The following is a 234,481-nucleotide window of genomic DNA, read 5'->3' as shown; positions in this document are numbered from 1 at the left end:
GGAGATGGCCTGTGCCAGTTCTGTGTTGATGGGACCCCACCAGTGAATGACAAACTAAAGGACAAACTGGATTGAATCTTTTGAGAAACTTAACAAATGCTGCTTCCACGGAGCTGTAACGCATGATATAAAAAGCAGTTAACAGCATGGAATTTGTTATCAGTACAATGTATCACAGCACAGTTTAATCTACATCAGTACTGGCAACGCTTCCATCTGCTTCCATGTTTCATGTAGACAAACCACAAAAGATACAGAAAGATCAAATCACACAGGAGCAATCGATGAAGACTCATCTAATTAGCACCAGAGAAGATTCTCAAACTGAGGGTCAGGACCTCCTGAAGGGGTCATGAGTTAAATCTAAAGGGGCCATGAGATGATTAATTGGACAAGAGGGAATGAAAAGCTGAAGATTATGTACCACAAAGTGATGTTGGTGTCAGACTTTTCCACAATCATCAGTGTTAGCTTGTGAAAAACTCTAGTTTTATCTGTGTGTGTTCTAAAAATGATCTAATGGAAAAATCACTGGTAGGTTAATACGTGATATTTTTAACTCATGAGAAAGGGTCCAGAGTTGGCATTGCTTTGTTTTAAGGGGACAAATGTCAAAAAGGTTGGAATCACTGCAGCACAAGCAGAGCCTTCTGTAACACACATTCATACCAAATATTGAATATGATTTCTAAGAGACAAATGAGAGGTTAGTTGAATATCTTCACAAACAAAAACATCCTTTCTGCAACCACACACACGCAAACACATATTAAAATACTCGTGCATCTCCTGTAACACACAGTGCTGGCTCCACATCTGTCCCTCCTCTCACAGTGTGTTTCCAGTTTGCTGTCCCTCCTCCTCTTCAGCAGAGACTATGGATGTCCCTTGGGAGGGGGGGTTTGGGAGGGACCAGCGGCCCGACTCGGCCATTTTATATCCCCCCGGATCAGAGAGCTGCTGACGATCTACAACCAGAGCTCCTTCCATGTTTATTCTGTGTGAGTTCAAATGGAGCCAACCCTTGCACAGATTGTTTGTCCTACTGAGCCATTCTCTCTGATAACTGTTATCCTTCCTCGCTGTGAGGAAGGCTAAATCGAAAGCTGAATCTGTGTGTGTGTGTGTGTTTTTATGCGGAGGGTGGAGGCTTAAAGAATGAGATGGCTAAGTTAAAAAAGAGAGAAGAGAAACAGAAGAGGGGTATAAAGAGTGCATTTGGCATTTGTGTGTGTGTGTGTGTGTCCCACCTGTGCCTCCATCACTCACACATTAATATGCTGTCCCCCATCACTGGCCTCTAAATGATGTTCACCCAGTGTGAGTGTGGTGTCAGCTGTGAGCGTACTATGTGCTTGTGTGTCCATGTATGTGTGTTTGTGTGTTTGTGTGTGTGTGTGTGTGTGATGGGATGTTTATTTAACACAAGTAATCATGTTTGGTCTGATAAAACCTAGTATCCAGTAAATGTTTCGCTGCATGTGGTGATGGAAGAAGTATTCAGATCATTTATTTAAAACCCCTCTGTAGCAATAATCCAGTCAAAGTCCTGCATCCAATTTGCTCAAGTGACGTATTTGTAAAGTAACTGCAGCTATCAGATGTAGGACAGTAAAAAGTAGAGTATCTCCCTGTGAAATGTACTGAGGTAAAAATATAAAGTAGCATAAAGTCAGATGGAGTGATAACAGGATTTGTAATGTACTCAGTTCCTCTCCAGAAATGGTCCCAGGTGGAATAAACTTGTCCTTAAAGTACTCAGAAAAGCTCCATCAGCTGAGGAAGCTCATGATGCAGCTGAAAGCTCCGGAGCAGCTACTTAGGTGAGCTTGTTTTTGTCAGCCATTGGTGCCGAGGTCAAGAGTGGACTTCAGATATGAATGTGAGCACTTATTGTCTTTGCTGTCACTGCATTAGAGACACCACGAGCAGTAAACTTGTACAGTCACTGTGCTCACTACTTTATCTGCTCCTCCTGAGCCAATCTTCCTCTAACATTAAACTGGAAGATTTGTTTGCACACACAGTGTGATGGGTTTCAGATTGCAAATATGCTACACAAATGTAAGACAACACTCATTTTATCACGATACACAGTGCTTACATAGCTCCAGGCTCACCAAAGAAAACTGATTGGAGTTCTCAGGATGACACAGATACGTTAAAGTTTGGAAGAAAACCCCCCGACAACATATAAATGTATCAGCCAGTATTCATTTTTAAACATAAACACATAATAATAACTCCATTTACATTTATAGAAGCACTGAACTTATTGTGCTTTTAACCCCACTAGATTCTGATAATTGAATTACGATAACTTGTTATTATTATTATAAGTTAAGCTGTCCAGCAATATATAAAGTGGTTAAATTAGTTCCACCTTTGCGAAAATTAGAAAATTAATAATTTTGGTCTGATGCTAATACTTATACTGTACTAATACTGGGTCAGTTTAAAGCACCATATTGGTCCCCTGGAAAGCTGCACCACTTAGTGGGCAATTGCCCCATGACCTCAAGGTGCTGCCAGAAATCTAAGTTTACTGTATCAAATTTGCAAATGTGTTCGATCAGCTGTGGGTCCTGTACTACTCTGCAATGTCCTGCTGCTGTCGGTTTACACTGAGTTCACATAGCTCATATATTCCCACATAAGCTGCGTTTTTTCAAATTACGACAAACTAACTAGCACGACGTGAATCTGGGGCCATGTGTAGTTTGCTCTGTGCGCAACATGGGTCCCCCTAATGTTTGTTCATGTGTGAAATTGATGGATTTGTGCTGCATTAATGAATTATCTTCATAACAGTCTGCTGCCCCTCTTCTCACTTTTGTTGCTCTTATGTGTTGTATGTTTGACATAATGACAAATTAAAATTAATATTATTATAATAGGTTCAATTCCCTTTCTACAAGTGGACATACTGGAGGTTAACTTTGAAATTAAACCCCATGTTGAATGTGTTTTTTCTCTCAAAATTACCTCTTCAGTGCTGTAAGGCTCTTGTGGAAAACATGGAAATGTGCCTTCAGCATTGGTGGCTAATAGCAAGCAGTTTTATTAGACAGATGGCCTTTCCTCATTCATCCTGCAGGCTATTTACATTTCTTGGCTGTTCATTATGCAATCAGCGTTATGTGCGAGGATGCTTGACCTGGCTTGATTGCTATTTAGCATCTTGCTACAGTCTCCCTCCGTCTCTCTCGCTCTGCTCTGGGCAGCTTCACAGAGAGCCAAGGTCACCTAAATTGATTCAGTTCCTCACCGAGCTCATGGATTCTCCAGCAGGGCTGTAATTGCATTTCTGTACCAATCACTCTAATGACAATCACGTACTGTAATCTAATGCAACACACACGTGCACACACACACACTCACACAGAGTCATGCTTCCATCATTTTAGAGGACATTACATTGATTTACATTCATTTCTTGGAGATTTAACTAAACCACTACTTGCTTAACCCTAACCCTTGCCCGAACCTTAACCTGAAACTAAACCTAACCTTAAGCTAAGTCCTTACCCTAAAATATAATGCTTCACATAATGGGGTCTTGCGTTTTGCCCCCACAAAGAAGTCAAATCCCCACAGTAAGCACATTTATGTCCCCACAACATGAGTAATATACAGTACATCCACACACAGAGACAAACACAGGACCTCCCTCTCTCTACTTGACATGCTGAAATTGGCCGCCGTGCTCACGAAGGACGACAAAGATGAATGAAAAAGATTGAAACAGTGAAGAATTTCTTTCTTTTTTTGAGATGCTGCCTTCAAGTACTGTCGTAAATCTCACAACCATAAATTAGAGCGTCAGAAATTCCATACTGTTGAATCGATGCCTCTGGTACGCCTCTGGGACAGTCTTAACACAAATTGTCCAAATTGGACAACTGATCCTGATTGGATCTGACTGAAATCCCAGGGACATTTCATGGTAGCGCCTTGTCAACCACAAGGTAGCCACACCCTAAAGCAACCCCTGTTGTATCATCTATTTTGCTCTAAATGGAACCAGAATTTACAAGATGAACATCACGCTGAATTGGAGAAGACCTGAAACTAGTGATTGAGACTGTAAATTTATTAGGAAACTGTTTACTGAGGTAATAAATCAAGTGAGAGGTGGGGTAATTTTCTCATAAGCTTGCATACAATTAGGCTTATTTTTGCAGCCGGTGGGGTCGCCCCCTGCTGGCCATGAGAAAGAATGCAGGTTTCAGTTATTTCTGCAGCTGTGGAAGCTCTGTCCACTTATTACACTGTCTATGATTTACACCCAGTACATCAACAACTAATACATTGTTGCTACATTACATTAATTAATAAATTGCAATAAAACACACTTCATATGTTTATATGATTACAGGTGTTTTGTAGTATGTTACCAATAATTCATTAACAGTTAGATAGACATAAACATAGTTTACATTTGAAAATGTCTTAACATCTACACATTATAGTGTGGCTTATAACTGAAGTATAATATATATATAAAACCATATAGTGTGTCCCTAAATGTACTGTATGTGCAAAAACCCAAATGATGTTCCAGATCAGCGTTAGTCCAGGTGTTCACCCCCCAGCAGGTAACATTTTAGGCTGATATATTAGGAGAATTAAATCCTGCTGCAGCCTGTTGACTTTGTCTTTACACCATTACGCTGTAAAAGATGAAGGTCCACTTGTTTCCTCTGTGGTTGCACCCCTCACTCCACCCCCACCTCCTCTTCATCTCTGTATGTGTGTGTGTGTGTGTGTGTGTGAGAACGCGTGTGTGCGCATTCCTTCGCATCCAGTGGAGCGGCAGTCGGAGGTTGAGGGTCCGCGCAGAGAGGACACGCTCGTGCAGAGACCAGCCATCAGTGTCGCCGTCACAACACAGGCAAACATGCAGGTAAGACAAGAAACATTCTTATCTGATACTCTGATCCGACGCGCGACAGGACGACAGGTTGCAAACGATGATGTTTGCTGGTGACAAAAGCAAAAAAAAAAAAAAAAACGTGTCTCAAGTTAAATTAGCAGCCAGGATCTGTTCGCCAGGGAACTTGTTCGCTGAACTGATATTTTTATCTTATTTTCTTTAATTCCTCCACGACCCTCAGCGGCTCGTTTGCTCCCACTTTGCCGAAAGCTGAGTTTCGGAGTGAAGTTATGTAATTGCAGCCCTGCTGGAGGCTGTGGAGGAGACGCTTCTCTGCAGACGGCTTCCAGCAAGTGTCACTTGGCATCAGGTCTTCCACCGCGACTTTCCTCCCCCTCCACTGGCTTATCTGTGAGGTTGTTTTTTGGGGGGTTTATTTGTCAGTGGAAATGCCTCCTCATGTGGCTCCAAATGTTGCACGCGTGACTTTAAAAAAAGCTGTATCTGGCTTAAAATCCGCACAGTGTGCCTTAAATCCCCAATTCTGGGAAGAGGAGAGAGATTGTGTTTGTAATTCTGCCTGTGCTTGTTTGCCTGAAACAATTTAGCAGATCCGTCCTTAGCAACAAGCAGCCTGTGAGCCTAAATCCGAGGTAATTCTGTAAAGTGAAAGCCCAGCCTCCCCAAAGTGACTTCCAACACCTTGCAAGGCGTTGCTCATTGATATTCCCAGAATGATCGGTTTGAGGTTCCCATGCTTCTCAAAACAGGGAAAACCTGTTACTGCACATGGAAATGAAGTCCTATAGGAAGGATGGCAACTGCTCTCACATGGTTGCACATCGCTCACTAGGAGAAAGGAAGCTGTGTGAAACCTCAGAGTTTACTTGTTTGTGCACAGATGCAACCACAGGCTCACTGACAGAAGACATATGGTCTCTTCCTACGCACACCCGCCTCTGGATGCACACAAACATCTGCATGAACGCACACACGTCTTGGTGGTGTGATTCTGGTTGGATGTTGAGGCTCCTCTGTGAATGATGAGGCTCATCATCAATCACTCAGTGAGTCAGTCTGTCAGTCAGTGAGTCGGTCGATCAGTCACACAAATATAATCAGATGGAGGGCTGAGCTCTGCAGGCTTCGCCGTGCGCGTGAATGCATTTATTTGCATGTGTGTGCACTTGTTTTTATGTTTGCTCACATCTCTGTTCTATTATAATAAAGGCTTCAAAGTAACAATTGTTAATAGGGCTGTAACAAATGATTGTTTTCTCAAGCAATCAGTCAGTCGCTCAGTTGTTTGGTAGTTTCACTGTCAGCAAATTGTGAAAAATGGCCAAGTGTACAGAGCTGGTGATGGTGCTTTAAAATGTTTTGTTTTGCTCGACAAACAGTCAAAAACCCAAAGACATTTAGTCTGAATGTACAGCAGAATAAAAAAAATCTGATAATATTCGCATTTAAGAAAATGGAACCAATGATTTTTTGCAATTTTTCCTTAAAATAATGATTAATTATGAGAATAGCCGCAGATGAAATTTCTGTCGACTGACTAATCAATTCATTGTCCTCTCTCTCTGTTAATTCTGTCAATGAATCAATGAATCCTCAGACCGATGAAAATGGTGAAAAAAATCAATATACTGGCTGATTGATTGTTTCAGTTGTGACTTCTATTTGTTCAGGGCTTTGAAATCCCTCATGTTCCATGTGTGAACTAATCATAAGTTAAATTGAACATGTTGAAAAATGTTGTAGTTTTCAGTGTCGGTGGCCTGACACCTGCTGCAGCTGCACCTCTCCGTCAACATTTGGATTCCTCTCTTTTGTCCTCCCGCTCTGGGTATTGACATGCAGGTGTTTGAATTAAATCGCGCTGTGAGGCATCGGGGTGCCTGATATTTGAGTGTGTGACTCACTCGTTTTTTGCCAAAGAATGGCTGTGTGATCAATAGGGTTTTGAGTTGTTCGCTCATTCTGAGTCATTTTCAGTGAGATCAGGCTGGCTGTCACAAAGAATCCTAAAATCCTAACATGGTCTTATGTATAACATCATTATGTATCAGATGTTTCATGTGTTTGCAAAAGGCTCAGTCTGTTCCAAGAATTACTGTGAGCTGAAGGCTTGAATCGACTCGATTTAGTGATCCCATGTCCACCATCCACTTCTTCTTCTGCTAACAAGTGTTGTCTGGGTAGCCAAAGCCTGATACATCTTATTCCTCTGTGCCAGAGAGGTGATTGCTGTGCAAAACAGGTAATATTGGAGCCACACTTTTATACTGGCTGACATGTTTCTTCACTGTAATGAACCTTAGCAATGCAGCTTACTTTGAGTTAATCCCACATACACTGTCCCCACAAATGCACTATTTACTCCTGTCTAACCTTCAGTCCTCCTGCTCCTTTTACTAACTTCAGCTAGAAACTAGGAATTTATTGTCAAATATGAAAGTACTGTTTGTAATTGTGAAACCGTTTAAAGGATTTCCATCTTTCGTAAACTGGTGACCTTGGAAAGTGCTGAGAGTCGAGCTAAAATCTTATGTATACACTAGTTGTATGTTAAGGAGCACTGAGCCTACACATGAAGCTGTGGCAGCTACAGAGGCACCGCAGGTGGAGACCACAAGGACTCAATGGAGATAGCTGATTGTGAAGCATGTGGTCTGGTTCACCTGTTAACGAGCGTTAACCCTGATGCTGAACTACAAAGAGAAACCTGCAGTAGAGATTTGTGCTCTTGTTAACCCCTTTGCATCAGACATAAATTCAGGTTTACACATGATGGTTTTGTTATTTTCATGGGATTATTTTCGCAATAAAATACAAAAGTATTGAATATCTTTATCCTCAGGAGCCTCTACACCAGTACTAGTGGGCTTTGTCACTTGAATGTAGACACGTGTTTGAGAATTTGCTCAAACAAGTCTTGTTTCTTGGGAGGACAATCTCATATGATCCGTTTAATCAGCAGCTATGGATTCTGCTGTTATTCTGTCATGGCTCAGTTATTGGTTCTGCCATAGATAGGAAGAGATGATTTATTATGTTATTTATTTGTCAACCACGTACCAACATCTGTAAATGAAATGTTGTGCTTTGGGATGGCAAAACCAGCCCACAGTTGCACTTCTCTTGCTCTGATTCCTCTCTCATAACTGTACTGAAGGTAAAGACTGCTGTCTCACTGTGACTTCAAGGCTCACCTAACAAGTATTTTACGGTGGACTTTTCCTTTAAGAGGCTCAGTCTGATGCTGCAGTTTTCCAGCACGTCAATCAAAGGAGTCACACACAGTCAACTTGCACAGATCATTGACACTACACCAGACAGGCTGACGGCACCACACACACACAGACACACACACACACACGCTCAGTGCATTGTGCTGCACCTGATATAGCGTCTGAGAGACCCACCTGTTCAATAGGTGGAGTGATTGGTACATTTAAATAATTTAACAGGTCTGGTAACCGTATCCTTTAAAGTGGGAACAGGGATGGGCACCACACACTTCTGATCCAGCTTCAACATCAAACACAGAGGGGAGCATTTCTTCACAGTACTGCAGAGAAACATTGCATTGGCAGACTTTTTAGCTAGTGACCAAAACTGCCTTTTTTCTGAAATCTTCATTTTATCTTTCGTAGTTTAATTTTCTCAGGCTAAGGGCTTTAAAAAGGGGCATACTTATATATATTATTTTCTAAATGAGTCGCCCAAATGGAGGATTTTTCTTTCTGCAGGATTTTAAGTTAGTGTGCATAAAGAAACATACACAAAGCTGCACACAGGCATGGTATTATCGACCTGGAGGGGAAAACGCAGTGAGGTGAAGAGATGCTGCTGTAAAATATCAGTCACTGATCAATTAATGCTGTGATGTTCAAACACGGTATCTGTGTTATCTGTCAATGTACTTGTTGACCTGTACGAAGAGGAATGACAGGATCGGATGTGTTTGACACGGACTGATGTGTGTGTGCGTGTGTTTGTGCGTGTGTGTGTGTGTGTGTGTGTGTTCGAGGGAGAGGAGGAGGAGCTGATAATTGAAACATGGCTCCTCTATTGCTCGGAGCGTCCCCAGAGTATTAATTCTTTCTCCACATGAAGGCTCACACATCAATATGATACTCTTTCTCTCGCGCTCTCAGTCACACACACACACACACACACACACACACACACACACACACACACGCACAAACAGCATGCAGTCCATATGGATGTGCCATCCTCCCACAGACACACTGATTCACGCTGACAGCCATACTGAGAGGCTCAAGCAGTCAGGACACAAATAGTATCAGCTCTCGACCATCAGCCTGCATATTTTCTGCAGAATGCAGCAGGCTTCGTGTAAAGAGCTGCACGACATGCTGCCGTTTGTTATATCCAGTGATTTAGATTTTCTATCAAATCTCAGGAAAGGTTACAGTTCTGCTGGTTAGAAGGCACATTTTGAAAAGTTAATCAGCCTGGCTCTCTAACCACCATACAAACCACCATCTGTGAGGCAGTTTTTCTGTTGTCAAGCGGCTCGACTTGTTTTTGTTTTCCATTAAAACGTATTTTTGCTTCAGCTTCTTTGGTTGTTTTCTATGTTCTTCCTTTGTCTGGTTGTTTTTCATCTATTAAGACAAATGGCAGTACAAGGAAAAGGTGTATTACGAAAGGTCAAAAACAAATTGTATTCAAAATTGTCCCTCTGTAACTGGTAAAGCTGGAGTGCAGGTCTTTCACTTGTAAATAAACATCCATTACAAACAAGTCCTTGCCAAACGAGTTCACACAGTGCTGATTAAACCTGTCACTGCCAGGTAAATCTGTATTCCTCAGTGTCTCAGAGTATTTAAATATGGTGTCTGTGGTCATATTCCTGCACTGGTGCACCAGTAGTGATGCATTTTAGGTAATCAGAAATTATTGATTTGCCAGAGGTGAAGGTGGGGAGCAACTGGAGCAACGGATTTGTAGGCCAGGGTTCAGATTCTGGTTACGTCTGGTCAACAAAAGTACTTTGGCTGGTGCTAGTGAAAGTTTCAGTTAAAATTTTTAAAAAATAAACGTACACTGTCTCGCTTCAAGAATATATCCTGACTTTTTATCCATAGTATAGGTCAAGCTCCAAAAGTGCTGGATCCTACATTTCCCATAATGCAACTATATTTGTGTTAGGCCTTCACCAGTTCAAGTAAACATTGCCCACATCTTTCGAGCTCCACGACCAGCTTGTAACACAGTTTGTCTGTCACAAATCTGAAGAAGCATATGACCTTTTCTTTTTTGTGCGCCATCATTTTGTAACTCGAAGGATCACTTTATTCCAACTTACTCTGGTACAAATCTCTTTCGTGTTATTTGTCAACACGGATCTGCAACACAAGGAGCTAACTCCCAGTGAAGCCATGTCGTTCTGACGCTGCGTCGCACCTGCATGGAAGAGATTTGAGACCACCTCGCTCCCGCACACAGCTCGGCTTCCTCTGCAGGAAATCTGCAGTGAAATTTATGTGCATGGGTTTTTTATCAAGTATTTACTGTATCTCTGCCTTTGTGCTGTCAGTTCTTGTCACCGCGCTCCTCCTCCTGCCTGCTCGCCTCATTTCTCTACATATTCAAGCACACATGGGCTTACACACAAAGGGACACACACACACACACACACACAAAGACACACACACTCTGTCATTCTCACACTCCTAGAGGCTGAGTCTGCCTCCCTTATGTTTAGATCCCAGTTGGTATTTCTACTTCACCTGGACAGTAGTCTGGTGACAGGTGACGTGGTGAGAGAGGAGGGTGTGTGTGTGCGTGTATGTGTGTGTAGGTGGAGCTGGAGATGGAGAGAGAGTGATTGACTGTGAAATAAATTGGAAGGAATGAAGAGGTGAGGAGATGGAGGGATGAAGGACAGATGTGTGCTGACATCCAGGGTGAAGTGAATAATAAATATTAATTTGAATGGCTGATTAAATGAATATTGTTGTGTTTCACTTTTTCCTTTGTATGATGTGTGCGTGTGTTTGCATGTGTGTGTGTGTCTTTACTCTCATTTTCATTCCAAGTGAAATTGGGTTAGGTCTTTGAAATATAGCCCAATGGATCAATTAGATCCCCTCAGTTTTATGAAGGAGTGTTGAACAATAAACAGATATAGAAAGAGAAAGGGGAGTAGGAAGGGAAGCTTGCGGTTGGATTTCTAGGATGAGCAGGGAAGAGAGGAAATGTGTTTTTAAGTTTGATAAGCTTAGGACGAGCCATGGGTGTGGCATTTAATGGCTAAATAAATGATATCGTGCTAAAAGGCAGAGGCTAAAGCTAACAAATCTTACGCACAAATTCAGCATTCTTACCAGCTGATGATAGATACAGAGGTGATATAGGTACTTAGGCTGTTAAAGAAAATCTAATATCAATTCAAGCACTGTTTGGCATTTTACCAGCTTACATACTTCTTTGTTTAATGGTATGTTCTATGTTAAGGTTGAGGACTAACCTCGAGTCGTCTTAGCCACCTGAGAGGAACTTGTCTTGCTTGGCCAAGTTATAATTGCTCTTTCATGCTGTCCGGAGGTTAAGATTATGTAGTTGAAGAGCGCTATGGGACTACCCAGGAAGACGACAACAGCAGATTTTGCCATTTCCATCAAGCTTTTCGAATGCAATATTTCAAAATGCACATAAAAGCCCCTTGATGGAAACACGGTTAAAGTTAGGTAATGATATGTTCCTTTGCTTTGGAAGTAACACTCACTAACGACTGGTAAGGTAGTTAGCCTTACATGCAAGCAATTGCACCTTATGTTTCAACACACAGTTTCCTGTATAAAGGGTCATAAATATCCACTTGATGGCTACATACTTTATATTACCTGATATCTTGCTAAAAGACGAGGCTAACGTGACTGAATGTCCTGGGCAAAAAGTTGGCACCACCAGTTGATCCAAGTAAAGCCATGGAAACAAAGACACAGCATTGGTATGCTGCAGTGTACAAGTATTTAGTGCTAGTATTTAATTCTAAACATAGCCTTGTTAACTGCTTAGCTTATATGCTTATTTGCATTTTAAATCTGCACCCAGTAAAGGGCAGGACGGAGCCACTAGTGTTAGGATAAACCCTGATGGTTCACCAGTTAGTCAGACATTCTAACGATTGTAGCTTATGTTGGAGCAGACAAACACACCGTTTAATCCAATTTTACACTTCCGCCCATGTTTTTGGCTTTGGAAAAGATTAAAAAACAGACCATGCTATCCAAACGTATCACTCTAGTTGTAGTTTCATACACAATGCACCAACATTCTGCACTTCATTGAACCCAGGATTGCCGTGTTGCCAGTTCTGAGGCCCGTTTGAACTTCTGTATATGGTGTCATTGTGCTGCGGCGTGTGTCTGTGGGCTGTTGTTGTGTGTGTGACAGATGTAAAGAAAGGTATATTTGGGCAAGTGTGTGCGTTTAGATCTCAGTGTATTTATAGTCTGCGCTTGTGCCTGCTTTTAAGTCACTGATCTGAATGCTCGTATACAGATGCATTGGGGAGGAGTCTGTGTGGTCTCGCGCAGGTTTGCCTGGTTATTTGTGCACTTCAGATGTCCTCACAAGGGTAGAATATTAAAATCAAGTAGTGCAGCTGCACAGGCACTAACTTTTAACAAAACATATGAGAGACGGTGATATTCCCTTCTCTGAATACAGAGACAATTAGATAACAAACTAGCTGGGCTCTTGTTTTTGTGTCTTAATTAGCTTGTCTGATATTATTAAGGCTGGGATTCAACAGCCAATTCCATTTTGTATCTGGTTCCAATATATGCCTGATCTGTGAAGATGACACTCTAACAAATCTTTCACAGACACATCTATCTCCTTTGTCTTTTGTCCTTTTTTGCGCAGAACAATGTACAAACATTCAGATGGTTGGGAGCTTAAAGTTGTTTGACTTTCCAGTTTTAGCTCCTAAATACTAAATCGTGCCCACTCTGCTCAGGTACAGCAAGTTTAAAGCACATTTTGTCAGGTTGTAGAATTAGCTTATCACAAGGCCGGTATACATGGCGGCATAATCAGGTGCTGAGAAGCTTAGCCGCAGGCATTGAAGAGAGAAGGAAGCAGGTGAATTCTGGAAGTTCTAGAAAGGAGAGGTTAGATGTGCAGTTTGTTCGAGAGGGGGAGAAAAATAGAGCTGCTAAGTCAGGGAGAAGGCAGGTAGGTGGCTGCCTGGTAGGGGCTGATGATTGGCAAATGCAGGTCGACTTGGGAGGAAAGCTAGTTGTGCCCCAGGAAATAGTTTATAGTAATCTGAGGCCGGACATTGTCTTATGGTCCATGAGTAAAAAGACTGTGTTTTTTATTGAGTTAACAGTCCCTTGGGAAAATTCAGTGGAGGCAGCTTATGAAAGGAAGAAGACTAAGTATGCAGATTTAAAGACAGAATCTGAGCAGAGGGGATGGAAGACCAGGGTCTGTCCGGTTGAAGTGGGGTGTAGAGGTTTTGTTGCAGGGTCAGCTGTTTCACTGTTGAGGGAGCTGGGAGTGCATGGGCAAAATTTAAGGAAGACAGTGAGGGAGATGTCAGATGAGGCTGCTAGGTCTAGTCAGTGGATATGGATCAGGAGAAATAATAGTAGTTGGGGGGTGAAATAGGGACGGGGGGGGGGGGGGGGCAGAGGACATGCATGCCTAACCCGGCGGGAGAAGAGGTTAAAGTCTGAACAAGACACCTTTCCTCTGCTCTGCTTTCCCCGCCCCATCTTCTCGCTCTGCCAATAGGAAGAGAACCAGGAAGAGGAAGTTTAGATAAGGTGGGGGTGTGGCCAGCTAGAGTCTCTCTTTGGGACCATGCGGCCTGTTCAGGTGAGTTTGCGTTGTAAGATACAGAGTTGGCTTGTTTTTTGATCTTTTTGGTTGTTTTCCTGTTTTGTTTGCTTCTTGAAGGAAATGTTAGGGTTTGTTTTCCTGCTTTGTTTGCTTTTTGAAGGAAATGGTAGGGTTTGTTGCTTTTTGAAGGAAATGTTAGAAGAGGCTGTTAAATCTAGTCTGTGGTTTAGGCCTCCACCTTCAGCACCCTCTAAATTTTCCACCCCCTACCCGAACAAGGGTCTGTATCCAATCCCTACTTTCATCTTTTGACTCTACCTCTTTATTTTCTACCCCCTACCCGAACCAGGGTTTGTATTCCCACCCCGCTTTTTTTTTTGGTGCAGTTGGTGAGAGGCAGGTGTAGATGATGGTAGTGTGGCAATCGGCAGTTACATGTGGCATCTAGGCCTGTGGTAGCATTGTAGCAGCTAACAATAGCTAAAGCGGTGAGAGCATGATAGTATCTTAGCAGTTAGTATTGGTAGCTAGCAATTAACATTAACAGTATAGGTGAATCTAGCTTTATTGTCTTCTTCTGTTCCTCTTAGCAGGTAGCGGTTAGCATGTAACATTAGCTAAATGGTAGCATCGGAACTGTATTGTCTTCTTCTGTTCTTCTTAGCGGTAAGCATTAGCATTAGCAATAGTTAAATGGTAGCATCAGTACTGGCCACTACCTGGAGCATCTCTGGGTCAGTTGAACGTGGCGGTGCTGTTTGGATTGTGTAGGAGCAGTGTGAACTGGCACTAAGGAGGGTGACTCTGGGACGCCGGAGTTCACTGCCTAGCCTCCTGGAGGTGTAGTGGGACTAAGTAGGCGAAACACTGTTGAAGGGAGGTTTCCACCTGATGACCCCCAGAGATGTGTTAGGAATCACTGCTCTTTGGCATGTATAGAGGCAGATTAGAGCTCCACTGAGACACTGAGAATGAATCCTCTTTTTGAGCACAAGTATCTTGTGTTTAAATTAACTCAAATATTATATGAGGGGATTAAAGGGATTGTGATTTGATAATCAGATTAAACATCGGATTGAGATTCATTACAATGCTGTCAAAAGCCTAACAATAAATATTAATTTGTCTACAATCTAGTAGAACTGGATATAGATTGAAAGCTGTTTAATACCCGAGTGTCAGTACCAACACTAAAACTATATTTATTTAATATCTTACTTTAATAAATACAAATATATATTTTTTCTTTTTTGTACAAGAACATTGTCTGAATAAACTACAGCCTGAAGTCAGCAAAATGTTTATTTAAATTAGGAGCTGTCTGGTCAAGGAGTGACTAAAGCTGCCTACCAAACCTTCAGTGACTGATCTTCTGTGACTTGAGGATTTTCCCTGCAGCGACATGTTAAAGAACATTTTGACCTCGGCAGGAGGAAGTCGGGAAGAACTAATAAAACTCTACTGGCTGAGTTTGACTCTGAGGAAAAGTGTGAGTACATGTGAGCTGGGACATTATAGCAGAACAGGAGAGAGAGAGAGAGACATGCTGTATCTCTGCTGTGGCCTGGTAGAATGTTAATCACATATAACTTATTAATGGAAACTCCCAGCTGCTAATATGACATTACAAGAATATAGCTCTCTCTCTTTCTCTCTGTTCCCTTTCCATCACTCTGTCTCTTCCCTCTAACTCCACTGATGTTCTTTTTTTCCATCCCACTCAAATTTGTTTTATTGACATGACAGTAATTAAGTATAATATTGTCAAAGTGTATAGTACAAAGTTTAAAAAGCAAGTACAACAATTCAGAATCTAAGAAAAAAAGTCAATAAATCACTAATCATTCTTTTTATTTTGACAATGGCTCAAATGACTGTGTGTTGGCCACAGTGATGAACCCACGGACAATTATCACCTGACTCACCTGACCCTGACCCACAACCTTGTTGTTTTGGTTCACCCTCACTTCTCCAGCACCAAACAGCAGACAGACACAACTTGCAACCGCCTGGTGCACATAGTGGAGCATTTAGCAGCTAAAGAGCCAAAGTTAAAAGAGAATTAATGCTGGTCTTGCATTCATCAGGTGGCCAGTAGCACATGTCGATGTCTACAGTAATGTTGATCTGCATCTGCTAGATGTATTGACAATTAACTGTAAATACATTTAATCCATAACAACTGAATGATGAATTAATGATAGGATAATATTTCCCTCAGGCTGTGACACATTTTGCTGCTTCCATTACAATGTCAGTTGTTTCCCCAAAGTAAATATTGAATTTTGGTTTGCACTGAGTGTACTGACCTTCAGGTATTCAAGTTTTATTTCAGAAAAGATTTCGATGCCTCTGTCTTTTTACAGGTTGCAGTGGAGCAGGAAGTGCTGCTCTGTTTCTGCCTCTTGTCGGCAGAAGTCTGTTTTCACTGGGTTGTCATGTTTTGTGCGCCCACCAGTCTCAATGACCAGGCCGTGGTCACTCAGTCTGTAGTAAATGTCCCTCTCAGTTTCCGGTTGCTGCTTGTGGACAGATAATCTGCCACTCTCTATTTTCTGTTCAGTGTTAAATAGCATTGAAATTAACTTTTTTTGTTTTTGCATTAGACATCCAGAGGTAGTTATACTTTTTTTTTCTTTTTCTATTTTTTGGCCTGTATTCTCTCTCTGTCTCTCTCTGTTGGGCACAGTAGACCAACAGTGAGATGACCTCATGTAATGAGGTCAGAGTTTACACTTCATATAAACCAACATTCATTGAACCAACAGCACAACCACTGATATTTAATAATTTATGGCAACGCATAGCGATGTGCAGCACGTCGCTGCTATGTGTTTACTTTGAACGTTATGGGTTATGGGTATGTGCTCTGCCTTATAGGATGTGTGTGTGTGCGTGCGTGTATGTGCGTGCGGTTCAGAGGATGTTGCAGGATGTTGTGCAGACATTACAAGAAGCAAGTGCTGCCCCAGGACAAAGCTTGCTGAAGCGTTGAGAAGGAACATGAGATAAAAAATAGGAATTGAAACTGTTTGTGTGTGTGTGTGTTTGTGTGTGCATCTCGGTACGTGTGTCCTATGATTGTGAGTACGCCTGCGTGTCCAGCGTTCTGTGAATAAACAGCTAATGTAGTGCTGAATTTTCTTGTGTTTACACTGGGTCTGCCTGCATCTCTTTGTCTCGCGGCCTGCTCTTTCCAGTTTGTGACTTTCAATGAAAAGCCACATTGAAAACAATTCTTTCTCCTAATTTACTTCTCCGAAGCTGAGAGTCACTGCCGAGCTCACTCCTCACGCCTCACGGTCTTATATTACCCCTCTCTGCTGTGCCACGGTTGATCTGCGAATAAATAGATGTCGGGATGAATGGAATAGTTTCCGTCATCTCTTTCCATTTCGGTGTGTTGTCATTATGTTGCGAGCCAGTTCGACTCTGTGTGTTTGTGTGTATCTATGCAGATGTTCACTCCTCTCTGTGTACATTTCTCTCCTCATAGGCTTCCTCCTTTCCCGCCCTTTCCTCTCTCCTATTTTGCTCTTTTTTATCCATCTTTTCATGTGGAAGATGGACTGAAATAGCTTTGCAAATGTATTCCCCAGCAAAGTGCTTTCATATCTTCATCTCCTCTATCTTCCCATCCTCCATCCCTCCGTCCTCTGGCCGTCCTTTGCTCTTCTTCTGAGATAGGCCGGTATTCATTATGCTAATTGACTTCAGTTCTTCCAGGAACATGGGCAGACCTTGTTCTCCTCACATCTTTTTTCTTTTGCTTTCTCTCTATTTCCCTTCTCTCGTTCTCTCTCGCTACCTTTAAGTAAAGGATTTGCATGGTCAGACTCCCATGGGATCAAATAGCTGTTTAAAATCCTCTGTGTGCGTGCTCGCTCCTCCCACCTCCCTCCCTTTCTCCCCCTCTGTCATCCTTTGCTTTCCTTCCCTCCCAACAGAGTAAACAGAGCTTCTGTTTGTTCTGTGTTCACCTCTTTCATCTTCCTCCCCACACTTGTCCAGTGTGCACATAGCGTGTGTGTGCGTGCGTGCGTGCGTGCGTGCGTGCGTGCGTGCGTGCGTGCATGCGTGTGTGTGTGTGTGTGTTGCACGCGCCCAGCAGGAACAGCTTAATAGACCTTCGTGAGAACTTAAGAAAAGACATTCTCACTGAATCCTATCACATCACATCAATTCAGTGTTTTGCTGCAAAAGAGACTAAAATGACGCCAAGATACGAAGGAAAGAAATTGAAATATATATTAGAGCAAAGAACCGCGATGTCAAGTTTATCTCTGCTGATGAAAGAGGATAAACGCTGTGAGTTATATGAATATGAATGAGTTGGAGGGGATTGGTCTTGCATAGTAAGAGTCACAATGATAAATTGGAGCTGAATATGAGAATGAACAGGAACAGGCTTTTAATTCATCTGAGTGGGTAACTATTTCAAGGTGAGATTTATTCAGAAATATTAAACTTAAGCTCACCTCCACCCTGATTTCTTAAAAAGCTGATATCAAGCTTTCTGTCTTTTGGCTGCCCGTCTTAAACAGAAAAACTCAGTTCTGTCCATCACAGATTTGGACATGAAGTGGAATTTAACCGTCAAACCATCATCTCTCTAAAGTTAAGGATGGCTCCCTCTTATTCTTTTTCCTGTACCCACTCAGTGTTTGCAGCCAAACTGTTGAAATCCATCCTTACTAACACAGCAAGACCATACGGTGTGTGAATCAACTGCATGATGGTGGTGTTGGCTTATAAAACTTCTTGTGGGGGATGCACGTTCAAACACAAGGATCCAAACGCCGTTCCAACACTTTATTACTGTGGCCATTAATTAGTGATAAATGGGTAGATAATTTTTTATATACACGTGAACACGTGAATACAGTGGAGCCTGTGGCAGCTAAAGAGCCAGATAGTGCTTGCAGAAGTTGGTGGAGAGCAAAAACAGACCAAAAAGAAAGTGAATATTGGACTTACATTGATCAGTTGACAACATGTTCTCACTCCCAACTCATCGAGTATGGCAGCTTGGTCAGCCATGCACCTCAAACTATGTCTCAGTAATAATAGCAATAATAAATAAATACGCAATGACCGGTTAAACTTTCAAAATAAAGCTTACTGAGAACGATCATAGTTTGGTTAAGAAAAGATCATGGCTATGGTTAAATTAAGTATATTTACATATGTTAGTTAAGTTACTTAACTTCAGTTATGTATTAAATAAAGATAAGACTTCATTGATTCCACACTGGGGAAATTCACTTCACTTTTTATTCACAGCAGCAGAAAAAAAATGAGAGGCAGAAAACAGTAGACAGTAGAACAAAAGACAATAAAAAAGACACAAAATAAAATCAACTATAGAAGGCAAGGTGTCCTTGGCAGTAAAAAAAAAAAATACCGTAATAAATAACTGAATAAAAAAAATAAGATAAAAAATGTATATACACCTCAGTCTCCAGGGTGAAGGTCCTGTGTTTTGCCAACCCCCTTCATATGCAGACTTTTCTTGCTTTTTACACTACGTCTCCTCACTTCAATGGCACATCAAAACATGACACTAGAGGGGCACCTACAGACATGATGCTATAGAGGCACCTACAGACATGATGCTAGAGGCACCTACAGCGTCACTGAGGCACAGGACTACTGACCAAGCTGCTGTATTTGAAGCGCTTGGAGTGAGAGCAGGTTGACAGAAACACGACTGCAAATGAATGATACAGTTGCCCCGTTTATGCTCGATGTGAGAATAGGTAAGTGTTTGCTACCGATTTCACTTTATAAAGGGGTTCAATACCAGTGGTGTGTTCACTGCCTGTTCTTCCACCTACCTATCTGCCTGCCTACCTTAGGTTCTGACTGATCATTGCACTAAAGTACAAGTGTCCATTAAGAAAGTAGAGCTACAGCAAACGGTCGACTTTGACACAAATTTTCGGAAAACTCATGAAACATGACAGATCCTCTGAGCTGAACTCTTTTTGAACCTCTTGAAAGTGTTCCTGAAAAACCTCCAGATCAGAGGCTAATCATATTTTCCAGACACACATAATCTGCTGCTTAATTTAAAAATCTCAGCGTGGTTTGTTTAATTTCCACATCGACCTGAACTCTCTCTCTCTCTCTATCCTTTCTTCCTTCCCTTTCCTCCAGGTGGATGGAAAGGTGGTCGATGGCAGCCTACTGGGAGATGCCAACGGCGTAGAGCCTGCGCCGGGCAGAGTGAAGGATTCTGGGAAGTGGCAGAAGCCGCGGCTCTCTCGGAAAGCACTGATGAAGTGCTGCCTGGTGAAATGGATCATCGCCAGCACACAGCCACAGGACAAAAGTGAGAGGGGGGGAGCCAATGATGAGTGAGTGTGATGTGTTGGTGAGGCTGACGATGTGGTGAATGCACAACAAGTGTGACTAACAGTGTTTGAATTGATCGCTGAATTGACTGTCTGGACCTCTCCCAGCCTCCCGAGGTCCCTGTGGGCAAGACTGACTCATTGACCACAGGGTCAAGTACCCAGAGATTGTTCAGTTGCATTCCCTCATTCATCAAATGTCTCTACATCCTCAATCCACCATTAATAATGTCTATACAGACCTGGAATACTCTGATACACCCCTTCTTCTTCCTCTGTGCCTCTTTTCTAACTGCCTCCTACAATTGCTGCCTTTCATTAGCACACATACGCTGTACATGCACACTGTTCTGGTGGAAAACAACTAAAAGACTAATTAGGACTTTACGAATGGTTACCCTGCCTGTGTGGATTCAGTATGTTGCTGGCCTGGGCTCCAGTCCTAGTTTGTTCAAGGACTTAGTGCTCCACCTTGTGGTCCGGATGTGATTGTGCACAATTAATATTTAGCCTGCAGGAAGGGGAGGAAGAAGTGTTTTTGAATAAAAGCGTTGAATCTGCCTGCTAAGATATCTGCACTGGTACAGCTGGTGTGTTGTTGTAGTTTAATCCTCAGAGGTCACCGTTATCACCTGTGACTCGAGACACACATCTCTTCCATGGATACCTGTAAAATAAAAGCCATCTTTTATAGCTTTAGCTGTGGTTTTAGCATTGTTTAAAACAACAATAAGCAAGAAAATATGTTGAATATGCCTCTCTTTAGCCTCAGGTCAATCTTTCTTTCCGTCTTCCTCCTTGTTTCCTTCCCGACTTCTTTGCTTCACTCCCTGCTTGTCTCCTTCCCAACTTCCTCCAGTGCTTCTTCCGCTTACTGGCCTTTCAGGCCTCCTAATTTCCTTCACTGCCTACTTGTCTCCTTCGTTACTTATTTCTCTCCATTCGCTCCCATGCTTTTCCTTCACTGACTCCTTTCATTCCTGCCTCCTCTTCTCCTTCATCTTATATGTGTCTCCCATATTTCCCTTCCTACTTGCCTCCTCTCCCTTTCTTTCTTGATGTATTTGTCTCCTTCCCTACCTGTCCTTTTCTGCATCATTTCCTTTCTTACCGACTTGACACCTTCACTACTTCTTCCTGTCATTTATGCCTCATCTCCTGTACTCCTGTACTTTATTATCTCCTTGTTTCCTTGCCTACTTCTCTGTGTCCTTCCCTGTCTCTTCCCTTTCTTCCCTTTCTTCATCACCTCCTTGTGGCCTTCCCTATGACTTCCTGTTACTTCCTTTAGACAGAAACAGGAAAATAAATGCCTTGTCTTGGATCTAAAAATAGAAAAATAATTAAATAAAGGCCACATTCAATAAAAAGCAAACATTAGTCATATTCCAGAGAGATTTAATAAAAGGAAATGAGGTGGTTGTGTGTGACTGTTACCTGCCTACCTGCCGTCCCAGCCTCATGTACCATGTAATGGTACTCTAACAGGTCACTGAAATGTGAGCGCTAGACCCAGCCGTATAAGACCTGCCTTTGTGGCTTATCACGTAATCATGTTTATCTCTCTTTCACACACACACACACACGCACACACACACTTTGCATGAGATAGCTGTCTCCTCTCATCTTCCTCCCTTGGCTCCAGCAGCAGCAGCTCTTCATTAAGTGGTGACACGTTCTTCCTCGCAGCTTCAACAGGAAACTTTTGCAGATTGGCGGCCCCATGTGGCAACTTTTTACATTTTTGAAAGTTTTACTTTACTTTTACTAAAATACATTTACTATGAATATGTAAAAAAAAATACTTCTTGAAGGTTCCCGCTAATGTCCTTATGCACCTGAATTACATGTACTCAGTGGGGCTAGGAGGTGCTTCTTAGCTCCTGAACTTAACCTGACACACATTAACACATATAATGAGTCTGTAACAGATTCAGATTATCCTGCAGGTCTTTGGTTGCAAAAAGCGTTGAAAGAGCTCTTTGTGTGAGTGAAACAGGAGCACAGTGAGTAAAAAACAGCCACAGAGAGAGAAAGAAAAGCAGCGCTGTGATGGGATCTATTTCACCTCAGAGATGTGAAGGGGAGATAGATTCAGCATTGTCAGTAGGCAAGCCCTCACCTCGGTAATGGCCAGCCACTAAAAATAGCAGCGCAGGGATGGAGATGTGCATCAGAGAGACATGGGGTGGTGGTGGTGGTGGTGTTGGGGCAGTTGATGTGGTTTAGTACAGATGTGGAGAGGTTGAGACAGCGAGCAGTGATGAGCAGGAAAACTGCCCAGTTTGATAGACTGCTGGGCATGAAGTACTTCAGCTGAGGGTCTGTCTAAAATAAAATGGACAGAGGCAGAGAGGATGCTGGAAACTGAGTGAGGAAGATGAGGATTGACACGGAACAAAGGTCCACGGTCAGACTGGGAGGGCAGCGGTTCTAGGTCAGCACCCTAACCCCTGGGCCACCATCAGGCCACCCCAAATGTGACTGTTTTTAGGGAGTTCCTCCATTGAATTTCATTCCTGGCAGTGTGGAGAAGGCTTCAAAACAGCATTTAGATCATCATAACATTTTAAAACCTATTCTTGGTGGCTATAGTCTTAATATTCTTGAGCCCTGATCATTCAGTTCAGTGTTTTTGACCATTTTTGTTTGACGCTCTGACAGATGAGCTTCATCGCCACCTGTCACATTCCAAATGTGTTTGATTCAATGTTTTTTATGTAAAAGTATTAATTATATAATGGTAGCTATAGGGGGGCAGACTCCCATCAGCTATTAGGCCCGCTAGTTCTACAGCTAACTGAGCTAACTAGCTAATGGCTTCTAGTAGCTACAGCCATAGGTACTTCCATCAAAGACTACAGTGAGCCACTGTGGTTACTCTGGTGATGCTGCCCCCTGTTGTTTGGAGTGACCTTCGACCGGTGGACATATCTTATTGTGCCTTTAAATAACCTCACACCAATTTGTGTTTATTTGCCTCCTAACTATATTTAGATATACTTTATTTTTTGCTAAATCATAGTTTCTATTGTTAGATTTTACCTGATATCCTCCTCCCCTGGCTGAGAATCATTGGCTCAGTCTGTAAAAAGTCACAAAATAGTATAAATGCTTTTCACAACCTAGAGTCCAAAGATATTGAAATTACAGTGATCCAGAGCCAGTCTTTACTTTTGAGAAGGTGGAACCGGTGAATATTTTTGTTTGACAAATAATTTTAACAATTAATTTAGCAAAATAACTGTTTTAATGAATCGAATAAGAAACGACTCCCTTCTATTGCAGAAATGAAGCCGTCAAACAGCCCCACTCTTGTACTATCTGTTCTAGATAAGCATGGTGACGCTTTTCATTTGATCGTAAGAAGTTACACTCAGCAGTGTTTAATCTTTGAATTAAAAAAGTAACTCCCACACAATGGAGGAAGAGTGAGATAATAAGGCCGTATGGGGGAAAGGGAGAGACGAAGAGGAGCGATATGAGTGACTGTAATATGAAAAGTGTAACGTGAGTCGGATTAGATACGGAGGAGAGACAAAGGAGGGAGGAAAGTTGAGCAGTGAGATTTGGTTTCTTCGCTGAACTGTGAAACATTTCTGCAGCAGCTTCTCTCCGTACGACTTTTATCTGTCAGAGAAAGTGAGATGAACTTCAGAGTGTGTCCCAGTGACCATGCCGCGCTGTGGCCTGGTGGAGGCTGAAACAGGAGGAGTGTTAACGAGCGTCAGTGTTGCGTGTTGTGGTTTCTCAGGGTCGGTCATATGAAACGGCAGCGAGCCGAGCTTCAGGATGTACCCAGCATCATGCGATCACCTCCTCTGAGGCGACAAGGGTAGAGGACAGAAACGAGTGAAGGAGAAGAGGAAGAAGAGGAGGAGGGAGTGAACATCATCTGTGAGCAAACTGGGACACCAGTTTAAAAAGGAGCTTTCAAGTGTTATCTAAAGAGGAACGGGCAACATCAGACCAAGGAAACATCCTGTGGGAGAGTGCTCACTTTTTCTGCAAGTTTTTTCAGTCTGCGCTTCAAAACTTGTGGCTTGTGTGAATCTTTTTTCTTTTGGTCGTTTTTTCTTCCCCTTTCTTCTTTGTATTGACTGGTTTTACCTCGTGAGACCCTCATACCATCCAGATTTACACTCTTTGGTGCTGGTGGTCTGGGTGGTCAAAGTTTAGAGGATGAATGCGTGCAGGGCAGAGTGTGAAAAAGAGATCACCAAGCTGCTGCGCTGCTTCTTTGGCTTCATCAGTGGGACGCTAGTTCAAGGTATTTTCCCTTTCATGTCTGCTTCTCAAAACTGAAGGTAAATAACTGTCATTGAGAGAATTTTTTTTTTCTGTGCTCACAAACATGTCAACATGAGGGTTCATTAACTGGCGTTAGCTGTTAGCTAAGAAGATTTATATGTATGAAGGTTTTCCTTCCCTGTTATCTGTGACAAAGTGTTTATTCATTGAATGTTGAATCAATGTTGGAAAGTAACTCACCACTCATCCACTCAAGTGCTGTACTTGCAACTTTACACTTCTGTTCTATATATCACATTTCAGAGGGAAATGTTGAATCTTTTACTCTACTAGAGTTATCTGATAGCTGCAATTACTGCTTACTTTTCAAATTAAGATTTTCATTAAACTAAAAAATACAATACAAAACTCTCTTACAAAAAAGCAGTGCTTAGTGTTTAGTTGGGGCTCCTCTTCTCATTTCACATGTCTTTGAGTTTTTGCCAGTTTCACCAAGCAGGCATTTCCCCTTTAAACCACACAGATGGTTTCATATGATTAACTGCTCAGGCCCAGAGAAGTCAAATTATCCAGCGACTCACAGAAAACCAAAGATTTTAAGGGAAAAATTTTTTTTCAGATTCTCAGTCATCCCACAACCCCTCAGTTGTTGTTGGGAATCACAGGACAGCCTAAACATAACTGTATATGTATAAAGTAGTTAAAACTAGCTGCACCTGGATCAGCTGCAACAGTAAAAGCTGCTCACACATTGATGCAATTGATGGTATTAACAATCTAATAATCTAAAATAATATAATTTATCAGTCACAGGGGCCAAGTACTTCTAATACTTACATTTAGCTGATACTTACTATCGACTTACTTGTAATGGAGTATTTTTAGATGTTTTTACTTAGGTAAGGAGTTTTGAGCTCTCTGTTGAATACAGGTGTATGGAGGGAGCTCATCACTTGGCTGAATGTGGCTGTTTGACCCGGTGGGAGACGGGTGTGTGTGGTTGATGCGTGGTGGTCTCGTTTTTATTCATAAAACCTTTGCAGCTGAAGGAAGCAGTGTGCTTTGACTTTCTGACTTTGGACTTCTGGATGTCACTGAAGTGAACTTTTCTGGGGATTTGTCTGATCGGTGGCACCTTTTCCAAATTAAGATTGTTGTTTTTATTGCTGCCCTCTTCATCTTTTTACCAGCTTGTCCTTCTTGAGTTAGTCTGTATGTCCTTCCGTTCATCATTGATTAGATGTAAGTCTATCCTCCGTCCTCCTCCTGCGTCCTTTCGTCCAACAAATATCATCAAGCCGCCGCCGCCACATCAGCACTCGGTATCCCTCTCTCTTTATCCCCGCTGTTTCCTGTTTGTCCACACTCATTCCTCTCCTCACTTTCTTTTTCTAAACGTTGATCAGTCCCATTCTGTCTGTTGTCCTCTGCTGCTTCCTCCGTCCCAGATTCTCCTGAAGTTCGTACAGATAGGTGAGGACGCCTCAGGGTGCACTGTTTACACGGCCTCTTTAGGCAGGCAACAGGAGACACAGGGCTCGATGATGAATGTTCACTGCAAAAGAGAAACAGCCGTCTTTTGCCTCCGGCTTTCTTTAGCCTCCCTTCATCATATATTCCTCTTGACAGCCCACAGTTTGAATTTTCATAATGGATTCCTGCACAGGTAGGGGCTCAGGTCTCCACTGATCCATTACCTAAACCCAATTCTGCCTTCAGCATAGCACGGGTGGAGTGAGGAGAGCGAAAGGGAGAGATATTTGGGTGTTGGATAAAGAGAAACGAGAGGAACAAAGCAACAACCAGGCAAGAGGCTGAGGAGAAAAAAAGAAAGCTTTGATTAAGAGGCCCCTGTTTTAATTACACAGCTATGGTTGGCTTTAAACCTGCCCAGCAGTGGTGGTTTTATGAAAAGAGGATTATCTCATGGAAGTGAGACTGGATTTGGTTTTAATTGGAGCACATCAAGCAGTTGAAGGGGTTAGGCAGAGATAGCAGGAGTGGGAAAAGCCTGAAAGAGCTGCCACATTTCCCCTAATGACCAGTGTTATATTTCTGCAGCTCTTGTAGAAAGTTTTAGTGGTGAGGCCATACAGCAAATTTAAATGTCTGGGGTGTTGTTCACTGAGATTGGAGAGGGCAGTTCATGTCAACACTTTTCATCTTCAGTCCCTAGAGCAGGTTGTTAGGGAAGATGCAAGCATTAAAATGACATGGAGGGGTGTAATCAGCTATCTGCAGTGTGTTCAGACTCCTGGAGGCTCACTGTTTGATCAGCTGGCTCTGCATGCGCATAGAAACACGTGCACTCACCATGCAGGTTTTCACTGCATGGTCACCCAGTATGGTTTTACAGAGAATAAGCTCATGATGCACATAGTTCTTCATATCACATTTCTTTGTTGCTTGTTTTATCCATGTATTAGTTGTTCCTGATCAATCATTTCCATGTCAAGCGCAGAAACTGATGATGTGACAAACCGCAAAGCATCCAGCTATTGGTTTTCAGCCGAGTAGGCTTACATACAATCTTGGCATAGTCAGAAAAATTTAATCTGTTCTCTCGTGTTTCATTTCCCTCTCTTTCTGATTGTGCCAGAGTGGTGAGGTGAGCCGCTGTTCTGCTCTGCTGTGTGTTGTATGGTGTCCAGCGTCCTCTAGTGGACAGAGGGGATATCACACGTCTTCATTTTTGCTAATTCTTGCCACTAACCCCATTACAAGTTCAAGTCCAAGGTGAAATCTTCAGATGTCTTGTCTTGTCCAGCCAACAGTCAGACAAACAGAAAGTTTTAAATTTTCAGGAGCTTAAACCTGCAAACTTCTGCTTGAAAAAATATTTTATTACTGTAAAAATTGTAGCTACTTAATTTTCTCTAACTAATGACAAGTGCTTGCAGCTCTAGTGTCTAGTGTGTTTTGATGATGGTGTGCACTAAATGAACTGCATTTATACGACACCTTCCTAAGCCACTGGCTACTTAAAGCATTTAATGACAAATTCAAACACTGATCAGCAACAATTTGGGGTTCTGTATCTTACCCAAGGACACTTTGAGATGCAGCCTGGAGTCTAAAAGTCAAACAACTCAATGTGCACAGTTACCTTCAGGTACATTACCAATCAAGCCATCAACCCTCCAATTAGTGCTGTACCTCCCGAGCCACAGCTGCTCACAAGAGCTCAAGCAATTAAATAATTATTGGATAGAATGTAATTATAATTATTTGATCCATTTTTCAAGAGGAAACCACAGGAAAGCAAATTTTGTAAATCATTTTTATTTAAAAGAGAAACTGTATGAATAGACATTTGCACACTACAGAAACAACCAACAAGTTTTAATTGGCTTGTGCCAACAGAAGGTAACAGAGCAGCTTTTATGTATTTTATATTACTTTTATCTGTTTTGATGATTGATTATTGATCTGCAGTGTATGTAAATGTTTTAATTCATTCCTTTGCATAATAGTCAAAGTTAAGTTAGTCAGTTAAAGGTGTTTCCATGCACCTTGGTTTAAATTTTACAATTTATTCAAACTGCAGAGGAGTTGCAGTAACAAACAAAGGAAAAAGGCTCTGTCATTCCAGTCCAGGAATAAATGCTCCATTTACATCATCAAGGATTTACTGCAAGTTGCGCATTTTTAATAACAGAATGATTACAAACATGATATGTGGGAAGGCTCCATTATCTTCCATTTGTCATAAACTGTGCAGTGCTTCCACAGGAGCAGTAAACAAAGTATTGGATCATCCTCTGACCACAATCAAAGGAAAGATATTTTAACATTAATACTATCAAGCCGTACAGCCAGTTAATACAATACACTTACAGAAAGCAAGTATCTACTGAGGTCTTTTAAAGAAATAATTTGTATTTTGTGAAATACATTTATTTGCTTTCTTGCTGAGAGAGGCTACAGCCAGCAGCTGGTTAGCTTAGCTTAGCTTAGCGTAGCTCAGCATAGCATAAAGACTGGAAACAGGGAAAGATTGGCTCTGTCCAAAGTAGTGTTGTGATATTCACGAACGAACTGGTTCTTTTGAACGGCTCGCTTTTTTTTTTCAGAGCTACATGGGGAGGAGCACTGCCCAGCTGTGCGGTAGACCCCCCTTAAACTTTGGAGCAGATCTGAATCACGTGGCAGACACATCACTTTTTTCTAAAACTAAACTGCAGCTGTGGAAATGTAAATACACACATCTCATGCAACTTCTTGTACTCCTATTCACATCCAAATGTCAGATTCTAGTAGTTTTGTATATATATCCAGACAGCGATAGTAGTTGTGCTTGCAGATTTGCATATCATAGCAGAGTGGACTACTGGCCTTGGTGGAGGTCTGCACTCCTTGAGTTCCCCTCTAGTTTCTATTGTTTTCATATCACTATAATGTACATACAATTATACTATAATATTTGTGTGGTCCTTCCCCAGGGTTTATCCATTTATCTTTTAGAAACGAAGTAGACTACCCGTAATCACCTTGACTGGCATTTTCATTGCCCTTTCTGGTGTAATGCAGATCCAAACTGTAACAGCTGAAAGCACTTTAGCCTAACAGCATTTGGCCTTGGAAGTATTTTGGCAAATGTGAAAGTTAAAAAAAGAGTATTAAACGAAAACAAGAAGAATCAGAAAGGGATGAGATACAATAAACAGATATGACAATACAGTATGTCAAAGACGTCAGTATGTTGTGTCGCAGAGATATCTACTGAGGCTAGCATGCTAACCAGCTAGCCCCGGCCAAGCCTGTCTCATTATACCACTCATGCACTCCTCTTTGGTTATTTTATCCATCATTTTGTTTCTCAAAGCTTCAGTTCAACATTTTGTTTTACTGACAAAAGTTAGGTGAGGAGATTGATATCCCTCTCATAAAGTGTCTGTCCACTAAATATGACTGCAGCCTAGTTTAGCAACAGGGGGAAATAGCTAGCCTGACTCTGTCTGAAGGTAAGAAAATTGACCTAGCAGCACCTCTGCAGATAACTGAATATGTCATATCTGGTTTGTTTAATCCCTGAACAAAACATTAGTGTAACACATGGTTGTTGGCCAAGAGTCGTAATTTATATTGAAGCATATAAACATAACATAATAGATTATCCAGAAAATTAATGATGTATAGGCTGCTGATACTGTGACATAACTTACAGCGTGATTGATGATTTTATCCACATCGCCCTCCCTTACTGTACTTGTGATGGTCTGCAGTTAGATAATGGAGACTTTCATAAGCACACAACAATATGAACAGGTATAACAGAGAGTCTGTACGAGTGAGACTGTGTACAGGATTTATAGTCACGCTTCTATGAGGAGAACGATCAGACGAGAGGAAGGGAGCGAGACGGGCAGAAAAAAAGAAATGTGGAGGTGTGTGAGGTGTGTGATGTGAAAGGTCAGGAGCTCTGCAGTGCTGTTTGATCCCTTCATCTTTTTTATCTCTCTCACACTATGACGTGGTGTCACAAACTCAAACAGATTTTCAAATGTGGCCTCGCGCACACACTGAAAAACTCTCTCACCTGTCACCTTTTCCACAGTGCCAGGTAGTTGCCTTTGTCGGGATGTAAGATTCACACTTTCAAGCTTGTTTGCCGGCTTTGAGGCGGAGATTTCTAGAGCCAGAGTTCAGACTCAGCAGCCATTTAAATCACTCTGTTAGCATCCAGTCCTTTAAAGTTTGGATCTTGTCTTGTTAGACTAATCCAGGCTCTCCAGCGGTATTCAGAGATTTTCGAGGCAGCCTGTTAGCGGTGTTAGCGTTGTGGTTGTAGTGGTTGAGCTGCATCATGGGAGCTGTGATGGCTGCTCTGTCTGTGGAGGCCAGGAGGCGCCTCTCGCGGCCCAGCTGCCTCTCTCACTGCGGCCACAGTGCAGCGAGGTACCATCGCTCAGGTAGGCGCTCATGTGGTTGCAGCTCTGCATCATTATCTGTTCCTTCATTCACTCTTTTTTCAACTCATTCACTCCATCACGCTCTCACTTTGTCTCTCTTTTTTTCACTCTCACTTCTAATCCAAAGATCTTTACAGTCAAACTGTGTGTTCGCTTCTTTAAAATCCCTAGAAAATTAGTTTAGAGTCTGTGGGTTGAGCTTTTTTAAGTATCTGTCCAGTATATTCCAGAACATTTTTCCCTGATGGGTACATTTACTGTAACTAAGTACAATGTTGAAATACTCTGTTACTTATGAGATTTTACAACAAAAACATTTAATACACACTGATACAATGTTATAGATAAAATTACTCAAAAGTTGAAGTAGCTAACCTCTTCAATCCTTCTGACCTGACAATAGACATTGAAGTAATGATGTTTATCTGAGCTTAAAAACTCACAGAGCTTGATTTTAAATTCTAGTGGAGCCCCAACGTTTACAAACATAACAAAAAAAATCATGCTGGACATTTGGAAATGTCTATAAAATGATGTACAAGACATCAAGGATATTTGACTTGGGGTTGAATCTTTCGCTACGTCACACAGTACATCTTCAATGTAAAGTTGAGACGAGCTGATGCAGAACATGTGTGATACTGTGAGTCAAATAAGATGATTTTATTAACCTTAAAATAAAAGTGGTAACATTTTTCTTCTCCTCGACCAGCTGCAACGTTAAAAGAATGCTTCAGTAATAATAATGTGATTTTTTTTTTAATTACTTCTTTGAATTTTAAACAAAACATCAGTAAAAACTGCTGTTTAATCTGCTCTGAATGGGCTCACAAGATGTGTCTGTCAATTTATTTATTTATTTTCTTTTCAAAGCCTTAAGATAATGCTGGAGGCTGTAATCAAGTACTTTTACTTTTTACTAAGGTAAAATTTTGAATGCGTTTTACTTGTCATGGATTACTTTTCCATGACGGACTTCTTTTATTTACATAAAAGATCTGAAAACTTCTTGCGCCATGACAACATGACAACTATATATTAAAGTTTTTAGATCAGGTTTTCATGAACTGACTGGTAGTTGAGTCACTTGTGTGTCACATGAGTGAAAAATAATGAGCTGCATTTAAATATGTGACAGCATCAGACCATTGCAGAATACTACAGCTGCAATTTCACAAGTTAGTCATTTCTTGTAATTTTACTGCGAACGGTTAAGTGTCATTTCTGCGGCTCTTCCTCTGCGACTGCGGTGAATACTGAGGTGATTTTGCTGATGTGTCTGACTGAGAGGAAACAGTCTGGGTCCTCCCTCCCTATTTACTGACTGTTGTGTCAGCAGGCAGCGCCAAGCCTACCTTTTAAAAACCTGTTAGTGTCCTAATGGCCTGCCCAGAGGAACAACCACACACACACACGCACATGCACACAATAAACCCCACAACACTGGCATCGATATACTAGAGAGCAAACTTAAATGCACCCAAATAGACAAAATGCATAGATTCCCCCCCAAATATAATGCCCAAAGACCTGCATGCATGGTGTTTTGTGTGTGCATGTGTGCACGTATGTGCGTGTGTGTGTGTGCGTGCGTGTGTGTTTGTGTGTGTGTCTGTTTCTTAAGTGTGTGGATACCCATCACCTGATCCACTCTCCTCCAAACTGCAGTAACTCAAATGTAAATGTGACCTTCGTAGTGATTCATCCGTCGTAAAGATAGACGCCACAGACTCTCACTTGTGAAGGAATAGTAACAGTAGAGACTGAAAATAGATTTGTGATTTTATTACTGACGGTTGATTTAGATTTTTCTGGTAAGGCATAAGAAGCAGAGAAAGAGAGGAGGGGATGCTCCACCACCACCACCTCACCACAAGGATATTGATCTCTCTCACTCTGGCCTCCCATCTGCGTCTCCTATCTCCAACTAAGTCAATGCATTAAGACACACACACACACGCACACACACACACACACACACACACACACACACCTCCATTCCCCATATTATCTTGATGCATTAGCAAGTGCAGAGTCATCACCATCCTCCTTTGACCTGCTAAACACTCATTCACACAACCACATTTATACACACTCATGCTCACACACTCGCAATATTTCCTCATGTCATCTATAGCAAACTGTTGCACATAGTCCAGGAATCATTGATATTTTGAGACATTTATGATGTAGTAATATATTCAGAATATTCGGGGTTCGTCATCACTCCAACAGTCTTAAGTTTACAGAGAAAGGGAAACCTAGATGGAAGAAAAAGGGTTGAGGTCCCCGCTATTTGATCTGTGTGTGTCAGTTTGCGCGTATGCATGCCCACACTGCATATATTTGGGTAATCTGACTTCAGCCCTCATCTGCAAACTGTAGCAGCAAGAGAAGATGTAGACAGGATCCCGAGTGGTGGCCACAGACCACATCCTGGAATCTTCTTGGCCACCCATAGTGCCAAAGTCTCTGTATGAGGCGACTTTTCGTATTGGAAGGTCAATTATTGACAAAAAAGAGGTGCAAAATGATGAAAAATAGGCACAAAACAACTAAGAGCAAAAACAAAAAAGAGAAGCAAAATAACCATAAAGAGATTCAAAAGGACAACAAAGAGATGCAAAAGGTCCAGAAAAATATGCGACACGACCAGAAACAGAAGCAAAATACAGGAAAGAGATGCAAAACGACCACATGAAGAGAAGCAAAAGGATGAATGCACAATGCAAAACAACTAAAAAGAGGCATAAACAGACGACAAAGATGTATAATGACCTTGAAGGCAGGAAAAATTCTCTCTTTTAGTCTGGGCATTTTACAGAGGGGCCTTTTACATGTCTCTGTCCAGTAGCTCGTTGTCTCATAATCTATCGATGCAGTTGGCGTTACATTTAAAACTGAAGTGCACTGTCCACCCCAAAACCTTCCACCCATCCTGTCCTTCTTGTGGTCTCTTAGCTGCTTTTTGGAGTTACAAGTAGCATCTATTAACTGATTAATATCATGTTAGAATATTTAAAGTTTTCATTTCATTTCATCACAGTCAGTTTTGGCCAAAACCAGGGGTTTAGATTTGAGTCTGAACACTTTTTAAGTCATTTTGCAAATGTGCCCCCCTTCTTTAAAGCTGTATCACAGTCTGGACCCCCCAGTTCAAGAGGTGGATGTAGTGGAGAGAGGAGGAATCCTTTGGAGAAGGGAAGCTAAAGAGGGAGTCGAGCAGTGGGGGAGAGAAAGTCTGCGGTTGGCCAAAGTTATGGAATGACAGAGGGGATTGAGGGAGGAGGGGGAAGCGGCAAGCTCCGGTGCAAAAGCGAATCAGATGGACAGACGGAGAAAAAGGAGGAGTGCAGTGGAGTAAGAAGAGACCACACAAAGGACAGGATGGGTGGAAGGTTTTGGGCTGGACAGCGCACTTCAGTTTTACACCTCAGTCGGAGTGTGGCTGACTAAGTGAGTGGAGGGAGGAAAAGTTGCAACTCGGAGCAGCCGCAGATAAATTCAGGAAGCTGCAGAGAGGAGAGTGATGGAAAAGTATGTGTGGAGGAGGTAGACGCCAGGGGAGGAGGTTTCATACCCTACAGCTCCTTTCAGTTTCTGAGGATTTCCCTCCCTGGACGCTGCAGCTGCTCCAAGTGCGTTCTCTCCAGAGCCACACTCTTCCATATCTGGAGCTGGATTTGGACAAACAGTGAAGCGGACCGAATCAGACGGGACAGCAACGCAGAACCTAAATTTGCAGTTAAATCGAGTGTGTGCCGAGAAGGTGTTTGGTGGACCTGAGGATTACTGACTGAAACACAGCAGGGGAAAGCAGAAAAAGTGGTTCATTTGTCTGATTTAAAACATCACAAGTCCCATAAGTAAACGCCTGATCAGTGCTGTTGATTATTTGGACGGTGCAGCCTTGTTCTACCTAGTTTCCGCTTTGCACGAAATTCTGCTTTTTAACTTTTCTTGACTGACAGGTCTGTTGTGAAAGATGATTTCATCCTGAACATTGTGAGCAGATGCCACTGAGACTAGAAAGTCAGACTGTCCTCGGCTGGCAGATAAAGAGCAGTTACAGGATGTTTTTGTTCCAGAGCTGAGGTTTCAGAAACTGCTTGTGTGGTCGGCGCATATAATGGGGTAATTTATTTATAATTGCTAATGTTGTTTTGTCGCTTTATGGCATGGAAGATGAGAAGACTTTGGTATTGCATGTCCCGTTCTCTGTTGTTCTCTCTTTCAATAAGCAAGTCGTATTCACCTGGACTTTCTCCCACCTAATGGGAGAAAAATGCTGAAAATGGACACAGAGGCTGTACCGAATCGTTTGCTTTTCCCCAAAGAGATTTTCATCTAAACCCAAAATGTGATTTATGAGTTTAAATTATGACGTGAGGGCTGATAATAGCTGTTTGGATTAAGAGGGTGCGCAGTTACTTGTGTCTTTGCCAGTCCGAGCTCCTGAGAGTGCACGCTGGAGGAAAGTCTGGAAAGTGACTCTAAACGTCTCGTTTAATGCACTGTAATAAATGACTCGTGACACAACCCCCATTTTCCCTCATGGGTCTAGAGAGGGAGGTTTTCCATATATGTCGGCTCCGAAAAAATTTTCCACTTCAGCATCAGTGTTGACATTAGAGCAGCCTTCATCCAGCTCGCTGGCCTGGCTCTCATGCTGTCTCCTGGGCCTGGAAACAAACCCATGCTGCCACCCGCCAACCAGACTGATTCTTGATTACCTCCGTTGAAACACTTGTTGTTGACTCGCTGGACCCAGCTTTGCCCAGGTTTCCTTTCATCCAGGCCAGGCCAGGCCTGGTCCTGTAGGCTTGGCCCTGAGTGGGTTCCCCCCGATCTTGACATCATGGGGATCCAGGGCATGGAGCTGTTTGCCATCGGCGTGGTCATCATCCTTTTCATGGCAGTTCTCAAGCAGTTTGGCATCTTGGAGCCCATGTCCTCATTTGAAGGTAAGGGCCCACCTGAAGCCCCTCTGTCTCAGATACCCGAGGTTTGGTGCCACTGTTATCTACTTCACGACTTCAGCAGGTTATACTTTACTTAAGCCCCCCTATATAACTTTATAAACATTTAATAAATGGCTTATAACGGGCTATAATGTAGCTGTACTCATGTAGATAAACAGTATTTGTCAACAATTATAACGTCTGCAACAAAGAGATATTTTATATCATGCAGCTTTATATCATGGAGCACCAGCCTCGACAGGATGAACTGACAAATCCAGACATAATCACATCTGCTCATAATGACATAATATAAACCGTTAATTAAATATTTATATGCTGCTTATAAATGCTAAATACAGAGGGGTTGGAGGTCAGGGTTAAAGTAAAGTGTCTTATTTATTAAACTCTTCTGTGTTACACGTCTGTATGGAAACATTTATTTTAGGCTCGTAGTGTAAAAAAAATCCTAAACTTGCTGCATTTCCAAATTTGGTGAGAAACTGAAAGATAAAATGTTCCTTTAAGGATTGAGAAAATTCTTTGCCTTGTTAAGATAAATATACCACTGAAAAATCCCCTGGATTATTATATAATATTTTGGATATACCCGGTCGGACTGTAGCAGAGACCCACTGCCTGTTAGACACAGCTGGCAGTGGTTCATGCAGCCACTCGCCAAGATGTTTAATCACTTGTTTCCTTAAAGGAGAACCAAAAGAACATTCCATCATAAAACGTAGGAAAGTACGTACCTGCTTCATTTTCTCGCACTAATGACCATCCATGAGTTACATTTTTTATGTTTAGCTGGTGTATGATAATATCCGAGTATAATTTTGTGTACATTTTTGAAATTTTTAAACTGACCACAAGATATTAAGCACCTTATTTTTCTATATGAAGCATCCTCTCCTATATTTGAGTTAAAAGATACAATATCAGACTAATAAATAAAACAGAGACTGGATGTGACGGTTATTTTGTTTTAAAGGACCACTCTGTAGCATTTAGCGGCATCTAGCAGTGAGTGGTTTGCCCGTTCTGGGCTACTATAGAAACATGGCGACTCTGTGGAAGTGGACCCGCTCCCTCTGCAGATATTTAGATCTCTGTCGAAGGCAACGAGAACATGCCGATTCTTATTTTCAGGTGATCATACGGTAATGAAAACATACTTATGAACATTATATTGCATTTCTGCCAGTAGATCCCCCAGAATCTGAATGAAGTAAAACGGAAAATATTACAAACCTATCAAATAAAATAGAAATACATATAAAACTAAACAACACTATACCATAGCTCTAGCAGCATGCTTTATTATTTTTTAATGTATTTCTTAGATATTTCAAAGTGGACTCTCAGTAAATCTATGTACGACATCCGAGTGGGGAAAGGTAATGGGGATGTTTTATTTTGCCTACTAAGGGATATACCATAAAAGTTTGATGGGCCAAGAGTCTCTGCACATTTGGGACTGTAAAAGAGCCATCAGATACTGCTCTTTGAATGATGCAGTTCCCTTTGATTAGACTTTTGGACTGAAGTCCAGCCAGTCAGAGTGCCCTGCAGTCACTGTGCCAAGTCAATTACAGCAGGAAGGCTCCAGTCGGCACATTAGTGCTTCTCATATGGCTCGGCATCATAAGCAGTAAATTCAACAAAAACACCAGTAATGTCCTTTCATAATTTATCACTCCTCTCAATCTCTCCAATCCTCAATTCCTCCAATAGCACCCCCCTTCTTCCTCCTCTCCTCCTCCCTCTGTGGCAGGGTCTACACCCCGGTCTAGCATTACTTCACATCAATTATACATGCGGTATCGAACAGGCTTTCTCTGAGGCAGCCTAAATATGGAGTCTGGAGTACTCCTCCAGGACCCTGAAGGACACTGGCCATCTCTCAGTAGCCTCCGAACTTCTCATCATGTGTCTTCATCCTGATTCCTGCCACTTCATTACTTCATCACCTCCTCAGTGGGACTAATTTACCAAATGCAGTGTCATTATCTCATCTGCCTGAGCATCTTCTCATTGACCTGAACATATTTAACCATTTGGCAGCAGATTTTTTACACTGAAGGCACAAAATGTTTGCCTGTCTTCATGTAGGAAAAAAATAAACTTGTCAGGCTGTCGTACTTTTTCAGGATTCATAAGTCCAGATGTTGTGTTCCTTGTTGATTGGCCTCGGATAGAAATAGACTCGGTATGCAGCCCTGCTATAAATATCAACTTTGTGATGATCAGAGTTGTTATTGAGACTCTCCCTGTGGAGCTGATTCAGTTCTGCAGTCATTCATGCCCGTATATAATGAATATGCTACTCCACAAACATAAATCACGGCACTTGACATTGTATTTTCTGTGTTTCTGACTTTTGAGGTTCTTCTTCAGTATATAGTTTTGTGATTGTTGCCAGTGATTCACTTGTATCTTGATGCTTTAGTTACTAGAGGACACTGAGGTCATGTCCTCAGAAATATTTCTGGGAATTTGAGAAGTTCAGTGACAAGTTGAAAAGAGTTCTCATCCTACAATTAGGATTCCAGTTATTTTCTCTATTAATCAATCGATCATTTGGTCTATAAAACATTTTTTAAAGAAAGGTAAAAATGCTGATAACATGTTTCGAGAGCCAGACTCCAAGACTCCAATGAAAGACCAGGAAAAGCAGCAAAGTCTCCCCATTAGGAACCATTAAAAGGTGCTCATAGCCGATGATAAAATGATTCTAAATAAATATAATGTAAATATAAATAAAGATATAAATAACAGTTTGATAGGTGAAATTGGACTCTTTGAATTTCGGCTACAGCCTGCAGCACCACTCTATCCAATTTTTTGAGGGCGTACTGTTGGCTTAGTGGTCTAACATGCATGCCATGTAATTGTTTTTCTTATTATTATTATTATTATTAATTTAATTACTGAGGAGGGTGCCGGTGCGGGGGGAGATGACATGCAGCAGAGGGCCAGAGGCCAGAATTAAACCTGGGCTGCTGCACATGGGTACCACTGGGCCGCCCTGCGTGACTCATATCCTGTGTGTCTCTCTACAGTTCAGTTCAGTTGAGATTTTTAGTTTTGAAAGGAATAAACACAATAACAACAGAATAAGACAACTGAAGACAAAAAAGTATTTAACTCTGCTGTCAAGTACATTGGGGTGGCTGTGGCACAGGAGGTTGAACAGGTTGTACGCTAGTCGATCTCAGGCCCTTCCGGTGCCCTTGGACAAGATACTGAACCCCAACCTGTCAGTGTGTGTGTGAATGTATGAGCATAGAATCATTGTGGACAGAAAGCACTGAATCACCATCAGTGTGTGAATGTGTGTGTGTGAATGGGTCAATATTGACAAGTGTTGTAAAGCACTTTGAGAGGCCATTAAGCTGTCCAATATAGGCAAAATCCCCCTCCAGTCTGCATGTATTCTGCTAATTGTAACTTCACTTTGCTGTTGAAGGCTCACTTTGAACAACAATGTTTGTGCAGACCTTGACACTATGAGACTGTTTTCACGTTCATCTGCAGAAGAGAAAATTTATTCATGCTCATCTTGAATCTCGGTTAAAGATGTGGGTTTGATGAACTTACACAAGTGTAATGTGGAAACCTCAGTGCACGCACACTGAGAATGGACCATGTCCAGCAGTTAGACTTTTGATTACTAATTGTTTTTATGTTTAATAAAACATGTCTTTGATTTTCCACATTTAGCATCAGCGGTACATTAGATGCCCCTTATCAATCAGCAGACCATTGTTTATATCATCAGCAGTAAAGAAGATAACCGCTGGTGCATGTTTAAAATCCAGTTAAACGATCTGATCTAAAACAAAACCGCTGGCCTTTGATTGCTGTTTCAGTCCCGTCCTCCCTGCCGTGATGTCAATTTTGGGCTCAGTCCAACTTTGTCCTATTTTGGGCTGACATCTGATGCCAGAGGTAGCCTTGTCTTTAGAGATGTACGAGCCCTATTCTGAGATTCTCTAATACCAATATCTGGTATTTTTACTCCACATTTGACTCTCGTGCAGGATATTTTTGTGGCGAATAACATCAATATGCTGCAAAGAGATGGGGCAGAGACTGAGGAGTTTTATTTGATCATGTTTGCTCGTGTCCATGTTTGCTGCGTAATTTAACGGATGATTTATAATGTGTGTCAAAGATTACATTTGTCCATTCAGAATGATAAAAACATTCATCCATCCATCAATTTTCAAAAACTGCAAGACCAAAGTTATAGAATTTAATAGAAATATTCAGTAACTTGAAATACAAAATGTTTGAAAACGTAAGGTTGTACATTTAAACTGGCCGCCATGTTTTAATTATTCATTCACAAGCATCATGAGGTGCAGAATACACATGAAGACCAAATATCCGTTTCTATTTTCACCCTGCGTATAAGATAATGGCTTAAAATTAAATCTGTTGAACCTGAGAAATAGCATATGCTCTGTGAACATACAAATTGAGTTCTAACTGATGATCTGTACCATCAGTGCGTCACCATGTGCGGACAGTTGAGGCAGATTAGATGATTTCAGAGATTTGCAGTTTGACGAAGGAACAGCAGGCAGGCAGGTACATGGTATAGGTAGGTAGGCAGATGGGCAGGTGCTGATACAGGTAGGCAGGCTGGCAAGCACAGGTCAAGGTTAAAGTTACAGAAGCTTGAATTCTTCTCTGTTCTCAATTTCTATGCACAATTTTTCAAAATCCTTTTGCATTTTTTTAGATTTTCCATTTGCAATATATTTTTGATTGTATTTTTATATAAAATGTACATTTAATAAATGGGATTAATAAAGTTTTCAGTTATCTTGAAATCAAAAACACAAGCTAGTAACACTGAAGCAATCTGACAAGGAATAAGTTGGGAATGAGCTGTTAAATACTGCAGGACTGATGAGAAAAAGTGGAAACAGTGAGAGCGTGGCCAGAGAAGGTCAGGTAACTGCAGTTTGAGAGAGAGTGGCTGGATGTGGGAGATTTGGTTTGGACATGTAGACATGCTGCAGGAAAGGACAGAGAAGCAGATTTTGATTGTATTTCACATATTGAATGAGGGGATAATTCTGTCTTCCACAGGACACCATATGTGTACTGAGCAAAGGACATTAAGTGTATATAGAAAGAGGAAGACGAGTTTGTCTTCATCTAGGATGAAGTTATCTGTTCCTGTTGTTTCATTAGTCTCCACTAGAGGGAGCGTTTGCTCACTGTTTCCCTTTATTACATGATTAGGAGTGTTTGACACAGTATTAAATCTGTGTTATGGACCCCCAGAGAGACAGGGGAACAATTAGAAAGTGGATCACAGAGCTGACTGGGAAAATGGGATTCAGGACACCTGTTGACCTTTGTCACCACCCTCTCTGATTCCTTAAAGGCAGGCCTTAATTAGCAGACAGTAAGACGTGAGATAGAGGGAGGAAAGAGAGAAGGAAGTTCAGTCAGCGGAGAGTTTTCGTGACACATGTCATCTCTGGATAAATGTTGGATATCGTTTTTGTCAGAGTTTTGTCACCAACTAGAGGATTTATATCCACTGGAGGAATCCTGTACCTGAAAACCTACATGTGTGATGTGAGAGTATCTGAGCTTCCTCTCTATCTGATTGGATCTCCCATGGATTAACATGGTGGTCCAGATTTTTTGGAGGGGATTTTCTCTCTCCCTCTCTCTCTCTCTCTCTCTCTCTCTCTCTCTCTCTCTCTCTCTTTAGAGGTATTTTTACATCAATAATCTGATCCACTTGACCTTAATAAAGGAGTTGGACCATCAGACCTTGCTCTTAGTTGTGAGGAATATCCGGAAAGATCCATTAGAGCAGGAGAGAGGACGGGGGGGAAAAGGCAGTCAATTAAAAAGGGCAGAAGGGAAGAGCTAAATAGAGTAACAGAAACTGCAGGGAAAAAAATGTGACAGAAAAAGGGTGATGAGTGAGTGACACTGTTTGAGAGACGGGAAGGAATAGAGAAGAAGAACGGAGAGAGAGGTTGAAAGAGACAGATGGATTGAAGAAATGTGTGTCGAAAGTCCAATAATGTAGTAGGAGGTGAAAATAAAAAAGGAACCGTGGAGGAAAAGATAGAAGACGAGGGGAAGATGAGTGTGAGGTGGGAGACGGAGGGACTCCAGACAGTTGGCATCGTCTGCCTGGTGATCATGTTCCTCAAACTGATGCACCTGCTGGGATTGATCGACATCACTGAGACCGGTGAGCCAACCTGGGAGAGGGGCAGTGAGGAGGAGGAGGAGGAGGATGACATGAAGCGAGGCGGCTGGAGTGGCACTTTTTAATTTTTTAATCCATTTATAGGTATTTGTGAATGTTAAAAGTCTGGATTTGTCATTGTCAGCAAATCCCATGAAAAGCCATAAATCAAATCAGATTTTCATAAAAGGCTCTCACTAATTTCCAAATGTTAACAAATGTTACTCAAACAGGAGTGCACTTTTTCATTTGTGGGGACTGTTTCCAGCTTGGTATGAATACATATTTGATGCTCTAATGAGTATTTACACCACCAGGAGCCATTTGCACCAACTGTTTGTTCAATCGTTTATTGACGTTCATTAAGTGGAGTTTTTTTTGGCGCATTGCTAAATTTACACCCAGAAACTGCCAGGTGCTAGCTAACTGAACTAACTGACAAAGCTAGCATTAGCTTACTAATGTGTGACCTAAAGGGAAGAGTAAAAGAGATAATATGGAGTACAGTCGACATATTTGAACTGAATCTCGATAAATGCTGTTTGATAATGAATGAATGATCCGTGTATGTAGACATAAATGAAACAAAGTAGTACCTACATTTACAAAGATAAATCTTTTCTGCCTATAAAAATATTTTTGAAAGTTATGCTAACTTGTGACGCTACAGTGACTTCCTGTTTCCATAGTTTGTTGCGCTTTATTGGACAGCCCTACAGATGTATCCTAGCAACCGACTTATACAAAGTCTTGACTAGCTAAGGTATTTATTTAGTTTAAGTGGTGCATCCTGAGTAAATCACTATTTTGAAAGTAGCTAGTAGTTACTTAAGTTAACTTAAGAAGATAACGAATATATTTCTATATTTCGAATTGTTTATAGACAACAAAGGAGCTTTATGGCACAGAGGAATAGGAAATACTAGACAAAACTTCACAGTCAGTTTTTTTCAGCACAAAAATAATAAAGACTACCACCAGACTTATATGTTCTTCAAAGTGTGTGAAGTACTCAAACCAAAAAAAAGCATTATCTAAAGTATACTGAAGCTATCAGACTTATTTCTGCCATTGAGGACGTTGGTGTTGTCGACAAATTTGTTGTTTTTTACTATTTATACCACTTTATGTCTCTCATCTTTCTAAGTACCTCATAACTTCTTAAGCTAAAATACTGTGCATTGATAATATAACATCATATCCATTAAATTTTGGTCTAATTACATTGAACTGTTGTCTTTGGCTGATGTGAGGTGTCCATATTTGCTTAATCAAGCCTGATATATCGGATCGAGTTTCCCACATGTAATTATGACTTGCAAGTTGACATGGAAGATGGAAATCAGTTATCATGATTACGATTCGACTTGAACGCAGCATGTGACGCAGTGGTATTAAGTGTAAATACAAGTTGAATCTCACGGGATAATATTTTCAGGAAGAAAACCCTAACTCAAGCTCCATTCACCATCTTTGTCCACTTCATTCACTGATGTGGTTGAAAGCTTGGAGAAAGGGCACATTTTTATGCCTTCTGCTGTTTCCAAGGTCAAGAATGAGCTTTTTTATACTAAAGGGCAAATATATATGAATGGGAGTATACATCTGGGTCAGAGGTCATCTCCTGCTGTCTCCACCTGTCTTGTTTTAAATGAATTCTAAAGGAATTATGCAGTATTACATAAGATTGGATCACCTCACTCCACTGTGGTGTTGTTTATGTTTCACAGGATATTATCTTTCAATGCTCTGCTGGATGTTTTATTAGAATATAACTGGAGTCTTTTCCTCCGGACTGCTCAGATATCCTTTCACTGTTAACTTGTTTCTTTGTTTTGCTTTTTTCTTCCTCTTACTATCACTCTCTCACTGTTCTCCATTTGCTCTCTGTCATTCCATCTTGGTTTCAACACCTCTCCTCTTCATCCTCCTCTGTTCTCTCTGTCCAAAGATGGTGAGTCTGTTCACGTTAGAAACACACCTGACATTGAGCAAAACCTCCCTCCCTTGTTCTGAATGTTTTTCTTTACCCAGTCATGCAGTGCTTTCTCTTAGTGTGTCTGAACTGATAGCAAACAATGCCACAACACTTCATTTGTGATTTGTTCTGTGAGTAAAAAATGACTTTGATTGAATTTGTCAAATTCAGATTTCCTGCAGTGGCTTCATTTATACGCAGATCAAAGTGATAATTGTTTGGTGACATTTCCACCGTAAAGAAAGTACCTCCTCTTCTTTTTTACTCCCTTGCTGGCCTGCCTTTTGCTCCTCTCCAGTTTTTTGCTAAATCTCTTTCTTAAATATGCTCATGTTTTCCCCACCTGCTCGATAACAAATGCCTCCCTGTTGACATTGTGATCCCACCCCTCCCCGAATGTTGACCTTCATCCACACACTCAACGTCTGCCCCATCCTTCCTCTTTTCTCTTCGTCTTTCGCTCTCTCTCTACGTTACTTCTCTCTCTCTCTTTCTTTTCTCTCTTCCTGTCTGTCTGTCCATCCCTCTCTTCCTCCCACAGACAGCAGCGACAGTGATTTGGAGCTGTCGACGGTGCGTCACCAGCCGGAGGGGCTGGACCAGCTGCAGGCTCAGACCAAGTTCACCAGGAAGGAGCTTCAGTCTCTCTATCGAGGCTTCAAGAATGTACGTCCAGCTGCTGAGACGTTCTTCACTGCTCCATATTACTATGCTTTATATAGACTTAAATTAATCTGATATTTATCCGTTTTGTCTTCCTCTCTTGAGCAGGAGTGTCCCAGTGGGATGGTTGATGAGGAGACATTCAAGACCATCTATTCTCAGTTCTTTCCCCAAGGAGGTTAGACGTAAAAAACATTTGTCCTCTCTTGTCCTTTCTTGTTCGGGACTGCATTAAAACTATTAGGTTGGAAGGGTTATGCATTTTTTCTTTGGGCTTAGAAGAGGTTTGTCTGAAATATTTGGGAGAGCACAGAAGGGTCTTTAACTTTTCCATGTCCCAGATTTATATTTTATTTCAGCATTTTCTTGCAAGATTTACAGTAAAAACAAAAAAGTTCAATACATCAAAATAGTCAAATATCTAAAATATGTTAGGTCATGACAGTGGTGGGAGAAATATTCAGATCCTTTACTTATGTAAAAGTAATAATGCGTAAGTGTAGCAATACTCTGTTATAAATAAAAGTCCTGAATTACTTGAAATACTTAAGTAAAAGTACAGAAGTATGTTCAGCAAATTTATTTGAAGTACCAAAGGTAAAAGTATTGCAGAATGCCCCCATTCATTGTGTTATTTGTATATTATATACCAGATCAATGTTAATGATGCATTTATGTGTAATTTTAACTACATTATGTTTTGTGGGGCAGTTCAATCTTTAACAGTGCAAAAGCTCCAATGTAAATAAATAAACTTCTGCCTCTAGTCACAGCCTAAAACTTTATTTTCTTAAAACAAGTGAACCAATCTAAGAGCATTTCTTTCTTTTTTTTAAAATATTTTTATTAGGAGGTAAGGCACATTAGAGCAGAACCCAATGTCATAATTACATTGAATATCACATCACGCCTGCATCACAGTTTAAAATGTTGATACAATAGAAACACTGTGCATCAAGAGGAATGAAGAGCAAGGCACAGAGTCCGCCTCCTAGAAAGTTTTCTTTTTTTGTATTTGAGGCCCAACAGGAACATGGGGCAGCAAACAAACAATGTACAAGTAAAAATAATGATTGTGATTAAAAAAAAGAAAATTAATAATGATAAAATAAAAACAACAAAAAACAAATAAATAATAATAATGATAAAGATAAGAAGAAAAGGAAGGAAAGGAGGTTGGGGTCCATCAATCAGGAGGCATAGACTGCAGAGAGTGAAAGAATATTAAAAAGGGAAGCCACTTGTTATAAAATCTGTCAGAATTCCCTTTCAAGGAATATCTGATCTTCTCCAGCTTTAGAAAAGACATGATATCATTGAACCACTGAGTGCTGGAGGGAGCTTTGGTTGACTTCCAGTGACAATCTAAGAGCATTTCAACATGATTTTAATTCAAATGAGCCTGCATAGTTCTTCCTGTATTGAAAGTTTGAGGCATGTTGCTGCACTTGAATTTAGGGAAACGAAACCTGATTTCAGACACACCTGAAACAAGGCTGATATATTCTCACTGCACTGGTGGATGTTTTTAGACCATAAGGAGACCCACTTACAGACTGAAAATGAAGGGGATTTTTGCAGGAAACAAATGCCTCGTCATTTAAAGGGTGATCAAGTAGCTGCAGCTGCAAATGAATGTGCCGGACTGAAAAGTACAATATTTCGCTTTATTTAGTAATTTAGTGGAGTAGAAGTAGAAACAGACATGAAATAGAAATACTCAAACAAAATTGTACATGAATAGACAACAATCTTGCCTCAGGAATTTATTTCAATGTCGCTACTGTAGTAGGACCAATATTTTAATTTTGAGAAACAGTGGATCTTGATGTTGAACATTATCTCTGTAAAGAACGCACCATTATTTTCACCAGCAAACCATCATGTTCGCTTTGTTGTGTTATAACAGAACAACAGTTAAGTGAAAATATTATAGTGCTGAACCCCCCATTCCCTGTTTGCTTATTAGGTCATCTTTTTCGCTCTTTTCCTGCTTTGGCAAAAGACAGCGCACTAAATCTATGACCCCGACTCCTTTTGTCCACAGATGCCACCACCTACGCCCACTTCCTGTTCAACGCGTTCGACATCGACAGAAATGGTTCAATTCGCTTTGAGGACTTTGTCATCGGCCTGTCAGTGTTGCTCAGAGGTTCGGTCACTGAGAAGCTCAACTGGGCTTTTAACCTCTATGATATTAATAAGGATGGCTACATCACCAAGGAGGTATGTGCAGGTTATGGGATTTGCAACTTGTTGACAATGAAAAGTTAAATGAACACAGACAAATGTCATATTTCAGATAACTTCTCCAGTGTTACTTTTTTTTATTGATTGTACTGCATCATGAATGAGAGACCCCATGTTTAAGCTTATCTTGTCCATGTCTGTACAGTCAGTATGTCAGTTTCATTCACATACTGTATAACTTAGATCTTTGTCAAATTTAAATTCCAGCCCCACAAATTAACACATAGTTGCTTTGACTCTTTCTCTTTTCTTCCGTCCTCCTCTCTTCAGGAGATGCTGGCGATTATGAAGTCGATCTACGACATGATGGGGAGGTACACCTACCCCTGTGTGCGAGATGAAGCACCCTATGAACACGTGGACAAGTTCTTCCAGGTTCTGAATGCACACAAATACAAAAAAACACTCAAGTACACTGTGCTACAAGGCCTCTTTTCAATCTCTGCTCAAAGGAAGGTTACAGAGCACCATAAAAACACTCTCACTAATGTGGCCTTCCTCTTTCCTACAGAAAATGGATAAAAACCGAGACGGTGTAGTGACCATTGAAGAGTTCATTGAGACCTGTCAGAAGGTGACTTTTCCCACCCGGTGCCACACACAATCAGATGATACACGCAAACCCTTAGTTACTCAGTAATGCAGATACAGTATTGCACAACAGGTCTAGTACTACTAAGAACTAGATGTCCCCTGATAACAGGCAGTGACTGTGATCACCCACATTGACACGTACAGTAAAGCATTACTCATGTGAGAAATACCTCACTTTCCCATCTCCCTCCTGAATCATATCCACACCCTCCCTCTTATAATAATAATATTTTAAATCAACGCACCTTTAATCCTTTTATCTTCTCTTTTTCGCAACACCTCTTATTCACACATGTGTCATTTTCAAACAAGATTAAACATCATTTCCTTTCTGAACACTTGACGATCATGCGATTGTTCTAGACACGCATATCGTATCCTATTATTGTAAGTAACAACGCTCTGACACTTCTACCCCTTGCTCGTAATTTCCTGATTTATTTTGTTTTATTAATCTCTCTCTTCAACCTGTCGTGGCCCAAACTGCAGCTCAAGTATGTGACACAAACCAAAGCAAAACCAAAACTCAGAGGAGGAAGAAAAGAGCCATTAGTTGTTGCTAGGTTTGGTGGTTAAGGATGTTGACCTCACTTCTCTGTTGCACTGCTTTTCTGCTATATGGACAGGAGGTACAGTCGATGCTTTCAAGTGCTTTAAAGACCCACAGTCTTTAGGATGTGCTGCATGTAAGGCACCCCAAGAACAGGGCATTTATCTGTTTCTGGGTTTTACACCGCTCGTCATTACTGTGGGGCAGACATGTCTGGAGCCAGTGGTAAAACCCAACCTCCCATTCTCAGGGTTATCACTGCAACCACCACTGAGCTGCAGCTGAACCACACTTAACCCAAACCACTGGCGACTGCAGGCGGTTCATAACAACACAATGCAATACTGACAACACCTCAAACTACATATTATGCACATATGCCAAAAGGACAACAGTCTAATTTCATGTTGGAGTGCATTGCATCATTAAATGAAATTGTTTTTTTGTTCGAAGACTGGAAATGTTTTCCACACTGCTGCAGTCGGGCTCAGTGTTCAGGCTCCATCTGTTTTTGTTTTCCGAGGATTTAAGCTTTAAAACCTTGGTTCATGGTATTTGAATTGGCACTGTGAGTCATTGAGATAATTAAAGGAGAAGTTCCCCCCTTCAGTACTTGAATATTTACTCTTTATCTACCCATAAGTGGTGCAGACCACCTGATATCTGACGTTCACTTATACCCACTATGATTTTCTTTATGCCTGCTAGAAAATGAAGCAAATCGTTGTTTGTGTATCAACAGTATCAAATAACAATTTCAGTTAGGGACTATTTAGCTTTTATATGCTTCTTTGGGTTCAGGTAAGCCAGTACCTGACCTTTATCAGTGTGCATTGCTACAGTTCACCCTGATGCCAGTCAAAACTCCATTGACAACATGTTTCTGTGCTGCCTCCCAGACTGAAGCTGAAAAACAAAAACATGTTTTTGCAGCTCTAAAAGCTGAAAACAGCTAATTGATATTTATGGTCTACAGTGGAAGGCTTCACCTGCTAATGTAGTAGATTTTGGCACAACTCTAGACACGCATTGGAAAAAAAACATTGTCCATGTGGAAAATAGAGGATGTAATGAGAAAAGCATTTGGCTTTTGGCACATTCTTGTAATTGTTTTGCAACAAATCTGGAATATCCTGATTTCAAAAGTAGGTGAGGGCTGATTAAACTATGTGGGCTCACTCATGTTGTGTTTGGTTGTCCTGTAACATCACTAGAGCGCTGACTCACATGGGGTTAGTAGATCACAGTTGAATATTTGAGATTATTCTTTCTATGTGTTTCATTGACCCCAAACACAAACACTGCGCAATAGTCTGCTGCAACTTTGCAGCTGTTCTAACATGCCTCAATCTAAAAGGACTAAAAGGGCTTTTTTTTAGTTTTACATTTATTAAGAGTCATACATGAAGTAAAAAACATTATACAGCACCAACAATACACCGCTAAACACAGACTTGTGGGGAAACAACAAGAGTGCCACATAATTAAACATAATGTTTAGCTGATCAGCTATGTTAGAAAACCTGGTTTATTTCAACTGTAAAGGGAGCAAGTTCCAACATCATCTCATGTACAACTGAAAGAAAACGACACAGAAGAAGTTAGTGAAAGAAGTCACAGCAGAGACGAGAGCATCACGGCTAACATCTAAATGCAGATGTGTAATGTCAACTTCAGCTTTGATCCTAAATCATACTGGATCACAATTAATATCACTAAAATATATACTGTTTAAAATTTCAAGTTGTCAATTGAAAGTGATGTTAAACACAAAATCACAAATTCTCTTATAAGCCAGAAAAATCAGGTAAATAATCAGTTACCTTTAATGTACATATAAGTACATGAAAAATAGGTGTATGTATACACTTATCTAAAAGCAGCAATGGCCAACAACATTCAATGTCTCTATACAAGTCAAGTGTTCTGTAGATTGTAAACCAATACAAACAGTGCAAATAATTAAATATTTAAAGGGTAAATTACTTAATACACCTGAAGTGTGTGGTTATGTCCAGTATATATGTATTGTACAGGTTTATAGATGGATGATACACTCATATTAAAACACAGTGCATATTTTCAGTTGTAGGTAATTGTTTTTTTAAAGCTACAGGTTATATTCATACCTCATACATTCATATAATTACTAATATTAATTAAATCACTCCAGTCTGCAAAACTGAACTGGATAACAAGTGTTATGTCTAAAATATTAAACATCAATGTGGACTTTTGTTTACTCTGGAATGTTTTTCTGTATCTTTTTTCCAGGATGAGAACATCATGAACTCCATGCAGCTGTTTGAGAATGTGATATAAAGAATCAGGATGCTCTCCTTTGTTTTCAGTCATTAGTCCATGTGCACAAGTCACACACCCATGCACCTCGAACTCCACACTAAAACATGGCATCCTGGCACATAATGTAGGTATTGTAAAGATACAGGAACTAGACATTTTGCTTAATTTTTTCTTGCCATGCTCCTTTAGCTGTATCTTGCAACTGCTTCTGGATTTAAATGACTGCTACAGACAGAAGAAGAGCTTCCTGGGTAAAATCTCCCGTCTGTCCGGCGTGTTTTTTGTGTCCTTAATGAAGAAACAGAAGAGCTCCTCGTACTTATCGTCAGACTAAAAGAACCAACAAGGTGCAAAGAAGCTTACTGTACAATAATCCACTGACCTGAGCACACAAGGATACTAGCTTTAACACTAATACACTTTCTCTCACACACATACACACACACACACACACACACACACACACACACACACACACACAGTTTTTTCATTCATTCACGTTCATACACACGTACCTGCTGTTTTTTAAAGAGGTTTTAGAGCACTGGATGAAGTGAGCTAAGAGCAGAAAAAAATGGCAGTGACACACAAAAAAAGAGAAACGAACTAAAGCATGTTTGTCATCAAATATGTGATGTGGAATTAGCTTGCACTACAATTTTATGACTGTGTATTATATGCGCCTGCAATAAAGGCACTGTAGATACCTGCATCTGGTGCACCACTGGTGTATGTATATATGTATAGTTAATAGTTATATGCCCTCTGTTGTATTGGTCTCATCTGTGCCGCACTGGGTGATGGAATAGGACCAGAACTGAATATTTGTTTTAAGAAATCTCTCTGTTAATCAGTTTAACATCATGTTTAGTAGCAGTTCACAGAATTTAAATGTATCATTCAGACATTTCTCTTTTTTTGTATTTTGCAAGATTATGTTTAGCTGGTCAGATTGGAAAAGTGAGTCTGTGCAGAACTGCAAAGAAACAAAAGGACTGTTATAAGTGTGTTCTTATGCTGAATTAAGGCTTTATCTTGGTTCTTCAGTATCTACGAGCATGCTGACTCTAAGTGCCACAGTATTATGTACAGTACAGTAGGACCTTTGTGATGTCAGTTCATTAAAGATGCTGTCGACAGCTGCGACTTCTCTTTTCCCCCCCCTTCACTGTATTTCCCTCCTACATTCAGATGATGAAGCAGCAAAACCTGTGGGCAAACATGATGTGAGGTGGCAAGAGAGACTTTAATCAGTCGGAAAACAGTGACACAAGACACTAAAATAATGATGCTCTCTCAGCAAAGGTGAGGTGTGAAATTTGCTTGAACATTCTGTGTGTAGAGATGCAGCACATATCTTCAGTTATGTTACTGTCTCATTGGTTGTGACTGTAATCACTTCAGCCTATTGTTATTTAGATTTAGAGCGGTGAAGTCACACTGGCATTAGCTGATTGGCATTATCTGCTTCATTCATGCCTCACCTCCAATGATTTGTGTGTCAGCTGCTTGGCTACCAGCTGACCTATAATGTCCAATCATATTCCATCTCAGCCTTCATAACCTGACAGTTCACACCATTGCAGTATCACAGCCTGTGTCCGCGGCTCCCTCCCTCTGAGGACATTTACACAATTACATGTAGGCATACATGGAGTGTTTCACTGTTACTTTATACTTCTGCTCCACTATAAGTCCAAGGCAAGTATTGTACCTTTTAGTCCACTGCATTTGTCCGACAGCTTTAGTTACTTGTTTCTTTTCAGATTGCAATTTTTGATACCCTTCCTGTCCAGTGAAAACCACGTATCCCCAACATTTGCTGATTTGGATGGTGAGTGTTTCTGATAAACTAAAGGATTAAATATTCACGTTATCGTGTACCTCTTAAAATAAATGAACAATTTAAAAACCCTCTTGGATTATCTGGAAAATGCATTGTTACAAATCTGAAAACAGACTGTTTTTCTCATGAAAAACCGACTTTGTAGAGACACATGTTTCACACTGGACAGCAACCTACAAACATCTGATTGTATAGAATATGATGCATTGCTGCAGATTAAACTAACTGTATATGAAGTAGCTAAAATGAGCCCAACCTTAAACATACAGCAGTAAAATGCAACGTATAACATTAGTGCAGCATTAATATTCATCCAAATACATCAGATATAAAAGTAAAACATTGTCAGGGAGCATTTTACAGCAGAACGAATACTTTTACATTTGATACTTTAAGTACATTTTGCTAATACTTACATACTTCAGCTTAAATAAAGTTTTGAATACAGGATTTTTACTTGTAATTGAGTTTTGTAAGAGTGTGGTATTTGTACTTTCAGATAAGTAAATGATCTGAATACTTCTTCCACCACCGCTTGCAGCAGAATCCTTGTTGCTGCATAGATTATTTGAGAGTTCACTCAAAGATCAGATTCTTTTCCACTAAATCTATAAACAATTTCTATAAATGGTCGAATCAGTTGACGTAAGTGTCTCCAACTGAGCTTCTGGAGTTTATAGTTTATCACTTTTCTGGCTGAGAACTTCCTGCAGCTGACAACTCTCTCTCACACACACATGCACTTTCACCTCGAACTCCACATGCTAAACGAAACCATATGATATTCAGCCTAATTTTTCTGAATAAGGATATGATAACAATGAACAGCCATTGTGTGGAGGCTGTTTGTATAATAAAGATGTAGCGTAGAGTTAAGGGTCTTGCCTCCAGTAGATGTGAATTATGCTCACTCTTGTTGGGAAATGACATAGTAACTTTAAAATTACAGAAATTGCAATGTTAGTCCAGAATCCATCAATGGAGGTTTAAAGTTTAAAAGTGTTTCCCAACCTTTGAGCAGAGCTGCTGCTCAAATCCAGTGTCTCACTGCTGGTATGTTTGAAAAGAAGTACAATTTTGTTTACACCAAGGTAGCCTTTGTACTGAGATTCCAACAGCACACACAGCACATCTGCACTACAGCGACCTGTAACTGCTTTTATTGCTCCAGGAACCAATATGTTTTATCACAACAACTCAAAACATGTCACTCACAAAGATTTTTAACTCATTATTTTTCTTTTTGAATATGTCTTTGGGAGTTAGTTCAGGCCAAAACAGAGCTGAAAGGAGAGTGAATATTATACATATTCATCAGATGGACCGATGTCAGGGTGCCAAGGGAGCCCCAAAGGCTCCAGGTTATTTGCTTGGTAGTAACTTGTGGTAATTTAAATAACTGCAGTTGTGTTTTGTAATCCTGTATGCACCACTTAAGCGCAACTGAAGTCCTGCTCGCTGATTATAATAACAAACTATGCATTCTGTACAAATGTATTCACATATGTTGTATGGCATGCCCCACTGGGAAGAGGCCCCGGGGAAGACCCAGGACATGCTGGAGGGACTATGTCACTCGGCTGGCCTGGGAACGCCTCGGGGTCCCCCCGGAGGAGCTGGAGGAAGTGTCTGGGGAGATGGAAGTCTGGGCATCCCTGCTTAGACTGCTGCCCCCGCAACCCGGCCCCGGATAAGCAGAAGAAAATGGATGGATGGATGGATGGATGGATATGTTGTATGTTGTTGTATGTCAATGCATCTGTCTATAATCTGGAGGCATACATAATGCACATTCTGTGGAAACAATTCCTCATTTGGGGACAATACTCCTAAAATGATAAAGGCCTTAAAGTGACACTTACCTGATTTCGAGGCCCCTTCTTGCACAGGGTTCCTGGGTTAAATTTGGGTTTTACAGCCTCTATCATTGTGGATTATATTGTGTACATTGTACTTGCATGATGCTTATCCCTAAATACAGCTTGTTTTACATATAAATACATTCATACATTCACCACAAGCTAATTACTAATTACTAACTAGAACAGTAATTATGGGCTTATAGCTCATTTTTTGCCCTAGGGTTATCTTTGCAGGTTTATCTGGTCCTGATCAGGTAGCCAGAGACAGACTCAAAATGAATGCTGATGTTACTCCTTGTGTGCTTGTCACCAGACCACTGTTTGATAACAGTGGTAGGGTTGTAATTTCATAACTACAACCTTAGCATACATTTAAACATATTCCAGTAGATACTCCACAGAATGATGCAAATTAATTCACCTGGCATAACGTTCAGGTTAGGAAGTCCCGGGTAGATGATTTGGTTCAGCAGTCCAGTTGTAACTCATGTGTATTGGTGAACATATTGCATACCAGCATCAAATAAATTTTGTTTTACAAAAATATCAACTCTTGTATGTAACTGTCAAATAATTTAATCTTCTTGATACCACCACATTTAAAGTTTTTCTTTAAAATCGGTAAAAAAAAAAACAAACAAAATTAATAAAAACAAATAACAACCTGACCCCACTGCAAACATTTTGTAACTGTCCGTTTAGCCCTGTTGTGTCAGAATAATTACCTGGTCCCAAATGTATGTCATATGTAGGCCAATAAAGGCAGTGCCAACAACAACCATCAGATGGCAGTGTGGTTGAAACAGAGACGTTTCCACTGTGCCCGAAGGAGAGCAGAAAGACCCCATTATAACATTTTAGTAGACGTTGAGTAAGGGAACTGTACAGCGGCTGAAAAAGCAGGGCAGGTTATGCAAGTAAGGTCGCTATTACAAAAGCTGTTGAAGGCACTGTCATTACGATCTTGACAGAGGAGGGAGGGAGGTGTGCGTCACCGTTAGCCCGCCTCTGACCGGCTGAGCCGCGGTTTCAAGGCGGGGCGAAAGGTATGGAACCTGACGTCACGGTAGATGTGGGCATGCGTGGTGACCAACGTCAACCCCGTGGCTTTATGAAAGGCGAAATCCCTCCATAGGCAGAGCGTGCGGTAGCGGTTTAAAACCCCGTCTGTTGAAGAGAAGGCGCTTGTCTCGGAAGAACCAGGCTTGGAGGCGGCTTCAGCTCTTCATCACAGTACGTCCTCTTTGGGCTTCCTCCGGCTTCAAGTGAAAGCTATCTTTGCCCCCATCGCCTCCCCTGCTCACCGCTTCAACAACACAAACCACGGGGACGAGCCAACGGACGTAACATTAGCCGAGAAGGGAAGTGGGCTCCGTCTTCTCTTTCATCACGCAGGTGAGCACAAAACATGGCATTTGTAGTCCCATGAGACAAACTTGACATACATGTGGGTGTTAGGAAGCAGGACGGTTAGAAACTCCTGCTTGGATGTTACGTCGTCGCGGCCGGAGCTCAAGCTGGCACCGGCGGCGGAGAATGAGTAACGGTAAGATGTAACGTAGCGTTTAGGGTCTCGCCTCCGGTAGCTAGCTAGAGGAATTCGTGTGCCGGCGTGTCCGTGTGTGTGCTAATGCTTCAGTATGACCCTGAAACACAAGGCCCAAATAGTCAGTCCCAGGAGAAATACATTTCATGCAGGAACTATCACTTATCTGTATGCTGTGGAGGCCCGATGTCTCAAGGCTTCCAGATATGAGGGTTTTATTGTGACTTCAAACCTCAAAACGCAATAAAAGAAGACTAAACATGCATCACTACTTCACAGACCCCAAAGGTTATAGCTGGTAAGAAACTACACCTACCACTCTGCACTAACTGGGACACAAGAGCTTATTTGCCCATAAGGATTTATTGGCTCTTGATGATGGGGTTATCCTGGCAACGTGTCGTGGCAGGTGTGTGCTTACAGTACAGTACAGTATCTGTGCTTGGGCAACCATCATAGGCAAACACATTACCAAACAGGTAAAATGTGCCCAATAGATGAGAGTGGAAGAGAACGTAATGTAGTGGTGATGGATGAAGATGCAGCCTTTCTTGGAGTCTGGAGCTGGGGGCCCAGTCTTCGTGAGATCTAAAATAACTCGGCATCAAATCCTGATGCCACAAAGCAGTCTAACTTTTCTGCTCTCAGTCTAATCAATTTGTAGTGAAATTTGCAGATGACACAGCTGTTTGTAGTTCAGTCAGTGTAGGGCTTTTCTGGCCCAATTTCACCTGCCTCCAAGCTATAAAGGTGATGTCAGCAGGTTTTCACACTGGTGTGATGATCATCATTTGGTCATCAATGTCCATAAAACTGAGGAAAGCGTGTGGTATCCAACACCACATGGTCACCATAGCCCTGTTTACATGATCTTGACATTAGATGGGTAACTTCTTTTATATTTATGTTGAGAGTGGTCATAGCTGGCTGACACATGTTGAAAATGTTTGTTCGTATACCTTCCAGCACCTTAATTTTTTCAGAGATTCGGAGTGTGAGTTGTCTGTATTAATGTGATGCTAATTTTCCAAACTTTTTCCTACATTATGGCATTACCAGTGGATTTGTAAACTTAACGGTGAAGCCTGAGGCTTAAGTTCTTAGTCTGGTATAAACTACTGGAAAGATCCCAGACATTTCTGAGTAGTTGACTTGTCGAGAGGCCAGTTTTTATTAGACCCATCTCATGTCATGTTTGTATGCTTGTAATTTATCAAGGTGTTTAGTTGAGAACAGTTTTTGTGTCTTTTTTTGTCAATTAAGTGTCTTTTCATGATGTTTGTTTTTTTTTCAGTAATTCTTTTTTATCCAAGACACATAAAGCAAATTTGAACCTCGAAGTTAGTCTGAAAATCTCTTGGTCAGAAAAGAGATGAGTGCTCAGCAGCGTATTTTTATTTGAAGTCATTTACTCAAGTGGCCATCTTGTATTTCATTTTGAAAATACACTTGTGTGTTAGGCTTAGTGGGTTTTTTTACATCAAGGGTTTTCAAATGCCTGCCATGTGTAAAATGTGGCAGTACAATCTGTGTACACGACTCTATTCTGGCATGCTGAGTATTTTGCATTGCACCTGTGCCTGCAGTTTGCATAGGACTTGCAAATTGTATCTTGCACTATGAGCTGTTGTGTGAGAGCGAGACCAAGCTTTGTCTCCGTCTCAGCTTGATTAATTTCTACTGTTATACAACAAGTACAGCAATGGTAATATCAGTGCTCAGGTCGTATGTGTAGTTATTGCAGTCAACATTGGGCCTTAAATCGAAACAACTATAAGAGCAGGTAATTTTAGCCCTATTGTTTGCAATTATTTTAGGATTTTGTATCCTGCTGAGTCACTCTTAAACCCAAAGCAAAGGACCAGAATGAGTTTAGTCAAGTGTGCATACAAAGATCTTGGTCCACAGTAGCTCACAGTGCACATGTAAGTACAGCTGTGCCAAAACAAACGCAAAAACATTATAATTTGGTTTAAAAGCTGAAAGGGCAATACCTCATAGAAATGGAGCCAAACACAGAAAGGTTTCTTTTTTTTTTTATACAGCACAAGTATCCAGATAACTCGGTAAACCTGAGTAATCTTGGAATGGTCCCAGCCTTCTGGTAAGCCTCCACTCTTTATGCAGACTTGTCACTGTTTTAGATGTGACTGATTGGGATTGGCTAATTTGACAGAGAGGACCTTTGAGTGGTGGAAAAATGCTGAAGGGACAGTTTACATCGCTAGGTGGTGCCAGTGCTGACTGTATAGGTGCTGAAAGTCATGTTGTCCAGCCTCACCTGCTGCTTCTGGTTGGTAAGGAAGTTGATGATGCAATGTCGTGTACCATCTTGTGATCAAAAGTGTTTTGGGCAGGGCCCATCATTTACACCTGTGATGAATGGTTTGTTTGGTGACCAGTGTGATGGTGGAGCATTTGACATAGAGAGCAAAGTCACTGGCTGTTGAGAGCTGTTGTTTTTAGTCATTAAAAGTGCTGTCTTATATCCTCTTATCCTATCCAATCCTATCCTAAGTACAGGTTGAGGGGCAGGTGGGTTGGTTGAATTGGTTTGTGTTATGACTGCAAGCCTCCAAACAACTTGTCCCTGCAATTGCAGGTCTGTCCTCCCTGAGTATGTGTCTTGCATTGAGGGAAATTAAGAACCCAGATGATGAAATTTCAAACAAAGATGCCACACTGCTGTGCTAAGTACAAGAGGAGGAGGAGCAACAACAACAAAAAATTAGATGGTATGTTTATTCTCTGAACCAAACAAGGATATTGGATGGAAAGATGATTCCTTTCAAGCAACAGATGAGGACTATGGATAAAGAGGTGGTGGTGTGCCAGCCAGTTTGATGAAAGGGACACCTTTTATTAAAAATCATCTCACATGCATCACTCCTCTATAGGGCTGCAACTAACAACTATTATTATATTAGTATATTCAATTTAGTATAATCTAAGCAGCAAATTGGGACATTTGAAAAGCTAGAACTAGTGGATGTCTGGCACTTTTGCTTGAAAACTGACATGTGACAATGACTTATCAAAATAGTTGCAGATTAGTTTTCTGTCAGTCACCTAATTGACTTATCAACTAATCATTTAAGCTCTAGTTATGTTTAAAAAGCCATAACTAGTCACAAAACATACATACTGCACACATACTTGGCCAAAAAAGCCAATTCTGTTTCTGAAAATGTCACTGCATTTGGTATTTCCTAACTTCATATTTATTTATTCTCACACACAAGACTACAGTTGAAATGGTTAAATTATGTAATTTTTGCTACAGGGCTAAGAGTGTGTCACCCATCTTTCCTTTATTTTGACTTTTGCCTCATAAGTGTTAGTTTTACACAATTCCTTTTACCTTTTCATTTAAAATAACAGCAGAGTTTCAGGCTAAAACATATAATTACAGGATGCTGTGTGTGTGTGTGTGTGGTTAATTATCGGTTCTACTTCTCTAATCTAGGCACCCTGAAAGTCACTAGGCTACTAACCAGGTGCTGCTTCCTGTTGTCCTTAAATGGGTCAGTGCATGTAGATATGCAGCCATCAATCTGTGAATGAGGCCAATAAATAACTTGTTCTTCTCCATTTGCCTGAAAGGTGCATAACTACCATTGCTTGGTCAAAAGTTTACCAGCAGTTAGGTTCAGCTTGGATAGAAAACCCCAATCATCAAATGCATTGTTTCCTCAAAATTCTTTACCTGACTTAAAGCTACCAGACCCCTTGTTCATCTTACATGTAAGATGGCAAACTGCACAATGCTGGCAATAACCAGTTTAGTGACTGTAAGGATCTTTATTTGAAAACTTTTTTCCAGCCCCTACAGAAGCTCCTCCTTAGTCACTCTGACTTACAGTAAATGAGCAGAGGATCACAGGATGTCGGGCCAGGCAGGAACAGGCACAGTGAGGTGAACTGGGTCACAGAAATGGATTCCTGGCCCTGTTTGCTGAAGGCAGCGTGTGACTAAGATTACACCATAGTGCTGGGTCATGCTGTGCCCTCCCACTGTAGTGCATGTCTGTGTGTGTGGTGGTAGTGATGCTGGGTGGTAAAAGGTAATATTTTAGCTCTGAATGGTATGCCCTGAAATAATATTTACTTTTTATTTCCCTTCGCAGTCTGTTTATTGCAGTCCTGTTTATTTACTGTTTGTTTATGTTACTTTTTCTGCTCAGTAAACTAAAAAAGGACTTTCGTTGTCAGTGGCTACACATCATGGCCTTCTAACCTTCAGTTTGTGTGCGTGACAAAAGAAATAGAGTAAGATAGGGATTAAAAGGCCAAAGGCAGCGTTGCACACCATATGATTCTTGCATAACAAGTACTGAACAGCATAGGCAGCAGTATTAAACTAAACTCCGGTTCATTCATTGCTGTAACAGTATCAAAGAAGGATTTACTGTCATCAGTGCCAGTGAAGTGATGTTTGTGAGCTCCTGCAGATTCGTAAGGGCAAGTTTTCACGATATCAACTCTTTGTGTCAGGATGTATCCTGTGTCAAACTTACAAAAACCCTAAATCACAGAGGAATGTCCTCTGTTGTGTGTTTGGCTGCTGATATAGCAGAAACCAATGACCGTCTATGTTTTAAAATGCGAGAAAACTGTCAGTGATTTTGCCGGGTCACATCTGGTCTGGTATAATGAATTTGTGACTCAATGAACAGTCAATAGATTTTATTCTTTGTACTTTAAAGATTTTCTGAGTGTGAATGGTGATGTGTGGGTGAAAAAGACCATTGGGGGCCACTTATTGATTTATTGGGGATTGCACCTAATATAGTAGTGCAGGTGTCTGTGTGTGTGGGCACTAATAAAGTTCACCAGAATTCATTTATTAATTGAAGTGGAAATGTGTACACATACAAAGGCTGCATGTTAATGTAAAACAAAGCTAAGTGCACAGATCAAAAGTAGTCTGTACACAAAATTCTGAGCTTGTCGACCAATCCACATTGCAGTCAAACTTAGAACCTTACAATGTGTATAAGTGTGCCCAGCACTAAACACAAGACTGCCCTTCAAGCAAATGATGTGCAGCTACATTACACAACACATGTGCATACACTTACACTGCTGACAAAATGTCATGTTGGTTCAAGGTTAGAACTAGCAATATCTTATCACACGGACCAAAAGGCCAATTAAGGCACTGCCACTTTGTTGAATGATCAGCAACAAGGTACAAAATGGCCACCATGAGGTCAAAAGGCAAACGCCACAAAACAAAACATAAAGTAACTGCATTTTTGAACACAAAAACAGTAACACGTGTGACCAGCACAAAAGATGTGTCCAACAGCCACCAACTAGCAAGGAGACCAGCTACAAAGTGGCTGCCACAGACCATGAGTCACACACCAAGACCCAACAACAATGAACTGCCACTACAACACAGAATGGGCTCCATGTGGTCATCAACCATATACAAGCTACACTGATGAATGTAGGACACCAGCAGCACAAACTGACCTGATGAACTGGGAGGCCACACCCACCGTTGTAAGGTCCAGTGATCTGTGGGGTGACTATATCCCAACCACAAAAACGTCACAACACAACTAATATGCTACATTTGAATACATAACAGCAGTAACACCCAAACAACCACACCAAAAAGTGGTCACACTGTAGTCAAGTACTACACACAATTGTTGCCAATTTACACCTAATCTGCAACCCACAGTGACCCAACAATGAGTGGAGTGCAGTTACCACAACACAAAGGTCACAAACCACAAACCACTGCACACAAGCATCCATCACAACCATACAAGACAAAGTGACCAAACAAACAGTAGAGTCATCTCGGACAAAAAGATCACACCAAGTTGTACCCCAACTCCTACCAACCAACCGAGATGGCTAACTAACCTAGCTAGTCTTCAGTGACTTACTGAGCTAGAGGCGACTTAAATCGCTGAACTCCAACTCCAGTACACTAAGGCGTGCCTCCATTCAGGATTACCACCTAAAATAAGAACCTTGCCCAGTGGCTACCTAGTCAGGCTGCTCAAAGCCGAAACTTCAAGCTACTGAAGCAGTTAACCAGCTAAAAGCACAATTAAACAAGCAGTAATGACCACAAATGATTAAACAAGAGATGACCACAAAGGAAACATCACATAGGACTAACAATTAACTTCCAGTAAATTGTATCATGTTGCATTGTGGATTATCAAAAACATAGTCTGCAAATATTTTGATATATCCCAACGTCATTGTTCAAAAAATGTGTGATTGTAAACTTAATAGCTTTAGGTTTTAAATATATGCAGAATTTAAAAACTAATAAAATGAGGTTTTGATGATTTTGTTTAATGTAATCTGAAACAGTGTAATACCTTTCTGTCTTCTTTCCATCTCACGTTGTCTTATCACTGATGTGCAATTAGATCTATCATTCTTTGTAAAAAAAAAAAAAAAAAAAAAATCTAATCAGCCACAGCCCAGATTTTGTGCCTCACTTCCAGATGGTTAAATGTTGTAGCTTTTCCTTAGAGGCAGTCAGTGCAGTTTTGAAAATACTGGAACTGAGCAATGACCCACATCATGAATTTCATAAAATTTTTATCAGCAGCATGACAGATGATGGATGGACTGGTAGCAGCAGACTAAAGAGCATTTCTAATTGACTTACCTACTCATTTCTAGCCTACTGGAAGTGGTCCATTTGAAGTCTGTCTACATCCTCATAAGACGTGGAATTTTTAAAATGCTGTTCACCAGATTGTTTTCGTAAAAATCAGCAACAGTTTTTGGAACAGTTGTAAGTTCAATATCGTTTTGTGTCAGCCTTTTTGTCTTTATTGGACAGATGATGATGAACAAATTGCTGAAATAGCTTAAAGGTCGGTCCTGGGCCATGTCGGTCGATGCAGCTGTTAGTGAATGACTGCTTTTAACAAGCCTATTCCTGTAATCTTTCAAAATAATGTTTAAGTGAAGTAGGGTGAGTGGATACTCATCTTCTGAAATAAATTCACATTAATGTGAAACAACCACTCAGCACGGAAGAGACTCGACTGCAACTAGCAGGAATTTTCACTATCGATTAACCTGCTGATTATTTTTTCAATTATTTATTTGTTCAGAAGATGTCAGAAAATAGTAAAAACTACCCATCACAACTTCCCAGAGGCCATGGTGACCTGTTTAAATTCCTAATTTTTTTCTATCCAACCAAGACTTAAAGAAAGAAAACCCACAACAGAGAAAAGCTGATAATTTTCACATTTAAGAACTTGTTCTGTATGTGCTGCTCTCAACAATAAAGTCTGTTGTTCTTTTAAATCTCCCTTAGTCTAAGCTCAGTCCTTGCAGGTTACCTTCTATATACAGGATAGTAATGTTTTATGTGTAGAGCAGTGTGACCTTGCTGCACACTGATAATCTCCATCTAGGCCTCATTCATATCTCTATCTTCTCCTGGCTCTGGGGTCTTTGTGTGAAAGGCCTCGCCCAGTGATGCCTCCTTATCTCTCTGAGCCTTATTTGTTTTGTCCGTACTGTCCTGTCACACTTCATGGGCACCAAAAAACGTGCTCTACACACGTGTGTGTTTGGGTGGTTGTGGCGATCCTGCTGCAGAGTTGGCCATGAAGGTATGCTGAAATATTGAAAATTGAAGAATTGATTAATTGTACATTTATTGCTTTGTTATCTATTATATCTATATCTATTTTATATCATTGTTAACTGAATATCTTCAGGTTTTGTTCAGTTGGCCAGACAAAATAAACATTTTATAGATGAAACAATTCATTCAGTATTCAGAAAAATAATCTGCAGATTGATTGATAATGAAAAGAAACGTTAGTTACAACCCAAGTAGTATGTGTAAGAAACTGCAAATGGAGATCCTTACAACTCATGTACTGTAGTATCTTGCCTCTAAACTGCTACAGTGGTTCTTAAACATTGCACAGACAGCATCTACCCTGCTTAAGGGTGGTAATTGAGTACAATCATAATGTTTCCTCAGTGATGAGACACTGTTAATGAGTTAACTGAGTTGTTTGCTATGAACACACACTTCAACATCTCAAGTTCAGCATTTTTAGCTGAGCATGATGAAACTGCTGAGGGGCTGAAAGGAGGTAATCTGTCTCCAAAGTCACTGTACAAGCAAATGAAACAGGTTGCCCCACTGTGAGCAACAGCTAGAGTTTGGCTTGGTTGGTCTTAAAAGATTTCATCAACTTCAAGCAACAATGGATACCTTTTCTCTTAAATATCCCTGCTGGGCTTCATGAAAAGATTCCTGAGGCTGTGGGTGGTGGAACAACCTTAAAGAAATGTGTACAGTTACAGTGCAGGCCTACTTTGTCTGAGAACAAATGTGAGAAACTGTGTGTGCGTGATTGTGTCTAACCTTCAACGCCCATTCATGCTATGCTGAATGCATGCTGTGTGGGTGTAGGTGTTGCTTTGAGAACGGGCTGGAAATACAGTTAAAGGCTGAATGTCTCTATTCCCCCTGATCTAAATGTGACTGTCTTTCCTGCTGCTTTGGTTGCTTTAGCTGAGAAATGTGTTTGTACAGCGCAGCATGGGAGTCCACCTGCTGCTAAACTGTAAAGTACCAAAGACGGCAGGGTTTTTCTTGGAGGGGGGGGGGCAATTTATAAAAAAAAAAAAAAGGTCACAACACAGTTCAAGTTAATTTTTATCTGAAAGTTGATTAAATTTCCCGTACAATAATGAAAGTCATTAGTCAGTATAAAATCTTACTTGTGCTGTCGGTACAGTTATATCATCACAACTCTTGCTGTTATTTTTGCCAGCTTTTTTTTTTTTTTTGGTTACTGACTCCGTCAAGCCTTCGGCCAGCCTTCCGCCTGTGTCTTACGATCCAGGTGGCAAAACTGAGAGGAAGGGAAAGGCTGTGCACATGAATAGCAGGTTTTAAAGAACAGTGCTCTCCATTTGAAATGAATATCATTTCCCCCATGTGTGCTTTCGTATGCTGAGAGGTTAGGACCGGATTGTAAACCAGCCAGAAGTCCTGAACGATGCACTTTTAGCTGCTACTAAGTACAATATACTTTTATGGTCGTATGCTTTTTTTTTTTTACCATTATGTTTTTGTTTGTGTGTTTTATCAAGATGTGTGTGTGTCTGTCTGTCTGTGTGGACAAGTTACTGAATTGATTTCATTCATTGACAAAAATGAGGAATAAATAATACTGCAACAGAGATCAGTTAAGGAAAACTGTTGTAAATTAAAGAAATAAAATAAATGAACTGTACCCAGCCACAAGAATAAAATAAATGCAACAAGGTAATGTAATATGCATGGAAATGAATCGTGTTCAACTGTTATAAAAACAAAAAACATATTTAAGTGCTTAATAGATGCTGTCGTTTCTGTTTTTAGGTTTTAGCCTTCTATCGTAGCCATTCTGCCTTTTTTTGACCAGCACAAGTGAAGACAAATATTTAATTTAGTTAAGGTGTATTTATGGTAATACAAAGAACACGAAACACTCAGTTTACATGGCTCACTTAAACCAGCGAACTGCTCAAGTGACATAATTGAGTTACAAAACCAGACTGGCTCACACGTGCACTTGCTTTCTTTGTCTAGTGGTTGCATGATTCAGCAAGTAAATTCTAACATCTGTGGTTTCTGTTGTAGGTTGCGTAAAAGATGTTTGGCTAAGAGCTTTGGCTGTTTCCACATGACTGATTAGTATTGATTATTATTGCCTCTGACAGCTGCCAGTGTAATTTGATACAACAAATGAGTGTGAGACAGTTCACACAGACCTCAGCAGGTGATTTTGCTCTTTAGTTTCCTTTTTCTTTTTAAAGGTGTTGGTTTAGTCCCAAATTCTATTCTCTAAACACCCTTTCTGAGAAGGTGACATGTGACAAGTACAATATCTAGATTTAGACTGAGAGACTGTACACCTAAAACCAGTAATATTTGGTATTTGTAGAGCACAAATGCGTACACATGACCAAACACACACAAACGACCAAATACATGATCCCTTCCATGCTTATCCTTGGCGGAGATAGCAAACAAGTCTCTGACATTTTGAAATGTGAAACTGACTCATAAAGCAAGGCAACCTCTTGTCCACTACTTCATAGGTTTGAACCAGTGCTGAAAGGATTTATCAGTTCGTCACCAGAACTTTGATGAACAATTGTGTTAACTTCACTTGTAAATCTTAAATTAAAAATGTTTGAGTTATGGCCCTTTTAAGCAATGTTAATCTGTCAACTTCGGCTATAGGCATTGCAAAGGGAATTTTCTTTCACCACTTTCTGATCTTTTTAAAGACTAAACAAAATACGATGATTTGATAGTGAAAATAATCCTTAGTTGCATCACTATGGTAGGTAGAACATGGCTTTAAATCTTTAACACATACGGTAAATTTATGCTCACAACAGCAGCAAATGTCTGTCTCTGATTCATCGAGCCTCTTCTGAACACCAGTGATGGCGTCTGGCCATCATTGGTACATTATTGTCTGTCCCTGTATTGAAACAAGTACAGACACATTCATATGTAACTCAGTCTCACTTTATATTTCTCCTATAGTGACAAAGCCTGTTGACCCTGTAACTGTGCTGTGAAGCTAAACTCTTATCTCCATTCACCTCTGCTCCACAGGAAGTGGACCAATGTAAACATGACCTTGCAGGCATTTTATCTCCACCCTTCCACCTTCATGGTGAAATACGACTCATCATGTGTACCCCGCCATGTAAAGAGTCACCTGCTACCACTTGCGTGCATGTTCAAGAGCATGGCTGCAAACGTGCATGCCTGAATATATTACTAAAACATTGCTTTGGTTTATATCATGATTTCCTGGTTCAAATAGTTTCACAGCAGTAATGAAATGACTTTTGATGTTTGATTGGCAGGTTTGATAAATTGCTTTTTAAATAGGATGGCAGCTGGCAAAGCTTTGTACAGTAGTTCTGGTTGTAGTGTTCATGGAAAAGCATGGCTGTGGATTTCATTTTGAAGCAAAGTACTTCCAAATTCCAAATGCTAAGCAACTTATTCTCTTATCTCTTGTTCTCATTAGTATTTTTCCAAACAGAGCAGTGCCACATGGCTATTGAAATGAGTCAAAGTTGTCTAATGCACACCAGGTCCTAACTTGTCGACCTTGATATATGGTTTGTCTCATTGAACAGATGATTTTGCCAATTATTGATGTATCATCCCAAGTGTTTCATGTGCTTGTGTCAAATTAGTGTGTGTAATTTGACATCTGGAGGCCATGGAGTTGATGCACACCTATATTACTGAAACACATATATGGCACTAAAGAAGAAACCACCAACACAAACATCTGGTGTGAAGTCCTCCTCCGGTGGAATCCCACACAACGTGGCACGATCCTGCACAAGATCCACAGATCAGGTTACCATGGTTATAGATCCAGGCAGTAACTCAGTCCACCAGCCTGCATATTCTGGGATGAACTAAAATTACCATCACAGTTGTCTTTGTTCCTCCTTGCTCTCCTTTTCTTCAGTGCTTTCTCTGATACACACAAACAAAATTTCCCTGTTTTTTTATGTTTATAAAACTGCAGATTTCCCCTCTGTTACATAATCATATGAACTCAGTTTTACTTCTCTCGCTCTGGTTCACTGTGTCTCTCTTGTTTTCTCTCTCTTTCTCTCTGTGTCTGTCAGAAAACACAGGGATGAGGAGAGTGTTTTTGTCTCTTGGGCAACAGTGGAAAAGGGCATTTGAGGATTTCATGCTACAGTAGCATGGCTCTTCTGGTGCTGGCACATGCCTCATCAGACTGTCAAGCTCGCTTTATTCTGGACGCTGTGTCCTCAACGTGAGGGTGTGTGTGCCAAAAATGACATCATCATGTCTCTTGCATCAAGCTCGAATGCTCTGCAAGTCGTCACGGTGCCTGGTTGTTCACCTCCAAAAAAAATTGCAATATTTCAGCACCAGGCTGCCAAGTTTATGGTTAGCGATTAGCGCTAGTTTCACATTTAACACACCTGACAGATATTTTCTCATTTTGGACCTAAAAGAAAGAAAATAGAGGTTAACTTTGAGGACAGACAGTTTCAAGAGAGATGGACAACTGATTACTTACTGCTTACTTGCTGATTACTTTTGTTGGGTTTAATGTGACAGCTTCCTATAACAATCTCAAGGAGCATTAATCTACTAACATGCAGGGCAGTGTGCTCAGCGGCCACAGGGGAAAATGTGAGTGTCAGAGTGTTAAAACCTAATGTTTGAAAAAAGCTGGTGTTTTTCTGCCATGTGTTGGAGCAGCCCCCCCGCAGTGGGAGAGAAAGGCCTGGCCAGTGACCTTCAGGTAATTTGAGTTTGAGTGCCTGGTTTAAAACTTGTATGATCATCTGATCATTCCTGCCTAGTGGATTTCCATTTAGTGGTGGTGCCGTTTGTAAGGATCTTAACTTGTACAGTGTCATTGTTGTACTTCAACTAAGTAAATGAGAAGCTGGACTCCACTCCACAATTTGTTGATCATGATTGGGAAAGTGGCTTGACTGTAGCATCACAAACAATGCAATGCTCATCTAGAACTCAACTTTCTCTGTATAAGGTTTACCTTGACTGGCTACTCCAGCCACCTGTGATGAGGGCTGGCTTACCCCCCCCCCCTCATTTTTCCCATAATGACAAGCACCCTCTATAGATGGAAGACTTAACTTGCAACTTAATTAACTCTAGCTGCCTTCCTAAAGCTACATTTCACCTAAGAATCTGAATTGGATTCAACACATCAGTAACACTACACTAACTTTTTGCTTGTGATTAAATGCTGTCTGTCAAATTAACTTATGTCTCACCTCCTCCTCCTCATCTTTGACCCTTCTGCCTCTCTCCTCTCTGCCTCTTCCCCCATCTCTTCTTCTCTTTCCTCTCTTCTCTCTTCTTCTTCTACCTCCACCTTTCCCTCTCTCTCTTGCCCCCTCCACACAGATGCTCCCAGCCGCCCAGCTTGACAGGAGTGATGGGATGTGTCAACTAGGTATTACACCTATCCCAACATTTTTACACTGCAAGCAGGGAGACTGGCTGGGTGGGAAGGGATATTTTGGGATAAAATCATTAAAAAAAAGGGAATATGACATAGAAGAAAGGTGGTGACAAGGCACAGTACAGATGATGCTAGGTAGGCATCTAATGACAGTATCTGTTCTTTACAGTAAAGATATCACACTCACACAATCTGAGGAATATATCTAATTGCAAGTCTGTGCATAAAGTATTTTCAAGAGGTGCATCGTTGCCTTTTATAGTCAAAATTTTGGGGTGGGAGTGGTAAATAGGACAGCTACGCGGCTGGACTCGTACTGGGCATTTGTGACTATATGGTCAGTGTTTTAAAGCTATCAGGATACCCATTTTTTACAATTTTCAACAATATTATTGCTTTTATGTCCAGATTAATCTCCAAGCCTATATTGGTAGTTTGTATGGTATAAAACAAGATGCCTATACTCTTTTGCCAGTCTATTGGTTCATAGCTAATGAAGTCAGCAATCGCAGACTGAACTGGTTGTTAATAATGCTAAAGTTATTCTTAATATCTTAACCCTGGCAGTTTGAAAACTGCTCATTTAATAATCACTATAAAAAAACAGTTTCTCGATCAGGCTTGCTATTTTTCGTATGCATGTAAGAAACCTCATCATCATGTTAAGTGTTTTATTTTTTATCGGTATGTATATTTGGTCATGTGGGTCTTTTGGCCAGTACACCTATACGTTAGCATATATTGTAGACACGAGAATCCTACAAGAAACACTCCATATATTTGAGTTTAAAATTCAAAGGCACAGGCAAAAAAGAGTAAATCACCAAATAATGAAAAACAATGTCAAACTCCTACCATCGATCTAAACACACACATAATGAAAATGGGGAAAAGCAAAAAAAGAAACATATTTACCCATACCGCTGTGATATACTATATAACCAATGTTTTATCAAAAAGTACTGAGTTGGTTTGGTAAGCAATTACGTAGGTGGTTTCTAAGTAATGAATGAAATGGCCTTGTTAAATAATGAAACGGTTTGTGTCGGAGTCCAGTAGCACAAAGGAAACAGGATCCTGAGTGGCAACAAGTCTCAACAATTTCTCTCGTCACTTATAAGACTATTTCTTTGGAGGCTAAGGTCAGCATTTGAAGGGATCTCCTCAGTGATTGTGTTGTAACACGACCTCTTGAATTAACCCGTCAGTCGACCCTGATGTTCTAGTGCAGTATTGGTGTGAGATGCAGTTCCAATTACAGTGGAACAGGGTTCATGAACTGGCTAATGCAACTGTCTTAATGACTCAAGACAATACACAACAACAACAGCAACATGTTGTTAAAAGACCAAAGTACTGTAATTTTGAAATGTGAAAACAGTATGAATCCTTACAGTTTCATTAATTCTAGACAGTGGTATCAGAGATGTCACCTGTCATATTATGTTTGTTTGATGGCCAAAACTGTGTGGCTATCTTCTGTACAGAATATTTCTGTTTTATTTTTTTTATATATATATACCACACCATACACCAAACCATTCCATTTGTTTATTTTGATTGTTCAGCTTTACTTAATCAGAAAGTCTCATTGAGATCAAGATCTCTTTCACAAGCAAGACCCGAGATACATAAAAATACATATACACAATATCACAACAAGAATAATTGATTCCACATCTATGTGTATGAAGGGAAATATTTTTGAGCAATTTGGGATCAGAGAAGACCAGATGCAGGACCGCTTGATTGACTCACAGTCAACATGTTATTGTGTCTTTTTATTGGATTTGGCAGGTAGCTGACTGACAGCTCACAACACTGAGATCTTAACTACTTTGTCACACTTTTGATCCTAATACTGTCAGTGAGTGACAGTTAATGATTCATTGAGTAAAAGGCACTGACTAGTAGTTACATGCTACCATCCCTGCCAGGATAAACCGACATTCTCTCTGCCTCGTGCACCTTTTTCATCGATGCTCAACTCTGATCATTCTGTTCCTCTTTTCTATCAAACACTTGTCCATGTTTCACTCTTTTTCTTTTTTTGTTTTCCTTGCATTATCTCACCTCTCTTACTGTTTGCTTTCTGCTCTCTTCTTGTGTCAGATGGTGACCTGTTGGTGATAAGGATTATTAACTGAAGTGTAGGTAGTGGTAGTTGTAGTTCTCTCAAAGGCAACTTATTATTATTTCTCAGTTAATAAGTTAAGGGCCGCAACTAACATGCATTTTCTTGTTTATGCAGTTAAATTAGCAAGGTGAAGAACCCAAAGATATTCACTTTACTACTACAATAGCTCTGCATTGGTAGCCTCTCAGGCTCTCTGATGTGATCAGACCCTCACAATGAAATTAGGATATTAGAACCCTATAAATCAAAATATTCATCTCTCTGTTTATCTGTCTTTTTATCCAAGCAGGTGAGGCAGTCCTGGACGATGTAATCGGACTGAAGGATTCATCTGCAGTGTTCACACCGGAGCAAGACAGTGGAGGGACAGAGAAAGAGGAGGAGGACGACATCGAAGACACAAGGATGGGCGTGGGGAAGAATACCACTTCCAAGTCGCTGGACAGCAGCAGTGAGGGAGGAAAATATGAAGAGGAGATCAAACATGGAGCAGATTTCTACCCTATTCCGGTACATGACTGCATTTAATGGCCTTTCTTTTCACTGTTGGAAAATTTTACCACAGAGACAAAACCACAGATTCGTAATGAACATGCCTAGGCGAAGCTCACATAATGAACAAATAACAAAGACTGGGTTTGGTCAATATGCATGTAGCCTTATAATTACTGTCCCCCTCCCTCCACTCCACCCCCACCCAACAGTCTCTTTCATTCACTCAAGCTCAGATTTGGCATTGCTTTTTGCTTGGAATGTATTTGTGTTACCGGATGGCCCGAGTACACACTCAAGCTGTATACTTTATGGCCAGTTGGTGCGTGCTGCTGCTGCTGCTGCTCAGTCCATCCACTTCCTTTGTTTGTCCTCTTGGCACCAGGCCAGAGCTTCATGTAGGTCAAAAGGCAAACTGAACCAACACTGTGTTTGAACCTGCTGCTGGACTGCAAAAAAACACATGAAATGCAACTCCTGCAAATCAGATTCAAGCTGTATTTGGAGATGGTTTGAAATACAATTCCAATTGGATTTCTACAGATGCATCTCAGTCTGGATGCTCTGACCACTCAAATCAGATTTTAAAGTGTCTTTTGCCTCACTCGCAATGCGACACACAGGAACAAGACAGAAGTGCATCAGAGTCGCTGAGCTGAATCCAACATCTCAATTCATACCAGCCTCCTTCATCGCTGAATTTGTCTGCTGCAACAGAGGAGTTCTGCAGCACGACCCTGAGGTTTATTCTTAGAAAGGATCGCAGGACTGTACAGTAAAAACTACAAATTACTTTGTAACCACACAGTAAAGGCAGAATGATGGCAGTTGAAGGATGAGCGCAAAGCTCAAAAGCTTTGTTGCAGTAACCGAACACAATTCTATATATTTTGTTTTATCTGATACTTAACACTTCAGATTCTAATTCTGTTAACAGTTAATGTGTCCACCCGCAAATCCTGGTATACAAAATACCAGTGGTGCAGCTGTTGTCATGCTCTCCAGATCCCTTAAAAAATGAATAATTCTAATGGGTGTGCCAGCTCTTGTAGCCTCCACTATGTTCTTTATGTTATGCTGCCCACTTATGTTACTTCGAGCTCCAGTGCTTGTCTGGCCCCATGGATCTGTAGAATGTGCTACCTTGAACTAATGAATTTTAATTTAATTTGTATTTTTACAACCAGCTCCCTTCCCCTCCAAAGATTTCACAAATGTCCTTTTGTTTCATTGTTCTTTGTCAGAGGGAATTATTGGCACATTTGTTTTTTATGTTGTCAATTGTTAATTAATAGTGCAGCAAATACTATTTATTTTGGGGTGCAACATTGCTGTTGCTGTCCCGAGTTTGTTTTGTGTGTGTGTGTGTGTGTGTGTGTCCTCGAAACATTCCAAAGTATATCATCTTTAAATGGAAATTTCACACGATGTTCGTCCTTTATAATGACTCCTGCTTTGCTGAATAATATAATTACGGCCAGTACATTCAGGACATACACAGGCAAAGCACATACTCATACACCACACACACTCGTTCACTCCAGAAACACGTGTTTATGCCCAGGTAACCCAGTATTGTGGTTCATTACCTCTCCCCCCCCTCAAGCTGTCGATTTGACCTCACATTTCTATTCTTCCACACAGCATTGCATAGACACACACTTATACAAACGTCCACACTCCTTCACTTTGTCTGTCTTTTCATTTGGTTTTGTCAGCAAGCCAGCAATGTGTCAAAGCTCTGTATGCGCTCTGTGCGTCATCCTCAATCTGTGTGCTTTGGCAAACTGATTACCTTATGTATTGCCTTATAAAAGGAAAAAGGTCAGTGAAAATCTAAATTATGTTTGTTTGTGTGCGTTTGTGTGTAGGTGGTGGTAAATGGAGTGGGTGGTGCCAGTGGAGACCAGGATACTGAGAACACAGAACTGATGGCCATCTACACTAAAGAAAATCAAAGAGCAGAGAAGGTAACTCATAAGGAGAAATGGAGAAGTAAAACACAATCTTCATGTCAACTAACGTGCTAGTTTACTCCCAAATAAGCAGACTGACACATAGTCACACGGTTCAATAAGCTTACTCATAATCTCACTCAGAATCACATTTTCTCTGACTTTTCTTTTCCCTCTTCACCTTTCACCTACATTATTAAAGTTGAAATCCTCAAGATTTTCGTTCTAGTAATTTGGCAACACTGGTTGTCATAGTAGCAAGTGTGGTTTAGTACGACGGCAAATACTGAACAGCATCAACATCATGCAGCACCTGCTTACAGTGCAACCAAACAAAGTCACATTGTTTTATTGAAGAAGCCCTGATCTGATTTCATGCTGCACATGCTGTGAGTGCTTTTCCACACAGCAGCAAGTTTCCAGCAAGTTGGGGGTGTGGAAAAATGTAAACTCATCCTCTGTCTTGTTTATTTGATACAATTTCGATGAATGTTTTCGTATCAATATTAACCTCTGTGACAAACACATTGCTTTTCCTGTGGCTGCTCAAAAACAAAACCGGCAATTACTGAACATATTTACAGTTCAACAATCTGGCTTATATTGTGTTAAATCAAGCAAAAGTTCAAAATGGGGGAAAAACACAGATGAGGTTTGAGTTCATGAAAATATTAGGGATTCTAACTTTTATGTTTAATCTTTTTATGTCTTAGTATTAATTACAAAGCAAGGTAAACTATGGCCTCAAGGAAGTGACCACCATAAACCAAAAGTCCGATATTACTGGTCAGTCATATTTTCAGAAAAGCCTTCATTCATGTGTTAAAAAAAAGGGCCATATCCATGTAGGATTTACGTTTTGACACAATTTACGCTGATTTTTATCATGAATTTAACTAATAAGCAGTTTGTTGGAAAACTCCCTGTCTTGATTCACGGCCTACCTGGTTCCTTGTATTTGAAACAGTAAAACAGACACTCATTTCCACTGTAGGAAGCACAGAAGCGTGCTGATGAAATGGACCTGAAATCTGAGTCATCAAACAATCTCCATGTTATCTTTCCTTTTTTGCTTTTCTGTGCTCTTTTCTCATTGTCACTGACTGCATTTTTCTTTGCTGAGAGAATGAAGTCATGCATTGTTTTCTCTTTCACACAGTTTTTTTTTCTTTTATCATTTCCTTTTTTTCTCATTCATAAAATTCAGCCTTCCTCACGGCTCAAACACACTGAGCAGACATCATTTCAAATGATTATGTGTGACCTGGCAGTTATTTTGCTGTTCTTTTGTATAAATAAATTCTACCAGAATACATTATTCTTTTTAACCCTTTTACACGAAGTCAAGTGTACAGTACAAAGTAAAAATGTTAAGAAAGATATGACGCTATTATTCATTGTGTGTGTGTGTTTAGAGCTCAATGTCTGAGACGTTGGACAGCACAGACAGTGTGGATGCAAGGAGGATGGATATGATCTATACCATTGAAGACACCCCACCCTGGTATCTCTGTGTGTTCTTGGGTTTACAGGTAAGTCTATACACTCAGCTTCTTCCTTTTTTTTTTTTTTTTTTTTTTTTGCTGCATCACTGACTTACAGTGAGTAACCATGTGTCAGTACAACGTGGAAAACGTGCACTTACACGTGTCCTGTATAATCAGGGTTTTGTCATATTATTTACTCTGGTTGTACAGTTTTTTCATCCGACCCATTTATCATTCATGATGCAGCTGGACGCTAGACACAAAAATAGGATCTGCTCACAGTCGTCATCATGATGGTGGTTCAGTGGGTTAATGTCCTCAGTGTGTGAACACAACGTGTTGTGTGACACTGGACTTTTGTCCTCTGTCATCTCCCTCTGTCACAGTCATTAATGAGAGGATCTTACAAATCTCCGAAGCATAAGAAAGAAACCTCAAATTTATATTGTAACATTGGGGAAAAAAAGAAAAATATTGAACACGAATCTACATCAGACATTACATTTTGTAGCAGATTCTGGCTCCATCCTCAGAACAGTCTGGCCGTTAAATTGATTGGCAATCCTGGCACCAGACAAAGGTTGACAGGTAAAGAATAGTTTGAACTGGTCCTGACAAAAAAGAAACTGCATATTGGCTGTTCATCATAATGTTTTATGACTATATGACTTAAAGATTCAACAAATGTAAATTTTAGCACACTGAATTCTCTAATTTAAAACACAAATGTTGTGCAAACATACTGAAATAGTGACTTAATCACAAATAAAACTGCAGTTTTGCTGCAAGTAACAAACCAGATCACTACTAATTTTAGAATTTCATTCTTAAATGATAAAACTAACGAAACTAACTAACTAACTAACTACCAAGGACAGGTGCATGTATTCTCCAACTTCTTTGTTCAGAAAAGGGTTTGCCACAGATGAGCAGGCTTCCCTTTACATTCAGCAGTTCCACCCACACAGGCAGCAGTCCAGTTCAGGTGGAGGAAGGTTAGTGTGGGAGTGAATTTTCCACACATAGCAGCAATTATAATGATTGGCTGATCTTTTTGGAAATGATCTAAATCCACTCTGCTGGGAATGTTAGGGCGTGGTACAGAGTCAGACTGTTGTCTGTTGAGTTATGGCCAATTTAACACATTATCAAGAGTTATGACATTTATCAGGTGTGCTTTATAAAATCAAAATTATTTATGTAGTTATTTTTGTTGTTGTTGTGTTGTCCACTTGTATACCAAATTTGGTGAAGACCATAAAGACAGAAAATGTGTTTTGCAAAAGAAACAAAACAAAACAAAACAAAAGGTTTGAACCAAAGAATTTGAAATGTGAGATGTTGTGTTTTGTGCCAGGAAGGAAATCTCATATATTTGGAAACATCCTTAAAGGTTGTAGCTAAGGTGTTAACAGTCAAAATGTCATGTCATGTCAAGTTTAGTCAAACAATGGAAACACACACACACACACACACACACACACACACACACACACACACACACACACAGCGCACACTGATTCTGTCGCCTCTTGTCTTTGTAGCATTACTTGACATGTTTCAGTGGAACTATCGCGGTGCCGTTCCTGCTTGCTGAGGCGATGTGCGTTGGCTTCGATCAGTGGGCCACCAGTCAGCTCATAGGGACCATCTTCTTCTGTGTAGGGATCACCACCCTGCTACAGACCACACTGGGCTGCAGGTACACACACGCGTGCACACACACACACACACACACACACGTACCACTTAAAGACAAGAGCCGTTGTCAACATGAAGTTCCTCTACTCTATCCTCTTTCTCTTGCCATGTCACTCTGGAGTGTTTTAAGTATGATTTTATTATCATTTAGATTATTACGTGTCCTCTTAGAGCACATCTCATAGATATAAGAAGTAGGCTTGTTATGTTTCTGGCTTTAAAAAGAGATTTTCATGCTACAGCAGATGTCTTGTATTTTCTTTAAGAATATGATGAGATGACATTTTCAGTTCCCTGTGTCGCTCATGTGACTGCAGCTGTCCCATGTGACTGAGACTTTGTCTTTTGTAGAAGTAGAAAGTTAACTTTCAAGAACTAGCTTACATATCTTCTTAATGGAGACAACAGAACAAAAGCTGAAGAGCTTCCAGCAACTAAAAAGGTGTTGTTTGCATGTAAGCCAGAGGAATGAGTGACATGTGTTTGACTTCCAGGTATTTTACACTGTATGGTTGACTAAACACAAGGCCATTTCTTTGTTGGCAGCCTGTTTAAGAGGGAAGTCCCTCTTGTCACGCAACTGACTGACATTCACTCTATCTGTTCTCCTTTGTAAAAATAGTCTGTGAGTGAAAACAGCATGTTTCACATAAATGTGGTATGGTTCAAATAAATAATATAGTGCTAACTTCCATTTCACCAAAAAATAAATTTAATACGTTTATTAAATTAATTCAAGGTCTTCACTACTTATGAGTCAGGACAGACATAGGCGTAAACTGCAACTTATGCAGAGCCGTACAACCGCGAGGCGTTATTTCTAGCTTTTCTTTCATGAAAGAGGACCAGTTCAGTTTTTGTAATAAATCTAATCTTTACATCGTGCCATGGCAGACAAAGCCACATAGTCACAGGTACTCTCTGTTCTGTTGATAAAAACCCCGTGGCCCTCACTGATGTCTCAATAAAATTAGGATGCAAACACTGTCTTATCTACTGCTTACTCAAACATACAATGGGTTCAGAGGAACTTTTTTAATATTGAAAGACATATGTGGTGAAGAAGGCTGTGTATCTATATACCAAAATGACTAATGCTGACAAGTGTTTCTCTGTTCACTCTGTTTTATGTTAAATTAGACCAGACCACAGACCTCTTAATTAGTTAAAGTAGTAGTCAAAATCAGGTCAGCTTCCAGGGCGATGGTTTTTAAGGTAAAAATTCAGTCCCTTTTTCTTCCTTGCCCTCTGACACAAACAACCCCACAGTCTGGCCTTGGCTTCAATATGGATGGCATTTCTGTCACACCAACAGCCTACACCCTCAGTGGCGGTGCTGAGGAGCTGAGGTGACACAGACAGCCACTGTCTTTCTGTGGATTACTATCTCCAGGGAGGAGAGGCAAATGTCAAAGGCACGTTGATAATAAGCATGAAAACATGTCTTCAGTCACCTGATTGGTGGGCAGATACAGTGGTGAATGCACCCAAAATGTGTTGCATTGTTCCAGTTTTTTTTTTTTTTTTTTGGTTTTCTGGAAACAGCACATAGTCAGTCTTCTTTACTTGGATAATTCAAAATCAAAATCCCCTTTATTTTCCTTAATTTTATTTTCCTTCATTAAAATGCATCTGCCCATTATAACCACAAGCATTCTAACTGGAGGCAGATAGTATTTTCATGGTACCTCAGCAGACGTAACAGACTCGCAACATCATTTCTGAACTGTGTTTTTCTTGTGTTTAGGTTGCCTCTGTTCCAGGCCAGCGCTTTCGCCTTCCTCGCCCCAGCCAGAGCTATCCTGTCACTGGACAAATGGAAGTGTAATAATACAGGTAACCCCACTGTCTCTCACTTTTGGCTCAGTCAGTATAGACGCTCCAGTCCGATGTAACATGATAAAAACTGGGTAATTGTATATTTGTTTATGTTGATCCCAACTCCAAACACTGCCAGCATCAGAGCTTGCAAATACAGCAAAGAATCAAATGGGGCCCCAAAAGGGATCAGCTGGTTTATATCTGTGTGCCCCAAATCAATAACTTGAGTTATGACTCACATAGTTTTTAATCTCTCATCTTCTTATCTTTTTCCATGACCAGAAGTTCCGGTATTCAACAGCACAGAGCTCTTCCACACAGAGCACATCTGGCACCCCAGGATACGAGAGGTGAGGCAAACAAAGACAAATGAGACTCAAACAGACCTGAAGGGAGCAGGGGGAGGAAGCTTAAAAAACAGGAGAGGCATTGGTCTAAAACATAGTATGCTCAGTAAACATCGGCATACTGCAAGATGTCATTCAGTCTAACTTGAATAACTCCTTACACAATTGTTTACACAACTGTAGTTGAATAAGGGATGGTTTTTATATTTGAACAGTATAAACTAAGCCAGACTGGGGCATCACTGTCTGTATATGGCTGCAGGGTTTGGTTTCCTGTGACTGGAGCTGTTAATTTGTATTAACCTTTTTCTGTTTGCGTAAGGCAGTTGAGTAATAGTTTTTTATGTGACGTGTGATCGAGACTCGACTCAATCAAATTGAATCAAGTTGTTGAATGGGACATGGATGGGCTGAGGGCAGCAGGAACGTGCAGGTAATAAAAGCTGACAGAAGAGAACACAAAGACAGATAAAGACGGAACAAACAGGATTATCACTAAGGTTTCAAATGGAAACTGGAACACAGGTTAATCTGTCACCTCATCTCCTCCAAACAAAATGTTCCTTAGTTTAATTTTTGAGTCATACATTTGATTTTATATATTATTTGGTGACGGATAAGAAAAATGCTAGTTATGTACAAGCTTTCCTCCAGGAAACTGTTCAGTATGTGACAGACCCGACACATGATGATGATCTTATGATCAGTATAGATGGTTCCAACAGTCACTTCTGTACTGTAGACTTTGCTGTGAAATTTAGTGCCGCTGCTCATTTAGCCTGAAGCTTAATAAACCGAGTATTCATTTTCATAAAATGTAGCTGTTTCTTTAGACATTGGCACTCTTTAATTCAGGCAAGGCTGGGTGTTTCCTTTACCAAATGCTACAGGGAGATATTCATTTAGATTTAAGTGTTTAATTAAACGTTTAGTTACTTCAGTCACCACCGTCTTGTATCCCTCTGAGCCTGCACCTGTACTTCATGGGCTTGAGATGTTTTCAAACTGCAGCAGCGTTTAAGTGGTGGTTCCACATGCTGCCTCTTCTTCTTTGTTTCATTAGCCCTTTTTTTCTCCATAATGTCTTTGTTCTGTCAGATCCAAGGGGCTATCATCGTGTCGTCCCTGGTTGAGGTGTGTATCGGCGCGCTGGGTCTGCCCGGGATCTTACTGAAGTACATCGGACCTCTGACCATCACCCCCACTGTGGCCCTTATCGGCCTATCTGGTTTCCAGGCTGCAGGGGAGAGGGCTGGCAAACACTGGGGCATTGCTATGCTGTAAGTACACACTCAGGTGTCAGCTAAAACATCTTTAAAGTGACCTAAAATCCACTTCTCTATTGTCCCCTTTGTATGTTCAGTATGTTCTGTTGATCATGATTCAGATGGATCTCCATCAGCGTGTGGTAGTACAGCAGGGTAGAAGTGCATTTCCATGTATTTAGGGGAAAGGACTGAATATACTGAGCATGGGCAGCTGTAGTGGTTAATGATGCAGGGGTGGTATGACTGGTTTCTATAAGTGTTTTGCTACTGTTTTTTTTTTTTCCCCCATGGAAACCTGTCACCATTGGAAACCACTGTACCTGACTGACTTCAATCTGTCTATAACCATTGTTTCTCCATTGATAAGGGTATCTTTTTCACAGCCATGTGTTTCTTACATAAAAGGTTTAGATTGCGAAGACACAGAGGATTGACTCTTGGGGGAAGATCCACATCAAGTCTGTGGTATTCATGTGGTCTGACACCAGGTCCTGCTGTGTCATGCCTGTTGACACTGCAGCTGGAGGGCCTCTCCTCTCGCTCCACAGGGACGGAGGCTATGTGCCTGTAATTGCCACTGATATGCTCCTTCAGAGGCAGTTAAGATAATTGATTGGCTCTGAAGCCTCTGGGGCCCTAGTCAGACGCAGATGGGAGGAAATGGAACATGAAAAGAGAACTAGTTTTCTCACGGGAGAATATACAGTGTAGAAAATAATGAACACAACAAGATTGTTTCTTTCCACAGGACCATCTTCTTGGTGCTGCTCTTCTCTCAGTATGCCAGAAACGTTCACTTCCCTCTGCCAGTCTACAAAGCCAAGAAAGGCTGGACTTCCTATAGGCTGCAGGTCTTCAAAATGTTTCCTGTAAGTACCCAACTTCTCATAAAAGTACATACATACCAGAGCTACTGTGAAAATTTGTACAAACTGTGTCTGGGTTCCACTTTTTGATTTGTTTTTCTTAGTGTGTATATATACTGCTCTTTTTTAATGAATTGACCTTGGTTTCTTTATAACTCCCCCCTTCATCCACCACAAACTGTGTTCCCATCTAAGTCACAAATTATTCAACAGATCTAATCTCGGTCTCCCTGGGAAGTTAAGAGGTTTCCCTTTGCCTGCCTTTGTGCACCGTGTAAATCAGTCTTTCCCTGCCCTCTGCTGGTGATATACTGAATAATAAAAATACTCTTAAATTTACATCATTATACTCTACCTGTCTCCTCAAAAAGGCTTCCCATTGCTATTTTGCTTTGTATTGGGCCACATTTAATTAAAAAATGTTAAGTGGACTTGATTTTGTATCAGCCAACATGCCTGCCAACACTGTGTGGTAAATTAAAAAGTCACAGTGACACAGAAGTGTCTCTGTCTTCTTTACTGTGACGTATCTCTGAGTAAATTAAATATTTGGGCAGAGTTTAGTTATGAGATGGATTTGAATCTGATGTCTCATGTCTGATTTGGTCACTCAAGTTCACGTGTTTCTATCAGCGTGTTGTACTCCGCCCACACCTTCCTCACATGTGTTGGAAGACCAAGACAAAATTTTTGCCAGTTGAGATCCAAGCACACACTTCTTACTATGATAGTGCTCTGTTCACTCCTACAACACATAAGCTAACACACAAGTATAGATTTACATGATGGATGTGGTTAGATGGACTCCCTAAATCATATTTGATTGGACAAATTAAATGTAAATGCCCCCAAGTTTAAGAGTTTTTAACATTTTAGAAGAAGAGGACAGTTTTTAATACAGAAATACTCAAACAATATGTTTTTTACATATTTGGCATATAACAAGGGATTACTGAACACATCTGACCCAACTGTCACTAGGATCCAGGATGAGAACAGATACCATGTTTTTTGTTTGCAAATGTGTGATAAGTGTTTTCTTTTCTCTTGGGCCCAGATCATCATGGCCATTCTGGTGTCATGGCTTCTGTGTTTCATTTTCACTGTCACTGACGTTTTCCCGCCGGAGGTAGACAAGTATGGCTTCTACGCCCGCACAGACGCACGTCAAGGAATCCTTGCCATTGCACCGTGGTTTAAGATCCCATATCCCTGTAAGTGTGTTTATGAAGAGGAGGAGGAGGAGGTAGATGCTGTTGGAAAGCATTGTTAATGCCTGGTCTGTTAACATGATCAACCCAGTTGCAGGTAGCCATGTGGGCAGAAAGGTTTCAGTTGCACTGATCAGTCAGGTAACCACACAGGGGCGACTATCTAACCAGACAGAATGAACAATAAACAGATGTTTATTTCCATGTTATGCTTTTTTGTACTTCTACTCCACTAGAATTCAGAGGCAAATATTGTAATCAATATGAACTAGTAAATTATGATGTAGTATTATTATTGGTATTACGATTAAAAGTTAAGCTACCCAGCAGTATATAAAGTAATTAAAATTTACAAACCGCAATGTAAAAGTAATAACTTAATCATTAATGCAACAATAAATATAATTTAATCATACAATATATATGATTCTAAAGTGGGAAATTATGCTTTTACTTTAAGTACTTGATGTATATTTATTTGCTTGTAATTTTGTATTTTTTCTCTAGTAAAATTTTGAATACAGGACTTTCACAGAGTATTTGTTCACTGTTGCATTGCTACTTTTACTTAAGTAAAAGAGCTGAGTACTTATTCCCCCACTGACGTACAACACAAATAATGCACTTGTTGTATGTACAGTGCAGACAGAAAACAGTGAGGCAGTGTGTACATACAGTGGAATTAGTCTGATTAAGTTACATACAATATGATGTATAGATAGTGGGAGAGGCAGATAATATTAGTGTAAATCACTGTAAAAATAAGCAGAAAAAATTTAGAAACTAAACTGGAAAGTATAAAACTTAATCTTTTAAATATGGACCACAGCGAAACCCCTGCTTGAGGCTTTGAGGCAGAAAGTGTCATGTTAAAGATATTTTCTGTGTTTTCACCTCTACAGTCCAGTGGGGCCTTCCTACTGTAACAGCGGCAGGAGTGATCGGCATGATGAGCGCTGTGGTGGCCAGCATCATCGAATCGATTGGAGATTACTACGCCTGTGCACGTCTCTCTTGTGCTCCTCCACCTCCCATCCATGCCATCAATAGGTAACTCTTATTGGTGTTCTTCTTCATTGTTTCTAATATTCCAGTTGGCTTGTGAAGTCTCACACAGACATTTTTCTGTCTTGAAGTTGCTTTAATTAGGTTGTTTTTCCATTGTATCTGTAGGGGCATATTTGTAGAGGGTATTTCCTGTGTGCTGGATGGTCTTTTTGGGACAGGAAATGGTTCCACCTCATCCAGTCCAAATATAGGCGTCCTGGGAATCACGAAGGTAACACACACCTGTATTCCTTGAGTTTCTGTTCTTAGCCTGCCTTTTGTTTTTGACTATATGACTATTTGACCTTTTCTACATTCATTTTACCTGATGTTTATCAGTGCACTACTATACATATGATACATAAATATGACATGATGATCTTTTCACTGCTTTATATCATTTCAATTTGAAGACTTTGAGGTTGGGAGCTGTTGGTTGGTCAAACTTAGCAATTGGAAGAAGCTGCCCTGAGCTCTGGAAAATTGTACTGGGAATTTTTCACAATTTTCTGACATTTATTGACAAAATGATATATTAATATATCATGGTATATTAATGGTATATTAATTCATAATTAAAATAATCGTTAGTGACTCCCCCACATTATACCCACTAGTCCTTCATACAAAGTGTCATTCCATTAAAGTGGAGTTATAAATCAACTGTGAGATTCACACATTACTCTACGTGATGAGCAGGAAACGTCCATCATCATGCTTAACGATAGGCCTTGTTCATTCTTGCTGTTGACATTGACTACCGTATATTATGTACTATTTAACTGTAAATGAGTATGCGCAATAAAATAGATGGTGCATTCTTTTTTTATTGTTAAATCAAATACATGTAGATCTGGAAAAAGTGATACTTCCCGTTATTTTACTTTACCACAGTAAAACTCATCCACTCTCATATGGCGAACCCTCCTCGCAGAGATGGAGGTTCTAGGGGCTGTAGGGACTGAATAGCTTTCCCTTTGCTCTATCTGATCTCTGATTGGTCTTCCAGGTGGGCAGCAGACGTGTGATTCAGTATGGAGCTGCCATGATGCTGCTGCTGGGCCTCGTGGGTAAATTCAGCGCCCTGTTTGCCTCTCTGCCCGACCCCGTCCTGGGAGCCCTGTTCTGCACCCTGTTTGGTATGATCACAGCGGTGGGACTGTCCAACCTGCAGTTTGTTGACCTCAACTCCTCCAGGAACCTCTTCGTTCTGGGTTTCTCCATCTTCTTTGGTCTCATGCTGCCGAGCTACCTCAAGCAGAACCCGCTGGTCACCGGTGAGTAGAGAAACAGAGGAACCTTCTGTATAGTATACAAACCAGGGCTTGGCAATATCACCTGAATACATTAATTGTCATATTTACCTCAGCAACAACTAATGGAAAGATCGCTTTTTAATTAAACTTGTGCACAAGATTTTCTGTCCTTGCAGTGGACCTCTTATTATTTATACTGACCAGTAAACAGGAATAACATGCATGTGTTATGATTCTGAATAACTTAATAAACATATTACGTCATGGTCATACCAACATGACTGAAATTAGAGTGGGTATAGTTTTATAGTGTTAAATTCAGTAAGTTCCAGCCCCAATACAATCTTATTTAGACACATCTTAGTGGCTTACTAAGCTCATGTCTCTTTCTCAGGCATCGTTGAGATTGACCAGGTGTTGAACGTACTCCTCACCACTGCCATGTTTGTTGGAGGCTCTGTCGCCTTCATTTTGGACAATACTATCCCCGGTAAGGTGTTTAATCCACTCCTTTTCACATTTGCCACTCTAAAAATTAATTTCCATTGTGCTATGAAGTTTATGGCTGTATGATTTTGATGACAATGTTAAGGTAGTTTAGTATGCAAGAGATTTATAATTACTTGGCTGTGTCTGCCAAACAGGTATAGGTACACCTGTGAAGGCAGAACACGCTGGGGGCTGTTAGACATCTGGAGGGGGGAGAAAGGTGTCTGGGCTTAACCTGCTGAGCTGCTGTTGTTCTTCTCAGGTTCCCCTGAAGAACGAGGCATCAGGAAGCTGAAACGTGGCGCTGGTCTCAGTGCAGCAGAGCTGGAAGGGATGAGATCGTATGATCTGCCGTTTGGAATGGACTTCATCCGCAGACACCCCATCTTCAAGTACATCCCTATCAGCCCCTCCTTCGCGGGCTACCAATGGGGGAGGCTACGGGAAACCTGCAGGAGCAGAATGGGACATGGGGATGCAGGGAAGGGAGGAGGGGAGGGAGGCGCGACACTGGGGGAGAGTCGGGTATAGCCAACGGGCTGGTGCTACAAATTCTGAAATGTGTCTGAGTTTGGGGAGCAAGGGATGGTATACTAAGGTAAAAGGATGGGAGAGTGGAGGACAGAAGCGGTGCGGGATTCAGGATTGTGTGGAAGAAAATGTGATGCACCAACCCACCCCCGTCAGTATGTGTTTTCTTTAGCTCGTGTCTGTCTGTCCCACTTCCCACTATGCTATTTTAAGCATGCTATAGCAAGTCACAGCATGCTATAAAAGATGTCACCATGCAGAGGTTATTTGGTGTGTCTGCATGTGTGTTCAGTAATCACCAAGAGAAAACAGTTCTGTGCATTTATTTAGTTGCACTTTAATCCAGAGGGAGACAGATGGATGTCAAACGATCAAAGCTTGACGATTCATTGACTCGTAATCACTGCTAACTTTTACTGCCAGTGTCATTTAAAAAATATATATTAGTGGATTTTATTATGCCAGTTGAGGATTATGCAAAATTTCTGCTGTGAATCATTTGCCTCTAGACTTATTATGCAACCGCATTAGAGTTACAAACACACATGCTCACACCAACAGCCTCACCAAACCTAGCTTGAGCGCTACAATGCACGTCAGGGTCATGCCGATTGATGGAAGTGGTTTGTCAGGTGCCCTTAGCCATGCAAAGTGATTGTGAAATTTATTTTTGCACTATCTGCCTCCTGAGTTCAAAAACAGAATGTCCCTCCACAGCTCCCGTCCCCCATTTCTTCAGTAAAGCACCCCAGAGACCCGTTTCCTGCAGCAGCATCGTATCTGCACATCTCATACTAAAAAAACTCACAACCCCATTTGCTATGTTAATGCTAATATTCACAGGAATAACATACCAGTTTACATGCTGTGTCAGTATTATGCAGTAGTTACCAGCAAGACCAGAACTCCACTTTCCCTGAACACACCCCTGTCTCATTTGGCTGTCAGATGGGACTTGACTTGTTTTGCTTTATTCTGGAACAAAATATACTGTTGCGAGATACTCATTTTTATTTGATAACCTTTAACACACATAGGCACTTACACATCGAAGCAAGCTTTTAACATTGCCTCTACTGGCGTGATTAGCGTGCATTTGCAAAAGCTGCATTAATGGCACATAATAGCAAAGACATGTGGCCTTTTCAGACCAACTTTGAAACTTTGTGTACCTCAATACATGGCTTAAAAACAATGAATGACAACAGCAGCATTAAATGTTTTTTATCCCATGACTGCATAGATCTCGGACCCTCTGTGTGGATGTTATCTCACAGTTTTAGAGGTCACTTGCACTCTGCTTTTATCAGTAATATGTATTAATGCAGGATTTACAAAGGCCGCAACATAAAATAATACACCCCTGCCACTGTCCAAACCCACCTTGCTAGCCCTTACATAATTGTACTAAGAAGTCAGGGTGGTGTTTTTGTTTGGATATGGCATATTTGAATGTAATAAAAGGGGTTTGGAGAGTTCAAAAGTCATCCTTTTGTTCTCAGGATTGACTCACAGACGGGCACACAGGCAGTGTGTGTCTTAGCAACAGCCAATCATAACGCTTGCTGATGTCATTAACAATTTTTCACTGATTTAATGGCATTAATGACTTTCCCTTATATTCCTCCTCCTCCTCCCATCCTCAGTCACCAGTACGCCTCCCAATCTCACTCTGCTTCCGGTAGTTAACTGCTGATGGGGTTGTTTGTTTGTTTGCTTGTTTTTGTACTGTTCATGTCTGTTGTAGTTCAGTTCTGTAGCAGCACATCAGGCTGAGTAACAGAACATTTGAGACTATCAGCAGCCTGTTATCAACCCAGATGTGACCCCTGAAGAGCGGGTCTCTAATTTGACCCCACCGTGTGCCTCTGGTGTTTCGATTGAAAAACAGCAATTTAAAAAAAAAAAAACATAGAAGAGTTTGCAACATTATAATCTTTGTAAATGTAAAATGCAACAGCAGCACAATGACAGAAATAACAGCGAAAAGAAAACTACTAACTATTTATCCCTGCTGAGATTTTTACTAAACCAAAATGCTAAAATCTTTTATTTCTTCCTATTCTGTTACTGAATACCAAACTTTAACTATTGACAATTGTCGCCCTTAAGAAATTTGCTAAAGTAGTTTGAAATTTAATCCCAAATGTTCTCACCTTTTCTCTCTTTTGTTAAAACTATTTATTTATTTATGAGAAGAAAGTTGGAGTTTAATGGTTGCTTAAAACAGGTTTATGTGTCTCTTGCACAATGTTAAAACGATATTTATTTGTTTACTTGTCCATCCCCTGTTAAGATTGGTGTGACGGTGACTGGCCGCTACTCATCTGCTCTCTCAGCTGCAGTCGGTGCTTTTAGAAACTCACCTGAGGACAGCAGTTTTTCTAAAGATAGTTTCTAATGTAAGCTGCTTCTATTTCATTCCATTAATGTTGTGTTGTTTTGAAAAACAACAGAAGAACACTTTTAAATGTGGAACTGGAGAGTTGGGTCAGATTTCAGAATGACGGCCTTTTACCACGAGTACAGTTTGCACATGTAATAGTGCCAAGAACATCAGGGTCAGAATAACACCCACTAACCCCAAACCCTGAAATGTCACAAGAATGCTTATCCAGATTTAAAGTAATTTTTTGTTTGATGACCTGAACATAAGTGGCTGAACTGCTTTGTGACTGAATATTTTTGGGCCTTACTCTATGATAGCATGGCTAGCTGTAGCCCCATTTATGACCTCAGCACTCTGTACATTACTCTTGTGTCTTGTGATTCAGTCTCATAGTGATCCCTATAAGCATTTTTTTTTTGTACCTATTATTTAGCGGTGGGTTGCATCTTCGAAGGTATTTTTGTGATCTTACAGAAGTCTGCAGTCAGTCCACAATTATGAAATATTTACCCAAGACAGTACCCAGTGTTTCCACAGACTGTGGGGCTCTGCTCTTCTACATTTCTGAATGTGGGCTACTTTTAGCTAGCCCATAGTACTATGTGACCCAAATGGGAATTTCAGCAAGATATATTCATGTTTTTTATCACATACTTTATTTAGATGTTACCAAAATGAGGGCCCCCCACAGCATTTATGTAGGGGCACAAATTCTTCTTGATGTAGTTGATTCTGTAGTTTCTGTACATCAAAATGATGGATCACAAAATGTTTTACCGTGTCAAAATACTGCAGCTAAAATCTGAAATTCCTAACTGGGTCACAGAATCTAATGGTTCTCAGAATTTGGTGTAACACTGGCAGAGTCTGTGGAAATATTGATCTCACCAAATATGTTATCATTCTGGGTTGTCTATAGATATCTGATGTGACACAGAGAAACACTTAGACTGCTGAGCACACAAGAGGCTAGGCTAGACCACTGATGTGTGCAGAAACTGTCAATTTAAAACCTCACTATCCTCATCTCGGACTGGCATCTGGAGAGCTGTAGATAAGAAGCAGTTTTGTGGGGTTGTTGGCAAAATTAGCCGTGTGTTCTTGGCACACCAGCGCTTACCAGCGCTGTGTGACCTTGCTACAGGAGCAGACGATGATCAGGCAGAGGTCAGAGAGCAGTCACTGCCTCCTGCATCCTCTCTCTTAGAGAGGGAGTAAATGCAGGGTGATTTGGTGGTTTTTGGCATCTCTGGTAGTGAGTCCTTCAGTACATGGCATGCACACACAATAATCACATGCACAGTGTCACCACGTTTTCTGTGTCATATCATGTTCATGCAACCAGCACTTACTTCTCCCATCACATCCTCTCCCCTCTCTCCACACACTCTCTGTTAAACCCCCCAGTCCTGCAGTGAAAATATATTGGTGTCCTTTCATGTTTGGTGTACCTGGTTTTCTCCCTGGGAATTCTTACTGTTGATGTTTCTGGATGCAGGAGAAGACACCGGCTGGCCACCTTACTAAGAGCCTCGGTCATTGAAAGCTCAGTGAACCTGCCTTAACACTTCATGGCAAGGCGAACATTGGACGTCTTTGTGTCTAAAGGCAGCTTCTCCTTGTTTTTAACTTTTACTTTCCAGTTTTTATCATACCTTCTCCCTTATTATAGGAGCCTATATATATCCATATGTATTTCTCACATAGCTTTTACAGAGTTTACCCAGTTATAGTAAAAACACCTTGGATTTCCCAAACCTAGGATCTCTTCATTGATCATCAGGTTAACCAACAGATGGCTCTTAGGAAGGTGGCCATAAGGTGTGTAACACAAAGACATCAATCCCTTTCAGTTATTTTGAAGGGGGTGCTACCTGAAGAATATACTTTTGTGTATTTTGTTTTATCTTTTTCAATGTTTTTGTTTTTTATACATTGTTTTCATGTTTTTGCAGCAAATATTTGTAAGAAACAAATCATAACTTTTAATCTTAAATCATGCTGGAAAGCGCACCAGTTTGTTGTACTTTTTATTTAAAAAGTAAATACATTTTGATCCTGTTTTGAATCTGTGGTTTGGTGGAATCCTTTTTGTTTGTTGGGACCTTTTCATATTGTATTTTTTTACTATAACATTGCTTTTTTTGTCCTTGTTAACACATTACCAGTATAAATGAAAGAGTGAGCTGAGAAACTTTAAATAGATGTAATAACAAAAAAAAACACAAAAAAAATCTATTTAATTGAGTAAAGTTTGCTAAACGTTCTGGAAGAGAAATTGTGTAAACTAATTGTAGCAACAAAATGTTTTATTCTTTGTTCCTAAAACTATTTAATAAGATGTTACAGAATGAATGCAGTCTTTTGTCTTTATTGGTCACCAACTGTGATTGTGACAATAAAAGTGAAATATGTAGCTGGTCAGATTCTCACACGATCTGATTTAACTGTCATAAAAAAAAGCCTAATGGCTTGCCCAAATATTGATGTGCTGCACAGAAAGATCTAAAAATTACTTGTCAGTTTCTTCTATCACAGCAATGAAAATTTGTCACATTTTTCCTCACAGTTACATCACCTTATTTGAAGACATCTATGAAAAAAAAAAAATTAGGCCTGTGTAACCAAGGAAAAAGCATTTTTACCACTATGCTGAAAGCAGTGCAACACTGTTAAAGGACACAAGGCAGGCATGTTGTCTGGAAAACCCATGCTGTTATTGTATCTGTTCAGACTGCAGGTGGGCAGAGGATGCAACCAGCATTTTTAGATTAATTCTAAGTGTATGTTTTGTAAGATTGCCATCAAAAACCAAGCAGGCGCCCAAATTTAGAACAAATGTTGTTAATGAAAGTTATAGGTATAAAATATATAGATAGGAACAGCCTTATCATGCAGTTAAGGATGGATTACAACCCAGGCAACACAGCAACTTCCTCTGAGCCCCAGGTTCTCTGTTTGTCAGTTGGTTTGTGGTAATATAATTAATAATTCTGCAATATGCACTACTAATGCACAATATCAGCTAATACAGTAAGGACCTCGAGATGCGTCCTGCTTTCTTCCTTATCTTGGGTACCTGTATCAAAATCTAGTTTCAGGAAACATTATTTCAGCTGATGATGGACACAATGCAACAGGGTTTGTAGTGGCCCTGCTGCTCATTTTTGTCAGTTGTGCATGCAGCTAGACAACAAGTCACAATAAATTCATATTTGGTACAGTTATCAGTTACTCTGCCAAGTATTTTCTTGATTAATTGTGTAAGTCTATGAAACAATAAAAAAAGTTGTGAAAATGCCCAGCTCTCCAGAGCCCAAATATCAAACCAACTTTCCAAAATTAAACCTCTTTAATGTACCATCATATAACCTATGATAAATCTATATGAGAAGCTGGAGACAGCAAATAATTTGGCATTTTTGACTGAAAAAGGACAAGCGATTAATCAACTACCAAAATAGTTGTTGCTAATTTTTTTATCGACTGTTACCGGTAACTGCAGCAAGACTTTTTATTTTGTTTTTGTTTTTATCAGTATCATAGAATCCCATTTCCAAAAGGTAAAGAAGTGAAACGTTAGGACTGACAAAAATAAAAATACTCAGTAGCAAGTTAGAATGGAGCTGTCAAAATAATCACATAAATCACAGAAGCATGGCATACACAACTAATTATAACACTAAAAATGTTTACTTATATCACAATACACACCATTTGTTTTTACAATTTCTTACATCCGTTCTTTTTTTGAGCCGACAGAGTTTTACGTGGAACCTTTAAAGCTCAGTTTTATCCTCCAAAGTAAATTTGGCTGTCCGCTTAGTAGTACTGACGGCCTTCCTCAGGCTGATGGTGTGCGTGTCCTCGGCTCTCCCATTGTTGTCGTGTTTTCATTCATCTCCGCACGCAGCGCGAACAAAGGGGCGTCAGGGTCGCTCTCTGATTGGCTCCCAGCCGGGCCCCCCGACGCTGCTGTGCCGCGAGCTCCGCCACAACAGATGGACCTCTCGCGCTTTCCTCCTCCTCCCTCTACCGCCGCGACGCACGCGCCCCACTGATTGTATCCAGCGACAGGAGAGCGAGCGAGTTGACCGAGGAGTTTACCGTTAACGGACAGTTCAGCCCCCGTAACGGCAAGAGGAGGACAGAGGGAGGAGGAGGTGGAAGAGGAGAACCGGAGAGCCTGCGCGCCCGGGTTTGGTGAGCCGAAATAGAATCCCCAAAAGTCGGCATGCATCAGACAGGAGCTTCGATGTAGCTAAGTGGGCTGATCACGATGTCTGTGGGTTGATGTGGCGATATAGACTGGGGTGTAGTTTGGTAGCGTGGTTGTTCGTACAAAAAGAAGACTTAATAATGTTTTGACAGCATTAAATACATAACAGCTGCATTCATTTATTTTATAAAATCACGGGCAACACACATAGAGGTTAATAATCTCGAATATCAAGCATGTGTGGCGCATGAGACTAACATGTAATGATAATAGGTTTGCTCCATATCACTTTCTGTGATGGTCCAGCCGAAATCTTGAGCCGAAAATGATGGGAATTCCGTATTTTCCCACATTTGCTCTCTGCCAGGGAGTGTGCATAGCTGTGTATCAGTAAAACAGGTTACATAACAAGCAATAGATAGTTAAGATTCCTCTCAGCACACATAAGGCTGGCTGCACAGAGGCACTGCTTCAGGACAGAGACCCTCTGCCAAAAAGTGAATAGCCTTCCTGATGTTTTGACTTGAAGGTAATGTAGGCTACACTCAGTTCCCAGGATATTAAGTGCACTTAGCTAAAAGTAATGCAGTTCAATTTAAGTCCTGCCTTCACGAAGCTTATAATGGTCCATTTTTGCTGAAACTGTTTCAGAAAGGTGTTGATTAAACTGGTCATTTCCTCATGTTTGGTCTACCCACATTGAGGTGGACAAAGTATTAATATCAGTTCAACAGCACCAGGAGCCTCCAGAATGATCATAAAGTTAATTAACACCACTAAATCATATACTGAATGTTATAGGTAGAATACTTGCAGGGCTGTTGTACCAGACTGCCGTAGTTTAAGGTAGGTGGACCTGATAAACTAGCAACTGAGTGTATGCTTAACCTTTAACATGCCAGGGCTGCAACTAACTGTTATCTTCCACACCAGTTGTTTTGTCAATTAAGCATCTGGGCTATTAAATGTCTGATGTTAAAAGCTGCTCATCAGAAGTTCCCCGAGGTCGTGGTGACATCTTAAAATCCTGTTTTGTTTGGTCGACCGCACAGTCGAAAAGATATTCAAGCTACCACCATAGAAGACTGAGAAAACCAGAAAACATTCACATGTCAAAAGCTGTTTTTGCTTGGAAAAATAACGTGAACGATGATTCTTTGATTATCAAAATAGTTGCAGATAAATTTCAACTAACTGTTTCAGCTGGATGAGGCGAGAATAGTTTCAGCTTGATCTGGTGGATCTGGAAGCCATATGTAGATTCAAATAGATCCTTGCAATGGTTTTGACAACCAGTGCCTAACAAGGAGCAGGAGAGACAAACACACACTATTTTTGGCTCAGTGTTGTGGGCTAGTTGCTGGAGCTCAGATGTTTTTGGTGTTGCTATGACAATGGTGACAATAGTGAGGCAGAGCATTAGTAATGTGGAGGCTGGAGGCAGGGGTGGTGGTGGTGAGTTTGAAAGCGGACAGGAGGAGGTTCGGAGCTATTCATAGTCCATTTCAGCTAAAGACTTTGACAGAGGAGGTTCAGAGGCAGCGGGGCAAGAGGGCAGACAACGAGCATGCATGTGTGTCAGTGATAGAGGGGGGGGAGACAAGTCAGGAAGTTGTGGTCATGAGTTTAACTAGCGCAGTTGATGGCTTCTAGTCTTTCACAAGGGAGCGTGAGGGAGACGGGGGAGAAAGCTGAATGGGAAAAACAGACGGCAGAGAGGAAAGAATTTCCTAATCAATAAAATTGGGACAGCTACTAATAAATTGAGCTACTGTGGTACAAAACAGCTGAGAGGATGACGGCAAATGAGACGTAAAGATATGAAGAAAACAGTGATGATGGAGACTGAGGAGTGGCTAATGTCGTAATGAGGCAGAGGGGAATTCAGAAAGTCAGTACAGTCTACATTTTGAGAAGAGCTCTCTGATCTGAATGTGGACTGGTTCAGCGGTGGGTCAGTCTGGCTGCATTTATATGTCTGGCCTCAGAACAGTCTCAGATAGGACTTTATTTAGCCTGAGGGAAATTGTTGTGCAGCAGTTGTAGTGCAACTGTGAAGAGCGCATCAATGACATACAGATAACTTCCACAGAGACAAGGTCATCCGGTCATAATGGACAACAGCTGTGGCTGGTTCTCAGCTGTTTTAGTTACACATCGAGGCATTTTTTACAATTTAATAGGCTTTAATCTTGAGAAGTGATGTAAATACAGACACTGAACATGGCTTGAGAAAAGGTCAATGTATAAGTATGATCTCATTAGTGTATGAAATGTTACCTCTTTATATCTACAGAGGGAGTGGGTCCTCTTCTGCACCGCCATGCTTCTACACAGGCACAGAACAGACAGACCAAACAGTGGCTAGAACTGGAAAATACAAAAATGTTGATATTAATAGTGCAACAATGTTTTGGGGGTAACTGGTCGTGCTTTGAGGTAATATTTACAATCCAGAGTATCTTGGGAAGAGGTCGTGTCCTCAGTTTTTTTACTCCAAACTTTAGGATTTTAATTCAGATATGGTGGGAATTTTTAGGCTAGTTCCATTATTTTTAGATTGCCTATGTTTCAGTTTGAGTATTCAGTATGTATCCACCAAACGACAGCATTTAGACCATGGCGTTGAAAAAAATACAGAAACTATAGAACAGTAAATACAGTGAAACAGCAAAGTGAACAAATAATACAAATATTTTTGAGATTTTATTTTTGGTGTTTCAGAAAGGGGGTTTACGGTTAAGGGATTTTGACTCATGACCTCTGTATTTGTAAAATTCTGGTTATGTTCCTGGAACTGTGTATTGAACCTCAACCTTTGTTGGTATCATATGGCAGTGCTGCATCGACCGGCTGGACAGATTGATTATCTTGTTTGCTTATTCTTCTATCAAAAAAATGTTGCCAATTTGTAATTAGTCTTTTACTCAGACAAAGCTCTGTACAACTGCTTGTGTTTGGACAGGTTTTCTTTCTCTTGTTAATGAAAACCATGTTAATTCCCTTTCATACATACTTTTCATTTTGGAATGATATTTGCACTAGTGAAACAAAACAAAACCCAGCCCTAACCAACTGTACTTTGTCACAGTATTACAATAAAATAAACCCTAGGCAATATCTAGGCTCATATCACAACAACAAAATTGCTCTGAAGTATCTCGCAGCTCTATCCCCTGAGATCTTGAGCTGAAGAAAACCATGAAAATCCCCTGCAAGCTTTTCACCAACAGCAAACACTAAACAGGGTACACACTTAACACAAGAGTCAATAATACTCCAGCGGCAGCTGTAAAGGTTAAATGTCCGATTTGATCTTCATTTCAGGAGGTGACATCAGGAGGGATCAATGTTGTTATCAGATGACAATTAAGTGACTTAAAGTTCATGTTGGTCCTGTGTCTTGCCAGACATTTCCAACGTTGTCTCGGTTTGACCGCCGGCCACATGTCTGTCTCAGACCGCTTGCACCACCTGTTAATGAGTCTATGAGCAGAGCCGCCCTTGACCACGACCGCTGTATTAAAGACTAATGATTTCCATTGTGTAGGTGAATGGTTCACTTTTGAGCGCTTGACATGGCTAATATAGGTGATGAAATATTGATGGGCCTTGGCAGGGGGCTGGGCTGATTGGTGTTTAATATTTAATTTGTGCACAATAACTGAACGCATTTATTTCAGAGATTGACAGACTCAGTTTATTTGTCAGCAGTGTGTGTTTACAGCTGCTACGTTGCTGTGCTTGTCAGGTTTTGTTTGCAAAATGTTTGGATATGTGTCTGATCTGAAAGTTTGGATCAGAGAGGAGGAAAACAGTGGGTCGTATGTGTGGGTCTCATCACTGTTTTCACCCATGCTCTCTGTTTGGCTGTGTGTGGTAATTCATCTGTGCCTCTTGAATTGAGGAAGTTTTGGTCTCTGTAAAGACTAGTGTCAGTTTCCTGTGTGACTGACTGAGTAAAGGAGGAAGTGATTTAACGGAAAGGGAGCACTTCCTTTAAACGCCCCCACTCTTCCCCGTCTGTTCGCTGTCACACTCTTAAGTAAAGATCCTGAAGAAACTGACACCTGAATGACAAAACTGCTGATACCTGAGGATACATACAGAGTCCACTTGCCTAACTTGTCCTTCTCCCTCTCTCCACATCTGCAGCTCCCTCTTTCTGGTGACTCAACAACATCACACAGTCTTCACTACGGTAAGATCACTCACAGACTGACATTTATACCATACGTGTTTAGCAGGTTTGGCTTTCGGGCTTTTAGTTTAATATTTAATTAGTTGATGTAACAAGGTTTCCATCCAGTCATTACTGTTTGTTTTGTTTTTTTTACCAGGCGAATATGTTGAGGCACAACACATTTAAATCTCTCCGGTCATGATGTCCCATGAAAATAATTCCCTTCAAGCACAGTTTGAGTTGAATAAACTTGGCTAAAATTACATTTATACATATGGCTCTATTTAGAAAAGTAATTTTCTTCTATAACCTGCCTGCCTCTCAATTGTCTTCAAGGTCAGTAAGCACAGATAATATTTGACAAGAATTTGTCCCATTTGTCACAGACATTGAAATCTTCCCTGACACGTGGAACCGGTACCAATTTGCTTCATGAAGCTGTTCTAAGGAACAATGGTGCTAAATGCAAGCATCAGCATGCTAACAGTCGTAATTCTAACATGCTGATGTTTAGCAGCTCATAATTAGCAGGGTCGCCATTTTAGCATTTGCATTTAGCACTAAGCACAAAGTATAACTGAGGCAGATGAATGTCATTAGCTTTGCAAGTATCCGTCCAAAAACCAAAGGACAGGACAATTTGAATTTTGACTCGATGATGGCGCCAGTGGAAAGGTCAGGGATCACCAAATTAATTAGGTTACATGTTTTTGTGCCAATCCATCTAGTAGTTACTGAAATATTTCACTGGATAAATGAAGTCTTTGTGGAAAAGTCATTAGCATTCATTCTCCCAACACCATGAATATCTGTACACCCTTTCATAGCAATCCATCCAATAGCTGTGGAGATAATTCACTGAAAACAAAAAATGTCAACTTAATGGTGGTAATAGATAGAAAGTCAGTAGGATTCATCCACTGGGGACCATGAACATCTTGACCAAATTTCACAGTAATCCATTTCAGATACTTGAGTCTCGACTAAAGTAGTGGAGAGACGGACACGCTGACAAGGCCATGCATAGAGCTACACCACTACACAGTTAGTAGGTTTGGAACTTAACTTGCAAACACAGTGGAGTTGTCCCTTAAAACAGTCTTTGTTGGTGTGGGAAAGCATAATATACAGTGAGAAAACAAGATTAATTTCAGTCATCCAGGGAATAAAATGCCCACCCTTGTGCTTCTAGAGTTTGAGATTAATGCTCTTGGGTGAGTTGTGAAACGTCTTCAACTCTTCGCTTATTTGTCCAGTGGATTTCACATGCTGTATGTACAGAGAGATCAGTGCATATCATGCGTGCTGCCAGTAGCTTGCTCAGGGATAAATGTTAAAGCAAATGAAATGATTTGGCTCTGCAGGTGGCCCATGTGTCCTGCACCTGTTCATCTCCTTCCGGAGGCTTCTGTCGTGCCTCCACTGCAGATAGACAAAGACAAACACACACAGTCATTCAGCAAAGAGGGAAGCAAAACTCCATGGGGTGATGGCTGAGAGCCATTTAAAACAGCTGCATGAGTGCGTGCGTGTGTTTTTGAGTGTTTATGTGTAAGAGAGAGACAAAGACATAAGGGGAGAATTAAAGGGGTGGCAGGAAAGAGACAATATATTGTAGGCAAGAGGAGGACGAGAGAGCAGCTGTCTTACACCATCACTCACCAAATGCTTTGATTGTGTAGAGAGACATACTGCAGTGGCGGTTTAACAGCTAACTGAGTTGATCTGTCTCTTGAAGGAAATGCATTGACAGGAAAGTAGATATGATCGGCTGTTGCCGTTGTTTACTCTGCGGAGCCTTACCTCGTCCTCCTCCCCTTCCTGCAATCTTTTTCCTACTCTCCAGGCTGCCCTCTTAATGTCTGATGCTCGCTGCTGGTCATGAGGAGTCATGAGACTGAATCAGATGGATGAAAATGATTAACTCTCTGTGTTGCTTCTTTGTCTCTCAGCTCCTCTCATGCTTACTGAGAATGGATGACACACAATACGGGGTGAAGATCGGAGAGAACAAGTACATCAGCAAGTAAGCATGAAATACCATGCAGTTTCTCAATGGAAATGTAATTGTGCTTTATTGACCTTTGGTATCTCTATGCTGTGTGAAATATGGATTTCAAAGCACCACACTTTTAATTTTAAAGGTTTTAGACTGTTAACTATTTGCAAACTTGTGTGTGCTTTACTTCAGTGCTGACCATTTTCCAAGCATGCATACATTTGTTGATTTATTGATTCACTGATTGATTTAAGTATACAGTACACAATGCACACTAAGCCCTTGACTTAAGGATAACTAAGGACCATGTGGTGCATATCACAAAACACAAATTTGCCTCAAGAGGCTTCACAATCTGAGCATAAAACCCCCTCTGTTCACAGATTTTTTTATTAAGATAAGGAAAAACTCCCCCCCAAAAAAACCCTTTAACCATTTCTTTGAAATAGAAGAAACCTCAGGAAGGGCAACAGGGGGTGGGGGTGCTGTCCCAGGACTGACAGACAGTACATGTTGTGTGTACAGAACCAACCAATTTAGTAAATTGTAAAATTACAGATAGATGGTAGACAAATATAAACAATCGAACAACTTCAAGTGTGACCAGAAAGAGGACAGATTACATCACTCACACAGCATTCACACATATATGAAACAAGTGCACAGAGAGAGAGAGAGACGTGGACAATGTGCACAGAGCAGAGATTGCAAGAGGATAGACTGGATCTCCTGGAGACAGAAGATCCAAAACACCTGGAATGAGGCTCCGACAGCCAGACGAGAGAGAAGTCCCAGGACGTCCATTTGTCGAGTGGACAAAGAAAAGAGGAGAGAGAAAAGAAGGAGGAGGAGAAAATAATGAGAAAGAGAGCACACAGCTGTGCTTGTGGGACACAGACAAACAAATGGTTGGAGAGATGCAGTGGTTTTCAGAAAGTTGACGGTATTCTCAGCCCATAAATGCTCCCAAGAGACTGTAAATCAAAGAGAAGATCACAGTGTGAATCATGATGTGCAGACCCACATCCACAAATTCAAAAAGAGAACATTCCAAGACAAACATTTCTGAAGCCAAATCAAAACATACTGCCCTCAGACAGCCAGAACAATCAGGATACTTTAACCATTTTTTAAAGGCCTCCGTAGGTCACTGTACATGCAGCAATGAAACGCAGAGTGAAATTCATCCTTAACGTCACCAAGATCACAAAAACACAAATGCTGATCTTCAGGAACGCCTTTTTATCTGCCTCCATCAGTTCTCAAGGAGAGGGTACCAGAATGTAATGAAGCCCAAAAGCACCTCCACCTTCCCATTCAGGTTTTGAGGACCATATTTTACCTTTCACGCTGTCAGTACACTATTAGGAATCAAGGTGCAGAGGCCTGAAAATTGTTAGTTGTGTGTCATGTAACATAAAATACATACGTTTTCTTTTACGTATCACAAGAGTTTGGTAGCCCTACTATTATGCTAATGAAGCCAATGCTATCGCCTAGTCCCCAGTTAACACTGTGTAAAGGATATGAATGTGGCAGTTACTTGCACATTTTTAATGCCACCTTTAGCTAAGTGGAAGCACAGTCTGTGTTGTTTAGAACGTAGATCACTTGAACATTTGTACAACAGTCACTGCTTAATTGCAACTAATGATGGTGTAAATGACAGTTTTATGGTCACTGTGGTGATTTTTTTTTATTATTATTATAGCCTCTTTTACTCAGGTAGTAGCAAGATCTCTTTTGCGAGAGAGACCTGAGTGCAGCAGGAGAAACAGAACAGAGATGAGACACAAAGACACAGCCCGTCACTCACACAACATACAAACAGAAACTTCAAGATTTTACAATTTCAGTATCTGGCTGGACAGGAGGAAATCAATCTGACCACATCACAACGGTCAGCAGGAATGTGAAGAATACATGACTCGTAGTTAGTGGGCTAGAAACATGTGAAATAAGCAGCATGCTCCTTTAAAAAGCATTTCCTCCTCAATGATTCAACATCTCTGTCTCCAGGGTAACAGTCCTCTCGCATCTTAAGACGTACAACCTCTACTATGAAGGACAGAATCTACAGCTCAGACACAGAGAGGTGAGTATCCATTTAAAGAGAAGCGTCTGAATGTCTCCACTGTCTTGCTGTCGCCCTTTTTAGTTTTTCTTTAATTGTCCATTTGTGTATTTATATATATGTGTGTGTGTGTGGTTGTGTGTGTGTGTGTGCATTGATAACAGTTTCTCTCTCCCCGCAGGAGGAGGGGGAGCTGATCTTCGAGGGCTTGCTGAATATCTTCTGGGGCCTGCGACGACCAATCAGGCTTCAGATGCAGGATGACCACGAGCGAATCCGACCACCCCCCTCCTCTACATCCTGGCACTCAGGTTGCAATCTGGACAGTCAAGGGTAAGAGGTCCAGACAGATCAGTTACACCTCACTGACCGGAAATGGCGATAAACAGTAGGCCAGTGGGGGCGGATATAGATTGTGTCTAGTTTGTCTGATGGAAAATGAAATTAAATTTGTATCATCACTTTTTGTCGATGTACGGTGGTACTACTTGATATTGCAGATTTCATTCCATGTAACAACTGTGTGATGGTTTCTACAGTTTGCTAAATTCTTTGATGTGTAACAGAGACCTTTCACACCTCTAGCTCAGTTTTAGATTTTGCCTCCAGCTACCACAGATCAGTTTATGTCAATAGGTTTGACTTTAGAGCTCGGCTTCTCAGCTCTGTAATCCCATTCATCAGAAGAGGCTATGCTCCAGGGATGATAGAGCTCACAGGCACGCAGCTGGGCTTTCAGGGACAAAATTACTTTGAAGTAACTAAATCACCTCTACAACCACTGCTGAAAACTTGCTTGTTGTTTGGCCAGATGGCGGTTTGCAAGTTTTCAAAGCAACGTAGTGATATTTCTGGTGCATCAGTCCAAAATTACTTAAAAAATCGAAGGAAATACCCCCACAAATCATGGCAGCATATGTCAAACACAGAAAAACTACAACAACAAACAGGAACAGCTGTCACAAGTTGAAACTAACCAAAAGGGATATAACATACATAAGGTATGTGGTGTATAGGTGGCGTACAGAATGCTGCTATTTGGCAGTAAGTCTAATAATAAAACCTACCTCTGTGTCAGTGGTAGTTAGGTAAACTCCTTGTTTTTACACTCTTGACATTATTACTAACTGTATTATCCTGTACTATAACTCCCCACACTTTTGTCTCAAAAGCAATAGAGTGTTTTTCATGCTTAAGCAATGTCCTTGAATGTAATAACAGTTTTAATCTACAAATCAGTTCAAAATGAATCTTCACAGTCTCTTCATCTCTTCTTACTCCTCTACTTTCTCTTGTTTCTTTTTTGAAGTTCCCCTAACAGCACAGATGGTCAACAGGCGACACAGCAAAGCCCGCCCACAGTGGAAGTGACGCCGCCTGACAGCCAACCAGAGAACAACGGCATGATGGAAGAACAGACAGAAGGTGAGTGGCTGTAAGGACTGTATGAATACGGTAACACCCTGTGTATTACTCCCAGTGAACAACAGCATATGGTAACGCCAAAACAGCTGTCTCACATCTTTTATTCGTGTTGTCTTATTCAGTTGCCAAGATGAAAAAAGAAACATCGCATTAGGTCAAGATCAAATTAACTTAGCTCTAAAAACACCGTGGACCAAATCTCTAATTAACTCTTAGCTGCTTTATATAAGCATACCATCACTGTTGGGAAGACACCTCTCATCTCCAAAAAGGCAAGTGAGGAAGGGATTAAAGCCTTATTCTTAGTTTGCCTACAGTTTGTTTTAGAGTTTTTTCAACCCTTAGAGGAGAAGACTGCACAACTGAAATTTTAGTTGAAATGAAAACATAAAACGTGTCCACATCAGGAGTACAAGGTTTGCATCCAACACAAGTGATACAAAATAGAACGAGAAGTGAGCTCTCATATGTGTTTCCTCCTGTCTTTACCTGAACCTTACCTGAATACTCATTTGGTTTGATGTCATGATGTCAGTGTGTTTATACTCACTCAAATTTTAAAAGGAAGGAAAAGCCATTATTGTAAGTCAACATTTTCAGTGTTCTTGTTAAAGAATAAAAACTGATAATCTGCGGTAATGATTGTTGGTCGGACAGAGGACAGTGAGAGCACCGCTCAGCTCCTCAGGACAAAGAGTGATGCTGGGGTCTTAAGGCGGGGCCAGCGACGGTCGCCGAGCGACCAGAGGAAAATTCGACGCCATCGCTTCTCCATCAACGGACACTTCTACAACCATAAGGTGGCACCAGCCCCAAGTGTTTGTCATATACACATACAGTTACAGTAAAAAGGAAGCTGAATTCATGTTTTCATGCTTGTTTTTTTTTCTCAGACAGCAGTGTTTACTCCTGCTTACGGCTCCGTGACTAATGTTCGCATCAACAGCTGCATGACGACGCCCCAGGTGCTCCGAGTTCTCCTCAACAAGTTTAAAATTGAAAACAGCCCGGATGATTTTGCTATCTACCTTGTCCATGCAAGTGGAGGTGAGTGTGAATTATTCCATTTATTTCTTCTTTGTCGACAAATGGAAATCAGGCCACGACAATGGAGTGTATGTGTGATTTGTTCTGCTCGCTCTATTAATCAGCACCTTTGTGGATGTGTCGATGTTTCAGAGCGTGTGAAGCTGAAACGAAGTGACTATCCTCTGGTGCTGAGAGTAATGCAGGGTCCATGTGAGCAGGTCTGCAAGATCTTCCTCATGGAAGAAGACCTGGGAGAAGAAGTCACATATGATGTAAATCCCTGCATTTATTGTAATATTTTCTTGAAAGGAGTTTGAGATACAGAGATGTGACTCCCGCCTATAAATGAATATGTCTTACATCATTTGTGTGCCAGTGTGCAGCAACAAAATCCCTGCATCTGTATTGCCAGCATCTTTTTTTATTTACTTCACAATCTGTCTCTCTTTTGGACTCCATCACTGTATTTCTCTTCCTTTCCACCAGGTGGCACAGTATATCAAGTTTGAAATGCCCGTCCTGCAGAGTTTCATCACCAAACTGAAGGAGGAGGAGGACAGAGAGGTGCAGAAACTCAGGAGAAGGTACAAAAAACACTGTGTATAATCTACTTCAACTTCTGCCTTTTTTTGTTTTGCCTCAGTCAACATGTTTATCAGCTGTCACAAAAGCTTACAAGCATACAAAATATGTCTTACAGGAGTCAACATAGTATTGTGGTTATTATCAAATGTATCTTTGCCAACATAAACATTTATTCTGTCTCTATTTGCATTTATGTGCTTGTACTTGTAGGTATACGTACCTGCGATGTATAATTGAGAAGCAGCTCAGTTGTCTTCCAGAGGGAGCGACGTGTATGTGATCTGCTTATCAAACCGTCAAAACATTCCCAGAGTACCACGTCCACCACCCAGCAGCGTTAAGAGAGTGACCGAGAATCAGCTGACAAAAACCCAATCTACGCGTTTCAGCGATTATCCTGCTCCACTGACTTCCTGCCTCTGTGTGGGGTCTTTTTCAAATCATCCAATCAGACAAGACTTAAACCTTCTAGACTGAGTGCACCAACTCAGCAGTAGACCAGAGAGTGGTGACGGGTCTGCAACATTGTAAAGAGTCTTGATTTAGACCAGATCACTTTATCTCCCTCTGCTTTCTTTCTGTTTCTCCTTGTCATCACATACATACAGACATAGAGAAAAAGACATTCTTCTGCTCCTCAGTATTTTTAACCTTGTTGCAGTGCAGTGCTTCACAGAGTGATCCTGAAATGAGACATCCTGTCTACTGGCCAACCTCCAGATTGTAAGATGATACACAAAATCAATTTAAAGCACAATAATATGGTCTTAGTAAAGTGCCTGTTAAAATGTCTCCAAGCACAAAGACACATCAGAACATTCTGCGGGTTTTTAGTGGGAAGTACAGAACAACAGGTGAGCGTCAACAGACCACACAGTTTCAGTCACGTGAACCAAACAGACCAAGAGCAAAGCACAGTCCCAGGTAGCACTGCATGCCTTTAAGATAAGACTTTATTCATTCCCAGCCGGGGAAATTCGAGTGTTACAGGCAGCAGGCAGTAGCAGGGGGAATAACACGGTATGTTCCTCGCTGTTTGAGAATTTGTTAAATGTTAAATTTAATCGACCCTTTCCATTTCATGGCAGCTGAGATGTTCACTGCAGGGATTATTGAGGATAGATAATCTGTTTATGTTGTGACCATCAGTCGGCTGGTGGTCTGATGGTGACAGCTGAAACGGCTCTGCCACCAATATTCTCGTCAACCTCTCTGCAAGTAATGAACAGAAAACAAACCACAAAAGATCGAACTATTCCTTTAAATATATAAAAAAAATGCATCCTGAAATAATTTAACAAGTATGGGCTCCTTTTGTTTTCTGGTGTATTGTCCTCACTTGCATTACTGCCTTATGTAAGATGCAAGAAGAGGCGATGTTGAGATTTGAAGCACACACTGTTTGATAGGAGAACACTGTTCAGCATCATCCTTCACACAGTGACTCCAGGCAGGGACCAGACTGGCTGCACAAAGGTTATTTTACATCCAACAGTTTAACACAAGAAGCACAACACAAGACTGTGAATTACGCCGATTATCTTTGATGGAAGAATGTTGTAAATGTGTGAATGAGCATTTAAAAGCAGCACAGTTTGTCTCCACATGTACAGTGCTTCGCATACGCCTGCTTTTGTCCGTGTGCGTATCCCGTCCGTTCAATATTTCAAAAAACGTAAAAAGTGTGCGTGTGTGATCCTGAGAGTGTGCATGTTGTATTTTTAGTGACTCTTAAGACTTGCCTGCTTTTGTATTGTGTCTTTTACAAAATGATGAAGGAACTTTAGTCTTTAAGATGTTAAGATCTCATGCCACTACTTGGAAAATGTTGGATTTTTTTTCTTACAATGATTGTTATTTAATTAAAAAAAGGTGAATCCTTCTGTCTTGTTCGGGTCAATGAGTGAAACAGTAGCATGTTATATAATGATGTTTAAATCTTGTTGTATAATTTAACATATAACATTACCTAGTCGAAGCTTCGGGAGAGCTCGTTAAGTGCTCTGGTTTATTCACGGCCACACACACATGCGCGCGCACACACAGGTATTTATGTGTGATGTCTGAGGTACAGCGGCTTACTGCACACTCAGCCAATGAGCAGGCGTGAGAAAGAGTGATCCACTGATTGAGGTTGTCTGGAGGATAACAAGCTGGCCTTGAAACATACTTACTTACTTACTTACTGTCAGAAGAGTCTGAGCTGCGTACACACACACACACACACTCTCTGGTCTTTACTGTCAGAAGAGGAGCATCATCTGAACCGTCGCACTGCAAACAGCCACTCAACAGGTGAGATTGTTTATTCTAAATTCAGCACCTTTGAACAAAGTTCCTTGTTTTCCTGGATTATTTTAATGAGTAAATTTCTCTTCTTGTGGATGTGATGTTATTTAGTATCTCATCTGCCACACAAATTAGGCTCTATCTCCAGAAAGCACAATAATGCTCTGCCAGGTGGAATCAAAGTGCTCCAAACTGCATCAAATTCACAATGAAGACATGTTTTATCTGTGTGTGCCTGAGCTGCAGTCGCTGTAATCTGAGAGTCACTGGATTATTGTCAAACCAAGTGACCCAGCACAATTATAGCTCAACTCATCTTTTAAGAGGACACAGATTAGTCTGCTTACCGTTTGTTGACGGCCAAGCTAATGATGTCATGCTGCTCACTGGATAATGTCAGCAGTGGAAGGAGTATTCAGATTGTTGTAAAACCACACTTTAAAAATACTCCATTGCAGGAGAAAGTCTTGCATTTAGAATTTCAATTCAGTAAAAATAAAGAAGTAAGAAAAGTATTCGCAAGACATTATACTGTTATTGTACTATTATTGTTCAAGGTGGAGACAGTTTTAACTGCTTCATATTCTGATGGGTACTTGATAATAATAATTCATCATTTTTTATAAACTGATCTTATATTTTGTCTGTTAAACCTCAATCTGAAAAGCAACTAAAGCCATTAAATAAATGTCGTGGAGTAAAAAGCACAATACTTCCTTGTGAAATGTCGTGCACCAGCGTTTAATTAATGAGGCTTGACTTAAACATTGTGTACCTAACTTTCTAAAACAAAATGTAACAAATAAATCCATTAGTATAATGTGTGTATATTACATTTTCTGCATATATATACAGCACTGTATATTTTAATATATTATTGTGTGTTGTGTATTTCTTATTTATACTTACTTTTTGTATTCTGAATACTGTAGTGCACATGTCATGGCTGCCAGTGTTAAACTACTGGATATATGGATTTCTTCTGCACAAATATTTGCAAAATGTTCTAATATAGTCAAAGATATTACAATGCATATATTGCATAAAGCTTTTTAATGTCATCACATTTCATTCAACTCGTTCTTTATTTGTTTTTCTGACCTCTCAGCTTGTCCCTTGTGAATTTCTCACTGGGGATCAGTAAAGCCTCCTCTTATTCTCCTCCTGACATTTATTTAATGCTGACAAACAGTCGTCTGTCAGTGCTGTGATCATTAATGCAGCAGGTCCACAGATCTAGAGGCAGATCTACCACAATCTAATGAAAGGATGCTGGAGATTATGAAAGCTATCTGATCCCAGGTCAGCTGCACTGCTGAATTGTGCTTGTGTAAAATGCGTTTCTCAAAGCTGGATTAAGAGCCGTGATCTGCTCTGCTCTTTATTTATCAGCAAAGTAAAAATAACGCACAGCAGGACTAAAGCTGCAATGAGAACATCTCATCAGTCTGTTTATGAGTGCTGTGCCTTCGAGAACCAGTACAACTAAGTACATGTACTTCAGTTCTGTGCTTAAGTACTACTTGGGGCTACTTATATTACTATTAGTATTTCCAATTTGTGCTACATCTGCGAGGTCAATATATTGCTTTTTACTCCACTGCAGTAATTTTGCAGCTATTGTTCCTCATTACAGTTTTTTACATATTAGAAATATATAAACAGCTAAAAAAAATGCATTTTTTAATTAATTAAACTACGCAGCAGTGTATAAATTAGTAAAAAAAAAATTGCTTCACCTCAACCAGCATTTCAAATTCTGATAATGAAACAATATTTTGAACCAGTTCTGCAATATGTTTAACAATATTACACTCTTAAAGTTTCAGTGTTGCATTATTAATACTTTTACCTTGGACAGTATATTTTGTTGATAATAGTTAATTGATACTTGGTCCTAGTTTACTTAGTGATATTTAGAAAGTTAATTGTGTTTATATGGACTTAACATTTAACATACTGCTTTATGATGTCTTGCTCTTTGTATTTGTTTTATTGACAGTTTACTCTGTTTATGTAGGCTATATCTATATTTTATTTTTATTTTATTATTTTTAACAGTGATTATAGTTTTCAACCTCATGCAGATGTTTTTAATGCTGCTTATGTCCTGTGATTGTCTTCAGTGACATATAAATTAACTTTTCTTAGTAACAGACTATAGCTAAAGTTGTTATAATTTTTCCTTCACGTCAAGAGCTGAGCAGTCCACAGTCGGCTGATCATTTCAGTGCATGCAAGTCTTCAGGTATTCATGGCTCCTCATAACCTTTCCTTTGTCTTATTTTGGCAGGATAAAGAATGATGTCGGGCCTGCAGAAACTCCCTCTCAGTGTGACCCTCTGCATGCTACTCCTCGCCACGCTGTTGCCCAGCTCTGAGGCCCGCCGTGGTTTTGGAGGTGGTGGCTTTAGCCGGGGCGGAGGAGGCCGAGGCCGGGGCTGGGGTGGTGGCGGCGGCCAGGCCTATAGACCCGTCCAGAGCAGTGGACCCAGTGCAGGCAAAATAGCCGGGGCAGCTGCAGCTGGCGCCATAGGAGGATCAATGATTGGCTCTGCCCTGAGCCGCCCTGGGTACGGGTATGGTGGAGGATATGGAGGATATGGAGGATATGGAGGGGGATTTGGAGGAGGGTATGGAGGATACGGAGGGGGTTATGGCTACCCACGATACGGAGGTGGTGGTGGCTACGGCCCCAGGCCTGGCTATGAGCAAGAGGGCTCTGGAGATATGGAGTACTACACCGGAGCATCCAGCGGCCCCATCTACAACAGTATCATTGTTGTCATCGGCTCCCTGATGTCCCTGCTGATAGGCCACTGGGTGGCCGTCATGTAGAGCTGGAGACAGAACTGTGATCCCCCAAACAGACACAGGTCCAAGCCCTGCCTAAAAATGACCCACAACCTGACAGAGGACAGAACTAGAAGAGGAATTTGACCCATTTAACCTCTACAACATGTCAGTGTGCTACCATGCTTCACTGTGCAGGCATACTGATGAGCAAAGAGAGCCTTCCTGTAGATATTTGTCAGGGTTGTGTGATAATTTGACTCGATGGAAAAACTAAAACGGCACCGTTTTCCACACTCCCACATCTCCTTTTAATGTGGTCAGTCTTTTTATACTGTCGATGATTGTGGTGGAGAAGGGTTAATGTGTTTTCTGGTAAGCAATCTGTGAGTTGTGAGTTTAAGAGCAGCTATATACTTCTACTATATTCTAATGCCATTTCTCATTGTATTTTGTCATAAGTTAATCTTTTAGACTGTTTTCTCATTCTGTTTTGCATTCTGTCTGCTGTGCACATTGTAGACTTATATGTAGCCTTTTATGTAAAAAAGCAAAATATTTTTCCATGTTTAAAATTGTTATATAAATAAAAGAACTTAGAACAAACATCTTTGTTGAATTTCATTGTCAACGTTCAGATGATACCTGCTAAAATAATGAATTACTACTACTACTAGGTAGACATGTTTAGATTGTAATTGACCACTAAAATACATGCAACCAATTGAATGTAGGAGGCCTGACAGGTAAATGAGAGTAGCCAGCCAACTCTGTAAGGCTGCACACTGGTGCTTTGAGCTAAATGCTAATGTCAGCATGCTAACACGCTGATGTACGTGAGTACATGAGGTGTGTGTTGTAGCATGCTAACATTTGCCTATTAACATTAAACAACTGATGATGTTTAATGACGATGGTAGAAAGATGAAAAGGCAGGAGATCAAAGTTATTACAATTTATCCTGAGGGGAACATGACTGTCACATTCCAAATTCACATTCCATCCAACAGCTGTCAGAAAAACTATAAACTTCAACCTCATGGTGGCCTCAAGAGGAAAAGGCAGGAGATCACCAAAGTCATGAGGGTTTATCCTCTGGGGATCTTGACTGTCGGTGCAAAATTTAATGGCAATCCATCGACAGTTTTTGAGATATTTTAGTCGTAAGTAATCAAAGTCAAAGTCAAAGTCAAAGTCAGCTTTATTGTCAATTCTGCAGTATGTACAGGACAAACAGAGAATCGGGCGGCAGCGGGGTGTATTTCAGTGTCCAGCCAGGGAGTGAGTGTGTGTGTGCGTGTGTGTGTTGGGGGGGGGGAGTTATAGTCCAGGTTGAGTGTTTGTGTAGAGGAGGGGGAGGGCAGGGAGAGAGTTCAGCATCCTGACAGCCTGGTGGACGAAGCTGTCCCGCAGTCTGCTGGTCTTGGCCCGCAGACTCTGCAGTCTCCTCCCTGATGGCAGCAGGTTGAAGAGGCTGTGTGACGGGTGGGTGGGGTCTCTCGCAATGCAGAGGGCTTTGCGAGTGAGGCGGGAGGTGTAGAGGTCGTGGAGGGAGGGGAGAGAAGCACCGACGATCTTCTCAGCTGCTCTCACGATGCGCTGGAGGTTCTTCCTGCAGGACGTGGAGCAGGCGCCATACCACACGGTGATGCTGCTGGTCAGGACGCTCTCAATGGTGCCTCTGTAGAAGGTGTGCATGATGGGGGCCGGGGCTCTAGCTTTCCTCAGTTTGCGGAGGAAGTAGAGGCGCTGGTTCGCTTTCTTGGCCAGCGATGTGGTGTTGGTGGTCCAGGAGAAGTCCTCAGTGACGTGCACACCCAGGAATTTGGTGCTGCTTACCCTCTCGACCGTAGCACCATTGATGATAAGGGGGGCATACTGGGGACGTCTTCTCCTGAAGTCCACAACAATCTCCTTCGTCTTCTCCACATTCAGAGAGAGATTGTTGTGTTCACACCACGAGGCCAGGCGGCTCACCTCGCTCCTGTAGTCCGCCTCGTCGTCGTTGCTGATGAGACCCACCACAGTTGTGTCATCGGCGAACTTGACGAGGAGGTTGGAGCTGTGGGACGGTGTGCAGTCGTGGGTCAGCAGGGTGAAGAGGAGGGGGCTCAGCACACATAATGGACGGACCAACAGACATGCCAACACAGTGCTAACATGACCAAAAAATGCAGCTGCTGGCTGGTTGGTCAACCTCAGTTTTATGAAACTCTTGGACATGCACACTTGATTAATTCATTAAAGAGCGACAAAGTCCGCATATGGAGGAGGTTGAGGTGAATAACTGGGTCCAACCCAGGAGACAAACCCATGTCTATGTTCCTCTTACATCATATCAGTTTTCTACATGTGTTCATTTTGCTATACCATTGCTGTTGTAACACTGCATCACTGACTATCTATTGTTTGTGTTAGCGTTATGCTACAGTTCACTTAAAAGCAAATGCAGCCATGAGTTCATTTCAGTTACCTTCATTATGTTGAACATTGTAAGCTGATCGTCGCTTTGGTCGTACTCAGCTTTGCTCTTTGTTCAGACCTATCATGCAGGACAGTTGTTTCCTGATTTGAAGTGGTGTGTTAGGATTACTTACCTTTTGTAGAGAAATAGTCACAGTCAATGGACTATAGTCATTAGTCAGGGGGAAATCAAGATGTCTGCAGAGTCTGCCTAGCTACCACCTTCCTTGACATTTGTGCCAGACTATTCAACAGCGAGATGTTTCAAAATATGAAGAAATGAATCTCTAGACACGACCATGTTGGCTAAAGGACATGACTGGAAACAATATGAAACCCTCTGAGCAACATGCAGCATACAGAAAACAAAAATCCAGTTATTTAATTTCCATCAGTACCTCACTGTGTAGTTTACATGCCAGCTCCATTAAGATGAACAGGGTTGGCGGTTTGTGCTCAGACTGTCAATGCATTTAATCATCGTAATGGAAACTCAAGGTGTTGTGCCGGATGACTCAGCCTGTCAGCTGACATTTAACAAGCCTGCAGAGTTGAATCACATCTCAGCCGATCCGATCACAGCAGGGGCTCACGTGTTTGCTTTGCTCTCCATCCTATAGCCAAGCAGCAAACGTCTGCAAAACCTGATGTTGATGCAATGTGTCTTCAAATAAATGCAACATACCACAGTGATCATGCTTCAGTCCAGGCTCAGACCTGAAACACAGAGAAGTGTTGCCACAGCCCCTTTGTTGTTATTCATTACACAAATTGTTGCCACAGAAGACTTGATATCTTTACTTTTAGTGTTAGTACCACTCTGCAAAGAAGGTCTTTTTAGTCCATTTAGTTTGTTGGTTTGTTTGTCTGCAGGATTACAGGAAGGGTGCAGCATGGGCCAAAGAAGAGCCCATTACATCTTGGAGTGAATCCAGCAGAAGCAGATACACAAATTATTTTCCTCTTTCATCAACATTGTAAGATAGGGCCTCTGGCCATGGTGGAATAAATGCCAAACATCTCAGAATCCAGTAGATGGTAGTCAAATTCAAGAGTGACAAAACTCAGCCAGGTGTAGAAATAGCTGGAAGCAGACGAGGACGGTGGTTTCATGGGAGAACTGGTACACCTGTAAAATCCCTTCTTCTTTAAACTGGGGTGTGGCGATTGAAATGTAAACACACACACATCATGCAACTTATTATATTCTGACTCATATCCAAATGTGAACTGTCAGAAACTCCAGAGATATTTCTTTTAAAAATGTTTGAACTTTGAGGAAAAGCAACAATATTGACGGTGAAGTTTGCGCTGACTCGTGAGTGGACTGTTGGAGGTCTGTGCTCTCTATGTGCACTTTTAGTTTTGTGCAGGTTTGTTGGGAACGAGGGTGAAAAATAGCCACATATTAAGAATTCAAATAAGCACGAATATTAAAATTGTGTTGTTAAATGTTTTGGCTTGTGACCCTGAAACAAAAACACAGTTTATGGCACAAATAAGTCAAATTATCGATTTTCACAGAAAAAAAGATTAAGGAAAGAATACAATATAAATTGTAGCAGAACTTTTCAAAAATCTTATACTTATGTAAGTGACCTGAATACTTCTTCCACCATCATCCGCATGTTGCTAAAATAGAGGATAACAATTGCATTATTGCAACCACTCAAGATCACAAGTTAATTATCTCGTTATCTCAAAATAATAGTGTTATTTATCATGATAAAAGGATATTTAAGTTTTAAAAATGGTCATTTTCTTAAGATAATTATGCTACTGTCTGAACAGAAATTGTCATATAAGGACCACAAAATAATTCATTTGTGATCTCAAGACAGCGGGATAAAATAAAATCATTGCAACTTATAATCATTATAAAATAATACAAAATAAAATAAAAATAATTATTTAGTTATGTTATTGAAACAATGACTGTTGTGGTTTAGCTTCCATAGTTAGACATTAACAAAGATTTTAAAAAGTGCAGAGCTGTTATGAAATTTCATTTAATTGAAAGCTTTCGTAAGCAATCATGATACTATCACCAGTTAGCAGGTGTTTTAGGAGCTTTGCAAAACCTTCCCAGTCGTTTGTTGCTCCAACTTGTTTGAAATGTGTTGCTGCATCAAATTCAGAATAAACAGATATTTACAAAAATCAATTAAGCTGATAAGGTAAATATATTGTCTTTGTACTGTTTTCAATTGAGAATATGTCAAAAAGGATTAACGAATTATCACTTCCTGTTATATTTATGTTTTCACTGTGGTTGTTGGGGTAATATGATGATATCAGCAAACTGATCTCCACAAAAGCTTTTCATATCATACTCGTTTTCAGTCGTCCACACCTGATTCTAGAAGTAATAAATAACAAATGTCCACAAATGTAAATCAGTAAAGTTAAGAAGTTTATTTGATAAGACGGGCAGAAAGTGCGAATCGATTCTCAGTAGAAGCTCCAGCAGCAGAGTAAATGTGATCTCTCACAGTAAAAGGCATTCATGTCTTTACATGGACATTTTCAAATACATTCAAAGGCAGACACAAGGTAATGAACGCTACATATAACAACACATTAAAGATACACTGTGGGGTTTTGGGGGAGAGATTATTGTACAATAACAAGTGGTCATCGTTTAGTGGTTGCCAGTGAGAAGTGAATGTCCTGCTTTCAGATCCAACCATTGTGACAGCACTTTAAACTGCCGTCTCAAATAATGAGCTGAGGTAGAAAATGTGTTTGTGTTTAGTCTCAGAAATGTTGTATTTGAACGTCACAATTAAAACTCCAGAGAGTACCTTTAAATTGTTAAGTCATCAGCTCCTCTAATGAGAAAACGTACTATAAATATTATGCAGTGTACTGTACATATGTTGATATGCGGACTTAGCAACCATAAGCTCAACTGATAATGCAAGATAAAGCTCAGTAGGTTTAAGAGATGAATTGGTACATCAGGTTAATGAATCTTACACTTTAAGAGCACTTCTGCAGTCACAAGCTACCCCACAGGGTCGAGACAGAGGCAAAACACTGGATAGAAGGGAGGCGAGTATATAGAACATCAGAAAATACACAGTACAAAACAATGGCAGCGCACATGTAAACACGTTAGGACAACATAAACATTAAGAAAAAGAACAATGTACTTTGTACTGATTCCAAAGTAATTTGAGAATTAGGATAACAGCATGGATATTGTATGTCTGCTTAGTGAGTCTGTTTAACCAAATAAAATACATACCAGCAGATAAACTACTCAGTTTCAGCATTTCCATGGACCTTACTGTCTATCATAAATGTCCATTTATGTTTTAAGCTGCGAAGAAATTAGCAGATATGATCCATTATAAATACTCATAGTCATGCTCATAGTTTAAAACCTCAGTGTAAAGCACTGATTTGTAATAGTAGATTTATACAATAAAGTATTGATTGATAGTTTTGGATTACTGTTCATTGTTTTCCAACTCTTTGAACTGTTCTTGAAAAACTAACGACTGTTTTCATTATCAATTAATCTGCCAATTATTTTTACAATTAACTGATAATTGTTTAGTCTGTAAAATGTCAAAAAATTGAAATATTCATTACAATTTCTCACAGTAAGAGTGACGCCTTCAGATTGCTTCTTTCTTCCAACCAGCAAAGAAAAGCAGCAAATCCTTGGATTTGAGAAGCTGGACCCTCATATGTTCGACATGTTTGCTCGAAAAATGACTGAAACAATTATCAAGATTAATTTCCTTTTGATGGACTAATGGATTAATTGAATGATCGTTGCAGTTCAACCGCTAACAATGGCGTCCCTGCCGTTAATACTTGATACTCATATCACACTTAAAGCACATGTAGGCCCACATTGTTGCGAGGCAGTTTATACAGATCATCACCATGACAGAGCCTGAACCATCCCCACAGGTGCGAGCCAACACTCTCAGGTACATTTTCCTCTGCGACAAAAAAGACGAAAGGCCATTCCTTGAATAAATAAATAAATAAACATGTGTTTTTCTGAAACACAAACACAGAACGATGAGTGAGTGGTAGGGCCACTCCTTTCCTCTATGGCTATCTAAATTGAATCAATATGGACATTAATGGGCCAGTTTCCTTACCACCATCAAAAGCTTGGAGTACTGAACTACAGTTAATGGACTATTTGTCTTTCACAAGAGAAACAGGGGAAGTGCAATTTGCTGCAACACTATAGCTTTCTAACCTTTCTCCTTCCAGTCCTTACATACATAGTTCAAACATGCAATACAGTGTATGTGCCAGCTGTGTGGTGCCAGTCAAATGATGTGTGAAGATGCAGTGCCTAAATATGAAGAAAACAGAAAACGCAAAGTGGAAATCCACACAAGATGTCCTACAGGGTCCTACAAAGGTACCTGTAGGACATAAGGTCTCCCTTATCAATTTCCTGCAATCTAATGCAGGCCTCAATGCAGCATTAGCATGTTGCTATTCAGTAGCATCAGTATAGTACTGGTGACCACAGCTAAAAGCCCCCGCGAGCCCATCTCCAGTCCCTGAACGCCCCCTGTCACTTTCATCAGGTACTTTTCAGAGTAAACCATGTACAGGTCCAAGCATCTCCTGACCTTCAGCTGCTTGATCAGTGCTGGGTAGCCGATCTCCACAATGCTGACTGTGTCATCATCATCATCATCATCATCATCATCAGTAACAGTTTTTTCGAGAGCCTGTGAAGCTGGAGGCACAGGGCTGGCTTCAGTCTGATTTTGAAGCTGGGCGGTTGAAGGTGCAGAGGTTGTGGTGTTACCTGCTGCAGTGCTGTTGCTCTCTGTTGCGTTGCTGCGAGTGTCTGGGGCTGAGGTGACAGCAGTAGTTGTAGTTTTGGTAGTGGCAGCTGGTTTGATGTTTGGCTGTTGATTCTCCGCAGGCAGAAGGTCTTTTCTCTTTATGCACTCATCCATGAAGTTATCATAGTTTTTAGGGGGTTGGCTGTAGCTGTAGTCTCTGCCGTAGTCATTGGTGTCAGTAGACTTGGTACCATATTTCCTGTACATGTAGTGGTTGTAGTAATACTCCTCCTGGGGGCTGTGGAAGTGGAAGTGAGGACGGGGGAACCTTCCTAACCCGTAGCCCAGGGCCATTCCCGCCATAGCCCCTCCAGCTGCTGCCATCATCGCACTGCGTCCAAACTGTCTTGATTTGTCTTCGGGATACACGCCCATTGACTGAACTGACTGAGCAAAGGGAGATCCGCCACGATAACCATAGCCTCCATAACCAAAGCTGCCACCATAGCGAGGACTTAGGATTTGGTTTTTTGGGTTTTGGTTGATGTAGCCACCACCATAACTTCCATAACCCCCATAACCCCCATTACCTCCATAACCCCCATAACCAGCATAACGTCCATGACCACCATAACGTCCATGACCACCGTAACCGCCATAACCCCCATGGCCACCATAACCACCATGGCCACCATAACCGCCATACCCTCCTCCATATGGTGAGCCCTGTGCTGGATACTGGGGGTAACTACCCGGATACCCAGGTCTGCCTGATTGCGGAGGGTAGCCTCCTTGATTGGGTTGTCCAGGCTGTCTGGGGTATCCACCCTGAGAGGTGGAGCCCTGATTACTTTTGTGGCCTGTATTAGTGTTAGTGTGGGTGCTGCCTCGGCTGGATGGGGAGGTCTTCTTTGAGCTGAAGCTTTTTCCAAAGCCTCCTCCTCCTTTCTTGGCCAGTGAGAAATGGGTATAAAACAGAAGAAGTGACAGACACAGCACAGACCATGAATTCATCTTCACTCTGTAGGGTTAGAAAGAAAAGGGGAAAAAAGAAAATATGAGATAACAATACCTGAATTGTATAATTTTATCCCCTCGCCTGATTTGATAAGAGTTGTCTGTCTTTCTGGAAAACAGTCAAATCCTTGAGTTGCACCAAACAGTAACTTTGACATACAAGACAACATGCAGCTAATTTCACTGAGCTGAGCCTACTGGCAGCAGTCAGTCCTGATTATTATAGCTGCTGTGTGGCTTGTCATAGCCATGTTTTCTGTTATCTTGTCCTACTAACTCAAGCTAGTAGAAGCAGAAGAAGTTCAGTGCCTATAACAATGTGAGGATATAAAATTATGAATTATTAATTAATACATTGCATGAAAAAAATCTCATAATAACAATCAGTATCTCAAAATTAGGCCTAAAATCTAGGAGTAACTAAGAGAAAAGACATCAGTTTTCACAGTTTTAGAAGATAATACCACAAAGGCAATACCTGATTAAGGGACAAGCGAGTTTACAATATATAACATTATTATATAAATTTGTCTACTGTCAGAGTCTTTACACCATGGTAGCAATATAATTCTGGACCAAGAAAAACAGAAACTCCACATTTAGCTTAAAAAATGACTGAAATTATTAAATTAAATGCTAATTCATTTTCTGTCACTGGATTCATCATTTACTCTAATGATCATTACAGCTCCAGATTTTATCCATGTAGTCCACCCCGACCTGATTTAATTCACTTTATATATCCTCCTTCCTTTGAGGCTATGAAAGATATCGGCGTGCTGCTATAACACTATATCACAAAATGGAACGACCTTAACGACTTAATAACTTTGAATTATGAATGGAAACGCAGTCAACCAGTGGCCGCAAGGAAACCACAGGTGTTTCCACAGCACCACCGTGGCTAATCTTAGCCTGTGAGCTGCTGTGTGTAAACCCTCTCTCATAAAAGATACACCGAAATATGGCCGTTAGCGTTTGGCTAAAACAAAATTATGGTTTTATCATTGAATGTAGGCTGCATCCAATTAAACTGCTATAATCGAGACATGATGTTTACATGCGCAAATTATTATGCATTTTGAACAAGAGCATTCAGCACTAATTTGCTGTATTTCATGTTGTCTTAATTGCCCATTTGGCTAAATAGTCTGCATACGTCATGTCAGAAGTATAGTCCCTACTGGATCTACTGGCCACACTGGAGATCAGTTTTACTTTGTAATTTCTTACAGGGAATGTCTTCATTTACTTATTTGTCTAATTCTCTCTCTCTCTCTCTGCCACAACCGCTAGTTGTTGGTGTGATGGAAATGGGAAGTGTACCTGGTGTACCGGGTCCTTAATGATTCATCAACTGCTTAGCTATGGGTTGGAAATTGACTGCGGATGTTCTGCATTTAGTGTGTGTGTATGTGCATTTTGCATTGAATTAATAGTCAATTAATAAGTTGTCATGAACACAGTTGCGCTCATCTGACAGAGATTATACAGGCCAGAACAGAACCATGGACAGATGATGCGACCGTGCCACACCTCAGATCTCACTGATTTTGGCTGGAAACGAGGCCTCTGGAGCAGGGATGTCTTATGTTGTTTGAAGCCTGTTGCCTCTCCTCCAGGGACCAAGATGCGAGGAGAGGAGGCGAGGGAAGGAATCGAGGAATAACAAACTGATGAATGAGAGGACGGGATCCACCGACCAGACTAACACACGACCAATAGCAAAAGGTGACGTGAGATGGGACGTCATAAATGAAATTGTTGGCTTGGTCCTCTTTGAGATGAGAAACGTACAGAAGTAGAGAAAGGGTGTGGCGCTGAGGACAGGACACGTGACTCGCGGTCTAGTTATGGTTTTAGGATGGACACGGTGACGCATGAAACATGGCAGTTAGCTCTGAAGAAACTGATCCAGGTACAGGTTGTTTACTTATATTGTGGACAGTCAATACTACCGACCTTGCATTGACAGCATCACTTCAATGTGGCCTATCCGCTTCCACTGCCCTTTAGTCGGTCTAAAGATGGTTCAGCAGGTTCATGTAACTATGGAGTATAATGTAAACACTGGAACAAGAGCTACGGTGTTACTGGAGGCGGAAATGGCGGCGTGAGGTGAACACATTTAACGCCCCAAACCAGCATTCGAATGATGAGGGTGCGGTTGGTTTAAAGACAGGACTAGCCTTACCTTGACTGATGCCTGTTCGGGGATTCCTTCCGTCTTATTTAGTTTTGGCTTCCCGGGTCGACTTTTCCACTTGAGAGCGGATGTCGCTCCAACGTCTCCAGTTTGGAAACTGAGGATGCCCGTGGCGGAACGCGGCGCGAGGGCTGAGGGTCGCATAGAAACAGAGGGCGGGGCGGAGACCACATTTCCCAGCATCCTCGACCATGTGACCATGCCGAGTTCATACTGAAAATCGCCGCACATTAATTACTAGTAGAGATCTGCAGTTACATGCAGGGATTAGAGATTGGTACATGTGGTGGAAATTAAGTAGGCCTACATTTATACTGCACCTAATTACAACTATCAAGTATTTTACTTCCATTTAATCCAGACTATACACTGCAGGACACAGTGTATTTGTGGTGTACTAGTGTACTTCTCTCTCCACCACCTTTATTTGAATGCAAAACTAGTTGCTTTGTAGATACAAAACATATGACATTTAAAAACATGACACAAAATTATAGATTAAAATAGCCGCCAGTAACGATACAGATTAAAAATTAAACTGTGTATCTAATACATTAGAATTAGTATAATGTATAATGAGCACTTTAACTTGAGGTAATTACGTGCTGATAATACTTGCTTTTATGCAGGACGTTTACTAGTAACATACTTTTTTAAATTGTGGTTTTATGGCAATATTGTTCCTATAAATTAAAGCTCTGAATAGCCCACTTCTTCCACCACTAAAATACAATAATATCTGACAAAAATGGAGAACACAGTGACAAAACCATACATGCCAGATTTGATGTAAAGAGAGGTGTAAACTTCCTTTTTCAGTTTATTTGATGTTTCTATCTACTGACATTTAAAAGACTGCTTTTAGGTCATACATTAGCTCCCACCTTTTGTGTGTGTGTGTGTGTGTGTGTGTGTGTGTGTGTGTGTGTTTGTTTGTTTTTGTCATCAAAAAAACATCAGATACTAATGTAATTGTAGTAAGAAAGATTTTCAACTTTTCTAACCCTATGATGTATATTCAAATTGTTTGTTATATATATAAATTGCAAAGAAATATGTTATCAACCCCAAAGGCAAAGACTTTTGCATTATGACATACTGAATATTTCAATCTACACTTTTCCACCATATAAGCAGTGATCCTCATAAAAATGATTACAGTATTTCAAAGGTTGGAGCCACTTGCTGTTAAACTCGAAAGCTCTCAGTTGCTTGTTGGCAGTATACTGCTTTTTGTGGTAAAAGCAGAGAGTGCAAAGAGTTTTAATAAAGGCTCTGGGAGAAGAAATAAGCAGCTGTCTCGAATACAGATGGCCCCATCTGCTGGCCATTACAGGTAAGAATAAAAAGCAGTCATGAGACTAAAAAAAAACTTAATTAGTTTATATATCAAACCAAAGAAGCCACTAATGAATTAGCTGTATAATGTGGTTATGTTGGCTCCCTTACATTAATAATGCTACATTTTCAGATTTTCACCAACACAATAGTGATATTTTAATACAGAAATCTATTTTAATCAATTGGATTTCACTTATACAGGTATTGTCCACTAAGAAAGATAGGAGACAACTTTTAATGGTTTCATGAATTTAATTGTGTTAATTCTGGTTTTTCATCACACAAACACTCATTTGTTATGTTACAGTGTAGCAAAAATATAATGTAGACAAATAATGACCAGTGCAACTTTTAGTTTGATGATTAGAAAAATCTTTAAATCCACAAACATCTTCATCCACTCTCAGTAACCATAGATTTAGCTGATAATGCAAGATAACATTCAGTAAAACTTTGGAGAAGAACTCCAATTTAAAATCAGGTCATCAGTCTTGCACTTAAAGAGCACTTATGCAATCACAAGCTATCCCAGAGAGGGAAGAGAAAGGAGCAAGAAGAAGAGGGAGGCAGGTATTTTTTAAAAAAAATAACCCAAAATATACAACATACTGCACAAGGCAAGGGCAGTATCCAGTACATGCGATTTTTGTTTACCATCCCAATCAACAGTCAGTGGTACAAGAAGTACTCAGAGTTTTAAAAAAATGTAAAAATACCACTGTATAAAAATATTCCATTATGAGTAAAAGTTCTGACTTCAAAATGTTACTTAGCTAAAAGTACATACGTCAACAAAATGTACTTTAGTATCAAAAGTACTCATTATGCAAAAATGTGTCATTATAGAATATCATTGTCATGTCTCGTCAGATCTGTTAAGTGTTTTTGTTCACGACTGTCCTGTCTTGTCTTACACTTTCTGTTTTATTGTAAAACCTAACTCTCCTCTCGTTTCAGGCCCCTTGACTTCCCAGTGTGTTTCCCGCCTGTCTGATTGTCTACCCCACCCCACACTAATTGTCTCCACCTGTTCATTGTTACCTCGTGTATATATAGTCCGCATCTCCCTTTGTCCTGTGCCAGATTGTCTTGTGCTATGTCCTTGTACCAAGCCTGGATTTATCTAGCTCTCTTGATCCTTGTCTTCCTGTTTGTGCCTTGTATTTTGTTCGTAAGTCATTGTTGATTGAGTATTTTTCTAGTCTAGTCTTGATTCCTTTGTTACTTTGTTTCATAGCCATTTGAGCCCTTTTTGAGTTTTGATTCTTACATTCTAAATTATCCCTAGCATCCTTTGTTGTACTTTGTTGCCATACGTTGTATGTGCTGTAGTCATTTATCCTGAGCGCCTTTTGTTAATAAATTATCTCTTTATTTTGAAACTTCACTGATTGTGTCTGAGTCTTGCATTTGAGTCCTGAAACCTCGTGCCTCCCGGCCGTGTCAATCATATTCTGTTTTTATCCCTAACAAATACATGTCAGAGCATTTTAATGTTGTTCGTCTATGTGGAGCCATTTTTATAATTTGTATACTCCTGGGCAGATCAGCAGTATAGCACTGCATCATACCACATATAAGTACAATATATCCCTCTGAAATGTAGCGAAGAAGAAGTATAAAGTAACTTAAAATGGGAATCCTCAAGGAAAGGATAGGTATGCCACACTATTGTACGTGAGTAATTGTATGTACAGCAGTTTCTTTGTATTTATTAAACATGAGCAATTTAAGGATTGTTAGGACAACAACATGCATACTTTCGAATAGTTTTATCCAAATAAAATAAGTACCAACAGAGGTCATAATCAGCCTTAAATATGGTTGATTTGATTTTTGAATTTCAATGAACTGCATGATCACAAGATGAAAGTGCAGTTATATTTAATACAGGGTGAAAATGGTAAAACAAAAAAAGATCCACTACAAATACTCAGGTATGCCAGAACTGCTCTGTCTAACGTCTGTATTCAGTATAATATTCACTCTTTTCCTCTTTGGATTGTCCTTAAATCAGACAGCCCTCCAACATCAGCACCCCTTGAGTTAATACAAGTCCTGTATCACACTTAAAGCAAATCTCTTATTGCCAAGCTGTTTATTTACACAGATCGTCACCACAACAGAGCCTGCACCAGCCCCAAAGTGAAAACCAATCCCCTCAGCCAGTGACACTGGCCTGCTTGCTTGAATAATTAAAACAAGTCTACAGCTATGCTTCTGGCTCTGTGAGGCTATACTTGGGCACAGCCTTGAGCTAAATGCTAATGTCATAAGTATGCTAACACACTCACAATATTTACCATGTTCATCTGTTTTAGTTTAGCATGTTAGCGTAGGAAAATGTGCTATTTAGTACAAAAGCACAAAGCTCAGCTGAGGCTGATACGAATGCCATTAGTTTTATCAGAAACCATCATTGTCATAAACCAAAGTATTCGACAGAAATGACCTGATGATGGCATGAAAAGTCAGAGGATCACCAAAGCTGTTAGAACTGATTCACAATCATTACCCAAAACTCATCAAGATATGTTATTAAAAACCAAAAATGTCTCTGGAGACCACAAACTTTTATGCAAATCCATCCTCTAGTTGTTTTTCAGTCTGGACACTTTCATACCTAGAGCCACGCTGCTGAATTACTTCATTTCTTGAACTCATTCTTTGCTGTACACCTCAATTCTGTAGTAACACTTCTCATTCACAACTGCTAATGAAGGCGTCAGCGCAGCAGTATTGGCATGTTGCTATTCAGTAGCATCAGTATAGTACTGGTGACCACAGCTAAAAGCCCCTGCGAGCCCATTTCCAGTCCCCACACCCCGTCGCTGATGCTTCGTTCTGTATTTTTCTTCAGGTACTTTTCAGAGTAAACCATGTACAGGTCCAAGCATCTCCTGACCTTCAGCTGCTTGATCAGTGCTGGGTAGCCGATCTCCACAATGCTGACTGTGTCATCATCATCATCATCATCAGTAACAGTTTTTCCGAGAGTCTGTGAAGCTGGAGGCACAGGGCTGGCTTCAGTCTGATTTTGAAGCTGGGCGGTTGAAGGTGCAGAGGTCGTGGTGTTACCTGCTGCAGTGCTGTTGCTCTCTGTTGCGTTGCTGCGAGTGTCTGGGGCTGAGGTGACAGCAGTAGTTGTAGTTTTGGTAGTGGCAGCTGGTTTGATGTTTGGCTGTTGATTCTCCGCAGGCAGAAGGTCTTTTCTCTTTATGCACTCATCCATGAAGTTATCATAGTTTTTAGGAGGTTGGCTGTAGCTGTAGTCTCTGCCGTAGTCATTGGTGTCAGTAGACTTGATACCATATTTCCTGTACATGTAGTGGTTGTAGTAATACTCCTCCTGGGGGCTGTGGAAGTGGAAGTGAGGACGGGGGAACCTTCCTAACCCGTAGCCCAGGGCCATTCCCGCCATAGCCCCTCCAGCTGCTGCCATCATCGCACTGCCTCCAAACTGCCTTGATTTGTCTTTGGGATACACGCCCATTGACTGAACTGACTGAGAAAAGGGAGACCCGCCCCCAACACCGTAACCCCCATATCCAAAGCTGCCACCATAGTGAGGGCTTGGGATTTTGTTGTTTGGGTTGTAGTTAATGTATCCACCTGGATAGCCTCCATAACTGCCATAACCACCATGACCCCCTCCATATGGGTAGCCCTGTGCTGGGTGACCTCCACCTGGATAGCCCCAGGCTTGGTTAGGGTAGCCCCCTGGTTGCTGTGGGTAACCTCTTTGGTTGGGGTTGGGGTAACTCCCTGGATGCTGGGGGTAACCTCCTTGGTTGGGGTTAAGGTAGCTTCCTGGATGCTGGGGGTAACCTCCTTGGTTGGGTTTAGGATAACCCCCTGGTTGCTGGGGGTAACCTCCTTGGTTGGGGTTAGGATAACCCCCTGGTTGCTGGGGGTAGCCTCCTTGGTTGGGGTTAGGGTAACCCCCTGGTTGCTGGGGGTAGCCTCCTTGGTTGGGGTTAGGGTAACCCCCTGGTTGCTGGGGGTAACCTCCTTGGTTGGGGTTAGGGTAACCCCCTGGTTGCTGGGGGTAACCTCCTTGGTTAGGGTAGCTCCCTGGTCTATCTGGTTGACGTGGGTAACTCCCTTGGTTGGGTTGTTTGGGTGGTTTAGATTGTTTGGGGGTGATTTTGGGAGTCTTCTTAAAAAGATTTAATTTACTACCAAACCCTCCTCCTTTTTTGGCCAGTGAGAAATGAACCAAGAGAAGCGACAGACACAACACAGCTATCACAGTCGGCTTCATCTTTGCACTGCAGAGGGGAGGCAGGGAAATAAACAGGAAGAGAGCAACAGTAGAAATTATGAGAGAGAAATTATCAATTGCATTATTTTACAATTAAAAAGTCTTGTCTCTTTCCAGAGAGAGGAAGCATCACTACATTACATTGCAGTATGTTTGTAGCCTTGATACGTTTTTGAACCGCACCTGTTTTGTCCCATGACCAGGACATGGGACAGCTGACTGTGTCATGCTACAAAGCGATCGTCTGCCAAAAAACTCTCTAACGCCCAGTCTATAGGACCACAGCTGCTTTTATCTGAACTGAACAGTCTGAATGTGCAAATATACCAGCTGTATGTTCATGGTCATAGCAAAGGTGTGTCTTTGTGAAACTTTAACGTTTCTTGCAACCTAATAATCACAACTGTGGCCAATGAAATGTTTAAAGCGTAATCGGACATGACACTTCGTGACACTATTTTAGGAAATACTTTACTGTTGTTTCCAGTGTTTGTATGTGTTTAATTTGTATAATGTCCATGTTTAAGCCTATGTTTTGAGACTAGACTACATGATTTTTGGAAGGGTTACACATAAAATTATTTCTTTTGCAATTATGACTTTGCATTATTTGACTTCCATTATTATAACTGCTAGGTTGTAACCAATCCACTAATTTTAACCGCTTTGAAGATGTTTAAAATAGACGGCAATCAGTTTTTGAGGGACGATAACTTCAGGGCACACCACCCCCTGTCAGGCTTAAAATAGCCCGGACCTCTCAGACTGTCAGCTTACTGCAGGCGGCCATGTCTTGCTCTACACACTTGTTTGTCGTTAACGTTGTTTTAAGGATTCTGTACCTTTTATAAAAGCGTTCACGACCGTCAAGAAAAAACAATAATCGCACGGTACTGGTATGCCACGTGATTTTTCCACTTGCTAATCGTAAATGGCTGCACTAAATCGTCCAACATGATATGCAAATGTAACCCTGCTTTGTTCTCTGGAAACAAACCAAAAAGCATTTTTAACAAGACAGGCGCATTCAATAATAGGTCGCAATTAACTTCTATGCAAAAAAAAAACAAAACAAAACAAAACAAAACTTAGAGACAAATGTCATCAGTGTACACACACCTTAAAAACCGGAAGATTCATGAGCTAATGATTACATACTGCTGACCTTGTAACTTAGGTGTCCACTTCGGTAAAGTTGGAAAGCTTCAAACTTCCCAGATCAATAGGCGAGACGCTGTTAAGGACAAACGTCGTAGTAAGATAACTTCAACCTCACTTCCATCAACATGAAGGGTAAGACAAGCCGGACAAATGACACTGAGCAGTCTCCTGTGAGACGAGCGCGCAGGGACCGTCTGCAAAGTGCAACACAGAGATACTGCAAACGTATTCAGTAGCTTTTGTTTTATATGGGAAATTACAATGAGGAATATTCAATACTACTACTACTTGTAACAACAACAACAACAACAACAACAACAACAACAATAATAATAATAATAGAAGATGCAATAAAATAGAGGTGTGTCCCAGTAAGTACAGGCACGCCTGTCGTGTCTTCATCACACCCAGAGTCAGGGTCCTGCATGCAGCCGCTGGAAATGGCCTCAGTGATGTCATCCCTGTCATCAACACGGGAACCTTTAGGAAACACTCCCTGAACGTTAGTTGTTTGCTGAGAAGGGGACAAGCCACTAACTGTAGTCTAGTTTTTAGGGATAGCCTAATTATTAGTTATTTAATTTATGAACAGTTGCCCCCCAAAATGGTGCTTTGTAATGTGTAATGTGTAATTGGTGATACCAATTACATTATTAGATATGATTGTTTTTTTCTTTTAATGTAAAAATTACTACATTAGATATTTTACTAACTTTTACCAATCTTTACTGTTGTAGTAGCACTGCTAATTATTTCACCTTTAATTAAACAACAAATTGATATTTTTTATTTTTATTCAGACTTTCGTTGTGATAGACACAAATTATAGCTGGTCTGCTACATGTCATTCTGCTTTTTCAACTAAAATGAGGTTTTTGAATGCGGGAAAATTAATGTCAGGTCCCTCGCTTTGTAATGTCAAAGTTGAAATAAAGTATGAGATGTATCAGCATTTGATTCCCACAGTGTGATCTGAGTGTGAAAGCACTATTCGACCAAAGTGATTGTAGTTGCTGAGTAATGCAACCATACCCTGTTAATTTAGCTTAGGTTAAATGCCTAAAATTCACACAAAAATGTATGTTCTGATAACCGCATTTGATTGCTAAGTTTCAGGAGAGAAACTTCAGAGGTGGATGCGTTATTTGACAGAGCTGATTTTCATAACTTTTCCTCCAGAGACCTAGGAGTTGGATGTTTTGGGCAACTGTTGCTTGTCAGCGTGAGTTTCATACATTTGACGCTCACCTGGACTGGCATTTCTTCAAGATTGAAAAGGACACCGCTGCTAAACACTGCATCCACCCCGTAACTTTGTCTCTGGAGAACTGGGCATTAGATAGTTTACACAGTGCATATTATGGGCTGTTTTCTATGGCGGCCCTGACAGCTCAAAGCACTCCAGCTTGAGTCACATGCAACTTATGCTAGTAGACAAAACACAAGCGAATTAAGAAAACGTCTTCAATTTGACAACACATACCCAGCATTTAGAAAACATGCAGCAAATCCAGAAGCGCTGCAAAACTGAAAACAACCAAATACCACACAAAAACTGTTCAAACTGGAGACATTGATTACAAGTGTTCTGAACATTTACTTAAAAACAGTACTTGAGTATATATTCCACTTCTAGGTTTTGATGAGAATGTAGAGTATCAGTGAGGCAGCAAATATCAACCAACACAGCAGTTTCTCTTTTCAAGACAGAAGATTTCTGTGTGTTTACTGCTGCACAGATAAAAGTGTTTGACACAGTTGGTCAACAAGAGAATAACTGCTGCCGAAGAAATATTCAGACTTTTTAAAGTAACTAGTGGTGGAAGAATTTACATCCTTTACTTCAGTTAAAGTACTAACACACTACTGCGAAAACACTCCTCTATAAGCAGAGGTCCTGCATTCAAAACCTCACTTAAATAAAAATATAAGTATTATCAGCAAAATGTACTTAAAGTACATAATGTAAAAGTACTTATTCTGCAGTAAAAGGCTCACTGCCTAACAATAGGTATGTCTATGTGTTGTCAGACATTACAGTGTGTTCAGTCAGTCACAGTCAGTCACAGTGTATCTCGGGAGTCATTTTTTGACAGTGAGTGCACAGTGGAGGCTGTTAAACTGATGGCGAGATGTGCATGATTTATTGTCCTGTGGATCAAAACATTTGCCAAATGTCACAAATAATTTTTCAAAAGATCCGTCTTGTGGTTTTTGTCAGTGGTTCTAGTGTGCAGTCAGTTCAAAGGACTAAGAGATGGATGTAGACACAGTTTGATGGACGGGAAACAAGAGTGAATGCTGAAATGCTGAAGGTTACTCATTACTCTTTATGGCATCAGTAATTAAAGTCAAACATACGATTTTATGGGGCTGACAGGGACCATTAAACAATCTGCATATTTGGGATCTTAATAATTCCAGGTTTTACAGCTTTGGTTTAATAGGGAATGCTAAATTGCAAAATGTAGGCCTGTGCAAGCTAAAATTAAGCCCTACTGTTTCATCATCTGCCATCCCTCCTCACTTTTCCATCCATAGATGTAAGTTTACAGCAAATCTGAACAGGCACCAAAGTGGACAATAGTACAAAACTACTTTGACCAACACCAAAACAAGACATTTATATTCAAAGATGGCTCAAAAGAACCAGAGACAGGGCTTCTTCATCCCTCAGGGTGAGCTCGCAGTGAAACAGAGAGCATCAGATCATCTTTCAGTATACACACCTGAATCACCTTCAATATTGTTAGCATCACAAAAAATAACCATTGCAGTATTGTAATTATCTCTGATAGCTTGTGAGTGCTTTCAAGCACCAAGTCTGGAGAGCTGCCATGCAGGTAGAATATTGTATATGACATATTCCATGTGCTACTCAGGCTTCATTATAGGGGACTGAATATTTCCTTCCTTTGGCCTCCTGGGGTGGACGGAAATGAAAAGGTAAGTTAATTGACATACAAGTGCCATTAAGTAAAACAGAGGTTAGAACCAAAGGACTATGTGTGCAAAACCTGGCAGGAACAATGGGACTTAAGTGACACAGGAAGACATCTTTATAGTATTTAAAAAACATGTTGGTTGTTAGTTGCATACAGATCAGAAACCTAAAGAAAGAGATGGCCATTACCTGTCTGAGAATAGGACATACAGGTCTAAATCTCACACTCCATAGAATAGGTAAGCATTGTAATAAGCCAGAAACTGTCAAGTATGATGGATAAAGAAGGTAGCTAATATCAGCTAGAATCTGCGAGTAAAGACATCATAGAAAGTACGCAATCTTCTAATTCATTACTTCGGAGCAACGGGAATAATTTAAGTTTTTAGTGGTAACGCCCCTATACGTTGGTTTGGCAACTGCTGTTGAAGAAGAAGAAGAAGAAGAAGGAGGAGGAGGAGGAGGAGGAGGAGGAGGAGCAGAAGAAGAAGAAGAAGAAGAAGAAGAAGAAGCAGCAGCAGCAGCAGCAGCAGCGCGTTGTAGACTGTAAGCGTCAGCTGCATGGGTGTATTGAATTCGCTGGAAGACGATATTGTAGCCGTACCGCTTCCCTTGTGATTAAACAACAATGCCTCCAGTTGAGTATTTGAGAGAGTTTGTCAACGAGTGACTAACTGCTGCTGCTGCTGAGGAAATACTCAGAGCTTTTGAAACAACTATCGTCGAGCTCGAAGAAGAGCTCAGTCGTCAGCGCAGACTGCTGGACAACGCCTGGAAACCTGAAATAAAGTTACACAGGATAGGTGTGTCAAACTTAATTATTTTAATTACACAAAGCAGAGGAACTCGATTTCTACATCGTCACAATGTAGTGTTGTTGTTGTTGTTGTTGTTGCTCGCATCATTGCCTTGTCTGTGTCCCTCTAGAGCCCCCACAGCCGCATGTCTGTACGGAGGAGGAGGTTCTCTCAGACCAGCAGCTCTGTGACCAGGACAGGAACTGCAGTCTGGACCAAGAGGAGCCAGAACCTCCACAGAGTAAAGAGGAACAGGAGGAACTGTGCAGCAGTCAGGAGGGAGAGCAGCTTGTACTGAAACAAACTGGTGCCCTCATGTTGACTCCTGCTTGTGAGGAAAGTGACCACCAGCTTCTCTCTCACAGCTCTAATGTAGCTGAGAGCCAAGATCAGAAAGGAGGCGAGCCTGGAGACTCAGGGTCACCAGATGCAGAGCCAAAACAAAACAGCCAACAAGAAAAAAAGCATAAGTCACATTAGCAACATATACAACCCTGCCATGTTAAAGACTGAGTGGAACACTCACACTGGCAAAAAGTCTTTTAAATGTCACATTTGTGGAAAAGATTTTCAGTATATGTCAAAATTGCAGAGGCACATGAGAAGCCACACAGGTGAGAGGCCATATTCTTGCAACTACTGTGGGAAAAGATATAGTCAGAAATCAGTATTAACCAGTCATCTGAGAAAGCACACAGGCGAGAAGTCACATTTATGCAACACTTGTAGGAAAACATTCAGTCAGACAGCAGACTTCAAAAATCACGGAAGAGTCCACACAGATGAGAAGCCACGTTCTTGCAAAAGTGTGGGGATGAGTTCAGATTGAGCAGCATTTTGTTGGTTCCTGAGCCGACGTAGTAATACACTTTTTACGTGGTGAACCTTGCTCCATCCTTGCTTGTGAATGACTGATGCTCCTTTCTCAGTGGTTGTTGGTTTCTCCAGATGTGTTTATGAAGCATCTCAGAATCAGTTTCAGTTTAAAGTTTAACAGGCAAAGTCCATGTACCTCAAGTAGTATTTGATAGTCGTTTTAAGTTCTTTGCCTTAAGTTCTTATATTGAAAAGATCCCCATAGATTTCTTTAAACTGCTGCCATGAATGTGTCTGAATCTAAAGACACATTTTGAAAGATTCTTCCTCGGGTTGTATTATGCAGATTATTCCTTATTATCAAGTGCAATTGGGAGCTGAGCAGTGTTAAGTCTCAAATTATTAGATGTGGACTAGTTTAAAGCCCCAACAACGCCGATGTTCTTCTGTGAACAAAGTTAACATGTTTAAATGATTGTGTGCACTTAAACCTAATGAATATGCAAATTTGCACTTGGTTTTGGACAAATTAGTTTAGGTATATATTCCTGTTTACAGATGGTGCCACCTGCTGGCCATGAGGAAACATACATTTAACCTGTCTAAAAAAAATGCCATTAACGTATAGTATATGGTGGTGGTTACAGTGGTTTCCTTACAGTAAGAAAGTTAAATGTTCATGTTTGTTTCAGCAGGACATGTCAATGGTGATGTTTTCACAGAATAATTAAATAATTGGATTTTACAGGTATGGTCAACAAAGAGACATGTCACATGTGTAAAGGGTTTCATGACTTTAATCATGTGAATTATTTTTTTCATCACTCCTCAACACTCATTTGCCATGGTAAAGTGATGCATACGTTTAATGCAGGGTAAGATCTGAATCTGAAAACAGGACACATCTTGGTGGCATTGATGTACTAAACCATTCGTGACAGCAGCGGGTAATAATAGCCTCTAGACAGGTACAGCACTCACACACACTGTAATGCTGATGAATGAAAAGGAAACAAACACTGAAGAGGTGACAGAAGGAAGGTTATTCAGGACAAGAATATCTGTGGACGCAGAAAAATGTATCGTGTTCAACCGCTGGGGAGAGAAATTCACAACATCTTTCAGGCTGGTGAGTCTCAGAGGCACAGCAGTGACATGAAACCAGTCCAGTCATTCCCATTACTTCATAGCTGTGCAATCCTTTAATCATGTCGACACCAGTCATCAAGTGCACCAAGTCAGAAAACCTTGCAGCAGATCAACTCAACAAGTCTAATGAGCAACACATCAACATGACATCTTTCTCATCAGAGGACAATGTTCTTAAAAAGCACCAACTGACATACATGTTGCATAAATCAGTTCACATCTACTCAGAATGATGGGGGGTTTTCTAGCAGAACCCCTTTCAAAGTGTTTATTGTTTTAGCAATTAATTCCTTTTGAGTCCAGTGCTGATTGAAAAGGTGATTGCTTTTTCATCAGTTACAGCACTGGTAATTACAAGGAAAGGATTCATTGATACTTGGATCAAATTAGGGAAGGAAAAAGGAGACATTCCACCGGTGAAAGGGGCAATTGGGCACTTCAAACATACTGAGGTGAATGTGCAAAGCTAAATACAAAAAAAGGACAATGGTATAACATAGAAAATCACTTCTCTGATGAAAAATGCAAACACAATCGCCCTTCAACCATAGGCACATATGTAAAACCAATTATATAAATCTTCATTAGCAACCTCTTTGCTTAAAAAATAACCTTTTATTTATAGAATCCACCTCTGGGAGGTGCCCATATCAATGACGAAAAATGGTGTGGAGACAAAAAAACTTTCATTCAGCTGGAATGAAGTCAGTTACGGTGGGTGGGAGGGTTAGAAAATCTTTAGCATTGCTAAACACGCACAAAACTGTATATACAGTAGACATTTATGTGGTGAACGACCAATATCAGCTTTTAGGATAATTCATTTCTGAGATTTTAATAAGGTACGATAGTTAAGCAAATCAGTCGTAATGCTATATATTTACTTCTCTTAGCGCCACAATACCAAAAATAACATTAATCTCACTTGTGGCTTTGGGATTGGAGCTTCTTCCCCATGTTAATAATATATCTTTATGGAAAAAAATCAAGTATTTTCTCTTTTCAGTTTAAAGAGGTCATAGCATCATAGTGTTAAAACACAATACATACACTGTATATGCAAATAAAATCTGCAGTTTTATTTACAGATTGTTCATTCGGTGGTTTACCAGTGGAGACAGGCAGCACTGGGTCACCGCTGGGTTTAAGGAGGGACCTCTCTCTCTCTTAATAATATACCAGTCTTCGTTTGCTAATTAAAGCAGCAAGCAACTACGCGGCGTCCACCCTGTTCAGAGGCAGGGCCAGTCCAAATCTGCGGTTCCACCATCTGACAAAACGAGATTATGACAAAGACAGAACCTTTTGCAATTTATTGAACGCAGGTTCAGGATGTGCCATCTTTTGGTGTCTGCCTCAGCACATCAGCTTGGTCCTGTTTACTGAGCAAAGATGAAGGCAGGACAACAACTGAACCAAAAAAGTTCAACAAACTATTTCTGAAAAATTGATGACTCCTCTCTTATCCTGAACATGAGCAAAAAGGTATCCAAATAAAACAAAATAAAACTGCTAACGGAGACAAAAATATACAGGATATTTACAAATTTACAGGAGGAGGAGAAGACTGTTTAGACTAGGATATGCCATGGGCGGTTTGGGCTTCATTTCCAGGACATTAGGTCAAAGAAATCATACTATTTGTGGTCTGCAAGTCCAGTGAAATTTCAGGCTGGTCTGTCAAGCTCTGACAGAGAGTTACAGAGAATGGAGTGCAAAAATGTGAAAGCAGAAGGTCAACGGTATGAAGAAGCAGCTGCTGAGACGATGCAGAGCAGACAGCAGACCTTTCCGAGGACACAGGGCTGTGTAAATCCATCCTGCTCTTCTTCACACACCGTTGGCACTCATCTTGCTCTTCTGGGACACCTCTGTTGCTGCCTTAGCCTGTGAAAGCAGTCACAGAACTTGGTTTAACTTCAACATCCAGTAACTCCCACTGAAAATGTATGAAACAGCCACATTAAGTAACATCAAACTAATCCATTTTTAATATTAATTTATACTTAAGTGAAAGAAATGTGAAAGAGGGGGACAGGATGATACAAAGGTCATCAGTCAGACATGAAGCATGATCGTCATGGTCACATGAGTATGTGTCTCAGACTACTGAAACACCAGGACTTTCCATGCTAGCTCTGTCAGTGCGCTAGTGACCTATAATGCAGTGCATGGATTTTCCTTGGAGTTGTTGTGTTTCTGTACACGTTAAAAAAAAGAAAGATCAGAGGGACATTTTGAAGTGCTGCCTCATTAATAAGGTGACTGTATTCAACAACAGTTGAATAATCTTGCAGTAAAGGAGTTTCAATCTGTCTAAATTATTGGGCTGTCTAACTAAAACAACAACACACTGACGTCGGTAATGAAGACTTAAGAAAATGCTGGAACTCTTAAGCCTGGGAAGACAGCAACACCCTCCCCCCATAGGACACACTGTCCACGTTTCTTTAGAGATGCGTGGATGTGTACATAAGTAATTAAACTTTCAGTTTAATGGAGCTGACATTTAAACAACAGCTACATACCAGACTATATAACCCAGTGGTCTTAAAACAAAGAGCCAGAGAATAAATGAGCGAGAAAGACTGAGTGAAAGAGGGAGAGACTCTACAATTGCACTTAAAAAACTGGCACACAGGGGCTTTAAAATGTGTTTTGATGTCATGTAGTATTTCTTTAAATGACTGGTTGGTTAAAAAGAAAACACTTGGATGCCAGTGTGACAGTGATGGGTCTATATTTATCAGCTATTTTTAAACTTCACACAGATTATCTTGAGATGTTCAGTTCCAACTTTGCCAGCAGCTTTCTACATTCATGCTAAACTTCTTACTACTTCTATACATCTAAACAAAACAGATTTCCAACCAGCCTCAACACTTTCTCTACTGTATTCAAGCATTTTCCATGATGCAGAATAACTGCTTTTCCAGAATAGCAACTGCGTCCCACTGTGAGAGATTAGCATGTCATGTGAGAAAGATCAAAGCCAGGAAGAACTAACTGGATTATGAAACCCTGTGTGGCACTGAATCCCAAACTGGATTCTGTGGATTCCACAGGACCAAGGAACAAAGGGTGCTTACCTGAAGGACTTCAGCAGGAGTCAGAGGTTTGTTTGACACCACAGGAGCTTTGTCTCTCATCTCCTCCACCTACAGCCCACAGATAAAAAGAAAAGACACGATACAAAAATGATGGAGGTGGTGGTGATGGAAAGTTCCAAGGTGTAAAAATGTGTAGAGACACTGGTTGATGGATTTTGTTACCTTTGGACAGAGCCAGGCTAGCCAATCTTGTGCTAAGTGCTAAGCTAAGCGAATCAGCTGCTGACTGTAGCTTTTTGTTTACTGTACAGACATGAGAACAGTATTGATCTTTTAGAAAATAAGAAGAAAGCACAATTTCCCTAAATGTTGTATTCCTTTTAGAGGCTGGAAAGTTTTCTTAATCCATAAATGAAGATCAGTACTTAATCCTTTAATTTGGCCAAAAATCATAAAAGTTGCAGGCACTGTCTATTTGCTTGGTCACTCTGGTACATGTCCAAAGATAAACACTGTCTCATTCTGTGTTCTGTGTTATTGCTCTGATGCTGGACTATGCACACATTAATCTGGTTTACATACTGTCATGTTTGTTTGATAATGCAGCTTTTATGACTCGACAATGATTAGAAAAACAGTTGCACGGCTACTCCAGTGTAACAAGTACAGCTACTGCTTTGGTAGAAATCTATCCTTAACTGGAGTGATCACCCAATCTCCTCAAATCAATTCATCGATACAGCTTATCTGATCTCATGCTGCTGCTGCGTGTTATGTGGCTGTGTTTTAGGAGTGCACTGACCGGTCTGTCTTTGATGATGAGAGCAGGGTCCGACAGCATGTCAGTACTGGCTGAGGTCGGGTTTGCTTCTGTATTCTCCACTGGAGGAGGAGCAGCTTTCTGCAAAAATAACATCACAACATCTGATAAGAAGACTACGTCCCACAAAAGAATACCTGCTCTGCTTTCTTGTTCAGTGGCTGTATTTGTTTAAGTCCCTCTCCAGTCAAACATGTGTTTTGCTTATTGTTACTTTAATCAAAAGATCAACTAATTACACATGTTCAAATTTGCAACTTCTATTTGTCATAAATAAAGTATTTATAAAGTATAGTTTGGGTTTTGGACTGTTTGTCACACATCTTAAGACTCCACATCTGGCTCTGGGAAGTTATGACGGCCGTTTTTTACTGCTTATCAACTGATATCAATTGATTAATGAAAATAATCATTTGTTACAGTCCAGGTGTCTAATAAATAAGCAGACCCAGAAACATCATAAACAGTTTGTGCTTCCCATAAGGAGAGCAAAGAATGTACCCAACATAAGTGAGATGCACACAAGCTATTTAAACAGCTGAAATATTAAACAGGGTACAACTTTCTCTAATATGTATATTCGAATGAATAAACACTTGTGCAGCCTGTAGGATTCTAAGTAGACTGTAAAGGTCAAACCTCTAGTTTGGGAACGGGTGGGATGACTGGGGGTTTTGGTTTGAGGTCAGTCAGATACATGGCTCTGGAGAGCAGCAGCAGTGATGGAGGAACGTTCTCCTTCAGGTGCAGGTCCAGCCACTACATGGAGAAGAACAGTTATTATAACATAGGGAACAATAACAAAACATGAAAAGAGTTTTTCATTAAATTTTGCACCAACTTTGTTCCAGTCTGTTTATTGTGTTCAAACAACAAACTTGGAATGACTACAAGTATAACAGTCCGTCCTTCCTTTCAACCTCTAACTTATTGCAATCTCACCCACAAGATTTTTTATAACATCTCACCCTTCAATCTCTGGTTATGTCAACATGGGGAATCATACATTTGTGAAACCATTTAGTTTCTGTCAAGCAACAAGCTAACATCCAGCTGCTCACCTGCTGCAGCTGCAGCCGTAGCTGGTCGGTGGTGAGACCCAGAGACCTCATGCCTCGACTACGACACGCTGCCTGTAGCTCTGACACACTCATAGCTGCTACACCCTCTGCTGCAATCATCTGTGAAGAAACGGGAGAGGGAAATCAAAAAACTGATCATCATGCCAACAATCCCTCAACCACAAAAGTAACAGGTCCCGGTCCCCTGTCTTACCTCATCGTCTGACTTGATGGTTCTGAGTTGCATCATCAGCTGAAAACGTAGCAAGTTGTTTGTGCCGATGGGCTGAAGCTCCAACAGTTTACATAGAGCCACCAGCTGGGGGCGCTCCAGGTGCTCCAGCGTCAGCTCGTCCTCAAATAGCTTTGAAAACCGGACGATGTCCTTCGTTGTGGGCTGTTCACCTGTGCCTCGAACCTGACAAGGACAGAGAAAAACCAGGCTGAGCAAATATCATCTAATTCTAGACCAGAGCAAGTACAAATCTTATAACTCACAAACCATCGATTCTATCTACTTTAAAATGAATACAACACTCAAACTGAAGGTCTCAGCTCTGAGGTTTTCATCTCACTAATGCTGCCAATTCTAATCTCAACTATGCTTCAGCATGTTCACAGGCTCTTATCACGCTTAGCTGGCAGTCAAACCTTAAAACAGAACAGTACAGAAGAATCAGTACAGCATTAATATGATGAACTTTGCATGGGCAGCCAGTGCCTTCTGGGACACACAGCTCTAATTTACCTTCTGAACATATGTGGAAAAGCGCTGCGTCTCATCTTCTGTCTGAGCTTTTGCTTTGTTCCTTCGAGCCATCTCAGCGATGGTCTCTTGGAGGAACTTGGCCAGTTCTAGCTTAGCTGCCAGACCCTTCTTCTGCTTCTCCTCCTGCATGAAGGAGAGGGAGGGGATGCGGGTTAGTTTAAAAAATAGACTTCAAATACAGCCACAGTTTGATGTATTAAAATAGAGTTAATACACTCGTCACTGATTGGCTTCTCCGCTCCACTGAGTTGACCTTCTCGCATCCTCTATTACACACTGTACTAGAATCTGCTATCACAACAAACTCGTTTTCTTTTTGCTTCTTATGTTTTGTCACTTTTTCAGAGGCTGGGCACCTCTGTGCTGTCCAGGAGAACAAGAGCATATCTGTGAATCACTCAACCGTGCTCTACAACAACAACCAGGGAATATCAGAGTTGACAGGGCAACTGGACCAAGTGCAGAAACCTGCTGCTTTTCTTTTACAGGAGATTGAAAGTTAACAAAAAGGAATGTCATATTATGGGTGTATCATTGTTCTTCTTTTGTGAAGCTTTTTAAAGCACTTTGCACGTTCGAAGAGCATGTGCACACTGTTTATACAGTGCCCAAAGTAAATTGCCTAGATAAGATAAAGTCAGTTGTCTGCATGGCCACAGGTCCCTAATCCAGCAGCCACAGCCATATCTGAAAAGTTACATAATCATAATGAACCCTGTCATGAGGTCATTCGGGCGATTGGGTGTGTGTATCTGTGTGTACATGAACACATGCCTTTTTGGACTCTGTCTCGAAGGTGGAGGGCAACATCTCTGGGAAGAGTTTGAGGAAGACTGGAAGAAGGAACTCCATGAAAGGAACGATGATGAACACCATGAAGGGCACCAGACGGAACAGGTCAGCGCAGGTCCTCATCAGCTATAAACACAAAGAAAAACAATGCTCGTTGTTGGATGTGGATGGTAACGTGGGTCAGTACTCATGTCAGGGCAGCACTGTCAGTGTCTAAGTCTGGAGGTGTGTGCACGTGTCAGATCCATTACATGTTCGCTGAAGCTCTGCAAGTCCCCTTCTAAAATTAAACTAACACAGCATGTGCACAGTTTGGGTCAGGAAGGGTGCATGCACCTATTGCAATGTGTGTACACCAAGCATACATACAGAGACATACAGTAGCAGTATGTTCCATTTTTAATGATTAATCATTATCTTTTCTACATGATGCAACAGAGGGCTTATCTGGAATTTCCATAGATATGTTAAAGGAAGAGCTCCTAATATAACAGAAAAACCTCTCAACATTTCCAACAACAATTCCTGCAAGTATTAAAAATTTTTAACAATATTATATTTTCTGGAGTTCACTGAAGACGAGCTCAGCTGCTCACATCATGTGATAGATGTTTCATAACTTGCATAATGGAACCTGAAACTGACTGACTGACTACACATCTCAGCAGTCTAAGCAAGTAAAATTATTGAAAATTTCACAATTACTGCCACTGGAACTGCTCAGTTTTGTGGACATGCAAACAGTGGAAGGAAAGTAAAGCAACTAGAAAAATAAACAAACAAAAACAGCCAGCAGGTTCAATAAATAGCATGTCAGCTGAGAGATGTCAGCAGAGCAAATTTGGATTAAAATAAATAAATATTTAAAACTAAAGCCGGGCTGATAACATCAGCTGATCATCACAGATATTATTAGTATGAATGTGAAGGTCGATCAATAAGTTGTGGGACATTCCAGAGGTAGCAAATATGTTCCAAGGAATTTCAGAAATAGTGTCTCTAGCATATATTTTGTCCACCAAAGAGCACTGTCAAATATTAATATTGGCATGTAAAATCCAGTTGTGTTGAGCTTTAAGAAAGAAAAGTAGGGCTTATATGGATGATATGACACTGCTAACTTCAACAGTGCCATGTACAAGGAGGTTGTTAGATAAAGTCAATCAGAATCTCAAGTGGGCTAGTATGAAGATTAAGCCTAGTAAGTCAAGGAGTATTTCAATATACAGAGGGAAAGTAAGTGATAGAAAGTTTGCTATAGATGGTGAGGAAATCCCAACAATTAGGGAGAAATCAGTTAAGAGTCTAGGACGGTGGTACAATGTGGACCTGAATGATGTTGAACAGGTTGTGCAATTTAGAAAGGATGTTGCAGAAGGGCTGGAGAGAATAGATAAATCAGGGCTCCCAGGAAAACTGAGGTTGTGGTGCTTGCAGTTTGGCTTGTATCCTAGGTTAATGTGGCCAATGTCAGTATATGAAGTCCCATTATCTGTAGCAGAGAGAATGGAAAGGCTAGTTAGCTCTTATATTAGAAAATGGTTGGGTGCTCCCAGGTGCTTAAGCAATGTAGCTTTGTATGGGAAAGGAATGCTTCAGCTGCCAGTATCCAGTCTAACAGAGGAGTTTAAATGCACTAAGGTTAGGACAGAACTTTTATTATCTGGGAGTAAGGACATGTTAGTTAGCAATGTGGTTCCGAATCCTTCTGGGGGAAGGAAATGGAACCCAAGGGCAGCAGTGCAGGAGGCAGAGGCAGCTCTTAGGCATGCAGAAATAGTAGGAAATGTTCAATTTGGCCGGGGAGGCTTGGGGCTTGGCCCAGGCAAACCAGTGTGGAATAAAGCAGGTCTAAAGGAGAAAAGAAAGCTTGTAGTGGAACAGGTGCGTAGGCAGGAGGAGTTGTTAAGAGGGGCAAAAGCAGTTGGTCAAGCCAAACAGGGACAATGGTTGAATTGGGAAGGTGTTGAGAAGAGGAAACTTAGTTGGAGGGACCTGTGGAATATGGAGGAAGGCCGTATTAAATTTCTGATAGGGGCGACATACGATGTGTTGCCAACCCCGCAGAACCTAAGTCTCTGGGTACAGGGCGATCAATCGTGCCCACTCTGCTCAGGTACAGCAAGTTTAAAGCACATTTTGTCAGGTTGTAGAATTAGCTTATCACAAGGCCGGTATACATGGCGGCATAATCAGGTGCTGAGAAGCTTAGCCGCAGGCATTGAGGAGAGAAGGAAGCAGGTGAATTCTGGAAGTTCTAGAAAGGAGAGGTTAGATGTGCAGTTTGTTCGAGAGGGGGAGAAAAATAGAGCTGCTAAGTCAGGGAGAAAGCAGGGAGGTGGCTGCCTGGTAGGGGCTGATGATTGGCAAATGCAGGTCGACTTGGGAGGACAGCTAGTTGTGCCCCAGGAAATAGTTTATAGTAATCTGAGGCCAGACATTGTCTTATGGTCCATGAGTAAAAAGACTGTGTATTTTATTGAGTTAACAGTCCCTTGGGAAAATTCAGTGGAGGCAGCTTATGAAAGGAAGAAGACTAAGTATGCAGATTTAAAGACAGAATCTGAGCAGAGGGGATGGAAGACCAGGGTCTGTCCGGTTGAAGTGGGGTGTAGAGGTTTTGTTGCAGGGTCAGCTGTTTCACTGTTGAGGGAGCTGGGAGTGCATGGGCAAAATTTAAGAAAGACAGTGAGGGAGATGTCAGATGAGGCTGCTAGGTCTAGTCAGTGGATATGGATCAGGAGAAATAATAGTAGTTGGGGGGTGAAATAGGGACAGTGGGGGGGCAGGCAGAGGACATGCATGCCTAACCCGGCAAGAGAAGAGGTTAAAGTCTGAACAAGACACCTCTCCTCTGCTCTGCTTTCCCCGCCCCATCTTCTCGCTCTGCCAATAGGAAGAGAACCAGGAAGTTTAGATAAGGTGGGGGTGTGGCCAGCTAGAGTCTCTCTTTGGGACCATGCGGCCTGTTCAGGTGAGTTTGCGTGGTAAGACACAGAGTTGGCTTGTTTTTTGATCTTTTTGGTTGTTTTCCTGTTTTGTCTGCTTCTTGAAGGAAATGTTAGGGTTTGTTTTCCTGCTCTGTTTGCTTTTTGAAGGAAATGGTAGGGTTTGCTGCTTCTTGAAGGAAATGTTAGAAGAGGCTGTTAAATCTAGTCTGTGGTTTAGGCCTCCACCTTCAGCACCTTCTAAATTTTCTATCCCCTACCCGAACCAGGGTTTGTATTCCCACCCCGCTTTTTCTTGGTGCAGTTGGTGAGAGGCAGGGGTAGATGATGGTAGTGTGGCAATCGGCAGTTACATGTGGCATCTAGGCCTGTGGTAGCATTGTAGCAGCTAACAATAGCTAAAGCAGTGAGAGTATGATAGTATCTTAGCAGTTAGTATTGGTAGCTAGCAATTAACATTAACAGTATAGGTGAATCTAGCGTTATTGTCTTCTTCTGTTCCTCTTAGCAGGTAGCGGTTAGCACATAACATTAGCTAAATGGTAGCATCGGAACTGTATTGTCTTCTTCTGTTCTTCCTAGCGGTTAGCAGTAGCATTAGCAATAGTTAAATGGTAGCATCGGTACTGGCCACTACCTGGAGCATCTCTGGGTCAGTTGAACGTGGCGGTGCTGTTTGGATTGTGTAGGAGCAGTGTGAACTGGCACTAGGGGGGGTGACTCTGGGACGCCGGAGTTCACTGCCTAACCTCCTGGAGGTGTAGTGGGACTAAGTAGGCGAAACACTGTTGAAGGGAGGTTTCCACCTGATGACCCCCAGAGACGTGTTAGGAATCACTGCTCTTTGGCAGGTATAGAGGCAGATTAGAGCTCCAAGGTTCTTCACTGAGAATGAATCCTCTTTTTGAGCACAAGTATCTTGTGTTTAAATTAACAGCAACGTTTTCCAGGTGTGCCATGCCTCTGAAGTGCTGCTCTTAACTTGAATATAGCATTTTAGCATCAGTATTTTGCTATTGTTGGTAGTGAGCCTGTCTGTTTCCTGCCCAAACCTTTATGTATTGTGCAGCTGTATTATAGACAAAAATAGAAATACATTTTTAATTATTATCTAAAATGTAAGAAAATTTAAATATAAGTCAGTCAGTTTAGACTCGCTCAGTGGACAGTCAATATTCAAGAGTATTCATACATCATGAGGAATATTCATTATTCAATTTTTGGTCAAATTAAAAAAAAAAAAACAATCAAAAACATAATAGTTTCTGGCATCCTAAAATGTCTTGTTCTATTCTACCATCAGTCCAAAACCCAATGATATTTAGTTTACTATCAACCAGGTTAAGAAAATCAGCAAATCCTCAGAATAGAGAAGCTGCAGCTCAGTCACGCTCTGCATTTTTGTTTGAAAAATGTCCTAAACTATTACTCAATGATCAAACCATCTTCTGATTAACTTAACAAATAATTGATTAATTGACTGATTCTTTTCAACTCCAGTCATAACACTTACAGCTTTGCACAGTTGCACAGCTTAAAACTGCTTAACATTTACAGGATGGACAGGTCTTTCTAACCACTGCACCACACAACCGTATACCTGCAATCACTCACATGTTACGACTCTGGAAACACACGGTACACATTGCTGACATGTAGGTGTGAGAGAGTCAAACAACCCCTTAAGTCATAAATGTATGAATCACAGGCCTACTGATAACGACCCAGAAGGTGAGTGACAGAGGAGGAGAACCAGGATGAGTGTTTTTTGTGCCAAGTCTTTTGTAATGACAGAGAAGAAACCAGACGACTGTACCAGACAGACATGCTGCTGCCTGAGGGCAGTACGACTAGATCAATACAGACAACTAGAGGCAAAGAAAAGTAGAACAAACATTTCAAATTAATTTGGGACACAAGTGGGGAGAGACAGTTTGTTGGTGTTCAGCACAAACCAAAACTGTAATATCTCATTAAAAACTACCACATACAGCCTAATGTGAAATAGCATTGTGTCAAGCGCACGGTTACCTTCAGGTACATTACCAGTAAAAAACTAAAAGAAGAGGCTTTGTTGCTTTATGTGACTGAAATAAGACTGAGACTGTGTTTTGTAGTTAACTGCTTGATGATTTAAGAGCCACACTCCTGGGTTAAATATCTAATTTCTAATAATTTCTTTTTGGTTGAATTAGTATAAAAAAAACTTGAGTTGCATTTTAGTAAGGGTATTATTACATCAAAATTGGCTGTTAATATGCACAAATCTCCACTATAGCACTGCTATTTTCATCATTAACTCATGTGTTGATTATTCTCTCAAACCAAACGTGATGTCTAGAGGTTGCTGGTTTTCTCCAAGCACAACAACCATTTTAGCCATGCTGGTAGCACAGCTCTGGGAATGGCAATGACTGTCTATGTACAGTTACTTTCAGGTACATTTCGATTCCACTAAAGAGAAAAGGCACACAATTGAAGACAAAGTCCATTATATGCTTGATATATGATGATTTAAAAGCTAAAAAAAATATCCTACATTTCTGATGTGTTATTTTGGTAAGATGGCTGTGTGTTTTAGGAAAGGAGCAATGTTGTTGTTGTTGATGTATGCTATGCAATTTTATGTCAAAACAGTTACGTTCTTATCTGATATACATTTCACCACTGCAAGTTTATTTTTGGTGCTTTCAGTCCATGTGGGATGGGCTTGTGTAAATGCATGATACAATAACTAACTGGAAATTTTCTAGATCCCTGTGCCTGACATTGCAGGGGTTTACAGTTGAAGATAAATAAATCCTGTAACATTAGACAGACTGTAAAATGCTATACCATATAATGTACATTTAGCGTCTCTTACCCTTCTCCTCTCCCTGCGTGTGAGCAGTTGTCCATGCAGCAGTCTCCACACCATCCTGCCTGCAATGTTGATGTCAATGCCAAGTAACCGGAAGCCATTGTAGTAATGCTTCAACTCATCAACAATCCTCTGATACAGAGACTTTTTCAAGACTGCCCTCTCCTGCACCGGAGGGACGGCAGCCGCTGTGGTGGCAGTGGACGTCGGAGTGGAAGTTGATAGAGGTTGGGACTGGGGTGCAGCAGCCACAGAGTCCTTTTTTGCCCCCGGAGTAGCATCCTGGGCAGCGGCTGATGAGGCCTTAGAGTCCTCTTGCTTTATGTCTTGGAGCCAAACACCTGAGCTATGTAGCGAGCGGGCGAGCAGGGCGGAGTTATGGCCACGGCTGAGAGCGTGGCCTCTGTAACAGTGGGGGTAACCGTAACGGGAGTGCCTGAGTGTGAGCAAGGACGAGACGTGACGGGGAGCGTCTATGTGGAGATAGGCTTTGGAAGACAGAGAGGAGCAGCTGTGCCGCTTGGATAATAAATATGAACCCCTGTTGACAGAGACGAGAAAAACTGGTTAGTCGTTACATAACACTATGCAAGGAGCCGCTGTTAGAAAAAGTAAGGAATGTGATGACCAATGGATTTCTAAGACATGTCTACCCTCTAACTGCAACAATTAATCAATTAATGAGTTACTTAATGGCCAACTATCTGATAATCAATTAATTGTTTAAGCAATTTCTTCAGCCTAAATACAAAAGATTCTCTGGTTGCAGCTTTGCCAATGTGTGGATGTATATAGTCCAAAATTCAATATCTTCAGGTTTTGGACTGCTGGATGGGGAGATATAAGATATAAAACACAGAAAAGCAGCAATTCCTTACATTTAAGAAATTGACACCAGCATATGTTTCACAATTTTGCTTGATAAATGACAAAGTATTAATCTAATAGTAAAATTGCTGTTGATTAATTTTCTGTCAGTCGGCTAATCAATTAATTATTTCAGCACTACACCACACACAAAACATCCAAATGCATTGTCTATACAAATCTTTGCTTGGCCCTTCTTGGTCAGCATATAACTCAGCAACCAATCATAAAGAAACAAAACTATGGCTGTCTATCAAACATTGTTGTCTGCACGTTAGGTAGCTTTAAGCAAAACTACCACGTCTACTGTGTTGCTTTAATGATTAACTAGCTGAGTACGTCAAGTACCACCTTTGTTCAGTATGAGCATCCGTAAATCCGTAATTCACAAGTTCGTAAAGCAAAAACAATGCTCACAGACAGCAACTGTCAGACCTAGTATCTCCAACATGTATCTCAATCCTGTTGAGACAGACTGCAGTTCACACCTAGCATCAGAATACACCTCAGCTGTGTCACTCATGGCCACTTGTAGTCACTTCCCTCACTCCACAGTCACTGCTACTAAAAAATAAAATAAAAATGCATTGATGCCATTAGACGAGACACTTTGATGACCATTTGCATTCTGGGAAGCATTTGCGTTCATGCCACACAATGTATGAGGTCACAGCATGCCACTGACCACATCTTAGCTGAATCTCTGTGTCCGTCAACACAGCGTTTGACCTGAAATGTCACATCTTTCCTTTTCCTTTTCCACTTGACCTAAAGTAGTTTTGGTGTCATGAACCCTGCTCATTTAACACACTGTCAGGGACACAACATATTTCAAAGAATAATGTACACACTCAAACTCATCAAAAATAACTAAGTTTTGATATTCATTTTATTAAATACAACTTTCTCTGTATCTGTTAAAGGGATACAAAGGCATCAGGGCAGCCTTTGCCCCCGCTGGCCCACCCTCTACCCTTGTCCTCTACTCTGGTTGCCCAGTTTCTGATCTTGCATCATCAATAGAAACCACTGTACTTGTGTTTACTTCTTGTGTGAGACTGGAGTCATATGGGATACAGTGAACAGGCTTCACTGGAGCAAACACTACATAAACAGACACTGTTATTTTGACTCTCCTTTAAAACAGCAGAGGCTACACTCAAGAGCTTGTAATTACTGGCATGGAAGTTTGTGAAGAGAACCAGTTTTGCATTTACTCAGCCTTAGAGTCCTACAGCCTGTTTTGAATCACCAGAGTTTGTGTTTAAGAAACTTACACAATTGTATCCACGTGCCCCTTCCTTACCTTGATCTTGTGACTGCAAAGAGCACCTGATGACTAAAGACGGCCATTGCATGGGCAGATTACAGTATTCTGTTAGAGAGAGAGAGAGAGAGAGAGAGAGAGAGAGAGCATGCACGGGTCTAAATACAATTCACTGCTATGGTAGACCAACAAGCTGACTGGAAAAATACAAAAAGCAGAATACGTCTGATCACTCATTCACACACACACACACGCCTGCTGAACACACAGACGACAAACGTCATGCCTAGAAAGTTAGCCAACTGTGTATGACACAATTTTAATGTGAGAGAGCTAACATTAGCACGAGCACAACAGGACAGCACGTTGGCTCAATATTATGTAACAACGCAAACGTAACACATCTTAGCACTCACTACTTATCTAGCAGATATCACGTAACATTACGGTCCAGGTAACGCTTAACTGCTTAATTATGCAATATAATAAACAAATGCGATATAACAATGTTAGAAATTTGGAAAAACGATCATATACATTACATAAACCTTCCAAAGTAGCGTTAGGTTATCAGTTATTACGGGCACTGTTGAATGGTGGACGTAACTTAATGCTAAACTCAGGAGAAAATCCACCACATTTTGATCATTTCTGACTAGCGCTAGCTACCGATGTAACGCCCAAATCAAATATCACACATATTCCAAAATAATACCACTCTCGACCCTTTAAAGCTTACCGGCACTTTTGACTCACATTAGCAACATGCTAGCAAATTCACCAGTACTAGCTAGAACCCTCCGCTAGCCTAGCCGGTTAGCTAGCGAGCTTGCTGCTTGGTAAGCTAGCTAGTGAAATGGCAGTCCGCAGATGACGCAGATGACGAGCCCACTAACCTCCAGCGTCAATGACCGAGCTATGGCTGCCGCTGCTGACTGGGCGTTGTAAGGCTTCTCGGTGAGATGTAAATAATATAATCCATCCAAAACAATCGGTAGCGGTAACGGGATCGACGAAAGTGACTTCTGATGAGGTGATAGACCCATTTATGGTGGGTGTATGCTTTTAAAATCGCTTCAAGATGCGTCGTTTTTCCGCTCCCGACCGTCTCTTCGGCGTGTGCAGCCTTCGCAGGCAGCTGCACTGAAAGGTCATACTGTACATGCGTGAATGTTGTGTGCGTACCAACCAAAGATCGTACGTTTTGAAAGATGAATTACTTGGTGGTTTAAAAACGGTCCCATTTTTCTGTTGTTATTTTGCCTCACAGCATGTTAATGTTTAAAAGAAATAAGAAAGAGAAGAAATAAAGAGCAGAAATTATATATTAATAAATAAAGAAAAAATAAGAGAAAAAACTATAATCCCTACGCAATTATTATCTTGACACGTTTCCTTTTCTTAAAGCAAAATTATTGGGTTTGCATATAAAAGATGCGATTTCATGTACCCTGTACTAATAACTGACAAGTCTCTTCCTTACTCATATAACAAAAGAATCATATATTCCACTCTTATTGGTCTTCGGTTTTGTTATTTGAACTAGACAATCATATATTCTGTTTTCCTCAAAATCCATTACAGAATAAATGTGAGGCAAAGAAAAAAAATGGTATAAAGAATCCATCTTAATTTATACCCAGACTGTAGTGCATCATTTAGTAGTTGTTTACAATTATTTGAAATCTGAAAGCCGGTGGGTCATCATGTAGACTGGCTTTGCAAGACATGCAATTACTCTTCAGTGTTGGGATCCTGAATACAGATAACCACTATGTAAAATGTATGAAATAGACACCAGTTTTACCTCTACGCGGCTTCCAACTACTCTCAGCTCATTTTCCCCAAACGTCCTTAATTAATACTATCCAAAAAGGTAACATAATAGACTACAAAAAGCTTGGTACCAGCAAAAAGAGGAAGAGTGAGAGGTCAAGTATTTTTCTCCTCCTCCCAGCTGCAGATCAGGCGAGGAGATGCATAACAGCCAATCAGAGACGCCGGAGCAAAAGTGACGACAGCCTCTGCATCGCGCTGTGGTCAGGGGAGAAAAAACAATTATTTGTATTATTGTTATTATTCTTTTCACAACCTTCATCTTGAAATACCACGATGATACTATTAAAAACATTTTCAACTGTTTATTGTTTTTTTTTCTTTACACATCATCAACACAACATTCTTCTCCTCTAATGAAGTATGACACATGACCTCTTTCATTTTAGTGTAGGTGTGACTATTATTACTGGCCGATTTGATCCACCACTCCTTTTTTTTTTCACCCACACTCTTTCTCATTAAAGCGTACGCTGCCAGAAGTGAACTACACATCCCGGAGTGCTCCTGAAAACCCCTCCAGTCTGGTTCTATGTGATTTGGCGCTGAGCTGTAGACTGAGCAAGCCTAGACTAGAACCTGGACGCTTTTGTTGAACCAGAGGAAGAGGGAGCTAGAGATTATTATGAAGAGGACTGCACACCGGAGGGGGGCGAGAATTGAACAAATCTGTCTCCAGCGGGGTTTTCAGTAACTGTTCCAGCCCCTACATTAAGGAAGAGCCAAGCATTGGGATTGGGCAGCGACCAGATAGCGTAACAACCCCCTCCTCCTCTCTGTTGAGAATTGCGTTAAAACGGAAAGGAAAGGCCTGGGCTTTATCCACAGTACAGGATTTTTTTGATTTTTTTTCTTATAGATTAAACGAGGAAACGTTGCTGGCTGGCGTATGTGTTTAGAATGGGACACGCTGAAGGTATTGACTTTTTTTTTTCATTTCCCTGCATCTCTCGACTCGGCATCAAAATCTGTGCTGCTCCTTTGCTCTCCTCTTTAGCGATAAGCGTGTTTTCCAAAGCTGCTGCTGCTGTTGGTGCATGTTGTTGTCTCCCCCTCTGTCTCCACACGGACCGTTTTTGGTCATAGTTATCTTATTTTCAGGCACATTTCTCCAAACCGCCAGTGATGGAGGTATAATCACGCCAGACAATTTGATTTAAAGGGGCAAAGGCAGCCATATTGGCAATGGAATGTTAGCCTAGCCAACACTAGCTTTCTCTTTCATCTTGTTCCATGTGTGGTGCTCATAAACGGATAAACAATACCTGGAAACGTTTAGTCGTGTGTGCCACAATGTAAAGGCTCCTATTCCCGTGTCGTGTTTGTTTTTCTAACGGCTGAAACGGTTCACATCTTTTCAAAGACAATCCATTTGATGCCAGGTAGCTTTAGGCTAACATCGCATAAAGCTATAAGCTCATTCAGTGAAACATTTTGGTCTGCGTAGTCTTTCTGAATACAACCACACATTTTTAACCAAGTATTTATGTTTACCACAGCAGATAGAAACCCCACAATAACACCACAGGTCGATATATGGAGCTAGTGACCGTTAGTTGACACCTTGTGGATGTTTACATCACCGCTGTCCATCTTTGGCAATGCTGGGCAGCGCGAGTCTCCTCACAAATTCAGCCACAATCAGAGTATTCAGCGTGAACATACGAGCCTCCACATATTAACCTGATGAATGAATCACGATAGACATTACGAGTGTCAAGTATAAGAGGGCAAGCCAGACAGCGTAGCTGTTCTTTGTTTTGTTTGTGTTAGCAGGCCACCATGTGTTTGTGTTGATGAAATAAAAACTCCAAATGATCTATAGCTTGTGAAAACCACCACCACACGGATGATTAATGGCTATGAAAGAGGAGCCTGCAAAACTCCTCAGGTAGAAGCAGAAGCTGCTTGGAGTTTGTTTCGTGTTTTGAGAGCAAGTTTCAGATAAGTGATGGTGATTTTGACTGTGGATTAGCCCTGTTTTTGGACAGAGTTTGACCACACACGTCCACTTATTGTCCACTGGCATCCAACATTTAGACAGCTCACTGAGGTTTTCACAACTTCAGTTTACAATCATTTTTCATTAATGATTAATCTGCAGATTATTTTAGTGCATCAATTAGTCATTGGGGCTATTAAAAAGGGGAGAAATGACCGATCCCAGATTCCCCAGAGCCGAAGTCAACATAATGTAATTGGTAGTTTTGTCTGACCAACAGCCCGAAACTCAAAGATATTCAGTTTGCTATTAGTTAAGACTGAAAAGTCAACAAATATTCACATGTGAGGTGCAGGAACCAATAAATCTTTGCTTGAAACACTACTGAAGTGGTTATCCACTACTTAACATTTCAGCAGGTTAGATTTGGACGAAACTGTGAGTACTCTCAGGAAGGTGCAACATAAATGATTTTCTTCTCCACACACACAAATTGTTTGCAAATATGCACCATTAAAGCACAATGTATTTTTAAAAGATTAGCTTTGAACTGTTTACCACTATAGATTCAGACAGAGTAGAGGAATATGACATTCAGCAAAGGTACTCAGCTGGATTCACACTGGAGATGTTGCATTTACATGTTACACATGCATGCGTCCTAACCACAAGGCCAACAGGATCCTCTGGTTCTACAGTTTCACTTTATCTTGAGGCCCCGTCTTAGCTGTAAATGTTTCCTGGGTCAAAATCTACTTCCTTCCTAAATACATTTGTTTGATAAAATTACCACAAACCAACTGACACATCCGGGCAACCAGGGGCAGGTAGTGTCCCAGAATAGGAGCTCTGGTACGTTTCTGGGCCTCTGGGCAAAATATTATGAAGCTGCCTTGTGTGGTCTGCAGTATGCACTGACCTGATGGGCACTTTACACAAAAGATACATACATAAATAATGCATAGACAGTGGCAGAAACTGGGGGGGTGGGGGGTCAGCAAGGGACCAAAAAGTGTCATGCAGAGACTAGATGTGTAATAGGTAATGTCAGTCTGGTGCTACATGTTTTATAATTTCTTAGAGTTTTGTAAAGGATAAATGAGATAATCTTGAACAAGGTATTTGGATAATTTGAAAACACAGTATGTAGTTGTCTTAGTGATAATGATATAATTGGAGCCTACCTATAAAAACACATTTGTATAGGCAAGCTTTTGTATAGATCTCCATTCCGGGCTTTGTGGGATTTTTTTTGTTTTTTGCTTTTTTGTTGTCTGGTCTGTCTCTCGTTGTGCTGTGTTTTATTTTGTAATGTTTTTTTTTACCTTATCTGTTTATTCATTTTTATCTTTTCATGTGTGAAGCACTTTATAACTGTGTTTTAGGAAGTGCTATTTAAGTAAAGCATTACTTACTTATCTCCATCGCATTTAATTTCATATCTCTGTCAACAGGTCCAGTCAAAGAAAAAGACAGTTAAGGATGCAGGAGCCCAACAATGGATTTCTCCTTCTCTTTCATGCAAGGGATCATGGGAAATACAATTCAGCAACCCCCTCAGCTCATTGACTCAGCCAACATCAGACAGGAAGGCACCTGCGACACCGGTAGTGACCCGGGCGAGGATGGTGGACCCTCCTACGATGCTGCCCTGGATGCAGAGTTTTCCTACCCGCCGTCGGCCTCGGAGGACATGTCGCAGGTCTCCAATGGCTACCCGCCCGGTCTGGGCATGTACGAGCCGCAGGCCAAGTTCTCCATGTACTCGCAGTTCCCCAACGGCTCGGCGAATGGCTACGGGGCCATACGGAGCTACGGAGAGCATGGTCTCATGCCAGGGGAGGGGACAGTCCTGAGAGGTCCAGGCCTCCATGAGAGACCTTTGTCTCCTGTGTCTCCCCCTCTGCCCACACATCATCCACACCTCCACCACCATCACCATCACCCCCATCACCACCACACGCACCACTTCCACTCAAACCCACCTCACATACAAACCCACTCGCACCCACAGAGTCCTCCGCTGCCCCCACTGCCCTCCCAGCACCACTTGTCCCAGACGCCTCACATCATGACCCACACTCTTCCACCTCCTCCCCCATTACACCTGCCCTCCTCCAGTCCTCCTCCTTCCCTTGTGGACAGTACCCCCTCTTCCCAACCCTCTCATACCCCGTCCAGCACCCCTGGTGGGGTGCTGAAGAAAACCAGCTCTCCCGAGATCAAGCTGAAGATCATAAAGACGTATCAGAACGGAAAAGAGCTGTTTGAATCTGCGCTGTGTGGAGACCTGCTGCAAGAACTGCAGGTAATGCATGCATGTTTAAGTTAGTCTAACACACACAAACACACAGGTCTGTATTTACCACTGAAGACACTGTGGTCAGAAATGTTCTTCGTTATGGAAAAAAAAAACATTTATACTTGACCTTAAAGCTGAAATGATTAGTTGCATAATCAGTTAGTCAATCACCAAATACTTAATCTGCAACAGTCTTTGTCACTCTTTGTGCTCAAATAAGGAGCGGCTAATAGCCGACTGACCTTACCTCAACCCTCACCCTATCCTATCACTGCATCTCATTTGTTATGCCTCTCTTAACACATAATTTGCATCAGAAAATTATACAATAAATTAATTTATCATTTCAAGTTTATTCATCCCAGACCAAATAAACATGAACTAACTACAGATACATCTGAGGCATTGTACAGAGACATCAACTTTATTCCCAAACTGTTGAAAGGGGGAACTAAAAGTACAATTTACCTGCATACACTACTGCAATTAACAATTATTTATTTGTTGATTAAACAAATGCTTTATCTTGTAATCGGTTAATTGTAAAATGCCAGAAAATAATGAAAAATGCAGATAAGAAGTTTCCGGAGTCTTCAAGTAGTGTGCTTTCTCCAAATAATAGCTCTTCACCCAAAAACACTGCTTATTTGTATGCAAGATCATAAAAAAGCAGGAATTCTTCATGTTTTAGAGGCTGTTACCTGCATTTTTGGTTTTAATTGTTGATCCATTATCAAAATTGTTGCTGATTAATTTGTCCTTCGGTTAAAACGACTGTATGTTTTGGCTCTAAATACAAACAACAGCATAGAACATTACACAGTGGTGTATATTGAACCACAGCAAAATGACATCGCACACTAAAGTCTAATCTCTCCAGTTACTATTCATATAGAATTGTTACCCCGTTGGGAGTCTTGGTTTACTTTTAATCGTCTTCTCAACAGCAGGTAGGAAGTGGATATCTGAGGAAGTTTTGATGACAGCAGACAGAGAGAGTCATTTCTGATTTAAGTTTATAGAAAAAAAGCAAAAAAAAAGACCACAAAAAGTTAACTGATGTCCCTTGTCTATTTTCTTCAGAAGGAGTCTCAGAAGAATGAGGCTGCTCAGATACAGCGCAGACATGAGAGGAAGAAGGAGAAGAGGAAAAAGAGTGCAAGGCTGCAACTACAGGTCCAGGAACAGAGCCTGGACCAGAGCCAAACACAGCCAGGTACTACAGGCCAGACAGAGGACATCCGGATCCAGCCCGAGCCGATAGAAACACCCCCAGCGCAGACAGAGAAGCCTCCGAAGACCGTTATCAAAACTGAACCAAAGACGCCTAAGGCAAGAGTACAACTGTTCTCTCTCCACAGCAGTTTGGACTCTTTGCACACGGATGACTGCAGATTGTGCTAAACGTATTTGTCCATGTTCACGTTTAGGTTCCGAAGGTCCATCATCACCCGTCAGTGATCCAGGAGACGGGCTTCTGTAAGGAGTTTGTGATAGGAGATCTTGTGTGGTCCAAAGTGGGCACCTACCCCTGGTGGCCCTGCATGGTCTCCTCTGACCCGCAGATGAAGGTCCACACTCGCATCAACACAAGAGGTACGAGCACACGCGCACCAAAAATTAGTCTTAACACTCACGCCTCTTTTCTTTCACAAATGTATGTATGTGGAAGGACACAAACACCACAGCTTGTTTTCCTTTCACTGCCTCTTTGCAGGTCACAGAGAGTATCACGTCCAGTTCTTCGGTAGTGTCGCTGAGCGAGCGTGGATCCATGAGAAGAGGATAGTCATGTACCAGGGGAAGCAACAGTTTGAAGAGCTTCAGGCTGAGACTCTGCGCAAGGCCACAAACCCTGTAGAGAAACACAAAGTGCGTATGAATGCATCTAAGAAATAATGTCAGACTGATGAAATATAAAGACTATGGAAATTGAGTCTGGCTTTATATGTTTTATGATTTAGTCAACCAAAGATTTATGTTAAAAACTGAATTTGTTTGAAATGTATGCAGTAAAGAATTTCATGCAGCTAGGAGTCAAGTTTTTTGTAGTAAAGAGGTATATATTACCTCTTGTATATATCATATACAAGAGGTGTAGACAAAGATTATATTATTGGTAGAAGTAGAACCTGAATCATATACTAGACTTTTAAGACTGATGCAAAGCTGTAGGAGTGACTATGATATCTGCTATTACTATACATAACATATATACTGTTTATATATAGACATATAGTGGAGTATGATGAAGAACCCCTCAAATGCAGCTGTCAGTTTGTGACCAGAGGTATTTTACAGTTCAACATTAAACTTCATCCTTTAATTCTCAGACACTAGCCAGCTCGATGCATTGTATCATCAAATTATCGAAATTATCCCATGTACGTTTTTTGAATTACAGAGTCTTTTTTTTAAACCATCATGGATGCTAGTACGAGTACCTGTCTAGGTAAGGCAGTGTTGATAAGTTTAGAAATAACATTCACCATTTGTTTTGTATCTTTTTGATGCTTTCTTCTCCAGCTTCTGAAGCCTATTCCTCAGCGCGAGCGTTCTCAGTGGGAGGTGGGCGTGGGCCATGCTGAGGATGCTTTCGTGATGACACGGCAGGAACGAATTGACAATTACACCTTCATCTATGTTGACCCAGACCCTAATGATGCCCCGCCCACCAAGAAGCCCAACATTAGAGCTGAGAAACGAAACCGGCGCTCCAGCGGCTCGGTCAGTAAGAAGGAAGATGGAGGGGTGAAGTCACCAGACAGAGAGCAGCCACCGCGAAGGCAGCTGCCACGCAGACAGTGTAGCGTTTCAAACACAGATGACAACACGAACTCCCAGACCTCAAATGAGGAGAAGAACCAGAGGGGGGACCAGCGTAAGATCAGCTCCCCGAACCAGAACACTGGTTGTGATGCACGAGCACGGCAGGACTCGCCGCCGCCAGTTAGGGCCTGGAAAACAGCAGCCGCCAGAAAGCTGCTGCCTCTCTCCATCACCATGAAGAGGCTGAACGTGGAGATTACAAAGTGTGACTGGCCTCTCCTGCAAAAAAAAGCAGCATCGTCTCCGAAAAAAGACAAAGAAGAAGAGAAGGAGGAGAGAGTGGAGAGAGAGGCCAGGCAGCCTGACCTGGGATACTGCTCCCCTGAGGTTGGTGTGAGTCAGTCGGACAGAAAAATGTTTACATGACACAGTTATCGTGTAAGGATATTTCAAATTTTGATACTTTCAACAGGACAGCAGAGCTAAACCTGAGCCCAGTCCTGAGGAGGAGGAAGACGGGGACGAAGGGGAGGAAGAAGGGGAGGAGAGGAGAGGTTCCCCCGCCAGCCGAAGGAGTGAGGAGGGAGGAATGCAGCAGACCTCCTCTCCTGGATCACACCACAGTAGTCCACATGGTTGGTAAAACACAGACCTGCAGGGTGTTTAGTTCTGATGAATATTTGACGTCTGAGTACGAGATGCAGCTCAATATTCTTCTGTGTTTTCAGGTTCTCAGGAGAGGAAGCTGCAGCGGCGCTCAGTCAGGAGCAGGTCTGAGTCAGAGAGAGGCAGCGATCCCGTCCCGAAGAAGAAAACCAAAAAGGAACAGGTATCAGTCCTTCCCAGATAACCCGGGGTTCGCACCAAAAACAGCAGAATTGTAATGTTCAGATTGATTTTAACTCGGTATGTTTCCGATATACAGTTTTCCTTTTTCTTCTACACTGTCAGCTATCACATAAAGGCAAAATTGGCCCAAATATTAAAAAACTAAATCCAAGAAGTGTTGTTTAGGACATATTGCTTCAGTTAATAATATTTTCTTGTTCTGTTTACTTGTCAGGTAAACAGTGGAATTACTGTTTACACAGTAATATACCAGGAATGTGTGCTTGAATGTATAGAACATTGTATTGCATTGCAGCAAAGTTGACCTAGATTCAACTTTTTATTCCTCTCTATCAGTACACCAGTTGAATGAATTAATCAAAGTTGCCACAGAGATAACCTAAGCTTCCGTGTTTAACATCCCACAGGCGGAGATGGCTCCTGAGACCACACTGAGGACGGGTTCGCAGAAAGGTAGGAGATCGTTCTTTCATGCCTTCTGTGAACCTCTGTGGTGGAAACCCCTTTAACTTAAGGGAAGTGAAATCTCTCTTCTTTTTTGTTGCTACCCCTATGTGATCCTCTAGGAGCCAGTGAGATCTCTGATGCCTGCAAGCCCCTGAAGAAACGAAGCAGAGCGTCAACAGATGTGGAGATGGCTTCTTCGCAGTACAGAGACACCTCTGATTCTGACTCTAGAGGCCTTAATGACCCACAGGTAGGCTTAGAAAACATCTAGAGAAATACCCACAAGCATGAAGAGAAAAATACTGTGTTTCCTGCACACAGAATATGTATAAACATACATCCAGAGGCAAAAGTTGGAATATACTCACAGCATTTACCTTACTTGCAGAGATGTTTACATTGCATAATTCAAAATTTAAAAGACCAGAAATCATCAGTGTCTGTTTAACGTCAGTTAGTTGAGTTATTTATGAATTTATTTAGCAATGTGCAGGACTGTTGCTATTTTTTTTGCTCATTACAACCTAATAACTCAAGCTGAAACAGTCGATGAATCAACAGAAAATAAATCTGCAGTGGTTTTGATTTATTCTTTAAGGTGTTTTATAAGCAGAAATGACACAAACAAGAGTAGTCAAACACATTTGGATTAATTTGTGCTTTATAAGATTGAAAAAACACAAAACACGTCAACACACTTGCCCTTTCTTTTTATCTCACAGGGTTTATTTGGGAAGAGTCTTGATAGTCCAGCAGCAGCAGATGCAGATGCTTCAGATACTCAGTCTGTGGACTCCGGCTTGTCTCGTCAAGACAGCAGCACCGGCAAGAGAGACACCGTCTGCCAGGTCAGCGCTGCTCATGATCCCTCTCTGCTACACTCACTTTTCTAAAAGCTTACAGGCATTGAGTTATATGATGCTCTAACCAACGTTGTGTTTATGTGTAGATCTGTGAGGTGTATGGAGAGGGTTTGGTGGTGTGTGAAGGTGACTGTAACAGACAGTTTCACCTGGAGTGTCTTGGTCTGTCATCGCTACCTGAAGGCAGATTCACATGCTCGGAATGTAGAAATGGTGAGCGAATCAGAATACAGGTCCCCTACCACATCAGTTGTGTTTGGCTCATCACTATCACAGGCTCTCTGTCGTTCTTTTTCTAGGCAATCATCCTTGTTTTAGCTGTAAAACAGTGGGCCGGGAGGTGACACGCTGCTCTGTGTCTGGATGTGGTTGTTACTACCACGAGGATTGTGTCCGTAAGCTCCCGGGTGCCACCAGCAGTACAGGCGGAGGCTTCTGCTGCCCCCAGCACAGCTGCTCTACCTGCTGCCTGGAGAGAGACCTGCAACGAGCCAGTAAAGGTAAAATGGCTCCTGCTTTGTTTTTCAGCTTCTCTGATTTCCTGTTTGAGTCTGCAGTAGAAGCTTCTGCTACGTCAGCAGAGTGTTATGAAAAACGAAACTGTCATGTTCCACTATGTTTTCTAGCTGATGATATTGACCAGTACAAAAAAGCTGAAATAATGAGCTCAAGGGTCAAGACTGCACTTCCCTGTTAGTAAAAGAGAAGTGCAAGAGGAAGAAATAAGCCATCATGTGTTTTTCTTGAGGGAAATTAGCCACAGGAAGAGAGGACAACCAAAATGCTGCCACGTTACCTTGACTGAAATCTTGTGCTGCATTTCCTGCAGAATGTTTGATGACAGAATCTTGCCAAGAACATCCAGGTCCACCTTAAAGTAAAAGTGCTCTGTTTGGTTTGAGGTGAGAGGCACCTGGAGGCTGTTATGAAGTACTCACCTTGTTCCTGGAAATGTCTTTATTTTATGGTGCATTATCCTGCTGGAAATATTCCCTCCAGGAGAGGGAAGAGATGCACTGTGTTTTGGTATCTTGTGGTTTAAAAATTACCCTCAGATGCTAAAGTGCCAAAGAACGGCATGGAAATGCTTTGGAAAACCTTTATCACACTGTGACACCATCAAGTACAATTTGTATCTTTGACACCAGGCAGGATTAATGCTATTTGTGTCTGATTGAAGCCATACTGTAAGTACTACAACTCAACATCAACTCAAGTTATGAGATGCTCTCTCACCTCGCTGTCTTCCAGCGTTGCATCTTGCATGATATGAAGAACAAAATCGGCTTTGCACATTGTTCCCATAAACTGTAAAAAACAATAAATAATGTTCCTGGCTATTTGTGCGTCAATGCCTAGAACTTTAATACTTGTCATGGCATTGCATGAAAAGTGGCAAAAATTAGCGCGTCCAGCCGGGTGTCGTGTTTCCATCACTGCCGATCGGCGCTGCAGCTGATAAATACTGGTGACTACTGCAGAGTCATGCGACCCGGGAATGAATGACGATAGTGCCCTTTTCCACTCAAGACAAAAGCCAGATGTTAGTGGTTGTTGGTGAGTTTTACGTCCAGTGTGATGGGGGAATTCGGTTGGGAACCACTGGTCTAAAACATCAAGTGTGAATGTTCAGTGTTGACACAGAAAAAAATTACATTTCAACAGCTGAAGACAGAAGTCTTCATTGTCTTAGATGCCAAAAAAAGTACCAAGTGTTTGTGTTTTTTTACTTTTGATTTCCGTTAATTACAGCTGGAACCCATAAAGGAATCTGACCTAATTTATTATAAAAACTTTTTTTTACAGCTCTCTGTGTGTCCTGTACTGTATCACAACTACATGACTCATGTGATGGATTGAGCAGTTCACAAAAACTTTGTACATGTAAAGAGGTCACTGAATCCTCTCCCCCTCCCCTTTGCTTCCCACCCAGGTCGTCTGATGCGTTGTATCCGCTGTCCGGTGGCCTATCACACCGGAGACAGCTGCGTGGCGGCAGGCAGCGTCGTCCTCACCCACCACATCATGATCTGCAGTAGCCACGGCAGCGCCAAGAGAAACGGCCTCCTCACGTCCCCTGTCAACGTGGGCTGGTGCTTCCTGTGTGCCAGAGGTAAGCTCTCACAGCAGCACATGCTAACAGCCTTCCTCTCCTGCAGCTGTGATCCACCAGTGACCCTGAACAGACAGAGCAGACTGATGTGGACGTTCTTAATTACACCACACTTGATGATTTTACTTCCACTGGCTGATTTCAGTCCTGTGACAAAAGATCAGTCATCTTACTTGCACTTCATATTGGAGCTCCAACAGGACCTGATCAGCCTTCATGATTGTAGTTCTTGCATCTTTTTTTGTTTTTGTTTGTCTTTTTTTTTTTTTTGGAGTAAAATCATTTTGCTGTGGTAACATCTCATGAGTGAAAACTAAAAACTCACATACGTTGTTGAGATATTTTGTGTTTTGCTAGTTTATCTTTTAATATTACGTGTTTCATGTTTGGCATTGTTGTTCATGAATAGCAGTGCTGTGAAATGCAATGTTTGTTTTCCATCACAATACTAATACTATGAATGATCCAGGCTGTTACACTGCACTCCACTTAAAAGAATCCCATCTGTCCCGGATGGCGATGAGTTTAGATCTGATGTTTTTTTTGCCTGTTGAAGTTGAGTGCATTGTTTGGCCTCTTTGTGTTGGGACAAACCTTGTTTTACTTGTTTCTTCTGTGTGTGTGTGTGTGCATGTGTGTGAGAGAGACTGTGCGTGTGTGTTTGTTCTTTGTCTTCTTTTTGTGAATTTTGGGTAATTTTCGAGTTTGACTGCGGCTTACCCCCCGTCTCTTCCTGTGTGTCTTGTGTAGGGCTGTTAGTGCAAGACCTTACTGACACCATATTAAGTTCATATGCCTATAAGTCCCACTACCTTCTGACTGAGTCAAATCGTGCTGAGTTGAAATTACCTATGATTCCCTCTCCTTCGTCAGCTACCAAAAAGAATGTTGGGAAAGGTAACTGCACAGTTTTTCTCTTTCTCCTTTGTCCCACTGGTCTGTGTTTGTGTTGTGCCTGCTCCTGTCCTGATTTAGTTTCCCCTTTGTACGCATCTTTCATTTCAACGCCTTGAGGTGCAAAATTAATTAACTGGTTTCACATGCAGTTAATATGAATGCAGAGTGGCGCAAAGTAACCTCAGCCAAGTTCCCTGACACATTAACAGATGACAATGGGCCTCATGCAAGAACAGTTGGTATTATTATCCCAAATCTCTATTTTCAGGGGGAATATGAGGGGGTTGGATTTATCGAATTAAACCTGTTGTAAATTTCCCTTTTTCACAGACATTTTGACACATCGCAGTGGGAAAAGCACAGGCATAGATAACAAAATTAATTCAGTTTAGCTGCTTCAGTTTCAGGGTCCTGGTATTGTGCATGCTGGCTCACTGTAACACTGTCATGACTCCCTGGGACACCTGAATAGAACAGCCATCATTAATGTTGTTAGTAAAACCTGTGCTTTTCCTACTATGACAAGTTAAAAGGATCGTTGCTCTTGAATGTCACCTTTTCACTGGATCATCATTAGCATGCAAGCAACTTTCACGCAAAAACAAAAGCTTAATGTCCTGCTGTCAGAAAGGTCGAATGAGGTGTGGCATTGGAAGTGGTGGGCTTAGAACTTTTATCACAGTATATCTGTTCCCAAGGTCAAGAATTAACCTCCACATTTAAGAGGGAATGGTTTAAACTAGTAAATGTCTCACTACAGCAAAGTGGTCCATGACTTAAGAGAAGGTGACATCACGGAGACGGATGATATATTATCATTCAATGCCATTCAGTAAATAATTTGGTCTATGTAGTAAATTGTTTTTGTTGAGGGATTTTATTTTTGTTGATTTCGGCTTCATTTTTAAACTCCAAATTAATTTTGATTAAGACATGATGATTCTGAAAGTGTTTTTTTCTTCCTGTGGCGAAAGACCGACTATCTGTTCATCTGGACGGCTCGTGAATTTTGTTCATGCCTTAAAAGCAAAAAATTCTAACTACAAGAAAAGTTCTCTTAAATCACTTGTTCTACTGAAGAACAAATCTGTTCGTACTGTGGTTCTTGCACGAGGCCCGTTGTGCGATTGGTTCGTGCTGTGCATGAACAGTCAATCTGGATGTATATCTCTGCAGTAAAGATGCTCTAAATGGAAAATATAATTGGTTATCAAACCTCCTCTACTGAAACTGCTGTATGATGCCCTGATGCAGGATGCTCTGGATTAGTTCAGGTTCTGTCTGTGGCTTGTGGATCTTATCGCTGCTGGTGGCGCACTGCTTCTCTGCTTCAGCACTCTGGGCTTGTTTTTGATTTGAAAGGCCTTGTCCAGACTCACCTCTTTTATGCTGACTGCAGCTGAGTTTTATTTTTTGAAATTTTCTGATGAAATGAAATTTTTGCTCACCCCATTGTCTTGAGCTTTGACCTGCCTTGGATGGAATATAATCCCAATCAGGCATAGATTTGAGTACAATAAAGCAATTATAGGTTACCAAGTGCGAGAATAGGGAAATTACTCGCTTTAAAGTTGTGATGCTTTATTGAAGAAAGAAAAACATTTTGCAAATTGCAATGTTATGAAAATATATGATTCCATACAAGCTGGTCTCTTCAGGATACAACATGTGTGATGGGAAAAGTTTGCTTTACTGGCAGGACTGCATGCCTGCTTTTTGCCAATAATTTGTTTGAGTATAACCCTGATTAACTGTTAACTTGCTGGCTGGTTTTATTCCTGTGCTGCCGCATGTCTTTCCCATAGACTGGTCTTGGTACAGTGCTCTGAATCTGATTACCAGACATGCTGTAACTGCTGCAATAAAACTTGTAACTGACCTGAGAACCCCATACCATGTTCAGCTTTTCACATAGTGTGGCTCTCACAAGAGCCTTCACTCAAGCAAAAAGCTCCTGGCCTTAGTTTTTAAATTTCAGAATACTGACCAGATATTATTATGGGAGTTGTTTTCCCTACAAGGACATGGTTTCACTATTTATCACACTACATTTTGAAAAATTATGCCTTGGTGCTTTATTCATTGGCTTTATAGTATTTATACTTCCCTTGGGCTTGTCTGCAAATAAGATTCAGAGTTTGACCAGGTTTAAAGGTGCATCACCTAATCATACACTCCTCCTCTCTTTGCATATCAATTTCCCACAACGCATGCAAACACACAAACACAAACACACACGTACATATACATACACACCCAAACATGTGTACATCCATACAAATGTAGGAGGCAAGTTGCTGTGCTGCGACTCTTGCCCGGCTTCCTTCCACCCGGAGTGTCTGGAGATGGAGATGCCGGAGGGGGCGTGGTCCTGCAGTGATTGCAGGGCAGGGAAGAAACCTCACTACAAACAAATTGTCTGGGTCAAACTGGGCAACTACAGGTACGCAGAGAGCACCGATTATAGACTGCTGAGGCTTGTGCCACTGTCAGTTTATGGTATGGTTACATTTGAAGGATAAGTCTGCTGATGAGCCTTTGTGCCACACAGCTCCATTGTTGTCCAAAAACTATTAAAAACACATAACTGAGCTACACTGTTTCACTGGCTGACACGTCCCTGTGTTACAATGAATAGGCATATACATACACCATCCTTCTGCTGTAAATACTTACCTGAGCACCACATGTGGATCAATAAATAGCTGAAAATAGTTCCAGACAAATTAATGCTTCTCTCTTGTTTGAGTAAATTTTGCCAAAAATGACAGTGCTGAGCTGTTTTAAGACATTATTAAGCTTTTTTTTTGTGGAACTATATATTTGTGACCCATTTTCAAGAGTTATGACTTCAATAGGAACAAATAGGCTGAGAATCACAGGCAGGTTGAGACTAATGTATTGTTGGTTTTGGTATTTTCATAGCATTAGTTGACGTCAATAGGTTCAGTGAAACAAATCTGCTTTGCACCTGACACTGAAACAGGATGTGACATTATACATGCAGGTATTCAGGAAACGTTAAGCAGAGCACAGCAGTGGTGTTTTCTTGTCTCACACTGACTGAGCCATGCTCTTTAATATTTGTGCAGGAGTTTCTAGTCTGCATGCACCGTACTATATTAAAACGTGGTAGTGGGACACATATGATGTCTTTTCCATTTAAGAAGAATGATTATGTGCCAAAAACAGCTCTTTATTGGTCATAGTTTCATAGAAATGATATCTGAGATGTAATTTTGCAAGAGCTTGAGGAACAATTTATGCCACCAGAAACAAATTGTCATAAAACAAAGATGAGTAAGTTATAGGTAATAAGTAAGTTTTGAACACTATTGTGCAGGTGTGACACTACCCCGGGGCTGTAATAACTTCAGATTATACGTTGTATCACTTGTTTTTACAACACTCATCTTTTCTCCTCATTGAAGAATGTCCCTGTCCTGTTCCCTTGCAGGTGGTGGCCAGCAGAGATTTGCAACCCTCGCTTGGTGCCATCAAACATTCAGAGCCTTCGCCACGATATCGGTGACTTCCCTGTCTTCTTCTTTGGCTCCCACGACTACTACTGGATCAACCAGGGCCGCGTCTTCCCCTATGTGGAGAATGACAAGAACTTTGTCACGGGTCAGATCAACATCAACAAAACCTTCAAGAAAGGTAATTTCTACCCTAGAAAGTTTCCTTCTATTTTCGAGACAAATCTGTTGCGATTTCATCCTTTAAAGCTGTAGGAAGGATGAGTTTCAGAGATACTGTTGGTGTGTTTTAGCTCTGGAAGAAGCAGCTCGGCGGTTTCAGGAGCTAAAGGCACAGAGGGAGAGCAGGGAGGCTCTAGAGCAGGAACGTAACTCTCGCAAACCTCCACCCTACAAATTCATCAAGGTAATGTGATGTAATGTGAAAATATTGAATTTCTATTCAATCAATCTTGAGTGTTTTTACTTATTCTGATGGTGCTGTGTTTTCCTGTGACAGTCCAACAAACCGGTAGGGAAAGTGCAGGTGCACGTAGCTGACTTGTCAGAAATCCAGCGATGCAACTGCAGACCAACAGATGAGCATCCTTGCAGCATCAACTCCCAGTGTCTCAACCGCATGCTGCAGTACGAGTGTCATCCACAGGTCTGTGTGCGTGTTTGTTTTGGTCCGTTTGTCTCTCGTATCTTGAGCAATAAAAACTGCAAGACTGTCATATCAAATTGCATCTCTTAACTTTCTTACATGTTGTTGTTGTTGCTGTCAGGTGTGTCCTGCAGGAGACAGCTGTGAGAACCAGGGTTTCTCCAAGCGGCTGTATGCAGAGACAGAAGTTGTAAAGACAGACGGCCGTGGTTGGGGCCTCAGGACCAACCAGGCCCTCAGGAAGGTGGGTGTGAAGTTAACCAATTCTAAATCATGGATAGCTAGATTATAAAGCTTTTGTCTTAACCGGCTTCCTATAATATGATCACTTATACAAAGCAGACATTTAAAAGTCAAATTTTAGTAGTCAAATATTAAAATCAACCTCTAATGTCAAATTGAATACCAAATCGTGCCAAGACTCCCTGCAACTGCAGGTTGTTCATCTGGGGCTTCTTGGCACAGGCTACAGGTCACAATTTCCTTCAGAGTGTTATATTGGATAAGCAGTCAAGATTTGCATAGTAGATAAGTGACAGTAGAAAGTGACAGAAAGAGAGATGCATCACTGAATCTTCTGTGCTAACTTTCCAGACACACAAATGCATAAAACATCGCCATTGTCTTTCTCTGGGTGATCTGGTTATTTAAAGTTGGCAATGACCTTGTTCCTACAGTCAAATACCTGTCGACCTAATGATCAGACTGTCAATTCAAACGGTTCAATGGTTCTGGAACCAGTGAACAGTTGATTACTGCCCTTCACATCAATTGTCATTTTAAATGAGATTGACTGTGTGTTCCTAAAACACTGTAAAAATTTGCTTTGTTGTTTGCTCCAGGGTGACTTTGTGTGTGAGTATGTGGGAGAGGTCATCGACTCCGAGGAGTGCCAGCAGCGAATCAAACGCGCCCATGAAAATCACGTGACCAACTTCTACATGCTCACCCTCACCAAGGTAAAAAACAGTGACATGATCAGAGACACTGAAACATTGGTCAGTAGCGAGAACTCCACCAAGCGTTTCTTGGACCCTCATGTCTTAATGTCCGTCCCTCTTCATCGTAGGATCGTGTGATAGACGCCGGCCCGAAAGGAAACTCGGCTCGGTTTATGAACCACAGCTGCAGCCCAAACTGTGAAACACAGAAGTGGACGGTAAACGGAGACGTTCGCATTGGACTCTTTGCCCTCTGCGACATCGAGCCAGGTGAGTTCACATATACTCTGTTACATGCCAACATATGTGTTACATGCACTCAGATCAAGCTGGATGATGTGACTCTTGTCCCCGGTGTTCCTGCAGACACAGAGCTGACCTTCAACTACAACCTGCACTGTGTGGGCAACAGGAGGACGTCCTGTCACTGTGGATCAGACAACTGCTCTGGATTCCTTGGGGTGCAGCCATCGGTGAGGACATTAACCTCTCCTCATCAGCCTGAATCCAGTCCTAGAGCGACCCTGGCTTTTGGAAGCTGTGTCTGATGGCATTTTAATCTGCTTGTAATGTGTCCTCCAGAGCGCTGTGGTGATGGAGAAAGAGGAGAAGGCCAGGAACGCCAAACTGAAGCCGAAGAAGCGGAAGCTGCGGCCGGAGGGCAAACACACGCACGAGTACTTCTGTTTCCGCTGCGGAGAGGGAGGCGAGCTGGTGATGTGTGACAGAAAGGACTGTCCGAAGGCGTACCACCTGCTGTGTCTCAACCTCACCAAGCCACCATACGGTAATGACTAATTGAGCCTGTGTGCGGCTTTGTGAATCCACTAAATCTATAGATGCAGAGTGTCGAAATCTCACAGATACTTTTCATCGACATTTCAGCAGCATAAAGTACCTGCTGTGATGCTCTCAGATGGCATGTGTAAAAATACTCCTTTATCAGTATATTAGTATCAATCCTGACACTGTTTTCCAGTGACAGTGAAGTCATAGCTAGTTAAAGGCAAACTTTCGAGATATTGATATCCTGGCAAAGAAATTGTCTGAAAAAATAATAATTATCTCTCCAAGATTTGTCTGGAGACCTCGGTGGGTTTAAAACCACTGCTCTTTCTGTGTCTGCCTGCAGGACGTTGGGAATGTCCGTGGCACGACTGCAGCGTTTGTGGTGCCCCGGCCTCGTCCCTCTGTGATTTCTGCCCTCGCTCGTTCTGCCGGGACCACGAGTCGGGGGCGCTGACCCCCTCCTCCCTCGAAGGCCGCCCCTGTTGCTCCAGTCACAACCCTGTCAGCCCCCTGGGCTCCAACTCCAGCTCAACCCAGTCGCGCCGCTCCGCCCTGAGCCCCGTCAGGGTCAAGGAGGAGCCGGAGCCGGAGCCGGGCCAGCCGGCTGCAGAGTGACGCCACAGCTCCCCTCAATACCTCATTCCCTGTAAAGTGCGCTCCTGTTGGCCTGCTTGGCTCCGATCCACCTCTGATCTGAAGCGGCGCGCTATGAAAGGGAATACAGTGCTTTTTGACCAGTGCGACGGCTCCTGATTCAGAGATGAGACACACAGACGAACACCTTGATGCCATTTGTGGCGACTGGAGCGTCAGCAGGGGAAGCGTCCAGGCATCATCATGCACCGTTTTCCCTCCTCTCTTGCCATGAAACACCACCACGAACGCCCTCTACAGCTCGCCTGCGCCCACCGGAGGGCCCAGACCACCACCACCTCATTTGTTTTTCTGTTATTTTTACAGCTGTGGAAATTTTAAGTGTTGTCACGTCGTCAGTTACCGGCACTTTGAAGAACACTTTGAAGTGGAGGGAGAGGTAAGAGATAAGAGGAGGAGGAGATGTAAAGCTGAACCTCTCCACCACCACGCTCCTCCTCTCCTTGTTTACCTGCTGTAAGCTGTGGTCGGCATGTCATACACAGGATGGCTGTACGGAGACGAGCCCTCCTCTGCAGCCAATCGTCACTCCCGATATGATCTGTCGTCACATTTATCTCTTCTTCTTCTTCTTCTTATTGGAGGACGGGATTGGGGGGAATGACCGATTTTGTGCAATTTTTTCAGGACCACACTACATTCCAACCTTCCTTAGACATGGTTTTAATATACTTATGGGTATAGATGAATATAATTATATACAGTATCTATGTTTGTTAATGTTTACAGACAGATTCTCTCACTTCATCTCGGTGAGTGGTGTATTATGTTTGTTTGTTTAGGTGTTAAGCATTACGCAGACCTCCTTGTGAAAATAGTCCTATTAAGGTGAAATATAACGGTATATAGTGTAATGGTATGACATTACAGAAGTACTTGTGATTTTCATATTGCCAGTCTCACTCGCCATTGTGTACATAATTGGCTCATACTATTGTAAAGTACTTAAAGATCCGGAGGGACGGAGCCTCGCCTCTCTGGTTGTTCCTGGAAGAAGGAAGCGCTTTTTTAAACCACAAGACAGATCCTTTTTATTTTCTTTTTCGATAAAGTTCTGTTCCCACATTTCCTCCAAGCAGTTACTGTTATTTGTATTGTAGATGGAGGGGCTCAGCTTGTGATCACTGGTGCTGTCTTAAAGTATTGTTAATCAGCCTTAAGTTTGATTCTGGCTGTAGTAACTACTGCCCAGACGCAGTTCATTTTAGCAACGTCGTGTACTGTGACCACTTCGATGCTTGTTTTGGGTTTTTTTTTTTTTGTTTTTTTTTCTTCAATTTTTTTTGTTTGTTTTGTTTTGTTTTGCCAAACTCTTTTCTGAAAAGCACTTTTACACAGCTTGTCGTGACACAATTTAGCTAGGTCATACATATACAGAAATGTATATAAAAAGAACATAAGACAAGTGTTTCAAAATGGATACCTCTTCTTCTTGTAGTAACGTCGGAATTTAAACTGTGTTGTAACTTTTTTCCTCTCGGTCAGAAACGTGGAGAGTGCTGGGCGCGGTTCTTTTTTCTCTTTTTTTTGAGGAAAGTGGCCTAAATGCTGTTTTGTTTTTTTGGCACAAGTAAGGAATGACTGCCAGCCCGGCTTTGTACAAAAGAGTCCTCGGTGTCCTCGAGAGGCACTTCTTCATTTTCCACCTGGAGAACATCCTCAAGGCTGGGCTTTATATAAAGACGTAATGGTATAACAACAGTCCAGTTCAGTATAATGTACAAATACAAACTTCTGTACAGTGTTTTTAATCTCTCATCTGTCAAATCCAAATTTTTTGTATTTATTGCACCACATTTTATACCAATTTCTTTTTCAAACACCAGTGCAGTAATTTGTCTCCCTCTCCCCCACGGTGAAAGTGAAATAGACTATTTAAAAAAACATGGGGAGTTTTACATAATATATCTGTATCTAGTTATTGCATACGTTTTAGTTTTGTTTTGCTTTTGTAAACATTCGGTGTAATGATTCCACATTTGGTAACAGCCGCTGCTCATCGACCTGTATTGTGACTCACTGTATTTGGTGTTAAAAGCAGTGTGAAGCAGTTCAATATTGGAATGTAAAGTTTCGTTTTCAGAGCAGTTTTTGTGCTTTTTTTTGTTTTTTGTTTTTTTTTGTTAAAGCCTGGACTCAAGTGATCATCACAGCAGTTCATGTGTATCCATGCCTCAGCCTTTTGCTCATGATCCGACCCCAGTGCACCAGTCACATGACTGTTTGTGTTTTCTGTTTTTTTGTCTGGGTTTAAACTCGAGCCACAGGATGAAACAGTGCCAATGTTTCTACATCTTGTCAGTTCATTTGGGGTTTCTTTGAATAGATAGAGTAGATACAGTGAATCATAAAGAAAAAAGACTAAAGAATGAAAAAAGAATGGGAGCCACTGGATGCAGAAGAGGGAGACAATTCCAGACATGATTTAAAACATAGAAAAATACTCTGTTTGGAATAATAGTTTGTATCTGATATGGCTTATCCTCATTAATGTTCTAAAACAAATCTGTGAATATGCAAATATGTTCATTTCAGAAGTTAACTGAAAAGCTAATTCTTTGTGTATGTGCATGGAGGCTCCACATCACTCTTGTGTAAGTTGCATATTGGATGACGATTGGTTTCCAAGCAAGTTGTGATGTCACAAAATCATCTAGCACACATGTCTTAAACTCAGATTCAAAGTGAGCGCAGAAATGAATCATTACATTAAGTTAAAAACTGCATTATAGTGTCAAGGTTAGAATGAGCGAAGAATGTTTGAGTGGAGGTGGGCTTTAATTGACTAAATATATGCACATAATGCGTAAATACACAAAGCAGACACTTAATCAGATAAAGACCGCAGAAAAAGGCTTGGACCTGGAAAGATGGGTCTATTTTTTCCGTTGTTCAGCCATTAAATGCCTGTATTTGTGCACAAATTTAGCATTTTCAGTGTTCTCATTTTTCTGCATTCAACAGCTCCTCCTCTTGTCTCTTTTTGTTATTATTGACCCTTCTTGGAAGTTAAATTTGCTGACTTTCTAAGCACTGCTCCCAAATTTGCCAAACTCATCACAGATGCATTTTTGTTCCGTAGTTAATTGTAGGAATAGGGCCACTTCAGTACACTTTCAATATCAGGTAGGTGCATCATGAAGGCACTTTTACTTACATACTCAAAATGGTCTGTGTGTCTAAACTTGAATTTTCTTTATTTTTTTATTTATTAATGTGTTATTTTTTTTTACACAGGATTCATACATGTGATAATCAGACCACAGGCATCCTTGACTTTAGTATTTGTGGCTTCGGAGAAAAATGTCTCATGAATTGTAATTATACTATAACTGGTCTTACAGCCTTTTTTTTTTCTTTTCAACGTGACTGTTCAGCTGAAATGCATGCTTCCAACATTAGACACTGGTTTAATTAATCCACTCCTGTATTCAGTTGGAGAGTCTTTAAATGCCAATGTTTTTGTTTTTATTTGTAGTGTTTTTTTTTTTTTTTTACCATATTGCACAGAAATTGTGCAAAACCAGCCTTTATTGTTTTGCACCTGCAGATCGCATGATCATGAATTACTTTGTGCCAGTTTGTCCTCTTCTGCCCTTCGCTGCTGATACAGCAGCAGTATTACATATGCCTAATTTACATGTCCCAGCGTGCATCATTTCATTTACTGAAAATACTGATCTGATGTGTATGTTTATGTTTTTTTTTTTAAGAGACAGCATGTTTGTTCTCAGTTAAGTGACCCTTAAATACGCCTGAGGAAGATTTTTTTTTTTTTTTAGTGTCCAGGAATTTGCTAATTATTATTTTTCAAATACACTTAAATTTAGAATTGACCACCAAAGGGTATGTTTCAGTTCACTGTGATGTCTTTTTGGTTTTTGTGCAATGTTGCCAACTGTCATTAAGTTTTTAATTAACATGCTGTCAGACGAGAAACAGTGTTGGAATAAATAAATAAATCCACTTTCATAAGCACTCTTCATCTCTTTTTACTTGTAGTAAAATTACTTACAGTAACTCTAACTGGGGTCATATCTATCTCTCTTGGTGTTGCTTAAATTGAAACGTGGATGAACACAAAATACCATGTTGATTACTGTTCAACCTGTGTTACTGCATATTGTTGAAGAACTTGTAAATAGTTTGCATTGAACTTGCATAGAATCATGTTACTGTGGCGTGCTCTTTTTGGCTGTACAATTCTGCTTCTAAATGTGTGTGACTGTTGGGACAACACTCTTTTTGTACATGACTGTCTTTTTATTTGAGAATATTGATTCTGTCCTTTTTCATTCTAAAGTTGAGTTTGAAGAGTTCAGACATGCCTGAAGTTTGACTTTAATAAAGCTGTACTCTGTCTCAGTGAAAAGCTCTCGCTGTACATGATTTCTTAATGGTTTGAAAACGAAAGAGATATAGATCAGTCTTCTTGTTTAAGAGGTTGTAAAAGCAAGATTATGATTTTTATGATTGATACTTTGAAATAAGAGTACTAATAAAATGAAAAAACAAAAAAGTGTGTCAAAGGTGAGAGATTTGAAAATACAGACCAGGGTAAAAGGTAAACGTACTGACATTCCATTAATTTCTACCATGAAGTAACAGTCTCAGCATGCTCACATATACATGGGAGTCAGAAGTAAAGCAGCTTAAAGCTATAACACTTGTGAAATTAGAGAAACTGTAAAAAGTCATGCTTAAGTGATTCAATGTGAAAATAAAAATTAAAGCAAACTTCACCGATTTAACCTCTAGGTGGCAACCTGTGACGTGACGTGGCGTCTTGCATCCATGTGTCAAGGCGGAAAAATCAACAATACCATTTCCGGTTTAGAGAGCATGCCAGAGCTCAGAACTCTGAACCACAGAGCTTTTCTGCAATGTTCATATTGGCTTAGAATTCAGTCCTATGAAAATATATAACTAAGTTTCATTTAATCAGCGATCAACAATTTCATGCTGTTACGTTGCATTTCATCTTCAGCCAAACTGGGGGTGAAATGACATTTCGCAACATCATGTAGTGTTAAAAACTTTCAGTTTCAGCTACTGATGAAAACAACGTTGATTTCTGATTAATAGTCGTTTAGGACGACGTACGCCTAACCATTCACCTTTATTTTGAAAATCCTAAACCAGAAGTAGCTGCAGTGTGACCGTTACCTTCACAGAGCGCTCATCTCCTCAGTGGCATCTCCGTTTCTCTCAAGTCCTCAAATGCACGACTTCCACCGTCGGCAGGATCAGAGGATGTCGAGGCCTGATTCACGTTGGCGTTTCATGTTAATGTGAGGATAAAGAGATAAATAAAAAAAACCCGACCCGCCCGTTTAAGGTTAGTAATCGACCTGGGATTCCCTGTTTGACAACACGGAAATGGGCCAGATGTCTTCTTTGACAGATGTTGCTAGCTAGCTTAGCTCAGTCAGCTAACATCTTGTTTCTCCAATACAGGCACTTAATGTTAGCTTGTTTGCCTTGTTTTGTGTATTGACAGAAGCTGTCGAGCCCATCAAGCTTAACACAAATGTTATATCCAATTAAATCACGAAATAGAAGTGGAGGGCACAGGTGCAGCATGTTGGCCTTTATATCAGGTGTTAGACAGGACAGGGGCTACATAGAGTAAAAGCTGGAAGATAATCAACATGATCATTACCAATATTCCACCAGATACATAATCAGAGTAAAGGTGATGGAGAAGCATTGCAAAAAGGTGTTTATTTTGAAGTTTTTCCTTCTTTTTATAGGCAAGTAAATACTTAGAGACAAGGGTCAGTAACCTCTGTTAATGTGAGCAGATATTTGTACTATTTACTGCATGTTCACATCAAAGTGAGGTATATAGTAATTAGATTAACTGTTTTGCCACTTGCATACCCATAATCTCTCATATCCCATCTTTTTTTTCTCTAGTCCCAGTTAAGTTAAATGAGCTGAGTGATGATGTTTGCTGTTGACTGAAGTCCACTCCAAGAAACAAAATGAAGAGGAGGCTGCTTCGTGGTTTCCTGTCGGAGATTTCCGTCCGGATGGCGCTGTTGGTTGTGTTCCTGTAAGTGTGTCCACCTTTGAATCATTTGCATCATTGCTTTATGGATCCATATACAGGCATTGTTTGAATGACGAGCAAGCAAACAGAAATGTGGCCCTTTTTTGTGTTTGTGCAGTGTGACAGAGCAGCTTCCTCCTTTCTACCGTGAGATCCAGTCAGAGGAGATGTGGTTGTATAAATTCCATCGTGTGGAGAGAGATCATGTGCCCACATCTCTTATGTTTGTAAGTAATATGTCTGCATGCCTCTCAAATTAAAATGGAACATAATAAATCTTGTAATTCAGTTATTCTGCTCATAACTTCAAGCCTAACAAGTGTCAGTATAGAGAATTCAAACTCACTCCCCTCCTCCTACTGTGTTTAAAAGACCACGCCAGTGTTTCTTTTAAGCCCATTATTCACCATTAGTTTTCCAAAGCTATCATAAAGTTTTAGATTAAGGCCCTACCCTCCACACAACCACTGCAAATATGGTGGACATAAATGCTTATAGTATTGCTGTAGGTTTGAACTTACTCAAACAAGTAAATCTCTGCAAGCTAATTTTCATTCTGTAGCCAAATAAACAAACCAGTGTCTGCCTGAAAATCTATATAAACTAGTGTGTGCTTCCCAAAAATTGAGATATTTTGCAGAATTTTTAAGAGTAAGTAGTCTGAAACAGGCTCAAAGACTGTCATAGTCCCCTTTAATGGAAACACAATGAAGCAATCAAAGGAAAACTATCAATCTATGTACATGCTTACAGACAGACATTAATTTGGCTATAAGTGGATTAGAGTTGTTACATTCTCCTCTTTTTTCTTCTCACATCAGAGCGTGGCGGTTTTCACCCCACTGATTGTAATCCTGGTTTTCACCTTCCTGAAGAAGTCAGAGCGAGGAGATCTGAAGGAGGCCACCCTGGGTGAGTACACTGCATACAGATATTAATTTTTTCATATTAAAACAAAAATATCAGCCAGTTTTTTTTTTAGTTGACTTGTCTGTTTCCTTCTGTCATCCAGCTGTGACTTTGACTCTGGTGCTGAACGGAGTTTTCACCAACGTCATCAAACTTGTTGTTGGCAGGTAAACATGGTTCACAACATAGCAGATGTAAATGAAACCCAGTGTCACGGCGCACAAAAGACCAAATCTGTCCTCTCTGTCTTTGTCCCTGCCTCAGGCCACGGCCAGACTTCTTCTATCGCTGTTTCCCAGACGGTCAGATGAACCTGGAGTTGCGCTGCAGCGGCGACCCAGATGTCATCATGGAGGGCAGGAAGAGCTTTCCCAGCGGACACTCCTCCTGTAAGGGCCTTTTATGGTTGATTTGGCCTCAGTAGCTGGTACATCAGTAGTCAAAAAGGAAGGACAACAAAAGCACTAAGTGGGACAGGAGGGCGTATGATATATCTGAAAATAGATATATATAAGTGTATTTTAGCCCCCAAGCTCTTATTTCGTTGTATAAGCAAGATAGTGTCCCATGTTACTCTAAAACCTCTTGACTTTGTCTTCAGTGGGAAAAGGTACAATCAGTATTCATTCCTGGGCCAAATGACTGCAGCAGTCATGAGTATTTATCGGCTCCAGCTCTGACGGTAGTGATGGAAACATGACACCTGGCTGGACATGCCAATTTTCCCCCTTCCAGGGTGATGCCATGATGTGCATTGAAGTTCTGGATGCTGGCGTGCAAACAGCCATGAAACACGAAATGCTTGGACGTTGGTCAGCCATAACATTGTCACTGACCTCCAAGCTACTTTCTACTGTTCTCTGTTTTCCAGCAGATTCATAATGGCGAACATGACAAAAACAGACGGTCTACTGGCAATGGGAAAGGAGTCAGTCGCCTATTATTAGTGGGTTTAACTCCAAAACCTGCATAAACACACAAATCTTGGTGTTAAATGGTATAAGCAGTGCCTCTCCATGTCCCCGCCCTTCCTCTCTTTGTTGTTTTCTGTTTGAGTTCTCTCTGTTTCTATATAAAGCTTCCTCTGGCTCTGATCACCTCTTCTCCTTGATCCCAGTTGCCTTTGCAGGTTTGGGTTTCACAGCGCTGTACATCGGAGGAAAGCTGCGCTGCTTCAATGCAGCGGGCCAAGGCAGAGCGTGGCGGCTGTGTGCCTTCCTCACCCCTTTACTCACTGCGACAGTGATTGCCCTCTCCAGAACCTGCGACTACAAACACCACTGGCAAGGTGAGAGTCACAGAAATGCTTTGAATGGCACAATGCATCATGTAAACAACGTAGCCATTTGCATGGCATTGGTTATCGGTTTAAGGGTTATTTCCTTAAGTCAACTGACAACAGCCTATATAGCAGTACCAGTTTTTCTGTCCCTGTGTTTCTGGCAGGAAGATGGTCTCCACATTCATAATTCTGCCTACAAAACTGTAATTTACCATCCTTTTGCATAGATTGCTTTACTTTTATGTCAGCAATCACTTTGAAACAATGACTCTGATGGTGGATATTTTATATAGTTACATTTTCTGATTTATTGATTTCTGTTTTGGTATCAAGTTTGAGAAGTTTTTTCACAATGGAAAAACAATTTGAAAAATCACTTGCTTTCAGTTCAGCTCAGTTCAGTTTGTCCAAATTGTCTGGACACTTCTCTGTTGCAGGCTTCTTTATCTTTAAAACATTAATGTAATCAGGAAGTAAAAAAAATCTATTCTCTCCTTCATGTAGATGTATTAGTGGGCTCTCTGCTGGGTCTCGCCTTCGCCTGGCTGTGTTACAGGCAGCACTACCCTCCACTTCAGGACCCCGACTGCCACAGACCTCTGCGTCACAGAGAGACTGTTCCTGCCGCACAAGAGCGCAAGCTGGCCAACTCCAACTACATCCTGCCCCTGTAGAACAGCAGCAACCGGATCATTTACTAGTGTCATTTATTCTGGGTTACATGGTAATCCTCCTCATTCTGGTTTTCACACCTTTAGGGCTGGGCAGTATTAACAGTATTTATTGTACATCATTGTAACTGTGAGAATTGTGAGAATTTTCTTTTCATATGGTAAAATATGACACAGGGTTTATTTTCTAAGCTAAAATGATACATTTCTTCTGAATGGTTTCTGAGAACACATGAGAGTTTCTGTAAGTAACAACTCCAGTTCACCAGTCCAACATGGTGGACTTCAACTACACAAACAACTTTAATTGTGGCTTTCTAAACCTTAACCGATATTATTACATACGGCATTTATCAATATCGGAGGGCCTGGTGAAAATCATGACATTTATTAGTATCCATCCATATGGCCCAGCCCTACACACCCTGTGTATTGTGCCTATAGATCACATGACTTTTAATACTCACAACAGCTGAGCAGGTCTACTACACAAGCACTGCACTAACAGTCCACTGCCCAACAATCACTGGCTCAGCTGCTGTGAAACATCATGTCGGGTCACTATTTTGTGATTCTTTTGTAAACTTTTTCAACAAGCTGGGGAGGAAAAAACAGGAAAAAATTCCAGTATTGGATGTTTGTGCATGGAAGTTCATCCCTGACCTTTTGGAAACAATATATGGTGAAGAGGATCAGAGCTCAGCAACTGTTAGGGGATAAATCAGTTAATTAGCAATTTGAAGTGAAAAAGTAGGATTTTATTTGTAAATCATTAACAATTAATCTAGAATATAAGATATTAGCTAATGAAAAAAATCATCAGACAGAGATAAGGTTGTAAGCCCCAAATAATCAGCGAGAGGACCTTTGAGCTTAGATCATCTGCACCATATAGTATTTGATTTGACAGAGGAAAACTGGGGGAGTAAGAGGTGTTTATGTGGGCTGTTCATATTTAAATGTAGGGGTGGGCGATTTGGATAAAATCCTCTATCACAGTATATTTAATGTTATAATTGATCTGGAAAATCAAAAATCAATGAGAAAATTGTGCATTTGTTGGGGACTATTTTAAGTCGTGGATTAACACACATTCAGCGCCCAAGTTGTTCTGGAAGAACAATGGAGGTCTACTGCACAAAAGAGTAATACATACACACAATACACATATTTCATTGCTGGTTTAGGTCTTTTCATGGGATTTGTTAAGTACAGAATGTCACCAGATGTATCCTTTACAGGGATACTCACCACAGTGTTAACTGCACAGCAAAATCTCTGACATTTGATTGATTGATGTTGTCCCACAGTATGCGTCAACATATGGCCCACTCCTGTCTGAAAGCACCTCTTTGATTGCCTTCATGTGTAAAGCGGGTTACTGAAAACCACTTCCCATATCTTTGATGCTCACAGCTCTGCTCTACTGCCTCTGTCTTGAGTGCTTTAAATCGCTCTGTCTTCCTTTATTATATTTTGAATGTTTCCATTCACAGATTGTTTGATTAATGTCTGGACAGGGTTTCTATGTCCAATCCTCAGCATATCGCCTGATGTAGCAGTTCCACTCATCTCTTCTCACGGTTTTTGCTGTAGTTTATTTGTGACAAACACAAATGATAACTGCATCTCCGCAGCACATCTGCTAATATCGCAACAAGTTAATATGACTGTAAAAAAAGTAGGAGATAAATGTTTTCCTAGGTCAGTGGTCTCAGGCTTACTGTAGGTCTGGTTTTCATTAGTGCACCCTCTCCTGGTTCCTCTGCCGACCTGTCTGAGGTGTGAATGTTCACCAGAGGCGGTAGATGTGGTGCACAGGGGTTGGTTGTGGGAGTGACAGTAGAACCAGATCTTTCTGATGAACCTGAGTGAGATCAGACTCTCCAGGTGATGGTGCTAGCCTCCCAGTGCTCCTGCTGGTCAGGATTTCTATCCTGTTAATAGTTTTATTGGCACGTAAAGTTTGGTGGAAGAGTTTTTTGTTTTGTTTTTTCCTGGCAATCTTCATGAACTTTCATTTAAGACTGTACTTCTGGTTTAAATTTAGTTCTGTATTATGTTTTTGTTAATGCTTGTATGGCTGGTTTTCAGTTGGAAAGAACATGTCGGCTTTTACGTAGATGTGACTTGAAACATGAGAAACAACAAAACCTCTTATGTTTCTGTTTGCGTGTGAAACCAGCCAAAGTTGTGCAGGGTCAAAGCACTTCTGCTCGTTGCTGTGGATCATCTTTAATTAGCTGGATCACAGTAGTTTCAGACCAAACTTGGCAGAAAGAATGAATGAATTTGTGCCTTTGTTTACTACATTACCTTATTACTCTTAGTTAATGGAGCATATACTGCATCTTACAGTGTATGCTCTCTGCCATGTTGTGGATGCGACGTTATTTTCAATCTTTACCCTTTTTTTTTTTGCTTTTATTTTTTTGTTTTACAATGTGTAGGATTCAGTTGGAAAGATCCTACATGATGTTATGTAACGTGGCATGCTTTACCTCAGAAAAAATAATCTTTGATTACTTTCCATTAATTTTGTTGCTGATTTAGTCAAATGTGAAGATTTCTGGGTGGAAACATGTAAGATTTACAACTGAGAGAGTAGCCAAGAGGAGGAAAAACTTTTTACAAAACTTTGAGACAAATACTATCTTGATTTACTCAGTCTTACAGGTATTTATGAGATGATGTACAGGTCTAAGTGTATTTAATTTGGGGGCATGTAGGAGTTTACTTGAATTTTGAATATTTGTTTGTTTACCTTTAATGTGATAATGTTATTTCATGAAAATACTGTAGGAATCATTTGTGGGCACATGGGTTTCTGGGGGATCTGGTAGACAAAAAAAAATGCTCATTAGACTGCTGCATTTTGAAAAATCCTGCATGTTTCACAGCTAAAGAGCAACATATTTTCATTACTTTCCTTCCAAATCAAAAAATTTCCATCCATTTCTATTAATTTATGTGATTTTAGGTATGTGTATACTGTATCAAGTTGATGATCATGTCTGGTCTCCTTCAGATCTACTGTCATGATGCGGGATTATACTAAAACTTGCCTGTTTGCTTTATTTATGTCATGCTCATCATAATTTGCCTTGGCTTGTAGGACCACATAGCAGCCGCTCATGCTGATACAGTATCCAGATTGTACATGTTGTGATGCTTTTAATCTTTTGGTGACACTAAATGATGTTTCTAAATAATCTTGCAATACAGACTGTCCTTTGCTTATTTTCTTTTGAGTCAACCTTTTTTGAGTATGTGTGATGATTGCAGGAACCTGTTTAGACAATATGAAATTTACAGTAAACAATACAATGAAAGCAATTAATAACAGAATGCAGCAAAAAGCTCATTAGAAATGGCTGGGTACCTATAGTAATAGTGATACTAATAATATTAATATATAATATATCAATCTATTAGTCGATTTAGTATTAATAATCTAAGTACAAAGTAACCAGTAAAGCACAAACGTTGTCTCGTGTTTTTTGTGTGTGTTGTTTGTTTCAATATGGCGGGCGTGGCTTCGAGCGTATGACGTAGGTCAATCCCCTCGCAATGATTGGTTGGATGTGACGTGTAGATTTGGCGCCACATTTCCAACAAGGAACACAGTGCCGCAGCAGAAAAGCTTCGTGTTTGACAGCAAACCAAAATAACCCGCTCTTCATGCCACTTTAGCATTATTTTATCGGGTTTGTCTCGTCTTTTTAACCAACATTTTTGAACATGTTCATCACGGACATCAGAAAGGAATTTTATGAAGTTGTTGCCAACCAGGTAAGTTGTTTGAGCTAACTAACATTAGGTTAGCTGACTTGAAGCATTAAGGACTGTTTGCTAACGTTACATAGCAGATATGCACGTTAACGTGAGTTATCAATATTGAGACGCAATGTATTTATTTTATATGGTATACTAACGTAAACATGGCCTGTCGTACGTTGTCTTGCTTTCAGAGAGTCGCACTCCTGGTAGCATCCGACATCGACGCTCTCTGCGCCTGTAAGATACTGCAGGTAAGACAATCAGCTAACAGCTAACTGTTAGCAAACATTAGCTGCTCTGTTCAGCTGTGCAGGCTGACATTTTTCATCAGGAAGATCCTTTGGCCACACATACAGATCCCCTCAAATGAATATATTACGTACCCTGCTCTATTAGTAGCCACCAGCTTAATATTTTGTTTGACTTCATTGATTAGTAGCTCTTTTTCGCTCCTTATTTACGCTACATTTAACTAGAGTAAGTTAGTTATTTGTAGTACTCCGGCATTTCCTTCCTTGTATAGTGTATGTTATGAACAATAACTGACTAGAGGATCCGTTGTAGCTTATTACCATGAAAGTATAGTAAGTAAATACTCCCAGTTGTACCTCTTACGCTGGAAAAACCGAAATCTAAGATAAAATATCTTAAATCAAGACAATATGAGCTTGTTTTTTGTCTGACAACATGTCTTCATTGTCTTAATAAGATATTATAAGTTGTTACTGAGATTTTATGACTGGTTCTGAGTAACTTAATGCTTGACAACTAGAATTTTCAGAATGGAATGATGATGTAAAAGCTGCCATGTTTATGTCACGTTGATGCACATTTCTGAGATCAAATTAATGTCCCGATACATAAATGCTGATTAGTCTTTATACGTTCAGATTTGTATTAAGTTTAATTTTCAGTGGCACAGTTGCTCAACATTCAGTGGTCCTGTGTCTTGATTTGTCAGTGAGATGCTATTGATGAGTTAGTAAATTAGATAACAACAGCTGAATCTTTTCGTCTCATTAATAGGCGCTGTTCCACTGTGACCAGGTCCAGTACACACTTGTGCCAGTTACAGGCTGGCAGGACCTTGGCACTGCCTTCCTTGAGCACAAAGAGCAGGTATGATCAAGTCAGATGTGACTACAGACAGAAGGATAAACAAGGAAGATCAGTTGAGGTTTGCCACACTGCCACTGTAAATTGAATGCATTATTTTGGTGTATGGTGTGTTTTGTAGTTCCGGTACTTTGTTCTCATCAACTGTGGAGCAAATGTTGACCTTCTTGAGATGCTGCAGCCGGATGATGACTCCATCTTCTTCATCTGTGACACTCACCGGCCTGTAGATGTGGTCAATGTCTACAATGACACCCAGGTGATGGACAATGATCAGTTCAGCTCAAATCACTGATAATGAAGGAAGCAAACTCGGACAACACATCAAATGGTTAACTATGAGCTTGCTTCAGCATTTGTATTTATCATTGTGCGTTGGTTGGTGGTAAGTTTGCAAGTGACATCAAAATATTAAACCACATCTCTTTGAAAACTGCTACATGCATACAGTTATGAAATTTAACATTGTGTAAACTCATGTCATCTCATCCACAGATAAAGCTACTAATCAAACAGGATGATGACCTTGGGGTGCCCTCATATGACGATATCTTTCGAGATGAAGATGATGAGGAAGGAGATGACTCTGGAAATGAGAGTGATGAAGGCTCAGAGCCATCAGGGAAACGGAGGAGATTTGATGAAGTTCGTATTGAACAGAATGAGAATACACCACTGAAATGAATCAGATCAGTGTTGGCTTGACTCTAATGATGGTGTGCCCGTGGTCATTTCGTTTCAGGGGACAGTTGAGAGGAGAATTGAAAGACAGCGAGCGAGGAGGGAGTGGGAGGCACGAAGGTGAGGTGTTTTTGAAGAGGCGTAAGAATGGTGTTTGTCAGAAAGACATTTCTAAATTGACGCAAATGTTTCACTCGTGTCTTAGGAGGGAAATCTTGTTTGACTATGAGCAGTATGAATTTCATGGGACTTCTGTGAGTAGACACCTTTTTTTATTTTCCTTATTCTGTTTTCCTTTTGGGTTCTGGAAACTGAAGATGAAGATGGATTTGATGATATGCATGTCTTAAACTTTCTTTGAGAATTTTATGCTGTATGTTGACTTTAATTTCACATATTCTGTTATTCCTGACTGAATTCCTGATTGCAAATGTTTTAATCTGTCAGGCTGCAATGATGTTTTTTGAGCTGGCGTGGGTGTTGACTAAAGACACCAAAGACATGCTCTGGTAAGCTATCTGATAACATTTTTTTTTAGTGACAAACATTGTGGAAATGCACAGTGCACTGTACAGATTATTAGATCGATTATTAGACTGATTTTTTTTCTTTGCAGGTGGGCTGTCATTGGGCTGACAGACCAGTGGGTTCATGATAAAATCACACAGTGAGATTGTCTTCAATATTTCAAAATATTATTCTCAAAAACATGAATTGATTCCCTTAGAACAGCTGTAGAACAGTCAATCATAGGTATTTGGTTCTTTACTGGTGACAAGATTTATTTACTATGTGTTTGCATCAAGTTGTTTATCCACCCTGAATTATTCTTGTCTGTCTGGTATTTTGTTAGTATGAAGTATGTAACAGACATAGCCACGATGCAGCGACACGTTTCCCGGCATAACCACCGCAATGAGGATGAGGAGAACTCTCTCTCCATCGACTGTATGAGGATTTCTTTTGAATATGAGTATCCTTAATTCGTCTGGCACGTTGGAAGGAATCACTTGTACAAACTTTGTGGCTCTTTTTCTGCGAGTTTTCCTTAACCCTCTGCCTTAGCCTCCGTCTAACCCTCTACCAGCACTGGTCCCTGTATGAGAGCATCTGTAATTCCTGTTATACGTCATGTAACTTCAAGCTTTGGACGTTAAATGGTCAAAAGAAACTCCAGGAGTTCCTTGCTGACATGGGGTAAGTGCCTAGAAACCTATGCTATGTGTGTTTTCTGTGAAAGTACAAATTTTATTAAATTTGTTATTCCATGTGAGCATGTGATGGGAAATTGATTCCTTAATTGTTTTAATGGCTGATATATAACAGGTTACCTCTTAAGCAAGTGAGGCAGAAATTCAACTCCATGGACATGTCGATCAAAGAGAACCTCAGGGACGTCATTGAGGAGTCTTCGAATAAATACGGGTATGAATATAGAAACAACCCAAAGAAGACAAGGCTTCACATGCTGTTTCACTTATATTCATTTATTGACAGACAGCCTTGTCTTTTTTTTCCTCCCTCCATCAGTATGAAGGACATTCGCATCCAGACGTTTGGTGTTCACTTTGGCTTTAAGAACCGCTTCCTGGCCAGTGACATGGTGCATGCTACTACCGCCTTGCTGGAGAGCACTGAGAAAGATGAGAGTGACAGTGACAACTTCATCAAGGCTCTGGACTCTCTTTCCAGGTGTGTAGCAGAAACTTAATGTTAGCTAGTTCACTGGTCAAAATCCTGACACTCTCACATTTTCTCACATTTTGATAAGATGTCTAGGACTCGTGGTTTAAAGCTAAAAAATGTCAGTTGAGCATCAGATTACAAAAACATTAACGTCAAATTTATTTTCTGTCCTCTTGGTCTCTTTTTCTGTGTAGGAGTAACCTCGATCGTCTACATTCAGGCATTGACCTGGCTAAGAAGAAGCTGATAGCCATCCAGCAGACTGTGGCCAGCTGCATCTGTACCAACCTCATCCTGTCTCAAGGACCCTTCCTCTACTGCTACCTCATGGAGGTATGAGTGTCTTTATGGCCTGCAGGTGTGAGTGGCTGCTTCTTAACAGCATATCATGCTCAGCTCAATACTCCCCCCCTCCTGCTCTTTCACATGTAGGGAACACCTGATGTGAAGCTCTTTTCTAAACCCATGGCCTTGACTCTGCTGTGCAAGTACCTCTTGAAGGCTTTTGTCCATTCCGTGAGTATCTTGTTGTGAAAGAAGCTTTTACATGCCCTGAAAACATGCTGCCGTTGGTTTTACTCTTTCACTTGTTTTTGTCGGGTAGACGAGGAATAAGCGCTGCAAACTACTCCCCCTCATCATGGCTGCTCCCAGGGACGTGGAGAAGGGAACTGTCATTGTTGTGGGAATCCCACCTGAGTCTGAAACATCTGATAAAAAGAAGTAAGACCTCACTTTTGTAGATATGTGGGATATTACTTAGTAGAGCTTAGCTAGGAATAAACTTAAAAAGTAAGAGTAAATGTTTCTCCAGTCTGTAAAACAATGTAAGTTAAATATTTACTGATCTACATTGATTTTTTTAAATCATTAGCTTATGCTTCATTTCTGGTATAGTTTTTGCAAATGACTCTGCAGTCCTGCCAATGAGTACATGTTCTTGCTTGTGATGCTTTGAAAGAAAATTATGCCGTTGTCCATATCTTGTTGATCTTGCTCTTTGCCAACTTAATCTGTATTACTATTGACACTGATACTGAAAATATTCTGTTCCCTTTCTTTTGACTTAAGTAATTGCAAGACAAAATTACTAATACATTTGTTTGCCAAAGGTATAAAGAAGTGATGGGTCTGTTTGAGTAGAATCCAGAGTGCTGTCTTCAGAGGGCTTGTTTTGCAACAGTCCAAAACCCAAAGATATTCAGTTTACAATGATATAAATTAGATACATGTCTTTACATAGGACAAGTTGACAGCAGAGGTCTGTTGGTGTTTCTGCTTGAAAAATGTTGGCTGTTTGTCTGTCAATGGACGGCTTTATACAGATACAAAACCAGTTATGTGTGTTTTGTGTTAGAGCAAAAATTACCCCATTTCCTCACCTTATCCTTTTCTCTGTGCTCTATAAGTTTCTTTGGTCGAGCATTTGAGAAAGCAGCAGAGAGCACCAGCTCCAGAACTCTTCATGACCACTTCGACACTTCAAGTAAGTATTATTGTCGTTTACTTTTCCTTAGGGGAGTTGGTAATGTCTTCATCAGACACTAGGTGGCAGCCTTGTCTTCATGTCTGGTACAGCTTCAATTCTCAAAAGTCATGAATCAGACAGGTGAGCACACTTAGCATGAAACAAATGGGAGTAGTTGTTACATGCATTAGTTGAGGTTCTTGTCACTTTCTGCAATGTAATTTCACATCAACCGTGTTTCATATGAAGAACACGATTTGTGGAGCATTTCTACACCTTTATTTATCCCAAACCACTTCATGTCCTGTGATACATGATATTTGGTTTGTTCAGAAATAGACATTTTATATTATTATTAATTCTTTTCTGTGTTTCTGCCTTTGCAGTCATTGAGCTGAAGACAGAGGACAGGAGCAAGTTTCTGGATGCACTCATCACCCTCCTGTCATGAGAGGAAATGTGAGCACGAGTTTTGAGATTGAGTTCTTGCTTTGTCTCTCGAACACTGAGTGCTGCCGCTGTTCATGTCTTTGTTAGATGTGACTGAAACTAATCAGTCACAGCAGACGTGCAGTGTCACCTGTACGAGAACTTTATCCAGGTTTTAAAATTTTTATTGGTTTTGTGTGTGTATATTGTACAGTCTTTTTGTAAATGTGTGGGAGTCTTATTTTTGCTTTTAATTTCATGTAACATTCGGCTTTTATTCCTGTCTATGTATGTGAGTGCGTCATCACATTTTTACATTTTAAACATGTTTAATAAATCATAGTAAGTTACTTAAATTCTCTGTTTGCCTGTAGTCGTGAGAAGCAGCATGTTGCAGTTATTGTTTCAGTTGTTTTTGAGACATACAAGAGTGTCTTTCTATACATTCCATTACCGGTTTCACTTCCCTCGGCAGGGTAGATGCTTGCTGTCAGAGAGTAAAATCACAGATTAATTTCAAAAACTTAAGATCATGCTCATGTTCATAACCTGACCACTATATAGTGGCCGGGCTAGAAAATGTCTTGAGGGTAAGGAAAAACATAAAGAGACAGCAATGTGAAGAGAGTGTGACTGGGTTTACATGAGACAATGTGATTGTCCAATTTTAGTTGGAACTGACATCTTTTTAAATGTTGCTGTAACAAGGTGAGGCAACAATATCTCCTGCCCTTTAGCAGATGTGTCTTGCATATCTTCAGCTGACAGGAATAACAAAAAAGAAGTACTGAATCTTATTTCCTCAACATTAAGAGATGAGGTTGCAAAAACTGATTTTAGTACCTCAACTGCGCCGGTATCAGTGGTATCTGCTCCCACATATGTGAAGTCTGTAGTCCTCTTATGTAAGGTGACATTGACAAAGAAACTATAGCTGATACCCATTGTGCTTGATAAGGTCTGTATTGGCACCAATGCTGATCCAGCATGTCTGATTGGTGCATCCTATTTCAGGCAGTTATCTCAGCAGCTGCACTAATAAAACAAAACAAAAAAGGGCTTTCAATTGTAACAATTGTCTCTCTGCTCAGTCTGTGAAGGTGACAATGTGATTTAAAAAAAAACAGCAGTTTTAAACTTCTGTAAGTTTTAAAAACCAAAACTAACACAATGTAGAAACACCTATTTGCAGCCCTCATGACAGGCGGCAGAGCGGTGAGCAGCCCCCCCAGTTTGCAAAACTTTCATAGCAGGCCAAAAGACTCAAGTATTTGATAAGGAAAAGCCAAATCATGGAAGCATTTTAATTTCTCTTGATTTTTTTTATGGTCCCGGGAGCTCATGTGAAGAACATGAGCAGAAAGATAACAAGGGCCTAGTCTATCAGTCAAATGGAAGTTTAATTTTCTCTTGTGTCATAAAACAAAAACTTGGCAAAGATTTGGCTCTTGGCAATCAGTCTTTTCACCTTAATCCAATCTTCTGATTTGCGGATGTACATCTTGTGGCTCCACAGAAAGTAAAACAGCGTTGTAATTCTCGTTAGGTTTAATGAACTCAGCATCTTCTCCTGAGCTCAGCCGGCTCTTATAGGGCAAAGGTGAAAGCTGTGACCTTGGCCCACATTGGAGAGTCTAGAATCTAGGCCAGGCCTCCTGGTGGTGATTTGTTGCTGGCCCAGAGAGTGACTGGAAACGTGGGGCCTGAGCTGCTCTCTGCGGTGTAATTAAGATCCTTATCACACTTGGATCAGGATGAGATCATGGCCTGCAGAGGGGAAGACTGTTTGGGTGGTTTGCACAGGAAAGTCCGGACTGACTGGCAGCAGTGGGACTGAAACGTGCCATGATCTGCATCGAGCTGCAGGATGGGACGTTGGTGGAAACGGTCTTATTGTTACCAGAACAAGTTGTGTGCATCATCATCATCCCTTAATTGTGCATGAGCGGACGACCCTGATTCCCGAGAAGTTGGGACGCCGTGCAAAGGATAAAACGGAATGCAGTCATTTACAAAGAAACTGTTTCCTGACAACGGTTCCGCAAAGTGTTCTGAGCCCATGTACTAACATCCTTTATCCAATCAACCTGTTTACCTGTGGAATGATCCAAACAGGTGTTTTTGGTGCTACTGTTCGTGGTGGAGTGCGGAGGATGAATTGAGGAGTCTCAGCCTGTGGACAGAAGCTGCTCTGCAGTCCGGTGGTACGGCAGCAGATTCTTCTGTATCACTGTTTCCTCTGGGTCAACTATTTGAAAACAATTTACGTCTATCTTGATACTGTTTACAGTGGCAGCGGGTGATGTTATCCAGGATGCCCCCTGAGGAAGCCGTTAGCAGAAATAGCGAAAGCTTATAGAAGACACATTTATATCATTAACAGGGCGGAGAGTTTATTTTTAGGGACGTAATTATCATAAACTGATCATAAATGGGTCTTCAGTGACCTCTCGGTTTCTTTTTTTTCTCTTTGTCTTCCTGCTTTTTGTTTCTGGTGAGTTTTTAACATGTTTTGTTCGATTACATGATCTTCATCAGCAGATGGAGCTGCCCAGTTTAATGGAATTGCAGCTGTTAAAATTATCTTTTTTTTCTGCCTTCATGTTGGCTAAAAACTACAGCTGAGGAAACCACACTGTTTTTGAGTGTTCTCAGCTGCTAAGCCAACATGGAAGAGACGTCCTTAAACCGAGATGATGTAACTGTGCGACAGTGGCCAGAAGTGGCAGTTACATCACACAATTTGGCATGATGTGCTTCGTTTTTGTTTTACTTTTGGGATAAAACAACTGAAAAGCTTTTCTGACGCGCTAAAATGTCGTCTAAATAAGAGTCATAGAGTCAGTCGCAGTAATATCTACAGGACCAGATGTTTGGAATCAGGTGTCATATTGTTGTTTTTCTTCTTTCCTTCATTAATGGCTATTTTAGCATCAGTAAAAACAATATTATTTAGACATGAAAAACTTAGCTTTAGTCAGTCTGTCTCTCAGTGTTCTGTGGCAGCCGTGTTTCTGCAGTCTGCTCAGTGGTTAAATTGAATAGATTTAAACTGTTTTGTCACTCCACAGTATGTTTAGCTGATATTCTTTGATCCAACTCTATCACTGCTATCCGTAGACTAACCTTCTATTTTTATTTAGAAGTTTTAAGAGTAGCATTGCTAAACCAACACACCTGTTAATTTCAGCTTGTTATAGGCATCACTGTGCACTTGACCCTGAAACAGGAACTTTTTCCTGTTTAAATCTGTAAAAGGTTTGATGCTAAGCTTTCAGTTTCTTTACCAGTGACTGATGATTTCTTAGTTGTCAGGCTGGTTGAACCATTGCACATTTTTTGGTAAATGCTTCATACGCAATAATATCTATTTATCTAAAGGCTTTTCTACAAGCTGAAAGCATGTAGTCACTTTCAAAAATATACAGCAGTCCTCTCAGACTGTGCTTAATCAAGCTTTTGTAGCAAGTGATCTCTTGAACAGTGGTGTATCTAAAGTTTGCTAGTCGTAGCCACCATAAGCTACTGGTCACAGCAGACCAAGTGAGGATGCAGCAGCAAAAGCCCATGTGGTCCAGCCTGAACAGCTGTTATCATCAATCATCTGACACTTACCTGGTCAATGAGCAGAGACAGTAGTAACATCAGTGAGAGACCCACCTGTTCAACCCATCATTTGGCCTTCTCCCCTTCAGCTATCAATCACTTTGCTCTCCATCCCCCCTCTTGCACCTCTGGTGAAGTGGGGCCACTGCCCTTTCCGCCGCTTTGCATCAGAGGAATGTGGCATGCAACCGACCCGACACACACACATACATACTGAGGGAAACATGCCCCCAAAGGTCGGATTGTACAGCCGATGTGTAGATGTGCAGAGCAGCATTTTTGAAGATCTCACACTCAAACAGTCGCTCTGCTTTACCTCCTCAGAGGCGAGCTGCTGAGTGGATCTTTAGTGGATGCCATGATGTTGTGATGGAGTGGTGATTATTTATGGAATATGTGAAAAAAAAATGCCCAAATCCTAAATCACAATTTTGGATTTTTAGATAATTCAAAATCAAAATAAAAACTCTGTGTCGTATGAAATGATGACAATGTTTCTAAATTGCCTCAAACACATCTTTTACACTTGTCTGCCAATATCAATATATCTGTAATGCTGACTGATCCATTGGCCTCATCGATTTATCAGCAGTGGTGGAGGAAGTACTCTGATCTTTTTGTAAATAAAAATGAAAGTAGCAATGTTGAAAACTGTGTTACATGTTATGAACATTAAACTAAAGTAACAAAAGTAAAAGAACTCATGTGGAATCGCCCGTTTAAAAATCTATTAATATTATTGAATTATAATTGTTGCTGCATTAATTTTTTGACCGCTTTAATGGTGCAGCCAGTAAAGGTGGAGTTCTTTTTAATTAGTGTGTTTTTTGCAGCCAGAAGACATTTATTGTGCTAATCAATGAGCTCAGCTGTCACTGATTTGGAATTTTCTCCACTGTTAAGAGTGGTCAGTGGACTTTGTCACCGGTCTTGTAACCTTTGCTGTGAAAATGTGCTGTCTGGAACAGTTTCTGCTGTTTTATCCCTCGTGCCTCTCTAACAATCCCAGATTCCAGATAGGATTAGCTTTACTGGACAGCCAGAGACAAAGAACTACAGCTGACTGTGTCTGCCTGCTGCCTGTCTCCCCATCATGCTGTGAGAGGATGCTCACACACACACACACACACACAAGCTAAGTGTATGGTAAACTTCACAAACTTACATCTCACTAACATTGTCAGAAATAATAAAAATGTCCTCACTTCAAACCTGTATTTTCTGCCCTGCTGCTGGTAGCTTCATGTCAGCCTGTCATCCCACAGATGCCCTTAATGATCCCTAACCCCCGTGACCTTTAACCCCTCGAGCCCTCTCACAGTCGGAGCGTTACTCACTGATTCAGTCTCCTTTTTTCCATTGTTTTTAAGTGCTTTCAGGCAAAAGAGATTAGTATTGCCTGGAAAGCATTTGCATGAATTTCATACTGATTCTGAATTCTGGGGCTGAATCAGCTTAACTCAGACAAATAAATGTAATGATTAAACATTCAGTATATACTTTTTATATAATTTATTTCATTTTTATTCATTCATTTTTATATTCTTAAATAGCATATTAAATGTTCCAATGTTCTGTACCTTGTCACCCATATGAATTAATAATAAGTTCCCTTGTTGTTAATGTTTCCCCTTGTTTCTAGTCTTTATGCTAAGCTAACCATTCCGCTGTCTGTATGTTTACTGTACAAGCATGTCAGGTGTCAATCTTCTCATCTAACTCTGCAAGAAAGCAAATAAGTGCATTTCACAAAATATTGAACTACTCCCTGACGAATCTCCTTATTTGGTGTATATCCTCTGACAAAGTTGCCTACCTTTAATCCATCAGACCAGATTAACCTGCCTATGGGCCTCAATAACCACCCATGCTGGAATATTATGTAGCTGTGTGATAATTTGATCAAACACAAACTGATTCACAGCTCCGATTCCAAAAAAAGTTGGCATATATATGCTTATTCTGAATTTGATGCAGCAACAGCAGACTGGGAAAGTTGTGGAACCTGTTTGATCATTTCACAGATAAACAGGTTGATTGGTAACAGGTGATAGTATCATGATTGGGTATGAAAGGAGCATCCTGTAAAGTTGTTTACAAGCAAGGATGGAGCGAGGTTTACCACTTTGTGAACACATGATTGGATAAAATATATTACTAGACGGGCTCAGGAATACTTCGTGAAAACCGTTGTCAGGAAACACAGTTTACAACTGATTGCATTCTGCTTTTTTTAAAATGTTTTATACTGTGTCCCAGCTTTGTTGGAATTGGGGTTGTAGGAACTCGCACCACGTAAACACAGAATTTGTTGAAAAAGTGAAGACTGTGTAACTAGATTTTAATGTTGGGACCCTCTTTAAGACCTCAAGATAAAGTAATAAAGCAGCATGTTCCCATATTTCAAAACAAAATTGCAATTAATGAATTACCATAAACCAACTCTCACTCACGGGGCCTTTAGGGTTACTGGGGGTCTTGGTATTTGACCACTTCGGTAATCCAGCATTATGAACTGTCAGCGACGTGCCTTGGATGAGCAGACAGCATGTTTGTCTGTAAATATGTTTGTCACAGTGGGGTAAACCCCAGCTGGCATGTCATTCACATTAACTTCAGGTTTACACAGACAGCGAGGTGCCGGGGAGGAGAACTGGAGGAGGCCAGGCTGAAACACAACAGCTTCATTTTGCAGTCGGGTGTCTTTTCTTTCGCTCTCAGTGGTAGGTGGCCCAGTCATGCTGGACTCCTTTTAGTGGATGACATGCACTACAACTTTCATTCTTGAAAATACACTGCGGTCCCATGCACAAAGACAGAGGAAAGAGCTCAGACAGAGAAAAGGGGAAAAAACACTCTAACATGGGTTTGTTTTGTAGTAAATGTAACCTTTTGTGTCTCCAACAGTTCTGAGAATATCAGGCAAGAGTTTTCCTCCAAGGTGCGGTTAGAGGAGAAACCATACCTGATCCTGTTTGTGTGTGTGTGTGTGTGTGTGTGTGTGTAGACACACTGTTTGTTTACTTAGCCACTGAGTTTCACATCCTATGTTAATAGAAGAGTCCAAATCATCATTAGAGGCAGTGGCCGAAAGCACCACCACCTGTGCCACTGTGCTTAAACTGATTGCAAAAAGGTTGCATTAACATCGGTGTGGTGTGTTGCTGCGGCCCTCCATGCTAGAGGGGTGTTTTTTTTCTCTCATCTCAGAAGGGAGAGACCGACATCACTTACATTTTTCTAACCATGCCAAATCAGAAATGTCTCCTGATCCCACCCAGACATTCCTCATGCTGCCAGGCCTCCTCTTCATCTCAGCAGAGGGCCGTCATTCACCACTTAGTCTGCTCTGGCGTACCTGCGTGTCCGTGTGTGTGACGTCAACACATGCTGTTACATGTCTGCCCATGTATATATTTAAAATGCCCTCCTTATGATGATATACTGTATGGAAACATGATCTCACTCAGACAGGCACGAAAGGAGTCGCGACTCCCTGTTTTGAGTGTCTCATATTTTTGAGATAAAACCTTCACGCTGCACCCTGTTTATCACCGTGTTAAGAAAACACTTCATCTGTTGCTGTAAAACTGTTGTTGGCTTGTCTCAAATTGCACATCAATACTTTAAATATTTGAATATTTGGCAGCACTTTTTATAAATATTAAGGTTATGTAGAGTGTGTGAGCCTCTGGTTGTGTCAGTATTAGTATTAGTGACCTTGATTTGAAAGCAATATTCCCCTTAGACCCTTACTATTCAATTTTTAACAAGCTGTGAACGCAACACTAACATACCGTCACCTTTTAAGTGGATATGACAAAGCAAGCAGTTGCTTATTTACACTTCCAACAGTTATGGAGCAACATTATCATTTGTTCATTCGGAGCTGTGTTTGTGGCCACCTGGCAAATGTAAGTCCACTCTGTGTTAGCTCTGTTTTTGGTCTCCACCAACTCCTTTTCAGTGATAACAGCTGCCTGCTACGGCTGGATGGCATTTGAGAGCAGTGAAGTTGTGGGACGGACAGCTAAAAAATTACCTAAACTTCTCTTTAAAACTCAGTAAAGCCAATGGAAGCAGCAGATCTGAGTGACAATTCTCCGCTGCTTCATTATTATCCTAGAGACCCTTTCCACATTGTAATTTGATACATTGATATATTAAAATATATCTATTATAGCTGCTTCAAGGTTGTAAAAAATCGTCTTTGCCACAATGACTGACAGCATCACATATATACCGCCAGCGCGGTTTAAGAGATTTTAACTTCCCCTGAAGTAAAATACTGTTTGATTATAGTTCCCATCTGCTAGTTTCACCACTTTATTAATGCTTTTATCACATTCATTTTGAATCAAATACTCAAATCCAAGTTGCCATCTTGTCTAAATGCTCACTATTGCCTTTTATGGCAAAAATTACGCATTAAGCATCATTTTATAGCCATTTGATATATTTGAAAACTTTGAGAACTTGACTAGAAGTGTGGAATGACGGGAGGGTCGGTGGGTGGTTTAAATCTCTGTACGTCTGAAAACCATGTGTGCCTATTTCCTGAGTTTTTTGGTGTGAAGTGGTTATTATGTGACAAAAGATGACATTTATGTCACATGTTGCTGAAGTCCTATGAAAACCATGTATCTCCAAAATGAGCTAAGAAAACAGCAGAGTTCAGTAGATCAGTTCAGAATGGTTTATTTGGCAACCCGTAAAGGAACATTTAAGCCGTAGCTTAATTTGGAAAAGAAATGGAGATACATGCTTTGCACTGGACAGCGACTAGCATACACATTGAATCAAACTGTCCAAACAGACTGATGTGATGACCAAACAAATGAAGGTTAGAAGTAAATGGTTCTCATGTACTGACATATGAGTTCCCTTGTACCTGTTTGTATCTATGGGAGCGCTTTAACCAAACCACCAAACTCCATGCACACAGACACACACACACTCCGCCCCTCCTCCTTTTCCACACCCTCCATGTTCCTTCCTGTTTCCTGTTTCGCTGTCCGCTGCACAGGAAGCCTGGTCGTGCTACTGGGCTGTGACAAAAACTTGTGAGTCACCAAGTCGCAAACATTGCGGACATGCGAGAGAAAAGAGCGCTTTTTTGTTTTTCTGATCTCCATCTCTTACCTTTAACTAGGCTTTGCTGCGTTTCTCAAGCACATAGCTCCTGGGGTCTTTAACCCTGCATACAAAGGCACATTTGTCCTCCACGTTTAACCACCTGCTGACTCTTGGCTTTGCTATCTGTGAGTAATCTCCATCCAGCTGGGACATCTGTAGACTGTGTGCACCTGCTGACTCTGATGTAAGTCTGAGTCAGTGAGTAACAACATTAATCAAGTCTCCTTTATTTTGTGACTCATGTGCACTGCTACATTCATGGTTTCTTTGAGGAATCTACATTATTATATTAAAACTTCAAACTGACAAACTTCCCATAACTTGACCATGCAGCCGGTTATTGGCTGGTGTGGGGAGCTCGGGGTTGAGGTTCGTGACCCGTAGCAAACGCCGGGGATTCAGCTTCGATGAGATCATGCCTGGTCGGTCGAGGAAAGTGGCTTTTCGACTCGTCTGACCAGAGGGCAGATTCAGAGTTCAAAGTTCGTGTCATGAGAAACAACGCCCATTGCATGGCCCTCACTGGCAGAAGCACTAATCTGAATTCAGTGCGCAACGTGACCGGCATCTGACATGACCTTAACCATGTGGTCCTCGCTCCACCGGGCTGACAGAGGTCAAGTTTAGAGGTCAAAATGGTTCTCTGAGTGTTATGTCATCTATCTCTATCAGACATACCAACAAGCAGCATCTCTGACATTTATTCCTCATTTGTTTAGATTGATGTTTTCGCTCCCTTGGACCTGAGGCACTGTTTGTGTTTCCAACGTGCAACATTTCTGGCAAGACTCAGCGTTTGCTCTTAAACTCAAACAAAATGAAACCAATGTGTTTCTGCTGTCACAGCTCTTTTTGCAGTGACCATTACAGGCTTTAAGTAAATCCCTGCTTCATCTTCCAGACTGCTGTGCATGCTGTGTGTATGTGTGCGTCCACGCTTGCTGGAATGTCTGCTGGCCAGGCCTTTTATTAGGCTCATCCATACCACCACATTATAGGCTCCCGTAGCCAGGCAACTGCAGGTTCTGGCTGGTTACCATGGCGAGCGCCCATTGAGTGACGTCGCTGGCCCTATTTGCCTCTCTCCTCATTGGAATGAGGGCCTTTTTAAAGGTGCACCCCCCCATTTCTACATACACACACATACTCACTTAACCCCTTGCTCACACACTCCCCCACACACACCCTGAGCTTCGTCACCCTCTGTGTGGTGACAAGAGGAGTGGAACTAACAATCCGACAAAAACATCTCACTGAGGAAGACCAGACTGGACCTTCCAGGGAGTGTCTTTGTGTAGAAAAACCCATACAGGCCCCAACGCCTACTGTCGGCAACTGTGAGTGCTGGGTAATGCTGACAAAGCCACATGGTATTCTTATCTTGGTAACATTACCTCTGAATATACACATGCATTAAACTCTATTACAACAATCTGACAAGTTTGAAAATCTGTCTCTCGGCTGCACTGAAGCCCAGCAGACTGGTGAATATAGTTTATGTCATAATAGTTAAGCATGAAAGCAATGATATACACTTCATTTTTATCATCATTTATTTCCTTGTTTAATATTTTATTTGTTTGTTCATGTCAAATGTTAGAAAACGTTCAAACATATTTAATTTCCCAGAGCGTAAGTTAACATATTCAGGTTGTTTGTTTGCCCAAGAGTCCAAAACCCAAAGATATTCAGTTTAATATCAAATAAAACTAATAAACTAGCAGCTAATTACAACTGAGAAGTCGGACCCAGTAAAATAACATAGAAGAATGACTTTAGTGATTATTAAAATTGTTAAAGATTAATCAACTAATGATTCATCGACTTATTGTCCCAGGTTTACATGATCAATATTTCTTGATCTTGGAAATATTCAATATGTATTTTAGAATTATGATATAATTTGACACAACAAGCCATGCTTCACTAGTTGTTGTTTTCAGTCCTTCCCTCCAAAATGGCACAATCATCAGCGCTCATCTGGATTTCATGAGTTGAGATTGTTTCGTCAAACTACTGTTTCCGAGGTTGAGAGTGACCTTTATTCGGCCGTTTCAAATGAAAAGTCTGAAAAGTGGATCAAATCAGCTACTGAGCGTGAATGTCAGCTGATCCATCACCATGAGAAAACTCCATCCGCTGATGAAGACTGTGTGATATGGTTGAAAGCTCAGGAAAAACTGATTGTACTGTAAGTGGACCCTCAATTGCGATTGTTTTGTCAAGTCATGACAATGACTTCGCAATAACATCCAATTTTATTTCAATATTGTGTTCTATGTGTGGTTAATCAACTCTAAAATACTGTAACCGGGCAGGAGTATTTGTTTTCTTAGCCTACTGTGGAACAAAAGCAACACTTTATCAAAGGTTGTCTTGTGGAGTGCAGCGATCACACATTCCCCTGACTGTATGCAAACGTTCTGCATGGCCACATTTGCAACTTTTAAGAGAGCATATGACCTGCTAAGATTCTTAAGTGACCAGCAAAACAAGTATGGATTAGGTTTTGTAATCCAGTCACAGTTTAATTCAGAGGTCTCATAGACTGAAATGTCTTTTGTTATTGTGTTTTTCTATTGTTGCCACAAGTTAAACAGTCCTGTACCTTTAACACCACTGGTACAATATTTCAGTGCATCATCCCCGGTGTTTGGATAAATGCGCTGCCCATGAAGCAGCTGCGGATAAACTAATTGCTTCAAAGTGATGGTGTGTAATCTTTTGTCGTGTATCTTAGCACCGCCCTGATGGAGGGAGATGGGGTTGTGACGACTAATGAATGGAGTGACTTGCGGGAAGACGATTCCAGCAACTTCTCCATAGCTCTGATTTGAACGCTTTTCATTGACCGCGGACGAGAAGGGGTGGGGGTGGTCTGAAAAGGGGTGGTGGTGGTGGTGGTGGGGGTAGTGGAGTATTGTGAGCTGAACAGCAGAGCCCCACTCTAGCTGAATGGGTATTGTCATCTGGATTTCTATGGCTAACCAAAATACTTTCTCCCGCCGTGGGGGTTTATGGATTCATGGTGGGAACTGCATGCATTACGCACAGCCGCGGAGGGCTCTCCTGCCCCTGCAGACCATCGCGACTCAGTGCTTTTGTTTAAGAACACACTCTAACTAAAGGTTTCAGACAATATATTCAGTTTAATCTTAATAAAATGAAACAATATTGCATCTTCATATACACGAATAATGAATCATTACATCAAACGTCAACAAACCAACAGAAAACAAGGTTTATTCCTCGAATGTTTTTTTTTTTTTTTTTTAAGAAAAGACTTCCTGCGGTGACAATGATGAAAAACACGTTGCAGGTGTTCACTGCAGCCGAAATAACGGACTGTAACATTTCATGTTGTGACCTGTGGGTCCCATGAGGCTCTCCGGACACTACGGGTCCAAGATTACACCGCAAACTTCAAAGTCGCCGACATCAACTTCTGAACAACACAAAAGCCTGTCCGAGATTTATTAGGGCTTTCACATGTCTACACCTTTCTTCTTCTCTCTTTATTGCTATTAGACATTGTTGCAGTCCTCAACATGTCGGCGTAGCTCCGCTAAAGGAAATGGGTCGTTGAATGTGTGGGAGTGCAATAATTCTCAGTTACTGTACAAGTTTGTGCTGACCATGCACATCAAGGCAAAAGAGCATATATATGTTCGATGGCAAGAGTTCCTCTGGAAAAGGAAAACTTTGCGGTTACAACGGTAAACAATTCAAAATACTAAGAATTTCGAAGACTTAACAAAAGCAGGTACCTAACAAAGATACTCCTTTTTGTCGTGAGCTACCGCTTGTAGTTGATAGTCTTTTTTTAATCTCCTGTAGATACAAAAAGGATTTGTGAATTAGTGGTCCGAGCGTATTGAAGGGCCAGTGTAAAACAGTGAGAGGTGCTTCCATTGATTTTCAAAGTTCAGATTTCTCGGAAAAAAAAACAGCAGGTGCAAAGACAATGTCCGTCAAAAAACAGTTTTTCAAAAGCTGCAGGTCACTTTTACGCACCGCTCGCTACGAGCCACATTGCTACACATAATTCCTCTTGTCATAGTCCCCGTTCTGCGTGGCTCTCTTGGTCGGCGAGTATTTTACCGAGTATCCTGAGTTCCCGCTGGAGGGACAGGAACAGCACAGCAGCGCTCCTCCGATCAACAGCAGTGCTGAGGCCGCCCAGCCGATGTAGAGCGCAGCGCCGATCTCTCTCTTCTTGGATGCGGGCACCTGCGGGTTGTAGAAGTCCGATATGATGTTGTTGGCCATCCAACAGAGAGGCACCAGCACAAACAGACCGCTGATGATGTAGATCACCCCTCCGGCGTTCACCACCCGGGCTTTGACATACTCAGCGCGGATGCAGTTGGTGCACTGCGCCCCTGCAATGACAACCATGAGCCCCAGCACGCCCATCACAGAGGAGATGATGGTGAGCGCTCTGGCCGCCTGCAGGTCGTGGCTGAGGGCGAGGACGGAGTCGTGCACCTTGCACTGCATCTGGCCAGTACTCTGGACCACGCACGACATCCACAAGCCGTCCCAGATTGTCTGAGCCACCACGATGTTGGCTTCGATGAAAGCCGTCACCTTCCACATGGGCAGCCCGCACGAAACCATCACCAGGAGCGAGCCAATTACGCACAGCGATAGACCCAGGATCTCCAGTCCGGCCGACACCATTTTCGCTCTTTACGTTCAATCAAGTATGCCTGAAGCTTTTAAAACTCTCCCCTAATTTCTCTTCCCGAGAGCAAGGTGTATTTCTGCTCTTCAGGCTACGTCTTCGTTCTCGCCTCGATGTGCAGGAGCGTCAATCGTTAGTTGCGCATCACTCACCACATTTACTCGGAGATGTAAGAGACAGCAGGTCTGAGTCTCTTTGTTAGAGGGGATGTGAAAACAACTGGAATCACAGTAGCACCAGATCACGAATATCTGCAGGGTGGGGGTAAGACCTCGAGGAGAAACTTTCCACCAATCAGCTGTGGCCGCATCTTCAAGGGACCAATGACAACGCAGGGAAGTTGTGAGGCTGAATAAAGCGGTCCAGCGCGTATTGTGCGTTTGAACAGTTATTTACAATGAATAGAGGGGGGCAGGAGAGGGGGTGAGGGCGCGCGGGGGGTGTTTAAGGCGCAGCTGAAATGCAGTGGTTGGATGAATCAGGGCACTTGTTATTGATTTTTCTGACATGGACGCTAATGCCACTTGTCTGTGGTATATATATAGCCTAAAATGGCCATTTCACACCCTTTGTGATATGTATGAGGTTTTTAATCGCATTGGTCTTAAAATGTCAGAACAGAAGAAAGAAAATAAAAGAAAGTCTCATATTCATTTTAAAAGCACTAACTTTCAATTTGAAACAGCAGCCTCCCCTCAGGGTTAAGAGACACTGATCAGCTATTTCTGTTTCCGTGGTCTCTACAGAAACAGGTATCGGGTTATCTGTTGATTGTTTCCTTTGACTGGAACGATTTACTACTACACATTAAAATCACGAAATCTTTTGGGTTGCCCAAAATAGTCTTTATTTAATCCTTGAAATCAAGTTACTCCTGCTTTTAATGAATTGTTGTTTTGTTTTTATATGTTATGTATTTCTACCATGTTGTTGTGTATGTTTTTGTTGTTTTACCTTTTTTGGATGTGGTGGGGGTTATTTAGCACCCAGAATAAAGAATAAATTGTGTTGTCAGAATCCTTATTGTAAACAAGAGATTTGTTGAAATTTACACCAAATATCCTGTCAAGTTCCCTTGATTGTGCTTTTATACAGGTCTATATACATTTCGACAGGAAATCTACACAAATCTGTCTCCAAGACACTATAAAATACATTTAGACCAGGAAGAAGTCTAGACTTAAATGTAAAAAATACTTTGCTAAAAGTAAAAGCGTTGCATTCAAATTATTATTCACATTCCACTGAAGTATCTAAAAATGAATGTGAGACTAACTGATTTTAAATGCTTTATTTTGAGTAGCTACTGTATATTTATCCATAGCCTATATGACATTTTCAAAAGCTTATCATAGGCTGCGTTTCATATGCAAAATCTCAATCTGTGAGTGTGACTGTCAAATAAATAAAGTGGAATATTGTCCTCTGAAAGTAGTGAACTAGAATAAATAAATGGAAATATAATAATATATGGAGATACGAGGACCTAAAGTTGTACAAAATGTGTTAATATTCAAGAAGAGTTTACGTTCCACCACAGGACAGCAGATTCTAAAATAGGACAGCTATTCAGTTGATTTTAATGGTTTATGGTAACTTTTTGGTCATAATAATGTATTCTGAAATGTAGGAAAACATATTTCAATCTATAATCAAGATACAATTTCTCTAAGCCAAATATAGTTTGGTGCTGAAGCGGACAATAAATATCATTTCAGACGTACAGTTAACATTTTCCACGAAGTCATGAGTGGACGGACAGAAGAACCTGTTACCGGGCGAACTGTTACGAAACTGTAACACACAGGCAGCCATGTTGGATCTGACGAGGAATGACGCTTTTCGGGTCAGCTGTCCTGACCGTTGAGCCGTAATGGCGTCAGTGGCGCAGCAGGATAGCCGTTAATGAAAAGCTTCAGGGACGAGGGCGGACTCACGGGGACGGTTTCCGGGTTTCCCTTCCTGGGCTGGGACAGCGGCAAGAGGCAAAAAGCTCCTGTAGATTAACGATTTTTTAAAGTTACGCGCAGGTAAGGCAATTGCTCAGTGGTTTGTTGTTTTTCGTTTGTTATTTTTACGAAGTGTTTGAATGAGACGGAGCAGGGTGAAGAAGACACACCCGAGAGTCGGCTGAAGCCTAACTTAAGTTAGCTGGCAACATGACACCAGCCGCGGTAACAACTGTTGCTAAAGTTTGACATGTAACGTTAACAAAGGTTCAGAGCTGTTTTACACTCACATTCGGTTTTGTAAAGAAACGAGTTTTAAAGAGGAAATCGAAGTTTAAGAAGCTCCTTAACCAAGCAGCGTAACTACAAATTATAGTGTCATTGTCCCTGTTGATGTTTGGTAAACTCAGTCAGTGTCTGACAGACTGGGTGTGGTGGACATCCAACTCCACCAGAGGCCTTCACACACGTCTCAGACTCCCCCTGCCAGTGACTGAAGCATTGTTTTATATTCTTCAATATTTGACACAACTGTCCAAGTCAACATTTCCTCCACCTCGGATTTTCTAAACAGTGATGATAGCTCAGTACCATTTTTGAAAACACTCAGTGCTTGGACTTATATGTTGTCCCATTGTCCCAGTTCATACTGAGTAACTGCAGGGAAATGCTCTACACTTCAGAGGGTTTACATATTCCTTAATCAGTACCATAAAAAATCTGCATCAGACCATTCGAATAATTGATTTTTACAAATTTCCTGTAAATCCCTCTTGTGTAACATTCCTGTTCTCTGAAATCGCTCTCTCACATCCGATTATTCCTTGTCCTTTGAGTGTAAAGCACATTTGCGTCAAAATAAATTTTGTGTTTAGACAACTTTACAATAACAGTGGGAAACAAAAACATAGTCTCATTATGTGTCTGTCTAAGATGTGGCTTAGGGCCACTATTGAAAAATTATCATTCATCTTTGCTTGTGTTTTTGGCTCAGTGAAAACATGCATATTTCACTTCCTTTCTTGCTGATTGTTGAACACTATGGGCACGATGGTAGACTGTGTAAACTGTGATCTTGGGCTGGCAGCTGCTCTGTACTTTAGAAACAACTTGGGTTTTTTACTCTGCTGAACACAGATCAGTTTGCTATCAGAAAGACAACATCTCTAGCACTGAAAGACGTCTCAGGCCTCTGATCCAGCACCTTCACCGCTCTCTGACCTTTCCCCTTCCTCTCACCTTATTTCATAAACACTGGCGAGTCCAGGAGTGTCAGGGAAGACATCTGTCTGACACTATAAACTACAAGGGGATGTTTCCTCCCGTTTTACACTGTGGTGTGAATGGAAAAACAAATCTTGATTCACACTGACAGACTCAAGTTACTCACTTTGTTCTTTAGACTTTGTGGAAAAACTGGGTGAAGAAACACACGTTAGAAACATCTTTGATCCGTGCAAGTAACAGATTTATTGTGGTAGCAGGAAAACAGTTATGTTAGATGTTTGATGTATTGTCTCCCACTGTATCCTGCAGCCAGTCAAGTAAAATAAATGTAGCCGTTAGTGATGACCAGAATTTAGGGCTGCAACTGGTGCTTATTTCACAATTGAATAATCTGTTGTAGGGTTGGATGGTATTGATAATGTCCTCTATGGTATATTTAATTTTACTTCATAAGAGATTTTGTTTTTCTCTAAATTCAACCGAATGTATTTATAATTCATTTATAGATAAAATGACTGGATATAGGAATGTCTGCTTCTCGCGGATACAGCCAGTTAAATACTGGGCAAATCAAGGTAGATCATCACATGGGTGCAAAATGTTTGTAAACCCAAAATTGCTGTAAAGCAGTCTTTCTCATTTTTCTCACTGATTTTCAGCATTGCTCACAATGCTGTTATTAAGAGGCATTAAAGCAAAGTTGGTGTTCAAAATCTCTTTCTGTAGACACATTTTCTTTGTCTTGGAATGTTGTCTTATTGTCCAACCCATATATTTCAACTATCTTTTAGAATAATTGTTTTGCATGATAAATTATCACAACAATGTGAAAAAATGTACATCACAATTTCCCTGAGCACAAGGGGACATCTTCAGATTCCTTTTGTTTGCATTTAATTTCCAATTGACTGACAGTGTCCTATCTGAGTAAATAATAATCAAGGCTACAGTTGGGATTTGTGTTGTGATCCAACGCTTGTTAGTCAAGCTGTCATTTATTAATTTGGTTATTTATTAATTTGTAATATACTTGCATTTGTGTGCCCATTCACCACATGTAATCAAACAGAATCAACGGCCAGAAACGGGCATGGAGATTAAAAAAAATTCCCTTTTAACTGTACCCACAGTGTTAGTTTCACAGTTAATCATTAGTGTAGAGCTTCCTTTCTTCACCAGATCTTCATCATACTGTACAGCAGCTGTGTGACTAACATAGTGCTAGGATAACATTTGTTGCTGTTTGGCTCCCACTTGTTTTTAGTCATTTCCTATGCTGTCCCCATCATCATAAATGGTCCATCCTGTGCTTTAAACTCTGTGTGTATGTTTTAAACACAGGCGCGCTGGTTTCCTCATGGTTGAAAGGCTTTCTCTTTCCACTTATTGTGCCTTTTTTCCTCTCCCTGGGCTCATATTAAAAAGTGTTTCTAAAACCACAGCTTAAAGACCAGTATCATATCTTTATTACTGTTGCCCACCACCACTACCTTTGGCCCCCAGGGGCTACTTAATTGCAGTCAAGCCCCTCTGTCCATGTGTGTTGTTTGTCTGTGTATGTCTTGATGTGTGTGTCTTTGCATTGGCCAAACATCACTTTATTATGCTCAGTAGCTCTGGGGTCCCTGATGCTGTGATCATTTGCCAGTGAATTACCATTTGTGTTGTTGTGCCACTGAGTTCACTAAATCTCCATGGTGTGAAATTATTGTTTCAATTTCTCCAATGAGAGCAGAAAGTCCTTAATCCACAGAGAGTGGGTGTGCGGACCCTTGACACTGCCTGTCAGGAAGGTGAATAGTTCTAGTAGCACTGCTGCCCCTTCATGGCTTCAGTCCAGCCAATAAATCAACTGTAAATGCATTACATGCCAAGAACTTTGGCTTTACTAAGGTGGCATTTTTCCCTTTTGGCCCAAACTGTTTAATCTCCCCCACGTCTAGCCTGTTGATAGCTGTGTGTGTGTGTGTGTAAGCAGCTCAGCAGCCTGGCCGATTAAATGGCCATTATTAAGAGAGTATTATTGAAGTGTGCCTCCTGCCTGTCTGTCCTGTAGTGTTGTCTTTGTGATATTACAACTGCGATCTTGGAACGGTTTAATTAATCTGCCGCTGCACTAATGCTGGTTCCCACAGAGCCTGTTGAGGAATAACACTCGGGGTGTGTGTATGTGTGAGATACACAGGGATACGCCTGTGTGGGCCGCTACATTAACTTAGATATTCAATAACAATGAAAGCACATTTCTTAATGGGCTTTGTTGTGGTTTTTGGGATGAAACTAATGATTAAGCCACACTTGTGTTGTGGCTCCAGGAACAACAAATTATTTCCATTGAAACATTGGAAGTAATAAACAACGAATCATTTGGTTGTGAAAAGTGTCCATCACACTTTCCCGGAGACCAAGTGGATATATTGAAATGCCCTGTTTTGGCCAACCATCCCAAGTCCAAAATTATTCATTTTACTGTCATAGAAGAACAAGAAAACCAGCATTTGAGGGCTTAGAACCCATAAAGATTTGGCATTTTTCTTTAGAAATGACTTTAACAATTAATAGATTATTAAAATAGTTTCAGATCGTTTTTGGTTCCAGCTTGAATTTAAATTAGTGTCATAGCTCTATTTAGCATTTCCATAACTACATTATAACTTATGTTTGGCGTTCATTCTCAAAGTTGGTGCCTATTTTTTCCCCTTTTTTCAATTTTGAATCTCCAGACAAGGCCTCATAATTCATCTATTGGTCTGACTGGGTTAACCTTTTGACCTCAATGGCCCTAACGTGGCACTCCGGCACCCTGAATGATTGGTGTCTCCTCTTGCTGTCCCGACATGTGGTCGGTCCTGAATGTGGTCAGGGGTGAGGCACGTGTTTTCCCTTCTGTCCCAGCTGAGCTGCCCTGTATAGGAAAGGCTTCAGGAACCAGGGGGATAAACGGCTATTGTTCTCCCTGTGGGCTTGGTGAAACCACCCTGTCAGTGTGAGAGATCTTTGCCCACTTTCATGTAGATACAGAGGTCCACAACTACCGTCTAATAGATCAAAAGCGTGAAATGGTTCCCCAAGTGTCCACAAATTTGTGTGTTTCACATGCCAATGGAGAAAGGTCAGTTCAGGTTCCCATGCCACCTCTTTTCCCCCAACTCACATTACATAACCAGAGTGCATCTCTGTTTGGCAGCGCACGGCGGCCTGCCTCTTTCTAATGCTTATCACACTCCACCTGTCAAGGGCCAGTGTGTTGGTGATAAAACGGAGCCTGTTCTTCCTGCTCAGTCATTATGCGGCTAATTTATCAAGCGGACTTGTTGCTCTGTCGTCTGCTCAGGGTCATACAGTGGGGCAGGAGCACAGGCTACACAAGACTATAGCAGTTTAATGGGAGTCTGGGTAAGCTTGTTTTCATTCCGTGTGATAATGTTAAAGAACAGTGAAGTCGTCAGCCTGAATGAAAGTTCCAGCGTGGACTCAATGTACAGAGCTGTTCGAGTCGCAATACGCAACATAAATGCCCTGAGGTGGAATTATGTTTTGTTATTCCTCCTTGAAACAATGACCCACGCTAAGTTAATGCTAATGAATATTTGTGATGTAAAGATAACTTTGCGTCTATTGCCTGTCTAGTTGTAATCTTTTGACTATATGGTTGTCTTGTGAAGTCTAATTTATGGTGGACAATACAATGATACATACCAAGAGATTTTTCCATCAGTGTGATGAAGCACCGTGATTCCTCAGGTACTAAATTTGCCTCAAATTCCTCAAACTCAAATTCTTTTTTTGTTGTTTTATCCATAAAGTCTCATAAGAAAGTTATTAAATCTTATTTTATCTTGATATGCATCAATAGCATGATCTAAAATAACATATACGGCCATAGGGGATTTTATCCTAACTACCCACCCCTAGTCTAAATTATACAAAGACCTATGTCTAGCACTTCTGGTAAGGATCTGACTTAAAGTTTAGCTTCAGAAAGAGAGCTTTAGCAATTCAAAGCAAATCCCTATGATAGCAATAAGTGTAAAAGAAAAGAAAAAAACTGCTGCAAACAACATATCAGACTTAACAAATTCCTTACATCAAACCTAAACAGATCTATTTACAACAGAGCAATTGAAATAAAGTACAAAAACATCACATTTATCAAAGCTGACGCTGTAAAAGATGCTGCCAGGAGAGTGTGAGAGCCACAAAAGGAAATGGGATTGAACTGAATTGAGGAAGAAAAGCTAATCCTACCTTATGTATGTGTGTGTCAGAAAGTAATATTGGTTGGTTGCACAAAAGAATACATTTTCCTTATTATTATTACCACGATTGACTTTATGGATGCTTATGGGTTGGTTCTATAAAAACATCACTTAAAGAGTAAGAGAAAATATTGACTGAAATCTTTACAGCAATCTTAACCACGTCTGCCCTGTTTTTCAGTGATTTATCTGATATCATTCACCACCATATCTGTTCTTTTTTCCACCAGCAGGCTCGTCAGGCATCCAGTCAACAGTTGCAATGTCTCAATCTGGAGAGAAAGGCAAGGTGAGTCAATTTCAGCAGTTTTAACTCTACACTACAGTTTGACTTATCGACAATACAGGAGGGGTTCTAATAAGGCAGTGGTGATTAAGAGTCATGGTATTTGTAATCTCATGCACACATGCTTGCACAGGCAGAGAGGATATCCTGTATAAATGTGTTTCATGGCTAGGCTTTATTGCCTGTTGGAATTTCTCAATAATATGCGGCATCATCAATCTCACTCTTACACACTCTCACATGCACCTTTACACATACGCCTCATAAAATGATGAAACATCTTTGGGAGGAGTCTGTTAGCTGATTTACTGACTGAAGTGCGAGTAGTAAAAAGCAGGAAATCACACAACACTAAAATGATATAAGTGCAACCTCCTTTAATTTGAGTCATTACATATTTCAATGACTAATTCAGTTTTTGCTCATTAATCCCAGTTTCTGACCCTAGTTTTTAACACTTTTGAACACTCCACAGTTCCCAGATGCAACAGGTTATGTAGGGTTTGCCAACCTCCCAAACCAAGTGCACCGAAAATCAGTGAAAAAGGGGTTTGAATTTACCCTAATGGTTGTAGGTGAGTGATCACTTTTTTCTTTTAATGTAGACTGTATTATTTCTATTATTTCTTTAGAGAAATGAGCCTTATTTTCCATTGTCTTTGTTTTTCAGGGGAGTCTGGTTTGGGAAAATCAACACTTATAAACAGCCTGTTTCTCACTGATCTCTACCCTGAACGCTACATCCCTGGTGCCGCAGGTATACTCACCAGTACAACACACACACTCACACATACAAACACACACACACACACATGCATACACATGCACAAATATACACACTGTAATAAAGAGAAATGTCTGCTGCAATGTCTCCTGCAGAGCATTATTTCAAGAGGAATGTTGAGAATGCCTTAGTCTCAAAATATGACCCTGCCCTTCTTATGACTTGACTTAGGTTTGGACTTGTTCTGGCTTGAAAACAATTACCCCGGCCCTCCCTGGTCAGTTTGTGCAGATAAGAAAAAGCACAGCCCTTTCAGATGACAAAACCCATGATTTCATTTTTTAAGGCGTATGCACCTTCTTGAAGCCTGCGGTTGTGGCTTGTGCAAGCACGCAGCTCAGGCAGGAATTTTGGATATTAATGACATGAATCAATCCACCACTGAAATGTCTCCTCTGTTTTACCAACCATCAATTATTCTTGTCCTTCACCTCCACAGAGAAGATTGAGAGGACGGTGCAGATCGAGGCATCAACTGTGGAGATCGAAGAGAGAGGAGTGAAGCTTCGCCTCACCGTGGTCGACACCCCTGGATATGGCGACGCCATCAACAGCCAGGACTGGTGTGTTTATGTGCTGTGAAGGAGTAGGGAGTGATAACAGCTTGGGACATGTTTCCTGTCCGGCATGCTCTCTCATCCTGCCCTCCTGTCCTCAGCAACTCCCTTTCTCAAGTTTCATCCAAAACTCCCAAATTTCTGACCTCTCCTCCCTCTGCATTCCCTCCGTCTACAGTTCCTCGTGCGTGCGTGCGTGCGTGCGTGCGTGTGTGTGTCTTTGTGTCTTTGCTTGTGGTGTCAGTGTAGCCTCCCTGTCTAAAATCTATTTCCTGTTGAGTGTCCTGGCATAACCATATTTATACAGTGCTGTGCACAACTGCAAAAGAGGTGAAATAACAGGAAAAACTTCCCCATTGCTTTCTCTCTGCAGAATTTGTCCATCATAATTCTAATAATTAGATTATTAATGTTTCCATGTAAATGAATAAAGCCACATTCAGTGCATTGTAGGCTGAACAGAAATTAGTTAAGTCAGGTGTACTTGTAGGGTTGAAGTTATCCAAATAAATGAATCCACCCATCCTACCATAAAACTGGGGGTACAGAAGTTTACATCAGTGCTACAGGATATCTCCTGACATATAAAACCACACTACTGAGTCATTGGTGGAGTCCAAAACAATATTTGGCTCACTGTTTCAGCAAGAGAGTGAAGATCCTCTCATACTTGATTGCCTTCAAAATGATGCATCTAATGTCCTTGTCTGGAAACAGACAGTGTCAGTCCCAGTGTTGATGGTAAAATAATGTTTACCAACATATATTTGGCGGGATTAAGGAGGCTTATGTGTGTGCTTCTGTGTCTCTGATGTCAGCTTCAAGACCATCATCCAGTACATTGACAATCAGTTTGAGCGATACCTCCACGATGAGAGCGGGCTGAACCGAAGACACATAGTGGACAACAGGGTGCACTGCTGCTTCTACTTCATATCTCCATTTGGACACGGGTAAACAAACACACACACCATAAGTGAGCTGAAGGTGATGTTATCTCTACCCAGCTGTGGTTAACTCAGATCTATTCCAGTACACAACACTACCTGTATCTGGTTTCCTTTCTAAAACATTCCCTAAAATCATTTATTATTTGACCTAATTTTGTTGTTGTTGAGACCTTTGAAACGCATAAGTTCACCACACTGTGACACCCGCCAGCACACAGTGGTTACTGTCTTTGGCTTGTTAGCCTACACTTCCATTGAGCAGAAAAAATGCAGTGATTGTTGTGCTCCTGTTAGGGCGAAAAGGGGTGAATTTTGTCTGAACTGTAGTTCCTTATCTTATTTAAGGTACATAATCCAGTGTTTTCACCTCTGATTTCTCTCCTGTCTGACTCTTTTTATTCATTTATTTATTTTACACTCAAAACTGTGTCCTCCTCCATATCCACCATCCTTTGCCCACTGTGTCCCAATTGTTCTTTTTTTATCATCTTTTTCTTTGCTAGTCTCAAGCCTCTGGATGTGGAGTTTATGAAGGCCATCCACAGCAAAGTCAACATAGTCCCAGTTATTGCCAAGGCTGACACACTGACCCTGAGAGAGAGGGATCGCCTGAAGAGAAGGGTGGGTTTGATGTCTACACACACACACACACACACACACACACACACACACACACACACACACACAGTTTTGATCTATATCTGTCCACTGTTTTGTATATCCAGTCTATGCAATCATCTTTCCCCTAGATTTGATTCTTGGCACAAGGAGAAAGCTAGAATGTGTGAGATTTTGAAGTGTGTTATGTGTTTATTTTTGTCCGATCCACAGTTGTGAGGTTTGGTCATTAGAAAGCGGATTGAATAATACACTAATCAAGACAAATCACTTATCCATCTTTACTGGCAGCCTGGCGTGTCAGACATCCGCGTGTTCATGTGAGAAAGCACACGTGTACCGTACTTCCCAGTGTAGTTGCAGTGATGTGCGTCTTACATCTTGTGTTTTTGATGATACTGCCAGATTGTTCAAAAGTACAGGGAGGGACGACATAGGAGAGGAAACAGTAGGAGGGACAAACATAGGAAGAGTGTTGCATATAATATAGAGGCAGCACATCTCATCAGGTCTCAACCCTTCCCACATACTTCCTGCTGGAAGTGACCCAAGTGTGTGCCTGCCTGCACGCTCCTCAGCTTCCTGCTGTCCAGAGGGGAAAAGACACCACAGTGCAACACATACACCTAACTGTATGTGTTCAGCTGATAACCTCTCATGCAAGATGAGTTAATAGGATTTTCCTGCTTCTGTGTTACTCTGTTCTCCCCTTCTCACCTCTCCTCTACTTAAAACTGCATCACTATTCTTTTGGATATTATTTGTTTGTAGCAGCATGTAAAAAGCACCTAAAACATTGAAATTCAAACAAATGCCTGTTTAGCACTGTGTGTATTGCCGTGTTTGATTGGTGTTTTCATCTGGATTCAGAATAGCAGCATTTCATTCAGCATTTGTTGATTTTCTGTTGTCTGTTCTCATAAAGAGAATATCTCTAGTTTCTGGATTGTAATCTACAATCAAGGTGATAAAAACAAGTAGAGATGCCACCATAGGCTCTGGGAACTTGTGTTGGGCATTTTTTGTTTTACCATTTGATCGAGAAAGGAATCGGCAGACTAGCTCATAATGGAAAATAATCATTACTTGCAGTCCAAGTTCTGGAACAAATGCGGGCAGTGTATGGGCTGTTGTTGCTAATTACTTTTCTCAGCTCAGCCCACTTCACTCTGTTTTTAATTGTAAGTTAGCCTGTCTCCCCACCTGCCCGTGCATGCCCAGACCTCCCACCTGCCTCTCATTCAGGTCTCAGAGCCGGTGGTCTGGCAGGACGTCAGGCTGACCAGAGACCAGCTCAGCTCTTTTCTCTCCAGCAGTGAGTCTTCTTTGTTCAGAGCTCCCACAGTCGGATTGCTTGAAATTGATGATGCAGCATCTTAGGAAGACTGAGTCACAGCTTCAGGACACACACAGGGTTTCTTACTTACTTTTGTAAGACACATTTATTGCATTAGGACAAAAGGAGAACTCAGGAACTGTAACTTTATTGTCAGTGACTGCTCTTATTCTCCTTTTCGCTTGTGTGCAAGTTGCTCCCCCACCATCAAAGCTCAAATTCCTCCACTTCTTGTCCTTAAGGGACCTACCAGTCGAATTGTGCTCTGTAGGGTTGTTTTGTGTTGTGACCTTCCTCAAACCTTCTGAGTGTTCCTCTGGCACTTAAGATGAACAAAACCATGCTTCCTGCCACCACGGACCCCCGCCCCAAACTATAGAAAACCCCCAAGCTTGTTGGCTTTTTGATTTCTTGATTGCAGTTTTAACACAACTCCTGTTTAATTATGGTCATGTTTTGCTTTTCATTCAGTTCACTGTTCGACATCATATATTCTAAAAGCGTAGCCAATAGCGGTGGAGAGAGAAATGACAAAAAGTGGGGCAGCGGAAATATTATAACAGTATCACTCTGATCTGACCTCGTTGCTACTTAACTGTCCACAACACTATCTGTCCAGAAGAGTTTGTCCAGAAGAGTTTGTTCACATGCTCCGCTAAGTGTTCCCTTAACAGACATTTCCCACTGTATGCTAGGGACCAATTAGCTGCTGCACTAAACAAAATACAAACTCACGCACACACAAACACTACCCACATCTGTACCTTTGCTTATTCTAGCAATGAATATAAATGTTTATTTCTGAACTATATCTATACATATATCTTTTTCATACTGGTAAAAGACAAATTTCAAATTAGCTTGACTGTGTCTCATGATAGTGAGTTCCTGGACGAGCCATTACTGTCAGGAAATACAGAGGGCTAATTGAGCTACCGTCCCCACATTTAGAAATGGCATCGAGTCTCCAAGGAGGGCATATTATTTCCTGTTTGGTCACATTTTGGGCAAACACAACTTTTATCTTCATCTCAGCTTTTAAAAATAAGTCTGCTGCAGTAGTGCTTCTGTGCAGTTTCAGTGTATTTCAAATCTAAATGGTGGATTTTATTCTGCAGAACTGTCTTTTAATATGATTATTCCTTCTTGAGAAGTTGTTTTGCTTTATCAGGCAAGATGATTAAGAGACACCTTTTGAAAGCAACTCAGTTCCTTGAATATTTCACCATGATTGTCATTATTCCAGAAACATACAGAAATATACATTATTTCTGAAATAATTGAGAATTATACGGTATTTCTGAATGTTCTTTTTACATGTAAATGTTTGTTCAAACAAATACCAGGATAGGGAGCACAGCACGCAGCAGGATGAATCACTTCTCACAGCTGTTCTTTTGCATTCCAAAAATATTCAGTCCAACCTATGACTGAAACTACACAACTCTATGAGGGCATGCCCTCATCTCCGAGAGTGCGGTTTGAAGAGAAAAAATACACACAAAAAGAAATTAACGAGAAAACAAACAAAAACAATAGAACCCAATTAAAATGGTCTTCCTGGTATTTAACATGTCATTAAACAGGTTTCTTATGACATTTTCAAATTATTCTATGGCTTTTACAAAAAACAAAACAGGATGACATCTGAGCCTATTGTGAATGCGCTCTCAGATTTCCTGCCTTTCCTGATTTATCACAGTAATCTGGTTTCATGTGTGCATGTTAAAGTGATCATTGTAAAGTGTAAGTGTCACAGTCATGCTCATTCATCTCTGTAAGTGTGTCTCAGGAGAACAAATGTATCTGGCTCGCGTATTTGTTGGTTTGATCAGATTAGCTGAAGTGGCTCTTAGGTGTACGTGCCTGAGTCCTGCCGTACAGTCCAGTGCAGTGTAGCGGGGCACCAGGCCGTCCTTTGAGGTCAGAGCGCCAGCAGCCAAGAACCTGCCGGAAAGCCGAGTGCTGGAGGATGATTGATAACCCCCAGCGTTTCTCCCACAGTATTTATTCGTTTGTTTTTTGCAGGGCACTTTCTCACCGTTTAGAGCCATTTGTCTCTGAGTAAATGGGACCCCCCCCCCCTTCTCTCAAGGCAAGGCTCGTCCAGTCCTTTCTCCTATTATTAGGGGGAAACAGCTTGTACAGAACAATTTAAGTTTCCTGCAATATGTCAAGACTGTTCCACTGACAAGACACAACCTGCTGCCCTGCACAGCTCAGGCTCACGGACAAAGTTAACAAACCTCCCATCGTTCAGCTTTCATCCCCTTCGTTCTGCTTGCCTCTCGGCCAGTCCTTCCTCTCCTGGCAGTGCCTCACTCAGCTGCCTCATACTTTCTTCCTCTCTCTCTCTTTGTGTCCTTTTTTTTTTTTTAATTTGCTCTAATGCCAATTTCCTTCACCGGGGTCGTTGTGGTCTCTAGCTCATAAGTTGCCCCGAGGAGGGTATATTGAGAGACTGATCCTCTCAGTCTGGGACCCTACAGTCATATCCTGTGCAGGGCTTTAGTCTCAAACTGCTTCAGTGGTTGTTTTCTGTTTGAACATAGAGGACGGTGCATGGCTGGTTTAGACTGGAATCCCATTGGAAGCACAACAGTAAAAATGCCTACTTTGGTTTGAACAGAAGAGTGCCTTTTATGTGTGTGTGTGCTTTGTTTCCACGTGATTCTATAGCTATAGCAATTAATCAATAATGAACTGTCGATGAATTGCTAAATCAAAGGACTGAGAAAACAATCTGCAGAGTGATCGCTAATGAAAAAAAATGTTAGTTGCATCCTTACTTGAGTTCAATTTGAAAAGTAAGGATAAAAATGTGTCCAAATATTAGTATAAACTTAAGGTCAGTGTGCAGCTGGTTGCTGTTCAAGTGAGTCTAGAACAGAAAAAAAAACCTGTGGAGATATGAAATCCTCTGAGGGTTCATCTCTGGATTTCATCTTTTTTTATTCATCCATTTTTCGTCATAAGGCAGTTTAAACTGAAGGCTCTTGTGTCTTGAGGCTTAGACCATTCAGGTGCTGGAGGTAAACTCAGGCATCCAAGATGTCGTCCGACGCACCAAAACGTTTTAAAATACATTTTATGAACTTCTCGTTTTGATTTCTTCATTACAAACTCAGTTTTCCGATGTGAGAATCAGGATGCAGCAAACACGGAAGACTAAAACTAATCTCAGGTTTGCATGAATGTGAAATAACGCTGAGCATGCTGTTTTGCCACATGCCTCAATCCCAATCTATGTGATATCTCTCTGAGACTAAAGGTCAGCAATGGCCAGAGAGAACCCAGCTCCTCCTCTGTTCTCGCACAGGGCAGCAGACAATAGTTCAGCCCTTTTTCTTCCCGCCACTCCCCTCTGTTTTTATCTCTTCTAGCCTTTTCCCCACATCCCTTCACCCACTCATCTTCCTCATCTCCGCTCCTTTCTTCTCTCAGCCAGTATCTTGGCCTTTCCTGCCCATCTCTGCTCATAGCCTCCCATGAAGAATCCTCCCTCCTACATTTGTCCCCTCAGCTGCTATATTTCACCCCTGGCTGAGGCACTGTCACAGTTTTCCCTTCATTGTCTGCCTCACTGTCGTCTCCCCCAGCCGCCCCACTATAGTCCCGCTGTGTGAACCAGCTTTACAGCCCCGCTGGGACACATTATCAGTGCCGGACTGCTCGCACTGGCCAGTATTCTCACTAGGTTTTCTTAAAAGGCAATAACAGAGAGTCAACAGTTTTAACATAGAAGGTAAACTTCAATCGATCAAGCTAGAAAAGGAAATTATGAGGCAGGTATAGGCATTTGAATAATGATGTTAATGATCTCATGTTCAGCTCCATTTTAAATATTCTTTCTTCGAGAATGTCTAGGCTTACAGCCCATGAGTGATGGCTTAGCGCTGATTACTTCATTCCTACCTTACTACTCCTGTGTGTGTTTGTGTGTTAGTGTATGACCCCCTGGTCAGCTTGTGCCCGCTGCTCTTCCTGCCTGTGTTTCAAACACGCGGACATATTTATTTTTCTGCCCTCCAGCGGTCATTGTGCCAGGGCATGATCCACGTCCCTGCAGATTTTAAAACAATAAATATGCCTTTTTCTCCTTATGGAGCGAGCAGCTCTATTACACATAATCATCTGTTCTCAAGTGAAGAAAGTACAAGCCGACTGCAGTGTGAAAACAGCAGGTTTCCTTGTCCGAGGGCCAACCTGAAAAGTTTCCGGACTTTGCCGTGCTGCTAATGAGTCACCTTTTGCCATTTAGACCCTTGTGATTAACAGACCAAGTTGCAAAACCTGATGTGTGGTTGAAATCTTAAACTCGCACCGTCCCCTTCTAAATCCCACTAAGATACAAAATTACATGAATAGCTCAATTGTTCCTCCTCATGCTCTTTGATCAGAGTGAGAGGTGGGTGGTCTTAACTATACTAATACTTAACCCAGACAATAGGAGTGTGGGTGGGTGGGTGTGTGTGTGTGGGTGTGTGCGCGCTGGAGTGCAAGTGTTTTGATCACCGTAACTCTATGATGCCTGCCCGTTGCCATGGTTGTGGTGACTTCCTCTGTACTTTCCATCAGTACCTACCGTTAGAACAAACCCAGCTGTTCTGGTCCAGTCTGTTCCAGTCTGGACCGTCCACTCAGTCTCAGACTCTGACTGAACATATCTGGAATGTTTTTCTGTGTATGCATGCAAGTGTCTTTAATCCTGTGAACAGAGGTTTTGTTTTCCTGGCACTGCTACGTGTCAGTCTGTGCTGCATTGGCTTTTTGAAGGAAATGGTATTTGAACAGTCAGAGAGTTTTGCTCTTTTGAAGGTTTGAAGGTCGTCCTCCATCTCCGGTGATCCACTGGCCTCCTAGAGCTGCAAAGCTGCACACACGCAACACACACACTTTTTTCCTACTCCTGACGCCAGATTATACCAGGTCACAAAGTGAGGCAACAGTTAGCTGTGTGTGTGTGTGTGTGTGTGTGTGTGTGAGAGAGTGAGAGAGAGAGGCTGGTATGAGGCCTAAATCTGTCCGACTCCCCTAGATCAGGTATTGTTGGGGCTCCCTTACCCCCTCAGACTCCCTGCAGGCAGAAGAGAGACGGCTAGTTGAAAGGCGTTTCCTGGCAAGAGAGAAGCATTTGTTCTCATGTGTCTTAAGGTTGACAAATTAAGTTTGGAAAGTACAGAATAGTTGTGGGCATCTACTTCTGTTTGTCTTCTAATCTTATAATTCAGGTGTGTCATATGTGTCCGAAATATTCATTGCAGTGACACGCAGCTCCTCTTCTCTCTGTGTAAATATTTATATCTTGACAGATTACGCAAGGCCCACACTGATGCCTCATGTGAGAGGCAGGCTAAATCATAGCTTTTTTGAGTCTGTCTTGTTGTGATTTGTTGGCAGAAGAAGATGGAGCAACCTTCTTCTTCACTCTATATGAATAATGCCGTCTGCAGTCCGCACTTGAAACTTCAAAGGCTTTCTACCACTCTAGACTTTGATTTACAACTGGAGATGCTGGTGCTCAACACAGTTTTTTTTTTCTTTTCTCAAATAGTAGGTTGGGCCTTTATTTTATGTGGAATGAGTCCACATGTCTGCTTGTTCATAACTCATATTTTACCTGTTTGTTTTGGCTGGACAGTTTGAATTCATCAGACCCACTGGTGCTTCATTTCACAGGTTTGCTGTGATCTGAAACAGACTGAACTGAAACTTTAGCTACAGTAGTTCTGCAGATGCAAACAGCGAATATGAAGTTCACTTTATCAGCATAAGGATTTTCATTTTCTAATGTTAAACAAAATAATAATGTAAATTGATTTCCTCCTTGCTGACCGAATTTCTGAGATAAAAACATGAATCAATCAAAGTTTCCCAAAGAATATTTGATTAGCCGACGTGATAAGCCATTCAGACGTACCTGACTTATCTCTTATTTTGATAAATTTACTTAGTAGATGGTGGCTTAAACGTTGCCTGTGCCTATTAAATAGATGGTGTTTATTATGTGAAATGTTTTGCAAGGTTCATTTTTTTATTACATGAAGGTGTATTCATTTTTTATGATGTTAGCTGGGGCTCTTTGTTTCAGGTGAGGTGGCGGACTTCCTCTATAAAGCACTGTGGAAATCCTGGCAATACAGTAACTGGAGCTGTGTGTGTGTGTGACTGCAGATTATTTGCCACGCATGCTTGTATACAGCATTTAGGAAATCAATTAGACGAAAATGTAAACAAGGAAATGGACATAACACCATGTGCAGCACAAGTGTGTCACTGGAACAGTGTTGGATTTTGAAGGTTATGAAATGAAACTTGCTTCTCCAACTGCTAGTTTGGGCAGTTTAACCCCTTTCATGCAAAAGGTTCACAGTGTTTGTTAACTTTTATTACCATTAAATACTTCTGGTTCACCTATGTGCTTACGTATCTCCTGAAGGTAGCTCTTTCCTCTGAAAAGCAGCGATATCTGGGTAAATGAAAAAGATTTAGAGAAGGTGCAAAGCAAGCAGTTTTATTCACCGAGATGTAGACACACAGTTGGACCTGCAGGAATCTCATATGGGACAGAGAGCACTAAGAAAAAGGGATTTAAGGCTCACCATGGCCAGGATTTTCCTTTAATAAACTCTGCAGTCTTGGAAAAAGAGGGCCCCTGTCCCTCAAGGTGTTTTCTCAGTATGAAACAAGGTTTAAAAGCGACTGAAAGCTGATCAGATATGCTACTTCTAATGGCAGTGATGCACCGTTTCATTCCCATGGCCGCTCCGCAGAAGCTGGCAGGCAGCTGTAAGGTTACATAAACATTACGTAAAAGGGCTGCTGCTCTGGTCCCTCTGAGTTCCCGATCCCTGCTCTTCTCAAGCAGTGTTGATTAGTGTGGTGATGCAGTTTGATTGTTTTGTTTTGTAGATTTTTTTTTCCTCTCTCTGCATTGTGGATTTCCCAAGAATGCTCTGCTACATGTTTGCACTTCCAAGTATTGTTCCCTGTTAGAGTTCTAGTTTGATAGATACAAACACCATGCCAGGCCAGAGGAGGCTCTGCTCCGTCCACAACAATCAAACTGGATAATTGCGAGTGTGTGCTTGCGCATGCGGTCACCTGTTGAATGCCAGGACTGCACCACAATCCGCTCTTTTGTTTCTTTGGTCTTTTCCTCTGCAAGCTATTTGTTTTCTTTCAGTGTTGTTTGTCCAGGAATCACTCGTCATCGCTTAGCAGGTGTTTGACTCATTCATATTTTTGTGGGTTTAGCTCCCCCTGAACAAATGATGAAAATATTATTCCCTCGTCATGTTGACGTGATGAAACGGTTGATCCCTGTAATGATGAGTTTGCGCCCTGTTTCATCATGATTGGAGGTTTTGGTCATACCTGCTGTGCCATTGCACAAAAACTGCTTAGCCATGTCTCCCACGACTTCACTCTGTGTAATTATATCTATGTATAGACCTGCGGGTCTGCTATATTTGGGCTACCCATAACCGCAACTGTGTGTTTAATACTGCCATTCCTAGAACTGTATGAGCATGACTTTATGCTGGAAATACATGTCTGGCATGATTCACCTGCAACTTGTCTCATTTCTGACCCATTTTCTAACTGGACAGCATCGGCCTCCGCCCTCGCACTTATCATAAGCGGCCCAACATGATGGAATATTTCCACACACAATGCTCCATATTCAACGATGTGAGCCAGAAACATAAGGCGGTAAATCTTGGGCTTCCTTTTCTAATTAATTCTGGAGCAGAGTCTTGTGTGGCATTGTTTGCCCAATGCCCTGACAGCATTGAGTGGACCTGCAATGGCCAACCATAACAGCACAGGGAGGGGTGGGGTGAGGGGGGGCGTATTATAGCCGGACAGGATGGTCATAAAATCAAAATGGCTCCCAGTGCCAACATCTCCGTGCCAACGAAAACACACAACTGGGAGGAGGAGGAGAGACTGGTGTAAGGCCTACACTGTGTACAGTAAATCAGCAGGAGACAACAGGGATTTGGAGCAGGCGGTGATTTTGACATTTGGTGATCCCTGAGAGGTCTTGATTATAGGTGTCAGGCTGTGCTAAGCACATGTTACAGAGCAGAATAAGTCAGGTAAACAGCCATTTTGCAGCGTTTGGCTTAGCAAGGTCTGGAAACAGATGATGGCAGACAATGGACTCATGTTCCTGCGATGACCAGATATTGTTTAGAGATATTTAATGGTAGTTTGCATTCATAAAATATGTCAAGCTGTCTTCATTTGGTTGCTCAGTTTCACTCAGTGACCTTTCGGTTTAATTTTCCCCATTTTATCGCACTTTTATCTGAATTCGTTTCTATCCAATCTACTCGTGTGTCTGGATTTGTTGTTTTCATTTTTTCCTGCCATTGTGTCATGCGTGTTTATTTTCCCACTGAGTGCAGAGTTTCCCAAAATTCTTTACACTTTGCGCCACCAGAATGATGTTTATCCAGCCTCCATGTTTGACGGATCTGTGAATCATGTGTGTGAGTAAATGAAGGAACAAGAGGCTCTGGTCCTGTGTCACGCTCTCCTCTGAGTCCTGCAAAGCCTGTTTGTTTTTAGATCTGCCCCACAACAATACCCGTCGCTCCCCGCACACACACTATCTCGCACACACTGCGCACAGAGCTCACTGAGAAAACAAGCGACAGCCATAACAACGGCTCAAACAGGAGCTGCACTCTGTAGGAAAACCTGTGCTCACTTCCCAGGCTCCTGGCTGACTGACCACTGTCCTATTATACACTACAGTACATGAAAGTCCCCAAAAAGTCAGGAAAACAACACTTGACATTTTTTGGCTCCATTACATAAGACTACATTGTCGATTTGAAAATTCTGCTCTCGGGAAAACAAAAGAAAAATGCAGCTTTGATGTTTGGAATAATAAATACTGACATCTGTCCCCGAGGTAGCAGGGAAGAAAGCTCCTTTGTTTTAACTTGTTTCTTCACCGGTCGGCCTGTGAAGAAAGGAGGGTGAGAACATTGTTTCTGACTCTTTCAGAACTTACACACACACACACGCACAGGCCGTTATTATTTTTCACCTGTCTACCCTTTCTGTCTCACCCCTCTTTTCCTCCACAGGGGGCTTTAATTAAATGTGTTGCTGCAACAACAGGTACCCGCTCCTAACCTCCTATTAGTCTATAGAGCTTTCTTACTTTCTGTTTATGGGTCAGAGCGACAGTTGTTATTTTGTCCATGTGACTCACAGGTTACAGTGAATGCACACATTTTATATATATTGTGTATATATATTCAGAGTATGTAAGTCTGTGCCTTGCTAGAATCCACTTCTGCAGTAACGGCTGGAGCTGTCTTTGACATTAGTGTATAAAGCACAACACGCTGCACTGATGCTTTGTGTTGTGTACTTTACACAACATGAAGGATCAATGCAAAATTAAAAGGTAAAGTTTTACAAACTGAGACATTTTTATGGAAAGATATTTGGATGGAAAAGTTTTATAGTTTTTCTGTTTTACTGTTTGTGGATGAAGTTTCTTTCTAGATCTTTGGTTTCTGGACTGTTTGAGTCCAGATTGATAATAGAAAGTCACACTGACCCTCTGATAGTGTCTGCAGCAACACCTCCGCGAGGTTCAAGAGTCGAGTTTTCTCTATGCAGTGGGACATGTCCAGAGGTCTCGATGTGGTCACGGCCCTGCCGGCTCACCCTGTGTTTCTCCTGTTTCCACCCGTCAGATCCTGGATGAGATCGCGGAGCACGGGATCAAAATTTATCAGCTACCTGACGCCGACTCTGACGAGGATGAGGAGTTCAAGGAGCAGACCAGAGTCCTGAAGGTGAGAGAGGGACCCACAGCTGAGGTCAGCTGTTACAGAACTACGTCAGCTTCTACGTCTGCTGGTCTAGTGACAGATACCATTCTCTTCCTGTTCATCCTTGCTTCCCCTCACCTCAGCCCCGTCTCTCTGATACCTTTATTTTCCATATCTCCTTCCTTTCACTTTGTTTCTCTGTCGTCATTCACCGACCTTTATCTTCCTTTCCCAGGCGAGCATCCCTTTTGCTGTGATTGGCTCCAACCAGCTGATTGAGGTGAAGGGGAAGAAGATCCGTGGTCGTCTTTACCCCTGGGGAGTTGTTGAAGTGGAGAACCCTGAACACAATGACTTCCTCAAGTTACGTACAATGCTTGTGTGAGTCTCCCTGCTAACAAAACTTCTTAATTCATAGGATTTTCATCAGGAAAGTCTCAAAAACCTCCCTTCTAATCTTCCTCGTTTATCTGGTTGGAAAAGTCCACTAGAGGAAAAGTTTACAGTGAATCTTTGCTGCCTCCCAGTGTGTGAAGAAATTATTGCATGTTTGTTTGTTGCAGAACCCACATGCAAGACCTCCAGGAAGTAACTCAGGATCTGCATTATGAGAACTTCCGCTCAGAGAGACTGAAGAGAGCGGGCAGGTGAGACACCAGTTCATCTCACTTAAACGGCAGGTCAGCTCCTCTATTTCAAACAAGTATTATTATTATTAATGTGTTTTGTTTCTCTGCAGGGCTGTGGATGAGGATGTGTTGGATAAGGACCAGATCCTGCTACAGAAAGAGGCCGAGGTAAGAACACACACACACTGCTGCATGTAGACTGTCTCATCCTCATCCAGTAACAAGCAGGTAGCTGTAAATACAGGTATGAAGCTCAGGAAAACAGGTTAAAGGGCAGAATTGGAATTTTTTCAAGTTCATATAAGTACAAAACTCACATGCTATATGTATGTATAAAGATTTATTGGTCTCTGATCATCCCTCTCTCCTTTCCGGCTGTGAAGTGTTCCCTTCTTAATGCAACTCTACTGTACGAAATCAGGCATAGGAGCAAACATGAAGCATAATTTAAATATTCTCAACACAGTTAATACATCATACTGAAGCAAACTTCTGCACTGCATGTTGTTAAAGTGGCAGAACCACGCAGGAGGAAAGTGGATCTCTGTAACCTGTAGTTATAAATTTGGACGTGTGTTTTGGCAGGTGAAGCACTGAATTTTAAGAGGGTTCATCACCTGAACATTTCATATTGAAAAGTAGTACCATCCGGCAGAATATTTAGAAAGGTGAAATATGGCTGCATGACTTGGGAAATGACTGGCACCAATGGAGGGTGCAAGCAGGTATTTGGATTAAATATGAGAAACTGCTTGACTGATCCTTTAAATCCCTGATGAACTGTATCTGTGAATTAACGGGACTAACACAGACTGCTGAAGCCTTATATTACCGTCACTTTGCCACTTAACTTAACCACTGGATCAGTGTACATACAGACATGTGAGTACTGTATTAAGACACACTTGAAAAAATCCAGAGCTGCCCTTTAAAGACACAAGGATCTGATCACCATGTGCTCTGAGTACCGTATGTAGTGAAGTCTCACCCTGACCGTGCAGATCATCTGCCATGTCATCTTTGTTGTACATATTGTGTAATAACATTTGCATGACAGTAACAGTGTGGTCCTGGTTAAACTAGCTGCAAGACCTCAAGGTCAAACCAGGAAACCCATCAGTTGTTCAGTGTGACAGTATTTTGTTTTAATTTTAATCCCACTATCTTCCATATGTGTTGTTTACCTTTTGGGCCACGGAACCTGCATCAAGCCATAACCTGTTTCCTGATTGCTCTTGATTGGCCTGTTTGTGTTGCTGCTGCAGTGCAGCGTAGTGAGCGGTTTGGTTGCAATCAGAGCTGTTTGTAAACAATGTGCCCAGGCAGGATATGCCATCACTTCCTGCCTGGATGTCCTGGCCCAGTTTTATGGTGGGAATGACCTCAGTATTGTGAGAAGACTGAAACACAAAGCTGGACAGGGGTCTACTTGTTTACATGTTGTCAGGGTTTTGGATGGGAGGAAACATTACAGTAAGTAATGTTATTTTACTTAGACTTATTCATGACAAGTTACCACTTTTTTTTGTATGTCCCTACTTTCTTTGAATATTTTCTTATTATTATCTCACAGAAACACAATAAATATTAAAATGAAGTATAAAATTTGTATTTATATTACAATCCTTTCCAGGCGACATTTTTGGAAATTACAAGAGCCATACAATAAAGCATTGATTACATATTAAATCTATGTTGATGTTTAAAGTAATATGTGGATATCTTAAATCTAAATATTGGTGGTCAAAGCAGCAATAAAATAGGTGAGATGTCAGCCTTTAGAGACAGGCTTTAGAGCCCTGGACATAAATGTAGATATCCAGATTAAATGTATTTGTTTCCCAAACACATAAGACCAGAGGAGAGAGAAAAGGCTGCAGAGCTTTGACAGCTGATGAATCATTTGAAGTTCCCTCCTCAGCCACAAGGAGGCGATAGACGCTTAAGAGTGCTACAGGAGAGTTTATCATTCAACAGTGTGACCCATGAGAGTTTTAAAATGTAAGCTTTGCATCCTCATTATCTGTGGGTTGGTTTTTTTTTTAAATCATCGAGTCATGCCTGTTGTTACCATTAAAATGGATTTGCCTTTTATTAATTTATTGTTTCACATCGATTTTATGCGTCATTAATTTTTAAATACTTTCTTTAAATGCTATTGCAACCGCTGTGCTTACATGAATATACATTATATTATCACACATTAAACATATTGATTTACTCTTCATTTCATGAAATGAGTTGCACCTTGTGATGGTAAAGAAAATGTCAAGGTGTGACAACTGCAGACTGTTCAGGTGGTAGTCCACAAGATGCTTTTTTTATTCTGCTCATGCCTTACGGTGCACAATGTTCATTGTCATACCTTGCTATAGGGTCATTTTGTTGTTTGTCTCTAAAGATTGCACTTGCTTTCTTAGTGTCATTGTGGTTTGCCTTAAGATGTGATTGGACAACATGTTATATATACTGTGTGTGTATATATAATTATTGTTGCTGTGCAGTGAAAACATGGATGTCCCGTTTTGGTCATTAGATGAACTTTAATGTGTTGGGAAAATTGTCCTATTTCATAAGCTAAAGAAACATTTAACCCATTTGATTATTGGAAAAATGTATTGTCACAAAGCTGAAAACAGGCATGTGTTGCTGAAGCAGACATTTTGCAGACGTGTGGTTTTCACAGAAGCAGAGTTACTTAGAAAAGACATATTTGCTGTCGCCTTTCGGTTTTACTTTTAAACGCGCATTAGGTCTGAAACTGTATACTTCTGTCTTTTTTTCCCCTTGTATTTTTAGAGTGACTCTTCTCTTAAAAACTCTGAACATCAGTAGATCTCTTGTTTACTCAAGTCACCTTCTGTTTTTCTCTCTCTGAGTATGATGCTTTCTCTGCTGCCAGAGGCATCAAACACTTCACACTTCACACATGGAAAGATCGACCCACTACTGAATGCTCTAGAAATATTAACGTTTGCTGAACTGTGTCTCAACTGTGTTGCTTGAAGCTGGTCCAAGTTCAGCAAACACTGTGTTGAGCAACGAAAAGGGAAACATTTTAGACCGTAATTGTCCACAGATTGTTTTGAGACACGTCAGTCGATTAAGTGAGGAGCAAAATGATAATATATATCCATGTGAACTGCTTTAAGCAGGTCTTTCATTGTGACTTGATTGTTCTTGTCTCTGCAGCTGAGACGCATGCAGGAGATGATCGCTCAGATGCAGGCACAGATGAAGATGAAATCAGACGAGTGAAGGAGTCGGAGCAGAAGCTGATCCAGGTATCCGGGATCACATCATCTTAATCTGTGCACCACTTCTACTTTTTCCCTCCAAACATCCATCCATCAGCTGTTCAGGAGCTCACCACTGATGTGTTTTGTTTTGTTTTTTTTCCTTCATCATCTTGTCAAGACTCTTCTTACAATCCACATACGAATCTCGCTGATCGTCCTGTTATGTGGGTATGAGTTTGCTGAGTGGGACTGAGCAAAATTGAAAAAGTGTGAACATAAAAATGTTTCAATACTGGATGATTATCATTGACATATCTGTTATTTAGCCTTTGATCTTAATTGTGGTCCACAGAGCTGCCAGTGACAATGGTACTAAGATGTTTTGCCATCACACTAACATGTTTACATAATTTTATGTAGGAGTTGTGCATTTTTGTTCAAGTCCAAGCTTCAGATGGCACCATTTTCCATTTACTTTGCTGAAAAAAAAAAACAAAACAAAAACTGTTCTGATTCTCATGTTTTCTATCACCTTTACCTCTGGATGGTTTCAGACCTTTAGTGCCTTCAGAGCTTTAATCTGATAATGCAATAACCCTAATTATTACCACAGTGAAAAAGCTTGGTTATGAAATGAGGTAAACTGTCTGTGTCAACAACAAGAAATTCTCTTTTTTTTGGGTTTTCCATGCGCAGTATTTGCCTTTAATTGTGTTAAACTAGAAACCTAATTTGTAGCCGACACTATAAACCTAAATCTAGGTGTTTGTTTGGCTTTTCGGCTGAAAAAGCTACTCAATGCAAATAGTCAACCTAAAAGCACTTGGTTATAAAGAGAAATAACCAGACTTCAGGATCACTTCATAGTTGAATAAATGTGCCATGTTGTTAATATTTTTGTATTTATCATCAAGAGCTGCATGACCTGAATGTCAGTGCCTAACTACAGACTGAAACTAATCAATCTGTCCAGTCCAGTAACGTAATATGTATCCATATTTGCTTCAGTGATGTCATTGAATGTGAGAAATGGTGTGTTGGTACACTACATGTGCAGTCTTTCATCATACCGTGTTTGGGCTTTCCCATTTAAAAATCCAGTGCTATAACATTTAACTGTTTAAACTCCCTCCAGCCGTCTGTGAGCAGCAGACTAAACAACCTTTTCTCCTAACTGTGCTGTCATTCATGTGCCACTGGCATTATTTGTTCCTGTCTTTTGCTCTCATATGCAGACGTGTCAGACTGTTGAACTTATAAAGGCAAACATAATTATTAGTTCTTAACCATATGTCAGTAAAGACTTGTGTTTTAGGCGTCAACTTTTTGTATTGCTCTCTGAAATAAAATTTGTTTAGAGAAAGAAGAAGTGGACATTTGTTGATTCTGGGTTTAGTTTTTAGTGACGTGTTTCTTTAACATTTTTAGTCTTTATTAGAGTTAGAAATGAAGATGGAAAACAAAAGTACGTCTGTTAGTCCTCGTGCCTCGTGATCTAGCTACTGCTACTGAATTAAAAAAACAAAACCAACAAAACCATTTATCTGTTTTTCATAATAACTTCCCATTTATTAGTAGTAAACAGAAGAAAATGAGCCGGTGCCTCCAGTGTGACACATGATCAGTGACTTGTTCATATGATGCATGAGTGCCTTTGTTTCTAGTGTTTTTGACTTTACATTTAGAAATGCTGGAATACGTATTTATCATTTAAATGTTAACATTTTTACACCAAACTTACAAATGAGTGAGATAGTTGAAGGAGTCCTGTGAGTGCTGCAGCCTGCTCCTTCCTGGCAACACAGTTCAAGTAAAGAGGTTTTTATTGATGTTCAGTCTCGTTGGACAGATACTCATTTTAGTGAGTTTGGTTTGGACCCTGATCCCCCTCATGGCACCCTGCACGGACCCCTGCTTGTAGATAACTCTGCAGTGTGACTGGCTGGGTCTGCGGAGGAGGAGGGGCTTCCATCTGACAGCCCAGCCCGCCCTCCTGCTGTCTGTTCGGGGTTTGGAGGCGAGGCGAGGGGCCGGTTTCTGTGAGCCGTCGCTTCGGTAAAATCGAGGGAGGAGAGCGGCCAACATGACGACCAACATCAGGTACAAAAGCCGGATCCCGGTGAAAACAGGTGAGCGTGGTTTCTGGGTTTCTATCCACAGCCGTCTGATTGTTGAGGATCAATGCAATGATCGCTCCATGTTTCTGTCTCCCTGGGCGTCGCTCTGCATCCCTGCACCTGCGCCTCCTCCTCATCCATCCTGTGATGGGCAATAGAGGATAGCACGGAGGTAAGAGGCATCCTTTTCATGCATTTTGTTTTTTTTTACTTGCTGGAATGCTTTTTCAGTACAGTGCGTTGTGTTTAGGTGCCGGTTGCAGGCGCGCACTGGGCGGCTTGCTGTGCAGCAGCAATATGTACGTTCATATCTCTCAGTTTGGCCTTTTTATCTCTCGACGTGCGCGTTTGCCTGTCAGTTTTTGTAAAGGCGTGATGCTCTGAGGGCAGCCATGCCATCACAGGCCGAGCTGCGATCAGCAGACAGACGGGCGGAGGGGGGCTGGGTTTCATTTTTAGACGCATATGTGGAGCAGGCCGGCGTCACGAGAGGCGAGCGGCCAACATGGTTCTCCAAAGGCAGCATCCTCCCCCTGCATCCTCTCCTCCGCTGCCTTGCAGAATTGTTAGCGATCATCGGGGCTCGAGTCGAACGATCGACTGACCGAATTGTCAGCGTTACATCAGGTGGACTCACAGTTACAGCCGCGGCTGCTGGCTGCCTTCAGTGAACCCTCTCTGACCATTGTTCGCCTCAGAAACACAGCTGCCACACGAGCCTGCAGGGGAGGTCGCATCTCTGATGACCCTGGGCTTTCCTCCTCCTCCCCCTCTTCCTCTTGGCATATAGTGGCTGATCACAGGGGAAGGGTATGTGCATGTGCTGACTGTGCTTGGATGATTCAGACAACCTGACTGTCAGTAGATTTATAATAATCCACCATAAATCTGGATAACAATGACAAAGAGGAGAATAATTTACTGTTTAGTCAAGCAGAAAAAATAATAGATACAACACATGGACACTTATAGCATATTGTTCATGTATATACCATATACCCATTTATTCTACAGCTGCCAGTTCATTAGGTACGGCTAGCTAAAACTCAAGCAGTCTAATGCAACAGTCCTGCAATAAATTCAGCCTTCATGAAGGTTGTTATGTTCAGTTTTCCTGCAACTGTTTTTTTAATGCAGCACTTCGTGGTACTGTTAAATTTAATTGAGAAATACTGAGCACCACAAGCTACAGCCTCTCAAATGGGCAAACAATCAACAAACAGTGAACATTATTATTATTATTATTTTTAATATTAGTATTACAGGACTGTTATAACCGTGACAACTATCTAGATTCACATAACTGCTCCTCAGCCTTTACTCACGTTTTCAACTTTGCACCTGAGAGCCAATACTTACGTTGGTGAAGGAAGTGTTGAGATCTTATTTACTTCAGTAAAAGTAGTAAAAACACAGGAAAAAACAAAACCAGCTCTCATGTATAAGTCCTGCATTCATCATGATACTTATGTAACAGTTCAGAAGTATTTACAGCAAAATGTACTTAAAAAAAGGAGAAGTGCTCGTGCAGAAGAGAAACATTCACAGTGTTTTATTTTATTGTTTAAGTATTTTTTAGGCATTTTAGACTTTTTTTTTCAGAAAGCATACAGTAGAGAGACGGCATGCACCATGGACTCACCGCATTGTATATTATATTATTGAATCATTATGACGGGTAAGTCAAAGTGAAAGCAGCAGTCAAACAAATGTGGGGTCAAAAGTACAATATCTGAAACGTGGTGGTGTAGAAGTATAAAGTATCACAAAGTATAAAAGGTGCATGAAAATTATATTGAACTACAAACCTGACGGAGTAAGCTGTAATATAAGATGCTTATACAGTAGCGCAAGTAAGATCTAATTGTAAATGAAGGACATTTTTAAGAGTTTGTCTCTTCACTCTGTAGTATATATTTTTTTTGTTCCCATGTTCAAATCTGTCCAGTGTTTAGTCACCTCGTCCATAAACTGCTCAGGTTGCAGATTTGCCCTCATCCAGAAACTCACAGTTGGACCAAATCCAGTCATTGAAATGATTATGATAACGTGGCATTACGACCACAGCAAACACACACACACACACACACACACACACAAGCTTATGAGTAGATGCTGGAAAACCTGGATTAGTACGATTGCTGCAGAGTGGTGTGCTCGCAGATGTAGCTTTTCCACTGTGTGCAGAAACAGTGAAAGTGATCTGAAATGACAGTCAAAGCAGCTGTTGCCCTCCTTTTGTATAAATATCATCCACTTGTGTAGTGATTCACTCCTCTGCCGCATTTGGATTACTATACAGTTTTTACACCTTGTGAGTTCTTAACTCCCACGTCTCCACTGCATCTGACCCTGTTGGACACTTTGAGAAAAATATCTCATCCAGGCTGCGGAGGAGGCGCAGAAAAAAAACTAATGGTGCTCAGTGTGACTGACTGAGTGCTGACATCAGAACTTAAATCAATATTTTCACAACATTCCCCTCCCCGCTCCTCTTCCTCTTTCCACATCCCGCTCCCTCACATCGGCCCAAACTACTTCTTCCTTCGCTACGATATTACGTTGCCAGGCAACTGTCTTTTTTCGCTCTGTTTTCATCACTTCTCTGATGCGAAGGAGTGGACGACACCATCTGACCTACCCACAATCATGTGGGGTGATTATTCTGCGTGTGGGTGGATTTTCACTGAACATTTGTTCATCACAGATCAGAAACTGAGAGAGAAAATCGCAGTCACAGTTTTTATTGAACAGTTAGCAGGGATACGTCACCCCGATGTAGTGAAGCACACAAGGCTCAAACCACCGTCAGGTCGACATCAAAATCGATCCCGGAGGAGCCACAAATACAAGTTTGTCCTCTGACTGGAGCCTCAGCAGAGCAGCATGCAGCACAGCCACAGATATAGTTAATAGTTACTTAATAATACACCTTTGCACTTTCTTTGACTACGAGTCACTGTAACTTAAGCTGAATAAGTCACTGTAGCCACAAGTGACAAACGATAAAGACGTGCTACAATGCAACAGTAGCACAGCAATAAAAGAGCTGCTGGTCACGCAAGACAAAGTAACCGCTAAGTGCATTAAACTGAGAAAGAGTCTGTTTTGTATCCCATGAATTCGATTTGTTGTTTGTATAAATATGTTATTTTTTATCTTCTGCTTGTTCATCTGTCCTGGAAGAAGGATCCATCCTCTGTTGTTCTGTTCTGTTATTTTTTTTGGTGGTGTTTTTTCCACTCTGCACTGAGCATCTATGAAGAAATTGTGTTGTATGTTGTACAGGCTGCAGAGTCCTCTGGTACAAATGTGTGAGAAACAAATTGTGCTTGAAAACAAAAGCCTGGCTTGCAACTGAAAATCAAGCGTTCTGATATAACAAAGATTTAAGGTTACCTCTTTCTAATAAGGCACCCTTTATGAAGGGTTTGTCATCAGTTGCTTTATGAATTGTTAATAAACCATTTAACAATGCTTTATTGATTGGTTCCAGGTCATTAATAAGAAAAAAGTTTGGGTTGCCAGGTTGTGGAATGTTTCTGGCTGGTGTTGATCCTCCTCCAGTGGGAGTTTCTTTGTCTTTTTAATCCAACTGACCTCTGACCTTCTGGAAAACTGTGCAGAGCATTTAGACAAAAATCCTTTTTAACCAACATATTAACACTCACAATTTAAGACTCTGAATAGTTGTAAAAAAAAAACAAACTTTATTAACCTTTATTACTAACTTTCATAATTACAGATGAATTACTACTTGCGAAACCTGTTATTGTTACTGACTTATTAATATTTCTAACTGCAGATTTGATGGTAGCCCAAAAGTGGCCTGTTACAACTCTTTCTGAAGCGTGCACTGTTGATAAGGGGTACCAATTCAAAGGTAACTTTGAGGAAATACCCCTTGTTGTGTCTGAGATGTCACGACTGTCAAAATGAGGCAGCGCGGCGGTCACTTTACTTCCTGGAGCGGCGAACAGATGTTGGGTCAGATGCATTAGCGGCCGCGCTCATGTGCCCCTTCGCTTCAGATACACTCAGCTCTCCTCTCCACCTCTCGCTTCGCTCTTCCTGCATTACTCAACCCTCCCCACACTGACACTCTCGCTGCCACAGATGGGACCCTCACCGGCTCCCGGTGAGGACCAGCTGCAGACCAGCAATAGACATATCTCAGGGGGTTGGGTGGGGTGTTGAAACTGGGATTTGAACCCCCTGTGGTTCAGGCTTTCTAGCTGAAAACTGTAAGAAGAGAAGGAGAGAGAGGCTGATCCAATAAGTCTTGATCTTCTTTGATTAACTATTTACTGAATTAATTTCCAGGCTTGGTCCTTTAAGTAGCTTTAAGGTTAGTAAAATGTATTTTGTTCCACGCTGTCAGACAGCGTCACATTTTCTGTCTCTGCTTGTTCCAAACTCTTCACGGAATCTGTGTGATGTTTGCAGAGGACGGTCTCGTTATGGTTTCCTCACTTTCTGACATTTGTGGTATTTGTTTTGAAAATTTGGCATCTTCACTTAGAATTTCAAAGAAAGTTCTGTTGGTTTGAACAATGTTTGACTGCTCAGCATCAGTTTTGGACAAGATACAAGATAGACGCAGTAAAGAACGTTTGACTGCAGAGTCTCCAGACATGCTAGAGGATCTGCAAGGCTGGTACCTTGAGCTAAATGCTTCTGACCTCATGGTGGCGCTAGATGTGAAGTCAGGAGATCATCAGAGTCATTACAATTCATCCTGAGGGGAAGATGATCATGCCAAGTTTCATAGCAATGCATCCGGTAGTTGTTGAGACATTTTTACTCAAAGTTAGAATTTCAACCTCGTGGTGGCGCTAGAGGAAAATTCACAAGCATCAGTAGGATTATTCTTCTGAGGACCATGCACACCTGTACAAAATTTCATGGCAATCCATGTAAAAGTTGAGGCATTTCAGTATCTTGGCTAATAACACTAAATATGCACAGCTAGATTTGACCTGTCTGTGTGATCCTGCAGTATGTAACATAGCACGTGACACAATAACCTAGTTTACTGAATGTCATGTAGGATAAAGCAGCTTCTGGCACCTTTGTGTGTGAGCGAGCTTCTGCTTCTACAAGTTGTCTTTGCAGTGTTTGTCCTCTGTTACAGTTGGTGTCCTCGTTCAGGTGCTCAAGGAGTTTCTGCCCTGCGGTGTGTTCACATGCACATGCTCTGGTTATGTCACGCTGCAAACATGCATGTAATGCCCGTGATCCTGTCGAGCGTATGTTGCGCTTGTGTTTGTCTTGTACCTGAAGCAGCTCCTCTCTTCTTCCTGGGCTTTTACACATAACGCCGCAGTGCTCGACGCGTCTCGACTCTGCATTTCAGGAAGCTTTCAGAAGTAACCTGCGGGCTGACCCAGATAGCAAAGTTTGTCGACAAAATCTTTTCAAGCACTTTGTCGGCCTCGCTATGTTCGGGATTACAAGTTCTTTGGAAATAGGGATCAGGAGTCTGAGCAGTAATCTAGTGAAGATTATTTCATAACTGGTCTCTGTGTATTATGTCTGAATTGTACCTTACACAGTTTTTTTAATTGAAAACACTGAAATGTTACATTCAATTCCAATTAAAGCTTAACATTGGTTTATTCCCTGCTTTTGTTGAGCAATTTAGCAGTTTATTCTTATCCTGAAACAACATCTGATAAAATAAACCCGACTCAAGGTCAAGGTGCATTTGTTGGGGACTATTTTCTGCTGCGGCGCGATACACATTTAGGGCACTACAGTGAATATTTCCAGCTGCAGGCCAGTATATGTGGGACTGATTCAAAATAAACCACAGTTTGTGTGTTCATGGTATAAAGGAATGTGTCACAGTGCATCAGTGTGGCTCATTGGTGTGCTTTTAAAAGTTTTGGGCAACAAAAGAGCTCTATGGCACAGATTAATAAAGTATATCAGATTTTAGCTAAACTGACATCACTTGTTAGCAGGATCAAGCCGTTGTTGTTCTGACTTTCAGTTTCAGAAGTTCTGTCCTCTGTTTTTGTTCTGCACAACTTCCAACCTTCCTATATACTTCCAACAACATAGCTGATTGAATCCTTCTTCTGAAGGCTCAGGGATACTATATGTTTATAGGACCATTCAAGGTTAGAGCCGTGCTCCCATAAGTGTCCATTGTCATTGAATAGGGGGATGCTAAAACTGGGCTACAGCCAAGTGTCCTCCATTGAGCAATTTTATTGTCGCCTGAGCAATTACATGCTGTCAGATTAGCATGCTGAAGATCCAAGTGCATGCAGGCTTTTGCATCTCCAAGGAGAAAAACAGAGGGGGAGGGGAGAGGCCGGGGGTTCAGGGTCAATTCATGTTCTCTCTATACCCCTCTCCTTCTGTCCCACCCGCCCTCTACTGTTTGCTCTCCCTCCTGCCCTCTCCTGCCTCATTTACTGGTAAGCAGGCAATAGTTTGGCCGATGCAATCAGGGTTAATGGTGTGAAAGTGTCGGCTGGACGTCTGGGAGATGCAGAGAAGTCATCAGTAAAGGTCATCGCCTTTTACTGCTGCATCACAGGCCGTCTGGCTGCTTTAAGCCAGGAACACACAACACAGTCTTCAGCCCAGTTATTAGCAGGATTTCACTTCATTTCTGAGGTCAGGTAGAGTTTTCATGTGCTTGTACTTCAACAATCAGTTAATCCTCTGTCACCTACTTAGAGAACATAGAGTAATGTCCTGTTATGGTGTTGTGAAGAATATTCCACTTACATTTCTGTTGAATATTCTTTTCTCGGGTTAAAGGGAATCTTTAAATTAAGACTTACATACATTTCGAAAGGAAAAGTAAGAAACGTTTCTTCTTAGAGACAAAATGTTGAATTCATAAGCAATATAATGCAGCCTCGCCTGATTCAATACATCAAGGATCATCATGTTAAATGGTTAAGATCCCACATTGACATTTTCAGACTGACAGTAAGTAAATAACTTAGTAACGGTTACATCAACACAGTGCTTTAAAGAGCTGGTTTTGCACTTTAGTTTTTTTTAAGTTGTGTAATGATACCTCTACATGAGGAAGATATTCTGGTCCTCCTTTGTGCACTGCTGCACAAAATAGGACACGTCGCCATGGATACGCCACACACACATTAGGCAGTGAGGACAGAAACCATAACCATGCGTTTGTCTGTGCGAATAAGCTGAAAGTTAAGTGTGTGATGAGTGTTTTCATGGTCAGTCGGGATTTTAAAAAGTCCTCTGTGTGTCTGTGTTGTAGCGTCTCATCAGCGCAGCCTGTTGAAAGCACTTGGCAGCAGGGAGCGATGGATACGCTGTTGGACCGGACTCATTTGGATTAGGTTTTGTATTTGTGTGTGTGCGTTTGTACCCTGGCAGTGCGGTTACTGCTGCGGCCTTTTGACAGTCGTTTCCTCGAAGGCAACGACTTTGTATGACTGAGAGGAGGAAGCTGAGCGCTGCCTGCTGATTCTGAGCTCTGGATCTCTGCAGGAGCATCCAACATATCAACTGACTGACAAACTAACAGACAAACAGAGCCATGGTGCATTTATACACTGAAATAATACCGTGACAGCGAAGTTGTCCAGCTGACAGACAGTGGACAGTCAGTAGCTGGTGCAGACTTTATTAGAGGTTTGTATAAAAGTAAAACAAACAGAGCAGAATGTAATCAAAGCAGGAGACACAAACTGAATTTGTTGCTGAAATGAGTCAAACAAACCACTATATGCAGAGTTTCCCTCACAAGCTCCTCACAGCCTGCTGTCCTGCTTCCCATCATTAGTCCTGACTCGTGGTTTGTCCTTTAATGTCCCTCCACACCTGCCGCACACTCTACCTTCCCTGTCCGCCTGTGTTTGATCAGCTGGAAGAGACCAGAGACTTTCACTACTTAGTCTCTCCTCAGCGGCAGAGACAGGTCTGTGTAGCTTTTACAGTTTTTCTTACAAAATACAGTTTTCTATAGAGAACTAAAACTTAGTTTTCAGCCTTTTTTATCCAGATGTTCAGGCAGTGATTAAGGTGGATGACTTCTGTATATGATGCATCATGGTGGTGACGATAAGAATAACCAGAAAATTGCCAAGAAGTGTGTAGATACCAGAGAAAGCGACAGCTGGCCACTGAGAAAGACTGGAGGTGGGGGGTTTAGCCGGAGGGCTATTGTAATACCATTTAAAGACATCTGTTCCTTTCTTCTATTCACATCGTCCCTCCCGCCCCCTCCACACACACACACACACACACACACACACACACACACACACACACACACACACACCTTCATGTTTACGTTCTACAATGACCTAAACTCTTCTTCTTGCATCAGCACCACCATGGCTGAGATAACCAGGATTGTTTCTTCCCCCCTTAGAGGCATCACCAGGCTCACATCATACATTTCTTTTTGTCTGACTCAAGTCCTCTGTCTCCCTCCTGTGGTGTGGAGTGGGACTGTGGCATCCTGTACGTGGCATCATCATGGGGTGTGCCTGCTTTGGGAAAGAAAAGGGGAAAAAAAGTATTTTGTTTCAAAGAGGATTTAAGTTCTGCTGCCCACATCATGTATAAGTCGGACACACCCACACCCACACACACACACACACACACACTGCTGTCACATCTGGAAGCAATCGACGGCAACCTCTGCCATGAAATGTACCTCGTTCACCTCCACACACACACACACACACACACACACACACACACACACACACACACACACACAGATTCTGCTGAAGTAACCATAGGAGACGACATGGACAAATTGATTGATTGATGTAAAACGTGACATTCATGAAGTAACATCAATAAGACAAAGGAAGGATTTGTTTGACAATTGAGGAAATATGTTTATTTGCTTTCTTGCCATGAGTTCGATGAGCAGATCCATACCACTCACACGTCTGTACGGTAAATATGAGGCTATGAGGCTACAGCCAGAAGCTGCTTAGCTTAGTTTAGCATCAAGACTGGAAACATAGCTCATCTGGCTCTGTCCAGATGTCTACAGCACCTCTTAAGCTCACTAAGAACAGCATGTTAGTGAGCTTTAGAGGTCGTGGTAGATGGCTTTTGTTACATTCAGACAGAGCCAGGCTAGCTGTTTCCCTCTGTTTCCACTCTCTGTGCTAAGCTAAGCTACTGGCTGTAGCATCATATTTAGTGCACAGACATCTGAGTTGCATCAATCTTCTCATCCACATTGTGGAAAAACGCAAACAGGCTGATTTCCCAAAATGTTAACTATTACTTTTAAGAGATTTAATACATGCAGATAAATATTAGACTTTAAATAAACAGTCGATATTTCTTCTTTTTTTGTGGCATCCTGACTGTTTCAACATGACCACCTTCACATGCAGTCCCTCTAATGTAGAGATCGACTGTCTGTAGGAGAAGGCTTTCCTTAAGGTGGACCTGTATAATTGCCACTGTGTCCACACAATTATTAAAGGATAAAGCTAAATGCCAAAAGTAGTGTAATAGAAGAGAAGATTTGTATTGTCAGCAAAAAAAAAAACCTGCCAGAGAGCATTTTTTTGTTTCTATGACTACAGATAACTGTGATCTGCAGCATAACTGCATATTTAACAGGCATTTTAATGATTATTTCTTCTGTCTTGATACATTTAAAAATATGACATAAGGGGTAGTTTACTTAAGCACAATACTTAAGTACAATTT

The 234,481-nt window shown here is 41.1% G+C and overlaps 13 protein-coding genes across 19 annotated transcripts; 9 read left to right on the top strand and 4 right to left on the bottom strand.

The window, feature by feature from the left end:
* The first annotated feature begins 4,852 nt into the window (after window positions 1–4,852).
* kcnip3b (Kv channel interacting protein 3b, calsenilin) lies at window positions 4,853–50,477 on the top strand. 3 transcript variants are annotated; one of them, XM_041936662.1, is made up of 9 exons: window positions 4,853–4,906; window positions 19,871–20,045; window positions 24,842–24,844; window positions 43,946–44,070; window positions 44,176–44,245; window positions 46,115–46,293; window positions 46,588–46,692; window positions 46,829–46,891; window positions 49,736–50,477. In XM_041936662.1, the coding sequence occupies exons 1-9, from the start codon at window positions 4,901–4,903 to the stop codon at window positions 49,781–49,783; spliced, it is 774 nt and encodes a 257-aa protein (XP_041792596.1). In that variant the 5' UTR covers window positions 4,853–4,900; the 3' UTR covers window positions 49,784–50,477. The 3 variants fall into 3 exon arrangements, with proteins under 3 accessions (XP_041792596.1, XP_041792597.1, XP_041792598.1); XM_041936663.1 differs by lacking the exons at window positions 4,853–4,906; window positions 19,871–20,045; window positions 24,842–24,844 and adding exons at window positions 33,651–35,194; window positions 43,378–43,380; XM_041936664.1 differs by lacking the exons at window positions 4,853–4,906; window positions 19,871–20,045; window positions 24,842–24,844 and adding an exon at window positions 33,651–35,194.
* Window positions 50,478–54,598: 4,121 nt separating this feature from the next.
* Window positions 54,599–89,396, top strand: slc23a2 (solute carrier family 23 member 2). Of its 3 annotated transcripts, XM_041937435.1 has the most exons (16): window positions 54,769–54,868; window positions 67,987–68,035; window positions 70,468–70,691; window positions 72,545–72,643; window positions 74,044–74,160; window positions 75,660–75,817; window positions 77,564–77,652; window positions 77,920–77,987; window positions 79,083–79,264; window positions 80,001–80,121; window positions 81,176–81,332; window positions 82,232–82,379; window positions 82,503–82,608; window positions 83,386–83,653; window positions 84,027–84,122; window positions 84,384–89,396. In XM_041937435.1, the coding sequence occupies exons 2-16, from the start codon at window positions 67,987–67,989 to the stop codon at window positions 84,650–84,652; spliced, it is 2,151 nt and encodes a 716-aa protein (XP_041793369.1). In that variant the 5' UTR covers window positions 54,769–54,868; the 3' UTR covers window positions 84,653–89,396. The 3 variants fall into 3 exon arrangements, with proteins under 3 accessions (XP_041793370.1, XP_041793371.1, XP_041793369.1); XM_041937436.1 differs by lacking the exon at window positions 67,987–68,035 and having other exon boundaries at window positions 54,599–54,868; XM_041937437.1 differs by lacking the exon at window positions 67,987–68,035 and having other exon boundaries at window positions 54,657–54,868; window positions 70,471–70,691.
* A 1,700-nt stretch (window positions 89,397–91,096) lies between these two features.
* rassf2b (Ras association domain family member 2b) lies at window positions 91,097–104,438 on the top strand. Of its 2 annotated transcripts, none has more exons than XM_041936975.1 (11): window positions 91,097–91,244; window positions 95,416–95,461; window positions 97,396–97,469; window positions 99,462–99,537; window positions 99,698–99,849; window positions 100,826–100,941; window positions 101,599–101,741; window positions 101,835–101,988; window positions 102,121–102,242; window positions 102,457–102,554; window positions 102,766–104,438. In XM_041936975.1, exons 3-11 carry the CDS (start codon window positions 97,417–97,419, stop codon window positions 102,833–102,835), a joined length of 984 nt encoding a protein of 327 aa, XP_041792909.1. In that variant the 5' UTR covers window positions 91,097–91,244; window positions 95,416–95,461; window positions 97,396–97,416; the 3' UTR covers window positions 102,836–104,438. The 2 variants fall into 2 exon arrangements, with proteins under 2 accessions (XP_041792909.1, XP_041792910.1); XM_041936976.1 differs by lacking the exon at window positions 91,097–91,244 and adding an exon at window positions 95,287–95,305.
* Window positions 104,439–104,637: 199 nt separating this feature from the next.
* On the top strand, window positions 104,638–108,237 carry sprn2 (shadow of prion protein 2). Its single transcript, XM_041937903.1, has 2 exons — window positions 104,638–104,850; window positions 107,138–108,237. Exon 2 carries the CDS (start codon window positions 107,146–107,148, stop codon window positions 107,680–107,682), a length of 537 nt encoding a protein of 178 aa, XP_041793837.1. The 5' UTR covers window positions 104,638–104,850; window positions 107,138–107,145; the 3' UTR covers window positions 107,683–108,237.
* A 6,314-nt stretch (window positions 108,238–114,551) lies between these two features.
* LOC121606222 lies at window positions 114,552–118,299 on the bottom strand. Its single transcript, XM_041936416.1, has 2 exons — window positions 118,082–118,299; window positions 114,552–115,896 (listed from the first exon to the last, which is right to left on the bottom strand). Exons 1-2 carry the CDS (start codon window positions 118,297–118,299, stop codon window positions 114,552–114,554), a joined length of 1,563 nt encoding a protein of 520 aa, XP_041792350.1.
* A 2,548-nt stretch (window positions 118,300–120,847) lies between these two features.
* On the bottom strand, window positions 120,848–124,984 carry prnpb (prion protein b). Its single transcript, XM_041937638.1, has 2 exons — window positions 124,869–124,984; window positions 120,848–123,710 (listed from the first exon to the last, which is right to left on the bottom strand). The coding sequence occupies exon 2, from the start codon at window positions 123,701–123,703 to the stop codon at window positions 122,165–122,167; it is 1,539 nt and encodes a 512-aa protein (XP_041793572.1). The 5' UTR covers window positions 123,704–123,710; window positions 124,869–124,984; the 3' UTR covers window positions 120,848–122,164.
* Window positions 124,985–128,436: 3,452 nt separating this feature from the next.
* On the top strand, window positions 128,437–129,434 carry LOC121606221 (zinc finger and SCAN domain-containing protein 2-like). The gene is given in 3 exon segments (XM_041936415.1): window positions 128,437–128,611; window positions 128,736–129,064; window positions 129,066–129,434. Coding segments are annotated over 3 exon segments (873 nt in total).
* A 768-nt stretch (window positions 129,435–130,202) lies between these two features.
* letm2 (leucine zipper-EF-hand containing transmembrane protein 2) lies at window positions 130,203–146,138 on the bottom strand. Its single transcript, XM_041937964.1, has 11 exons — window positions 145,901–146,138; window positions 145,044–145,112; window positions 142,874–143,411; window positions 137,045–137,188; window positions 136,250–136,393; window positions 135,716–135,919; window positions 135,502–135,621; window positions 135,080–135,199; window positions 134,423–134,521; window positions 133,660–133,728; window positions 130,203–132,457 (listed from the first exon to the last, which is right to left on the bottom strand). Exons 2-11 carry the CDS (start codon window positions 145,088–145,090, stop codon window positions 132,401–132,403), a joined length of 1,542 nt encoding a protein of 513 aa, XP_041793898.1. The 5' UTR covers window positions 145,091–145,112; window positions 145,901–146,138; the 3' UTR covers window positions 130,203–132,400.
* Window positions 146,139–150,280: 4,142 nt separating this feature from the next.
* nsd3 (nuclear receptor binding SET domain protein 3) lies at window positions 150,281–166,884 on the top strand. The gene is made up of 24 exons (XM_041937357.1): window positions 150,281–151,090; window positions 152,168–152,416; window positions 152,515–152,680; window positions 152,802–152,956; window positions 153,611–154,240; window positions 154,326–154,488; window positions 154,582–154,682; window positions 155,110–155,155; window positions 155,269–155,399; window positions 155,872–155,997; window positions 156,099–156,225; window positions 156,312–156,512; window positions 157,946–158,125; window positions 158,876–159,022; window positions 161,309–161,465; window positions 162,480–162,682; window positions 162,795–162,907; window positions 163,001–163,147; window positions 163,269–163,391; window positions 163,990–164,106; window positions 164,217–164,358; window positions 164,455–164,561; window positions 164,671–164,875; window positions 165,221–166,884. Exons 1-24 carry the CDS (start codon window positions 150,281–150,283, stop codon window positions 165,490–165,492), a joined length of 4,818 nt encoding a protein of 1,605 aa, XP_041793291.1. The 3' UTR covers window positions 165,493–166,884.
* Window positions 166,885–170,722: 3,838 nt separating this feature from the next.
* On the top strand, window positions 170,723–177,682 carry plpp5 (phospholipid phosphatase 5). Its single transcript, XM_041936935.1, has 8 exons — window positions 170,723–170,869; window positions 171,451–171,589; window positions 171,705–171,813; window positions 172,408–172,498; window positions 172,599–172,662; window positions 172,760–172,884; window positions 173,613–173,783; window positions 174,282–177,682. Exons 2-8 carry the CDS (start codon window positions 171,519–171,521, stop codon window positions 174,449–174,451), a joined length of 801 nt encoding a protein of 266 aa, XP_041792869.1. The 5' UTR covers window positions 170,723–170,869; window positions 171,451–171,518; the 3' UTR covers window positions 174,452–177,682.
* A 390-nt stretch (window positions 177,683–178,072) lies between these two features.
* Window positions 178,073–184,020, top strand: cdc45 (CDC45 cell division cycle 45 homolog (S. cerevisiae)). Its single transcript, XM_041937470.1, has 18 exons — window positions 178,073–178,240; window positions 178,420–178,479; window positions 179,255–179,347; window positions 179,466–179,603; window positions 179,840–179,989; window positions 180,087–180,145; window positions 180,231–180,279; window positions 180,473–180,534; window positions 180,642–180,692; window positions 180,879–180,998; window positions 181,091–181,222; window positions 181,352–181,450; window positions 181,556–181,717; window positions 181,906–182,044; window positions 182,144–182,227; window positions 182,316–182,434; window positions 183,121–183,197; window positions 183,566–184,020. Exons 1-18 carry the CDS (start codon window positions 178,190–178,192, stop codon window positions 183,628–183,630), a joined length of 1,710 nt encoding a protein of 569 aa, XP_041793404.1. The 5' UTR covers window positions 178,073–178,189; the 3' UTR covers window positions 183,631–184,020.
* An 11,459-nt stretch (window positions 184,021–195,479) lies between these two features.
* cldn5a (claudin 5a) lies at window positions 195,480–197,263 on the bottom strand. Its single transcript, XM_041936755.1, has one exon. The coding sequence runs from the start codon at window positions 197,031–197,033 to the stop codon at window positions 196,386–196,388; it is 648 nt and encodes a 215-aa protein (XP_041792689.1). The 5' UTR covers window positions 197,034–197,263; the 3' UTR covers window positions 195,480–196,385.
* A 1,710-nt stretch (window positions 197,264–198,973) lies between these two features.
* On the top strand, window positions 198,974–223,218 carry zgc:63587 (uncharacterized protein LOC393431 homolog). 2 transcript variants are annotated; one of them, XM_041936264.1, is made up of 12 exons: window positions 198,974–199,067; window positions 204,703–204,761; window positions 205,234–205,333; window positions 205,429–205,515; window positions 205,982–206,105; window positions 206,918–207,052; window positions 207,553–207,670; window positions 218,732–218,833; window positions 219,045–219,190; window positions 219,373–219,456; window positions 219,549–219,606; window positions 222,631–223,218. In XM_041936264.1, the coding sequence occupies exons 2-12, from the start codon at window positions 204,735–204,737 to the stop codon at window positions 222,694–222,696; spliced, it is 1,047 nt and encodes a 348-aa protein (XP_041792198.1). In that variant the 5' UTR covers window positions 198,974–199,067; window positions 204,703–204,734; the 3' UTR covers window positions 222,697–223,218. The 2 variants fall into 2 exon arrangements, with proteins under 2 accessions (XP_041792198.1, XP_041792199.1); XM_041936265.1 differs by having other exon boundaries at window positions 198,983–199,067; window positions 204,706–204,761.
* Window positions 223,219–234,481: the final 11,263 nt, after the last annotated feature.

This window comes from Chelmon rostratus, chromosome 5 (genome assembly GCF_017976325.1).
Source record: "Chelmon rostratus isolate fCheRos1 chromosome 5, fCheRos1.pri, whole genome shotgun sequence".
NCBI classification, from domain to species: Eukaryota; Metazoa; Chordata; class Actinopteri; order Chaetodontiformes; family Chaetodontidae; genus Chelmon; species Chelmon rostratus.
This window is presented reverse-complemented; position numbering and strand designations above follow the sequence as displayed.

What these genes read in the sequence shown, in the direction of transcription:
- kcnip3b (XM_041936662.1), top strand. An exon ending in TCTATCGAGGCTTCAAGAAT is followed by an intron (nt 44,071 to 44,175) that starts GTACGTCCAGCT and finishes TCTCTTGAGCAG; the next exon opens with GAGTGTCCCAGTGGGATGGT. An exon ending in TCATTGAGACCTGTCAGAAG is followed by an intron (nt 46,892 to 49,735) that starts GTGACTTTTCCC and finishes TCTTTTTTCCAG; the next exon opens with GATGAGAACATCATGAACTC.
- slc23a2 (XM_041937435.1), top strand. Translation starts at nt 67,987, where the DNA reads ATGCTCCCAGCCGCCCAGCTTGACAGGAGTGATGGGATGTGTCAACTA. An exon ending in AGGTCTTCAAAATGTTTCCT is followed by an intron (nt 80,122 to 81,175) that starts GTAAGTACCCAA and finishes TCTTGGGCCCAG; the next exon opens with ATCATCATGGCCATTCTGGT. An exon ending in CCCATCCATGCCATCAATAG is followed by an intron (nt 82,380 to 82,502) that starts GTAACTCTTATT and finishes TTGTATCTGTAG; the next exon opens with GGGCATATTTGTAGAGGGTA.
- rassf2b (XM_041936975.1), top strand. Translation starts at nt 97,417, where the DNA reads ATGGATGACACACAATACGGGGTGAAGATCGGAGAGAACAAGTACATC. An exon ending in GAGAACAAGTACATCAGCAA is followed by an intron (nt 97,470 to 99,461) that starts GTAAGCATGAAA and finishes CTCTGTCTCCAG; the next exon opens with GGTAACAGTCCTCTCGCATC. An exon ending in TGCAATCTGGACAGTCAAGG is followed by an intron (nt 99,850 to 100,825) that starts GTAAGAGGTCCA and finishes TCTTTTTTGAAG; the next exon opens with TTCCCCTAACAGCACAGATG.
- sprn2 (XM_041937903.1), top strand. Translation starts at nt 107,146, where the DNA reads ATGATGTCGGGCCTGCAGAAACTCCCTCTCAGTGTGACCCTCTGCATG.
- LOC121606222 (XM_041936416.1), bottom strand. Translation starts at nt 118,299, where the DNA reads ATGGTCACATGGTCGAGGATGCTGGGAAATGTGGTCTCCGCCCCGCCC. An exon ending in CAGGCATCAGTCAAGGTAAG is followed by an intron (nt 115,897 to 118,081) that starts GCTAGTCCTGTC and finishes CTAACCCTACAG; the next exon opens with AGTGAAGATGAATTCATGGT.
- prnpb (XM_041937638.1), bottom strand. Translation starts at nt 123,703, where the DNA reads ATGAAGCCGACTGTGATAGCTGTGTTGTGTCTGTCGCTTCTCTTGGTT.
- letm2 (XM_041937964.1), bottom strand. Translation starts at nt 145,090, where the DNA reads ATGGCCGTCTTTAGTCATCAGGTGCTCTTTGCAGTCACAAGATCAAG. An exon ending in CCATCAAGTCAGACGATGAG is followed by an intron (nt 135,622 to 135,715) that starts GTAAGACAGGGG and finishes GTTTCTTCACAG; the next exon opens with ATGATTGCAGCAGAGGGTGT. An exon ending in TACGGCTGCAGCTGCAGCAG is followed by an intron (nt 135,200 to 135,501) that starts GTGAGCAGCTGG and finishes TTCTCCATGTAG; the next exon opens with TGGCTGGACCTGCACCTGAA.
- nsd3 (XM_041937357.1), top strand. Translation starts at nt 150,281, where the DNA reads ATGGATTTCTCCTTCTCTTTCATGCAAGGGATCATGGGAAATACAATT. An exon ending in CAACAAAACCTTCAAGAAAG is followed by an intron (nt 162,683 to 162,794) that starts GTAATTTCTACC and finishes GGTGTGTTTTAG; the next exon opens with CTCTGGAAGAAGCAGCTCGG. An exon ending in CCTCACCAAGCCACCATACG is followed by an intron (nt 164,876 to 165,220) that starts GTAATGACTAAT and finishes GTCTGCCTGCAG; the next exon opens with GACGTTGGGAATGTCCGTGG.
- plpp5 (XM_041936935.1), top strand. Translation starts at nt 171,519, where the DNA reads ATGAAGAGGAGGCTGCTTCGTGGTTTCCTGTCGGAGATTTCCGTCCGG. An exon ending in GCGCTGTTGGTTGTGTTCCT is followed by an intron (nt 171,590 to 171,704) that starts GTAAGTGTGTCC and finishes GTGTTTGTGCAG; the next exon opens with TGTGACAGAGCAGCTTCCTC. An exon ending in TCCCAGCGGACACTCCTCCT is followed by an intron (nt 172,885 to 173,612) that starts GTAAGGGCCTTT and finishes CCTTGATCCCAG; the next exon opens with TTGCCTTTGCAGGTTTGGGT.
- cdc45 (XM_041937470.1), top strand. Translation starts at nt 178,190, where the DNA reads ATGTTCATCACGGACATCAGAAAGGAATTTTATGAAGTTGTTGCCAAC. An exon ending in ATGTCTACAATGACACCCAG is followed by an intron (nt 179,604 to 179,839) that starts GTGATGGACAAT and finishes TCTCATCCACAG; the next exon opens with ATAAAGCTACTAATCAAACA. An exon ending in ATGAATTTCATGGGACTTCT is followed by an intron (nt 180,280 to 180,472) that starts GTGAGTAGACAC and finishes TTAATCTGTCAG; the next exon opens with GCTGCAATGATGTTTTTTGA.
- cldn5a (XM_041936755.1), bottom strand. Translation starts at nt 197,033, where the DNA reads ATGGTGTCGGCCGGACTGGAGATCCTGGGTCTATCGCTGTGCGTAATT.
- zgc:63587 (XM_041936264.1), top strand. Translation starts at nt 204,735, where the DNA reads ATGTCTCAATCTGGAGAGAAAGGCAAG. An exon ending in AATCTGGAGAGAAAGGCAAG is followed by an intron (nt 204,762 to 205,233) that starts GTGAGTCAATTT and finishes AACACTCCACAG; the next exon opens with TTCCCAGATGCAACAGGTTA. An exon ending in ATTTACCCTAATGGTTGTAG is followed by an intron (nt 205,334 to 205,428) that starts GTGAGTGATCAC and finishes TTTGTTTTTCAG; the next exon opens with GGGAGTCTGGTTTGGGAAAA.